The sequence below is a fragment of the Metopolophium dirhodum genome, chromosome 8 (assembly GCF_019925205.1).
Source record: "Metopolophium dirhodum isolate CAU chromosome 8, ASM1992520v1, whole genome shotgun sequence".
Taxonomy (NCBI): Eukaryota; Metazoa; Arthropoda; class Insecta; order Hemiptera; family Aphididae; genus Metopolophium; species Metopolophium dirhodum.
The window spans coordinates 32,774,003-33,021,464 of NC_083567.1; the positions used below are offsets into that span (position 1 = coordinate 32,774,003).

Here is a 247,462-nt window from a genome sequence, read left to right on the forward strand (position 1 = left end):
ATCATAAGTGGATGTTTATGCTTTTCTGAACTATGATCATACAACTAAAATAAATTTTGTTAATGATAATTAACTTTATAGTTACATTTTCTGAAAATTTTTTTAAAAACTCAATACCTACTAAATAACATAATCTAAAAACATTAGTGACTCTGTTCTGTATAAAATCTGAAACTTGATTTTATATAATTTAAGATTCATTAATATAATTTATAAATTTTAATTTGGTTTTATGACTTCTTAAAAATATAAGTTGCATACCAGATATCAGCTAAGACTCGAAATTTTTGGGTTTATACTATTTAACTAGGTAATATTTTCTATTAAAAAAACAATTTAATATATTTATATAAAATATAATGTAAAATGTTAAATTCCCAATTCGTATATAATATTAACTATATCTATGTATCTATTAATTGTTGGACTCCGCTACATTTATTTGGTATTTCGGGTGCTCAGGTGTAATTTAGGTAGGTATGTAAAATACGATTGAAAACGGCATTTTTGGTAACACGATTGAGAACGCTTGATATTTTATTTTTTTTTCAACATTGCCAAATTCAATCGAATGATAATTTGTTGACATTGAATTATCAATATATTATGTTAATTGTTAATAAAATTCTAACTGAAACGTCAGGAGCAGAAACAATATTGAAAATAGCTACGATAGTTAGAGTCAAGGTACTAAGAATAATATGTCTATGCCCTATGGCAATAGCCAATAGGTTAAGTGGATTTGGGTTCTTAGATGATCTAAAAATGTTAGTAATTGCTAATGATCTGTCAATATAAATAATTTGAAAAAAATGATTGAAATATAACGAATACTACCTACATCTAATACTACATAATATAGTTTATATTTTTGTAAAACCATGTTTTAAAAACTATTTAATTGACGACTTTTTTCAAAAATATATATTTTATGCATACGTGCATGAATCTTTCGAAAGCCAAATAAATGATATGGCAACGTTGCACGTAAATTCGTTCTCAGTCGTATTCTTTTTTGGCTTTTTTTTTGGGCCAGCGGTAAGTTCTTTGTTATTTTTTAGTGTTCTCAATCGTTCGGCCAAAAAGGTATAACGTTCTCAATCGTTCGATAGCCATTTAGGTATATAAAAGGTGGTGCAAATATATTTACATATTTACTCAAGTGTTCACATTATTTGAAAACACAACAGACAACAGTATTATTACTTATTCGCTAACACGATCAACTTTTTTCTTTTTTTTACCCTCTACAACATTGGTTTTTCATGGGGGTACGGTTGGAACGCGTGTTTGTGGGCAAGGATTTATCGCAAACCTAACTCGGGTGCTCACTAGTCACCTTAGATCATATTATATTAGCATATTATGATTATGATCTAAGCGGGTCAATCATCCGGGAGCCTACGACGCGATCATAGTAATTGCAATATCAAGACTCCTGAAATACATTTAAAAGTTACTTAATATACACTAAAGCAATTTGTTAGGTATCCATTTAATTTTAACTCCGTTAATAAATTAATATAAGTAATATTTATACTTATATCATAATATGCAGTGGCGGCTCGTGGTTTGGACGACGGGACGATCGCACCCCCTACTAAAATTAATTAAATGAAGACAATTAAATGTATAATATTCTTAGTTTTACATTTTTAAAAAATATTGCAAATTTTCAAATAGTGAAATAGTTATAAAATTACCTACTAATTACTACCTACTTTACATTTGTACATATTACATTAATATTGTCGTATGCGAACTGGTTAATTCTCTCGGATACCAGGAGCATATTATTGTGGGTACGCCGTGCGCATGTGCACATACGAGCAGCGTCGTCCGAACAATATTCGTATTACGCCCCTTGTATATGTTAATTATGTTAAATTATTATATTATTGTTGTGTGCTGTACTAAATAAGGAATTTTTATTCCGTAAATTAATTGATAAATAAATAAATAAATAAGCGGCTCGCTGCAATCGTGTGCGTGCGGGTGCGTTTCAGCTGCCGTTCTTATACACGGATATTGGACGACCGGAAGTGTCGTACAAGCAATATTCGAAATTCGTATATTATAATAACTTATAATCGATGCGCGAAATCGTGTGCGTGCGGGTCATTGATAATATAAGAATGGATAGGACATGCCTATATTGGGTTCCATATAGGGCCGTCCGCTATTTTGGGGAAGAGAGAACGTAAAGAGAGAAAGACGATATGGGGCTTTTTAAGGTTATGTGCAAAACTATTTTATTAAATAATAATGATAACATGATAGTCAGTTATATTTAGATATTAATTGTCAGTTTGTATTTTGATTGTTGAGCCACTTATGCCTGGAAAATTACTCTAAACTTTGTTAAATATTTATTATTATTTATCAATATTTGCCCCATACTTAGATCATATACAATGGATGGAGCTACTTTAATCATTTGCTGTGTCCAACATAACCCTCCACTTATTAGTTATTTTATGGTGATTGTTGGCGAAACGCATGCGTAATAACTCGTTGTACCTTGAAATCAAATGAGTGGTGGGGATGAAATGTAAAGCGGCATAGGCGCAACGCATGCGCAATAACTCGTTGTACCTTTAAATTAAATGTGTAGTGGGGGGTTATGTTGGACACAGCTCGGTATACGAGAAATACACACATAGCTCCATCCATTGTATATGATCTAAGGCCCCATATAACCTTAAAAATAGTATCACTAAAGTTTCATGTGATAAGTAAAGTTCTTATGTCCTATACTCCTATCCATTCTTATATCATCTATGGTGCGGGTACGTTTATTGTTGCTGCGATGTTACATAATATACGGGTTCGGACGACCGACAGCGTCGTCCATACAGTCAAATATTTATATACTACCATATTGGGTAATTTATTTTTAAATTAACAGCGTTGTCGGTTGCTAATCGCTATTATTATTATTATTATTATTATAATTTCCATTTTCTACTGCGACCTGCGACTGTATAAAAAGTAAGATGCATGACAAAATAGATCTACTTTGTCACGGTAAGATGTATATTTAAATAATTTGTTATAACTATGGCTACCGCTATTATATGTAAAGTCGCACCCCAACCACCAGTACCAACGAGCCGCCACTGATAATATAACAATAACAAGTACAATACGGATAGGCTAAGGCAGATACGTATTTAAAATAATGTTCACGCTACAGCGCTAACTGTATTTTTCACGTGATGATGACGAGGGGGCTCGTCCTGATGTATTATGTTTATTTTTGACGGTGAAAATGATCATAAATGGTAAATAATATAATTAATAGAAAAACAGAAAAAAAATCCAACAAAGAAAAACAAACACATTTTATTGTTAAGGATCATAATATCAACAGCTCTCGGGACAGTGATTTGTGTCAGTCGTTGTATAATATTTACACGGTTGGTGCCTAATAACAGATTAGCAAAAAATAATATTGTAACAATGTAAAAATACTTGTGGCAAAAAACTATAGACGCAAGTATGTACCTACTACCTACATATAAAATATTAGCTACCTAAATGTAATACTTAACTGGTATCACTGTATCAGATATATACTATATACACAATAGTTTCCAATATAACCCGAGTTGATATTTTTTTTGAACATGTTCGGTGCAATTGAATAGATATTTAAAACTTCAACATTCTATGTTTCAAAATTGTTGCCAATGACTATATAGTATAACAGTAAGTTTTTATCTGCATATTTATTTGTTATTACGTATGATATTAAAATACAGACTATCAATTGTATAGTCTGTATTTTAATTTTGATGTACCCATAGTACATTGTATATTGTTGAGTGTATGGTGAATATGTAACATACCTACACTGACTATAATAATATTATGTATTATTTTACTATTTTATTATTTAGAAAGATAATATTGTATCATTCAATTTATACGAGCAAAAATATCTATACATGTCCTTAAAAAATATGAAACATAAATGGATCATAATTCGCTCTTTTGTGTGTTTATATGTACTATCAGGGCATTCTGCAGGTTTATTAATATATGGAAACGAAAAAGCCAATGATATCAAGGCAGCAGTATTTTCAATAACAACCTTTACATGCTATTGGAAAAAAACTTAACATGTATTAAATGACATACATAATATAACAAAATTAAAATACCGATTTAATATCTGAACTGCAGCTAATTAAATCACACGAACCAAATATTATCTTCTCGTGTATTTTATAGAAACTTATATTTACAAATTAATATAATATGTACCATACTTTTTTTAAATAATTATAAACATGCGAATAGTTTATTATGTTTTACGACCTTATAGTATTTCTCAGTAACCATTTTCAGTCGTCAGCCAATTGTGACGAAAAACTTAATAACAAATACAATAAATATTTGATCGAATCCAAAGCTCTTACTTATGTATAACCCACATGTTCTTTTTTACTTTACTTAGACCAATTAAAACTAATAATAATAATACGGCATGGGCAAACGTCGCTGTGGTACCAATTATGACCGATGGATGATCCAACGTCCAACCTTTCAATGCAATGTCGTTCATCGTTTTCCCGGCTAACCGCATGGGAAGTAACTCAGATACCGATCTCAATAACTTTGTCTGTCCATCAATTGGCCATACCCCACCTATAAACAGTATAAAAAATGTTATTTACATTTTTCTTGTTTCACAATGACAACTAGATTTGCTTATTTACCCGATAATAACATCTGAGATAGAGCCCAGCCGTTCATAATATGAACACCAAAAAATTTAGTTGGTGTTAATCCGGCAGCAAGTAGACCTATAAGCAAAACAAATACTTAATTATTTTTTTTTATAGACTGTGAAACATGGAAACTATAAAAATAACAATGTATAGATTATAGGTAAGTAGAATTTAAAAACTAGGTGTGTACATGTAATATGAGTATAATATTATATTATAATGTATAATAAACTAATATTATGTAAATTATATCTGAAAAATAATATGCATTATGTTAATTTTAGTCGTTTGTCTATTTGAATTCAGCGTAAAGTAATCGAGTAAAATTTTTCCAAAAAAAACCAAGCGTGCTACTAGCACGGACAAATATCGAATCATAATATAGATATGTTTTTGAAACTATTTAACCATTTTTAAGGGGTCAAATTTAGGAAAAATTCTCCATCCATCGTGAGTGTTGTGTGACTGTGCGTGTAATGAATGATCATTAGTGTGCATGAGTCCCGAAACACTTTATGTAATTAAAGATAAACTACGGCTAAGAATCTTCGAAATCCGTAACGAACGTACGTGAAGTCAAACGTTACAATATTTTGCGATAAAAAATTGTCAAATCCCATGTGGCCACGAAAGTCCTAAAAAGTGGAAGAAAAATTCACCTTAAATCGATTTCTTACAAAACAAAGATAAGAAGCGAATACAATTGTACTTGATCAAATAACATAAGAATTTGAGTCAATGCTATAAAAAAATAATACGTTTAAAAAAAATTGTATGTAGTTATAAATAGTTAAACGTTGATTAATATTCGAAAGGGAAATGTCAAATGCTAAAATGTTTTAGTAATAATTGTGATTGAAATTCAGTCTTGCTGTAACTGTAAATGTAGTACTAACGCGTGTAAATATGTATGTCTCATTGACGTGGATAATAATGAATAACTTTTAATTATACAATATATCGACATAATAAAATAATACATTTTTGTTTTATTTAATAGTTAATACACACCAAAGAGAAATCCTATCCATGACATAATTATCACCAGTATGACATACATGAATATACCACTGGATAGGATAATAGGGTTCGGATATAATACGTATGCAATAATAATAGAAATAAATGAATGGCCCACAATTAAAATATTTGAAATACAAAACATTGAAATAAGCAATTCCAATATTGTAACACCTGAAACAAAAAATAATTAAAAATTTTAATAATTTCCGATGCTAAAATATTATCAAATTAAATTACCTGCAAACATAGATCGACCGAGGATTCCGTCCATTTTTTCTGATAGCATTATGCTTACTGAATAAATACTACTAAAATAAAACGATCCCCTAAAAATAATAATTGGGATATACAAATATTTTTTTTTTTTTTTTTTGTAAACTATAAATAAATATAAATATTATAACAAGTAGGCGTATAATTTCAATGTACAATTAATCTAAAAACAGCAATTTGTGTATACGCTATTACATCAGTACATGAAAAATGCACATCATCCAATTTGAAAATATAGATATTGTTAAATTAAATTAAGTAATTCTATGTTGAATAGTTACCAAAATAATTAAAAACACTTAACTGTTCAGCCCGGTCATTCTAGCCTATAGGTACCAATTTAAATGTGATGAAACAATAATTGGGGAAAGCGGGGTATTACCGTATGTGGGGCAAAACCATATAATCAGGATTTGATCAATAATTTATATCATGAAGGAAAACTGAACACAGAATGGATTCGAAGCGTTTTGTTTGTTTATTTATTGAATATGATAATGCGCATGTTTTGATATCACATATTGGAAAACAAATTATTTTATGTTGTTATTGTTGCAAATATTTAACAAATAAAAATTGTATTTAAAAAAATTGGACAGATATGTTTTTATTATTATTCAATAACTTATTAAGTGTAATTTGCATTTCTAGTTTGGATACATTAATATTTATCTACTTGAAGTTTTTATAAAGCTCGATTTATTTTAATAGTCGTGTTGGGGCAACATCGTATAATTATTATACCACAGGAATACATACGGACATATGGTTTTACCCTAGGTATGGAGTCACTACATAGTACATACCTACCCATACCTAGGGTAAAACCGTATTTTTTCAAAAAAAGTAAAACACAATTTAAACACGTTTAAAAAAAAAAAACGTAAAAAAGCTTCAAATAAAAGTTATAGACCTTAAGTTTTTCAATGTATACGAATTAAAAAAATTGAATTTTGTCAAAAATTATATGATATAAGCCAAAGCCTGTATACCCCAGAGTACATACGGTATTACCCTAGGTTTTTGGTAAACTCGTATTTTTCCAAAAAAAAGTAAAATACAAATCACACATATTTTTTTTAAAAAAACGTAAGGAAATTTCAAATAAAAGTTATAGACCGTAAGTTTTTCTATGTATATCAGTTTAAAAAGTTGCATTTTGTTAAAAATTACATGATTTATAAACCACGGGAACTTAACCGTACGGTACTGCCCCGCCTTCCCTACATTAATACCTATATTGTCTACCACTAACATACATTTTTAATTTTAATGCTTTTTATACATTTCTAATTTCTACATTTTTTTAATCACTCGACACAGTCCATTTAAATGTTGATAAATCATTAGTTTCGATATCATTAATACACATGGTAAAAATAATTATGAGTAATCAAGAAACATTTAAACAATGTCATGCCATCAAATAATATTCATACAGAAACAAATCATGACTTTTAACGTTTACTAAGAGTGGTGAGAAATATGTGTAAATATTATAAATGTACATTTTAATAAAACTGACTCTTGGTATGAACAATTATTATTAAGTTAATTAAAGATAATAGTAATAGTCACATTGCTAGGAAAATCGCCGCTGTACTGTTACCGTGATATTTCACATCCTTTCCATATAATATATTGATCTCCTAAAAAAAATATACATGGGTATATTATGTAGGTGTACATTTTAACAAATTAGTGTAAAAACGCAATAATAATAAAACTATAATTTCCAAATAATTATGTTTTAACCGATATCCACACAAAATATTAATATAATTAGGTACATCATTATTTTAAATTGTTGATGAAATATAATAATAGATTATGATGACGATGATAATGATCAATTTATACCTATATTTATAATTTTAGATTTTGAGAAACTATAATGGTCTTACTGTGATGAACTTTTTAAACAAAATTATTTTTAAGTATTAAATTCAAATACATATTTTGTTTTAAATTAAATTTTGGATAGAATAAGTAGGTACTCCAAAAGTTTCATACTACTACACATCATTATTTTTAAAAATAATAATATTTGGTATTAGTTAAGTTATTCAACGAAATGTTGGTGTCTTCGCCGTCCAACTCACAAATCTATACAAATGCTTCCAAACCAACTCGGGTGTTGCTATCATAAAGATGACCATGACATATCCTCATCTTACAAACTAGCTAATACAGCGGAATACATTGCACTCCTCGAGAGAGTCCACGTAACCATTATATTCCCTGGTCCTACTATTGACATTTGTACAGATTCGCTAAGCGCTGTTAACTATCTTAAGTATAACTTGCACTCGACCGCCCTAACAGTTGAAATAAGTAACATAATTTCAAAAGTTAACGCCTAACAAGAACATACGGTTTATGTGGACAATGGACACCAGGCCATTGTGGAATTCATGGCAACGAGAAAGCTGAACAAAATAACAGTAAATAACCATAGGATGGAAATGCGCACCTACTACTCACTTAATTGACATCCATAGGAATGTTAGCACCTATCGTACAAACTCAGAAAAATCAAAAATACTACCAAATACTGGCCTAAAACTCATTCATCCATCGAAAAGATGAAATAATTATAAACAGACTAGGTACGTATAATACCAGTCACTCAAAGATATCCCATGGTCATCTTACGCGTAGAGAAGAACCAACTCTGTGCCAGACCTGTGGAGAACAGTTAACCACCTTCTTGTGTGCCTACTGTCTACATCATATGGGAACTATAAAAATCCCAGGAATGCCTGACAACCTCTTTGAAGCCCTCAGCCCAATCGAAGTCAACATCAACAAATCGATCTAATTTATCAAACTTATTGATAGGTATGTACAACTTAATATTATGTAATACACAATAGATTCCATTACATTTTAATCGGCTGGATAATATGTAACTATGTGGCTATTGTGGCCACGTATCTTACAAATTGATTATGTAATTGTATGATGAGTATATATTTTAAAATTCTAAGCTAATGGTCAATCTTACCATGGGCAAAGTAGCTATTTTTGGATTATTGGAGCAACTATATAAAGTTGTCTGTACTAGATAACGGATTGCATTTGTTACATCTAACAATATTTGATTTTTAAACAACATATCTAAAATTACAAATAGGTAATATAAAATATAACCAATAATAAAATAAATTGTAAAAAAAAATTAAAAATATAAAATTGTAATTACATACTATGTTTGGCAAAATGCATATACGCCAGCGATTGCATACCATAGTCCTCGTGACGGTCAATAAACATGATCAAATCTTGGGTATAACTCTTTGGAAAATGTATAAATGCTAAAAATTTGCTATTGTCCACGAGCATTTCACCAGTATAACGATCTTTGACTTCAACCTAAATAAATAATTGGTAAGTATGCAATTGACACTTTAAATTACCTGCCCAATTATTTGAAACACAGTTATGATCATTATTTAATCGTCTAAAAATGAACCCATTTATTCCACTGGAACATTATTGGCTCATTATAAAACTCACTGAAAATATTTAGCTCATAAACGATTTATGATAAACCCCTTGTTTTCTACTTACTAATGTATAGTCAAGTGATGCAAGATAGTTTATAGCAACGCAACTCATTGTTTGACTTGTATTATTATCAAAAATGCATTTACTGGAGTTGAAATATTTGCAATCACTTATATTAATTTCATCATTTTGTATTGCTATTTCCATTCGTTTAAAACTTCCTCCAATACTATTACAAAAGTTGGTGGTTTGTATGATGGGAAGAAGAAACACGGTAAACAATAACCTATAAAATATATTTAATATACAAATGTATCATAGCATTTATATTCAAATACAATTATACTTCTACTATAGTTACCAGTAATCACGATATAATGCATGAAAATTTTTTTTAAGCAAAGCTTTAATTCTTACAAAATCAACTTTTTTACCAGGTTCCATTAATTTTGTTGACTGCATCTTATCCGTTTTTTGAACTTCTGTAGTAAGTTTCTAATAATACAAACATTTTGATTTAAATTAAATTTTAAAAGCAAAATATGGTAAAAATGCGTATCATATTTTGAAAAATAGTAACGCTGATATTTATTGGGTTATTTTTTTTATTATTTCTTATTATTATTACCTAGCCTAAAGCTCCGGTAACTTGGTCCATTATAATTTGTAGGGAAGGGTTACGGTTTCGGTTATGGATTTTGGGGGGGGAGGGGTACGGTTGGTTTTTAACAATACGTGTGTATGTGTAGAGCGTGGATTTGTTGCTAAAAACCCAGGTGGTCACCCATCCGGGAGCTAGCGACGTCGGACGATGCGTCACCACAGTACACATTGGCGACTGTGGCCAACCACCGCGCCACACAAGGCCCCTTATTGGGTTAACTTATTTTTAAGTATTGTTAGGTTAGTAAGTGTTTACAATATATGCATATTACTTATTATACTATTCCATTTAAGTAATTTAGGTTTGTATGTGTTATTTGTGGAAACCAAAAAGTATAAAAACCATAAGTTTACATAATATATTTATATATATATGTATATGTATGATCTCCCATAGGCCAAAGGTAATAATTTATTGTGGATATTGGTGAACAATACTGAACATTCAACATCCTTCATGAACAAAATATGTAACCCTGTATCAAAATATTGATATTTTTTTTTATATCTTAGCCATACAGATAATACACTTAATGTAATAAATATTATTGTATTAATAATAAATCATTCTTAAAATGTTATTCCAGCTAAGCTGAGATTAATCACAGCAAATATACTCCGATCGCACGTAAATAAACAAATTTTGTCGTTTCATTTGGTTAAATATTAGAGTTAAGTATTAGAAGTTTCAAGCACTTTTTAACAAGATACACTCGCAAGTCGCAACGTGGTTCATTGAGAGCAATTCACGCAGATATTAATTTACATAATTAATTAAATACCTATTTAATTAGTATTATATTATAATACACTGATAATATAAACGAATAATGATAAATCAAGATATGATAGTTGTAGAATTTTTTGTGAATTATAACCGACAACGACAACAATTTTTATGTGATGGAGATAGGAGTTGAAGTCCTTATAATATAAGAACTATATTATACCGTGTGCGCACAAAAACAGGGTGCACTGTATAATTAAATTACCCATATTACTCAGTACCCTAAAGATCGGCACCTAAATATACCTAGCTATATATATATATCGATTTAGCCAATGATTCCGAAAGCTTTGAAATTTTTGTTTTACGTATTAACTAGAATAATGTGGTTTTCTGTCTCTTTGACGAAACATTTTCGAATGTCTTAATAAAATGATACTTATTTTTTGTTTTAAATTATGTAAATATTTTCATGCTAGGTGTGCTCAAGTGCAGATAAAGTATAATGTGTTTTTACTCTAACTACACTAATATCATTAAAATATCTGCTTACTTATTTTACGTCAAAAGTTCCCATTTGTTACCTCATAGTCCGATCAAAATTTCAAAAACATATTTGAATTTGTCAACAACTTTACTTCTCACCAACTTTGTTCTTCTTTAAAATTTCTCTCCACTTTTTTCTTAATGCCATCATTGAAAATTACAAAATAATAAATATATCTTGGCCAAATGTTAAGGTATTAAAGAAAAAAAAATTGAAAATGGCGATGTAAAGTAAAGTTGTTGACAAATTCAAATCAGTTATTAGAAACCAGGGGTGGACTAGAAATAAAAATTGGCCCAATTTTGGACTGGTTGTATAATATTTATAAGTTTTTCGAGCAGTCCAAATTTTTGCCAGGCCCAAGCGGGTAACGTCCACCGTGACCCTTGCTAACCCACCCCTTTTAAAAACCTTTTCCGATAATCAACCATAGATAATTAATGTATTTTAAACAATAGTACATAATATAATCTATTCGAAAAAATAACGAGAAAAATTATATTGCGTGTGACTTCATTATTGTATACATCATACATGTTCTTACGGAAATTATACGTTTGACAGGCGTGCACGCACAAAACCTCATCACAGCTCGTACGTGGGTACGCACAGTTCATATTAGTTCGATATCCTTAAAAACGGACCATTTGTAGCCCCCTTAGCACAATGCCTATTCATAAAAATAGCAATTTCATCAAGTGCATAAAGTTGTTACATTATAAGAAATGAGTTGATATTTACATAAAAATATACCTACTATTGGTGCTTCATTTGCATCTTGTTTAGAACATAGGGTTAAAAAAGCTGATTCCAATGAATCTGCTCCATATTTTGAAATAATGTCCTTAGGAGCTCCTTCTTCTACCAGTACTCCATTTCTCATTAAACCAATCTACAACAATAGTTAAAACATTAAATAAAAGACATATTATTAAGTTTTATTTAAAAAATAATTTTATACATTTCTATACGTAATATTTTGTGGAAGGGATAATTGATCAAATTATGATAAATAAGTTGCGAAACACCGTTATACTACCTACTTCTAAATTGTTTGCGAACGTGTATTTCGTAATTTTAAACAGTAAGTTCTGATCATACTATACGTCATAATACTTAGACTGTTAAATATTAAATGTCCAACACGTTCATTATTTGTCAGTTTTGTTTGATGATAACATAATATTCTGGATTCTTAAGTTATTATTTATTAATCATTTCCTTTTATTTTAAATTTATGTATGGTAATATTAATTTTATTTAATATTTGATTGTTATCTATTTACAATAGACTAACAGTCCTATTTTGTCTGATTAAGTATAGTAGCTAGGTATACGATATTTTCTAGGTATTTGATCTTTTTTGCAGAGATAATGGGAGATAATACTACCTAGTTAAGTGTGGTTTCATAATTAAATAGGTACCATAGAATTAAATATTATTGTCTTTGCCATACAGTACAAATACAAATTGCAACTTTAGTAGTTGATTGAATGTTTATAATTTCTAAGAACCTATCAACCATAGTTATATTTGTTCTTAAACTACTATACTGCTTCTTTATTATGTTGTATAACTATCATGGGTAATGTTAGAAAATTTCATAAAATTTAAAAAAATGAAATATTTCAAATGTGTGAAACATTTCAGTATTTTAATAAATGTTGTTTTATTTTTAAATAAGTTTTATAATTTCATATAATTGTCATAAATTACCTTCATAATTGTATGGTACCTATATGTATACCTAACCTTTGGTATTATTCATTTAAAATGGTATTCAACATTTTGAAATATTTTAATGTTTAAATGATACAAGTAGATATACAATATTATAAATGTATATTGTATAGGTCTACTAAATTCTTACATTAAAATTTAGAACACTGAATATTGTGTTAAAAAAATAAATAAATTGTGTTATTATTCGTGTTAAAAAAAATTTCATTGTTTCACATTTTTGTGAAATATTTCATCACATAGTGAAATATTTCAAAATCAAATATTTCATACTTCGAACACTAATAATGGGTGTAACTATGTATTGCATAAATTCATAAATTAATAAAAAGACGCCACGCCCGCATGTGTTCTCATAATTTTACAATCGTAGCAATTTTTCGTTCGGCGGAAACAACTGTTGTGTTGTTAGCTCACATTTTAGAGGTGATATTGGAGTGAATAAATCTATAGACAAAGACCTAATAAGTTGAACATTATGTTATGTGTTTGGACATTGGTTATCTTAATTTCAAGTATTTCGGGAATAATTCTAATATAATAGTAACATATTATTATAACAATACAAAAATAATGATAACTCGCTCAAAAATTAATATATTGTGAAAAACCAACGTACAAAAAAAACGCGTGAGTAATATTCTTACTTTTAGATTTACGAAATTACGCTTTTTGAATGCTTGACTGTATTCACTTATATTAAATAAAACAACACATAGATAATTAGTTCTGCTGAACTCAAATTTGCTATGTTATAAGATTGTTAGCCGAAGACAACGCAAAACGAATATGCACCGGTGCTTCCTCTTAGACGAATTAAATTACCTAATTAAATATTTTATGTTATTTAAAGTTGTAGAATGATTTGTTAAAGTAGTAAGCATTGCATGTAAAATGATTAAGTTAAATCCAACTATCTTAAAATGTTCATATTAGATTCCCGTGCCCACAGGAAATATAAAGCTACTTCAACTAAATTAACCGTTTATGATATTTTGGTTTTCAAGCAAGAATATATAGATGTATACTGTATTTAGTTTGATTTGATATGCCATACTTTATGTTTTAAATTAAATACATAACTATATAAGACTTACACGATTAGCTAGATTTGCTTCTTCGATATAATGAGTAGTTATTATGATTGTTTTATGTTGTTCTACGACCATCTTTAAAAGCCCATTCCAAATTCTAAAACATATTTAAAATTTTTTATATTGAATTTAACTTATTTTTTATTCTATGAGTTACTCTTGTCTTAGTAAAGGATCAATTCCAACCGTAGGTTCATCCAATATAATAAGCTTAGGATTATGCAATAAGCAAATACCAAGAGATACTCTTCTCCCTTGGCCACCACTAAAAGGAAAAAAATAAAATAAATAATAGAACAACAATTATTAAAAAATCCATAATTCGTTTAACTATAGTATTTATCATCTTACCAGAATTATTATAGAGCAAGATAGAAAAATATAACATTTTTATAAAAATCAAAATAACCTTTTAAAAAAATTCAAATTTTGTATTCAATTTTAAAATGTAATTTATGGATGTGTTAACTGTAAACATCTATACGTGAATCTCCCAGAAAATGTACAGCTGTAGAAATGTTGTGCGAATGAATGATAACGCGCTATCTTAGCAAAAGCAAGTTGCTAACAACTAATCTGAGATTGTATGCGTTTATATCATAATTTTGGGTTTTAGGAGCTACCACTCCATGGCTAACTCAATTTTTCTATCACAAATCATTAAAAAAAATACAGAAAACGCCACCGTTTATAAGAATTTTCATAGAAATTAAAACAAAAAATAAATTAATATTGATCCAAATTCTAAATAGTTACTTCTTAGAATGTATTTAATATAATATATTATTTAAAAAATATTATTATTTTCTAAATTCTATCCGGACAAATTTTTGAACAAATTATAATAAGTAATATATATTAAAAGCTTACTAAATGTAGAGTAATGTGTAGGTACCTTATATCTTTTATCAAACTATTCAAATTTGGTAACTGTAAGAATGCAATAAGCTCGTCTTTTTTTATCTCGATGTCTTTCTTCTTCATGTTGTAAAGTGTTCCATAGTATTCAAAGGTTTCTCTTATGGTCAGTGTGCCTTCCAAACATAAACTCTTCAAAATAACTAAGTGTTAAGATCAATGAAAATCAATGCTTCAGATTCTATATTTACTTGAGGCATATATCCCACATCTTTTAAACGTATTGCTTTCAAGGCAATACATCCTGAATCCAATTCCATTGATCCCATTATACATTGAAGAAGCGTCGATTTACCACATCCACTCGGCCCCAAAAGGCCATATCTGTTAAAAACAAAAATTGATAATTGTTATTCCATTTAAAGAGAGGAAAGAATAAAGAACCGGGCTGCCGTACAGCAAGTGTCGAGGGGGTCTCGTCATTGAGTAAGCCGTTGTAATGCATTTGTTATAATATTAGTATTCAATCATAAATCATAAATCATTGCATACGAAAAACGATTCTTAGCGAAAACGGCCAGTCTGCCTATATTACTAAGTATATTTTACAATGCATTTATATTGTTATAACAGTTAGTTATTTTATTTGATATTACTCGTACGGTGGGTTGAATTAATTTTTGCCGAAAACATTGCATTTATATTGTATTATTAATATTAAATTATAACAATCTATATTAATAAAAGGCAATTTAATTTTTGTGTGTGAATGTGTGTTGCGTCAAACATTTGGTTATAGTTATAAGGAATCTTGTATTACATTTTCAAGCTTTTTGATCAAGCAAGACTTTTTTATCGACATTTATAGAAAAAAAACACTAAAACAAATCAAAATTCAAAAATTTCTATAAATAGCTGAACAGTTGTCAAAATATTTTTAAAATTTTACCACTTACATAAAATCGTAGTATAAACATTTGTACTATACCAAAACAAGAAAATCAATTTTATCAAAAACTAATTGTGCGTAAGAATACCACTTTATTATTATTTTTTTTTTCATGGTTATTTCATAAATGTCTATGCATTATTGATGTTGTCCTCTCAAAAGTACCAACAAGCTTCACTTTACTCCGATAAAAGATATTGAAGTTTAAAATTAAGGCATTTAAAACAAACAAATATAAAATAATCTAATATAAAACATGTACACAAACAAACACAATACACTCACATACATAATTTATTGTAAGATCAATGCATTCATCGCTCAGGTATCTGAGTCTATAAGAAGTAAGTTTATATTATGATTACTGACTTACATCAACAAACCAACAAGGAGTGAATACATATTACCATTTTAAAAACGTATTAATGTAATTAACATTCAACGAATTAGAAATTAATTTACCACTTAGGTTCATCGTTAATGACTGACATTTGTAAAATAACCAAGGCGCCTGAAATATATTTCAAAATTTCAATTTAACATTAACGATTAAAGCATTAAAAGCCATTATAGTTGTAAGGTATATTACCGTTGTTATTACAAAAATATTACAAACTATTTAATGTAAACAATTCAATATCTCAAGGTTACCTCATGTACCCATAATTAATATTATAAAATTTCAAATGTAATAATGTCCAAGGCCAACTGTGCCTTCTGGCCAACTGTGCCCCAAAGAAAATGGGTACGCTGAGACCCTCCCCCCGCTATTATCGTCAATGAACATCATTTGTATTATATATTTATAAAAAGCGTATACTTCATTCATATTATACTATTAGTGCTACTTGGCATTGTGTAGATAGTGCGGTAGACATTATACTAATAGATGGAAGATACAAATCCGAAATGCGGTGGGGATAATACTTTTATTTTTGTTCCTCTCCTGTTCATATTAATTCTTCAGCGAACGCCCACATAACTATATTTGATACAGAGATCCTTTTCATGTATTCTTAAAATCACGGACTTTACCTTGCTTTTAAAATAAAAAAACATTGAATCAAATTTACCTAAATTATTTTAGAGAAACATCATTCTTCGTTCATCATTCAGTGTTAATCTTTTTACATAACATTATTGGTACAGGTTTTTATCAGCCACACTTACTAAATTATTCCACACAAATGTACAGTAAATAATTTAAAAAAACATTAAATGAATTAGACAAATCAAAATTATTAATAAGAGTGAGAGAATATGTATCAGTAAAAGTGTAACTAATCAAGAAAGATTATCGAGATTGTTTAAATTCCTTCAGCAATAGGTACACCACGGTAATGTAATATTGATTACCTGACTAGTCTTAATATTGTCAATTAAGACTATCTTAGTATCACTGAGGTCTTCATTTATTTAAGAAATCATGATTTGAAGCTATAAGGCGTAACATTTTACCAAATAATATAAAAAAATTAAATTTTTATTTGTACTTTTATTAAAATCAAAATACATTTCCACTTAAACATATTAATAAAAAATGCTAGAAAAAAGTTACCTTTCTAGTAAAATTACTAAACTAAAACATTTTTAGAGACAATGACGGTTTATGACCATTGATGAGTATGTATTTATTAGTTTATAGTTATATTGTCAATACCTATACTTATAAATTGTGATGGTCATTCACTCATACGGTTGATATTTGTATCTAGGTTTTATGCTTAAAGTGGCAAAAATATATAATTACAATAACAACTCCATCATTTTCAAATCGATTTTTCTAAACTTAAACTAAAAATAGTAAACATATAAAGCGTATCTCTTCTCAACAACGCATTCGGTTAATTTAAATGAAATATTACTTGTTTTGTTATGTTGCATGATGCATTCATTAGAACCGAATAATAATTACTATAGCTGTTTATCCGCGTTTACACTTCGTTAAAATACCATTTCAGTATACCGATCAAGCTAAGAGGCTTTAAATAAATCACTCGTCTAAAGAGTTGGTAAGGCGTGAATACTCTGATTTTACTAACATTTATCGATTAGGTGTTATATTTTGTGCACTAATATGGACTCATAAGTACAAACATAATATAGTAATGGCCGCATCATTTTACTTTGCTATACATTTATGAAAAAACACTAATTTTAATTTAAATAATTTATATTCATTCAAATATAAATGTAAAGCTTAATTTCCTGAAATAGTTTTTTTATTTTGTTACAAGTCTATACAACCGTATAATATATAATATATTGTTTACAAAATACAAAGTACATAATATTATATACTATATTATATTTATCTGGGATATGCTAAGTCATTATACAGACTGCATGAATTTAGAGATAACGTTAGACACGTCCTAATATACAAAAAACCATTACAATAATTACATAACCGAACATCTTAGATCTTCGTTCCTTAAGAAAGTTTATAAGATTAAGCTATTTTGGACAATTATATTAAGGTAGTACGGAAATATAAATAATGTGATAGAAATACAGAATATGTACATTTTGTCATATTTAAATTAATAATCTTAAAAATTCAAAACCTTACAGAGTATCAAAATAAATATAAAATAATGTAATTGTGTGATTTATTAATATGTCTTATTAAAAATGTATATCGTATTTAAAACTGATTTTAGCTACTTATTTAGGTCAACATTTCCGTTTTTTTTTTTTTTTGTAAAACTTAAATTTAAATCTAGGTACATGAAACGCAACAAGTTATAATATTAAGTATATACTGCTATCGTATATTATGAGAAGAAATAGTTTTGATTAAATGTATCTGTACACAAGATTTTTTTAAACGTGGAATTGTTTATTATTTTATCATTTGTTAATTTCTATTTTACTCAATATTGACTAGGGATTTTTTAAATTATAAAACAATTGGGTGAATTTATCCAATATTTGAATTTTTAGTTTCATACATTATTATAATGAATTTTAAAAACAAAGTGTAGGTATACCTACAAACAAGAAGACCAAATCTCAATTCAATCTACGATCTATGGTCTATGATCTATGATCTATGGTCGACCATCCTATAGATTATCTAATTTTCTAAAACTGATGTACTATAGCATAATATTATAATATATATTATGCTATGCTGAATAAACTATATGTAAATATCCATTGTAAAATCCAATAATCTCCGAAACCGAAATTATTGAATTTATTTCCTATATACCTACACATTTCTTATTTACCTTATTATTTAAAATGTAATACCTACCAAATCAGTCTTAAATTTCAATATAACTAGGTACCTATATTAATTGTCTATTTAATATTATATTTTTTTAAACAACTGCTATACCATTAATAATCAAAAATAATAGTACCCGAACGTGGGTACACCTCTAATAAAAATTTTAATGAATCAATAATTATTAATCAAATATAATAACTCACATAGAACCTGACGTCACATTCATGTTCAATCCATTAAATACTTTAGTTCCTCCATAACTCTTAAATGCATTTATCACTTTTACGTCGTATTGGAATTCTTCGTCAATCATATTCTGTTTTTGTATTATTGATACGATATTTTATCACCAAAAAGTGTAACTCTACAATTAATGATAATTGACTAAATTACGTACGTCATATATATATAATATATAATTACTAAAAAGTAAAAAGAGTTCAAAATTATATCGCAAAATCTCGGATATTGGTATCTTACACCGGTCGCAGACTGTATATAAGTAGACGATATTAAAAGCACGAGCGGTTCATACAACCATATACATTGTCGATAATATATAGAGAACGTAAAAAAAAAGTGGAATATTTACATCTGGAAGATTCAGTATCTCGGTGTCCTTGAACAATGGTAGTTACATTAGATTTTTATTCTCCTGTTGTCAGTTGCATTCAAGATCAAAAAAAATACGTAAATAAAAATAAAAATAACTAAATAAACGTCCTGATACAATTTGGAAAATTTGAAAATTCTAAAAATGGTTGTACAATAACAATGAAGAACACAAAACAATCAAATTAAATAACAATATTGTTTTATTATTGAACAGCATAGTTTGATACATTTATATAAGTAAAATAAATAAATTATTACATTTTAAATTTTAAACCTCCGTATGTATAATTGTTTATCAGAGTAATCAATATGATTATACCTCTGTTCATGGAATTATTTTATAATTCTTTCTTCTATTATCATTTATCAATATTTTTACAACATGTATACGTAACAATCATTTCTTAAGAGTTTTAGTCTCAACATTTGGATGTCTTACCCTAAACACTATTGAACCCAAAGTAAATTTTTCACGATAACGAGCATTTACGGAACACAGAGTCAGGATATACAATGCACAGTTATGTTGGTACACCACTCCAGCGTAGAATTCACGTAGAATTGAAATACTCATTACTTCAATATTCTATATTAAATTGTTGTGCATAAAAATGCATTATTCTCAAAAATACATTTTAGGAAACAATATTAAATCTCAGATTTAAATTTACGTAAAATCTTTAGTCTATTCATAATCAAAAAAATGGTGGTACATATAATGGTTACCGATCAGCTGTACTTAATATGTGTCCTATTTGTCACCATAATAATATGGATACGTTAAATTTGAATTCAATGATATATCATTGAATACGAAAAACGATTCTAAGGGAAGACGGTCTGTCAGCCTATATTACTATTTGATATATTCATATTTACTTGATATATTTATATTAAAGTAATTTATTTTGATAATATAGTAAAAGAATAGGTTGAATTAATATTTGTCGAAAACATTGCGTTTGAAAATGTAATAATATAAAATGTAATAAAAAATGTGTATAAAATGTAGGTGATGTACGTAAAATATTTCAAGTACCTACCTCGAATAATGATTTTAAATTACAACAAAATAACTAAAATCGTTAAATTAATTAATTTCATCCAGATTTGAACTTCAAATTTCTATAAAAGAAATTAATAATATGATTTGCACGTTTTAATGATTTTAAAGAATTTTACATTTTTTATTTTGATGTTTTTCGATTTAGTTTTCGGTTTTGGTATCGATTTCGATTTTAAACAGCATTCAAAATCGGTATCCAATATCAGTTTCAAGGCTAGAGGAGAACACCATATTTTTAAATATATGCGATATTGTATAGAATATAGTGTAGTGTTTATTATATTCAGACAATTTTCAAAATTTATACAATTATTAATAATTATTAGTATAATTTTTAAATTATCACAAACATTAACTTCGGCTATAATCCTTAAAGGTACTTAAAGTCCAATAACTCAGAAACTACTTATTCGAATCTATCACGATTTATACACATCAACATTTTCAAAAAATTCATCTATTTAAAAATGTACAATAATAGTTTCAAAATAATAAGTTTTTACTACAACAAGCCAACAATGTGACAATTAGACCACCGTTGGGACAACTAGACGACCACAATATTTTACATTTATTGGTGACATTAAGACCTTTTCAGGTGACAGTAAGACCTCGGGACAATAAGACCACAGGTGACATTAAGACCAACGAGGTGACAATTAAACCACATGTAAATTGATTGATGCCAGTGATACCCGGGTTGCCACTCGCTCGCTTCGCTGCACTCGGACAAAAAAATCGAAAATATACCTCGACTTGCTATACAACACACACCACCTCAAATTTGTCGTAAGGTAACCGCCATTTAACCACTCTTATCGAACTTATTGTCCCTATCCCTTTATTACCACAGAGAACTCCTTAAATGTCATAAAAATCTAGAACCATAAAACCATATATGGTCCTAAAAATGCATAATTAAAGGACAAAATAGGATGAGCGTGATTGGTGACGCACTCTGTTTACAATATTAAATTGTTTTTTTTAACAAATTATGGTGTTTTTAAAGTTGGTTTTATGTTTGGTATATTAAGATGTTTAAATATAAACATTTTTTAAACGTTTTTTGCAAATTTTTTTTTCAAATTCGGTTAGTAATACCAATGACTCGCTTGATACTATAATGGTCTATTTTTGATTTTACATATTATTACATATGCCAAGTACAAACATGAATTATGCATGTTTACTGGTACCTATTAATAGAGGTAGTATTACAAATATGTACTGTAAGATAAAGTAATTTTGAATGCTACTATGTTCGTGTTTTGAAACCTTCAAAACCTATATATACTTACGAACTACGATATGGTGGATGGTACTTAACTAGATGCCGTGTTATACTGTGATAAGATGCCGACGATTTAAATTCCAAAATATAGGTAATTTTTTTCTTTGGAAAAATAAATTTTAAGATCTGGTGGAAATGTTATGTTTTTATTTGAGTTACAGTAGGTACCAAAAATAATTTAACATAAGAAGTATCTTTGGTTTTCTCACTCAAACTGTTTTTAAATGTGTTCAATAATTAAATAATTAAAATGATTTTATAGGTACTAGATGCGACAAATTGTGTCCGGTAGGCAATCGATTTATTATTTCTTTCAGCTGTAACTACAATAGATCCTTGTAAATGGATACAAAAAAACAGTGTGTTGCATTATTATACCTATATTATTATGGTGGGTATGATCCTACTGTAATGTATTAGAAAAAATAAATACCTCAAAAAAATAAAACGTTTCAAGTATAATCACAATAACATCCGAACCACAAGTTGCGGCTAGTAATTGACCGACGTAATATTATGGGACTCGAGCAATGTATACTTAGGTAATTTAACAATATATTTCAACGTGATTGTGAAAAATAAAACAGCTTATTGAAATCGTATAAATTGAATACAATTTAATAAACAAATATATTTATTAAAAAATCAATAGTTAATTTAAAAATTACTTAATGATTTTAATATACTGTGAATTAGAGAATTTAGTACCAATGCACCATTATATTTGTAAAATTCCTACAAATCAGCCGTGTACTTTGTTGGGAGCGTCTTAATATTTGAATACAAGTATTTATATTACCTGTTCAAATTATTCACAATATAAAATCAATAATGAGCCAAGTTTGATTTGCTATAATTAATTTAATACATTATAATAAAAACGATAATAAAAGTAACCTTGTAAGTTTTAATATTCAAAATTATAAATTAAAAAAATTTTAGAATTATCGATTTGTAAAAACAATGAATTCTATAAGGCTCTAATACTGTATAATATTGTAAATATACAATCATAAATGCATATCACATAAGTACGCAGTATTATGATAAATCGATGAATAACTGCAGTTGTAAAAAAATTGTTATTCATATACCTGCAATTTGAAAGAATTTGTTATTGCAGCCATAATGATGAAATTTGGCAATTTTCCATACTATAAGATAAAACGTGAAATATACATCTTCTTTGTTAGTCTTCTTCTAAGTTCCTTAACAACGGTAGTAATATGTCAATTTCAAAAATCTATTTAATATAAATATAATCTTAATATATTTTTAAATATACGCATGTATACGCATGTACGGAACAAATGTTATTAAAAATAAAACATTTACATTTTATTAGAGAAGATAAATTAAAAACGTATAAAAATCGTCGTAAGACAAAACTTAATTGATTATAGAAATATCAATAATATTTTTAATATAAACAAAATAATTTAAGACATTCATATTAGATATTTGGGCTCCAGTGAAAATTACATAGGATTAAAAATTATTTTGTTTTGTCTTGTCTTAATCATTAATACGTTAACATAACCAGACACTGATTGTATAGTTTGTGATTCATCAAAATATAAAGTTAAGATTTTGAAGTTAACATATTTATAAAATAGTAAACTATTTATTGAAGATTTTTTGAGATTTTAATTTAAAAGTTAAATATAACTAAAATGTTCCCTTTACTAAAATGAAAAAAATTGTTTTTACGTATAAAATATTATGCCAAGTAATATTATAATATTAATTTAATTTGGTTTCGAAAGATAAACTATGTTTACTGTTTACTTACGTGTAAGTAAGTATTAAAAAAAAAACAACGACATTGCAGAAAAACTGTCATGAAACCTGATGTATTTTATTTATTTACTCAGACTTATAATTAAAACATTTTATAACCTTATCAATCGACTTTAATTAAATAATCATAGCAAAAAATATTTTTAATAAAAAAAAAATCTATAATATATGAGTATATGATTCTTATAGATGCATCTAATCAAGACTGTGGTTGTTCACACTCGATCCAAATCATATGCAAGAGTAACCTATATTATACCTATACGGCTATACCTTCAAATACCTGCTAATAATGTTTTATCCAAATTAATTTTAACGTACATTTTATTATCCATGAAGATTCATCAATGGATGGTTTCTTCATTCCGAATTCCCGACTAGGTACGTCTTAAAATTAATTCATCACCTGCGCAATTATTTATAAAAAAAATTTTTATTACATATTGTGCGATATATTTTGAAAAATAAACAAAACAAACACCTTTTAAGAATTCTAATAACAGCCCACCACCTATTTCATTCCTTACAACAGTATAGTTCTAATTGAATTTTTTGTTAAATGGTCATTATATTAGCATTATAATTCAGCAAGTTTTTTTTTTTTTTTTTTGAAATATTAATTTATAGATTATATTTGATAAGTCACGGTAATATTGGCATAATGATTTCATAATTATTCATTTACCAATTTGTTTTATAGTTGAAAGTTGGGTGTTTTTTTTTTTTTCACGGACTGACTACATTGTAATGAACTACCTATAAATTTGTTCGAAGATAAAAATGTTTCTAAATATGCTGTTTTCAGGTTAGGTTGAACACTAAACGAATCACGATTGAAAATGTATCGTATTATGTATTATGTTACGCTCGTGTAGGTATCACATAACTAACTTTTCATTTTTTAAATTAATTGCGTTTTATTGATGACTTATAACATAAATCTGATTGAGGTGTAAATAAGCACTTGTATATCATCGTTATATATACATTGGAAACTATAGTATACTATGGAGGTCAATATTATAGGTACATTTAAAACATAAGATAGGTATCCTATATCGTAACATTTAGTTATGATCTGCAATAGTGGTCAAGGCCATAGATAATTATTTATCATAGTCAGTTTACGTATATATTTAGATTATGATATAAAAACTACACTATTATTATAGTCCATAAACTAGTAGGTATGTAAGTATATAACTGCTGTAAGAGCGTAGCAGCAACACAATTATACTACAAAACCATATTCACTTACTTCTATAGGTAACACATTTTTATGCTGGCCTCAAAGTGCTCAAATCGTACAAACGTAATTTGTTTACCGGAATAAACTTGAGAATTTTGTACCTTGATAACTGTGATAAAAAATAATGTCCTAGAAATAGATTCAAAACGGCTATAATATTGTGATGATAACTTGAGAGTACGATTCTCGAAGAAAATAAATCTACCGATATTATACCTAATTGATCACCTATCTATAAATATACAATTACATAGATCAAAGCTTAAACATTTTTGGAAAACGACATTTCTAAATAATTGTTGAGAGAACGTCTCGCCCGCATGTGTTGTGTACCATCTTACAATATTGTACAACATAGCAAAAACTGTTTTGCACGGGACAATTTTACTCCCTCTGTATTTGTAGAAAAATTACCGGAACTCCACCACGCATAGGGGAGAATTTTATCTGTGTCGTGGTGTTTTTATTACTTAGATACCATAAATACATTTAAAGTTATAAGTCAGAGAACATGAGGTTTTTTTGTTTTATTTTTATTAAATTAAGTTATCAAAAATTATTGGTTAGTTCTATCGAAAAAATCCTAAAAACTACGAGACAGATAAAGTTCTTCTCTATGCGTTGTGGAATTATGGTATTTCTACTGTAAATACAGAAGAAGTATAATTTTTCCCACGAAACAGTTTCTGGTATGTTGTACATGTTTGTTAAGATGAAGACAAAATGGCATGCGAGTGTGACGTCCTTTTAACTGTACAAATTAATATTTAACATTTACATTATTAATTATTTCCAGGGTTAAAACTTTGAATTAAATACATCAATTACTTCTATTCACAGTGTCATGGTGAATAATATATAACTCATAAGCAAAAACCAATTAATTAATTCAAGCAAATATTTTATTTTTATACTAATATGAGAAATACTTACATTTTGCTGCATACCATGTGAACAATTTAAATAAAAACTGTACAAATAACTTATTTGATCACCCTAATTAATCGAATAAGAACTGGACATAATAATATAGGTTAAGAGTGTATTTACTATTTATGCTACACAAGTGGAAAATGAAGAAAGACCAGTAATGTCACTGTGGAAGTCATATACAAACCAAACACCTACATAAAGAACGATTTTCCTAGTCGGGGAAGTTTCAATTGGGCACAAAGGTGTTACAATGTAGTTTTGGAAAAAAGCTATCGAATAGTTAAGAAACGTAGACGTATAACATTATATCTACATTTAGATAAATATTGTGACTTAAATATTTAAAATTATACTTTTGTTAACTCTTGTTAATTGATCTACTTGTTTATCCTATGTATTATCGTGTTTAAAAAACTTTTATTATTACTGTGTTACATCTTTACGTGCCATGCGCAATAAATAAATAAATCAATAAATAGTTACTCGTAAATGTGAAAATGGTAATTTTTAGTTGGAACAAAAAGTAGATCATCCGGTTTCATTTTATATGATAGTAGGTACTAATAGAGTATTAGTCAATAGTTATAAATCAGAATTCAAGATAAGATGCAAGTTGACAAGATTTAATATATTTTATAATCATGGTCAAAAGTTATTTTATCATTTTAAAAAAAATCATAAAACTTGTTGTACGCCAATCATTTTGCAGTGGTTTAAAGGTCATTGTGTTTGGACCACAGCAAATTGTTTTAAAACGTATAAGTGTAATATGGTGTTTTTTAGACTTTAAAGTGGTTCCGGTCGGTCAAAAAAAAAAAATCGTTTTTTGACCCTCCGCTGTGACAAGATTGTGAGACTTGAGATGGTTCTATTTTAATGCTGTAAAAATAATAACATTTCTTAACATTTCTTCTCGAGAGAACGGTCGGAGCTTTATTTTTAAAGTTTAAACTTTTTACAAAATTATAATATTCACGCATTTCAGTTTTTACAACATTTTTTTTTCAACCATATATGTATTGAAGAAATTAATATTTCTAAAAAATTTTCCAACCGTTCTTTGGGGGACGTGTTCATAATCGTTAGGATTGTTACAAAATCAAAATCGCACCAACCCAAGTCTCGCAATTTTGTCAGCCGAGGTATGTTTTCGTTCGAAAAGTAACCGTATTTCCTAATTTAATTTACTGAAATGTGCCTGCGAGTGCAAGAACGCCGGTTCTTATAATGTGGATACTGGTCGCGACACGTTGACATACACTGCGGTGTGTGCTCACACATGTTCATTTACACTCGCACACATTGACAGGTTGCACTTGCCACGTAATTTGCCTAACTCTTACTCCTTAGAAAATAACCGACTGGAACCCCCTTAATTGAATGTATACGGCACGGGCATTCATGAGACTTTACAATTATACATAGGTAACTTATTATTAAAACAAAAAAGGACCCACCTCGTCAGAGGTGTATTGCCCTGGCACCCCAAGGTCAAAATTTCGACTTGAAAACCGATTGGTATATTATGTAATCTATTATGTAACAATTTTTAACCACAAGGAAAAAATTATATAGTAGCACGCTACTATTTTTTAGGGGACAAAATAAAAAATAGTTTTGCACGTTTAATGTGAAGGCGGAACTAGTAATCAATGGCTATTATTTTAATAATATATAGAATGGTAGCTTTTGGAGCAGTGCACTTATATAAGAGCAAAATATTACCAGAGGAATATCCTTGGGAGACTAGCTAATGACTCTAAAAATACAATTGGATAAATAGTTTCATCTTCACAAAAATGGCTCAAAAACCATTTTAGATTTGTAAATAATTCAATGGGAAAATTGAAAGAAAATAATTCATCGTGTGGTTTACAAGTTGTGAGTTCTACAACATTACATTACAATGGTGCAATTAAGTACTACCTACCTATATTATTGTTATTATTAACATCGGATTATGTTATATTTAATCAACAGGGTATTATCATTTTACACTCCCTAATGTTATTGCATCCTACACCGGCGGCTCCAAAGAAATGGTTTTCCATTCACAGTCAGAGTTTTCAGAAAATGTTGATATTATAATATGATTTTTTCTTGTAATTCTGTCTTCAATAGTAGACAATTGTTTAGAAATGCAGCTTGGGAAGGGTGGCCCCTAGGCCCTAGGTCCCTAGGGCTGCTCCTGGTTTCCTACTTATTATTTTCAACTCTATTATTAAAAAAAATAACCGATTGGTTAGTAAAGCAGTGGTGTAATTTCAGTTTTCAATAGAGGGGGACGATAGTTATGTGTTTATGAGTTTATGACCAAACCCAAATAAGTAGCTTAAAAAACTCGTTTTCCCTGCAGCGTATATAGGAGAAGCTTAACTAGGATTGCTCGTAAGTTAGATATTATACTGGGTATAAGGCATAACCACATAAGTATAAAACATTTTAGACTTTTGTAGTAACCTTCATACAAATTATAATTTTAATACATTTGGTTACGTCTTGAGTAATTCGTTCACTGAAAACATTTTTTTAGTTTCCCTGAAATTTTTGGGAGGGCTGCAGCACCCTAAACCTATACAAATATTATTTTTTAATTGATTTTAAAATACTAAAGTGTTTTTATATTTTAGTTACAAATATAAATTTACATTTTAAACGATATGTTTTAAAAACTGGTGTAATTGTATTAAAAGTGATGAAAATTACATACGAATGATACAATAAAAACATACAATCTGTGTATCTTAATATCTTTTGCTGGTTAAGTTGTAGTAAGTATACTATTTAAATTAATATACCTTACTATTATTTTATTCCTGTATATTATGTAGTGTAAGTTCTGATACTTACATAAGTTTATTAAATATAAATCGTTTCTAATCGACACTATCTTAATCAGTTGACACTTAAATTAAAACTATAAAGTCATTAAAACCCTTGTATGGATATTTTTTTATTGTTATTTGACTATCTAAAGTAATTTTTTCGTTTTGTTGTATGTCTAGTAATAAAATAAAATCTGTACCTTCTATACTAATAAATTCCCCAATAAAATATTAAAATAAAAATTATCACATTATTATTAGGCATAGTATTTATAAATCCTATTGCATAAATCAAACATGATCATCATGTGGTCCAATATAATAAGTCATAACTGAACACCGTATACCTGGTACGTCGTTATAAAAATGCATTTTAACAAACGGTTATGCTGGGATACCGTTTAACTAGGTAGTATAATCAAAACCCTAAATAGTAAATACCCAAAAAACCCTAATAAAGTATATTCTTTACCATAAATTAATATAATTAGTCAATTATCTATATATAATACAAATTATGTATATTATAAATAATAAAATGCTAAAATGTAAATTTATTTATAAATAGTAAATCAGTATCAAAAGGTAGTTCTAATTGGGAAAATAATAAGTGTTGATACTTTTTGAATGGTTTAAAAACCTTAGTTTTGAAACTACGGTTTTAAAATACAACTTAAAATACCCCAAAAAGTAAATCGTACAGAAAAATCTATAATGTTATCAAAGCATACAAATTATAAAAAGGAAGCGAGCATGCTTGCGCAGGTGCATCATACTTGCCGACGATTTTGTTTGTTTTATTTAATATAAATAACTAGATACCTAGTATTTTTTTTATTTTAACTATAGGAACATAGTACAGACATACCTACACCAATTTAGTTATTTATATTTTATGTTGTCAAACATAATCATTTTTCATTTATGTATTCAATATTTGAATGGTAAATATCTTATAGCCGATATTATTTTGGGCAAAGATGCAATCATAATTATTCTTAATTAAATGATAATAATATACTAAAATTCCAAGATCTTATTCATTTTTATCAAATATGTATAACCTTTGGTACTGTTAAAATCATAAGAACTATTCGTAATAAATAAATGAATTTATTTCGAACCCAGGTTATGAACATTAAGGGTTAATATCGTAGAATAATAAAAAAATATAGATTAACTGTTATAAAAATAGTTTAGTTGATTTGAAACATAATATACAAACAAAACTTATTTTCTTGCAAACAATAAATTTAGGACGCGTGTTAAATATTCTTATTTTAATATCCGTATATATTTTTTTTATTTTATATTTGAAATAATTTACAATCCATGCAACGTTAAGTACAATAAGCAAATTTGATATGTATTGGTAAGTGACAGGAGAATTTAACATTTGTGGGCAGGCACTCAGCAGCACCACCCGACCGGGCACATATTAAGTATCAAGGGGTTTTTTTATTTTATTTTTTTTATTTTAGTGGGTCTCTAGACCACTGTCTTTTGAGTCTTCTACATCCATTACCAGGAAGTGAGGTGGAAGAAAGTTGATTTATTAATGTGTTACTGTGAGAGGTTAAGTTGGTGTGAAATTTAAAGTAATATAATTTTGCTAGTTGATTGAGTGTAGGAATTTTTAGGTCTTTGTGAAGCACCAAGGAGAGGATTTTATCACTCGTAGGCAGATGAATTGAAAAGCCTGAAGCATTTTGGTATTGAATGGCTTTTCAGTGCTCCATAACTATAGATACCGTATGTCCAAACTGGTCGAATTATTGATTTGTATATAACAAGTTTATTGGGTAGGGAAAGTTTGGATTTTAAGAGTGGTCTAAGTATATGAAGTCTAGAGTTAACAGTTTAATCTAGATTTTCTAGTGAGAAAGTTACTTGAACAGATTTATATTCGTTTATTTTGATTTTCCATCTGTTTGCCCACATGCTAATCATATTTAAATGGTTTTGGATCATTTCACGTGGCTTTCGACGGTTATTAGCGTTTAATATCCATAGTATTGTTATATTTTCGTATACGTAAATAATGTGTTCGCCACATTCCACGATTTCTTGTACACACTGTCACACACACACACACTAATGATCACTTAATACACACACATTTACAAGACTCGTATGTAATAGTAGTTTGAAAATTGCCTATTTCGAACTCCTTAAAAACTGTGACAATTTATATTAAATATTCCTATTTTAATAAACATATTAATATTTTTATCTTTTCGTATACGTAAATAATGTGCTTTTCTCTCACTACCAAATAATTTTTTCTTTGTAATAAAAAAACTAAAAATGTAATACAAGGTTCCTCATAAGTTGTTATTAGGTTATTAGTGAATCAAAAACCAATTTTCCGCACTTAAATTCACAGTAATTTTTTTTTATCTTTTGAAATTTATATTCTATTACGATATTGAATATTCATCCGTAAAATAACTATTCCCGCCTCAAACGGTTTTTGATATTATTTGTTTTATTTTAAAAACGATTAACCATAAATAAATGATAATTCCATCAAATATTTATAGGTACTATCATTGTATGGTTTAATTTTTTTGATTTTTTTACCTATATAATAATATAGTCATATAGACATTTGACATTTGACATTTTTGATTTATTTTTTTCTAATAATGTCTATAAAAATATATAGAAAATTTAATACAAGGTACCTTTAAATTATAACTTATAAGTAGTTAAGACTGAAACCAAAAGCTATTTAAATTTATATATGCACAATTTTTTTGTATGCACATTCTTCATAAACATGTTAAAATTTAAACAAAAATACATAGGTAGGTAAGTATTTAAACAAAACATTTTTTTGACATTGGATATTCAGCCATAAATTAACGATTTTCTCATTTTATTATTATTAAAAAACAAAATTGACTTGAAACTAAACTAGAAATTTTCACCAAAAGTTTTTAATATCGTTTTCTATATACTTGATAAAATTTTCAAAATTGCTCTTTTTGAACTATCTATAGGTACGTAGCCCATAATCATGTATAGCCCTAAGACATTTTCGATTTTTTTCAATCATTGTCAATAACTAGTTTTATGCTCAATCAAAAAACTTGAAAAAATAAATTCAAACTGCTGTATATCAAACAGGTGACTTCCTTCTGTGTAACTACTTACTGCATCTACAATAATTAAACTCAGTCGAAGTGCATGGTACCAAGCCAACAGACATATACAGAACATTGATTGTGTTCTTAAACTATTGCCTGTCATCCTTTTTGACATTCGACATTCAACTGACTCCATAATATTTGTGCATATTTGCACGTCTGTACCACAAATATTTGGTACACAATTTATACATATAGTATTTATATGAATATATGATCACGATTAAATAGAGAAAATGCACAGCCGTAATTAGCAAATAGCGAATTGTGACATTATATGCCCTTGGATGGACACATGTCTTTGGTTATTGGGAATGTACGGTAACGATTTTATTTATTTATATACTACTAAGTAAATATCAGCTAAAATGATAGTGCTTTGAACAGCTATAGCCCTATATTTGATGTTGTTATTTACAATTTGAACATACAGTTAATTTATAGAGATACAGTTAAACTGATGAACAATATTACCAAATTTCAATACTCAGATTATTGACTTAACAATAACCCACCCATCTTCCACCCACCGTTGATACATGAGTTCGGTGCCACCGATTATGTATTTGAATTTACAGTTTAAAAACCAAGTGTAAGATAACTTCATATTATATAATTTCAATCATTAAAATAAAAATAAAAATAACTATTGGCTCAGGGAATTCTTTATTTATCATTAGATTAATATAGAAACCCATAAACTTCGTACTAAAACCGATTTTGTTAAATACCAATATACCGTAAATGACTCCCATTTGTTTCGTAATTCTTCTTCATATTTAATGAAACAAATATAACGAGGAAATCAAAAAACAATCTTTTTAAGTATTAACTAAGTAATCAGTAATATTTTTCATCAATGATTGTATACAACCTTCAAAGTACCTACACTCGTTTTATCAATTAGAAAAAAATAAAATAACAGACAAATACAAACATGGTAACAATTAACAATAAAAGTAAAATTTAAATAATATCTTACTTAGGACACTTACTATTTAGGTCCTAAAATTGTAGGATCCAATCTTAAATAAAATTAGAATAAAAAATAAAACTTTTAAAATTTTGTATATTAATGTAAAGTAATATTTTTCAATATATTTCTAAAATAATTTCAATAGAAATAATCGGTGAAGATTTAAGATTTAAGTATGATCGACAAATGAGTTTCAATAAAAATAATCAAATATTTTTGGACAAAAAAATAAAATTATTTGTTGACACCATATTAACATTATATACAGTGATTATAACTTTTCAAATGTATAATAACAAAATGGTAAATATTTTATCGTGTGGTTAGATATTTTCTGCATGTATTTGAAATTTGAATCATTACGAATCATTACGATAAATATACCTATGCCTATATAGTTAAATGTGTCTGTGTCTATAAACTATAAAGCGTTTGAAAATTAAATGAAGTATATAATATTATCTTCCAAACCATAATAACAATATGCAATAACACTCTATTTTTCTTTATAAAATTAAACAATATATGTTAGATACAATTGAGTGATCAGATCGGTAGGTATCTAAATAATATTATATTATACAATATAAATATAGGTATAATAAAACGAACACAGTTTATGTACGAACCCAATTCAATTATACACAATATTTTAATTTTAAAAAAATTGTTTATTTTTAAATTTTATACATTTATAATATTATATACAGTCATGTTTTGTTTTTCAAATAAATATTGAATCAAATTACATCATAATTTATAATATACATTTTACTTACATTCAAATGCCTAATTGACTACATTTAAATATTGTACACCTAACTTAAGCAAATTAGCCCTCCTAGTCATTCAAAAACTTCAATATACACAAATCTAATATATGAGTTGAAAGTTCATCAATTTGTATTTATACTACAATGATTAATTTAAAATAATCCACATGGAAAATAGTTTTCATTACCGCAACTTCAAACAAATAATCATATACACCAATGTTTATGAAATCAGACAAAATATAATATTATAGTATACCTAAGTATATAGTGCATAAAAACATATTGCATTAAATTTGTCAAATAATTGAAATTACAATAATAAGATATACAATTCATAATTTGTAAATGTTGTACGTCGTATGTTTGATAAAATAAATAATGTGTGCACCTGGTCATTATTATATTCGTAATAATATAATGACTCGTGAGTATTGCTTATACAATTGTCTAGAAAATATAATTCGAGAAAAATTTAAATTTCTAGTTTTTATGAATGTTTTTATTATCTAATAATTCTATTAAATGTATTACTTACTAATTTTATCAAACTATAATTCAGATAGTTATATGTTAATATAACGTATACATCGTATTAAAAACTTAACTTTGTGATTAAAAAGCTAATAACTATGTTACCATATTACTATCAAATATTGTTTTCTACTAAGTATTAGGTATTTGTGTATAATGCCATGACTATCTATTTCTGTATAACCCACAAGTCTTTTTTTATTTTTCCTAATACAATTAATACAAGTATTAATAATATGGTATACAAAACCGTCATCGAAGTTCCTGTTATGATTGATGGATGATCCAATGTCCACCCTTTTATTGCTATATCGTTCATTATGTTTCCTACTAGCCTTATAGGAAGTAGCTTGGATACTTGTCTTAATAATTGGGGCTGTCCTTCCAAAGGCCATATTGCACCTAAGTGTAACATTACATAAAATACTCGTTTTTATCGCTATACAAATTATAAACGTAATATAACTGTAACTTATAGATATAGGTACACACTAAGCAGTAAGCGTAATTAATTTGTCAACAGCTTTCTTAGGTAGGTACTTAGGTTTTTAAAATAGAAAAATTATATATTCCATCAATGTGATGTATTTGGTTTTACACGAGTAGTATTTTTACCTGATAATATGAACTGAGTCATAGATGACCCGGTTATAATGTACACACCGCCTAGTTTTGTAGTTGATATTACAGCAGTAAGTAAACCTAAAACCAAAATATTATAATTATTATATAATTTGTGTTATACAGTTAACTACTATAATACGGATTAAATTGTATTATGAAGACGCAATAATTAACTTCACTAATTTACGAAAGTATAAAGTATAACCATTATTAAATACTAACCAAATAAGAAGCCTATCCATCCCAATAGTAGTAATAACAACACATAGACAAACATCCCATTGGTAATTTGTATTGGATTCAAAAATAAAAAATATGAAATAAAACAGGAGGAACTCGTTTGTAACAAAAGTAACACTGTTGTGATACACAACATAGAAATTATCAATTCCAATATTTTGACACCTGAAACAAATATAGCACTATTGTTTATATTTAAAAATACATAATTTTTGGTGTAAAATAATTGTTGTTCAGATACCTGCAAACATCGATCGGCTAAGGAGTCCATCCATTTTTTCCGACATCATTACGCTTACCACAAATACACTCGGGAAATAAAACGCTACCCTAAAATAAACAAATTAAATTATTCAAACAAGTTATTCATTGATCCACATTGCATAATATACAATTATTTTCATTACAAAGTATAGAATAAATGGTAAATTACACTACTATAAGTCTATAATTAATAATAAGCAAATTACATTTTTATTCATATCTATGAACTAATTAATATACTCATAATATAAAACTACGAGCCTGTAATGTTTTATTTACTAATGAACGAAAATATTGTACAACAATGTATTATAAAATTAATTAAGCATAATAATATATATTTTAACGATAATAATGGTTTCCCTATATTCTATAGCATAGGCCATAGGCAATATATTATATATAATTGATTGAATCGTATCTGCATTTTCAAAACATATCTCAATAATTATTAAAATACTTATAAACTTTATATTTTGTAATTTAAAATAATGTATATTGATATGTAAGCATAAAATAAAATAATTACATGGCTATAAAAAGAGCAACGATACCATTGGCAAATGATTTTATTTCTTTTCCAAATAAATTATTGAACTCCTACAACAACAAAAATAAATTCACAAAATTAAACAACGTAATTGGTGAAAACTTAACAATAAAATTTTCCTCATAAAATATATAAGAAACATGGATTGGCAAAAAAACTGTACTATAGGCAGGTACGTGTTGGATATTATAATTGAAAAAATTAAACAATAGGTAAAAATAATAACTATATTATATTTATGTACGACGTACGTAGGTATATATGTTTATGCCAATTAAAATTAAAACTCTTAGTTGAATTAATAGTATGTATATAACTTTTAACTCAAAAATAAATTAACACAACACGAAAAACATGTAAGTAGGTATTAATCTGTTTAATAAAAATGAAAAGCTGTTCATTGGTAAGTGCATCAATCAATCGATAACGGATGGACCGATTTGTCTCCTTTTTTTTTATTTATGTCCGTACTATTCCAAATGAGATTTTTACGGGAAAAAAAATGGGAAAAGTTCCCAGAAATTGAAAAATTTGGGAAATACTTAAGGGCCTTTTACTATGCGATTTGTTTAAATAAACGGTTGTCATTGGTTGCATATTATAATATATAGTAATAGTAGCAAATTTGTAGATATTTAGTATTATTTTTTCTATATAAATGGTTGCCGCAGGTAAGTAGGTAACATATAATATAACAATTGATCTTGAATTGCGTTGGTTTATCCGAAGTTGGTAGACTCAAAAACTACTTGACCGTTTTCAATAAAAAGTTATATCAATAGACTCCTTGAGATTTAGAGTGTGTTTATAGTTTATTTTTTCAATCCCTATACCTAAGTAGCTAAAAGGGCGCTCATACCATGCTTTTTTTTGTTTATTTATAGAGTTACAATCATTTGTTTACATATTATATTACTATTATAATTAGTAGATATAGGTATACAATTTTTACAAAATATATATAAGATAAAAAACAAATCTATGGCATGGGCAACGCCGGGCGGGACAGCTAGTTATTAATATAGTAACAAAGATAATAATATACCTAATACCTAATCAATATTTAACACTTATGAGTTAAGGATATTACCTCTAAATTCTCTATAGTAAATAACAATAATTATTATTAACGTGTAGGTAATGACTAATGAGTAATGACCATATTATACTTTCTGAAGTATGATAAGAACAGATCATTCACATAAATATATATTTTAATTTTTAACTAATTTAAATATACATATTTTGTTATATCATACCAAGGGTACACCGATTGATACTGGATTGTTAGAGCAACTATTTAATGCTTCCATAATTAGATAATTTATTGATTGTAACACATCCATCGTAATTTGATTTCTAAATAAAATATCTGAAATTATAAATTATTTATGCATTAATGAAACGACAAAATTATATTTATAATCTTACCTGCTGATAACCAATTTAACTATACTTACTTTCATTCGTTAAATGAACAAAAATTCTAGATTCTAAATCAAAATATTGACGGTCATTAATATATTTTGTTAAACCACTAGTATAGTTTTTAGGAAAATATAGAAATGCAATATACTTTTTATGATTTATACCAGCTTCAGCAACTTCCCGATCTTGTACTTCGACCTGTAATTTTAATTAATAAGTTAGAAATAAAATTGAGTTAAGACCCATTTAAGAATGCTCGTAACCTCCTCAATTTTTATCGATTAAAATTAAACACATAAACACAATTTTTTATATTTTACTCACTAATTCATAATCATGTGATGAGAGGTAGTTCATGATAACACAGCTCATTGTTTGATTGCTATTTTTGTCAAAAATACATCCATTAACTTTTGAATATTGACAATCTAAAATATTAATCTCGTCATTTTTATAAGCTATTTTCATACCTTTGAACGGTACTCCAATCGCAAAACAAAAATTGAATGTTTGCAAAATGGGAAGTAAGATCACAGTAAATAACAACCTATATTGTACAGCACTAGTTAGTAACATCTAGTAAACCACAACATTAGAATAATATCAAAGTTATACTTACAAATAATCTCGAGAGCATACCCGGTAATTTTTTTTCAACAATGCTTTAATTCTATACAAATTTACGTTTCCCGATTCCATTATTTTTTTTTGTTGAATTTTTTCTTTTACTTGAACAGTGTTGTCGACTTTCTAAATAGATAAAAGTATGAAAATAACCGGTACGACTAGAAGGCAGCCTTATAATTAATTTTAGTTTGAAACCAATTATAAATCATTGCACGAAACACACGATCATAATATAGCAACGCATATAATATAATATTATTATATTATTGTCATACAATAGCTAAGTTTTGGAATATGTATTATTTGTTTGAGCTTTATTGTAATTTGAGACATATTATAACCATATTGCGTCGGTCAAACCTCCTACGAACTCTGAAGGAATTTTGTTTCCTTTGATGAACTCCCCCACGTATAGGTTAGGTACTTATGGAATGTAACTTTCCTGTCGGTTCTTACACAATGTAATATCAACAGTGAAAAAATGTAATTTTATTTGATCTTTGATTTTACCTAAGTGTAAAAACACATTATGTACAACTACCTTTTATACAGACATCACTAGATAGAAAGTTTGACCTTCGTCTCAATAACATACGGTCATCAGATGGTAGTGAACTAGTGTAGCATATATTTTGTGTAGCGACTGTATAATATTATTATAATATTATGCGACATCGTTCCCATACCAATATATAAGTGATTTTATTATCCTTGTTGACATTGTTTACATAGTAATAATTAATTTATGTATCTGTGTGTATAAAACGAGATATACAAACTGACTAACCAACGTATAGCCAAAACTGTGATAGATAGAGGCTTGACATTTTCATGGTACCGCTGTAGTACCGCAATGTAGAGGTCATTAAGAAAGAATTTTTAAAATTTCGAATTTTAAAGATGAGCTCAACACGCACATTTGTACACACGAAATGTTTTTGTTTATAAATATAGTTGTCATTGGTTACAGAAAATAAAATAGTTATTATGATTCGATATATTTTTTTTTATTATTATTTCAAGGAACTTAACACAAATATAAGTGGTGGGGATTTATTTGGAAAAACATTGTTTTTATCACGGTAAATTCCTGTTTTAAAGTAAGCACGCATATACATTTATACAGGGTGTATCTTATATGTCATTGTACGCGGGGTTTTTTTTAACAATTATGGATCAATGACATAGAATTTCGTTAAAACGAAAAAAGACGTGTTTCTTTATTTTTAACAGGCAATTTTTTTATAACAATTTCAAAATTAACACGCAGGTGTGCCAATAGCAAAATCAACTTTATTTTTTCAAATGATAACTACTATATTTTTTAATGGATTCTGGTTGAGATTTTTTTTCTGAAAATTTTGATAGTCAAATCATACATTTTGGTTCGCTAGTTTATTAACTATGGTCCTCTAAAGTTTAGTAAAATATGTATTAATACTTTTAATTGAAATTATTGACATAGGTTTAATTTACAAGAGCTAAATAATTTTTTTTTATAACTACTTTTTTATACACTTAATCGGTAATCTAATGACATTCTCAAAAAGAAAAAACAAACAAAATTGTTGGCAAACATATTTCATTATTTTTATTTAACATACAATCATCGAAATCAGTATTATTATTTTAATTTGTCATTATAAGTAACCGTAATTAATTACTTCACAGTTACTTTTCTTACGATTTCATAAATTTGAATTCTTTTTTAGATGACTAAGGTAATACCTAATGGTATTTAATTGTAATCGTTATAATAATATTTTAAATCTATTATTAACTCAGATTAAAAGTATGCATAAGTTAGGTACAAACCTATATTGAGATTAACCATTTATCTAAATATCTTGCAAATAGTTTATTTTAAATCACAATTATTGAATAATTCTTAAATTATTTCAACTGCTAAATTTATACTTTGCGTGTGATACCTACCAATATAGGAAACTTATGGTTCAAATTTCAAGTTATAAAAGTTAGTTATAAGAAAAACATTATTTAGCTCTTGTAAATTAAACCTATGTCAATAATTTCAATTAAAAGTATTAATACATATTTTACTAAACTTTAGAAGACCATAGTTAATAAACTAGCGAGCCAAAATTGATTATTTGACGATCAAAATGTTCAGAAAAAAAAGCTTTATCAGAATATATTCAAAAATATAGTAGTTACCATTTAAAAAAATAAAGTTGATTTTGATATTGGTACCCCTGCGTATTAATTTTGAAATTGTTATAAAAAAATTGCCTGTTAAAAATAAAGAAACACGTCTCTTTTCGTTCTTACGAAATTCTATGTCATTGATCCACAGTTGTTAAAAACCCCTGCGTACAATGACATATGATACACTTTGTATAGATACATTCTACTAACATGACAAAAAATATCGATTACCGCACAACTTTAGAAAATCGACTCTTGAATTATTTACAATTTTAATTTTATTTATTCATCTTACGCATCACAAATGCAAAGTATTCAAATTTCACATTATAATTTTTAAACGTACACGATTAAATATGATATTGCACGAAACACGCACAGATACACTTGGCTGTTTGTATATTTAACTTATTTTCCTAGAAAGATGCACTGATTTTTACGAGGTTTTCGCAGGTATGATACCACATAACGGAAAAACGGAATACGATAGATAAATAGATAAATTGTAATCCAACAGAGTCAGATAATACATCCGGTTGCTATTAATTAGTTAGATAAATAGAGAAGAATTAATAAACCGAAGGTTTCCAAAACAAATATTTAAACTTTATAGTAAGTATAAGAAATTATTAATTATTAGAAAATAGAGGTGTTTAGATAAAGCTAGATACTTACCATTTTTCTTTTACAAGTACCTACATTGTATTAATGGAGTGGGGTATTCGTTTATCACAACATCGCGTTTTTTTTTTTATTCGTACCTAGGTACAATAAGTGGATATTAACGAAATTGTCAATCGTTGGTTATAAGATTTAAAATGTTACGTAGGTAGGCATGTGACGACATTATTATATTACCTACCCTCACAAAATACAACATTAAGTCACGCGCACATGAGTGTATCTATCGTCTTGTAACTACGCAATACGCATACATAAATAATATATATTTATATTTAAATATGTCAAGGTATAGTACTTTGTTAATTGTTCTTTGATTACAGCAAAGCGTTAAAAAAGCTGATTCCAATGTATCTGTACCATATTTGACAAGGATATCTTGAGGTGGTCCTTCTTCAATTATTAAACCATTCCTCATTAAGCCGACCTATGAACATAATATTTTATCAAAATTCGATACAAAAACCCTGTAATATGCCGTTGTATAATAATGTATATTATTAAATAACAAAAAGGTTTGAATTATACAAAATCAAAAATACATTTATAAAATTATATAAATGTATTTATTTTGTGCCATATGAGTTATGTTAATTATCATAAATATTTGATACACATTATTATGATACATTCAAATATAATTAACTAATCTCGTCTAATCATGGAGAAATACATAATTTAAAATTCGTTTGTTTTACATAAATAAAGGTTTGTGCAACACATACATCGTATAGTTTATATATATATATATTACATACCTATCACTATATAAGTATATTGACTTACGCAATCAGATTTATTTGCTTCTTCGATATAATGAGTAGTTATTATGATTGTTTTTTTTTGTTCTTTGGCCATTTTTGTAAACTCAGCCCAAATTCTAAATTATTTTTTATATAGTTAAAAATAATATTTAACTTAATTGTAATAATTCATGTTACCCTTCTCTCAGTAAAGGGTCAATTCCAACTGTAGGTTCATCCAAAATCATAACTTTGGGGTCATGTAATAAGCTAATACCAAAAGATACTCTTCTACTCTGGCCACCACTAATGTAAATAAAAATAAATAATGGTTATTAGTTTATTGCAAATATTTATTTAGTAGATTAAATTAATATTGATATGTTGATATTATTAATGAAAATTCTTCCTACATAACCTAAACATCAATATTTAATAGCATTAGTAACTTAATGTAATTAAAATTATAATTTGATTTATTCAAATCCAAGACTTTCTGGAAAAGTGGTCTTATATCAATCAAGGACGACTACCATTCCTTGATCTATGTACAATGAATTTGGTATATAGGTTGTACAGTTATAGACTATAGTCATTCGATTTATAAGTCATAGAAAGTTATTTTATTTTTGACTTTTTAATATAATTTTACAATTATAATCTTCGAGGTATTTGACATCGATTGAATTGTTAATCAGTTAAGAGGACATCACACCCGCGTGTGTTGCTTCCGTCTTACACACGTAGAACTCGCTCAATTTTGGTTCTAGAGTAAAAATACCTATTATAAAATTGAATTGTGACAAGGTAATTTTATTCTAACACCAAAATTGAGCGAGTTTTACTCAAACTGCTTAAATGCATTTTGTCTATGTCGTACGTGTAAGACATAGAGACAACACATGCGGGTGACGTCCTCTTAAGTACTAATTATATAATTTTGTATTTTAAATAACATAATATGAAATACCTACCTATAAATATGGTTTACACAACACATTTATTTAGAAAAGTAAATATTTAAAAAAAATTGCATAATATCTCTAACATATTATTTGATACAAACACAAATAAATGTGAAAATCTTAATGTAAAATAATGACTGTATGGACTATGAATTAATATTTCAGTATTGATTTACAGTCTACAGAATGATTTTTCAGATATAATATTAGGTACCTATATAGTCTGCAGTTTTTATTTTTATTTTTAATCGAAGATATTTTACCTTATTTCATTAATGTAACTATTTAAATCTGGTAACTGTAGGAATTCATTAAGCTCGTCTAATTTGTTTTTAATATTTATCTTGCTCATTCTATACAGTGATCCATAGTATTCAAAGGTTTCCTTTATGGTTAACGTGACTTCCAGACATAAATCCTTCAAAAAGTAAAAGTGTCAATAAATCAGTTATATATTAAAATTAGTTTAAATATTTACCTGAGGCATATATCCAACGTCGTTTACACTTTTTGCTTGTAAATCAATACAACCAGAATCCAATGGCAATGCTCCCAAAATACATTGAAGAAGTGTCGATTTACCACAGCCACTTGGTCCTAAAAGACCATAGCTGTAAAAAAAATAAAACATTTCAATGTAATAAGATAGCATAGTTGTATGGTTGATGATGCCACATTAGAAGCAGTGATAGGCAAATCACATTATTGTCTGTTGAGAATTGTATTTAATAAAAGTCCTTTGCAATTAGTGCAAAAATACTACGCAACTATATAGTATAAGCTATAGCTTATAGTATTAGCTTATTCATTATTTGACTGTTAATATGAATAATATATAACAATGTTATTTTTTAGATTTCTATATTAATTGTATTTGTAGTATTGGGTATTAAAACATACCATTTATGCAAGGTCACTCATATCATATTATTCATCATTATATTTCGTGAATGGCAAAAATATTTAATATTATTAATTATTTTTTATGAATAACTTTAAATATTGAAAATCGTTGCGCAACAAGCAATATAGTAAACATTAATATCTTGATTCAGAGTTACTATGTGAAATTATCCGATAGTTCAGAAAAAGTATTTGGAGAAAGTTGTAAAAAAAATAACATCATTGTAAATTCAATAAAGGTACGTTATTCATTTCGCCCAGTACCTTTATAACTACCTAATAATTTATAATACATTACTAGTATACGCTGAAGTGTTAGGAATGCGATACGTGTGAGCCATAGTACGTGAATTATCTTCACATTTTTAATTATGGATTTTATTGGTATATAGTTAAGTAAATTTGTTATTTTTATATAATTTTTTAGTGTTATGACATCAAGGATACGAGATTTGTTTATATTTGTTGTTAAACTTATTATATTTTGTCGAGTTGATATTAAAAACGAATTTATTGTTATTAGCCCTTGAATTGTCGTCAATTTTAACAGACATTTAAATATATTTTTTATTCAAAAATAACTATTAACATATTTTATTATAGAAAAATAATAGTAAATATAAATAATTTAGATTCACGAGAGAATACAATAATATCTACCCGTAACCTGATCAATAATATTTTGACTAATAAATGAATAGTAATTAGATATAAGAATTTTAAATATACATCTATACAACTAAATTGTTTAAGATACAAGCTTATATTTGTAATCAACATTTATTTTAGTAAAATTAAATTTAAAAAAAAAAATGTATTTTTCGTTACTTGGGTATATTATCTACTTTCTACACAATTCCATTGATAGTTGATAGTAAAGATCACCCTAACAAGTAAACAAGCACAAATGGAACCTGGGCTACCAATGATACCTTAAAGGCTTAATTTAAAAACACTCACAATACATATTTACACAATTTTGACAATATAGTGTTCTCAAAAACATATACTACCTATAGATATATAAATATATAGCTAATATATTTACTCGTGTACATAAGAAATACGCCAGCTAGCCTAATAAGTTTGAGCCAAAGATATCATTTAAACTACGTAAACACTAAATTTAAGCCTACTAATGTGTAAATAAAATCCTATAATATACATTTCATATCTTTATAACAATGAGCATGAAAATTTTAGTAATGATACTATGATACTAGATATCGTTTTAAATATTATTATTTATTTTATATTATTTTTAAATTTTTAAAAAAAGTATATTTTCAATTGTTATAAAAATGAAATTACTTACATAGAACCGGATTTCACAGTCATGTTCAAACCGTTAAATACATTATTTTGTCCATACTTCTTAAAAGCATTTGTCACTGTTATGTCGTATTTAATTTTTCCTTCCTTCATATTTTGTTCCATTTTATTTATGCTATTGCCTATTGAATATCAATAAAAGTATTGGTTTTTGGCTAGATAATATTCGTTAACATTTTCACTGGACAACAAATCTAAAATTAAATAGGCAATGAATTACAATTTGAGAAACCTATACTGACTAGTATAACTACGAACTGTTAAAAAATTAAACGATATTTGAAATACGAACAGTCCAAATATTAACGAACTGCTAAGTAAAAGTAAACACATTTCTAAGAATACGTAGCACATATTAAAAAAAATAGAAAGAGTATAATTGTTAAATCGTGATTCGAGTGACGGTGCCTGGAGTAGGTTTCTTGGTGTCCTTGATCATTGTGATGGCCGATGGGTGGGGGTTGGGTTAATACCTAATAAAATTCTTTTTTAATTTTTCCAAATGTTTTTACTTATTTTTTTTTTATAATGGTATTAGAAACTCTGAATTGAAATTACCGCCTAGGATATGATGATCCGCGCAGGAAAAAAACAAGGAAATCCAATTTTTAAACGATTATATCTATATTTTTTATTGTTTTAATGTTGTATAATAAAAAAATTATAAATATTACCAAAAAACAATTAACGTGCACACATATTTTAGGATAACCACTGAGGTCTCAGATAATTCTTTCGGCCAGAGTAGGTAAACTCGAAAAATGGTCAGTAATAATTATACTGCGTATACATTTCACCACTGGATATTTAAAAAAAACATGCATAGTGATACATATTATATTAGTTTACAAGTCAGGGGACAAAACGCTGAAAAATGATGGGAATAGATAAATTTCACAAGAAAAAATTAAAAATTGCAATCAAAAAGTTCGTTTCGACTAAGTTTGATAATTCATATACATTTTTACCAATTACCCAATAACTAAATGTTAATAATACATAATATTTAATCATAAACAACACAAACAGCAAAGCCAATATTTATAACAAAACCAATATTAATACAATTATGTCTTCAGTCTTTAAAGTCTAAAAAATATAAAGAAAATAATTGTTCAATAATATCCTAAGACGTAATTTTCGTATGAATGTATTAAATATGTAGTCCGCAATTTAGATGTTTACAAAATATACTTGGGCCAAAATGTAAGTACAAAATTAAGTATAAACCCAGACTGCAATTTATATAATAAATTAAAAATGGGACACAATTTACACCAACCCCTTTCGGCGACATTTATTATTTTATTTTAAATACCTATTTTCTATATCTAATATTTGTTTTTTCGGTCTTATTTCGACCACAGATCCAGTAATTACAGTTATTAATACTATCAAAAATCATAGTTAGAATAATAATTATCTTTATTACTATCTATAAAATATAATCAGTGATAGTAATATTATAGTACCTACTTAAGATTTAATATTCATCTGTATGACTACTATGACTCTATTTTATGACTGTATCTATAAAATCCTTAATGATATAGCTGATGAACACTATAATTTTAATAATTCTTTCTTGCCTTCTCACATCATCGTTTCTTCATCTATTACTATTATTAATAACATATTTACGTTTATTAATTATTATAAATGACTGAAATCAAAATATAATTCAAATAATATATAATTAATATAATTAAAACCTAATAATTGTATAATAAAAGGATAAGGATAAATTATAAACTCAAATAATATAAAAATAAAAATAAACAATGCAAAAGCAATTTATTATTCTGATTACTAGCAATGAGATTATCACATAGTAGGTAATATTGTGTTTGTTAAAAATAAATCTTATATATAGCCTTTTAATTTTTAAACACGCCATCTACAAATTATGCTACTAATACAATGCTATTGAGTAACTTTAATATGTCCTTCAATATATCTACCGGTATCGTGGATTTGTATATTTATTTTGACGGTCTCATTACAACTATGTTCGTTTGAATACAATTCTTTTTAACATAGTTATTAATCAATTATGAATAACAATAATCATAATTAAAAAAAAAAAAAAACTAAAGTAATGTATTATTATTTTGTACAGTATGGAGGGTTACATAGCATTATACCTAAGCCATAAAGCCACAAGTTAAATTATAGACTACTGTTTGGTATAACCACGTCTTTACATGTAATTCGTTTAAATTACATTGAATTATTTTCTTCTCAATAATTTGTAACATCAACGATATAGTTGAGAAATCGTTCACTATAAAATAATTTAAATATTAAAATGTGAATAAACTGAATTAAAAAACTCGATTTAAGTGCGACAATCACATTTTCAGGTTGTGATATTTTTAGGCAAAACACGTAGGCGGTGAGCTCGTAGAGTTGTTCACAAAATATCAATAGTATTTGTTATATCCGCGTTTGATACCTAATACGTGCAATTAATTGAAATGTACGCAGCTTATTCAAAGCGAATTACCTACACATAAACAATTCGAAAACTTTTAAGTTGACGCATGGTATGGACGGATGTAACGAGTTTAAGATGGTGTTCAGTCGACGCTAATAGGTTTATTCAAAATGAGTTTAGAAAATACGCTATACGCATCACATCTGTATAATATAGTAATATACTACAATGTATATAATTAATTCATAAATTTAGTTATAATTTATTTACACAAGTTGAATAAAATCAATACACAACATTATTTTTTTATTAACCAGGCATCTTTTTTGATGTGGGTTAAGTACAATAACATAATTACGTGTAATAAAACATAACCAATGATGATTGCTATTCCGGTTAAGACAGTCGGGTGTCCGAGTGTCCATCCTCTTAAAACAATGTTATTCAATATTCGACTAATGTAACACAATGGCAGATGTTCAGATACGATTTTCATGAATGGCATTTGAGCTTCAATTGGCCACATTATACCTAAAGGAATGAACAAACAACTTAAACATTTGACAAAAAAAACTAACAAGTACCTAGTACATTCATAAGGGTTTGAAACATATCACAAGACAAACGTACCAGATAAATAAATCTGCATCATGTTCCAACCAATAACCATGTTCATGGCTTCGGAACTTGATTTGGATATCCCAACGATTAACAAACCTACAATAAAATAGCACAAAACTAATTTCTCAGTAATTTAACGGCCGAGTGTTTTAAATTTAATTTCTTTTGAATTTTGATTAGACAAAATAAGAATTGAAATTAAAAATTGTATTCTTGTCTGATACGTGAAATATTTCCAACCTTGTCTCTAGTATAATATATGAAAACATTTAAATTAAGGTGATTCGATACCGTGATTTTCTGTTTTTGTCCAACACACACGCGACATAGGATTTTAGACTAGTTCTTTGCCAATCATACAAATTGATATAATAAGACGATAAGAATTCTAAAAACAGATTGAAATTTGTCGTCAAGTCTACTTGGAATCGATTTCCCGACATTTTTGATTTTTTAATTTTAACTTCTCCAAAAATTAAAATACGACAATGTTTAAATACTATTTTTTTAATATGATATTTATAGGAATTTGGGGAATAATATCAAACATGTGGAAGAGTCGATTTCAAGTAGACTTGACGACAAATTCAGATCTGTTTTCAGAATTCGTATCGCTTCAATAGATCAATTGGAATGTTTGGCAAAAAAACACGTCTAAAATACTATGTCACGCATGTGTTAGACAAAAACAGAAAATCACGGTATCGAATCGCCTTAAATACATGACCAAAAACATTTTAAGAGTAAAATTACAATCCTAAAACAGTAACTAGGTAGGTACATAGTTTAACTGTTAGTTGAAACTGAAACAGACATTAGTGAAAATTATACTTAAAATACTATCCGAAATGAAGAATAAAATAATCAGAAATACTATAGTAAGTATAAAATAAAAAAAATACATACCGTAGAGTAGACCTAACCATCCGGTTAAAAATATTATGAATACGAATGCAAATAGTCCGTTAGTAATTTCGATAGGGTTTAGGAAAACAAAGTACGTGACAAACATAACAGAAATAGTTTGAATTATGTGTATTACAGTTTGAATACACATTATTGAAATTACAACTTCTAGTATTGTAATCCCTATAAGCAAACAATTCATCGACATTTATTATAACAATGTACCTATTATTAAAATAATATTGTCCCGTTGTTTACCAGCTGTCATAGACCGATCAAGAAATCCTTCCATTTTCTCTGTCAACATAAATCCTGTAGATATTACGCTTGAGAAATAAAATCCTATCCTGGAAATATAATATATACAGGTTTAACAATTTAATCAATAATGAATGTTAAGTTGAAAATGCATTCATTTTTCTTCTGTTCAGTTTTGTATACGATACATTTATAATCTAGAAAAAAATTTAGAATATGCGTTTTAAAAATGTCAAACATATTTGCATGCCTTATGGCGCATAATATGCATTATATAAAAATATATATACTATATAGATAATACTGTAGTTCAAATAAAAATATTAACACCTACATAGGTATATATGTAATATATAAATATGTATTACTTTTATTTACCTATTGAAAAAAGTTACTAAATTTCAAAATTCGCAAACTTTGTTGCTTGTGGATCATTTAAAAATAGTGAAATAGGTTTAAATTAGAAATTAGAAAACTGAATATTGTAAAATGGTTCTTATTTGTTTAGCTCGTTTTAATAAACAAATTATGAGGGATTGCAAAGACCTTTTGTTTAAAAACAGTACAAACGGTGAAATTTTGCTGAGAATAAAGTTATATTATGTAGGTAGCTTCTTAAGAATACGTAACAAGTATAGTTATTATAATATGCTGCCACCACTAATTCGATACATATCTTAAACACACGTAAGTCTAATAAAGTTGCATCATATATTCATGTGTCTTGCATTATCACTAAGACTTTTAAAACTTGTCTAACCAGTTTCAATGATTCAAAAATGAGGTTAAAAGATGAATAATTTGGAGTCGTACATATCACGTGTATGTAAAGTGACCTACAGACTACAGCAGTACACACCAGCTACACATAGATCACCAACAATCGGTGATTTCATGAACTAAATCTTGAATAGAGGTACATTTCATTAAGATATTTAGAAACGAATAATAATTATTATTAATAAGACTTAAAGTAACTATCGAACTATGAATAAGGAGGTAAATATTAAGAGTATTGATCTACTAATTATGGTGATGTGATATAACACTTTTAGAGAATATATAAATTATACATTGCTAAGCAAATGTAGGTAAGCGTTAATAATAACACGTTATAATAATTCATGGTTAATTTTTTCAGTAAATCAAACATTAGTGGTGTATGGAAATACACCACCTACATGAAAATAATGACAATAATTAGCATATTTCAATTATATACCATTGATAAATAAAACACAAATTTAGTCTAATATGAGTGTTTTTAATTAATTAGTCACTACTATTTTAGTATTATTATTTATTGCATTTAAATTATACTTACATTGAAACAAACATAGTAGCTATACTATGAATAAATGTTTCAACTTTGTTTCCCACTAAATATGTAGTTCTCTAAAATAAAATATAAAAATTACATCGTTGATTTTTCAATAGTAATCAATATTTTATCAATTTAAATGTGTATTTGATATAGTTTTAAATGTTATTACTATATGAATTACACGAGAAAGCTACCATAAATTTCAATGAGTCTTGACATAATTTTCAAAAGGTAAACTTTCAAAAGGTTTATTCCTGGTATAGGTAGTCCCAAGGCTAAAATATCCCATTAATCCTTTTTTTACAATATAATAATTTAAGAATTTCAAATCGTAATGTTGTATACTTATATAATATGCATACCTAGGTGGCTAGGTGCTATTAACTCAATGGGTAACAACATTTTTTGATTTTTTTAAAATATAAAATCATAGTGATATTTTGTTTTTATAACTTGGATAAGAATAAATTGTATATTTGATAAGATTCTCAGTATGTTAAACTTGTATAACTCTGTTATTTTAAAAAATATAATGATATACTTACAAAAGGTTGCTTAACAAACTTTTCGTTGCACGCACGTGTACTATTTATAATAACATTTTCAAAGACATTAAATAGATTTCGAATGACTTGACTTTTTACCAAAACATCTAAAAAATTAAATATTATTTTTTTTTTTTTTATTATTATTGGTTAAGCATCTACTACATAGGTTATTAGCTTACAGGTGTTAATTTCTACATTAAATATTATATGTTATAAATATTATTAAATAGTGTTTAACTACCTATTAGAAATTAAACATTTGTAGAAACTCCTTTTCAAATTATAAAATCCTAAAAAATATGTTTTGAATACGGATTACGTAATTTATAATGTTAAAATTTATGACAGAGTTATTGTCGAACACAACTGGTTCATTAACCATTTAAAAGTGAAATCGTAAAAAATATTAAATTACCTACGATGATGTATACGGTAAAAATAAACTTTATTCGCATTTTCTATAATATTATTATCAGTGTGCAATAGGTACTAACTTCCAATATCGATATTTGCATAGGCTGCCGTATTTGATGAAAATTCATTGTTAGAAAACCATTGACCAAGAACATATTGTTGAAGTCCTGTACTAAAATTTTGGGGAAATTGAATGAATGCTACTGATTCAGCTTTTTTCACCAAAATGTCTCCTTCTTCCTGATTTTTAACTGAGATCTGAATAATAAGATTATACATAATGTATAATATATATATGTATTAAAACATTATACTACAATAATAATATTATATTAATTAGTAAATTCACCAAATTGTATTCTAGAGTTCGTAAACCATTCAAAACAGCACAGCTAAGAGTGAAATTATTAATATCTTCATAAATACATTGATTAATTACGATGTTCTGACAGTCGGTGATTTCTTTATTTTGAATAGCTATGTTAACGTTTTTAATATTACCACCAATAGCTAAATTAAAAATAATAGCTGCCAACATTGGAAATAAGATCATGAAAAATATAAACCTGTTATGAAAAATATTGTTTTTATTTTAAATTGTTATTATGACTTGAGTATTATTACTTACGTAAAATCCCTCAAACAAATGGCTAAATTTTTCTTTATAAATGCCCCAATTCTAATTAATGATATTCCGTTGTCAGAGTGCAAAATGTTTGATGATACATTGGTATTTTTGAAAATATTAGCCCTCTGAGTTGTCTATATGAAAAAAATAATGTTATAAACAATTATATATAAAGTTTTATAAAATTATTAAAATTATTTTACTTCATCAAATTGTTGACTAGAACATAACGATAAAAAGGCTTCTTCTAATGAATTGGCATTTTGTTTAACCAATAAGTCTTGAGGGGAAGATTCTGATATTAAAACACCATTTCTCATCAAACCTATCTATAAAATAATAATTTTAAATGGGAAAGAAACATATTACGATTAATGAGTAATATTTATTTGTAACCATCATTTTAGAGTAAAAGAGTTCCACTACGATGAATGTACCTATTCATTTTAAAATTACATTGTGTGTTTTTATATTTAATTTTAATTGTTGTGTTTTTCATCATATTTCGGATTAAAAACAGCTCGATCATCATAATTGAAGATATATTTTAGTAGAAAATTGGTTCTAGTTTGTACTTAGCGAATAAAAATAAAAAACTCTCAACACTTTTAAAAATACTAAAAAACTAAAAAAAAATTACGGAAAAATGGAAATTTTACACAAAACCAGTTTTTGACTAAATCAATTTTTTTTTATTTGTTCATTGTCGCAATTAAAAAATTAACGTATTTAAAGTTAAAATATTTACGAAATCCATCAAAATCACGAACATTTGCTAATTATTTCGTAGTACCTATATTAGATTCATAAGTTTTTAAATTTTATCACTCAAAGTTTAAACATTTGATACAAGATTTCTTATAAGATTATTCACCGGAAAATAAGGAAAAAAAGTTTAGTGTAAGGTCACGATAATTTTTTATGAGCGTTTGATTTGAACAAAAAAATCTTAACTATAATATATAATCACAATTATTTTATATACCTACCTACATTTAAAGTTCTAATTTTGGTGAAATTGTATATTCAAACAAGGATATTAACAATTTTAGTTATTTTGTTGTTTATTTCAAACTTGTACGTACCTATATATTATTATATCTTAATATACACAATGCCATTTTATAAATATCTTTAATATACAGATTAAATATATAATGAAATATACGTATGCTAATAGACTGTCTCCGCTCTGAATCGTTTTTCGAATGCAATGACTATAATAATTAAATAAATTTAACATAATATATTATAACCTACCTACTCAATGATGAGCTATATTCGAGTACTACTTAATACTGTTCTGCAATACGGTTCCTAGTTTCCTGTTTTTTTTTTTTTTTTTTTCATAATCGTTTGAAGTTTAAATCTTACAAAATTCGTCGAAATCACAAAAAAAATATATAAGATCGCATAATCAGCATTATATACCTAGACATTTTGTAAATTGTTTTAAGGTATGACCTTTTAGGTGTTTTGAACAAATTTTGATGACATTAAATATTCGTATGTACAAAGGAAAAAATTTGGTTAAAATAACATTTTAAATACCTATAGTTATCCTGTGCCATAATGTTGGTGTGATAAAGTAATAACCAACATCAGTTATTATTTATTTTATAATAACGATTCAACATCTAACGTATTTTTATTTTTTTATTATTCATAAAATATTAATCATATAGAAACATAAAAAATTAATTTACACATTACCTAGGTACTTAAATTATCTTTTTCTGTACACGATGAAATTTGAAAATAATTTGTTTTTACATTTCAAGCTATTTATAGGCATTTTATATATTTTTTAGTGTTTTTTCTTTACGCTTTGATAGAACAAAATGTACCTATGCTCGGTCAAAAAGTACTTGATATTTTTAAATATTCGGCTAAATAAAATATAACCGCATGAAAGTTAGCAATTTAGTCAAAAAAATGTAAATACTTTACGATAAAAACTATAATAGTCTCAAAATATTATTTTTATCATACTTAAACTAAAACAAAACAACTTTCATTAAATAATTAATTTTAATTTTAATAATATTTGTTTTTTCTTACAGTTTGTGCTAGGTGTGCTTCTTCGACATAATGCGTTGTAATTATAATAGTTTTGACTTGCTCCTTCACCATTTCCAATAGTTTCTGCCAAATTCTAATAATATAAATCATTGTTAGACTACCAATTAATTATATCATCCTTTATTAAGTATTACAAGTTGCAGCTTACTCGTATCTTAGTACTGGGTCAATCCCTACAGTAGGTTCGTCTAATATTATGATTTTTGGATCATGAAGTAACGTGACGGCCAATGAAACTCTTCTACACTCACCTCCACTAAGAAAACCCATAAATAATTCTTGTAAAATGTATGCAAAATATTACCAAATAATATCGGGAAACACAATTCAGTTATAATTTGAATATAAATGTCCAACCTTAGATCTTTTAGCAGTGTGTTATCCTGTGGCAATCTTAGCCAAGTAATAAGTTCTTTACTTTTACTAGAAATATCACTATCATTCATTTTATATAATGAACCATAATATGTAAATGTTTCACCTATGGTAAGCATCGAATCTAAACACAAGTCCTGCAAGAATACGATTTATTTATGATTACTCTAACCTTAATCAAGAAAAAATTATTAAATTTCTTACTTGAGGCATATATCCAATATCTGAAAAACTACTAGGATTTATTTTAACGATCCCAGAATCCAACGAAAATTTTCCAAGAATAACGTTTATTAATGTGGTTTTTCCACAGCCACTCGGTCCTAAAAGACCATATCTAAGAAACGAACGTTTTTCAGATATTTTATAATTGCATTGAATAATACAATAAAGAGCGATCCAATTATCGTACTACGCAAATTTCTCAATAACTTTTGGTCATTTCGAAAATAATAATAATTGAATACGCAAAAGTACCTACCTACTTACATTTTTGGAAAAAATACTAAAAACTATTTATGACAAAACTAAAGGTATACCGTTGGTGATGCTAAATATATTAGGTATCATTGGCCATTGTGTACACTACTGTTGTATTAATTAAAATGTTGATTATTTTTCTAATGATTATAATAAAGAACGTTAATACTTACATGGATCCTACAGGTACACTCATATTTAAGCCATTTAGAACACAAGTGTCCGTAGAAAAATGTTTAAAGGCGTTTGAAATACATATGGCTAACTCAGGTTCTACCTGGATTTGTTTAGTTCCTTCAGCCATCTTCAATAGTATTGTATTACGCTCAACTATTCTCTCCTAACACAATAACCATTCAAACATTCAATCATATTTGCTAATAAATTGCATAATATTAAAATATGATTTATGAGTAATAATTATTATTAAATGTTTAATTAATTTGAATAGGTATTAGACGTGTGACAAGTTTCCTATTACAATGCATGATAATAAATGAATGATGCTTAACGTTAACCTTGATAGTTATCACGATTCACAAATACTATTCAAACTATATTTTCAAAGGTAAATGGTTACAAGTTATAATTTTATTACGAAAAGAATACATTTAATTTTTAAATAAGTACTTTTTTTTATTGTATAAAATTACCCGAACTTGACTCGTTATTTTACTTTTATGCCGACCAATTGTATGTTTAGGTACTATTTTTATATATTTATAAGTCTATCACATCAAATATATTAAGTATGTCAAATGGTACAATTACTTCCGTAAATAATTTTCATTTAAAAAAATTCGTTTTACCGGCATATGTCATTCAATATTACCAATTGATTTTTTTCTAACATATTTTCAGGAAATTAATTGTTAAGGTTAATGAAAACTTATCGCTATAATAATTATTAGGTATGCTAGGAGTCTTTAACGGTAGACGATAAAATGGTTTTTGTTTTTGAGATCTTATAGTGTTATATATTATGGAGTAATGGGGTGGACCATATCAAATGACAGGCATGTCGTAATTTTCAAATACACATAGTTTTATAGTCAAATTGTTAATTCTCTGTTATAACTTAGGTACATATTTATATATAATACAATATATATAATACAACATATAATTTTTCGCAAACAGCAAATACTACATTTAAATAATTTGCTATTGAAGGACTTTGTTTGTTGTATAACCAACTATGTACCAATTATTTTAACAACAATTCCTGAGAGCATTGAGCATCGTCATTAATGATCAAATAAATAAATATTGTATGTATAATATGTAGTACGTGTGTGTATATATTAGATGTGTGGTCCAAAAACGAAAGCGCAGCTTATCGGCTAAAAATTAGTCTTGAATTAACGTCTATATCTGGGCGTTTTGTAGAACAATCCGACAAACAATAATTTTCGAAACATATTAATATCATAAGCAACTCATACGCGAGTGCATATTATTACGCCGTGTCCAAAGTGAATGCGTCCGATGAGTCGGAAAACAAAACGGCTTGAAATTTCGTCGCATCGGCCGCGATTGGAACGGCGCACGGTCAGAATAGAAATCGCAAAGCACTCGCCGGATTTACTTTGGACGCGGCGTTAGAGTTTCCAGGCATTATTATGATTTACGATATTATAAGTACCTAGGAATATTGACATTATAGTACGATACGCAAATAAGACGTGTGTACTATTCAACTGGTCTATATAAATGCAATACTATAAAAATCATCTCAGGCGGGTCTAGAGAAAATGGTGAGATTATTGAAATATTTTAGAAAGGTTACCACAACACTGTGAAGATCCTCTCTAAAATAAACATAATAGTAAGGAATCGGTAATCATAGGGTAATTACAGTCATTCAAAATTACACCACTTTAGGGCTCTATTATTTATTTGGGAAACGTCACATGTCATTGTTATATAATATTATGTATAATCGAACTATTGTAATTGATTAGGTTGGCGATTACTATTATGATCTTCATTATTTAAGAAAATCTCATTCCGATTTATATGACTTTTAACTCTCGTTGTTATATTGCCTATTGTGCGTACAAGGACATGCAACAGTATATGGCTATAACTCACTTGACCACACGTTACGTCAATCCAACTGAAATGATTAATTGTTTGCACATCATATGTCACGAATAGTTAAATTGTTAGCTTTTATAATGAACACTATACACGACAATACTGTTAAGATCCCACTACTAACAAGGCCGTGTAAATGTATTAATACGGTACTTATCTGAGTTGCTTTCTCACGCAAATAATATGTATACCTTTATACCTATTTATTTTGTCATGATTACATAATAGTTACAATAATTTTAATTTAAAACCTTTTAGGTTAGTAAGTTTTAACCTTTCTCAGATAGTAGATTTAAATAATACTATAAATTGACACCCGTACAGCTGGCATACATAATTTTCAGTATAAATACATATTATATTATTATATATTATAAACGTTGTTATTTTAGGCACTACAAGTTAATTGATGTTGTTTCAGCATGTTTTATGGACACTCTATCTAAATATTGTTCATAGTGTATAGATAAATTAAATTAATTCAATTCTTCCATGTAGGTAATAAATTAGTTTTAATTGTAATTTTAAATATAATTAGACTTAAACCAAACTAATAAATCAAGTAAATATATATATTATTATTATCTATATTATATTAAATGTAATATGTATATTAGGAATGAAATATTTCTTCAAAACTAATTGAATACATTTTTTAAAAACACAAGAAATTCTTATACGAATTATTGGTTATATTAAGAACTAATGTAACAATAGTTATAAATTATAATTTAGTTTAATTTAATTTAAACTTTGAAGTTTTTATTTTGATTTTAGCCATGCATCTTTTTTAAATGAACTAAAGAAACACACTGGTACTGCAAAGACTATTAACCATACAATTGTCAATATTAATCCACGTAGAACTAAAGGATGATTTAAAGGCCATTCTTTAAGTGTCAAATTTCCAATTATTTCTGATGCAATGGATATAGGTAGAAAACGATTGAAGGCTTTTAAAACAGGATGTGCACTTTCCATTGGCCAAATAAGTCCTAGAAATTATAATTTAAAATATTAAATCATTTTTCTACCCAATTAAATTAAAGTAATATCTTAAACGGACTCAAATTACAAGTAACTTACCGCATAAACATGAAAATAAAACATTCGTTCCCATATTAATATGGGTTGCCATTGTGTAGTTTTTTGATACAGCAGCTACTAATATTCCTAAACATATATACATTACATGTATTATTTACCAGTATAAAAACACTTTAAACTTATACGCTGTACTAATAGTTTACATACGTTACCAAATACTTATGTTTTTAGTTGACAAAAAAAATATACGTAAGTACATACACTTGCTAAAAAATTATTTTACGTAAATAAACGTGTTAATTTTATGTACCTACTTGGCTAAATATATATTATATACAGGTCATTCCAAATTACCCATGTATGAAAATAATAGTGGAGATTATATTGATTCTAACGTTTGATCTCCACAATTTATTGTTGTCACACAAAATTTGAAAGACCTTGTCTATTTAAATGTACAATAATACATAAAAAAAAATTATATGTTAATTATAGATTTCAATCATAGTCAGGAAAGCTCATAAACAGTGATTAAGGATGGGCAGGGTCACTAATCTGACCTTCCAAAAATATATTACAGAATTATATTATAAATGCAATGATTTATTAGGTATAAAAAGGTATAGGTATAGGTATAAAAAAATTTATCCCAGTGGTCCCCACTTAACTTCATTATTACAATTTTTAATTATTATTTTTCATCGATTTATAGATATAATATTTTTAAATTAAGTAACTTTATCAATAATATAATATACAAATATGAGTGCTTCTTCAAATTTACCTGCAAACATTCCTTGGTATCCAATAATCATTATAGTCATTGCAAATGTCCAAAAGTTATCAGGTGAAATTGGGTTATCAAACACGAAATACATAATAAATATTTCAATCGATGATTGTATAATGTGGACAATTGTTTGGAGAAATATTATAGACACAACGAATTCTAAGAATTTTACCCCTTTAAAATTCAAATACATAACATTTTAAAAAATATAGCTAATTCGTTAATTTTTCTTATAACAATTTTACCTGCAACCATTATTCGACTCATTATTCCTTCATCCTTCTCCGACAGCAATAATCCAGTTGATAAAATCATTGGGAAATAAAAAGCTAATCTAAATATAAATATTATGTTATACATAAAATAGTAAATATAGGTAAAGTAAGATAATAACGTAACCAATAGAATAAACAGAAACTTCAGGAAGTTAAAGGCACAACATTAATTTGACACTGTCTTAATTGTGAAAAATACTATAGCATGTCATTATGTGTTCTATTATAGACTTAAAACAAATAACACTACATAGACAATTGTCAAATTGGTAGGTAAAGATTCATTGATAAAGTTTAAGTATTAAACCGTAAGAATAACGTATTAAACGAAAATAATTTTTAATTAATAAAACTACTAAATATTATGTTACACTATCATACAGACGACTGTTGATGAATTCAAGAGGAATGTCAAAAATCTGAATAGTTTACAGATAATATTAAGTGAACGAGAAATATAGTTTTACACATTTATGAACATTTAAAAATAATAAAAAAAAATTTGAAATATCCAAAATTCTGAGTTGATGCGAGTTACAAGAGTCAAGAGACCAAGATAGTCTCAACCAAATTTATATTATGTAAAGAGTATATCTAGTCAATCAAACTTGATTCATTATACTTACAAAACTATAAATCCTGGAGAAGCTGAATGAATAAATTCAGTGACTTTAACGTTTCCTATACTTTGAATCTGTAAACCAAATAGCGAAAATAATATTATACTTAAAATATTTTTAGAATTAAAATGTTATGTTTTTACTGAAATTGGGTAAGAGTATGATTTTTCACTTATATTACAGTACTTAGTTGCTTCTTTTAATGTTTTCACAAACGTTGAAGTGATGTCATCCTTTATTTTTAATTTCATGATATAATCTAAAATAGTTAGTATAATATATCCATTATTTTGTGTAATCAATTATATTGATGGTTTTTATTTATTTTGCATATTAATAAAATACTTGATGTATCTAACGTGATCTTCACCGAGCTATAGTCTATATCATAACTGTTAACAAATATATTTAGACGATTTTTCAATGTCAATGTATAGTTTGAAGTAAAATAAATTAAACCCCATATAAACCTGGCATTTAATGCAGCATTACCAGAATTTAGACTTGGGTAATCGATCTGAAAAATACGATGTTTTTCTTCTTTAACTAATAAGGTACTTTTAATTTTTAACTTCATTTACCAAATAACTATTGGTTTCTCGTAGATGGTCGATAAACATACAACTCAATTTTGTATTATTTGGGTCGTTTAAGAAACATTTTTGTTGATATAAATCAGTGCTACAATTTTTTATTTCATCATTAACCACTCCCAACTTTGCATTCTGAATGTTATGTCCAACGCATAAATTATACACAATAGTTTGGACCAGGGGTAAAACAAATGTAAAGAATAAAAATCTGAAAATAACCATATTGAAAACATATAATTAATAACAATAATTTATATAGAGATATTACGTATGGTCTTTGTACAAAAGTGCTGCATTTTTATATGTTAGAGCTCGGAATCTTCTCCAAGAAAAGCTGTTTTTTAATTGATTCTTAGTAAATGGTAGAATCTCTGAATATTCCTGTTTAGATTTATTGGAAAACTGGAAAATAATTTTAATGATTTTATCAATTATCATAAACTGTTTGTTATATATTTTGAAATATTTAGGTATTATTAAATAAATGATTTTTATTAAGGTTTTTAAGCTATATTTATTAAGTAAACTTATTATAATAGTTAACAGTAATAGTTTTATTAATTACAATTGTGGCAAACAATTTTATAAAATTATTGATTTGTATAAAATTATTTTTTTTAAATAAATTATTAGTTACTTAATAAAGAGACGCTTGAAAGTTTTGTCTAATTATCCTTGAATATTAAAATTAAAACATCTGACCATATTAATTATATTATATGTATCCATCGTGTAATATATCGTGTATTTTAACTGTATCATTTCACTGAAAATGTAATTTAATATTTGAGATGTACGATATTGTTTATAATAGTTTAAACTATACTATCTTTAACAGTTTAGTATTATGTTAAAAATGTTTTGCCGCAGTTTACCTACATATCGACTTTTAGAAAAGGGTAATTTTACTGCAGTTTACATACAGCCAATAAAATATATATTTAACTGTGTGCAATGTGCATGCATAAGTCACTTAAATGATTTATCCTGCCCTCTATCTCTGACAACGACGCTTAATGTTACTAATATATAAACATTGTCATAAGAACGTAACTGTTAAAATTAAACTATTATATAGGTATTTTTAATCAATTTTAAAACTATTATGATTTGATGAATATTATTTATTGCAGGTACAAATAGTTAGCTCAAGCTTCGTACTATAAACTACTTACTTTCTCACTTTCTTGCACACAACAAAGTGATAAAAATGCTTCTTCTAATGTTAACGAGTTTTGTTTTAATATTAAAGAATTAGGTGAATCTTCGCCTACTAAGACACCATTTCGCATAAATCCCACCTATTAAAATTGTAATACAATATATTTACATAAATTAATTTTAATTTACAAATATAAGGGACATAGAAGCTAAGGGGAGATTTTAAGAATGAACTTCCTACTCCAATAAGGAAATAAGGTAATAATAAATATACCGTTATTATTTTGTCAACAATACAAAAATAATGTGTACGTTTTAAAGATAGAAAAAGATAATAATATAATATCAGTAGGGTAGTAGGTAATACAAAACACTACATCTAATGAAGTAAGAATAATTAATATCCAAGTTTTCGATTAAAGGGATGTTACAGTAACATTTGTTGTCTCCGTCTTACATGTGCGTAATAGGTTTTTTATTATATTTTAATTTTAAAGCGAGTTATGAGTATTTTAAAATTATAAATTCTTTGTACTTCTTAAAATACTCATAACTTGCTTTAAAATTAAAATATAATAAAAAACTTATGACATTGCGTGGATAATAATCTTAACTTTAAATTTTATAAGAGGTCAATTCACTTTAATTTTTAACTAACGAAACTAAACGTGATCTGCAGATCGTAAAATTTGTTATGTTACGCAATTCTAAGACGAGACAACAAATGTCACTGTAACGCACCTATTAAGTCTGTAGTATTCAATTATCTTATTTGTTAAATATTCTGATTATTTTATTAATTCATTTTCTCTAAATTAAAAATATAATATATAATACTATGTAGTATGCACTTACTATTTAATACCTAACCAAGTAATAACCAAGTCAACCCTATAATATTTTCAAAGAAATACTAATGGTGTTATAATGACAACTGAAGGGATGGACGAGAAAAATAATAATAGATACAAAATTATTTTACTTTAATGAAATGTTCAATGCTGAACAATTAGCTAATAATATATAATGTTATATAATACCACGTTTGCTTTAATGGCCTCCTCGACATAATGCGTAGTTATGACGATAGTTTTTCCTTCCAGAGAGAGCTCAACCAGATAATTCCAAATGCTGATAACATAGTTATTCAAAAACAAAAACTACTGTAATGATGAATAAATTACACATAAAAATAAATAATTACCTTTGCCTCATAACTGGATCCATACCGACAGTGGGCTCATCAAGTATCATAATTTTGGGATCATGAAATAATGCTACGCCAAACGATAATCGTCTTTTTTCTCCTCCACTAAAATTACAGTAAATCATTATTCGTACATCAACAATGGCATTCGGGTGGTTTCCTGTAAGTCACAAATCACAATGAAGCAAAACGTATTTTCGTTTCTTGCTTTATTATTCCACATTCGGCTTACAGTATATTGTATATATAGCTCATACGTGTATACTTCTAAGCATACTGTTAAGTTGAAATACTACATTATCTTCCAGAATATTTTTAATCGTTTGAAAGTTTGTTGTAAAGTATTAAGGACACAACACGTTTCGATAAATACATACAAAAATTGAAGGATTTTCTTAGATTATAATATCCACGCGGTGGATACTTAATATAAATAAAAATAGTAAATAACCACATTTTTGTACAGTAGGTGTCGAGTGTATACCTACTTGAAGAATTCACTGTTATGTATGCAGTAAATTTGAATTCAATGATCAAGCAATGCATTCGAAAAACGATTATGAGAAAAAATTATCAGTCAGTCTATATTATTAACTGTATTTTATAATATATGTACATTGATGTTATTACAGTAATTTATTTTACCAATAGTAGCTAGTTACTGTAGGTTGAGTAATTTTTGCCAAAAACATTCGATTTATTATTTTATTAATATTTGATTATTATAATAGTATATATAATTAAATATATAGGATGATTCACCGAGCATGCTCAGCTCACTATACTTTTTTTTCAATAATAAAGTTAGTTCAAAATTTGAGTTTTTACATTTTTCAATATACCTAAAGTCCACATGTTTTCAAATTTTCCATATTATTTAAGAAGTTGACTCAGTTATTCAAATCAAAACCCACCCCTCTCCTAATTTTTACTTTAAATTATTTAGTGGATCAGTTTATACGTCATGTTATATCTGACGTTTTTGGACGTTTTTGGTGCTGCTCAAACGCCATACAAAATAATAATAATAATCAGAATTGTCTGAAATTGTTGACGTATCAACAACGAGTAATTGTTGAGTTATTTAACTTTGTATTAAAGGATAATGGGTTTGGATGATATAGGGCCTATGGTGATTTGACAATTTAAGTTATAAATATTAATTTATCAATATTTATAATTTGTAAAAATGTTCAAAGTATAGCAAATACTAGATCCAATATTACGCCTATTTTATATTATTGTTAAACCATGTTTAAGGACTATTATGCTAAGTATGAACATTTCAAATAACTGAGAAACTACTCGTTTTTTACTCAAATTTTAAGTTATGTAAGTACATAAAATTAAAAAAAAATTATTCATTAAATTATTTACAGTAAAAAAGGAGGGTTCTCATTTTGATAAACAGAAGATTGTTTATATAATTGTTTGGATTATTTGGTTCCAGTTTTAATTACTTATGAGTTTAAAGAACCTTGTATCATGTTTTCAAGACTTTGCTACATATTTTGAACATTTAATACACTACAAAATAATTTACGAATTTGAATGATGTTGACAAATTTAGTGAAAATTTGAACTCGAAATGTTTATGAAAAAATATCAAGTATATGTATCTTTAATGGTTTTAAATAACTATAATAAAACTTATGAGAAACCTTGTACTAATATTTCAAACTTTTTGACCAATGGAAAAATTGTTTATCGATATTTATAATAAAATAACCTAAAAAAATCAAAAACGTCAAATTTTTTTAAATAACTCAAAAAGCTAACTGTTAATTTTTAATTTGTATGTCCCAAAGTTACCAACTAGATTCACTTCTGATCTGAAGAGATATCGAAGATGAAAATCAAAACATTTTTCTACTATAAATAGTGTAAACATACCTACCACCGAAAAGAAGAAAAACACACACATAGTTGTAAAATCAATATATTATTCATCACACCGCTCAGAATCTAAAACTAATCCAACAAGTTACAACAATTATTTACTAATATGCACGGTTTTTATACTTCAGATATATCAAAAAATGTATTTAATATAAAATTATTATGAATCCGTTGAATAAATGTAAAAACAAACATTTAAATGGCTGTATAATTTGACAAAACTGTGCTGAACATCGTTGTAGTAGGTACTCAAATGTGTATCTAATGTAAATTGTAAAGTGTGTGATGTAAAATTGTAGAATTCAAGACACCATTACCTACTATCATCGTGGATTCAAAGAAATCCTACTATAATGCCTAATTATTATTGTGAAAGATATATTTTGTTCAAATATTAGTGTACGATTGTAACAATATTAACCTTAAGTTTTTAACTTGCATGCTTAACGATGGTAATCTTAGTAGACGGACTAACTCGTTAATCCTCTTTTTTACATTTTCTTCGTTTATTCCGTATAACTTTCCATAAAATATGAAAGTTTGACGTGCAGTTAAATTATTATGCAACGTAATGTTCTATAAAATGTACAAATATATAATAATTAAACTATGCAAATTTTTAATATGAAAACAATCCTATATTAATAATCATAATAATATACTTGTGGCATGTAACTTATTTCCGAGTGACGTTGCGTTTTTAAATATATTTTACCAGAATCCAATGAACTAAGACCAAGTATGCAGTTCAACAAAGTCGTTTTGCCACAACCACTCGGCCCAAGAAGTCCGTATCTAAAAATGTACATATAATATGTCTATTAAATATTAATAGCATATTTTTTATTAATGCGATAAAAAGTTATTTTTGTTGAACCGGCGGAGCAGAAAAAAAAGTAGACTAAAATATAATAATACCCATGTAAAATCCCAAAAACCCCAAAAATGTACAGATATACCGTTGTTATGCTCTCATCTCGTTTTACTCACCACAAAGTAATATACTATGTATTATTGTTTAAAAAAAAAAAAAAACAATGATAAATCGTTGCATCACGACAAACAATTCTGAGTGGATTTCAATTGTCAGTTTGTAACCACACTTGTTATGACTAGTTTAGTATTAATTTTGCAAATGTTTAATAGTTTTTCTATACTCCTACAAAAATAAACTAAAAAAAGACCTCTTCTGAGTTCTAAGTACCCAGTAGCGTCGAGTCACAATCGATAGATAGGGCATTATTGGAACTATTTTACTGCCCAAAAAATGTCCATAAACAGAAATCATCATTTTTAATCAATAGAGACTTGATAATTTATAAGGGTAAAAGTAAGGACCAAAATTTCCCAAAATAAAAGTTCTTCAAAAAAAACCTGGAAAACCCTGAAAACCGTGGATTTCTTAAGAAAAATTAGAAAAACTCGTAAAATAAATGGTTCTTTGGAAAAATATTATTTTCCCTAAAAAACCGAAAAATGAATGGAAACATTGGAAACTATTCAATGATAATTGATAATACTATTGTATTAATAATACCCTTGAGACTTGAATACTGTTCGGTATTCAATACTGAACACCCTTTTCTTTTTTGGGGGGTATTTGTATGTACATGTGATCAAAAATAACAATTCCATAATGTATTATTTTTAATTAATTAATTACGTGCTAAAAATTAAATCTGTTTTCATTTAAAAAAAGATTACTTTATCTATTTTTTAAACTGTAATTTTTCCTATACTTTTTTAATTTTCCAAAAAATCTATTTTTTATTAATATTTCGAAAATTTTAAGTTTTTTTGGAAATGTATTATTTTAATATTCTCAAATTGTTCCATATTTACAGGGGCTTTAAGAATTATTCCAAGATTTTTATCCCTGGGTAAAATAGTAATCCTATTGAAATTTCTCAATAATATATCAATGTACCTATGTGAACTATAATCAATAAGTCTAATGCGTGTGTAAGTTTTCCAAAATGATTTAAACTTGCAAAAATGATATTAAAATGATTGCCAAAAAGTGTTGTCACACCGATCAATAAAATCTAAAATTATAGAAAGCAATTTATACATTTTTTAAATACGTACATGGTTCCCGTGGATACAGACATATTCAAACCTTTCATACTTATGATGTCTGAATAGCGTTTATAAGCATCTTGCACTATTATTGATTTATCTCCAACCATAATATTTCCCAAGCTATTTAAAACTTCAACGGACATTTTTAAAAACTACCTATTACAAATTAAATTTTAGCTAATTGTATAATATGATCCATAAAAAAAAGTGTATATGAATGCAAGTGATGTTTAACTGAAATACCTACCATAAACTGCATAAAATAGTAGATTTATATTTTTTTCAAGGACCAAACTATTTGAATAGGTACATATTATAATTATATATTTTAGAGATGCTAATCACAGAATAGAAATAATAAAAGTTTCTATTATATTGTAATATAATATACATTGGTTATTATACATAATTTAATACAAATCCCTAACAAATTAAAATTTTCAAAATAATTACATATAAAATATTGATATGACCAAGGTTAAATTAATTTATGCAAAAAATAGGTATATTTTATTATGTTTAATCAATTCCAAAAATTGTGTAAAAATCTAATGTTTGTTATTTAAAATAAATTTATCAAATGTAAAGTCATACTATCATACCTAGCTATATAGGTATAGTAATTAGTAGGTACCCAACTAATTTAATATAAAATCCAAGGAGACACGTGCACAGTACTACAGTAAACATATAAACAAAACTAACCTAATTAATCACGTTTATATGATATTACCTCTTGTTATGATTCACTATAGTCTATAATTATAATTATACACATAATATAAAAAAAATTAATATAATACATTATTATAATATAACGGTCAGAGGTCAGACGACTATAAGTCTCTATAAATTTCAATGGTATACATTCATAATTATTCAAATTGGGTACTCAAACATTTTTTTAATGTAATAGACATCATTAGATATGGCTGATTTGGTAGGTAATTATAATTCTATTATTATATACAACTTAACTTTGAGCACGACTCGTACAATTGTTGGTAGATATTTAATATAAATACTTATTTTCCATTTGAAATAAATACCTAAATAACAATAAAAAGTATAGTATATAAGTTTATACTACGTATAAGTTATTTTTTTCAATATAAATAAAACCTAACACATATAATATTATGTATTTAAAGTTAATAAATAATTGTTTTCTATTTTTTACTTACATGGCTACCTTTCAAAATAATTATATAATTAATAGGTATTAGATAACTACTAATAAGTATAATTCTAATTTTAATGTAACTATAAGCCATTATAGTTTTTATAACTTTTTATCACAAAAAAGCGGTCTTACTGCCAATAAATAATTCAATGATATATCATTATATCAAAATTAATTCAATCAGGTATAAATAAGAAAAGTTTTTAATTTACTTTTTTCAGTTGAGCCACAATTGTGTTTTTTCAAATAAAAGAGATAAAAGTGCGTAATCGGGCTGTACCGCAAATAACCGTTTGATTTAATTTTTACCAAGTCTTATTTACTAATTCGATATTTATAATTGGTTGTCATGCAATATTTTACTTCGTTTGTATTTGTTTAGTAATTTTTTATTATGCATTATAAATCGATTTTGTAGTACCTACTTAATATTAAATCAGTTAAATATTAATCTAGGTAGGTACTTATAAAAAAAAAATCATGAACTGCAATCATCCAATGCGAATGTATTTTGTCGTTATAATGGAGTTTTTGGAACGATTTTCTTTTTCAAGCCTCCGATGTAAGTAGAAGGTACACTGCCCACAACATTAACAATAACAATTACGGACACGATTTAGTGTCTGCCGTCTGGACGACATTGTTTTAGCCTCTCGTCTTTCTTCAGCGCACTGCAATGTTCTATTCATTTTTTTAGTTCAAAAGTTTAATAATTCAATACTATTGTATACGATGCGGAACTTAGTTTAATGTAGTGTTAACGGGCAATTTTTTAATTCTTTATAAACAAATTGTATCAAAATAAATCCAAAAAATAACATTATCATTGTCATGAAGTAAAACATTGTCACTAGAATTAAAACATAAATATCCACAAGATCATTCACTAAACATGACCACCTCTTTTTTTCTTTTCATAATAAATTTATAAAATTATAAAAACCATATTTTCAAATACTTAGATATTTTATACCATTTAAGGCGTATCTTGTACTCTTGTGGCTTACCAACTTATTTTTTAGAATGCCTATTTTTTAATTTTTCCTGTAAATTGTTAATCAGATGACTTTTTTAAACATTTTTATTTACCTACCCATCTAAATAAAATTCCAAACAAGTATTTTTAGAGTTATTTAACTTTGTGAACCTACAGACGACAATAGATCTAAGGTTAATGGACTGGAAAAATACAAATTTTGATTTGTCCACAACATTTAAAAAAAAAATCATCAGTTTAACAATTTATGGTAAAAAATGTTGGTTTTAATTTGAAAATAAAAAGAATTTTGTACCGACACCGGATACTTCTTATATGGTACACAAATCTAAAAATTATTATTTTTTATTCGATGCTACGGTGATAAACAAAGCGTTAGAAATTAAAATCCCATTTTTAATAATTTGTCGGTAGTTTTTCCCGTGGCATTAAATAACTATTGAGAAAATCGAAAAATGATCTCTCTAAAGTAACATCTTGATCCAATTTGCTAAAAGATAAGGTACTATTGATAAAAATCGAAAATAATCAACTGATCTACATAATATATCATGAATGCTAAAATAAACAATTGGTACATAATATTTTAAGCTTTCTGTGAATATAATTGTTTTTATTATTAAATGTGGAGTGGTCGAGCGGACTAAGGCGTCGGTTGCGACGCACACCGGCGCTGGTTCAAACCTCGGTTCACGGGCGGCATTTTTCTTCGGGCAAGTCATGGTGTCCGGAGAGAAGTGTCGTCATCCCCCCCCCCCCAGGCATGGCATATACTCACGGGTGCGCACTAAAAAAATCTGCCAAACAACATATTATATACCATAAACGTACACTATAATATTAATTATTAAATATCATAAAAAATCGACCTTACAAAAAAATTTTAAAAAAGTACTTACAATTAACTTCTCTGGGTTGTTGCATCTTTGGATAATAATTTATATGGTACAATTTTCAGACTTTCAATAAATATGTAAAAAAAAAATTTATTATACTACTAAATGCTTGATTTTTAAACGATCTATGAATATTATTGTCTACTCCTTCCAACTAAAAAATTAGAAAAATAACACATTCCATGCTCTGTTCAAAATCTAATATGTACGATTTATTACAGCTGTACTATCATTTTATATGCGAGATGTTTTGATGTACGACGAAAGACAAGCAGTTGACATTTATCATGTATTTATGATGCTTTGTTATGTGTCAGCAATAATAGGAGGGATAGTGGGAAACAGTGATTACGGTAAGTATAAGTAAGTAAATTGAAATAATATAACCTATAATACAAAGCTATTTGTATTTTTTCAAGAGGGCGTCATACCCACATCTGTTGTCTGCCAGACTGACATCTACTCATCTGAGTACAAGGACTAAATAAATAATTTATTAAATCTCAAAAATAAATAAATTATGAAGACGCAATACCATTTGTAAGAACGTACAACATAGAAAAATTGCGTAACCAATTTTCATGTACCTATAGTTAGTTTTAATATTAACCTACTTATTGAATTAACCATTTTTATAAACCAAGGCAAAAACATTGTCTGTGTTTTTACGTCAATTATTAAATGAGATATAAGTATGTAAAAAAATGGCTATTTAAACATGCACATAGTTTGTTTGAAAATGAAAATATCGTAATAAACCGATCAAACCGATAAATATTATTAGGTTTAAATTTCTTAATTGATCAACTCAGGGCCTAAAATACATCTGATTTCAGGGGACACACACTTATTAATTTAACTGCTACTTTTGGGCTTTGACAGTTTTCTATAGCAAAAAAAAAACCTGTCAGGGTTGTACACACAAAATCCCCCCTTATCACTTTTATAAATCATTTACCCTGTAAGTGAGTTAGTGAGGTAGCTTTTATAATTACTTTAAATCACTAAAAGCAGTAAAAGCTTATGTGTGTAGTAAATTGAAAAATATTTTAATATTTTGGTATGTTATCATCATTAATTAGAATATATTTTATGTAACAAAGTAGTTTATACGTTATAAGAATATTTAAGGTTTTTAAAAAAACAAATTTGATTATGTTTAGAAAATAATATTGGGTTTGTTAAATAAACTGTTATAATATAATATTATAATTTATATTTATATTATTATGTATGTAGATCCTTTTAGTTATATTTATTAAATAAGATAAAATAACTATCTAATTCTTTAATATCCGATTTATGATTATAATAATTAGCTTAATAGGTTTAATATCTTTAATATATTCACATGTTTTAGACTTAAAATAAACAATCATAAATATTTATAATATGCTATAGAACATAATATACCTAATTATATAATATTATAACAATATTCTATAAATTACGAAGCTCTTACTAGTTAACTTTTCAGTATGTATTACAGTAAGCAATATTGTATTTCAATAGACACAGCATAGAATAATTTAAATATTGTATGTACCTACATGTTTAGTTATTTTATACTAAGGCAGGTACCTAATTACTTTGAATTGACCCATTCTCAATTATTCTTTTTTTTTATAACAAACTTCTCCATAGTATAGAAATAAAATAAGAAGGTACCTAATTAACTTAAGTTAACAGAATAGGTAACTCGTAAATTAAAATATTAAATGATTAATGTTTGTTATTTCTACAAAACTAAAAACACGTTATAAAACTTGGGACACACATTTGTCATTGAGGGGACACACTTTGATTTTCAGGGGACACGGTATTTTAGCCCCTGGATCAAGTCAATCTAATATTATACCTAACTACACAAAATTGGTTCTGCTGAACTCAAATTGTCTATCTTACAAATGGTGTTGCGTCCTCATAGTTGTTTATTTTTAAGGTTCAATAAAATATGTATTTAGTCCTTATACTCAGATGTCTTCATCATAATATATCAACTATGCAACAGATAGTTACAATGTGATTTGTAACAAAACTACGCTGTGGTATTAGAAGAAATTAAAATTTGTTAGCTAACGATATCGAAATTTACCTAATTTTATAAACAAAACCTAAACAATTAATCACAATTAAAGTATTAAACTGTAAAAATGAGCAATAAACATTACATATGATTATTTAGTTGAATTTACTCCAACAAATGGGTATTTCCAATCAACATTTTTTTTTACTTAAGAAACTTTACCAACTCTTTGCTATTACATATGTGAAAAATGTATACAATAATACCATTATTATGAATTATAATAGTATAAATATATAATACTGTTTATAATAATTATCATATATTTTTAAATTTTAGAACCATCTTAACATTTTCAATCGTGTATTGGATTGGAATATTAATCTTATTTTGGTCGACTGTTCAAATCCAAAATACAGTATTAATTAAGTAAATATTAAAATTATTAAAAAAAAACAATATAAATATGCTTACAACACAAAAAAATCCTGGTCTCCTGTGAGCGGTGACCATTATTAGCGATTAAGTACCTAGTAAGAAGTGGTTGAATAAAATATATAAAATAAACATTTGTCGAATGCGTACACGTATTTAGAATTTTAACCTGATGGGTTTATGACATGTCAATATGTCATAGTTATTAATTGTCGTATATTATATTTTTGACATAGTTACCTATTTTTTTATTCAAATTTCTCCAAAACAATATAATATGAAGTACACAAAATAAAATAAATACTGTTTTAGTGTTATATCTAAATTTAAGTGACTTGACACTTTTTAAATTGACTCTAATAATTACAGTACTTTTATACCATAAAAAACCTTAAAACCGACAAATTCGGTTCAACGCGTTTTATAAGCTATATACTATAGATAATAATATTATGCATATTGTAAAGTCCCGTTTACCGTTTAATTATTGAATTAAAAACTTTCTATTTTCGGTTAACCGACCAACATTGTATTATTACGAACGCATTTTAATCATCTAGCTTCATGGCACTATACGGTCTGGTTTTTGTTTCAATTGGTGTGGGTGGTATAAAATGCTGTATTGCGGCATTTGGCGTGGATCAGCTCATCGGAAATGATCAGAATGTTACCTCAACACAAGTACACGTATTCTTCAGCACGTTCTACTTTTCCATACACTTAGGCGTGTTTTTCGGAATGATTACTTCGCCAATCATCAATAAAATTCTGTTGTACAGTGGCCACAATGTCAACGAATATGTTATCAGATTTGGAATGGTGGTTATCACAATGGCAATCTCAATAAGTATAAACATAGAATCTTGTAATTTAAATAATAAAACATTATTATTGATTGAGTTTAAAAGAGTAAAATGTTAGTAGAGCAATATATTATCTATATGTATAATTTGAAATTAATACAAATATAACGAAACGTCAAAACGTGTATAACCCTTTAAGTGAGGATAGTGGGTATATCAACTATCGTTACCTACCGCATTATCCTGAATCTCTTGTAGTTTAACTATTAAAAACAGATATTTTACACTATGATGGAAAGTACATAACAGTCACATACAAAGACAGATGTCTTAAAATTTAAATACTTCAACAAGTTTTTGTAATTTTATTCAATGAACAATAATAAATCAGTAAAATTAGTTACCTTGGAGGCTTTTACGTCTTTTTAAACGTGCGCGGAACACCATCTTTTATTGTGTAATTTCTGAATGACTGATCTAAAAAATATTTATTTTGTATCCAATAATCCACAGCCAAAGATGACTTTCAAAATCTAGAAAAAAAACTGTTGAATTATTGGTAGGCACCTATAGAATTATAGACAATTTATAATACATAATACAATTAAAGGTCATCACAACACTAAAATCGAGTTTACTTGGATTTAAAGTATGTCTTTATCTAAGAAATATGTTGTGGGTCTCACACTTTAACACTAATTATTCAATGAGGTACAGACGTTTGAAGATATGCGTGTGACGTTATAGAGCCGAAGTCGGAATGTTTTACGTGTAAAAGTGTCTAGATTAACACAACGATTTCAATCGTTAAAGATAATATTTTTTGTATGTAACATCAAATGTTTTTTTGTCTTTATTGGTTTGATTATAATTTTGATAAACTTTCAAGTTTTTTTAAAGTAGATAAAACTATTATGGTAAATTCGTGAAATTTGTCTAATACGGCAATACAACGCGAGTAGCGAACTCAATAATTTTACTTAGTCATCATGTATAATATTACAACTCTAGATTAAGTCTGTTATTTATATAAATGATCGCAAAGACGTTATAAAACTTTTGATAGATAACTACCAAAAACTCATTTAAAAAAAATTGATATACGTTGTATTGTCGTGTCATCGACGGATATGTGTACAATAACAAGATATATTAAATTTTAAATCACACCATCGTCTTAAGTACATACACATACTTAGGGTTTTAAAAAAAAAATCTGAAATACCATCGTAAGTTATTAAGATCATTGTGTAAATCAAACTACTTTTACACGTAAAACATGGGCGGCTGCTCACTCGTCGGCTCTATGACGTCACTCGGCTATTAATCAACTCAGATTTTTACCAAAAAGTTTTTCATAATTTGGACTTATAATACACCAATAAACTTAAAATTAAAAAAAAAAAAGGTGGGTAAGTGGATGTCACTCTGCTGTACAGTAGGTTACAAGTGGTTCACTGTAATGGATGGTATCAAATTTGAATTCAATGATATAATTCATTATATAAGAAAAACGATTCTGAGCGAGAACGGTCAGTCAGCCTATGATATTACCAAGTATATTTGATGATATTATTGTGAATAAAGTAATTTATATATAACCTATTTACGTGGAGCCTTGTTTTAAATTTTCAATCCTTAGCTATAAAAGTTGCACATTTTATAAATTTTTAACTACAAAATAATAATTAAATTTTTTCAAAATTTGAACTTTAAATGCTTAAAAAAAAAATTGTGACTATGAATTTTTAATTTTTTTTAATTTGCCTTTGAAACAATAACCTAGAAGCCTTCTATTAAATTTTCAAGATTTTTTAACCAACAAATAAAATTGTATTGATATTTATAGAAAAAAAAACTAAAAAAAATAGAAACTGAAAATGTCCGTAAAAAGCTCAAAATATTTGGAAAATGTTATGGTGTAGAGAAAATGCTAATATAAACATTCAGTCAAAATTGCATGTACCTACGATCATTTGTTCTAGAGTTGCACCAAAAACCAAAATCAATTTTCTCAAAATTCCCGTTTTTCCTTAATTTTTCTTTTGTTTTTCACGTCACTTTTGAAAACTACTTAGAAATTTTTACTTTTGACCCCCCAAAGTACCAACTAGATTCACTTTCTTATCATAAAAGTTGTTGAAGAAAATCCAAGCATTTTTACTGTCCTGAAAGGTGATGACAGGCACAAAAATAAAAAAAAACACACATCATTGTAAAATCAATACATTCATCGCTTCGCTCAAAATCTAAAATAGTGTTGTGATGTCCTTTAATGTAGATTATTACTATCCATTAATAGAATTTGTTGGTTCCTTAAATAAATATGTCATTTTTATGACTAAAACAGTAAAACACTACAATATAATTATTGTACCTTAAGTGTAAAATATTAACATTTTTTTTTAGGCGTATTTGTTTGTGGAACCCCAAGCTACTTATTCAGAAAATCGTTACCTAATATTCTACCAAAAATGATAAAATGTATTTTGGTAAGTATACATTTTCAAATATTGTTCAAACATTTTAATGAAAAAATACCAATTTCTAATATTCATATGCAAAACTACAGTATAATATATATATTGCGTGTCATTGTTGAACTGTTCACAGTTCTCTCTGTGGAAACAATTAACATCACCCTGTAAGGAGACAAAAAATGAACATTGGTTAGGAATGGCAAAAAATTCTTTTCCAAACGATATCATAAATGACACGAAGAAAACGTTACACATGCTCTGTCTTTACATACCTTTGTCAATATTTTGGAGTTTATTCGATCAACAAGTTAATATTATAAACAAATCGTGTAAGTCGTATCCATATTAAATTGTATAAGCTATGTATTGATTTAGCACACAACTTGGATTTTTCAAGCATCGCGGACAAGCGACCATTTGTTTGGTCTACCATTTTCAGTGTACATGCTACAAGTGATAAATCCCTTGCTCGTGCTATTCACTATTCCATTTATGGACCGCATTGTTTACCCTTATTTGAAGAGTCATAAACTGTTTAAGTATCCTCTAAAACGAATGTTGCTTGGTGGTAGTATAGCTGGTATAGCGTTTATTTTTGCAGGATGCCTCGAAATGTGTTTAGAGGTGTGTGAATTACGTACATAGGTGATAGTATAATATTATTCTGGAAAACTATATTGGCAAATCGTATTTTTATTTAACCAATAATATATAATTCAAATTTTACTGTGTTATAGGAAAATATTCAAGATGGAATTAATATACATAATACAAATGCATACTATGACGCATACACAAAATCGTGTTTGGCGAACGTATGGACATCGAATTTAGGCTTTCAACAATTTAACGAAACCGGATATTTTATATTAGATAATATTAGAACACGAGAATGTATAAATGAAAAGTCTATAAGAATTCGAATACCAAAAAGAAAAAGGCAAAAATGTATAAAAAACAAAAATATATTTAAAGTACGCCCAATGTGAAATTAAAGTATAGTCAATATTGCATATTATTATTATTAAATAGGGTAGCGCGTAAGACATTATTGAAAACGATGTGAGTAGTGAGTGACTATAGTGATGTGCCTCTATAATATATTATATATATAGATTTACAAGTCGATATTTTTAGTAATTAACACTCATTATCACACATAAAACTGTGAGGTTGTTTTGAGTACCTGCGTATAACAACTTATAAATAACTTAAAGTCAATTCCATACACATTTGAGCGTTAAATTTCATTCAGGGCCCAAGGAGTGTTGATTTGACTACGCTGTGTAGTTAACACTAACCATTTGTTTTAACGTTTATCTTCAGGTACAACGACCTATCGGCTATCTAGAATAATCTAAGTAACTATTAATTTTAGTTAAATTAACTTCATAAAATTATAGTTACAACTTCATATAACTATATGTTAACGGAACTATTTTAAGGAGTTAAAACTACTGATTTGGTTGTCAAAATGTGTAAAAAAAATGCAAAACAAAATATCTAGAATGTTTTGAATTTTTTTAAAAATATCAATTATCAGTTTTAAAGTTTTTATTTTTTTGAATTGCAGCATACTTTTTATTTATTAATTTCTATGAGCAGAGCAATATAACAACATTTAGGGAGGTACTTACTCTGGTACTCTACTTCGCTTATCTATAAACTTAAAATTCGTACCTAGAACTAATACTAATTAAATGAATATTTATAAATGAAAATTATCAGAAAAAATATTCTGCTCGGGAATAAGTAATTAAAAAAAATGTTTTTTTTCAAAAATGTTAACCTTTAAATGAATCTCTTTTTATAATAGAATATGTATATTCTTTAAAATTAAATTGCTTATATTATATTGTGTTCGTGTGTGTATAATATTTTTAGAAATCAATTATATTAGTAATGGAAAATAGTTTATTTAAAGAGAATAACACTTTATTAAACCCACCTTCAGTAGTGCTTGTGCCGGAAAATGTATACATGACTTCAAAAAAAAATCATTCGTATTTAATACAGTAAAGTTGTGAATAACTATTAAAAAAAACTTATATATTTCATTTGGATAATCTGTTTTTTATCAGTTTAATTGTTCCATTAAATGAAGACAGCAGAATATGGCTACACATCAAAAAACTAACACTTGAGTCCATGTCTAATAATAAGATAACGATTTTCGAAGAAGCACGATATCCCGTCTCTCAATTTCAAAATAATACAGTTTTAAAAATTCCTGCTGGTTTGTAAGTACATGTGGCTTTACCAAGTAATTTTATTATGCAAGATTATGTTTTAAAATATGAACACTCACATATTATACATGGCGTACGACATAAAACCATGGGGTTATTTGTGATGGTAACTTGAAACACCACAGTTTTAAATAATAGCACAAAAACAGATTAGAATGGATAGGTAGAAGTTTTTGTTAATTTAATACAATTATTTATTTCCTAAGCTAAATACATAATAAACTCCTAAATATTTTACGAAATGTTTAAAATAAAATATTTAGTCATAGGTACAACAGACATCGTGGAATTCTGATAATACATTTTTCCTTTGTAAGTTGCAATGCTGCAACTTTATTTATTTTGTTAGTTGCTACCGAGTGGCAAGTACAAATTCTTAATAACTTATGTAGGTCGTAGCCCGTAGGCATTCACATTATAACCCATATTATACCTAGGCAGTTCTTTAAAATAATATATAATAATTATTAATACGTTGTATTTATTAGTTACTACAGATAATTTTCAAAATTATAAAAACATATTATAAATGCTATTTTAAGGTATACGCTGACGATACATTATATGGATAAAAAACAGCAGCCGATATCAAGGAATGTCTTGAATCTTGAAACCAATCGTATTTACACATATAGAAATGAACGTGATTATAAAATTAATTCTGTGTGTATTATAACCTATAAGTCCTATTATAACTATGATTATCTATACCTATTTTAATAATGTAATACCCTATACAATATTTTTAGAAATTACAATCAAATGCAGTTGTACAGACCCGCGTTTTAAGTAAAGAGTGGTTATTACCTCAATTCATTTGCATGGCATTCGGCGAGACATTGTTTACCATGACTGGATTATCATTTTCTTTCTCAGAAGTAAATAAAAATAAACGAAAAAAAAGTAAAATCAATTTCAATTCAATATGTAACTCAGCTATCCTTAAGACGTTAACCATCGTGATATATCCTATACACATGATTAACGATTGTTAAATTCATAAACGTAAATCAACAGTCTTAAATAAAGACAAATTAAACGTGGTACACCCATTTAAGGAGGCAAGGAACTTGTTGTTTCTATTTTTTTTCATTTTTTTCATCGACTGTTATGGTAATTACTAATTAATAATAATATTATGTCTATAATATAAACTTACGAACAACAAATTAAAACCATCTATTTGAAATATATAGAATGGGCGTCATAAGTTTACATTTATCGTTTGTATTTAAATTCATAAAATTCTTGATCCTTTAAAAATATTGATCTTGTTTCGTATTGATTAATGGCAAGGGCATCACGGGGTGGATGGGAAAATGTCCACAAAACGCGCTGTTTTTTTGCATATTATCCATTGCTCTTTTTTCAGTAACTACACGAATAATTGTACTCACCGAACTTTTTCCACAGACTCCCGAATCGATGAAAACCGTGTCAATATCTATGTGGTATTTTTGCGTGGCTCTCGGGAATTTGATTGTAATTTTCATCAACAAGTTTGTAGCGTTTGAAAAGAAAGTAGGTAATCAATTTTTATTTCCTTTAATTTATACCCATAAGACCAAAGTAATACGTCTAGTGTGTTTTGAAACCAGTCCAACATGTTCTTCATGTTCGCTTTCATTGCGCTTTTAACGATAATCGCCACCTGCAAATGGAGTAACAAGTATGAAAAATTATATCACGAAAATAAAACGGACACGGAAAATGAGAGCGATAGTGATAACGTCAATTTAGGTGATGTCCTGTCCAACGCAATACAACGAAAAACAAACAACTTATTATTAATTACTTTTTTTTGTGGTTTTAGTAATGTTATTAAAAAAGGAGAGTTATCAACTATCGTTTTGAAAACGAAGAGATTATATTAATTATCAGCAAACAATATATTGAACCTAAAATGTTATAAAATCAAATTCCTCGAAAACGGCGATAACAATGAAAAGATCTTAAATGCATTTAAATATTTTTATTTAACTATTATCTATTGAAAAATGTGTGAATTGTTTGTTTATATAATGTTATATAATATTTAAAATATTGTACATTTTTAATATACCGTAAAAGCTTACATCAGATTGTTGTTTATTTCTTAAAAAAGATGATGGGCTTATGGGCCCCACTGAACGGGTTCGTGGGGGGGGAGGCATGAGTTCACAATTTTCAACAATATGTATCATATTAATACAAATATTTAAAATATACGTCTTAATTATAATATACATTATCATATTAATATGGTATACATTTTTAATGTTTTACAATAAACAACAATCATTGTTAACTTTAATATTAAATAAAACATACAATGTCGGTCGTCGGTGACAATACTTAGATCATATACAATGGATGGAGCTATGTGTGTGTTTCTCGTATACCGAGCTGTGTCCAACATAACCTCCCACCACCCATTTAATTTCAAGGTACAACGAGTTATTACGCATGCGTTTCCCCAACAATCACTATAAAATAACTAATAAGTGGGGGGTTATGTTGGACACAGCAAATGATTAGAGTAGCTCCGTCCATTGTATATGATCTAAGATATTATATAAGAGTAGTAGATAATACAATATAATAAGATAAGATTATGATAAAATACGGTAATGAAGCAGCTAGATTAAAAGAATAAAATATTTAAAATGTTGTAATTTTTTTTATTCTGAAGCCAATTAGTTATTTTCTTTTTTAAACTATAGAAGGATTTGTTTTGATGTCTAATGGCAGCATATTATTTATTTTTGGTCCAATATATAAGTAAGTAGATTGTGTTAGTTTTCTGTGCATTAAAGGTACCAACAGTAATATCAGATAATTGTCTTGTGTTATAATTTTATAAACCATGGGTTATATTTAATTATATAAATTACTGGTGCTATATAGAACCGTTTTTTTATTGACAGTAGTACAGTACATTTAATTCTTTGTACATATATTCTGTGTGATACAAATGTTTTTATTAAAAATAATTTTCAATGAGTATTCTGTTTTGCATTATTTTTAATGGAATTGGTGTTGTGTCGTAGACACCACCCTAAATAATAATACTATAGTTAATTATAGATTCTACTAATGCTTGGTCTTACAATTTTAATTTTTTTAGTTTTATTCTTGATTTCTTGTCAGGTGACACTGCTGGGAGCCTTCCTACTCTACAATTAATGTTCCTATGCCAAATTTTATTTTATGTCACCACACTTATTTATTATACCTAGTCGTATAGTTTGTAAATATATATTTTTTAAATAAAAAAACAACAAAAAACGAAAAAAAAGTTTTATTGTTATCTGTTCTATGTGGTCATACCGTGTAAGGTTGTGGCACATTTCAATACCTAAATATTTACAAGATTTTACTATTTTTAATGAAGTTTGACATGTTTATGATTTTAGATAAGATATTTCTATACTTTAGATAGTGATTTTTTAGTTTATTGTTTGGTGGGCTGTTGTTCTACACACCTGACTGGTTAGTAGAGGGTACACTTACCTATTGAATTATTAGTTGCGTTGACAATATTTTTAAAATAGTAGTAAAATTATTACAGTTATTAAAACAATCGGTTGACTAAAAGATAAATAGCGCGCGAGAGAGAAAATAATTGAGACTTGAGTGACCAAATGTCGGTTTGTTTTCCGTAATAGAAATTCACGACTCATACGAGGTACCTGGCACCTACTACCTACGTGTACAATTGTAGTGTTACCATGATAGGTCATAGGTAAAATAAATAAGTTTAGTTAGAATATCGTTTACCTTCTAAAACAGTGGCGGAATTAGCGTCAGGAAATTGAGCAGTCACAAAGGACGTGATATTTTTATCGATAAAATAAAATTTGGTACCTACATATTGTAATGGACTTACAACCAATATTAATGATTAAAATAATACGGATAAATAATATTTTTTTTTTGTTGCGCTCCAGCTGTTATGCCTATGGTGATATAAAGAAATAAGTTTCGTTTTTTAACAACATGAATTTAGTGACATTATAATTGCGACTATAAGTTTAATGGCCTAACAATTAACTGTTAATTACGTACACATTAAATTAAAAATTGGAAAATATACTCTAAAAATTAAAAACCAAAATTATAATTGTGACAAAACAGTTATAGATAAGTAGTTAAAATGTGCTTAAAGAGTCAACATATAGCACAAAAAATAATATTACAATTACAACGACTGCAATAAGTACTAATATAGGTAGGTATGACTAACAATTTTGATAGGGAGCTTTTTAAAAACTTTATAATATACCCACACAGCATTTGTCAATCAAAACAATTGTATAAATATTTAATTTGAATTGGATTTAAGATATTTAAATTTAAAAGTTAATTAATTATTGATAAAATATTTTATTTTTTACGCTGTAACCAAAACATTGTATAGTTATGAATAAATATTGGCTCAACAATATTTAATTTTTAATGATGATTAAAAATTGAATAAATCTTAAAACTCATAATTTATTCAATCTTTATTATTAATATTCTATCTATATTTTCTATTCATTGAATAAAATATATTTTATTTCCAATAGTAATTGGAAATTAAATGTATCTTATAATGTAACATTAAATAACTTAACTATATTAATATTTATTTTTTGTTAATACTCATAATTTATTCAATATTTATAATTATTATTCTATTTTTATATTTTATTCATCGAATAAAATATATATTATTTTCAATGCAAATCGCAAATTGAATGCAACTTGAAATGTAACATGAAATACATTTCCTAAAAAAATATGTATTTATAATCTTTAAAAAGTATATTATAATTTTATTTTTATCTTCATTATAATAATAATAAATAATAATATATAATAGCGATTACAACTATACATTATATAGAACCGAGCGAACATGATATTTTATGATTTTGTAATTTTGTGTATATAATAATTTTATATTGACATGTATGTGAATGCTCAATAATGCATATAATATTCTATGGTATAATATAATATTAGGTACCTAATTGCAATTAAAAAGCATATATAGTTGCTGTAATAGTTTGGTGGATATATATTTTGAACTTAAATATACACGCGTTATAATTAATAGGTACTTATAATAGACTTATACCCTTTTACACACCCACCGACAATATATGTATATTATATATTAACAAATAGAATGCGAAACTCATAGAATGTGCAGACGTAGCGGATATGTATAGCGAATATAGAATTATTCATCAATCACTATTAATATAATGCACTTAGAACTAATAGTGCCTAATAAGACGTTATTTTAATTAACTTATTCAATAAGACATAATGCACTGCATAGACGATAGACCTATAATAAACTAATGGACATCGCATAGATGTTTTGGCCGTTACTGTGTGCCGAAACATTATTTATATAACCCAAAACATGCTTTTTCTCTCTTATATGTTCAATGCTCATATGTTATGTTGTTTGGATTAACCATGGGCCATGGCAGGACGTTAGCTTACAGGTCTATGATGCATTGTATAATCTGCTGATACGACTCAATAGTACTAATAATTATTATGTCGAAAAATATCCTTAATATGGCTCAAGAACGTGGTCTATAGTCTGTCACTACAATAGTACAATAATTTACAAAATTGCTACGACCTAAAAGGATTGAAAATCGTAAACAATTAAAACTGTCATCATTTAGTACCAGCTTATGATAATAGCTACATACCCAGTGCGTATTATATTATTATTGTTACCGAGTAAAATCGCCGATAAAATGAATATTTTTATAACCGTTATCTGTGTGTAAAACCAATATTATTCTATATGTTTAGACATGGAAATTGTTGATAAAGAGTGAAGTGCGGGGTACGCGTTGCACACCATATCGCGTAGTTGCGTATTTTCTTTTTAGTTATTATTTATTATTCCATGTCTTGCACTATTTTCAACTAATTTGTCTACAACTGTCGTCTGGTACGGATTATTGTATTAATACGACGAAAACCGTTTACGCCGTTGTTACGCTTCAGATTTGGTAAGTGACATAATATAAATTATACATAATATTATTATATATGAATATAGTGGTACCGATAGGCACTAACACTAAACCATTTTATGAATCTTCTGTTTTTTTTTTGTAATTAAGCTTCCGTGTTATTGCCAATTTCACTGTTGATATACTAGCTGTTACGACTGTCGACTGTACGTATTATTAACTTCTTGTCTTTGTCACTATACTGTCATTAATCTAAGTATGTCAAACAATAAAAATATTAGTAGGTCTACTAAACGTAGACGATTTTTGGAGGATCTGGAAATGGTAGATTATCTGTATGACAATGATAAAAATGTAGAATGTGAACTACAACCAAGTACATCATATGAAGTAGATTATAATTTAGCCAATGAAAATACTAATTTATCCGTATCAAATGCCAATAAACTATTTACCGACATTAAATTACCAGGTAGTCCAATCTCATGTGATGGGTTTTCAATTAATTCTTTAAATGAAGCAGATAATGAATTTGAAAATGATTTATTTTCTTCAGATTCTGATTTTGACGAGGATTTTGATACCAATGATCAACTTAAAATTAGTTGTTCGTTTGATATGTATGAGGACGAAGATTGTATTTTAAAATCATTAGCAAAATGGGCAGTAGCTCATAACATCACTCTCAATTCTTTGTCTTCATTACTGAAAGTATTAAAATGTCATAAATGTTTTAAAGATATCCCAGTTGATGCTAGAACTGTATTAAAAACAGATAAACCTAATCAATGTAATGATATTCAAATTGTGTCACCTGGTTTATATTACCATTTTGGGGTTTCTAATGGCTTAAATTCTCTTGGTGATATGCTGGTGCATTTTGATGATGTAATTAAAATTGTAATAGGAATTGACGGATTACCCCTTACAAAAAGTTCCTCAAGTACATTTTGGCCAATTTTAGGATATGCTCGATACCCAGCTATTAATCCTTATAGTCAACATAATATATTTATTATAGGGTTGTACTGGGGAAAAGAAAAACCTCAATCTTGTAATGATTATTTAAAATATTTGGTGTCTGAACTTAAAGATTTGTATACAAATGGCATGCAAACAAAGTTTGGTAAAAAAATTGTGATAGTTGATACTTTTTGTTGTGACTGCCCCGCTAAGAGTTTCATTTTATCTGTAAAAGGACACGCTGGTTATTCATCCTGTATAAGATGTAGAATAGAAGGAGAACGTATAAACAATACAACATGTTTTTTGGAAACCAACTTTTCTAAAAGAACTCATTCGGATTTCTTAAATCGTGTGGATGATGATCACCATATCACTTCTACTGTTTCTATACTTACTGAAATACCAGGTATAAATATAGTTGAAGATTTCAGTCTTGACTATATGCATTTGGTATGTTTGGGGGTTATGAAAAAGATGCTATTACTCTGGTTAGGTGTATCAAAAAATGCTCCTGTCAATGTCCGTATTCCAAGTCGAAGTGTTAACAATATTTCAAAGCATTTATTGTTATTGAATACCTTAGTACCGAGTGATTTTTCAAGAAAATGTAGAGGGTTAAATGAAATTTGCCGGTTTAAAGCAACTGAGTTTAGATTATTTTTATTATATACAGGACCTGTGGTCTTAAAAGATATTTTAAATAATGAATGTTATTTTCATTTTTTGTGTTTGCACATCAGTTTTAGGGTTCTCTTATGTCCTGGTAGTTCTGACAAGTTAGTGAATTTCAGTGAAAAACTTATTAAATACTTTGTTGAAAATTTTAGTAAAATATATGGTCCTCAGTTTATTTCTCATAATGTGCATGGATTATTGCACATTGTTGACGATTATAAAAAATTTAAGTCGCTTGAAGAGTGTTCATGTTTTCCTTTTGAGAATTACATGAAAGTTTTAAAAAAAATGGTCCGAAAGCATGAAAAACCACTTGAACAAGTTATTAAACGTTACCATGAATCTTTATTCTTTAACCAACCAATTGTTTTGAATTCTCAAAAAAAAATAATTTATAAAAAACCTTACAGTTATGGACCTTCAGTATTTGAGCACTTAACCGTTCCACATTTCCAGATAGTTTTTAAAAATAATATTAAAATAAATATTAAGTCTTCATCTGACAGCTATATTGGGTTCACAGATGAAACAGGTCTTAAAATTTTTAAGGTTTTTAATATATGTCGTGATTCTATGACAGAAAAAAATGTTTTTGTAGTTAAGCATTTTGAAACTATTGGCATTTTTTTTGATAAACCCATCAGTAGTCTTAAATTAGGTATTGCTGTGGTGAACAATTTATCAGAATTTTATTCCACCATAGACATTGAGAATACTGAATTCGTAAAATATATGATATTGACTAGTAATAGTAATGTAAATGTTGCATACCCTATTTTACATTCATTTAATGTTTGAATTACTGACAGTTTATTGATATATATGTTAATACATTTTTTTGTACCTGTTTATTATTTAATATTTATTTTTTATTGTTTATATGTTTTATTATTATATTAATTTATGTTAGTCATTTATTGTAATTGTATTTAATAGTGTATATGTTTTGGTATAGTGTAAAATAAAGATGACTCAATATTTGGTTGTTGAATTTTATGAAGACAATTCAATAGAAGCTGTTCCAGCTAACTGGTTTAAAAAAAAAGAAGGCACGTGCGCATGGCCTAATACCAAAAATGCCAATGCATTAAAAAAATGTGTTGAACTAAAAAGCATTCCTAATGATGTTGAATACAGTTATCATTTGGCCAAAGTCTTGAAAATATCTGGTAAAATAGGTTATTTGTGTAACATATAATTTAGTTAATATACATTTATGTATGCTACATTGTGTTGTGCTGTATCATATTATAATATAAGTCCTTTTTAAGTTATATATATATTGTAGCTGATTATTGTTAGTATATACACTATTGACTATATGCATTATTACATGTTAACATATATCATAATATTTCAGATTCATTATATAAAGCTCGGAAAATGGTAAAAAAAGGATTAACTAACATGTACATTTCATCTACTGATGATGATGTTTTATTGAAATCCAAACGAAGAACTGATAAAACGGCAGTATCAAATGTTTCAACCTTGTGTCCTATATTTTCAGGTACCTATATATATCATAAAAATATAAACATATGTTATATGATCAAATCTATATACTTAGACTATTATTTTTTAACTTAGAGTCTGATGATGGTAACTGTAGTGATGAGAACATCAAAGGTGGCAAAAAAGGTACAATAAGAACATTACTAAACGGATGGTCACCATCTCCAAAAAAAGTGAAATGTATGTTATATAATATATGTATATATATATCATATTTTTATTAGCCAGTAAAATTATATCTAATAACTTTCATTGTTAATATGTTTAATTACTTAAATATGGTTTATTTATATTTAATTTATGAAGTGCTGAAAAATCTACAAGCTAATAGTACTCTTACAAAATCTGCAGATGGTCGTTATGCTTCAAAGTCATCAATTGTGAAACAATTATCTTTTACTGATAATAATACATCTATTCATGATACCTCCAAGAACAAAAATTATATGGGTAAATGTTTTAAAATAATTTCATATATAATTTGTATAGTAGTATGATGGGCAGGCAAATCAAATATTGTTTTATCTATTGATAATATATATATTGTTGTCATTGTTTTTTTTTTACATTAAGTGGTTGTAGCTTCTATAATTTTTCTATGGTAAGAATTTTAGCCTGTAGTTATAGCAAAAATATATAATTTTATATATTTATTTTTTATATAGTTGATCAGACAAATCTTGAACATGATTATCTTGATAAAAACTTAAATAATAAAGGTATTGAAACTATCAATAATGAGATAAAATCAACTGATCTTGAAATTGGTAATTTCTTCATGCAATTTTATTTTAACTACCTATATATATAAACAATGAAAAAAGTTAATATTTCTAATACGATATAATAGCTGATAATGGAAGCTCAGAAGTTATGCAGAGACACCTAGCCGAGACACCTCAATATGCCAGCAATCAATTACAATCAACCAGAACTCCAGAAATTTCTAATTCTGTATCAGTTTCAAAGGGTTAGTGTAATAAATAAAATAATATTAATTGTAAAACATCCATTTCATTATTACTTAATACTTTAACTGCACATAATAATATATAATAGTTAACCATTTATTTTAGTTAATGCATATTATTGTTTCAAATATAGGATATAGTTATATTGAAATGAAACTTTCATATAGGTAACTATAGTTTTATTTCTTATACAATCACCAAAGCTCCCATTACTTGATTTTTGCTATGAATTATGATAATATATACCATATAAATTTGGTTAAAGTAAATTAAAACTTACATTTATTATTACTCTACATTTTGAATATCTATAGGGTTCTGTACAACAATTTACAAAACTATACTAAAATAAGCATTTTAAACTGGATTTTTATTTTATTGTATTTAATATATTAAATTATTTATATTATTAATATAATTATTGTGCACAATTAAAGTTATGGTAATCTTATATATTTTATGCAATATGTTAATTATAATTATTAAATTAATTAATATTTATGGGATACTATAACAAATATATAATTATATATATAACCTGCTATATAATATACACCTGCTACATTTTAGTATTTTTCAATATTAATTCATTTTTTATCACTAATAATAAATATATTTGTATATTCAAAATAATACCTAACAATATATTAAAAATATTAAAAAATGTAAATCGATAATATTTTTTTTATTTTGATCAGGAACTACAGAATTTGAAAAAGAAGTGCTTCATAGGCTTTCATTTTTAAAATTTGAATTAAAGCGAGTAGTAAATAACCAAAGAGATATGGCCCAAAGACTGGAGATAATAGAAACTAGACTTGAAAATATTCCATCATATGACATTTCCAATATTAACAACAATGAATCATCTTCTTTAATTGATAAAGATTTCAATATACCTCTTGACAATATAATTGATCTTGAAATCTTTGAAGAAAAAATTTCTGGCAGTAAGGAATTCCGTACTCAGTTGGTAAGAAATTATATAATATGCTGTTGGGTAACCGGTATTTTAATCTATTTAGTACTAATGTACTATGTATAAAGAAAATGTTCCTTTTATTTGTATGTATACTAATTTTTTAGGTAAATGAACTTTCATACATCGGCGGTAAACATGTCAAGGCAATGGTCAAACGGGTGATGGGAAAATTATTTAAAGACGAATTATTAAAAGATTTCTCATACACCGGTAAAAAAGGCAAAAAAAAATTTTGCAGTCTGGGTTGTACTTCTGTGATTTTCGGTATGATATAATTGTATTACTATTATATAATATAGTTATTAATATTATTTTAATCAGAAATAATGAGATTTTGCAGCTTTATAGAGCTAAAATACCCAAACATCCTAAATATATTTGGTACCCATAATTATTCATTTTAAATATTTTTTAGATGCTGTTAAGAAGCAAAATAAATTTAAACATTCATCTCAAAATGAAATGGAGGATATCATCAAATATGTTCTCGCTCAAGCCCCGTTTAATTTAAAAAGAATTTCTGATAAGAATAATTTCTCTTCTTAAATTGCTTTTTTTAATAGTTGAAGAATTTAATTTTTTTTTTTTTGTTTTGATATATATCTACTTAATATATTATATATTATAAGGTAATAAAATTCTCACAAGCTGTGATAAAATTTAAAAATATTTTATTTTATATAATTTAAATTAATATAACATATATATTATTTAGGTAGTAACATATTCTCACAAGATGTGATTAAATTTAAAAATATTTTGTTTTATACCTATAATATTATAAATAATATATAATAATATATATTATATACAATATGTATGTGTTATTTATGTAATAAGATTCTCATAAGCTATGATTAAATTTAAAACTATTTTGTTTGTATAATTTAAATTAATATACAAATATATATATTTTATTTATGTAGTATTACACATTCTCACAAGCTGTGATAAATTTAAAAATATTTTAAATTTGCTTTTTTAATAGTTGAAATTTTTTTTTGTTTTGATATGTAATGTATAATGTAATCAAATTCGCACAAGCTTGCTATGATTAAAGTTAATAATATTTTGTTTTATATAATTCAAATTAATATATATATTATTTATAATGATTCATATGACTTAAAAAAAGGTAAATGATTTATTATAATATATTATGTTTATTTATATCATAATACCTATTTATATTATTATGTACTATACATAATAACAATATACCTAGTTATACTAATATTTGTATGAAAATAAATAGTTTCACATACATAAAATGTGTTAAATGACTTCATTTTATTTTACCTAATATTTTGCCTATTATATATTTGACCATGTAGATAATTTATATGATATAGTTAAAATTTTAGATTTTAATAATAAAAGTATAGTAGCTTCAAGAAAATTATTTTTTTATTTTTATTAATTTGGAATAATATAGTTATTGTTGATTATAAATAAATCTCTATTAATTGTTTAATTTTTAATTTTTAATGAACATTAGTCGATAATAACAATTAAATATTTGTTTAGAAATATTTATCGCAAAACTCCAAATGGTTCAAACGTAGTTTATTAAATATTGATAAAATATTTAAAAATTTTTAATCAATAAAAATTAAATATTTATTATTCATCAAGATTTTTTATCAAATATTTATTGTACACAAAATAAATATATGTATGTTGTGTGGGTAGTTTCCATCACTGGATAGATTCTTCTCTCAAGCCTACAAACCCATCAACTCCCACAGCGCTTGTACTCATTGTAAAAATAATAAATTTACAGAGTGTATAGTAAATTAATGTAACAAAAAAATATATATATAATATAGTAGGTAGGTATCTAGTATAAGTATACCTATTAGGTACCTATACCTATCAATTTCCTACTTTTAAGGGTGCATTCGATTTAATTCCCTCGCCTAAAATTTACATCTATATTAGTTCCCAATATTTTTGCAGCACACGCGAGAATTGGTCCCCAATGGAATTTTTCAAAAAAATTGCGAAATTCAAAGTTGGTGAAAAAAAAATTATACGCAACGTTTAAAGTTCGATTATGATTCAGGTTGTCTAATAATCATTCCTCTCATTTTTGAGTACCCAAGTATATAGTGGCTTCGGGCTTAGTGCGCAACTGTAAGAGGTAATACAAAAAATATTAAAAGAACATCCAGACCCCCCTCCCCCCCCCAATTGATATCCAATACAACAATGGTTAAATGTTGTATATTTACGTTATAGGTAGGTATACAAGAAAATAATTTAAATATTTTTGTATCATAATATTATGGTTTATGCATGGTTGCCACAGTTAATATCAACTAATATGATGGTTGCGCATTCATTATAGATAATAAAGATAAACATGGGGAAAATGTTAGTCAAGGTCCAGTTTGCAAAAAAAAACCTTAGCACGCTACTCGCTATTTTTCCTTTACAAGGAAAATCTATGAATCATAAATATGAATTTTGTTGATATAACCATAACATTTTATTATAACAATGAAAACCTTATAAAAAATCGGTCAGAAACAAAAAAATCTTGTAGCCAGCCCAAAATCATATTTATGGTAGGTATAAAAATTATTCAAAAAAAGATGTAATATAGGTATATAATATTATATAGGTAATAATTATAATTTAGGTACGTATAACATAATAATTTTTGTAAAAAATATAATCCAAATTACCCTAATTAATACAACATGACACTTAATATATTGTGATAATTTAAAAAATAATTGTTTGAAAAATAATGTTAGTTTCATATAAATAACTTTGATCAGAGTTCGATGTTAAGTTTCTTTAGTTATATTTTGTAACGATTTCCCAATATGTATATTTACCCTCAGTAGAGTAGGTTACAGTAGATACAACAGAACAGTCTGTTGAGTTATATATATATTTTTTTTTAATAAAATTATGCTTGAGATTCAGTTTTCCCTACATTTGTGATAATTTGAAATTTATTTCCTTACCCAATTTTGATATAATCTTGTCGGTATATTGCATCGTTCATTTATTTACACTACACATCGTCTTCAATTATATGTGCTCGTTACAGTGTTACACATTACCAAAAATTGTTTCCAGCTTGGCAGCTTGTCTTTAATATTTTTTATTTTCGTCTATTTTTCAGTTATTAACACAAATCTATTATCAATGGCATGGATCTATTTTATCATGATTAATAATTTAACTAATTTAATATTGATATAATTTTATCATATTAACATATTTTATTTGTATAAGATTGGGGGGGGGGGGGGGGGGGATATAATAATTTTATACACGGTTCCACTGAATTTGTTTTTCTGCGATTATTATTATTATTATTATTTATTAACCATTCGTGAATTAGGTATCGTAATTATTTTAATGCATCTGTAACCTTGACAACAATTTGTTTTTATGTAAGTATTACACATTTAAAAGCATATAACATAATAATAGAATATTATCGTACCTAGGTATTGAGTTCAAAATACAAAATGGAAGTTGACTCAGAAGAGGTAAAAAGGCACTTGGGCATCTTGGGGTACACGCAAATAGAACCCAGTCTGCTAAATGAGTTCGTAAAAGGTAAATATTGACAGATAATTTCAAGTTCAGAATATTTTCTAAATAAATCATTAATTATTGTTTGTTGAAAATGTTTCTGTTCTTTGGAAAATTTGTAATTACATTCCACGTCTTAAATGCACATAAACGTATACACATAGGTACGTAAATGTACTTGTACTTATTTGACATGAATAATATTATATACTAGATAGTCTTAAATCTTAATAGTTCTCAACTTAGGTATAAGTACAATGTGCATACTACATAGGTACATGGACATAACTAGGATTTAATAGTTACTACAGGGCAGTGGCGGTCAAATGATTATGTCATGGGGGGGGGGGGGGGGGCTGATTTTTTAGCATTATTTTATCATTAAAAATATAATTTATGGGTATGTCTAATATCAATTCATAAAATTATATTATAGTATTAACAATATTTTTATAATATTGGTAAATCTATTTTTTTGTTTTTTTTTTTTTTGTACTTCGTTGGATGTTATATTTAGACGGTTTTTAAGAGAAAGGGCACAAGTCAAAAATTGACACTTTTCAGGAGACACAAGAAACATTATAGCTTTGTACATTTTTAATGTTTTTAAATTTTGTATTCATAATCATGTTTAATATATATAGGTGTATACATATATGTGTGTTTTGTTATTTTACTATTAAATATATTATGTTCAAAAATGACTTTCTCTTAATAACCGTTCAAATTTATAACCCCACGATGAACAGCCATAGTAAACATATTACCGCTAAGTCCACAACTTGATTTTCTGTAACGATATTAGTGATCTTACTTATTTTTTCATCCGCCGAGCGTTTAGAAGTAGAGCAACTTGCATCAAAATAGCTGTAGTGCGGCCAGCGAAACTCGCGCGCCTGGTGGCAAATTTACGACAGTAAAATACTTGTAATGTAAGGGTTCACAACTTTTTTCATAAAATATCTGCAACACAGCAAGCTGCACCGGCTATTCATTTAATAATTAATAATACTTTTAGAACCCCCGGCTTACATGGAAACGGCCGGCTGGCGCGCGACGGTCACCCGCCTATAGTTTCGCTGGCCGTACTATAGTAATTTTCGTTTTACTAGACATAGTAATTGTGAAAAGGTAAAATGGATAAATTAGTCAACATTACAAAAGACACCGACCGTATAATAGTAATACACTTTAGTACACTACACGGACGCGCAGTAGGCAACACGGGTACGAAAGAGTAAAGACGAATCACTGTGAAAACTAAATATTATGAGTTATGAATACTTATGACAAATAATAAGCAATCGATGTTTCAAGTTTCCAACCAACTAATGACCGGGGGGGCTCCGTAATATTGTAAAATATACCTACCTACCGATCGCACTATCGCCCATATGGGCCAATGTTCTGGGAAAGTATGTGTAGAGCTGGTTGTCTGATCATCGAGTGGGATAATTCCCATATAATATTTTGTGTAAACAACTAAATATTAATAACAATAATAATAATATCCTAGTTACTGGATATGAGCCTAGATAATAATATTGTAGTCATGTCATATAAACACGTATAAACATATTCTGACATTCTGTCAAAATTTACAATAGTCGATAATTACTGAATCTGTTTTAGGTCATAGTCGACCTGGTACATTATGTTTTGATTCTCCTCGTATACCTACATAAACTTGTACGTGGTACTACATGCACACTATTCCACAGGATTAATATATTATTACATAGGTAATTATTTTACACATTAAACCCATGACAGATTTTTTTATGCAAAGATTTTGATTTCAACAAGGGTGGGCTAAAAAGTAAAAAACCGTAAAGGGTGGGGGGCTAGTTACGTCGATGGGCCTAGGTACATAGTTAGGCGGTATTGCATATAATAGAAAAACGACATTTTTTTGGTCTCCCATCTCCACGAACATTTTACGTCGTATTATGAAACATTTTCTCCGAGGTCATAAATCATAATATTATACAACAAATTAAATTAATATGAAATATAAATGTATGATACCTATGACGTGTTATAATAATATAAAATGTTAATACTGATTGAGTTTTACCAAAAAAACGATAAAAGTAATTTCAAAAATTTATAACAATAATAAACCATGCATGACACTTATTAGTTATTCTCTATCGTTCACCTCTACTGCAGGTGACCAACCTATTTCCGCGTTCATTATGTCGTTATATATTTCAATATTAAAATACCCCTACCTACCAATCGAAAAACGACCGACGACATTCGTGCTGTAGTTAAGTTGGATTGTTTTCAGTGGATATTTTAAGAAATTATCACTGGGCGACATAAAAAAAAAATTCACGCTGACTATCAAAATCAACATATTATGAGCTTATAAAAAAATTTTCAGTATTAAATATTATAGAAAACATTACCTATATCTAACAATTCCATCAAAACTCACAACACATAAATAATTACAAATAATTGATGAGTAAGGTAAATTAATTCTTATTAATTACAAAAAATGGAATCAATATTGTCAATGACATACAATATACATAATATAGAAGTATAATAAACTACACTATAAAAATAGATATAAGAATTAAAATTATATTATTTTTTTAAACATTTTCAAAGAACTTTTGTTACTTTTAACCAACTTAAATAACGATAATTACATTTTTTCCATGTTATTTACTATTTAGTAACTTATGTCTTACGAGTTACTTTATTTTATTGTCACGTAAAGTTAATTTTATTCCTAAACCACAGATCAAAACATATTACATTTTGTAAAAATGAATTTAAAAAAAAAAGTTTTAATAATCCAAAATATTAAATATTATATTAATTACCTAATAAATAATAATTTATAATAATAGTTATTATATTGAATATTCACGGAAATTAACAGAACATTAAATAAATAATAATATTACACCAATACTATTTTTACTAGTATTTATAACCAATGGTGTGATTTATTAAGTTATACGTATCATATTATCAAAGTATATATATTTCATTTAGTATTTTTGTATTTTGTAATATTATATTGTAATTATTGAAAATAGGTACTGTATTTAATTTAAGTCCAAGTATAAAATATTAGATTTTAAATTACCTATTTTATATTTACCGAAAGTCGTCCTGTCGTCGTAATATCGTATGACGTAATACCACTATTACCTCGAATACTTGAACGTTTAAACTGTTTAAAGGTTCAAAGTGAAATAATTATTTAGCTAGTATCTAGTAGGAACAAGGACTAAAATAAAATCAAAAACAATCAATTTGTAGATATTTGCCGGGACTACTGACGACCAAATAAAACAAGTTGCATTGTCGAGTGCCGCGTGGAATGAATCACTTTTTTGGATTGTATTATTCTATTGATAAGTACTGCCTACGGGCTACGGCGAACGGTGGATTTTCTATTCTCAATAACTATTTGTCAAACGAAATGATATACGTCATAAATAAAAAACAAAATTAAACATAATAAATAATCAATAAATACAATTTTATAATTATTTCAAACATCGAAATTCTTACAAAAAATGGTTGTTGCCCAGTATATTAGTTAAAATATCCACTGATTGTTTTAGAAAATAAAATGTCCTAGATTCTGCATACAATAAATATAATAATTAATAATGTAACTTTTGGAATTTCAGGAGTAGGTACAAGTAAAATAAAGTAGGTACCTACCTAGGTAGGTATATTGGTTTATATTTTACGTGATGTAACTGACAATATATGCACACGATGATATTTTAGATTTGAAAAAGCTTATTGAATACGACCGAAAACACAACAACATCAGTGCACTATCTATGTCGCTTTACAAAGACTGGGATAAAAGTTACTCCGAGAGGATGAAAAATAGTACCCCAATTAAAAACCCCATCCATCATAATCATACTGCGAACGGAGACGAACACGAAGATGAAGTCAACCTAATAAGTAAAAAAAAACATAAAAAACATTTGTAAAATTTAGCTTAGAACGTGATTCGTTTACTTAAATAGTCATCGTTTTTGTACCTATGGTTTTGATAAATAATAATATTTCTTTATTTCCAGCTATCAGCTGTTTGTTGTAGCCACGTAGGTACCTAATAATATACTCGAATACACAGTGGTATAAGGCATAAGCCCGGTAAGGCTTAAATAGGCACTTGATGTTTGAAAGGTATCCCGCCCCCCAGAATGCAATAATATAACTATTAATTCATAACTTTCATAACTTATACGTAGGGTTTGGGACTTCTCGCATGTGCATGTTTTTTGTAGTGGTCGTATTATTCTAGGCAAGTTATAAATTTATTTTATGAAATGTCAAAATTAAATACAATGTTTGAATTTTAATATTTTCTTATATTTTAGGAAAAGTGCATGTTTCACATTTTTATAGTTTAACGTAGGTACGTAAAATTGTCGAGAAATATCATATTTGTATACCATTCAAGAATATTTCTTAAAATAAATTATGGTTGGTAGGTACCTACCTATACGTAAGATTTTATGAGTTTCTTTGTGACAAAGCCTTGATAAAACTAATTTACATCTAGATTCTAGATTATTCGAAGAAATAAAAATAGGTAGTAAAAATAGATACCTACCTACATGTTCGTTTACCACGTTATTCGTTACTTAACTCAGTAAATGTTCCGGTATTTTTAAAAACCACGATTTAATATATAGTATATCTTTAATCGTGTTAAAAACACGTTGTTTTATCTCACAATAGTTTCAAAATGCAGCAGCTGTTAATGAGCCGGACGTTGTTACAAGTTTGGTTATCGGTTATCACTGTTTTTCACCAATTACTTCAAATGGGAGGCAATGATAACAATTTTATAGCCACTAATCAGCATTCAGAAATCAGTAATTGTAATTATTAGTTATCACTATTCTAGTAGTGTCTGGATGTCCCTTCTTATTGACTATTATTGGCCTCTATTGCCGGTCATAATATTTTATTTATTTTCACTTTTCAGTCACTACTTAGTAGTTAGTTCTCACTACTCCACTAGTCACACGTTCACATGGGTACTACATCATTTTTGGCTAATTACATGACGTGTTCACGTTCTAATATTATTATATTTTCAGTTTTTCGCATAATTTTAAAGAAGCGGTGAATACTATTGATAATAGACAGACAAAAAAATATATTATTATTTTATATTAATTATTATTCGATCTAGACAATATTGTTATTTGTTTGATCAGAATCTTCTAAGCTTTCAAACGATGTTTGTTTAGATAATGAAATATATGCTCATTGCTCAGCCGCGACACCGTGTAGAAATAGATCCTATACCAGTTTTTTTTTAATGGTGTCGTTTACGCTATATTATATACATATAACTTACTAAAAAATTGAACTATCATAAAAACACAGATACAAACACAAATAATGTACATACCATCAAGATTCATAATAGGTCGATTCACTCTAATTTTTAAACTAACGGAGCTAAACGCGTTTTCCTGAGCGTTATGTTGCGCCCTTGTAAGACGAAGACAACAAATGGACGTGTAGCGTCCTTAAGTTTAAGGGATTATAGTGGCTCTTGGTATATTATTTTATAACTTTTTCAATCAAGTGTAAAAAGAATGTATCGAACCTATTCGTCCTTTCACAATACATTTTAGTGTTTGTATCTTAGCATGTCTAAAATAGTAGATTTAACTATTTTTTTTTTTTGTTTTTAGCAAAACATAAAAGCCAAAACTGTGTCCCACGGACATCTTCAAAAATGATGGACATGCATAATAAAACTTCTACGAATAAGAGCTCTAAATATGAATCAGAATTTATGGTAAACTTTTAAAATATATATTTTACAATTAAGTAATTACTTTTTAATAGTAAATAAAATTGAATTCAGGAAGTATTATTTGAATACTCGTAAAAATATAATAACAATATATATGATAAACATTTGAATTCAAGTGAAGCAATAAATTATTGGTTTTAAAAATATTATAATTTACAGGTTATTTAAATTAGGTACTATATGCAAGTGAATCACTCTCATCACAGTAAAACCAATACATTATTTACTTCACTGAACCTAGAAGTAGTGTTTTTTTTTTTTACAAAAAGAAGGCTATAATTATTAATAATAATAATAATAATAATAATAATAATAGAGACCTTTCATTAGAAATAAAACTATATAATTTTATGTCACATTTTACCTGTACTTTAAACAAAAGGTAGACTACATAAATTGTTATATTTGATTGCTAACAATTTAATTATAGCAATCAAAATGCTATTTTTGCGGAAGTATACCAATGGAAAATCAACCAAGATTGAAGGTGAAACACAGTTCGAAACCACTGCACGCTTTACACCTCAGTGTAACATTTGGTATTGAACTTTAATTACAAAATGAGGTAGTAAAATAGTCATTAATTATTAATAAGCCAGATACAAGACTTGCAGTAGTATATAACACTAAAAACATGGAAATTATGCAAAATCAACACTTATGTTTTATACCAAATTTTGTATGATATATCAATTTATAAAATACAAATCAGAATAGATAACACTTTCAATAGCGTTAAATGTAATCTCTATAACTAATAACTAATATAATATTATACTCTATTTAGAATAAGAAAGGTCGGTGGGCTATCAACTTGTGCACAAGGGCGTGGTTTCGTTCCGAATAATGAACCCAGTAGTTGACTTGGTGGGAGAAACATCTGACCACCGTCAGTCAAAAACCGGTTGCCACCCGGTACCTTTCTTATTCTGAATATAGTATAGTAATATGACACGCTAATTAGTGACGCAAAACTTTTTAACTGTTAGAATAGAAAAAATAATTAGATGTTTAGCAATAGCATTTTGATGAATACAGTATACAATATAATGTATTAGATTTAATTAATACACAATTTGTCAAAAAGATGTCAGTATAACTTTATTAAATGCGAATAAATCTAGAACCTAATCGGGAACAAATTACAGTGAACTTAACAGAATAATAGATAACAAAAAAAAAATCTAATACTAATCTGCTAGATTAAGTTCTCCAACTCACTTTCATATAAAAATAGTAAAGAAAAAATTTGTACAATTATTTTTACAATTGGGGTTTTTTTTTTAAATATAAAACTTGTTTAATTATTTAATTGTATAACTTTAACATACTACAAATTGTTTCCCAACCATACTTTGTAATAATTTAAACAAAAAAAAAAAATTGATTCACATGTTTTACTGAACTATTTACAATTACAAATATCAAACCATTAGATTTTTTACGATTTTATTTTCCTGTTTAATTAACTTTGAACATAATATATATATATATTTGTATAATATATACTTACATATATATAAATATTATTTATGTTTAAATATAAAATACATATTAATATATATATATATATTATATATACATATATATTTTATTATTGTTTAGGTGTGTACAAAAAAACTTACTAAGTAGTAGTTTTTCTAAATAAATAGAATTGGTGGGCTTAAAAATCCACGGCCGCAGCAGCTATAGATACCAGAGTAAGTCATAACTTAAACATATATTCTTAGCCAGTCAATTTTTCAGTTTTTAATATAAAACTTTCTTAACTTACAAAAACATTTTAGATTTTGTTTTTGAAATATACATAATATTATTCAGTTATAGCAAAAAAGACCGTTGATAAGGAATAAACGCCTAAGCATGCTATTAAAAAAAAAATGTATATTCTGCTTTGATTGGATGGATTAAGAATAAAATAATAACCCTATGTATCAAAACCAATGGATGTATATGTGATGCGATATTCATGTTATTTTAGTCCTGCATATCATCAGTGATTTCATGTGGGTTTAATATACCAGGCACAGTCTTCTGTACTTCGCGTTTTTCTTCTTGAGCCGCCCTCAATGCTTGTTCTCTTTCTTCAAGGTATAAGTCAGATATATCTTCACCGGTAAATTCCTAATGAAACATATTAAAGAATTTTGTCAATTTTAATGATTATTTGAACAAATACATCTGGGTCGACTCAATAATATACCTAGAGTATACTTTACTCTAAATCTTCTACCAACCCTTTAACTTAAGATAACTATATTATGATTATCAATAAAAATTAATAATTTAACTTTTAAAATAGTATCTCAAATTAACTAACAAAAGAACCTCAAAATGTATTTTTATAATTCATTTAAGACTATAATAATTGACAAAATTATCTTTTAAATATCATATTTCAAAAATAATCACGAGATGAAGTGTGAACACAATAGATATCGGTATAAATCACTTATTAAGTAAATACAAAATGTTGATAAAACTTGATTATTAAAAACCTTAAAATGAGGATTAATTATTATACTTATTATATCAACTATAAAAGGTAACAGATAGTAAAATTTATTTAAGAATTAAAATTTTAGTGTTATGTTTAGAGGACATTACCAATAGATTTGGTTGTCTCCAGTCTTACAATCCTGTGACATACCAAACTTGAATTCACTAGTTTTTATTGTGTGTAGTGAATTTTGATATTAGTGTGGATTGACCTATTATCAAATTTTTAGGTAAGAACATTATCAGTGCTTAAACAAATGCTTTTAATTCAATATTTTAATTTTCAAGGGAGATAATATGAGCTTTTTTAATATGTGATATTTCAAATACCCATATTATGGTTGTATAAAAGTTAAAATATCAAAATTAACAGCGCACAATTAAGTTTGTGAAAAAAATTTGCTATGCCATACGTTTGTAAATCAGAGACAACAAACACATGAGTAGTATACTCTTAAAGATTAATAAACAAGCAAATTAAGAGTGATAATTGTCATTTAAGTTTTGACAATTTCAAAATTATCAACAAAAAAAAAATTGCGATCCACTTGAACTCAAGATATATTATCTATTATGTTTTAGGTTTTATAGAAAACTAATAAATATTGTTAGTAATCACTTACTCTGATCTGAACAAGGAAATCACGAAGATGATCTTTAAAAGCGGTTAGGTCATGATTCAAATTAAACATCCCTTGTACAGTAAGGGCAATTTGTGCATCAGCCAAATGAGGAAAAGCTGTCTTTAGCAGTGATGCTACAAAATCACGAACATAGGCCACATTTTTATCTGTGACTTCACCATCAGGAGGTGCACCTGGTGCACTTAACAAAACTTCAATCCTATCGCTCTCTACTAATTTGAACATGTATGATAAGATTTGTGCATGCATTAATAAACCTATAAAATAAAACAAATTTAGAAATTTAACTCTTAACAAAGTTACTATGAATAAATCTTACTTGCGGTATGAGATGTATCAGTGGCAACAGAAAAAACATGTTGTAAGATATCAGTAAAGTATGATACATAGAAACTCTGGGCTGCTTGTTTATGCTGTTGAACATTCTGCAATAATTTGTACAATATCTGCAAAAACAACAAAGTTAACTTTTTATTTAATTATATACATTGTACTCTTTTCCTTTATGTTTACATATCAAAGATAATATATTTATCAATTTCTAGTAATATTGAAATCTTATGATATATTTTATAATTTACTCATAAACCCAATCAGAATTCTGTGTTGTAGAGCCAACTATTTGTTTAAATAAATATTTAGACAATTTCTTGTTACGTGGCTCTAAATATCAAGTTCTTTTAAATAAAAAAAAATTATTGAAATCTGACTATTCACAAGGCAAGTTTATGAACTAAATATAGTCAAAAACAACTTTAAAATATATGGGTTGATTAGTAATAACGTAGTATTTAATGAGTTTGTGTCTTACACTAATATTTAAATAAATTGTGAAATTATTAATTTTAACAATTTTTATGTAATATCTTCCCAAACTCCTACTCTTGAGTAAAATAATTCCCAATCCTGTAGTCTCTTAAAAAGTAAATACTAAACATCACTAATTAAAACTTTTTTAAATGAATATATTATATAAGTCAATTTCTTTTGGTAGCATACCAATAATCCAGTATCAGCAACATTACGCATGGTATGTTTAAACGCCCAAAATATTGAATCCAAAACCAATTTAAACTGAGGAGCTGGTATGGACAGGAATGAAACAAAACAATGATTATTTATTGCCTGAAAAAAAGTTAAACAATCAATATGAAAAGAAAGTTTATTTTATTTAAGTTTATTATTTACTTGTAAAAGGAGGTAGAAATTTGTTCTGTGTTCAGGGAATTGCTCAAAATCCTTATTTATCATTGTAAGCGTGGCCTCAAACACAGCATCTAAAATTTTAGATACTGCTGGGGTAATGTCAGATTGTAGTTTGTCAATTATTGTTGCCATAGCACTAAGAACTTCTGGTTCTCGGGCGGATGGATGCATAGTCTTGCTGTAATCAGCCAATACTGTTTCCAAAAGCGGAGGAATAAAATTTTCTAAAACCTAAAAATAAAATATTGTTAAGTGACTAGCATAATCGACAGTTTACAAGATATCTTTTACAAGTAGTTAACATACCATTGCATTATCACTAGATCTAGAAATCCAATCTGATATCAAGCGTAATGTTTCTTTTTTAATAACTCTCATATTTTTAATCAATGGTTGTTTTGTAACACTATCTCCATTAGTCGCTATGGCATCAGTAATATTTGCACTCATTACATTATAAATATTCAACATATCCAAGTATATTCTTCCCAACTATAATATACATATATTATAGTAAAGAAATAAAAACATTCTCATCAAAAATTAAATGCACTTACTTGGACAACATATTGATGTCCTAGAGATTTACATGCTCTAGCATTAGTTTTTAAAATATTACCCAATTGTTTGACAAACTCTGGTTCTTTTAATATTTCAACATCCTAAAACATATAACACCAAATAAATATAAGTTATTCATAAATTAAAAATAGAATTATTACTTTTGAAGCTTGACTGATACAATCATCCCAAATTAAGTTTGGCAACAGCATATATTTATCAATTAGTTGTTCTTGGATCTTAGAATTCACTTGAGCACTAATCATAATACCAACAGCTTCATAGAAGGTATGCACCTTGATATCAAATTAAAAATTCATGAGATTAAGTCTGGTTAACAACAATTTATAATATATAATTACTTGTTGTGGCTGCAAGTCACTGATAATTGTTGCCATTGAATTAAGAATTTCTTCAATAAATGGCATAGCTTCTCCAACTTGAACTTGAACAAAGTACCTTCTACATTTCATTGCAATTTTGATAAAAGTATCACATGCCATATCTTGTACACCATCATGAGTTTCTACAAAATAAAAATAATAAGTATAAGGCTCAATTCATAGAGAAGATGACTAAATAACATATTAAATATAATTAAAATATACCGTTAACTAACACAAGACAGAATATGTAAAGGTTAACATTAAAATATAGCAGGATTGTCTGTATTTTTATCCGGAATGTCGCATTAATCAACCAATTTTGGTCGACTGTCGTAAATACACAATATCAATATATTTTTCTTTACTATATTAATATTTTTGAAATAAATATTAAATACACTAGTAATCTACAACACAATAGGTACTGATTCAATGTTATTTAATTTATATAAATCAACCTCCTTAACTCCTACAGAATTTTATTAATAAATGTGGCCATTATAAGAATAAAGAAAAGAAAATTTAATAATTAACTAAACATATTATTCTCAAACTACTTAATTAATTATTGCAATAAATTCATTATCTACTAGCATTGCCAAAATAGTCAATGCAAAATAGTTTAAATTCTAAGTTCTCAGAAAGACTAATCATAATCATTTTTTATATTCAACAAATGCAATTAATCATCATTGAACACTTCCAATATAAGAAAAACTTAAGAAGTATTATTAATCAAAAATTCACATGTCATGGAAATTTGGGTTTAGTAAAATGCAAGCTAAGCCGTTGTTTGAACAATAAAATGATGTTGCTGAGGTCAGCACTTGGCGCGTGGTTATCCACACCCATTTCCAATATTCTGCCACCAGAAAGTTACTTTTATATGAGACAAAGTATAGGCTATTTTTGAAACCATTAAGATAAAATAAGTCATAACACAGTTTTTTAATGGAAATAATATTATACATAAGTATAGTATAACTTTTATAGTTATTAATAAACTACACAGTGGTAATATTAAATTTGTATTCCTTCATGTTGTTGCAGTTGGTGTCATTTAATCATTTAAATACAGATATGCTTGCAAAAATGTATTGAGAGGTATCCCCCCTCCATCATAAATATAAAGTAATTACACCACTGATACACATCACAAAGTTATATACAAATATAAAACATTTTCCAGTCAAAATAATATTGATAAAATTATAACAATAAACAATTATTTCTCATTGAAATTCAAAAAATTAATTGAGTTGCAGTAGGTTATTAATAAAATTGAGGGTACATGCATTAAAAAATCCTTATTGTTAGGTATATTAAATGTAAAAATACTATTAATTATTAATGTTGTCTATACAATTTAAGGGGGAATATCTGATTAAGTTATTGACGAATTTCGTCAGAGTGTGATACTAGTGTCAGAATATCAAAATATCCCTACTCTAACTATCTTTGACGTGTAGTTATGATGGCACGCCGGCAACTTGCAGCTAAACAAAATTGAAAACACCAAATCTTAGTTCCTTCACAAATCACTCAATAGTTAAAATATTTTTGATCTGAAAAATGATACTGATTCAAAATAGTAATACCAGTATACTGTTGTTGAGTTTTTTTTTCGTATTTTAAAGTGATAAAAAAAATATTTAAGAAAGACTAATTTTTGACTAAGGGGTAATGAACCCTTTTAACTTAAAAGAAAATGATATGTCAAAAATCAGCCAACGACAGTATACCAAACATGTATAGATTATGTATTCAAAGTTACAGATTCCTATCTATTAAACATAGACCAGTGGAAAGAAACTATAGTACAAAACAGTTTTTTTTTAGTTTTACCTTAAACCAAGTTTTAAATAATAGGTATTCTTAATTTAATGATTTAATCAACAAAATAATTAATAGATATTTTTCCCCTTAAAGATTATTATTGGTTCCTTAGATTTTTATCTTCACAAATTATGCCCAGGTTATCAATTATAATCATCTGCAGCAAAATATATAAACAATTGAAAACATAAAATGTATACAATAATTTAAGTATAATTACTTATTTTCTCAGAAAGACTAATCAATATCATATTGTATATTCACACTAAGTTATTTTTCATCATTGAACTATAAAATCAAAATTTAGTAACACTCAAATATTTTGATATAAAATTAAAGGTAAACGCATCATTGGTTCCTTAGATTTATATCTTCAGATATTTTTTCCAGGTTATCATTCATAATCATATGCATTCAACTACCAAGTATGGTAAGCAAACAAAAATTCAAATACATACATAAAGCACAAAGCAATAATTTTTAGTGCAATTACTCATATTCTCAGAAAGACTAATCTACATCATATTGTATAATCACATTAAGCTGCTTTTCCTCATTGAATTTTAAAAACTAAATTTAGTAATGCTGTAGTAGAGCATATATTTTGTCCATAATATTACGGGTAAATGCATCATTGGTTCCTTAGATTTATATCTTCAAAAATTGTGTTCAGGTTATCACTCATAATCATATGCATTCATGTGTGTAAACGACAAGAAATTAAAATGCACACAGCATAAAACAATAATTTAAGTGTAATTACATAATATATTCTCAGAAAGACTTATCAACATCATATTTTACAATCACAATAAGCTATTTTTCCTAGTTGAACTTAAAAAACCAAATTTAATAACGTTTGATGTACATTTAATTATAAAATTAAGGGTAAATGCATCATTGGTTCCTTAGATTTATATCTTCACATATTATTTTCAGGTTATCATCCATAATCATATGCATTTAAATATGTAAACGAGGCAAGAAATTAAAATGCACACAGCCTAAAACAAAAGTTTAAGTGTAATTACTTATATTCTCAGAAAGACTAATCAACATCATATTTTATAATCACATTAAGCTATTTTTCCTCATTGAACTTTAAAAACCAAATTTAGTAATGCTCTATTACAATATTTTATCCATAAAATTATGGTTCCTTAGATTTATATCTTCACAAATTGTGTTCAGGTTATCACTCATAATCATATGCATTCATGTGTGTAAACGACAAGAAATTAAAATGCACACAGCATAAAACAATAATTTAAGTATAATTACTTATTTTCTCAGAAAGACTAATCAATATCATATTGTAGATCACACTAAATTATTTTTCATCATTGAAATGTAAAAACTAAATTTAATAACACTCAATTACAATATTTTGATATAAAATTAAAGGTAAATGCATCATTGGTTCCTTAGATTTATATCTTCAGATATTTTTTTCAGGTTATCATTCATAATCATATGCATTATTAAAGTGTGTAAACGTGACAAGAAATTAAAATGCACACAGCATAAAACAAAAGTTTAAGTGTAATTACTTATATTCTCAGAAAGACTAATCAATATCATATTTTATAATCACATTAAGCTATTTTTCCTCATTGAACTTTAAAAACCAAATTTAGTAATGCTCTATTACAATATTTTATCCATAAAATTATGGTTAAATGTATCATTGGTTCCTTATATTTAAATCTTCACAAATTGTGTTCAGGTTATCACTCATAATCATAAGCATTCATGTGTGTAAACGACAAAAAATTAAAATGCACACAGCATAAAACAATAATTTAAGTATAATTACTTATTTTCTCAGAAAGACTAATCAATATCATATTGTAGATCACACTAAGTTATTTTTCATCATTGAAATGTAAAAACTAAATTTAGTAACACTCAATTACAATATTTTGTTATAAAATTAAGGGTAAATGCATCATTGGTTCCTTAGATTTTTATCTTCACATATTTTTCTCAGTTTATCATTTATAATCATCTGCATTCAACTACCAAGTGACAAACAACCATAAATTCAAATGCATAAATACAGCCAGACACAATAATTTTTAGTATAATTAGTGATTACTAATATTCTCAGAAACAAAACATAAACATTATATTATAGTCATAACAACCTATTATCTCCTCATGAAATTACAAAAACTTAGTTTATATATATATAATAGAACAGTCCAAAGATTAAAGTTAGGTACAAATTAACAATGAATAAATAAATATGTATTATGAGTATATTGTTACATGTAATCCTGCGATTACACTACATCAATTACCCAATATAATAAGTTGGACTAATGCCTCATTGATTTAAGTTAGTGTTCAAAAATAAATTTTAATGTATAATTATTTCAGAAAAAATAAATTTTAATTTCATACTTTTAAATCAAAATTAGCATGGCATTTTATCATCACAAATTCAAATATTTTATCACTTAATAGTATTTATAACAATTTATTCTATTATTAATACTAACTCACAAATAACAACAAAATATACCAACCAAAGGGACATGCATATAAAAAAGTTGGGCAAGCAGGTATCGCTCTGCTTGATTTTAGTTGGTGTTCAAAAATAAATTTCAATGTATAATTATTTCAGAAAAAATAAATTTTAATTTCATACTTATAAATCAAAATTAGCATGGCATTTATCATCACAAATTCAACTGTTTCAACACTTAATAGTATTTAAAACAATGTATTTTATTATTAATACTAACTTACAAATAACAACACAATATACCAACTAACTAAAAGGGCATGAATGTAAAATAAAGTTGGGCAAGTGGATGTCACTCTGCTGTACAGTAGATAACAATTGAATCACTGTAATGGATGGTGTTAAATTTGAACTCAATGATATAAAATCATTGTATAAGAAAAACGATTCTGAGCGAAAACAGTCAGTCAGCCTATGGTATTACTAATATATTTGATGATATTATTGTGAATAAAGTACCATATATAACCCATTTACGTGGAGTATTGTTTTAAATTTTCAATCCTTAGCTTTAAAAGTTAAAAATTGTATAAATTTTCAACTACAAAATAATTACATTTAATATTTGATACATTTTGCGAAAATTAAACTTATAGAAAAACATAGCTCCTATGTATTTTAAATATTTTTCAACTACTATTGTAACAATATACATCAGGGAGCTTTGTATCAACTTTTCACGCTTTTTAACACAACAAATAACATTTGTATGATATTTATAAACAAAAAAACTAAAAAAATTGACATTTTTATTAAATGGAAAATGTCTGTAAATAGCTGAAAACAAGTCAGAATGTTATGGTGCATTGAAAATAGAAATATTAACATTCAGTTAAATTTTCATGTATCCACAGTTATTCGTTTTTGAATTACAACAAAATAAGAAAATTGTTACATGAGAAATAGAGTAAAAAGTCCATGTTGTAAAAATATGAATTTCAAACGATCATAAAAATTCAATTTGACTTTCTTGGAGACATTTTTTTTTTATAAAAATAGACAAACTTATGAGTAATTTTGTATTAAATTTTCAATTTGATTTAAAAATAAAGTTTCTTATGAAATGTATATAAAAGCTTATAAAAAAAATTGTGACTGCATTTTTAATATTTTTTAACTGTCATTGTAACAATTGATACGGAACCTTGTATTAAATTTTCAAGCTTTTTTACTAGATAAATAAAATTGTATTGTCATTTATAGAAAAAAAACTAAAAAACTTAAATATTGATCATGTCTGTAAACAGCTTGTAACAAATCAATAATTTTTGAAAATGTATTCCATGGATAAAAAATTATAATATAAACAACCAGTGAAAATTTCATGTATCTACGGTCATTTGTTTTAAAGTTACACCAAAAATCAAAAACGATTTTGTCGAAACCGAATTTGCATAAAAATTCCCGCTTTTCTTTCATTTTTTTTTTGTTTTACCCGGCGCTTTTAAAAACTACTGAGAACTTAAAATTTTGACCTCCCAAAAGAATCAAGTAGATTCACTTTTCCTCTTAAGTTGAAAATCGAAACTGTATTGCGATTACTTATCATGTGTACAAACACTAAAAATTAAAAAATTAAAATAAAAAAACACATCATTGTAAACTCAATACATTCATCGCTTTTAATCCGCTCGGAATCTAAAATATATAATACTCTTTTATTGGTATTATAATATATAATGTTTATTTAACTTTAATTACTGATCTAATAAATAAGGACACTGTATTTTTCTATTAATATGTCTAATATTAGATTGATACTCATTCATATAAAGTTTGATTATTCCAAAATTATAAAAAAGATAAAATTTGGTAAAAATAAACCCCGTATTTATTACAATTTATTGGATGTTTAAAATAATTATACCTAATCTCAGACAAATATAATTTTAATTTCATTCTTATAGATCAAAATTAGCATGGCATTGTCGTCATCACTGATTAATATCTTTTATATTAACTTAAAAACTCTAAGGTTATCAGACTTATTAGTAAAAACAACCATTAGAAAGGAAAATTAATAAAAATAAAACAAAATTGTCTATTATGATCAACCACTGTAGCAATATTATACATAAATAATTGTCTAATAGTTATTAACAAGCTAATAAATAGAGTAGAAATCTTCAATATTTTCATAAATATCTAAATATGGTTAACAGAGGGACAACCGTGTGTACTGTGTATAGGAACTCCAAATTATCAAAATGATATGAATAATTAAAGATAAATCATTATTAATATTTGATCAAATAATTTTGGTTATTAATTATTATGTATTATAATCTCAGAAATACCTTTTTTTAATTTCATAATTGTAAATCAAAATTAGCATGGCATTTGTCATCACTGATATATCATTAACTCTTAACAATTACAATAGACATTTTGTATGAAATATCCCCATAAAATGCATTATTTACGATAATTTGTAGTAAAAATAATTTACACCTCAAATATTTCAATTAATTAATTAAATAATTTTAAATTTTTACTGTATGGTATAATATCACTTAAATATTTAAAAAGTATTAAATTATTTGCCTACCATGCATGAATTCGAATAATTTGTTGACAACAGTTTTCAAAAATTTCCAATGAGCTCGTAAAAATCTTGGGTACTGTCCAACCACATACATAATATTAGAAGCGATAATTGCCTTATTATCTTTGCCTTTTTTTTGTTCACATAATCCTAATAAGTCTTTAATAGCTGTGACTAAAAATCTTTTTTCATCTTCTTCATGCATTGCTCCAGAAATACTACCAATCGCCCAACATAGCTAAATAAAGTAATAAAACAAATGTAATAAAGGAATATGTATGTATAATATATTTAAATATTTACAGTATTTAAATTTTTCCAAGACCACTCATTTCCATTGACTTGATTATGCAACTTTTCTGTCATAATTCGTTCAGTGTCTACACAGTCCAAATGAGTTAAATAAACAAGTGTTTCTCTCATACTTTTGTACAAACTAATAGCATCTGTATCTTTCATAAACTCTCTAACTACTTCTCCGTTTTCATTTTCAACTACTAAAACTTCTTCTGGTTTAGCCATACGACTGATCATTATATACCGCATCTATAAACCAATAAAACAAACACATAAGTTTATTATATACCTAACTCACTCATTAACTTTTTACCTAAAACAAATTATTAAATAATTAAGGATAGCTTGAATAAAATAGTTATAACTAACTTGAGATATAACTGGTGCATAAAATTGACGTCTAGGGGATATAGTGTTACCATCCGGCCTGCTAGTTGGAGAAAGTGAGAAAAGGCCAACTATTTGCAGTTGTCCGAATGGATTTTCTCTGTACAAACTAGCAGCCAAACTATTCCAATATTCTAAACAAATCTTGAATATTTCGATTTCTTCAACTTCCGAAATCATAACCAAATAATGAAGTGCCTAAAATTCATATATATATATGCGATTAATTAAAATGATTGTATTAATTAAATAAGTTCATAAATTACTTTTAATAAATCTTCATTAGAACCATTTTTTTCTACTAAAAGAGCATGCTCTTTGAGAAATGTACACAAAAATAATGCCAAATTCTGTATAAAATTTTGTTCTTGGTCTTGACCTGAAGCATATGCTTCTTTAATATTTGTATGAATTGGTAACATCTAAAAAAAACAATTTTAAAAATAATACACAATATAAATATATAAATATAAACAATTGTGTACCTGTACAAGTTGTGCCATAGTTTTGGAGAAAAGACCTGCAAACGCAGCATCATAATTCGGTACAGTTACCGCAGCAACTTCAGTCAAACATTGCAATGTGATATTACGAAACATAGGCACATTGAAGAACTAAATAATTTTATGAGACATATTAGCTAAAAATATAAATTATAGTAAATATTTTATAGTATTTTATAAAAAATTACTTTAAAAATCAATGTATCAATCAAATCAGTTTCAAATATATAACCAAGTGGTATCCAATTAAGAAATCTAAGAAGTGTATCTAATGTTGCATTTACTAAAGCCACGTTTTGAGAAGAGCCCTAAAAAAAAATATATACGAAGTTCAATATAAAATTTTAAAAATAATATAATTTCACTCACTAGAACAAATTGACAAAGTTCAAAAATCTGTGCAAATTCAGAGCACATAGTATCTTTTAGGTGTTTAGCTTTCATTTGAGTCATATTTCCAGCAGAAAAATCAAACACTTCTTCGCTAAGCAATTTTAATATAACCATATTATTTTGGCATAAACTTTCATTAGTCCGGCTAGCTCCTACAATTTCCCCAACAAATGATTCCCAGTTTTTTGGCCACTCGCGTTTCAATACCTGAAATATTTAGTTGTAATTAAATATTAACACAACATAAGTAAAAAAATTAACCAACCTGTACGAGAATAATGTTTAGTTTGTTTAAATAAGTTTTTTCTCTTTCCATTGTCGCAGGATCTGAAGATGTTTTTATGATAAGTGCAACAATATACTTCTTAATGCCTTCACATTGATTTCTAGGTAATACTTTCCATCTGGTCTTAATTAATTGTTCCAATATTTGTAAAGCAAAATATTTTGTTTGCTGATTGTTTGAAAATTCGAGTATAGTATCTACTCTTGTCCATGCATCAGGATGCTCTTTCAATGTAGTTAATACTTCTTGGGCAGCTCGTTGCTAAAATAATTATAATTTATTATAATTAACTAATAAGCTATAAAGGTGTCATATTGAGAATTTGGAACTTTTAAAAATATCTAGTGTGTAAACCAACAATGTTATATTTAAAATATTTTATATTATTATCTGTTAGTAGTTTAAAACATAAAGGAACTTACTTGATCACCAGTACCAGTATACATACAACCCACAATGTTTTCTAACAGTGTAATATCAAGTTTTTGGGAAAAATCCAAAAGCTTGGACACTTGTTCTGTCATCGTAGCCATATTTTTTTTTCTTTTTAAAGACTTAAGTATTCAGCTAGAAAAAAATACAAAATTTAGTTAGTAGTGATAATTATTTATATTATGTGCCCTTATAATTTTTATTTACAAATTAAATATCTATTGTGCATTTTTTTTTTAAATATAATGATATAAATAATTCATTCAATAAACTAACAGCCAACAATCTACTTTTAAAAAACTTCTAGTTAAACCTATAAAACCATCAATCCCTAACACATTTTTATAAATCTATTGATGGGAGCAAATAAAAACAATTGAGTGGTGTCTTATGAAGAAATGCAAAAATAAACCACTAATGTTACCAATTAATTAAATTGAAGCTTCAGTCTTAATTATACTACATAATTGAATAATTAAAATATATATAAAATAGTTGAATGTGAAATATGAATATATTGTTCAAATGTTTTGAAAAGTACATTTTTATTTATTGGAATACATTTTATTTGTAAACATAATAATAGTAACAGTACATTTTTGTAGTAAACACATTTTATGCAGTAGATCATATTATTTATATTTATTAAACTTAATGTATTTCTAATAATTATTGCCACAGCTATGTAGATAAGGAATAGATGATTGTTGTTTTATTGATTCCAGATTTGATCACAATAATAATAGATTATCAGATTCTGAAAGTAGTGATTTTTTCAGTATGTCTGGCACATTTCAAAAACAAATATAAATAATTGATCAAAAACTTTTAAAGTTTTAACAAAATTCAATTTAATCACAAAATAATCAGTACAAAAATAAATATTGTTTATAATTTATACAATTTAGATTTTTAATTTTATTTTTCTGGTATATATTTCCCTATCATAGAAATTTGTAGCATTAAGATTCAAAAAATATAAATTACCTATCCTAAATATAATAACTTTAAATTTTGTTAATAATTAATATTTATACTTAACTTAAAGTAGGTTATTAAGAAACATTATAAATTAAACTTAAAATTGTATTGAAAAAAGTATCATTTAGTAGTAAACCGTAGTTCACTATAGACATAAATTTATGATTCTATCCTAAATAAACTCAAAAGGGCCAAATTAAAACTATACACTAGTTACCTACTGAGCTATTAAAATATAACTTAAAACGTGCATAATTTATTAATTAAATAAACTTACTCATAAACAGACAGACGACAAGTATACGCAACAGTAACCCTGGATTAAGACCTAGTCACTGTTCCATTCACTCAGAAGACATTCACACACACAAACAAAACAAATTTTGTGTTACAAACCTGAAACAAAAAAACATTTAAATTTATAGCAATTGTGAAAATTAGATAAACCACTTAAATTTTAAGTTAAAATACTGAAGTAATGTAATGGATAGTTTATACATTACAAACCACAGTAATAGTAATAATACCTACCTGTAAAAAATAAATAATTACACATTTAAAAAGTACCCAAGTTAAATCCTATTTAACGAATTACCTACTCTAGGTTCAAATAAAATTACAGTGTCCCACAAATTAGAACTCAGATATATGTACAGATGATAAATTTATACTAAAATTTGTACTACTCATGTCAAAACTATATCGATGGTTAATTTAAATATAAAATTTGTTAAGTAAATTACACTTAAATATGTATCTATATTGGATATTTGGATACTTGATACATCATATAATATCTTAGGATATCATACACCCAAATTTAGTACCTAGATAAAATAAATAAACAATAAATTAACTAACAGTTTATTTGATCATATTTAAAACATATTCAAATAGTTCATAAATATTGAATTATTAAATAATAGGTCTAGATCTGACTACGCAAATACCAGTTGAACATTTTAAGTACAATTTCAACCAATTACAATACATAAGTATAGTAATAAAATTATAAATAAATCAAATCTAAGTATTATTTTTTGTTCAAATGTTGTACATTGTTATAAAAAAACATTTGCTTTTACATTTAGAAACATGAATAACAAAACACTGAAGAATTTAGTACAACAAAAAAAGAAAATACTTTAAGATAAAGTATATTAAATCAAAATCTCCAAAAAACTTGGTTAAAATAATTTTTTTTTAACCATTCAAAGGTTAAATTATAAACTATTTTAAACATTAGTATAACTTAATATTTATTTAATGATTTATGATATACATATAGATATATAATAGAAAAATTAATTAATGTTTTGGCATACCGATGTACTTATATAATGAAAAATGTAATAATTATGTCTAAATATAATATCCTTCTAAAATGTGTACCTACTCAAGAGGCAAAACCAAAATCATCATAAATCACAACGGCAATATGTCTAACATCACTATAATATTGATTTAGCATCAGAAGTAGCATTTACAAAATCATGTTTTTTAAGGATTTTGTCTGATACAGGTCAAAATGGATGAACTACTAAATATTATGTTTGACCTGTGAGATTTTCTATAGAAACAATTTCAATCAGAGATTAGTTACCTAATACCTAACATATTTTCAAATGAGTAAACAAGGCTAATGACTACAAATATCAGAAAAACATGAACTTACCTAAATCAGGCAGGTATCACTATGTACATCATACGAAAATACAAATATAAGCATAAATAGAAACCTATTTATGTAAATAATAGAAATCTATAGTAAGTCAAATGAAACTTTTCGAATGACGAAACAACAAATATAATAGTTAATAAGCATAATAAGCGGATAAAAGAAAAGAATCGAACATAGTCACTAAATAATTCCTATGGAATTTAATGTATAATAACTTAGGAACTAAGTACACTAAACTAAACAGATCTAATTCAAAATCCGGTTAGTATTTTGCCGATTGTGCGGAACTTTTCAAACTCGCGAATTATGATATAATTGTACATAATAAATATATTATAAAACAGTTGGTATAAATCACAAAAAAACAGTATTTAATAAGATACGCCGGACTACATACACAGAACACAGATTATTCGTGAAAATATGTGATCATGACACACCAACATGCTTACGATTAATAACGGAACCTGGCAGTTGGGCACATTATCGATGGGTGCAAAGTCAATGCACTGCGAAGCAGAAAACGTGGAGAACCGCGAGGTTTTCCGAAACACGGATTTATATTGTTTACGTTCAAAAGGGGAAAACACTTTCAGTTACTTTTATCAGCTTCCCGCGTCCAACAATAACCAAACCACACATTACGTGAAAAACAAACAATAGACGGACCAGTTCGAAGCAGCGCATTGGATTTCGGCAGTACGTTCGACGCTCGACCCAACATTGAATACACAAATTTACATTTAAATCTACGACCATACGACTAAATAGTAAAAAATAATGCACTTACTACATGTATTGGCTCCTTACTGAAAAAACTAAAGAAAAATAAAGTACGCAGATGATTTATGTATGATTACGGTTAAGGAATATTTTTATTAAGATGGCGTCGCCGAAACGAAAACACATATGTTCACTGGAAAAAGGTATACACCGCTACCACGGTCGAACAGGATCGCGATCACCGTGGAAATATGGTATTGAGTTTCAGTGATAACGATTGTTTTGTTATTGCGTGAATATTTTTTATTACGCAGATAATAAGAATATTATGTTATTGTTACACAATGTACATATTATTGGTATGTTACTCGGTACACTATTAAATTATAATATTACTATGTTCATCGTTCATGATTGTACACATTAATATTATCTGAGGAATATCATGATAATAATAAATAATAATCGTTAAATGGTAATTCAGTAATTGCTAATAAAAAAGACGTATGAAAAATAGAACAATAAACAGTGCCTAGTCTAGTGATGGGCAAATTCTCGGCAATATATTAAGTTTTTAAATATTGATCATAGGTTTCAGTTTTGAATTAAACTTATGGTTGTAAATTTGTAAATAATCCAAATGACAGCTCATTATCAGTTTAGATATTCATTCCTTAAAAAAAAGTTATTAATAGTAATTACAATTCAATTTTTTAATTAAAATCTGTACAATGATCACAAAATAAACGACCCAAATTTCATTTATGTATGTTGAAAAAATAAAAATAAACATACTGTAATTGAAATACTGAACATAACATAAAAATAATAAATTTTTTTTTTTTAAAGAAATTTCCCGAGAGGTTGGGGAATATTCCCTATTCCCGGGAACATTCATTGGGGAATATTCCTAATAGCGCATCACTAGTCTAGTCACTACTCACTACGTCACTACACAATATAATATTGATATATTATAAAATGTTTCTCATAATCATTTTTATAGGTGAAGTTAAAATTTTAACAAAATACTTCTAAATCACGGAAATTCGCAAGTTAGTTCACAATATTATTGATTAAATATGTATAACGATTTCGATTTGAATAGCTAAAGCTTGAACATTTAATAAGCATATAGGCGTAACTAGGGGGGCTTGGGTGGGCTTCAGCCCACTCAGAATTTCTTAAGCCCCTATACATTTTATTAATAATTTACTTCTGAAGCGCACCTAACTTTAAGGTCTAGTTATGCCTATGTTAATAAGAGGTTCCTCTTCCTCATACATTAAAAAAAAAAATTAAGCATACAAATCTGGACCCTATGGCTATGATGTGTTCTGATTTCTGAACTACTAATTAGTAATTACTTATTGTGGGTCACAAATTATTATATTCACATTCACATAGGTAGTAGGTAATCGGTCAAAAAGTCCATTATAAAAAAAAATTAGACAAAATGTCCGGATTTATTTTTTGACTGTCGGACAAAAAATTCCAAAAATATGAAATTGTTATTAAATTTTCATTTACAATTTTATAATTGTTTATATAATTACCTATTGTACATTTGTGATTTATATACCTATGCTTTATATAGTTAGATTATCATTATATCAATATCAATACAATTATATAGGAGAACCTGGGTAAGACGCACAGCTAAAGATAGAATCTATCTATAAGATATATCCATCCATTAGATTCTATCTTAAACCCGGGTAAGACAAAAAATGAGACAGTCTCATTTTGTCCACATTTGTATTTTGTAATACAGTTACTTTTTTGGTATTTTTATTATACCTACTTACCTATAGGCTACAGCTTACAAAATATACTATAATTACATAATATATCACATATTAATGTGTACACGATATACATATTAATTATTATACCTATATAATATAATTATAAATTATAATTTAATAACCATTTTGTATTTTCAGTATTTTTGTTAGACAGTAAAAATGTGCTCGGACGTTTTGTCCGATAATCAAAAAATGAATCCAGACATTTTGTCCAACTTTTTTCTAAACTGACATTTTTTCCATGGAATTTTTATACCCGGACTTTTGGTCCAGAATTCTACATAGGGATAAAACATAGGTACTAAACTACATAGTAAAAAAAGTAAAGAACAATAATTAATTTGATAATTTGAATTTAAAATAAATTTGTTCTAGTAACTAGTAACTAGAATCTATTTAACTATGAATATATTATACTAGCTGGACACGGCAATGCGTTACTATAACTAGGTTTTTGTAATTATGTGAGCAGTATATTATCAGGTAGACAATCTACCTGCGGTAAATAACGGCCCCTACGTGGTGTGCTATTATAATCAACTATAATCAATTATTAAAAAATCGGAAAATCCTAACCTAACCTAATTGTGCTAAAATCCGATTAATAAAAAAAACCAAACATTCGTGTATAGATAAAAAAAATTAAATAAGAAAAAATAAAAAATAAACAATGTGAAAACAATGCAATTAATAATAATTATTATTATTAACACCCATAGCAACCATTTAAAAACAAAAATTTCCAAAAAAAAAACAATGCAAAAAATGTATCCACCTAAACACCGGTTCGAACTCAATGCCCCCCATTAAATCCCTTGTCTGAGGACCTCCCCGAGTTGGACCTCTTATTTACCTATTTTCGTAACAAAATGTAGCCCATCTTCGCCGAAATCTATTCTATATTTGTACCAAATTTTAGCGCAATCGGATGAACGGTTTAGGAATGCATAAAGGACATAAGTTAAACAATGTTTGTCTTTTATATTTAATATATATATGTATAGATTATATCTAGCTACTAATAATTTACTGTTTTGACACAGGTCCTCGTACCTAAACCTTATGCCAACATATTATTACATACTTAAGATTTTATTCACATACGTACAACAACGTAGCCACTTGTTAATAATCTAGCAACTATAATTATAGGGTAAATGATTTTTACAATGGTATTTGGTAATATACCAAAAGTCCAAGAACAATACCTATACAAACTTTGTTTTTCTTTGATAATTTTTCAACAATATTAATAACTTGCTTCAAAATTAAAATATTTATCAAAAAAAGTCACAGGAAAGGGGGATGTTTCCTAAATAATATTCTTACCTTCTATTTTCTTATTTGATAATAGCCTAACAATAGCTAACAATTAATGATAGTATATAGTATATTCGAAAGATAACTTTCGTCAACGTCGAAAAATCATTTGTAATGTATAAAAATATTTTGTTAGCCAATAGGACTATCACCTATGGGTTTGATAGAAAATAATTTATCTAACTAAATATTTAATAATATAGTTAATTGATTTTGAATTTACCTAAATGTAAAATAAAATTATGAAATTTTACAATGTACGTGTAACATTTTGAATACTTTTTAACTACTTATTTGTTTTATTACAAAATATGTGCTCTAATACTACAAATGTTCGTGAAACATAAGCAAAGTAATACAACTTTTAATGTTATGTATAACTGAGTACTGGTTGAAGGTTTTGATTCTGTTGCTGTTTCATATGTAGAAATACTATCAGTGAGTACAATTGTGGCACCTGGACTTAGAGCCAACCACTTTGCAGTTGATACCGAGTTTCTGAAAATAGTTTCAATAAAAATATCTTAATATTATTACATTTATTTATTATATTATATTATATATATGAGACTTCCCGAGTGCGTACCAAAATTACCCTTATTTAATGTCCTAAGAAAAAAAATATCATATTTTCGATGTATAGTCTGAAATCTGAAACAATAATGTTTCTAGGATTTTTTTAAGGGGAGGGGGTATACAATTTTTAATAGATATTCAGTATACACATATTATATTCATATTATTATATACATTGTGTATTGTGTACAAAATTTGGTCTCCAGGGGGAGAGGGGATATGACCCTCATATCCCCACCGTAGATACACCACTGGGCACTAGTCTGAATGCGTCCCAGTTCATTTAAATTACTCTGGGTGGACCACAAGAAAATGAACTGACCCCAAAAATATTTGGTTATTGTTATTTATTTTATTATTTTGGCCTAGCCATCTAGTCACACATTTTAATTTTGGGTGAGTGTACTCATTTTTATAATATACTAGCTGACCCCGTGCACTTTGTTGCACGTTAAATGTACCAACCCTACAGACTCAAACTTTGTTCAATTCGTTATTTAATATTCGATGTATGGTGTTCAAAACTTATCTTAACTTTTCCGTTGCCCAGAAAAAAATTCAGATTATTCAACTTCTTTTGAGTGTAACACACTGTGGACGCTATGTCTTTTCAAGTGTAAAATATATTTTTTTTTCTGGATAGATGGCGCCACTATTGTATTTTTAATATCCAGATTTCTTACTTTTCCGGTGGATTTTTCTAAAGTTTTCTTTCATGTGAACCTTATATTGTCCTAAACTCCTGACAATTACAAACACAGCATAAAACAATTAGCGAAATCGGTCCAACCGTTTACGCGTGATGCCATGACCAAGGGAAATAGGATCCATTTAAATATATATATTTTATTCAGTTCTACAGTTTTTGAACATTTTGAAAATTAAAAACTCATGTAACTACATACCTATCGATTATGGCAATACTTAACGCATCAGTTCACTATTATATGCACTGTCTTAATTACCGAAGTTATCGTGCTCACACCTTGTTCAGTTATCATCGAAAATAAATCGTGGTTAGTGGTTACCCACTATTGCCAAGTCGTTGTTGTAAAATGTATGTAAGAATGTAACAATACATATTTTTTTCTATAATAGTCGATCGACTCAATCGTCAGTCGTTTCTTAATTTTTTTGGCTGTGGACCGAGGACACACTCCAGCAATTCAATATAATTTATTGATAAGACTACGGATGTACTTGGGGTATGAAAAAAGTAAAACTTAAAAATGGGAAGTATTCGGGACATACCCTTATAAATTCTACCAATATATCAGAATCTAATAATTAGATAGTTATAATTCATTTTTGAATTCATCAATCAAGTATCAACTAGATTTTAAAGTCTTAAATTTAAATATGTTGTATAGGTACTTTATACTGTACCTTCTTTTATAGGTAAAATGTATATTTTTAAACATTTTATACATAAGGTGAGTAATTTAATAAAGTAATATTTTGCAATATAATATAATAAGTCTAGTAAAAGCAAAAAAATATTAAATATTTTGCAATATCTGACTTTTATAATATATATGATAGAAGATTCCCAATTAGTTTTTGCAAAATAATTAGTAGGTACTAACCCAGGGTTGAAATTCGAGTTTTCTGATCCAACAACAACAGCTAAATAATCATTCAAATTTGATATTTGGTCTGATAAACGTACATTTTGTGTATAATTTGTATCCATGTTGATAATTAACGTGTAATTCTCATGTCCCGGTAAAAATCTATAATAACGTATGTTTTTAATATTTTTCAAACAACATAACTTTGGATAAATCTATATTTATATACAGATATAAAAAAATTTGCGTTCCGACGACTATCATTATTGAAAAGCTCAGCTCTTTGGTATTTTATCATGTAAAAATCGCATATACGCCTGTGCGTTACCGGTACTTATGTGATGGTGGAAATTTTGTACCACCTAAAATGTTTACATTCCTGCTTTAAAACCTAAATGGCACCCCCGCAAAAATAACACTAATGAATTATACTTGTTCGAAATTCCTGCTCCGAATCTAACATTTTAAATTAATGTTGTTATTTTAAAAAATAAAACTGTAGAACGAGATAAAAAAAATAGTGTCAACTGTCAAGTATAGATTTTTTTTTATCAAAAATTTTGTTTTACCATGATGTTGAATTATTTGACATAAAAAAATTTCAATTTTTTCGGCATGATGGTAGTGTTGACTGTAGCAGGGACCAACTAAAAATCGACTCTAACATTATAAATTAATTTGATTTATACAATATAAGTTGTATATATACCTGACACAAAAAAGTACATTTTCACGTCGGTTCAGCATTTACCTGTTCAAAACAAACACTGTATCGTTAAAAATATCCATCGCCAACCCTCCTCTTTTAAACGTTTCGGTCTGCCGTAATTTCGATATTGATTTGAAAAAGTTTAAATAACTTTTGGGATCGTAACTTTCTGTCCGCACGTTTCTCGTGACATAATCTGGGTGTACCTCAACCCACGGTTCATTCGTGCTATTAGTGAACCCTGTAAATTATATAACGTACTATTTAATTTTCAACGCAAACATATTCGGCACATATATCGTACTGTACGGGACGGGAGCATAAAACATTAAACAATATTAGTATATTACGCACGCCCGCAAACTTCACGCAATCACGCACCTACAATAACACCGACCAGTTTGTGTGTGTGTTTTTCGTGCACCCGCGTGTGTGGTGTGTGCGTATAAAATACAAATTTAAAAAATAATGTTCACAAAAGTAATGATTTTAAAATACGAGTATAATAAGGAACTAGAAAGCTACCTAGTTAAAAAAAAAAAAAATCACCACACAAATAAATTATGTCGCATCCACTTAGTGTAATTGTATTTTTCATGGATATCCATTTCATGAACTACGATCATAATATCGTGTAACTCAGCGTAAGTCAAATTTAAGTTCACGAAATTGACATATATTTTATCCATTTAATTTCATGAAATTGAAACTCTTATTTTACATTTTGTGTAATATTTTCCTTTTGGTGAAATCGAAATATTAACATTGACACGATTACACGAATCTAGTATGTTTAAATTGTAGCCATGCCAGCTTCTGTTATGTGTAACGATCGTTGATAATAATATTTTTAATAATAAGTATTAACATATACCTATAAATGTAATAATAAATAATATAAATATAAATGATTATAATACGAGTAATAATAAATATATTTAATAGATTAAAAATTTAACTTAATTTAAACCGGTACGAAACCAGTACCAACCGGTGTCTTACGAAACAAATCAGTGTTTAATATAAAACATGTTGTATGAATGGCTACAATTTAAAAATATTAGATTCGTGTAATCGTATCAATGTTATTATTTCGATTTCTCGAAAAGTCACCTATTGATGTAATTAATTAAAAATATACTAAGTGTAAAATAAGAGTTTCCATTTCATGAAAAATACGATTACACTAAGTGGATGCGACATATACATACATAAATATAAAAATGTATGCCGAATAGCCCTTATGACCCAACTCGGTAGGTATAAATACCTAGATGAAACTAAGGGGTGCTTGGGGGTGCTTTAGCACCCCTTAGCCACCTATAAAACACCAAAAATAATGTGATAAAAAAGCGATTTCCTTATTTTATGTGACAATTTGAATTCATCAAAACCAATTTTCTGTTGTTAGCTATTTAATATTACGATGAATTTATTGACATATAGGTATGTACTTATACACTTTAAAAATTAAATAATTTATTATCAGTGTTTGTACGTACATTTTTTACGATGTTAAATTTTTTTTAAACAATCTATGAATTTCTCGTAAAATATTGCTATTTTAAAATGCAAGTACCTAGATCATAATACTCGCTTAAAAATTAAAATATCGTAAACATCTGAGTTCTGACATACAAACTCTGATGATGTTCTATCATTATAAATGTTATGTTGTTATCTAATATTAAAGCTAAGTAACACAAAATTGGTTCTTCTGAACTTTCCATGTTGTACCTACAATTTGTAGTTTGTACAAACCGTAAACCTACAAAGAAATTAACTGATAACGAGAGTGAGCTCCGGAAGCCAACACTTTGAGAAAAATATAGCATACACGCCAGGTTCCATTTTCCACCAGCCATCATATTATGTGGTATAATTGACTATAATCTCTATCCCACAATGTTAAACTCTTACAGCGTGGAGGACGCGTAGTCCATAATATATTAAGTATTCGTCGTGTACTTGTGTGGTACAGATTACAGGCAGAGACAAACTCGCGGGTGACATCCTCGTATTACAATAATATACGACAATATTACATAGATAATTAGGTATAGACGACGCATTGGCATATTAAATAAGTACTTACCCGCGTTGTCCGTGTCGTCCCACTGCATAGGTCCTCTTGCATAATTAATTTTATCTGATATGTCTTCCATGCCAATTTCTCCTCCATATAAAACCATGGATACACCGGGTAGAAATAAGGATAAACCGTTCATGCCATCAATTAATTCTGTACCGTACGAAGTAGGAAATCTTTTTTTGTCATGGTTTTGGAGCTGAATTATATAATTATTTATGATTAAAGTATAGAAAACTTTAAATTACCTGTACAAGGTTAGGTGATTCATTTAGCTAAACCTCATCATTTTATCAAAAGGTCTATTTTTAGTATTTTGAATTTTTTTTATTATATACATAACTTTCAGTCATTTAAAAAAATATTTTTGAAAAAAAATTGAATTACAATCTAAAAACAGTTAACATTTTTAATATCTATAAATTTTATTAAATAGCTCAACAATATCCAAAATATTTAAAAATTTCCAATATCTACAGTAGTTAGTATTTATAATTTTAGTTACATCAAAATAACAAAATAGAATGTCGAATACCCCTGTACCCCGAACAAGGTTTACCAACTACTATATGTACCTACATCTAAATTCTAATTACTAAAACTTATTAACTTCCCACACATCGATTTTTGTACTTGAACATTTTCAAAAAATATTCTGCTTAAGAATATTAAATTTAAAATCGGTATATCGTATATACTCGATATATCATTAAAAAAAGTAAAAATTTAAAAATAATAACAATAAAATTAGTATAAAATATAATTTATTTAAAAAATATTGTTTTCTAAAGATTCCAAATTATGTAAAATCAATATTTCCAAAATCGTTGATACTTTTTAAGAAAATTGGTTTTCACATCTAATAGAATCGAATTGTATAGGTACCTATATGTATCTAAAAGCTACTATTTTAAGTACCTATTATATTTTATGCAATTTTGTTTAAAAAAAAAGAGTCAAATGTAGCGTACAATAATTACATATAATGATTTACCTACAGATTTATCAGCATGTTCAGTGTAAACTGTGTAATACCAATGATAATTATCAAAACATATATCCGTTTTATTAATAAATTAATTTACCCTTTAAAAACTAAAATCTACCATAAACAAATACATAATGATGATATAAAAATATATTTTTAAGCCACCTCAAAATAGTATCCTTAAAAAAATTCTATAATACATGTCTATGCTAAATTCTAATATACGCCTGTAAAATTAGAATTTAAAATGTTTATGTAATATTATATTTAATGTAAATAATAATATTTTAATTAGTATATCTATAAGTATATACCACCGAATTAAATGTTGCTCCAACTGGCATTTTAGTTATCCAATTTTCTATTTCTCTCTCATAATCTTTCGGAGTATAGTGGTAGTCTCCTAATAAATTAAAGTTTGTTGGTATTTCAGCTCCACTAGTGTAATATTTAAATAAAACACTGTTACTACTATATGATTCAGTCATTATTATCCTGAAAGAAGAATATAATTAAAATTGGAATTATAATAACAAATAATAGAACAATATTAAAATTATATTATTAAAAGGACGCTATTGCTACAATTGTATTCACCCGCATGCGTAGTCTCCGACTAACCAACGCTTAACACGGGAATTTGTACTCTAGTATGTTTATAGTATTTATAATATTATCAATTGAATCTCGTAGGTTTTTTTTTTAAATTTAAATTTAAAAACAAATTACAAGCATTTTAAAATGTACAAACAATTTACAATTTTAAAATGCTCATAAATTAAAATATTAATAAAAACTAACTTTGATTTACTCGATGATACTGTTACTTTTAAATTTGATAATAGTTCCGTTCACGCTAAGAATTGACATAACTAAGTTAAATTGATTAAGAATTCTGGTCGTACAATATGCCATGTTATGCGTTTAGTCGGAGACAACGCATATTATGGGTGTAACGTATTTTATGTAAGATATGTAATTTGTAGCTAATTTATAAATATAAGTAGTTCGGAAATTTTAAAAACTATTGAAAATATTTTTTATGAGTTTGCTTAATAGATAGTACTATTAAGCCTCCTTTAACTATTTTGGATTTGTTTAATTTTGGTTGAGGCTATTTCCAAGTACACGCGTCCGGTAATATACCCTTCACGGCATCACATATGCAGACATTACGACTCCACAGTGAAAGTGGCGTGGTTAATGACGTTTTGATAGGCCAATATTGCCCCAGCCCAAAAAAATATATTTATAAATAAGTTATTTATATACAGGTTGATCCTTTGTCAACTGTATACTGTAAAATAATACATATACTATCTAGATAATTAGATAATGTTCTTAGCCTCTATCATTTGATTTAAATAAAACATGAATTCACATAACGTCATAAACACATACAAACATAAAAAAAAAATTAAATAGAAATAGCTTGTTATATAGTCTGTTTCGTAATACTAGATAATAATATAATATTCGATTGTAGCGTGATCCGTGGTCGATTCTCGGTAGAGTTCTCAAATAATATATTTATAAAATCGAACAAACTTGAAAAATGTTGCCACTAGCCGCCAGTCATGTCCATCAATGATCAACACATTTCAGTATTTCACCGATGTGAAGTTACTTGAGCTGACCACGGCTATGGCTGGCTATTCGGGCTACAGATAACACAACATTTTTCAAGTTTTCACGATTTTATATGAACAATGAACATTATGTTTAAGAACCCTACCGAAAATTAATTTCCATGAGCTGTGCTGCCATTGAGTATCTACGTATAGTGTTACAGCGAAACCGTATATAGTGAAAAAACTAGATACTTTTATGTAAACTCTAAAATTATATCTAACAAATAATTAATTTCTGAAACCTTGTAGAGCCGTTTTGTTTAAAGTCATCGAGCAATAGACGCCATTCTTTGATCAAATCATAGATTTCTTCTTGGTCTGTTGTATATATATGATTCAAATTATTGTAGTTAACCGCCATATTACTATCTATTATGGGTTCATCTTTCATGTTTTCGCTTTCGTATACATGTTTCAAAGCATCTATTCTAACACCATCGATTCCCAAATCCAACCAATAATTCAAAATATATTTCATTTCTTCGTGAACTTTTTCATTACGAAAATTTAAATCTGGTAAATTTGGAACGAATTGAGTGAAATAAAACTGTTTGCGAGTGTTATGCCAAATCCAAGCACTGGCATCATCACAAATCCTTTGCTAAAATGATAATTGAACACAAATTAAATTAATAGGTAATACGTCAGTCATATGCCAGTATAACACATTAATACACATTTACTTATATGATATAATATGTCATATATATATACCAGTAATGGCGGGTATCCCCGGTTTTTTATTCACATAATATTAAATTTTGGCGAAATTGGTTATTAAACAAAAAATAACGATGACAGTTATTTTGTCGTAATTCAGAAAATATTAACCGTATGAGTAGATAGTGACTTTATAATTTGTTTTTTTTTATAAACATAAACGTGCAATTAATGTAATTTATACTTTCAACATTTGACATTTATAATAGGGTGGAGGTGTTGCTTGTGGTGGAACAGAATATACAAATTAGCACCACAAAGTGAATATTCTGAATAAATACGTCTCGAACGTAATACATAAATGTACAGGTAGGTAATAATTATAATACCTATACTAATTACAAGGTATACAATTTGATGAGACACTAAAATATTTTACACAAATTAAATTAGCATTACCCAGTTATTTGGCACAATAGGAATTATACTGCTATTTTTTATCACTTCCTCTTGATTTTTTGCGTCTTTCCAAATATAATAGTCGGCGTAATCAGTTTCATTATTGACAGACTTTTCAAACCAAATGTGTTTATTGCTGGTATGATTAGGAACCAAGTCCATAATAACTTTTAAATCTATAACATTAATTATTTTTATTTTTAAATGCTATTATAAGTTATAATGGTTAGATTTTGATTTAATATACATAATATAATTATATAAGTAATATGTAATTTATACGCATACTTTTTGAATGTGCAGCATTTAAAAGATCTTTGAAATCATCTATTGTACCAAAAATATGTTGTACATCTACATAATTACTTATGTCGTAACCACCAGATTCTAAAGGTGATTCAAAAAATGGCGTTATCCAAATCGCGGTTACTCCTATATCTACGAGGTAATCCAATTCTTCAGTTATGCCTGATAGTGAAGAACAATAGTATAGTTTTTAATAAATTGCAAATGAATAACTATGACTGCAAATAGACAGTAGGAATGTACCTTTAAAGTCGCCTGATCCATCACCATCTGAATCTTTGAATGACAACGGGAATATTTCGTAAATTATAGAATTTTGCCACCAATCTAAAACTCCAATTGGTGGATAAACAACTTTACAATATGTTAACTGTATGCAAGTTATTACCAAACAAGTCCAATACATTGTCGTAAGCTTTGGCCAACTAAAAACAACATAGTAAAAGTAAAACTCAAATATCTTTATAATCATTTCATCATTAGAACTGGGTGCCTGCCTACTACTACTCTCGTCTCAATATAGTATTGAAGGTACAAAATCATTGTTTGGATTATTTGTTGTACTTATCTTTATCTAAGTTATTTATAGCTGTACTATTGTACTAACTTAAATATTATATTATATAGGATAACTTTAAAGGTTAAAAGTGTAGTAGGTGTATAATATTTAAGTTTAAACAATAATTTATGCTTATCGTCTAAAATATAAGAATAAATAAATAAGCAAATAGGTAATAATAATTAATCGGTTAGACTGGTACTGGGGTACCTACTCCACAAAATGTTGTCTACTACTTCGCTAATCAAAACCTTAAATACTTATAAGTTATTATACCTAATTAACAGTTAATATACCCGAACAATACAAAATACAATTTATATTAGTATATTACAATGTACTTATTATATTATTATAATAATTATATAATATTATTATTAATTATTTATTAACATAAGACAAGAACGCACCTAAATTGCATACCTAAAGCGCCGTTTATATTATAATGTCTAGTGTTATGTTATGTTTTTTTTTTTTTATTATACTCTTTGGATTAACATATCAATATAGCATGCATGGTTAAAATCACAGCTTCGCCAAACCAAAGAAACATTGTTGAGTGAAATTTAAACGGAAGTTCCCAGAATGTATAACATAAATACATTTACAGTTAAATATTACAATATCTGTACACTAATCAGAACCATCGCGAAACGCGTTGATGAGTATAATATTTCGATATTATAGCGGGATCCCGCGGCTGGTGCTGCTGTTGCAAAAAAAAAAGCGAAAATAAATATTTAAAAAAACCGGGTGAGAGTGCCTTCATATTCTGTTTTCGAAACATGCGGCGATCTGTTTGACAACGATACACGCAGTTCGGGGGGGACATGATATACGTCGCGTACAGCCGACGATACTGTTTACATATTATAATTTTATTTATATTCATAGATATTATTAAATATATATATATATATGTGTGTGGGTACATCATGGGCACCCCGCAGTGTCGATCCGGTTAATTGGTTTGACCGTGTGTGCGTGCGCGTATTGTGTTTACGCACACACACACACACACACACACACACACACACGACGGTAATGATAATATACTTGCAGAGCACGCGTGTGTGTCAGGCAAACAATACAAGTGTACAATATTGTATTATTATCGTTACCGTATAAGTACGCGACTACAATCGAACGAGTACCTGTATAATACGTAGTGCGTACAGTGGCCGGTGCCTAAAGTCGTGTCAGTGCGGCACGGGATTCGACGACAGCGTTAAAAAAAAAAAAAATGTATAAAAGCTTACGATTTTTTATCAAATTGTGTTGTTCTAATGTGGTCGCCTTAAGTGTGTAGCGCGGAATTCTATAGGTTTTCGGGCGCTGTGTACACGCAAAAACCTGCGGTGTTGGGTGAGTTACTTTCAAAGAGCAATAGAGTCACGTTCGCCGTTCGAATAAAACCGTAATGAAACATTACTCTACTTGACAATCAGGAAACGTTATACTTACACGTTGCGAAAAAATAAATAACAAAAATAATAAACAGTTAATAAATATATCAACTATTGATTTTTAACTGTTAAAATTTAAAAAATACCTATTACTAGTTATAATACGTTTAAAAACTTATTTAACACCAGTCCACGCGACAATGATCCATGATATGGGCAATATAGAAGTACAGGACACGTTCTGCGTATTTCAAGAAAATTTGATTAAATGTTCTTGCAGTTTACTCTACATAAGTAGTACAAAATTTATACACGCATTTATATTGTATAATGTATACACGATGCCTGTATTGAAGTTCATATTATCGACATTATGTAACGCGTTACTTACGTTACTATACCCAAAACTGCGTAAAACTTTCCATGCGTATATAGGTAGTTACTGTACCAGTGTATCAGTTAGGGGCGTGCTCAACAGGGGGGAGGTTCAAAACTTCAAACCCTCCAATGGACACTAGACAAATATTTATGTACTAACATATAATTATAATTAATTGTATTCCTTAATTTTAGATCAGGCAATTTGCTATTTGTTTACCCCCTCTCCCCCATTGAAAATTCCTGAGCACGCCTTTAGTACCAGTTAAACAGCGGTATAATGGAACACCATCAATAATTTGTAAATAATATTATAGGTACCTATATAATATTTATACAAATATTTTCTCCAGTGGAGGCATATATACGGGCTATAATTAATTACGCAAGTGCATAAGCCCGATATACACGTGAATCAGTCCTCCCGATTAGCTTTCGGTTAAACGATTTATTTCTCAAGACAAAAATAATATGTTCGTTCAAATGTTAATATAATATGGAATAAGAAAGTAAGGGCATAAGGACAGGGATTTCAAACGTCAGCTATACACGTTTTCATCGAATTTTAAATCGACAATTGTCGTAATTTTTTTGTTCCAACGATCGCTGTGGCCGGAAAATTGCTTTACCGAAATAATCTTAACGAAATTCTAGCTAAGGGGTTGATAGAATAATAAAGTCGAGGCCAAAATGCGCTAGAGCCCCTGAGGTTATTATTATTTGAGATAGAGATAGGTACTTATGAATAAAATAAAATTGATAATATAAAATCAATATAATATTATATTAAATGTTCAATATGTATATTATTTAGCTAATGCTAAATGTGTAAAATTTTTTTTTTATTTTTGTAAATAGTATCACGAGTAGAGTTTTATTGGGGAAATCAGTCTGTCGGCAAAATATAAAAATAGGCCTTCCGAAATCAGCAAATGTAAAAGGTTTATTTTTAATTTACTATTTCTCAAACCAGTGGAAGTGGAAAATTAATTTGTGTTTGATCGTATGTAATATGTTTTGCAACGTTTCAAATAATCCCGAAATTTTAAAATGTTCATCTTATTTAATGGCTATTATTATACATATAATGGATATATAATCATTTATTTTATGTCATAAACTGTGCTGCAGTATTTCTTCCTTGTGTATGGGCAGAATCTTCTACTGACTATTTTTGAATAACAATTGTGAAGTATTTCACTCTAAATATGATTCAATGTTTTATGCAAACCATCCTAACAGGTATATGTATACATATTTGACAACATACCTATTCCTATTTTTATTTCTATTGATTAATTTTAATTTTCAATAATAAAATATGTATCATGTATGATTGTATATTTTATACATGATTATAACCTGTTTTAGTTTTGAATGTTTGGAAATGTGTTATAATTTGAAAATGTAGATACCTATAGTGTATCAGTTATTTATATTTGACAAATTATTCATATTTGTACTATTTAAATTTGTATGTATCGTATGACCTGGTTTTTTTCCGTCGGGACACGTTGACTGCGGAAACGTAGGTACTACAGGTGACCAAATACTTAGGCAAAATTAGTTTCAGAAATATATAATTAAAACTTAAAAGTAAAATACGATCGCGTATTATTAATTAATATTTTTAACACTTTGGTCGGGAATGTGTATTATGCTTAACGCTGCAGTTGTGTTGTTTGAAAATCATACGAGACATTGGCACCCCTCCAAACGACGGAAGGACCGGAAACGAGTCTTAATAATAGTTTAATCCGAGTACGCGCATAGTATGACCCTGTATACATTCATATAGGCGATGATTTATGTTTAAATAATACATATATATATATACCTACACGCGTCAACGATACGGTCTTCCGGACGTAGAAAGTGCAATTTTTCGTACGGTCCCGCGCAATAATAATAATAATACGATGATGATAATATTAATATGAAACGAAACGAAAAACACCAGTTACGCATAATATAAGGCCCTTCCCATTATGTTACAGATGGGCGGATACGTAACAATACTTATAACAGTATAGGATACACTATTTTTTTTTTTTTTTTTTATTGGTATTAAAGGCTTCAACAGCTAGGTCATTAGCCTGTGGTTGTGGTTACATTATCGTTAATTAGTGAATATACAAATAAATAACTAAATTAGGATACACTATTGTATACACTGGAGAACATACGTATAATATTGGTTTAAAGGTCTATTTAATATAATATACTATGCATTGCATTCCCTAGATCGGGACGCGTCCGATTACAATATATTTATTACGCGTACGACTCGTCCGCGCCTCCCTTATCGATTTTCCCGAAAGGGGCCGCCTAACGGGCACAACGGCGCTCGGGTTGCGCTGGGTTCAGTTCCGGCGTCTCGTCCGCCAGCGACGGTCCGCGACGGGAATAATACAACGACGGGTCGCCGTCGAGTGAAGTGTTTCGCCCGCGAAAAAAATTATTATAAACCATTATAATATTATTCTCTACGGACGTTCATTATTGGCATATAGGCACTCCGCAAGACGGCCGCAACGATAAGAGATGCATTTTTTTTTTACCTAGGTATATTGTACCTACACACAATACAACGACATTAATCGTTAATAACTATATTATAATATTATACACACTCGCGTATAAATGTTATATGTATAGGTACTTTCCGACGTGCCGGACTCGACTGGCGCCCTTGCCTCGAATTCTGACAGTAGCTCAATAAACCGTATGTATATAATACAATGTTATATATTCGTATTGTATTACTATATCGTGACCGAGTGTCCGAGTATTTTGTAAAATTACCTCAATACCATCGTCCCTCGTGGGCAAAATGCTCTGCAGACTCCAGCTACCGCTAGTTAAACTGTATATTTTCTAGGACATCCAGACGTCAGAAATCGTCAAAAATGTACCCTTTTTTTTATACGTATAATGTATACATCATACCTATTATAGACTATATAGGTTCGTTTGGAATACAAACCAATAGCCGATAGGGATCGGCAGGTTTTAAAATATTATCCACTGATGAGTGATGATTAGCAGCCGATCAGCCCTGATGGCGACAATTCATGAGATCTTATATGATAAATTACATTCATTATTTTTATTTTTGTTGCCGGTGATAGTAGTTTAGTACGAATAATCAGTAATAATAGAGTGTATACCATTGCTATAGGTGCACATCGATAAAAATTAACAAATCATGTAACTGATGCAAAAAAAAAAATAATGGTATGTCTTACCTTTATACAAATACAGTGATTATTATGATCCATCTATTGGTGATGAACAATTTATATTTATGCGTAGATAGATTTTTATAATTATAACCATTAAAGTCCGTCAATAACAAAATAAAGCGTATAAAATGTTTTTATCGTAATTGTTAACAATCTAGTACCCATTAATTATCTTAATTGAACTGTATAGTGTACGTTTAAAATCAATACCCATTGATTATTGATATTATAAATAATTCATGGTAAGTACCTATAAGTTGAAGGTCTTATAAGTATATTACCTATACATTTTACGAAAATCCACATTTTGAAAAAAAAAATAGTAAAAAGGAAAGAAAATTTTATTAAAACACTTTTTATACAGTTTCGTTGAAATAAAAATGATTATATTAAAATTTTCTATTGAAAACTCATTTAAATCTTAAATTAATAATTAAAATTTAAATAACTCAAATTTAGATACGATTTAAAAATAATAACGTTAGTTAACACGGTGTTTAAAAACAAATATACGTTCCAACAAAATAATGAAGAATTATTACATAATATATAAAGTGTTTTATACAAATAAAATCAATACCTACATTGGCTACATTTTTAAAAACTATCTATGTATATCCTATATAGGAATCTCGTATATAATAATATACATAAAGTAATAATATATTATTATTATATAAGACTATACAGTGTTTTAATTTAGGTACCTATATATATTAAACTTACTATTGTAAGCCAAAATTAACATAAATAATTTGCGTGTTTAAAAACAAAAGTTCTACAGTCTACACGTTTAAATAGTTTATTATAAAGTATAAACATAAAATGTTCCTACTCAAAATTCAAAAAATATTAGAAACTTATTTTAAATTTAATTTAATCAATTCAAATGCACTTAAATTATAATATAGGTTAGTGGTTACATATCTAACTATATGATTTAAAAAATATGAGCTATATTTATAATTGTATTTAAGGTATACCTATATTATTTATGAAACAAAAGTGGTCGTATAATACTAATATAATTTAGAAAATTAGGTTCCAGAAACACGAGATATAAAAAAAATTATTGATGGGGACAATTGAGCAAACACGAGATGAGACACATGCTAGAAATATACGGAATTCAGTTTTACTGGACTGTGTTATAGCCTATATATAGGCTGCAGGTATACGAGACAATTTAAAACGTTTATATGTTTTGTTTCTTTTGAAACCCTTTGATTGTATATTATATGCGGGGTGGAAATCCAAAACGTACTATTGCGAAAATTGACAAAATCGAGTTAAATATCGATTCTTATGGAAAAAACATCGATACATAAGATGGTGTCGTCATAATAGACCAAAACGTACGATTTCCTGGTCAAATCTGCGATTCAAAATGACTGGTTATTAATCCAAAACGAACCTTTTCCATACATAAAGATGATATTTAGAAAATCAAAACGTACTTTTTCCGATTTTACGCCGAAACATACTATTGCCCATGTTAAAAGAACCAATCATTAACAACAATACCAAAACGTACTTTTTCATTTTATACACCAAAACATACTTTTAACTGTGTTGTTACTAACTAACATTTGAATCGTTTTAAATATAAATAATATATTATTAAATAATTCAAAATGGTTAATTGTCTGTTTATAAATGGTTTGTTTTTATTGGAAATGTTAAAATACAGAAAATCGCTTATCCTAAATAAATAATCAATATTTTGGCAATAGTACCTTTTGGATTTCCGCCCCTCATATATATATTATATATAAAATATAGGTATAAGATACCATTTTTATTTTTGGATTATATATATATCTTTGTTCATGATCCAATATTTATTTATTAGCTTATTGGATGAAAATTAAAATACGAAAATAAATTAACAATTAATGTCAAATCACTTGTTTTTTATATTCCCAATTCTACCTAACATAAATGTAAATATAAATAATATAATATGTAAAAAAAATCATAAAAACAATTTGCTATTTCCGCTTTCCTGTGTACATAATAAATTAAATATAATAACATTTAAAATTTTTAAAACTATTGTCCCACTCATGTTCAGGCTTTTCTAATGTGAAACGCCTACTCATTATTATTTATTCACCGCCTAATATTATACCACTAATTTACTTTTTGTACACACAGAATAGATTGTAAATTTGCATTAAATAAACAAATTTTTTATTTAAAAAAAAATCAAAGCGGGTAAGTGGGTGTTAATCTGCTGTACAGTAGGTTACAAGTGGGCCATGGTAATGGATGGTGTTAAATTTAAACTCAATAGACAATGATAGAATAACATTGTATCTATACGAAAAGCGATCCTGAACAGAGATGGTTTGTCAGCCTAGGATATTTTATATTATATTTATATATTAAAACTAAAACTAAAACCGATCTTACATGGAACCTACAGTTTTAAGTTTTTAACCCTTAGCTATAAAAATTGGAAAATTTTATAAATGTTGTCAAAATTAACTTAAAATTCTAATAAAAAAATCTTGCTAATGTATTTTAAATATTTTTAAATTGATATTGTAACAATGTGTAAGGAGCCTTGTATTGACCCAACAAATACAATTTTCACTTCAAACGTTCATAAAAAAATATTGTGGATTACACTCAATTTTTCTTTTGATTTCCACTAACAACAAATTAAGAGGAACCTTGTATTATATTTTAAAATTTTTTGATCGTACGAAAATTATTTATCAACATTAATTTAAAAAAAACTAATAATAATAGACGATTTCATATGCCTATATAAAATATAAACAGCTTAACGTGAGTCAAAATATTTTGAAAATTCTATGGTGTATATAAAATGCTAATATAAACATTTAGTGAAAATATCACGTATCTACGGTATTTTTTTTAGAGCTACACCAAAACCAAAGTCGATTTTGTCGAACATCATTATGTGTAAAATTTCCCGTTTTTCTTACTATACTAGGAATTTTAAATTTTTACCTCCTGAATGCACCAACTTTCCCATCGAAAAAGATACTGGAGCTGAAAATCGATGGATAATTTCAACTACTTATCCTACTTATTGTGTACATACGGAAACAAAAAAAATAAAAATAAAATAAACACATCATTGTAAAATCAATACATTCATCGCTCCGCTCAGAATCTAAAAACTATTAAATGATTTACCACTAATAAATAGAAATCTATAGTGCTTTATAGTTTATAGAGTAATTTACTAATCGCTACGTATATAATATAGGGTGATTCCACGAGCATGCTAAATCCATTCAACTTAAATTAGTTATTTAAGTTCTGATTTACGAATTATTTTAAATATCGTCATAACGTGTTTAAAGACTTACTATTATTTGCTTATTAGCAATCGGGTTACTATTTTAACAAGGTTTTATATGGATTTTACCTATACACAAACACATACATTATGTTCAATTATAATAAATTATATGAAATATGAATAGCGGTCGTAGAGGCGTTTTGCAGGTACGAGGAGTCTGCGAATAATATACAATATTGAATATACATATATATTGGAGCCACCCTCGGCCACAGTAATTCTCATGTGACGGGTTCCTTCGGATCGGAAGTGATGAGACTCAAATATATACATACACAAGATTCGCGTAATCGCCGGAATGTCGTCGTACAGCAAAACGCTTTACTTATTCGCAAACAGCGTCGGAGTAACGGTTTAATCGAGAACCGTTGAGATTCAGGCGGTGGCGTGGTGGATGTGAATAAAATGGTTGGCGTCCACCGTTTTTATTTAATACTGATCAATGGAAAATATATCGCAGGTAGCCGCTCGTGATTTACACAAACCATAATATGGACGGCGACCGCCACGACCGCGGTCCACATTATAATATTATCTGTGTGCAGTATATTATTCGAGAGCGTGTAACCACTGCAACCACAATATTTTCCATCGTTGGTCAGTCAGTCTAAGGAAAAAGCGGTCACCGTCAGCCTTTAATCTCCACGTCCACGCGGCGTCGGTTTCTTTTAGATTAAACCGTTTTGACGTCAAACGAGTGCATAATATTGTATGTTAGCAAAAAAACAGCATCGTTTCCGGTATGATGAAACTTTTCATCGTGGTTTACGGGAAAATTTGCATTTAATAATAATATGCAAATAATAGTTATAAATGTAATTTTTCAAAATGTGGGTGAAACGACACGATTCATATTTTCAAATAGTATTGTTAATTACTGACATTTTTCTGACGACCATCCCGCAGGTTATCCGTAGACTTTAACGTTAAACAACGTTTCAACAGATTGCAATTATTACAGTTCTCGACAACAATAATATTATATTATGTAGCACACTGGGACGAGAAATAAACTATCGCTGATCACTTAAGACGTATTTCACTTTAAACATTTATCTCAGAACAGTCAAAACTACTTGATTATAAACGATGATTGAGTGCAAGTGTCAAACAGAAAACAAATATATATAATTAACCGTATAGAAGAAGAAAGACCCACGCATAAAAACTCTTGAAGATATTTTGGTACTATCTATATGACAGATATGTGCATATGATGGCTATTTACTATTGGCTATATGACTATATAATATATTATATGCCCTAAATGTTAATTGTAAAAAATATGTAATTGATGAGTATAATATAGGTACTAGTAGATATTATGCTCATGCAATATATTATGCTAATCGGCCATCATGGGAAATATTATGCTTTATATGGGTACAAATACTATACCAAATAAGTGTTTATGAAAAAATGTCAACGGCAATAATGTATTACTGCTGAATGACTCAATGTACAATCTAAAAATGTTTGATGAAGAAATTGCATTTTGAAAATAATTAAAACAGTTAGATATAAGTAGAGTTTTATAAGGAATGACAAATTGAACCTAGATTTAAAATATTACCTATAGGTACTGTAATTTTAAAAAAAATACCTACTTACTACTTGATTTAGTCTACTTGAATACCTAAACATAATATATTATTATATAGGTATTTAAATGTTTATGTAATAACTAAAAAATAAAATACCTTTTTTCTTTAATCATATTCTTATCACACCCCCACCCCACGAATTAAATAAATACAAATAAACACATAATAATATTAGGTATACTTTAATATAACTTTAATTTGTTTAAATATGGAATGTATGTATTTTATACTGGGCATTTTTGTTTCATACACTGTCTATGGTCTCATCGAATCGTCGGGATATTTTTACATAGATTCATATTTAATAACAATCACCGATGATAAAACACATTGAGTACTCTATGCGATAAACACAGTGTTCTATAGGCCTATGGCGAAATATAGATATTTTTCAACTTTGTTCGATTGTCATGTCAATGTACATAAACTTTTTTTATGGTTTATAGGCACAAAGTAAATATCAATATAGTGTGTCCTGTGCAACGATAGTACCTATATACACCTACACGTGTAAAAAAACATTGTAGTTTTCCGGTGCGCTGCAAGTACGCGTGGGGCGATGTGCATCGTACCATGTGCAGTGTAATGATAATAATATGTATGTATAATGATAATATTATTATGTATTGTACACAAAAATGTTGCGTGTTGTAGATTTTACGTGGACATGAAAAATGTCGTACGGCGGGACGTACGTTGTTTCCGGAGAGGATATCCGGAGGCGGTCAGCGGGCATTTGTCACCATCGTTGTGGTCGTCGCCGCCGCGGACTATAGAATATATAGTCGTATTAGGCGCAAGCCTTTGAACTCGTATCTGCGCAGCCAACCACGCTGAACCCGGACGATGGGCAACCTGCAGAGTTCGACGCCGTCGTCACGTGGCGGCACGAAAAGCCGGAACAAAAGGCCACCGACCACCGGCACCCGCGATTGGCTGTTGGGGGGCGCGACGAGGGTGCTACGGAAACCAGTTGCACCGGCGCCGGCGGCGGCAGAGGCGGAGGCGGCGGCGGCAACGGCGGATCACGTGACCGTGACCAGTCGTGACCTCCGCCGGCAGCGGACTCCCCCGGCCCGCGACGACGATACCGATCATCATGCAGATGAGCAGCAACAACAACACCGGCAGGAGCACCACTGCAGCAACCGCCGCCGCCGCCGCCACCGCGACGACCGTGACGACGAGTCCGCCCGCAGTTCCTCGGAAGAGGAGGACTCCTCAGTATTCGCCGACACGCTGACCAGCCCGCAGAGCGTGTACTCGGACGCCAGAGACGAACCGGACGACATCATGGTGGTGAACGGCGGCGAAACGTTCGGCGGCAGTACCGGGCGCACGGCCGCCGCCGCCGCCCACCAGGCTTTCACGATCGTCAAGCACCGAAAAGTCGAACTGAGCCCGGCCAAATTACAATCGGCAATCGCCAATGGTAAGTCCTCGCTACTTACGATTTCCTATATGACATAAAATTATCATATTTTATGCCAATCCCACCCAACCCTGCAACTACTGCTAACACCCACTATATAGGTACTCTTGTCATTGGTCCCTCTATCGGCCACTAGGTATATAGTCACATAATATTATATGGGCGCAGGCCTAAGCAGCGATAAAGGTTTGCACCAGTTTTATAGAATAGAATTTTTTTTAACTTATTGTTCATTTTATGATTTACTTACCAACTTGACTAGTTTAATTTACTATTGAAATAATTTGGCTTTTTACAGTTGATTTAAAAATAATCCATCAAGATATAACTAAAGATATTTTTGATTTTAATAGTTTTATACATTAATTACTCATATGGATTTAACGGGATTTAAGTATAAAATAATCTAATACTAAAATGTCTGTTACGTTTTTTAATAAAATAATATTATATTATACCAGATACATATACAGATATTTTTATGTTATCCATGTACCTACTAATTAAAAAAGTATATTAACTGAATTAAATTTACTATTAATTTTCTAACTTAACAATCTTGTGTTCACTTGACCTAACCTGAAGTTAATTATTCTCATTAACTTGCTCATATTTGCTTTTATATTATAAAGTATTATAATAGTTAGTTAGTCTTAATAGTATAGACGTATAGTTGCATAAAATGTGGTAATAACTACCTATTACAGGCAGTGATAGACAATTTTTTCGATTTTTTATTGAATTAAACATCTTAAACCAGTATATTATATTAATAATATCAGTATATATATAATTTTATTAAACCTAACGCATTTTGTTTGAAAAAAATGTATTTAAATTCCCATAATGATAAATAATTATACTAAAATGTCTGTAAATAAATAATTTCTAAAACAAGCGAGTGCTTTGATTCATTTTGTACACCTATAATTAATTTAATCATAAATGATTTGAATTATTTAAATTAGAATAAAACAATAATTTTTTTCAAAGATTTGTATTAAAATTTCTTACTGATTGGTAATTTTTATAAATTTTAAAATACTGTAGATATAGCATTTTGGAATATTTTCAATGGCCCAAAAAGTGTTTTTAAAATGGGTAGGTACAAGCCAAAAAAAATTAATTAATTTTACAATTACGAATAGACATAATAATACGTCTAACTTTATTCACTTACATCGATCATTGTTATTGAATAATTATACATTAATAACTAGGTAATAACTATTACATTTGAAAATAGTCAATATATATAAAACAATTGGGTTAACTGATTAAATTTCTCCGTCACATGCCTTTTATAAATTAAGTATCGCTAATAATTACCCTGTATAACGCACAAGTACAATCTCTGTTAAGTTTTCATTGATACTTGTAAACTCATTTTAATTTAGAAAAAAAAAATCACCATTTAGTTTAAAACCACTTGTCCTCTGAAAGTATGAAACCACTTAACACCACGCTCTAATCAGAATCTAATTTGTTTAATTCTCAAGAATTGTATTCCTATTTAATATTTAACCACTAAAAAAAATAATTAAACCATTAGGTTCAAGATGTAATATTATAATTATTTTTATAAACTTCTAACTAAACAACAAAATAAAAAATCATACAGTGAGAAATTTAAAACGTTTGTACATTCATTGCATTATCAGTTTAAATATTTAAACTATAAAAAAATATTGTATTAGGTTATAATGAATATAATCATGTGAAAGATGAAAGTATTCAAAGGATTTTATAATATTCTTATGAACAATAATAAAATTACCTAAAATAGAAATTTCAGTTTGTATAGGTATCTAAAACAAAAATTTAAATTGACAAACCTTGCGTAATCAGTGAATTTAAATATTAGTCATTATTTCGACGATACAATATGCAAGTGAAATGACAAAGTTACCTAAAAATCATAACTCGTAATCGTAAAGAATAATTCAATAATATAATATGAAAATTAAATAGTATGTAGATTTAAAAGTCAAAACTAACTGTCAATATAGTAAGTATGCCTACCTATTTAGCCAATACAACAAAACCATATTATTCTAATTGTAAATTCAAATTCAAAATCCAAACAAAATGAATAGACTCCTGGATGGAATTTTCATTTAAACCGTTTTTTTCAGTTATTTTGGTATTTTGTCCAACAGCAGTAGACATTTGACAATAATTTACACCTGCACAAAACATGCATGCCTAATAATTGCCTATCGATCAAGATAGATTATTAGAATATCATATAATATTACCTAGGTATTCGTAATAATGAATTTATGGAGTCACACGTCTTTGGAATACGTCCAAAAATACGACTCCTGGGATGTTTAAATTGTTCGTTGACTCTTGTTTTATTCCCATATACGTCTTTCGAGAAGACCACACAAGGGCACAATATTATAAAACATGGTATCCATATTACAGTGCTATATTTTACTATATAATAACCGTGCTACGAAATATAAATAAGTATCACTTTTGTTAAAAACGACTGAAGTCTGGTCGTATACAATTTACGGTCTACACAGAGTCAACAACAGTATTTATACAGTAATAACTATAGCTAATAACATGTATTTGCGCGTAGGAGGGTAAAACAATCTCGAGAAATTCTCCACATTAAAAAACAATTATGCTAGTCTGCAATACTGTTGTGCTTATTATTTTTATGATCAAAGTGTGGGCACTAATGATTTTACTTCTCACAAAAAAGATTAATATTTTTGAATTAAGAACTTTTATGAGAAATGCTATTATTTAAATATCCAAAAATATTGTCTTGGTATACATATATATTTAACATCCTCGCGATAGAGTTCAATGGTTCATGTTTATAATAATTGCACAATTTTAATTTAAAACGATAAATGTTTTTTTTAAAACAATCAATTTGTTTTCATTTGTAATTCAGATAAAATGTCCAAAAATGTAATTTAACGACAATATATTAATGTGTATCAATTCACAATAATGCGACAATTTAACGAATACCTACCTAGTTTACAATGTTTGAAACAGTAACAGAAATACTAACGAGTATTTGTTTGGATAAAATTATTTTATGTACCTAAAGGGGGACTACAGGGATACGTAAACGTCCACGTTTAATTCATATAAATGTTATTTACTTATATTTATCATTTTTATTTCATTTACTTTAATTTTGGGTAGCCACATACATGTAAATTAGAAAACAAATCCTGAATATATTTTAAATAGGTAATTAATAAATTATAACAACATCAAATATTTGCCGCTTCTAACTTTAATTTTAGGCCATATTGAAAGATGACATAATATTGATAAAACAAAATTATTATATTGGACTATCAACCAATTAATCTTAATTGCTTACATTATTTAATATTAGCCGTAGATTCTTTATATCTTGAAATTCTAATCTTGAGAAACAAAAATAAAATTGAGTTTATTTTTGCAAACATTTATGTATTTATTTAATTACTATATAATATATTAACGTAGTAGTAAGCTAAACTATGTTAAGCACTTAAGCGTATAGTGGGCGTTTGAGGGGAATATTCTTCTCACTTTCGACAATTTCGAGTTATTAATACGTACAATATATCATGAATTATTTTTTTTACTATTCACTTATTCATACATGCTGCTGAATAGGTACAAACTATCAATTGTACAGTTTCCTTTATTATTAACATTTAACTTTGAATAGGATATCAAATGAACTATTATTTGAGTTATACCTATACGTTCATAATGCATAATATATGTAAACGAATAAGTAGTTTGTTTAGTTTTCTATTATTTTCGGAAATATTGTTACATTTTCGTTTTTAAACTACCAGAATTTGAATTTTTTTTTAAATTACCTTTTAAACTATTATTGGCATAAATGATTTCTGATAAATTTCTTTATTTTATGCCTAAATACAATCAATAATAAGTGATTATGGTTTTCTTATCGGCTTGAAATCTTTAGTTACTTCGCTACGCCGGTATCTTTACAGCCGTGTTTTGCAGGAAAAACAGTTATAATATATTATTAAATTGCTCTGAAGTGGGAGAAATGATACAATTTTTTTTTTAACTAACAAGAATACAGTTTATAAATGTACATATTATGTACTTACAGTGTGGGAGAAATTGAGAGACAACAAGTTTGCATATCAACTGTCTAGACGCATGCATGTCGCCTGAAGACATGCAAAGCAGTAGTATGAATAATCAACTTGCAGTAGGATGCAAATAGGGAAGTTATTTAGGCCCCTAGTCTAAGTAATACATTATAATATATTGATTCTTATTATTCTTATAATCTTATTAATGCAAATACCTAACAAAATTGTTTTTTACCGATAAAATAAAAATAAAAATGCATGTAGTGCCGTAGTGATATAATATAATACCTAATATTATGTAATGTTTTTTATATCTTTTGAATAAATAATAATATACCTTATAAGTAAGTTGTAGGTATGTAGGTACTAGGTACTTCAGCAATATTTCATAAAACAATGACACACTGAAACTTCACAGACATCACTTATAAGCAGCTGACTATGTTTAAATAATATATAGAAATATATACTACTTACTCTATTTTGGCTACCGGCACAAAAACACTGGATTATTAATTAATGAATATTTTGATGAATTCGGAAGTAAGAAATTATTACACACCAACCTTCGCGGTATATATGACGTATTGTACTAAAATACACTATCGTATATGCAAGATTTTGCATACTATTACTATCCATCAATTATTTCCGTAGAATAACAATTAGTTCGAAAAAATGTCCACTATATCAAATATCATGCAGGCAATTTATAAAATCATCTGATAGCAACTAACGCAAATCCGCTATAATTTATTAGTAGGTTCCAATGTTCCAAATGATAAGTGCAGTCCAAATTATTAATCAACCCTTAGAAAGTTTTAAATCCCCTCATAAGGGCTACGTGGAAAATAACAAGTGCAGTGTTTTTTTTTACGTAATTTTAATGTTCTACAATCTAGATAATTGTTTATATTATGGTATCACATAGAATCACACATAAGACATAAATAATACAGATCCCTTATAAAAATAATATGTTAGGTACCAATGACTGGTAGATTATAGGTATACATTTTTTGAAAATACTTTATTGTAACATATCAATTGTTCCTATCCAAAGAATGAAAATATATTACAAAATAGTAACTGTCAACAATTATTACCATGTACTTTAAAAAGAAATAACTATAGTCTAAAAAGTATAAATTCAAAAATGTAAATATAAAAACAATAGTAGTTATAGGTCAGTCCGTAAATGTGATACTTAAATTACGTCAATAAACAAATTAACTAAAAATATATAATAGCGTGCGGGTTTAGTTATTTTTACGTAATTCTCAATAACAGACGACTTTCAACTGTGCAGGACTTATATTTTTTTCTATTGGAACGTTTCGATGTAGTATAGGTACCAAATAAACAGATCATAATAGGTGACACACATAAAAAAGTGTGCATGAGTTATGTAATTGACGTTGTAAATTCATAATAGTATATCATTCTCATTTCTCACATATTAGTTCAAAGAAATGTACCGTTTATTTTGGGTTCTTCGTGTAATAACTACTTTGGGATTGGTTAAAGAAGTTTCTAGTTGAGACTTGAGAGTGGTATTATGACGTACAAAAATATATAATATTATGCTATGAGAAATCTCATTACTGTTTTTGATACTATGATCATCACGTACGATCTAAAATAAGACAAAATATATTTGCGCCGTAAAATTAACAAGCTAAATTCATGACTCATGATGAAAACCTCTGAAAAATTATAAACATACATTTATATACTTTTCAGAAAATTAAATAGACTTAATTTAGAAGGAAAATTCATACATATTATAGAGAAAAAAAATTATCTAAACAATACCACATTATGGTATTTATTTTCTAGTACTAACAAATATATTACCACCTATTATAGATATATAACTTATAACTATATTAACTACATAATGTATTATAATTTAATATAATATTTTAAATAATTTCCTATCTAATCTATATAGGTACTTGATATAAAATATATTATTTACTCTTACCATGCAGATATAGTTATTACTGATTAGTAATTGCCTAGTTATTCTAATTCTTCTCATAATTTTCATAATAAGAAAAATAATTTGTAATATTGTAACTAATATTATTTACTATCCCAAAATTGCTGTAAAATTTGATTCAACACGAGGAAATACGAAAAATAAATTATCCTTGTCGAAATTACAAACGGTATTCTTTATAATGCGTGAGAAAGCCAGTATAGGTAATAATTATAAGTTAAAACATTAAAAAGGTTAAATGTAAACACGTAGTCGTGTAAGTTAAGGTACCTACCTACCTATCTGTTATAATTGTATTCTTCAATATTATATAATACTAGGTGAGTACTTATTTAAACTATACAAAAAAAATTTGTAAATTATAAAAATATATTGTATAATTATTGAAACTCGATGATTTCGTGTATTTAGTTAAAATAATGAACTGAGCTTTAAGCAAATAACAGAGTAATGAGTATTATTAACGTGATCGATAAATTTGAAGAAAAAAAAAAAGGTGGGTAAGTGGATGTCGCTCTGCTGTACAGTAGGTTACAAGTGGGTCACTGTAATGGATGGTGTTAAATTTGAATTCAATGATATAATATCATTGTATAAGAAAAACGATTCTGAGCGAAAACGGTCAGTCAGCCTATGAATGATATTACCAAGTATATTTGATGATATTATTGTGAATAAAGTAATTTATATATTATAACCTATTTACGTGGAGCCTTAGATCCTTGTTTTCAATTTTCAATCCTTAGCTATAAAAGTTGAACATTTTATAAATTTTTAACTACAAAATAATTATTAAATTATAAATTTGATACACATCGTCAAAATTTAACTTTAAATGCTTATAAAAAAAAATTGTGACTATGGATTTTTAATTTTTTTCAACTGCTATTAGAACGATACATCAGGAGCCTTATATTAAATTTTCACGCTTTTTTACCCAACAAATAAAATTTTATTGATATTTATAGAAAAAAAAACTAAAAAAATTGAAAACTGACAATGTCCGTAAACACCTCAAAAAGAGTCAAAATATTTTCAACATTTTATCGTGTATAGAAAATGCTAAAACAAACATTCAGTGAAATTTTGAAGTATCTACAGTCATACGTTTTTTAATTACAACAAAATAAGAAAATCGTTACACAAGAAATCGAGTGAGTTTAATGTTGTAAAAATATGAATTTCAAACGCTCATAAAAATTTAATTTGACTTTCTAGTAAACATTTTTTTTTTGATAATGGTAGACAAACTTATGGATAATCTTGTATTACATTAGTAAGTTACATTGTATAGTAGAAGCCTTGTATTAAATTTTCAAGCTGTTTTACCCAACAAATAACATTTTATTGATATTTGTATAAAAAAAATAAAAAAACTGAAAATGTCCGTAAACCGCTCAAAATAAGTCAAAATATTATATTATGGTGTATAGAAAATACTAGAATAAACATTCAGTCAAAATTTCATGTACCTACGGTCGTTTGTTTAAGAGTTACACCAAAAATCAAAATCGATTTTCTTAAAAACCGATTTTGCGTAAAAATTCCCGTTTTTCCTAAATTTTTCTTTTTTTTTTCATGTTGCTTTTGAAAACTACTGGGAAATGTTAAGTCATATTTTTGTTTATTTTAATTTATGTATTAATTATTGATAAATAATTCTTTATAAGTTATAGATACATAATAAAATAAAATCAATACAATAATTCAATACAAATAATACATTATTTAATTTTGCATTTGTAATAAATTGTTTATCTATAATCTATTTAGCCACAAGCCACATAGGTATTTCATAGTTTTTTTTTATAAATTAAAATACACTGCGATATAGGCCATTGGGATATAAGTACCTACTATTTCCACCGAGAACTTAATTCTATAGTTGTATTATACTCTGAAGTTAGATGATTATCTTCTTAAACTTTTAGAAGTTGAAATTACCTAGTTATTTATGTAATTATAATAACAGGTTTTTCTGATTTTTTATTTTATAGGAACTGTTGTAGAAAAAAAATATCATTTTTTTAAAGAAATATTTTATTTATTTTTAGACTACCTGTGCAGTTTATACCTGTAAATAAATAAAAATTTATTAACTTACAAAAGATTTAACTGATTTACTGCATATTTTAGAATACAATGAAACTCGTAGGACACGTGACATATAAGAGATTACTGTGAAATAAAAAGTAACTCGCTGTGTTTTCTTGGCTTTTTAAAGCGTCAAGTCTTTTCAGTCTTTCAAAAATTTCCAATAGAACCAAGTTCGTCGTTTGGACACCGAAAACATAGGTACTTTAAAATTAAAATAATGGTTAAAATACGATGTAGATATACCTTAATGTATCCATGAATGAGAAATTATGACATTAAAAATTATGAATGACGGTTTATGAAACATGGTACATTATTCTTGTTTATTCAGCTGTCTCGGGCCAGACAAGAGTATTGCCGAGATACATATTATACTACACGCACTTAATAAGTACAGTGTACACGTATGTGGTTACGTATTATTGAACAAAACTACGCTCAAGAATAATTTAAACCTCTCATTTCAATTAGAAAATATAAACTCGTCCTTTTTTTTACTACGCACTTACCTATGTAGGTAGGTAGGCCGATACTGCACGGCACACATAATATGATAATATGTAAACACAACGGTATAACACAGGGACACACACGCAACACATAAACGTCAACGGGCGCAACAAGTGTGATCGAGCCACTGAGCCCGAACTTTGCGTCTCCAGCTATATATATTGTGCATTTCGATGCATAACATAATAATGATATTATCTTTCCACCACGCAGCACAATAATATTTATTATCAATTATAATAATAATTATAATTATTGTTCAGACAGCTGCAGGTACTGCTCGCGGACGCCCGGCGCGCGCACTGTACAGCTGCACAACAAAGCCTCGTGCGATAAGATACGCACCACGCGTTATCGGAGACCGCTCGAGGAACGTATCAATATTATTTTAGTTTTTATTTTTCCCCTCGGCGCGCAGGCGATCTACATTATTATATTTATATTCATATATTATTATTTCCTACTCATCGTTATCACTGTACACACACGTCAGTGTTGTACGTCACACACACACACACACATGCGCGTTCGCCCAATGCCCGTAATAATTTATAACATTATATATACCTACACAATATTATACTTTGATAAAATATTATCGTGTACCACACGAGCCGCGCGACGCCGTCGGTCAATGCGCGTCGAACAGAGTCGTGATAACGCCGCTCACACGCGGACGAGCGCATGTTGTCGCCGGAATCCGAAAGCACACGGTCGTTGATCGACCGATCGATAATGACTGTTGTCATAGTAGTTAAATTGCCCGAGTTATAATTTTCTCATTGTTATTTTGCGCTACAACACCGACACGTGCACGTACACGTAACGTAACAATCCGGCAGATCATAATATTATTATTATTATTATTATTATTATTATTATTTGCGTACGGCACAAACGATAAACAATCGGAGACGGTCGGACCGAATAGTGTTATTTGTGGTGGGTTTTTGTATTTTCACGTGTTGACGACGTTCAAAATTTCAAAAATCGTTCCGTCTAGTGCGCGTTCGTTATAACTCGCGTTGTTATCGATTGTTGTCACCTGCAGTCCGCGATTGCTCGCGACGGCACCCCTCCCCATCCGGGTCTGATATAACGGTAAAGTACCTAATTTTTTTTTTTATTTCATACTACCATTGACTAGTGACTACACGTTTTCGCGTTATACGCTTATACGTAGAATGAGCTATGAGCACTTATTACCTAGATACCTTTTTTTTTTTTTTTTTTATTAATAAAATACACAATAAGGCACAATAAGAGTATGGGCTATGATAAATAAAATATGAATAACGTGAGGAGGGAGGCCCACCAGTGTGGATACCCTCTAACTTGGGGTGAAAGGATGTCATGGAGTGGACGAAATGGGAAGTGAAATTTTGTTAATTAGGGAAGTAAGAGCCGATAAAAGAGGGTTTTACCTAGATACCTACGTTTTATATTTTATTTATTGCTGTTCTATTCGGTTCCACACGGTTCTACACTAGGCCTAAGGAGTGTTCGGATGTTTCTCGAAAACACTTAACGTAACCTAACCTTGAACACATTTCATATAAAGCATTACCTTAATCTAAAATGAATGGCGTGTGCATAACACTGACACTAATCGCATGATTCAACACTGACACGTCCATGAGCCCACACTGGGGGAGGACCGTTTGTGATCTTTTTCAAAACTCGGATTTTTGTATAAATATTTAAATAAATAAATGCAGATAGAACTTTAACAAAAATTGTCACTCGCCTATATATTAATTAACAATTAATATATAGGCGAGTATACTATGTACACTATGCAGTTCTAAACACTAGATTTATTTAAATAGATAAATTAAAATTAAAAATTAATTTCTAATTTTTTGTAAAGTAATGCTATAATGTTTTTTTAATACATTTTTTAAGAGCCCTACACAGTTATTATGAAAGACGAAAGTCATACTAAAAATTTAAAAAAACCGTACAGAGGATACTAATGTTGTAACTTTTGAAAGTGATGGATGATGATAAATCAACGTGTGTTCCAAAAACTATTCTGAATTGAGTTATTTTAAAAACACTATAAGTCCATAAAGCATTTCTTTATTATTTTTCGATGAATATGTCGCTATGTCGGTAGTTTTTTCTTTATTCTTGATACAACTACAGAGAAATTTGAAAAATAAAATAAAAGTATGTAGTTAACTACGATCTACCATTGAAATGTTGATTTTAGATTTATAAAGATGTTCCGTGAAACTTTAACGTCTCCTTCTACACAGTGTAAAAAAGTATAATATTATATTGTATTTTATTATTCCTTTTTTTAAATAATAACGTAAAAACAATGACGTACGCCATTTATTATTATTATGACTAACGACTTATCTACTATGTACTAACTATAACTTCCGTCTTCCTGTAATATTGAACTTGTATTAAAAAGTTACGTTTAACCAAATATAGGTTTAAGATAATTCATATTTATTTACTGTAATGGCATAACTATATATTTAAATTCTAAACAGCATGTGGTGGAATAGACGATGCCAATGATCAAGCAATAAAGACGTAATGCTAAATAAAAAATAAATTGTGTAACAGGGAGACTTAACATGCGATTTTATTCTTCTTTGTAAGTAGGTAGGTAGTATAAGTACCTACGTTTAATCATTCTTTTTGATTATTAAAAAAATATTATACTGCATTTAAGTAAAGCACATATATTGACATATTATTTAACATGTTGTTACATAGGTATTATTATATAATATTATACCTACAATTACGTTAATTACAAAAGAAAAAATTATATAGCTATACTAACCAAAGCATATTTTTCTTCATATTATGTACCTACAAAATGGATCGTTAACGTTTTCGGATTTTTGCGGTTTACTATCGATCGTGTGTTGGAGAAACCGCAACGAAATTATTACATTATAGACCGCTATGGTTAGATCAATCTTTTTTTTTAAAAAAATAGGTACACACTACACATGCGCACCGGCACACACATAGTTATTAAGTTTATTAGGTAGGTAGGTAGGTAGGTACTATATGGAGGAACAAATTCAACATTGATTTTTCTCATGATGTACCTATACGAATTTCGACTGAAACGGCCTGTCGATCAAACACAATGAATAAAATAAATACCACCTAACATCTTTAAACCGCTGAAATCAACTGTGTGGAACGGATTCGAGGCTTTTATGGGTATTGGCGTTTAGGCCATGAAACAAACACCAAAAACGATGTACAAACGAGTTTCGTAGTTAATCTTATTACACGGCGGTTTAAAAACGATTTAATTCTCACAATATTACTGACATATGCATATATTTATATATATATATATATGTATGTATGTTATATAATATCGAACAAAAACTAGGAATTTAAAACATTTTATGTTAAATTAGCATGTAAAAAAAAAATAGGTATATTATTTCCGTACACTAGGGATAATTTTAAACTCCGCAATAACCGCTTTTAAATAAAAAAAAATATGAATATTTTATTAAACATGAATGTTTCATGTACGGTCAACGGTCAAGAAAATAACATCGATGTCATTCGCACAATGCTATAGTATTTCAAGTTGTATAAACTGTTACGCAACCTTACGGCTTATAAAGTTATGTGTGCTGCACTTATACCGAACACCATAAACGCGATTATCAACACTCCGATTTATTACGAACTAAAAGATTTAAACAAATATACTTCTTAATAAAGATTGTGGTGACTGTAGTAAAACTATTAAAACTTTTCATCTCTAAGCGAATATTTTTTACACGGCTACTACACTGCACTATTTTAAATAATATTGTTTATGTTTATTAAATTGTATAGATTTATATTTAGAGTGGTCTTTAGCGTTGTGACAGGCATGTAAGAAGCCATAATATTATAGAAACACAATACAGCTGGTTGTTCTATATAGACATCCTATCTACACGTATCAAATTGTAATTAGGTATCTATGCTAATTTATTCACTGCTGAATTAACTTTATCGTAAATAAAAATTATAATATTGTACCTATACCCAATTAGTAAATAATATTATAATACAATATTAATTATATTTGATTGAATAGGCAGTATTAGCACACTGTTGAAGTACTGGGTAATTTTAGGGGTAATTTTATTGTACCTTTCCGTGAAGTTTAGTTCTATCTATCCTACTTTTAATCATTGGTTACTAACAGTATTAATTATGAGAATGAGAGACAAGAGCATTATACAGCGTATACAGCTTTACCTTTATACTGTATTATATTTTTAGTAAATTTAATTATTTTTCTATATAGTATACTAAAAAATTTCATTTTTGCACATTTTCCTACATTCGTCTATCAATTGATTTTGTTATAATTAAGTTAGATAATAATATAATGTTCCAACTACTAGACATACTACCTACAGGTTCTATAGAATAGAATATGACATCATATAAAAAGAAAAAACACAAGCATACATAATATGGTAATATACGCTATTAAAAATAATTACGGTTTTTTTTTTCATGAAATCTGAATTCTTCATAGATACGCTTGCCAGGAGACTAATACTTTACCCGTATAAGGTCATGGTCCATTGAACGATGCTAATGAAGCAATCAACCGGTGCACAGCGTCGAAAACAAGTGTTCCACGATATTACTACTAGAACAAAAGAGCGACTGTGAATTGATTCGATTTTTGGTTGTTTTTTGATACACTTCATGATTTACTGAAATTATAGTGCATCACAATATATTTTCTGTTGGCAGCGTTTGATTGTTTTCAGTATTACCTACTACTATTTTGAAGTTAATATTAATTTGTATCTATAGGCTATAATTATATTAGTAGGTTTACCTACTCGGTAAATTATTTATTATCGGATATATAATTATAATTTATAATATAAAATTAATATATTTAATTGTATATTAGTAGGTATCAATCATTACAGGCATAAACAATAATTTATCATAAAAGCGTATTACACACGTGTTATTGTTTTTTATAAATAAATAAAACAATGGAGAATATAGTCTTAGATGAAAAAGTTAACCTAAGATTAAATTATTGAAGTGAACTGGGACACAGTAATTGTATTATTCTATAAGACTATTTTATGGTATATGGCTGTCGATTAGGTATTGTGAATTGTGATTATTAAAATAATTATTACATGTATAGGTAAAATATGTGGTAACATGGTTTACATTTAATTTATCCAACATTTTATAGGTACGAAAATGACGTGAAATAATGTGTAGGTTCTTGAAACAAGTATAGTCAGGTAATATTATGTAAAACATCTTATTTTTTTCTGAAGAACCATTACGGCCATTACTTAGGTATGATTGTAATATAAACAAGAGTTTAATCAGATTTAAATCTGATCAAATAGTTTTCCTATTTAGCTAAAATGCCAAAATGTATCAATTTTATTTAAAATCAGTTCCTAACCAGTAACCTTTCAATTAAAAATTGAATTTAATCAATTATTTTCATATGTATATAAATGAACACACATCACACACAGTTGAAAAATAGAAATGCATGATATGAATACACAAGTAAAAACGTTGCGTATTTAAAAGTGTTGACTATTGTCTTACAAAATACGGTTCATTGATTAAATTTAAAATTCTTTGTTTGTATTAAAATACACATAATGATCGTTTATAGTTTATACTATTTAAGTATGGAGCTAATTTAATTTAATTAAAATAAAAAAGATTTATTAATATGTAAATCTTTATTTTTATTTATCATTTATATTATACATGAATCTTAATTATTTTTTTAAAATTAATTATAAGTCAAGGTGAAAGACAAGAATAGGTTACGTAGGTTATAACTTAATAAGGTGAAGCTAATCTAACAAATAATGTTTATTTATAGTTTTATTTTAAAAAGAAAATATGCAATTTTATTATTGTCATTTTGATATTATGTTATAATTTATAATTTTCAATTGAATTCTACACAAGTGACGTCATTATCAATAAAATAAATGAAGCAATATGCCAATCTCGCTATTTTAATTAATATTATTATAATATAGAAACAAATAAAATGTAGCTATGTATACATAATATAATTAATAAAATACCTTACGAATCCGTCTAAATATTTTCATAAAATAGTAAAGAAAGTATATTAGATGGCGATCTGAGCCCTAAGTTTTTATGTTTATTCGATTATATTCCAAACTCTCACGCTCAACCGGTGCAACGCATATTGGGATAATCATACTATACGTGCAAGGACGAGACATTTGTACCTACCTACCGTATTTTAATTTTTTCCAACCCACCCCGATATAGTTCTCACTGGAGTTGAACACATTAAATACGAAATAAACATATAAGAGAACAGGAACTACGCCACCGAACACGGACACTTGTATAGAGCACATAAATGCACGCGGTTTTAACAATGGATGGACCGTATAGTGAACTCTAGGTAGGGCACGCCGGCTATTATGATCATAACACCTGTTCCAGTCGTTTCCAGTGTATTAATTAGATGGTGTATCAAAATAATATTTAAACTGCGCTAAATAAGTTTTAAGTACCGCGTAGGATCGTGGGAAAATAATTTCAAAACCAAGACGACGTAATCACCTTTTATACGTGTATACGAATGAAAGAAAAATATTAATCTGTATACATTTTAATAATAACCTTTCCCAACGCATTAAATTATGATTATGGACATCAAAATAATATAAAAATTGTTTGTTTTAATCTGTTTATTCAATGTTGATTTTTGAGTATACCAATTATAGAGTAATAATACCTACACATTCTTTTCAATTGAACATGATATTAGTCTTAATTAATACTTTAAATATATATGGTATATGGTATGGTTAATTTTTAATGTAATTTGTAGAATTCCTAAAGGTAAAGTATATACAGTGTATAATATTATAGGTACTAAAGACATTAAGTCATGACTTGTATTACCTAATAGGTTTTTCAAAAAGGAGCATGTGTCTCATGTCAATAAAATGATAGAATGTAAAATTACGAATTAAATGTCTAGACATATAAATCCTATATACAAAATATTTATAAACAATATGCACGCATCGTCAAATCTTCCAATTGAATATGAACGGTATATTATTATAAGCTGTTTGCAATTTAAGATCCGATCATCACTTCAATACTTTTTCTTATCTAATACTAAACAGTTGCGCCTATAGTTTTCACTTAGGTCTTTCCGCTTGCTATTAATTGTTTAATTATAGGTATATAATAATAGGATTTGCATTAAATAACCATCATTTTACTTTAACACGAAGTGTCTACTATAATAAAAACAAATTCAAGGTGCAACTCTTCAATTTAATTAGAATAGCAATACTTTTTATATGTAAACCATGCAGTTATCAGAAATGAGGCCAAGTTGCTAAAACAGTCTGCGAATGAGGTAATTCATAGTCATACATTAATACGTTTATATTTTCTATGTATAATATAAATTAAAGCACATCATTATTATTATTCATAAGACAGTTATACGAATCACATGATCTTTAGAAAGACAACTATCTTCGTTGACACTGTTTTCTCAAAATATCCATGTCCAAGTAGAACACTTGGGGTTGATGAGGTGTGGGAGTTCTAGCCCTCTCTTCAGCCCCCCCCCTCATTGTATTTTGTTTTTCACTGTATAATTACGTGAAAATGTTTTATGAAACATAAATGTACCGATATTTTAATACAACTAGGGTGAGTTGTATACATCCCTGCCCAATCGAAATTTCTATGTAGGTATATGCCACTGATGTATAGTATACGAATACAATGCAGCGATAACCTATATTTACCGTAATAATGCCGCGTGCAACTATATTACGGTTCACATCGTGTGACACGAACTATATAATATTATAGAATATATACCTATATTACCTATACCAGGGATGGCAAATAAGTGGCACAGGAGAAATTTTAAATGACACCAGATTTTATTTTTATTTTATGTGTCTTTATAATATAATATGTATATGCCTTGCAAGCAACAGCGCATATAAACCAGACATAAAAATTCATTCAAGTAATACGAAGTAAAATGTTTCGAACAATCGATAAAAGTTGATTTTTTGAATAATTTTTTTCTTCATTATTATGATTAATTTTTCATTTATATTTTGTAAAAATTCTCTGTGTTAACAAATATAATTAGTGGCACAGCTGACATGTATTTTTGAATTTTGTCATAAATTGTTGACACGTTAAACAAATCCGATTTGCCATCCCTGACCTATACTGTGTTCCAACTCCACGGCCATATTATATTATATCCAAATAGGTACCTATATTCCATACACGATATCTGTACCAAATTGATGTACGATTGACTCGTGTTCTTAGGTCAGGCGGTGGACCCGGCGGTCAGACGCAGTAACACCTCTCAACTGAGTGACGGTCCCAAGGACGGGAGCGTTCTCAGGAGGGTCGCCAAGGTCACGCTGGACCAGGCCACCAAAGACCAAAAGCCAGTGAGACCGAAACACGTACCGGAAAAGTTGGACTTCAGGAACCGTGAAAAGTTCGAAGGTAAGCGATTATATTCGTCTGATGCAGCAACGCGCGGGTATATTATAATAGAGGTACCCATTGCAAGCGATAGCACCCGCACGTTCCTCCGCTGCGAGTCGAATTGCATTTTACACGAAACCGGTTTTCGATTATTTTTTGGCTACGACCGGAGAGACCGAAAGGTAGAAAAAAAGATACCGGCTAGCCTTGGAAAAAAACCGACTAATAGGAAAAGAAAAAAAGATCAACAGTGATCATACCGCCTCGTGTACTAATATTGAATGACTGTGGGAAAACAATAACCTCTGCAACTCGGTATGATTGTCGGAGATTTCATTATTATACTATTTTTCGGTAAAATATCAGTATTGGCACTATATTGGGTACTTTTTTCTCCGTCGATAATGAAATATCCGTTCGCGTTATTGTCTGCTGTGAATCAGTGTCTAATTTTCTATATACCCCGTCCGTCTACTGTCTAAGTGGGCGTATATAGGTACATAATATAATATACAGGGTGCTTTTTTTTTAACAGTTAACACTCATTATCGTGTATATATAGTATGAATATTTTTGGTTATATTTGTTTATACAGTATCAATAGTCGTTACAAACTAATATTTTTAGGTTTTTTAGCATCACATTACACTTATAATAACATAATATAACTTTTTAATTATTTAAAATTTTGATGACCAACATTTTGAGGGGTATCTACTCTTGTGCCATTCACTCCGCTCGTATAAACTTTCAATACTTATAAGTTATAACTAATCAACAACTCGTTCAGAATTCTACGTAGCTTTTCGAAAAAATGAGTTTCACTTTTAAAAGAATCGCATTGTACAAATTATGCGTACATTATGCGTGTAAGCAAATATCAATATAATGTTTATGAATATAGCCTGATTACTGTTGATTTATGTGTAAAAATGCATAGGTAGCTGTTAACACCGTGCCTCGTGATTCCACGTATTATATATATTGACAATTTTTTTCTGGAGAAATGTAGAATATGTATTATTTTGTAATGATATTATGTGTCTATAAACATGTAGGAATATAATATAATACCTATATACCATTTGTCCATGTCCTTTTGCAGACATTTGACGATTTTTCATTTATATACGAGAACGGTTATCTGGTATTTGTTATACCATTACTATATTTTTTATGACGGAGGCCTGAGGAAGACGTCTCTATACGATGCTTAAATTATCGTTTATTTATATAAGCAGGGGCGTCGCTTCTGCAGTTAAATATACAACATTAACCATGATTCGTCCGACGTTATTATTTTACATTTACAGTTTGTCATTTATCAGTACGGTAGCAGTAGGTACGTTGTAATATTGTATGTTCATATTATAACATTTATCAACTGATGTGGTCTGTGGTTTGAGTGACAAAACAATAAACATATGAATAAGATATATTATATACTTATATTTTAAGAGGAGTAAACCATGTCAGGTTAATATGTCACGCAGTAGTTTATTTATAAATGCAATTTTGTGCTAATTTTTTTAATTTGAAGTACTTGCCTAGTTAAAAAAAAAATTAAAACGTATATCAACATTTAAGTATGCAACAACCAATACAATATTAACAGCAGCCAACTATGATTTTACGTAACATTCGTTATGTGCATTGGATGTTATAGTATATTTTTGCGATGTACCTGTCTGTTCTATATCTATAAAAACTAATATACTTCTACACAATATTTACGTAACGCTATACAATTTCCGATTTCGTAATACGCATCAGTATAGAAATAATATATATTATTATATTTGATTGCCATAAACAGACAATAACCATTAAGCATTAAGCAATGCCTGTACAATGTTTATTGTAATTTATAACCATCTTCTTAAAAATAATAATATCTTATAATATTAGTTACGATTGTAGTTATGCCTCGTACACGATTCCAAGTCACGTGGACATCAAACAAAAATTGAACGACTAAGCAAAAAAAAATGTATAGGTAATCTATATATTATATAGATATTATTATTACTAACCTACAACATAACAAAACTGTACGTTCCAAATAATCCATTTTACTCTGTTACCTATTTTTAAAAATAGAGTGAATTTACCGATTGTATAATTTAAATCTTGGAGGCTTTTATTGATATTTTATTCACGAAGCAAGTTATGTGTATTTAAAAACTGTAAATTGCTTATAAATTTTAAAATTATCATAACTTGCTTCAAAATTAAAATATTAATTAAAGCCTCCGAGATGCCTTATATAATAATCTTACATTAAAATTGTGCAATATGTCAATTCACTTTTATTTTAAAAATCACTGAGTAAAATGAATGATTGTAATCGTATAATTTGTTATTATGCTGTACGCGCTTGTAAGACTACAAATCATCCTGTGGTGGCGTCTTCTTAAGATATTACCTGTAAAAAAATATCGTATATTTTTTTTCTTCTATCGGCGATCAAATGAAATAAAATAATGATATTATATTGTAGGCCTACAATGAATATCGGGTATAAATAAATCGGGTAAATTAATAATCTAATAATACTTGTACAGTTCTGCATAAATTATAAAACATATCTATACTTATATCATACAGTATACTTCTGTTACGTATTATGTATAATAATATTATGGTGTATACGAAATTTCGAAATCGGATATATGTTGGCGCCAGGCACGTATTATATGTATCCCCAAGCTCGTATGACAGTATGCCGACTACAATATTTAATTTATATAAGTTTGTTAAATAATTTAAAAATATAGTAGTCACTATCAGTTAAACTCATCAAAAACGAAAGTAAACATTAAGTACCATAAATTTCGTCGAGTTGTTCTCTTTTTCTCTTGTACTGGTAACACTGAAAATTGAAAAATGAATCTTCAAAAAAAAAAAAATGCAACCCCCTCCCTTATGTAAGGGTTCAGTAACGGGCTGAAGATATATTATACGTAGTCATATATACTTATTCTCTTTGCTATAGTATCGACGTATTGTACGTAGAAAAAAGATTAATAATATATAATGAATTGTATCTTTGTAATTTTATTTTAATACTAGGTTAATAAAAATACTTAGTTATATATTATATATAGTTTTCTATACTATTTTATCAATGATAGTAATGGTTCATTTCGAGTTCATTTCGAGCTCGTAATCTTGCAATTAATGCTATTTTAATTTAGTTCCTGTATACCTATATCAGAAAGCAAGTATGTACGTATATATACCTATATCACGTACTGTCATAATATTATGGTATGGACAAACATTTTTTGAATATTTTCAGTTTTCAGTTGATATAGAAATATAAAAATATCATGTATAAAAAACAAATCTTAAATACGCTGATGCATAATAATAATATTATGTCTACAATCGGTTAATCGGCTTACAACGACTGTCGAATGTCTACCATATGAATACAATTAATACATATAGATGATTTTATTAGAAATATAATTTATTGTTTCCGAATATTTAAATTGGGATTTGATACTGAGTCAATAATATAGTCATTGGCGAAATATCTTTGTGTTAGTATTTGTATTATTAAACGATATAGATATAACATAATAGATTATATTTTAAAATGTAAGTAGGTATATGACAAAATTAATATACCTATTATGTATACAAATTTTCCCAAAAAATCTGAGGGGACTTCGGTACCCCCTAAGCTCCCCTACCCGCATAGTTACGCATACGGGCACGATGTAGTACATCATCGGTAACCCTATATACAGCCATCGCTCGTGAAAATTCTCCCACGGGCTCGTTCAGGTCGGGGCTGTGGCTCAGGCGGGTGCGTACCGCATAATAATATAATACAATATAGGGAAGGACGTGATTCCTGCGACGAGATTCCTACGACGACCATCGGCCCGCGACAGCTGTTGCTGCTGCACCACTCTGCCGATCGTCCGCCGAGTGTTTTTATGGACGGGCGCGCGGCAGCTAGCAGCCGAGGAGATAGTTTTTCGATATCGGATCGCGGTCACCCGTCAGTCCGTCAAACCGATTTTTATCTTTTGTAGATTACCGACGCAGACGCGCGCGTGATACGTCCGTCATCGCGACTTATTTCTATACTATTATTATTATTAGTATACTGCGCCGCGATCACGATCGAATTTTCCTATCTATCTATTTCTCTCTCCGACTGTGTACCGCGCCGCAAAATCGTGTGCTCCTTTTGCCGGTTGCTTGTTCGTGATGTCGGACAGCACGCGCGCCTCCCCAAAAACGGACGACCGTCGTGACTCTGCGCCGTGGAGGTGACGCGCGTGCGCGAAAACCGGCAGGTGGTGGTTTTGTGTTTAGGTCGTATTATAATACGTACGTATATTATAGTATATATAATATACTACGACTGCAGTATGTCGAATAATAATATCATGTAATATAATATATACACAGTATAACTGCACACCGACACGCGTGTCCCTATATTGTACATGAGTAGAAAGGAAGAGAGAAAAAGAGAGAGATTTACAGATAGCTCGTTGGCCCAAAAGATATAATATGAAATATTATAATAATAATATGATCAAATACATACCGCCTTGTACAGCCGTTTTCAGCCGGTGGTCGACCTTCTTGGCCGTCGTCGTCATCTGCATCGTCGTCGTCGACGCCACTGTCGCCGCCGCAATGTCCCACACCACATGGTAATATTATCGGTACTAATCAGTGTGCGTTTGGACGTTCGATCGGTCGCAATAATCTCGCACGTCTTGTCGCTAAGACACGGCGTGTTTTGCCGTTCGCGTGAACGTGGTCACAGACTACAGTGGTTACCCATCCGTCGTCCGTAAATAAATATATTATTATTGTTAAACGCTGTGATCGAATATCTTTATTACGACTCTCTTTCGTGTAAAAATAAGGCGGCTGCTGCACGGCGAAATTCGACGCGTATGATCATCATCTATACAACGTATGTGTAGTGACAATTTTATATTATATAATATGGAGGATACCTCTAAGGCTTGGTCATTGCAGCAACAACTAACAAAATACATTATTTCTAACACGCGTTCAGCTAGTATAATCCATATATAGGTAGATGACAAACATACATAATGTTATAGTTAAAACATACTTAATTAAAAAAAAAAATTAAAAATCAGAATATATTTTATTGTAATATTTACACATATACGGACGATTTAATGGATGAATTTAGGTTTGTTATAACTTATTATTTTGGCGGGTTATGGAAGGACGCAAAATATATCGATGTGATCACTCGTTTTTTTTTCTAGTAGATATTTTTAAACATGTTGCAAGCATATGTTTTGAATCCCAAATGCATTCAAATATTATTTCTATAACCTTCACGTTTTGACTTCACGCTAAAAATTATATTATCCCTACCCGATGACTTTCATTTTTTTATTTTTTTTTTATAGCCAACGTTATGAAAAATACCTTGTCACATTATAATTTATAATGAATACAAATAGATATGTTTATATTTTATCGTAAAATATGATTTAGTGTGGATAATCGATTCTAAAGCACCTACGTACTATATGAGCAATGAGTTAAAATTATTAGAGGCACAATATATTGTATAATATGTAGTAGCTGATTAAATAAGATAATAAGATAATGTCTACAAATTATAAATATTTAACTGTAATTATTGTAAATATAACTGTAATAAGCCTGACGTCCAGATTTTTTCGGTGCATATTTCTTGCGTCCGAATAAAAAAGGTTTGGAAAATGTCATAAGTAATTGCGTCCCATCGCGCCCTTTTAACCCTAGTTGCGTCTAGTTACTATTGATATAAATGATATAATAGTTAATTGGCCTATAATAATATTATATTTTGAAAATGTCAAATATTATTGCTTAAATTTAACAAAACAAAATAATATAAATTTTTTTTTTTTTTATTGAACTTAAGCCCGGCGACTATGGCCATTAGTTGTTGTAGGGGTTATGAACTGTGGTAGGGGTAAGGTTGGTATGGTAGGTAGTAAACACGTGTATGTGTGGCAAGGTTTTTAACTACTATGAACCCGGGTGGTCACCCATCCGGGAGCTAGTAGCTGTGGCCGTTACTTACTCCCAGTCGCATTCCGCGACTAGTAGCAGCCAACGCGTCACACCAAGCCACAATATTAATTTGTATTTCCTATTACTTGCTATAATTTTGCAAATATAAATCATTAAAACAATAATAAAATCGTCATAAAAATATGTTTAGAAAAATTCATATTTCAATTTTTAGTACATGCATAGTTAATAGTTACTTAATAAACAAAAAACTTGAAATGTATATATTTTATTAGGTAACTTAAACTTAGACATAGTAATAATTGCAATAAACATAAATCATAATAAATAAAATTACGTTTTCATAAAAACATATTATACAGGTTGAAAATCAAGATATAATATCTTAATACAAGCTAAGGCTGTAAAAATATTATTTTCATTTTCAAATGTTCTATTAGTTTTTCAGAAATACTTGTATTTATAGATATTATATTTCTACAGTCTGCAGTAACATACGAATATACGATTGTCTACTTTGAAATTTGAATACACAATCGATGTCGATAAATTGTATTATACATTTATAGGCCGTGCCAATTTTATTGATTTACCTTGTGCTTATTCTATATTCTATAATATAGGTACCTATAATATTAGCTACCTGTACACCTACCTAATTTGACCATGTATTTTAGATTCGATTTATTCCCCCTAATTAACTATTTTTTCTAAATATAAATGTGTACTTATATAAGTGTATAATAGTCTCACGTTCCATTGTCCAACATGTTAATAAATATGAATATTATCTTTATTTCATCTGAAAGGTGTTGATAATAATTATAAAGCTGTAGAATTTGCGGGGGACAAATCATAACCTTCCGCAAAAACTCGTTTTACTATACGCAGTTGACATAAAGACATACTTTAATCGTAAATCGACCGGTTGGTTTCTGTCTAGTATTATAAGTTATAAGAGAATAAAAATCATGATAAGAATAATTAATTAACAAATTAATGTATCGTAATATTTTTCTTAAAGTATAAATGTATTGTTAATCGTTTACATATTAAAAAAGACTTGTTCATTTTCAGATTACGTTAGTTTATTGATAAGAATTATATGTATTTGTTATAACTTTATAATTGTAGGCTATTATTAATTTATTTACAAAACATAATTCATTATTACTTAATACTTAGGTACTAAATTTTATATTACAATTTTCAACATAACAATTTAAGTTCAATTTCTAAAGAAAAATGTATAGCTATAAAAATTATTTTTTTAATATTAACCACTAATTAATATTATAATAAATGTTTATATTAAAATTAATTTATTAATATGAATAATATGTATACAGCTATAATAGCATACACTTTTTATATTTTCATGACATTTACAGTAACAACATACTCTATAATTATAATTAATTAAATAATTAAAAACAGTTAAAGAGTTGGGAAGGTATGATTTCCGTGGGGGCGGGTCCATCAAAATATTATATTAGTATAATATAATAATTATTACTAGTAGGTAGTCACTTTTATATTTTCATACCATTATAATTTCAATAATAATATAACGTGATATCCATTAGTTTTCATTTTTCCGAGTTCAGTCAACACATCTCATAATAATTTTATTATAGCAATAATAGATCGACCTTACCTTTCAGTTTTCTCAATGGAGAGGGATACAAAATATATCTTCAAAAGTGAATTGTGAAACTAAAGTACTAAACCCTCACACGCACTTAAAATATTTGTATGCATGATAATAAAATATAATATAATAATAAAAAGTTCTTTATTTAATAAATGTATTAATAATATATATGCAATACTATTTAGTTAATATAAACAAATTAATGCCTGGTGGATGGGGGATGTGTTAGTTGTATGGTGTGACATTTTTAAATTGTAAAAATGTAATGATTTGATTATTAAATTTCAATAACTAATTAAATGGCACACATTTCTTATAAAAAATATATTCTTTATTTCGTTGGCTTTTTTTTTAGATTCAGTCATAGTTGTTATAATAGGTAGGTACTAGGTAAATTTGACTACCTAGGTATGTTATAAACCTTTTTGAATCAAAATGAATTATTTTATCAATAACTACCTACTGTATAAATTAAGTTCTAAAATATGCATTATACCACTATTTTTTGGTTATTTTTGAAAAGTTTTTTTTTTGAGCTTCATGTTTTTGTTATTATTAAATGTAATAAAATATCTATAAAGAAAAGTAAATGATAATGTTATTAAAGCGGAATATTTGTACATTTGTACTGACTATATACTGTACGAACAAACAAAATATTTATAATACCATACGAATCCGTATACTCGCTTTAACCGTTTGTGAGTTCTGTCAGACGGTTCGGCTGGATAGTATTTTGTATTGATTACCGTTTTATTATTTTGAATTTTGGTGTACCTATAATTGACGGTCGGACGAACTTGACAGGTGTGAAAAGTGCACGAGCGAGTGCATCAAGGTACTCGTTATACAGCTATTATTTGTTCTTTATTCTATAGTGGTTGTATTTTTTTTTACGCGTGTACATGACGATTGACGGGACATTGATTTAAAAAAATAGGTACCAGCTACGGTATTTTTTTTCTTTGAAAAGACAACAATACCTGCATATTGTATTCTTAAAATAAAAAAATAAATTTTATATTTAATGCTTTTATCATATTATTATATTTGCAAAATCTTTTTAATATTCGGTGTACGTACATAATATAGGAACATAATTGTTTTTTAATGTTATCTTTACTAGTGCATCATAGGATTGTAGGAATTGCTTATTATATATAGTTGAATATATTATATGATGTTGTATTTATATAAACATATAATATGCTTACCTATGCACCTATAACACAAATGCTTGAAACATTTGAATTATCAAAATGTTCTTTTCATTTAGTAATTTCTCCATTAATATTCGATACATTTGTAAAGACTTTTAGACACAGAATATTCTGTGGTTTAGAATTTAGATTACAATTAATACAGTTTGTATAGTGTGGTACTTATACATTATTACTCAGCAATAACAAAATTATTAAATCTACAGCGCTCTCTCATTGTCATCAACCTATAATATAGGTACACATTTTAAAATAAATGAAACTGATAATTCGAATATGTGATAACTACAGGCTAACTTTTACTATATATTGACGGCCTACATAATACATATTGTTAAAATAAAAAAAAACTTAATCAGAAATAAAACAAAACCGAAAATTAATTGTTAACAAACTCAGACCACTAGGTAGGTACATTGTTATTCGGCCAGGCAAATAATTTACTTGAGATTGCGTGAGAAATTATTGTAATTTATTATTAAGCCTTATAAATACGTATATGTTCTCTGTATATAATGTATGTATACATTATATAGGTACAGCCAAAACAAAATAAAAACAATTTTATTTCCACAACACCATTCAGTGCACCTATCAATAATACTATATATTATATTGACGGATTTAATTACAATGTAGTGTGTGTGTGTTGTAATGTTCTAAACCCTACCCTACAGTCATATAATATATAGGTACATTATATATCGTGTATGGTGTATACAAGGCGTAGTTTGTTGACCGCATTTACAATAGCCATGCATAATAACATTAACTAAAGAACTTATCATAAGTTGCAATCATCACGGATCATCGGTTTTGTCGATCACGAATAGTTTTAACCAGATAACACAATACATAGGTATTAAATTCCAAATACAATTTTCTATAAACAACAAATATAATTTAAAAAAAATTTAAAACAGCTGACTACCAGCCGTATAATATTTTCTTGAATGACCTAATACCTTTTTAAATTAAATAAATGTATACAAAAGATTGTATAAAACGCATAGTTATTGAGTGAAATTGTTTTCATTAATTTATATCGTGATTCTGTGATGTCGAAAGTCAACCAGGAATTTTGGTATCTATTACTCCAAATAGAACTTTCCATTTTACATAATATACCTAGTAAATAGTAATATTATACTTATATACCATGCATTATAAATAAGTGCAAGGGTATTACTGTAATAGAACACGGTTGAAGACTCGACGAATTATATAGCATTATATAGTTTAACATCATTGATTTAAAAAAAGTTAGATAGATATATGTATAATAGACCCTAACAAAAATCTAATAAAATCATTACCTACCTACAATATATTTTTTTAATGATTATATTTCAGATCAATAAAAGTAAAGATAAAAATGAAGATATTTTATTCACAGACATTAAGTGAACCATTAACATTTTACGTCAGTATGATTTTATTTTCAAAGTATTTAATATCTATCCAACTAGGTATGTTATTTTACAACTTCCCTACTAAAATTCCTTAAAGGTTTTTTTACACTTATTCATTCAAATGTGAAGGTAGTTAGTGGATCTTGGCATAGCTCATTGTGTTCCGCATATTATGTTGAATCCAGTCAAACCCAGAATAAATAATATAAATAAAAAAGCTTATATTATAGTTTATAATTTAAGATCGTATTTTTATATTATTTTTTATAAGGTAATAAAAACTATAGTATAAGTAATTTAAGTTTACAGATTATTTAAAAGTAAAAGATAGTATACAGTTTGATTTTTATAAGAAGGTCGTACGTATTATGTTTGTGTACAATGATTTCAAGTTTATTATTGAAGGGGGTTAGTTAACCCAAAAATCAACCGCTCAGTACAGATATATTTAGAAAAAAATACTGTAAATAAAAGAAATTTGACAAATGACACCTAAAATAAAAATACCGACTTTAAGTAAATATTGTTTATTGGATGAATACATCATCTTATCCTTATCGACCTATAAATTACCTATCTATATTTATTAGAATGGATGTATTTTTATATCTGTTAATTTAATGATTTATTTTGATTTTTTAAAATGATATACACTCTGTATAAGTTGATATAATAAGAATATAAGCTAAGAGTAGAAAAACATGAATATAGAATTTTGATGAAAGAAGGCACTAAGTAGTGATGCACTTTCAACTTGAGGATCTTAAATACGCATGTTTATTTAATTAAGTAAGAGATCTCGACACCAATTATACTTTAGTCGTCTTGGAGGTTTACCGGGTATAGTAGGCACTAAGGCAGTAGTAGAGACTAAGTTTTTAATAGATGATTTCTTTGAGAAGTTATCCTGTCGTACATTTTTTTATTAAAATACTTGACTACATAATTTAATGTTTTTAGATTTAGATCTGTGTGGAGTATGTAATTTGATACATAGGGTGGAACATTTGTTAGTTTCCTTAGTTTTCAATATTTTGTAAGGTTTGGATTTTATTTAAATTTACTTTTTTGCGTTTCCCCGGAGTTGAATTCCATAAAGCTAGATAGGTTTAAGTATAGGAAGTTGTTTATAAGTAGTTTGACATTTAGAGAGGAGTATTTATTATCACATAAAAAAATATTCAGCATTTGAAGTCGATTATTTAAAGTCTTTTAGTTTTGATGTGATGGGCCCAGCCGCCCAGGTTAGTCTTTGATCTAAAGAGACCTAGGTAATCGATTAGGTACTGAGAAGTAGTGGATTGGGAATGTATGAAGTAATGTTGGAGCAAGGGAGAAGTCTGAGATTAAAGGTTGTATATATCTATTTATTTTGATAAACTTTGAATCGCCCTTTTATAAACCAACTTTCCATTAAGTGTATCTGATTTTTTAAATTTGATGAAGCAATGGGAGGGTTAGTGTTGATAGAAATTAACACCTTATCCGCATAATAAACTATAGTTGATATAGGATGCTCTGCCCCCTTGAAGAACACCAGTGTTAATAGCAGCCATGTCAGAAAGGGCAAATCCTGTTTGAATTTAAAAATGTCGGTTTGTGAGTATGTAAGTAGTGTGCTAAATGAAGGAAGCTTTTAAGTTTATTTGATGATAAAGCTATAATATCGAATAGTTTTCTGAATTTTTCGTAGCCAATAACTTCCTAATACTCTGAAAGATCAAATTTTGCTGAAAAAACGCAATATTGATATATATTATCTCATTGCATTAATATTCTAAACTTCAATACTATCTAAAAGGTAAATTTTACGATGGTTAAATCAAAACTCAACTACAACTGACTGAAACAGTCAACTGAAACTCCCAATTCTAAATTAAATAAAGTAAGATATCACATAGACATTATGAACATCCCCAGGACACTCGAAGTAACAATAACCAACTTAAATATCGGTCTTACACAACTAACACAGTTTTATAATAAATAAAAATAACCCACAGTGTGCCTATTTCATAGTTTAATGCGGAATTTGCCTAAAAATAAAGCGTAAATGTTATTCTTACTGCATTTCATGAAAACCTTAAAATAAAAGGCTATTTCTGGGCTCTCTATAATTATCACTGTTTCAGAAAAATCCAAATGTAAATTCAGCAAGGCTGATATGCCCATGTTTCGCGATCTTATAATATCCAATAATGTTTTGAATTCCTATACAATTATGGAAATGTTTAGAAAGAACATTAATAATTTTCACATGTTTATCGAAACTGATCCAAATATATATACAACTCAACTCTATCTTTTATTGTTTTAACCATTCGAAGTAAAATTAATAAATATTATTATACAAATTTTATAAATATCATTAAAATAAAATGTAATTATTTTACTGTGAAAGAAAAAAATATCTATTTGCATCTATTAAGACGACTATTGTAGTTTTAAGTTTTTGTTACATCTTACGTGTTTCATTAACCATTAACTTTTTTTAATGCCTGAAAGCATTGACCAATTTCTCGCAAAAGTGGATATTTTAATCAGTTTTTTCGCTAAGATAGGTGTACTAAATAATATAATTATATAAATTATAATATAATAGTCAAAATTATAAATATTATAATATTTCAATTCTCATTATAGTGTTTATTATTGTATTTGTATAATGAACTCCCTACAGCAATTCGAATATTCTCCTTCCACCGCAAATAAAATAATCCCACTGATAAAATTTCCGCGTGTAGGTATAATAATAATCGGAAAAACGATACCCTCCAGCTACAGGTAGTAGCGGATGTCAGTTATTTAGCATAAATATAATATATAAAATTATAAAATATAAATTTACGCATATATAGACTCGATATTAGTATACGTTTACGACTTTACGCGTATACGTATATTAAATTCTTAATCACATTTTGCACAGCAATTATTTTTGACCGAATACTTTCCATTTTAATATATTGGCTCGTGCAGAAAAAATATATACGTAGGTACTTTATCATGTATATTTTATTTTTACGTTAAAAATGTGACCAACAGACGTCTGCGCCGGGCGTCCTTGAATTTATTAAAATTATGATTGTATAATTACAACTAGATATGTTTTTTCTCGACAATTTACTTGACTACTTCAAAACGAATAGGTATTTAAATAAACGTTTAAATGCGATACACAGGCGAGGATGACGGGTCCAGTTATTTGCTTTCCGTGCTTACCCGCGGTATGCGCGTCATATAATATAATGTATAGTTAGGAAGTTATACCTACTTTGCATTGCCATTATTATGCCTTATACCATCATACTGAAAAACGTGCCAAAAACGCGTTCAACCGCCGCTATCGTACCGTTGCAATAATATTATAATCACTCGCGGCGCGTTATTATAAGATATAAGTACTTGCAAATGTTATACCTACCTACCATCTACATATTAAAGCGCGACGCACGCCATAAAAATATAATAATACTCAGAAATACGTTTCTCTCGTATTCTCTCACGCTAGGCGGCGTGGGCATTACTATATTATTTGTAATAATATAATAGTGTAATACATTCGAATACGGTTTAACCATAATATGTATTCTCTTTATTTTTAAGTACTTATACTTCATACTTGTAAGCTGTCCATGTGTCGAAACGAATTTTCTCTCAAGTAAAATCGTCGTTGTCAATAATGACGAATATCCGTTTTTTGTTTGTACGCAGGCCAAGTGCTGGTCAACTGGCTTGTTTCGTCGTTCAGCACGGAGGAACGCCGAAGGGATGCCCGGCTGCTGTTGCCTCAAATCTGCACGGATCTGGTGACTGCAGGTGTCATCAAACAGATAAGAGACAAAGATGCTACGATAGCCGGCGACCTGTTTAGAGTGAGTGCAACGTTATATAGAATAGAATAGTATATAATATGCATATTTTGTGTACATCAATTATTACGACGTTTAGTAGATATCTATATAATATATACCTCAATATGCCTGTACCACTTATACAATATACACGTACACGATATAGCTGCGACGAGAGGACCGATGCAGTATACTGTAATTGTTGATTGTGATTGGTTGTCTGTGAGTTGCGGTTTGGAAAATGATGTTTTGATTACCCGACAGGATAATACAGAGGAGTACAGAATATAGGGGTTGTGCGGACAATTTAAAAAGTTTTAAATTGTTTTTATGGCAGTCATAGTTATTTTGCATTTATGTCACATGACATTGTACAATTTATGTTTGAACATATATTATATTTCTGACTATTATCATAGATTCTATAATATATTATATATACTATTTAATGTACCTTATTATTAAACCAATGTTATATTATAATATACAAAGTGATTCACCAAGCATGCTCTATACCCACACTGTTTAGTTGAATAATTAATTAATTTAAATTCTGATTTTTCCATGCTTTATGGACTTATTTAAAAATACTCGAGGTATTGTATACCATTTAAGGAGTGTCCTGCTGTTGCGATATCGCCTTATTTATTTCAAATGAGAATCACTCTTTTTTTCTGTAAATTGTTAAGTAGATGATTTTTTTGAAAATGTTGATGTAGGTAACCGATTCGAAAATTGTACGAGTAGTTTTTGAGTGATTTAACTTTTTATACAAAAGATAGTAGGTTTGGAAGATATGGAGGCTACATATATGATGATTTAAAAATGATAGTTACCTATTACTTATTAATCTATCAACATTTCATACTTGGAAAAATTGTCTGAGTATAATAGGTATCTATTTGATTAAATATTACTTATATTTTATAGTTTTGTAAACCCATTTTTAAGGTCTATTACCTATACTATACATTTTAATAACTTAGTACCTACTCGTTCTAATTTCGATTTAGATACATGATCATACATGAACATCATAGTTTAAAGTAAAGAAATGTATTGTTTTTTTTTTTAAAAAAAAGGAGTTGCCGCAAAATGGTTTTACGCGAATGGTTTACATGAATATTTGAAAATATAGTCCTTAAATATATTTAAAAGTTCCAAAAATTAGAATTTGAATAAATTCATTATTAAAGGAAAATTAGGGAGAGCATGCTTGATGAATCGCCATCTATATTAAAATAATATAATGAGTTGTTGGATTTCTTTTTCATTTGGTTGATACAAAATTCCTAAATACGTTACTGAAATAATATGGTTACTGCAAGAGTCACATATATGATATATATTATAATGATAATAGTTTATAGACTGCATCGCGACACACCTGTATAGCTTTATTATTTATACGAGTGCTTACGACACCTTTGTATTACAAATGGGCGGAGAAAAAAAACTGCCCGCCCAACAAAAATTTTGCATATTTGGCGTAAAGCTGCATAAAAAAACCACCGGTTGTTGATAATTATATATTTATATCTCACGCCGAAAGACGTTTAATATTCTAAGAAATGTGTAGACGTTAGATTAGGTAGCTTATGGTTAGGTATAAGACGATTTTAGATTATAAAAACCATTATTACTAATTGCAACCTATCACCTGATATTATTTTGAACATTGAGTAATACGTTATATAATAGAAACATTTCTATGTTTTTATTTTTAAATCAAATATTATATTATAATACATTTAAATAGAAATGTAAAACATTTATTTTTTATTGATTAATATTGCGTTGCGTGTGTTTGTTTTGAAGCTAAAAATGTATAGAAAAGTAATATCTTGATTAATAATTTGTTAAATTTATCTATTGTGTTTCATTGTTTACCTGTGTGTTGTTTTGTTAACTAGCAATTTCGAATTTTTTGAATTTTTACAAATCTAGGCTTATGAGGTAGTACGTACCTACAGAACATCTACAGAACTTAATAGGTACCAACTGTTCTAACGCTATATATTAAGGTATTTTTTAATTACCTCATCCCCTTTTAATCTATTAACAATGTGTTATACTATCATGGGCCATGACGCCATGGACAATGTACACAGTATGGGTCGATGCAAAAATAATTATTTACGTTAAAACCGATATCTCTTAATATATTTTAATTATGCTAAAAACATCTATAACCTAAATGCATAAATTATTTAGAAAATTTTAATAATATGATTTTATGTGGGAGTTATACTTTATTTATTAAGGGAACAATTAACTAGTTGAATGCATTGTATAACATGTATGCACTATGAATGAAATTCCAATGAAAATACAGATACGTTAGAAACGTAGGTATGTAATTATGACTATGCTCGTATTTTAAAGAAAATGTTAATAATGATTTGTCTTCGGGTCTTCCATTTTATTTTATTATATATTTTATCAAGGACCTTTGGGTAGTGTTCATGCTCTATTTATGACAATCACTTGATTATTTTAAACGATAACTATGTATAGACGAGACTATTGATCAACTTTCGTCTTAGGTATTCTCGGTCCTCTTACTTTGGCAATAAAATCAATAACAACTAAATTATTACCGGTTTAGAATACCTACACAGGTCTCGTAATATTATAGCCTTCAAAAATTATCATTTATACACAATACTCTATAAAAATACTTTACGAAATACATAGTTCATCTTTAAAACAGTATTTATGCAATTTTAACTGTTTCTGAATTCTAATATATATATACCTAATATACTGGTCAGTGGTCACTATATAAAGTTACCGCTTACCTCACACAATTGCTGTTCATTTAAAATAATAATTATTGTTTGATATTTTTAATGAATCGTTGCATTTCATGTTATTAATTTCAATGACAAAAATTAAATAATCCTTATATTTTCGAAATTTGATAACTTTTAAAAAGCAAAAATATGACCTAATCGATAGGTATATTGTGGGAAGTCTGAGGGCGTTTTCTATAAAATAGTATTAGGTTTTTCAAATGACATCCCACAAGACTATATTATATTTCTGTATCACTAGAATATGATCTACCTTTTTATATTTCAAACAATGGTACGATTTTAATTGTAATATAATATTGTGACTATTATATAATCCCACCTACAAGTGATCTTTCTACATTTTATACGCAACAAACTCATGCGAAACTAATATTAAAGCTAATTAAATATGCATTTGTGTTTTATTCTTAGTTGGACCACATGTACTACTGGGCTCGTTCTGAACTGATTAACTCCCCATCGTCGTCTCCGGGACGTATTGGACAACCGACATGGTTAACTGACAAAAGTTTAGGTATTATTAATTTATGTTGTACATATATGCAAATGTATTGTATCTATAAAATATTTATTTATTTTGTATAATGATTTGTTAAAGGTGGTATTGAAAACGGTAAAGATGGACCAACGTCTCAAGCGTATTCGAATTCAGAAGAACTACAAGAAATACAAAACAAAACGGTTTCAAAACAGGTATTAATATATCATATACCTTCATAGGTACACATCCGTATTTATTGTACTTACTTTTTTTAATGTTCCGTTTTCGAAACATATCCTCAGTAACTATTTACTATATATAATGTAATTTATAAACGATAACTTTCGCCATTATTAAAGTAAAATTATTTGTATAAATATTTTAGTCACCGTTTAAAAACGGCATAGGAGCAACACACAAGGAAAACATGCCAGATTTGGAAAATATATCTGATTATCCTCAAACTAAAAGTCCTAAACCAACTAGTTTGCCAATAAGACGCAAGAAGTCATTATCTTCGTTAACTGATAAATTTTCGACTCTATCAATAGACCAGTCAAATATTCCTGTTAAACAAATAAATGGAAATACACCTGATGAAACGTTCATAAAAAAAGTGAATGGTATCCAATCACCGACCAAAAGGACATCAATTTCATCAACGCCTAAACTAAATTCCAAAGATACTCCATCTTCACTACCTAGTTCTAATAGTGGCGATTCCACAGTGTTTTATACTCCAGTCGGCGTGAACGATCCAACGTACAACGGTTTGTCCCCAATAACAACACCAAAAAGTTCCTCTCTTAATAAGATCGTTTTTGGTGGCTTAACACCACTTTTTGATCCAAGTGATAATAGTACGATTGATAGTAGTACGATTATTCAAAGTGCTGATTCCCTATTAAGTTCACCCGAAGTCGCCATAGAAGCTATTAAATGTGATTTTTCGGAGAATTCATTGATTTTTAAAAAAGAAACTGAGGCAATACCGGAGAAACAAATACCGCCAGATTCCACTTTATCATCACCCATCGTTAACGACTGTCAACTTGCTTCAATAACAGATTCTTCATCTCTTTCAGAAAGTACTGTTCTCCCTGTAACATTCCATCCTATTCCAGAAATCAGTATTTCGCTTCCTATTCCTTCTCCGCCACAACTCACTGGAAGTATAATTCCTCCTCCACCACCACCACCACCACCTCCTCCTCCTCCTCTTCCTCAAACAGAATTTACTGGAAATATAATCCCACCTCCACCTCCTCTACCACAACTTTCTGCAATTATTATACCACCACCACCTCCATTACCACAATCCCCTAGAAGTACTTTTCCACCGCCGCCGCCACCACCACCTCTTCATCAAATTTCTGCAAATTATACATCTCCTCAGCATCCACCTATACTATATAACACGCCAAATAGTATTCCACCACCACCACCACCACAATTATTAAACAAATCAGTTTCTGGATTCAATGGTCCTCCGCCACCACCGCCACCGATGACTGGTCCAACGCCATTTCCTGCGCCACCTATTGGTGGTTGGAACGCTCAACGTGATCGTGAGTATTTCACTGAATATAATTCATTGATAAAATAACTATAAGTTAAATTTTCATATTAAAATAGTATTACGTAAAAAGCCAATAACTCCACCGGTACCTATGAGGCCTTTATATTGGACAAGAGTTATTTTGAAAGATCCTATTATAGAAACATACACACCAACTACTCCGGATTCACCAGATTGGTAAATATGAAAATATAGACAGTATAAAATGTTCAAAAAACTGAATGTGAATTTGTATAATGTCTAGTTTAAAACCACTGTGGAGTGATTTAGAAGAAGCCCCAATACCGAATATAAACGAATTTTCGCAGCTTTTCTCACGACAAGCAGTAGAACCAAAATTAGCAAAAAAAAAGGTTCAACTAAAAAAAAAGATAGAGGTGAGTTGTATATTGAGTGGGTGGTTCATAAATATATAAAAAAAAAATATTATTCTCTCTTAACATTTCCACAATTGTATAGGAATTTAAACAGTTGTTGGACACTAAGAGATCGCGAAACGTAGGCATATTAGCCCAAAGTTTACATTTGGATTTTTCTGAAATCGAAAATGGTAAATAATAATTATATAATAAATTAATAACATATACATTGATTTAAACATTACTCATATTTGTTTTTCAGCTCTTTATAATTTCGATACGTCTGTAGTAAGCGTTGAAGTTCTTCAACAAATTTATGAAGTGGTAAGTATCAAGTATGTAATCACTAATCAGTAATGAATACGTACCATTATTGGCATTTTTCGAGTTTAATATATTTTGAGTACCTGTTTTGTTGTTAAACAGTCAGCGACAGAAGAAGAATTGGGATTGATTAAAGGTCATGTGGCATCTCGTCCAGATCAGCCACTCGACAAACCAGAACAGTTCCTGTTAGAGCTTAGTGAAATACCACATTTTGGTGAGCGCGTTGCGTGTTTAATATTCCAATCTGATTTCAATGACGCCTTAAACAACATAGCAAGCAAATTGAATAACATGAAAGTAACCTCTGGGGTAAATTTTATACAAGATAAAACTATTTTACATACCTGTTATAGATTATTAGGGCTCATATGTTCATGCCCTAAAAAATTCCTAAATAAGCATGCACTTGTGCACTAAAAACTGGCAAAATATGCATTTTATTATGCCTTAAAAAGTTCAGAAATATGCATTTATATGCTCTAAAAATCTGAAACTATGTACTAAAATGACATGAATTAATAAAAGAAGAAATCATATGCAATTTTTGAAATTGCAAGAAATATCCATTCGTATTTTTAAGTTTTACTTATTTTTAATCATTTTACGTTACGATGATTCCCATACATTTTATAGAATGAACAATTAATATAAATTAGGTACTGCATTTTTCATCAAATTTTGGTTTTCATAGTATTTTAGTAAAAAAAATTATTGTTAGGTAATATAATAATATATCATTATAGGAATTTAAAATTTATGAATAAAAAGAAAAACGCATAAATATGCCACAAATGGACAAAAATACCTCTAAATGTGCAAATAAAACTTCCCATACTTAACCATGATACCTTGAAATGGTTTTCTATATCATCTAGCATTAAATACAACTCAGCGAGATTGATGTGCAAATGCATGAACTTATGAGCCCTGTAGATGATATACAAAATATTTTGATATATTCTTGTCATTTGTATTATTACATAGTTCCTAATGACTTCCGAGAATTTAAAAAAAGTTTTGGCCATCATATTAGCATTGGGGAATTACATGAATGGAGGTAATCGACAACGTGGTCAAGCAGACGGATTCGGTTTGGAAATCTTACCTAAACTTCGAGATGTTAAAAGCAAAGGTGAAGAAAATATATTTACGTTTTGTTGTATGGTACATTTTGAGTGTACCTCATCATTGAGTAGTTGCAGTGGTGTATTGGTAAATATATTTATGGGTATACGCACGACGCACCAATAAAATATGTATGTAACCTAAACGATCAAATTATATCATCGTATATATTATATAACGTTATTGCAGTTCAATTAGTACATAGTTTTTAACTTTATTTTATTAATTTTTGTATACCTAATGTAACAATAAAAAATAAAACAAAATCAACTCGAATGTCAAAAAAATTAAAATAATAATAACATTATTATTTTAGGTACAATCTATAGAATTTTCCACAAAGATTTTTTGAATTCAATATTGGGTTTACTAAATTGAACTTAGTCTTAAAATACATTAAAGTATTAAACACAACGCATATTGTTATATAACTTATATTCAATACCTATTTCAATTGATAAATAATTCATTAATACATACATTTATTAATACGAATAACGTTTTTTTCCTATATGAACTATTAAATAAATTTTAAATCTTATTTGGTTTTCTGGTTATTTTGGAAGCGTATACCCGTAAAATAAGATTTTACATTGGGTATACGCCGAAAATCGAAAATCTTCTGATGTATACCCGGCGTATACCCGCGTACCCGTACCAATACACCACTGTATTTAACTGTAATAGATTCGTTAAATTTGAATATTTGAATGTGCACATAATCAACAAAATATTATTTAGATAAATTTATGATTTTTATTTTAAACGATTCAACTTATAGTATTGAACTATTGATTATTTTATAGATAACTCAATGACTCTGTTACATTTTATTGTACGAACATACATTAATGAATGTAAAGAACCAATGAAAGAAACATTACCTGTGCCAGAACCCAGTGATGTAGATCGAGCAGCACACGTAACTTTTGATGACTTACAACAAGGTCTTAAAGAATTAAAAATTAAACTGGCTGGTGAGAATTATAATATATTTATTCATTTAGTTGTTCATTTAATGTTAATTTTCTTTTTGTAGGTTGCAAGAAAAAAGCTGACAAAGTAATATTATCATCAGCTTATGATAGCTTGGAACCATTCAAAACAAAAATGGAATCATTTATTTCTATGGGTAAATTCTAACTTATTATATTAGAATTTTTATTGTATAGCTTGGAATATTTTTCGAACATAAATTAATAATTATATTTAATTAATAGTAATATTAAATTAAATAATGATGTAAATTCAAGAAAGATTCATGTAATATACATATTTAAATAGGTATCCAGAAAAATCCAAGTTATACAATAAACCAAATTTTAAATTACAAAGGTATTAATATAAATTGTTTATTTTTAACAGCGCTCAGACAACTAGAAAATGAACATGAGAATTTGGAAGAAAGTAAAAAACTGTAAGGATTTCAGTTTTACAAATTCCTTTATTATTGTATCATAATATTACAATGCATTGCTTAAAATCTACGGTTCAACATAATAAAACAGTTTTGTTTTTTCTAGGTTTATTAAGCTAATGCGATTTTATCAGTTTCAACCAAAAATCAGTAAAAGTCTCCTAGATGTGGCACCAAAAGATTTTTTCCCATTGTGGTTACCATTCTGTACAGACTTCAAAGATTTTTGGAATATGGAACAACAACGAATCGTAAAAGAAAAGTAATAGTAATCATTTTTAGTCAACCATTTTTTACTTAATGCAAATTTTTGTATAATATATTTCATTATGTACACAATTACAGGCTCTTAGAAAGTAAAAGAAGAACGAAAGAAAGACAACAACTAGTTAGGACAAACAAAAAATCACTAGAAGGACTGGTAATAAACATTGTTTAGTTTGTATTACTTTCCTAAATTGATAACAACTCTAAGAAATATAATATATTTTTACTAATATATTTGTTCTTATTTTTTTAGAAAAATCAAATTCAATCAAAATTTAAATGATTTTCTAAATGTCAATTTCAAAAACGAAAAACAATTTTTTAATCAAATTCAAGACTGAATGAACATATGTTGTTAATTATCTACTACTCTTCATAGTTCAATGCATGTTAAGATGAAAATATTGTGAAAATATGTACGCACGATCGCTTGAAAGCATGCGCTATGTTTTTTTTTCCACATGTCTAAAAATGTTAATTATAAGTCTATTGTTATAAGTTGAGAGTATAAATTTTATTCATACTAACCACTAAAAGATTATATTCACATATATATTTTAATTTTAATCTTTAAAAACATTATTTTTTTAACTGTTGGATTTATTGTAAAGACTGACTAGAAATGTTAAGTAAAATCTATATACTAGACATTAGTTGGATATATAAAATATATTAATTATTATATTATGTTTTTGTACATTTCATTATACTCTATGTCACTATTATAATATCATGTATAATTGTATAAATATATATTATAACCAGTGGCCAGGACTTTACGACTGGGTGGGCCAGCTGGGGCAACTGATATGTAAGGAGGGCTAACGGAAAAAGTGGTAATTATTACTAATGATGCGAAACAATTTTAAACCCCAATAGGTAATCTCTTGTCCTGTAGGACCAATACAGCACCTACCTAAGATTAAAAGTGAGATATTTGCACTTTACTCATTGCTAAAATTTGTATTCAGGGAATAAATCCTCAATTCATATAATATTTTTGTCATGGTACGTACTGAATAATACATTACTTCATTCATACCAAAGATTTAAAAAATGGACATCACTTTAGACCCCACTCAGTAAAATTAAATTCTGACTACAACCATCAACCCTCTATTTCATTGAAGATATAACTTTTCGTGTTTCCATTATGCATGAACATTTTCTGCTTGTAAATATACCAAGATAATGACGAATATTTGATATTATATAGGTTTTGATATACATTTTTATAACATTTAAGGGATTTTTACTTTTTAGAGGCCATTGTGCAATTGGGGCCCGTACTCGATTATAACCATAGAATATTCTATGTTATAACTAACATGATTTGAATAAAACATCTATGTAATATTACTTATTTTTCTAAAAACCCTGTCTTATCAAACCAGAAAAATAGGCAGAGGTTGCCACAAATGCACAGTCTTTTGTGATCATAAATCATAAAGCATTTTACAATAGAAATATTGTGTAAATAGACTTTATTAATTTATTCAATACTATTATTTTTAATGAAAAGCTAAAACAGTACCTACTTACTCCAGGGGCGGATCTAAAGATTGTTTAAGCGGGTGGCCAGTAGGAATATTTTTGAGTGATATATAAAGTACAACGAAAATTTTATTTTTATATTAAATAATAATTAACTTATATGAGTTCATATCAGAATCCAAGTTCAGTTTAAGTACTCTGAACAAACATTGTTTAACAATAATCTCAGTTACAGTTTATAAATCTGACTTTTCTGAGTAGGTACACAAAAACAAATTATTTAAATAATTAAATCCATAAGTACAAACCTTTAAATTTGGCATAAATGCAGTTCAGCTCCCAAGCGCTTTTTCGATTTTTTTCTTCAAAATACGTGTTTTGCATTCGTATTTCTTAATTTGATGGTACTTTCAAATAAAAACCCTCAAACTTAATTTGTAAGTTATGGCTAAAGATTTTTTTTTAATTAGTTAATTTGACGATATAGACAATGCAGTGAGGACCACACCGGTCACTTCCTAGTTCCGATTTTTGATTAAGAGGATGTCAGCACTCGGCGCGCTATTTGTTTTCTCTCTCTAGCCCACGCACAACATAGACAAAACGCTTTTTATGTTTTTAAGTAATCTTTGGGTAACCAATAGAGAATAATATTTTTGAGGGAATGACATATCAATTTGTCTAAATATTGTCTCAAAACAATTTAAACATAGTTTAAATTTACAAAATGTTTTTGTTTATTTTGAAAGTTGAATACAAAGTCAAATAACAATAAAAGATAAAATCGATGTCATTCCCTCAAAAAAATTATTCTCTATCTTTTTTTGTAATGGGTGATTTTACTCTAAGATTACATAAAAACATAAAAAAAATGATTCTGCGTTAATGCGTTTTGTATATGTTGCACATGGGCCAGAGAGAAAACAAATAGTGCGCTGACATCCTCTTAAGAGGATGCTACCCAGTACCCATGCATTTCTTGTCTTCGTCTTACACACGTACGACATGGCAAATTTTCGTTCACTTGATTTTTAGATAATAACATTATCTGTGCCAAGAGTTGGCTTAATTGGCTTTATTCGATATTTTAATTTTCAAGCGAGATGAGTATTTTTAATTTTTGATATTTCACATATCCATCTTGCTTGAAAATGAAAATGTCGAAAAATCGGCAACGCTTAAGCACAGATTATGTTCTTACCTAAAAGTTTTATAATAGGTCAATTCACTCTAGTATCAAAATTAACAGCACACTATTGAAACCAGTGAAAACAATTTGGTATGTGGTGTGAGTTTAAGACGGAGACAACAAATGTATGGGTAGCGTCCTCACATTTAAGTCTTTATTTTACGGGAACGGACACCAGGAGCGCTAAGGTCGTTTCTTTAAATAATTCTGTGTAGCGGTAAGGTACGCATCATAACTTTGGAACGAATGTAGTTTACTTCTCAAGCTATTTTTTTGGAATATTTTATTTTGGAAATGTTAGTATTATTATGGTCAATGTGTTGGCGAAATCAGAATTTCTACACCGTATTAACTACATTGTGAAATTCACCAATTAAAACAATTTTTCCAAAAAAAATCCCAAGGAGGTAAATCCCACGACGCCTCGCTCCCCCTTATTAATCCACCCATGACTTACTTATCTATTTGATATAGATGTGCAATTTTAGTAATACTTTGAAGTTCAAAATTCAGACTGAAATTACAAGACGTGTGCAACACTCAAATAACATTAAACAATGATCGTATTTAATTTTATAACAAATTATAGCTGGTATAGGCAAAATGCTATAAAAGTGAAGTTATAGTTTTTGAAAAGCTCCCACCACCAAAATGTACTGTGTGATAATAAACATTAAACAATAAAATGAATCAGTTCCTGATGAACAGGATAAAAATTTAAGAATAAAGCTTTCAAGGTACTCAAATACCATCATCTTCAAATGTCAAATATCTCGGAATTACCATTGATAAAAGATTAACCTGGGGGCCACACCTTAAACAAAAAAGAAAAACACTCAACAGCCGCCTTCACCTACTTCGTCCGATCTTAAAGTCAAAACTACCAGTGCACACCAAACTTAAAATGTATAAATCTCTCTTACGTCCAATATGGACATATGCAATCCAAATTTGGGGCTGTGCTAAGCCGTCCCAAATTCGCGTGATACAAGCATTCCAGTCCATTACCCTTCGTATGATAACGTCTGCTCCTTGGTTTGTTTCCAACTCTTCACTACACTCTGACCTAAAAATTGATTCAGTTGACCAATTAGCCACCAAACATTACAGATCCTTCTACTTCAAACTACCTTCCCATGCTAACCCATTAATATCACAAATCTCATCTACCCAACCCGTAAACCCCATCCATAGGCTCAAAAGAAAATATTTCAGAGATTTGTTAATCTAAAATAAACTCACGTTGGGTTCCGGCACTGGTTGGCCTCCCTCTTCAAATTATTCAAGTTAAATATTATACATAAATTATCTAATTTACCTATTGTGATGTAAACACAGATTGTAAATATCATTATTTTAATAAAAAAAAAAAAAAAAGAATAAAGCTATTACAGTTTCCATATTCCGTGTCTACAATTTTCTTGTGAAACACCAAATTAAATAATATTTTTTAGGTAAATTTATTTCACTAGCCTAACCTACCATATATATATAATATGTAATATCATAAAATGGTCCAATGATTTATCATTTAGTGTTTAATTTACATGTATTTAGATTTATTAAATAATAAATCTTTTTCACATCCATGTATACCTGAATACATATTATGTATAGAAGCAAAATGTAAAAAATAATATGATATATTATCATAAAATAACCATCACATATTAACTAAAAATAAATAAATAATAATTTTACAAATTCTCATTAGGAGTAGAATTATTAAAAAATGTAATACTGTTAAGTATTAAGACATATTTGTCTTTAAGATGAATTTCATGACTTAAAAATATCTGTTTTGAACAAAATATAAATGTATTTAAATACATATTATCTTTTTTTTTAATTTTAAGAGTAATTATATCATACTTACTTTACTAATATTATTACGCTTAACAAAATTCAAGAAGTTGCAGTATTATCTATAATAATTGGGTTCAGTATTCACTATTCATATTTTTAAATGATTAACTTCATAGTTCATAATTTTTATTTGAGTCGAGGCAATTGTGTAATCTATAGCATATTTTTGGTATTAATATAAATCAACACTAAGTTTACAATACATTTAAAACATCATATAAAAGTTGAAAAATATTTTAAACAGTATTAAAATAACCCTAATAATATAATTTAAGACATGTAAGTCACATATTTCATATATTGTAATTTAATTATCATCATTACCTAACTGTATATTATATTATTGGAAAGACACTTCAAAAATATAATATAATTTTATAAAAAAAAAGCAATTAAAGTAGTGTAAGATGAACAAACATGACCATTATTTCTAAATTTAACGAATGGCAATTAATCCAGACTCTATCAATTTTTGGATTTTACTAGCAATATCTGGATTTTTCAAATGACTAAAAAATAAAAAAATAAAATATTAATTTAAGTACAAAATACGTACGTATTATTTACTATTAATTCACTTACTCGCTTAAAGCTTTAGGGTCATTTTGCATTTGTTCAAGTATAAGGCGCATTGCAGGGTCTCTAATAATATCTTGAACTTCGGGATCAGACATCGCACGCTTGCGCATTTCTTCAGGATCTGAATTTGCAGCTATAGAACATGACCGGTAACCTTCCAAGGCTTCCTACAATAATATTTGTAAATAATATTATAAACATGAATTGATCAAATCAAATCCATTAACTTACAGTGTTAGATGAATCTATTTCCAACGCTTTTTGATATGCTGTTAATGCTTTAGAAGATTGTTGCATACCTTGTAAAATTTTACCTTTTCTTATCCATCCTTTTACTATAATAAAGTATAAAAATAAAATGCAATCATAATTATAAAATTTAATATTTTTATTATTTATAATAAAATATGCTTACAGAATTTTGGATCCAATTCCACACATTTTTCACAGTCTTTTAACCCAAGATCAAAAGCAGCTAATTTTGTATAGCAAGCAGCTCGATTACTATAATATTTAGGTTCATCGGGGTTACGCATAATTGCTTCACTATAAAATTTAACCGCGTCAGCAAATTGACCTTAAAAAAAAATGAATTATGTCTACCGTTTTTTTTTACCACAGATCATAATATGAAAATAAAACTATTGAAGTATTATATATTATATTCAATGTTACATTGTTACCTGTACAAATATTTTACACTATTATTTAAGTAATAAGGGAGTTAGAAGGGTACCCTTTTTAAAGAATATTCTATAAGCAATTATTATAATTATAATAGCTAATGAATAATGGCCCTGGGCTTAAGTTCAATAAAAAAAAAAAATTAGAATAATCAGATTTTTATATTCTATTTTTATATTTGAGATCAATGGTTTTATACTAGGTTGATTTTTGAATAATTTTCATCTCCTTAAAAATAAAAAACGACCCAATAATCAATATTTGAGAAATAAAAACAAGATTTTTACTTATCATTAATTGAAATATGAAAAATGTATTGCCACAATGTACCTAAAAAGACTAATAAACTCAAATATTTTTACAGAGATAAAATCAAACTATTCTAATTAAGCATAATGTTGTCAGGCTTCTAACTCATAAAATTAACATGCTGCTTCTAACTACTGTCATATAAAGATTTCAGGTGACTATGTTTTAAGAAAAATGTAATTTTTTGGTATTTTGATGAAATCTTGTCAGTGTATGAACAGTAAATAAATATTAGCTTTCCAAGTCCAAATTGAAAATTGTATCGCTCATATTATGATATGTATTAACAGTTTATTTATAATTAAGCCACTTCTGTACAAACAGCACATGGTCATTATTTTCAAACCACTCAAAACTATATAAAAATATAATACTATAAAGACTGAAGGTTGTAGAATTGTGATTAGACAGATTTTAGTCTTGAATACATATTCTGATCAATTAACAAGATTAATTCTGGGATAGATTAGTCTAGTTAATTAATCATTTATAAGTGAGTTAAAGGCTTATCACAGTATCTTCACAACATCTTTCAAAAACGTCAAATGGTGGACCATAAAAAACCCGTACCAAGAAATAATCATGATAATTATTTGTTTGAACCAAGATGTAGTACCAGCCAATTCCTATGTAGTATATTTTAATAAAATACCATTTTTTTTATTAATTAATATTACAGTTAAAAAAAACAAATATATTAAAAATTGTTCAAACTAAAACAGTTACTTTGTTGATAAATCAAAATCCATTTTTAAAATTAAAATGTGTCTAAACAAAGTCCGGTTTTTCAGGCAAAAAGGTATAAATATTATATTTTTGTGTAATGATTGCAGTACCCCTTAACGTATCATACAACTATGAAATAATTACCTTTATTGAAAAATTCATTTCCTTTTTCTTTAGCTTCTTCAGCTTTTACTGGGTCCACATATGCTTTGCGATCTTGTTCTTTTATTTTTTTCTCTAGTTCAGAAATAATGGTCCTTACTTCTGGAGTTCTGTGTTCTGACATTGATTTTTGAAAATATGTTTTTGCACTTTTGTAGTCCTAAATATAAAAGTAATATAAAGTATTGAAAAATATAGATGAAAGATTAAGAAATTCTAACCTCAAGTTTTTTATAAGCATTTCCAATTCTAGAAAAAGCTTTGGCAATTAATTTGAAATCTGCTCTATTTTCTCGTCCTACTTCAACTGCTTTTTCACATTGATCAATGCATTTCTTATATTCTTTTTGTTCAAAGTAAACAGCTATACAAATTTAAAAGATAAACATTAATACAAAGTCAGTAATTATGGATATTTTAATTTACAATGTAAACAACTGTTGATTTACATTTCAGATTGAAACCTAGCTAATCGCACCATGGTCGAAATAATCACACATATACTATATATTAATTTTTTTATAAATCATGAATGTCTATATGCATATTGCATAGTCAATGTGTGTGTCACATAAATTGACTACGCATACGGACATTATTTACAGATTTAGGTAGTTTATCTTCAATATATTATATTTTAAAAATGTTATTAAAGTTAACTACATAATATGGTTACAAATGTATTTATTTAACTGTTTAAAGAAAAAAAATATTATAAATTGTGGTCATATTGACCAATAGCTTATCATGTTTGTATATTACTGACAAACTAATAACATAGGTACAGTAACTGAGTAACATGTTCACAAAATTGTGACCAACACACAAGCAATGTAGAATATTGATTGAGTTTCAAAAAAACAAATCCTTAATTGTTATTGCCCCGCCACTAAGCAGCAAAAATTCTAAAAAAAATTATGTTTCTCTATAACAATTATCTTAAATTTAGATAAATATAGTATGTGATCTATTTATGCACAAAGGATAAATGTTTTTTATAATATTTGAAATTTTATTTTATTATAATTATGTTAGTAAGTATGTTGTTGGCTTGTCGCTATCATGTATGAACCTATCTTAGATGTATGAAATAATGTCTTTCATACTTCAAAACTATAACAGTTGAAAAATCACAGTGCTACAATGTACTGTAGTATAAACTACCACTTTAGAGTTTAGATTACATAAATATATTAAGGTGTAAAATTAAAAATGTGCTGAGATTTTAAAAATATATTTTTATTAATTGGAGCATCTTACCAGCAACATTGTTGTAAAATGTCATGTTTGTAGGTTCTAATTCAATAGCTTTATTGTAATGTACAAGAGCGGCTTCAAAGTTTTTCTGTTTGTATTCTTCATTACCCAAGTCTTTTTCTTTTTTAGCCTAAACAAAAAAGCATATACAACTAAAAAAAAATAAAAAGTGCCAGATGATAGTTGCACACTTGTGTCAAAATTAAAAAATACAATATAAGTGTATACTATAAATAGTTAAAAATATTATAGGTATATATGGAGTATTAATGCTTTATAAATTATAACTAATTTTATGATGTAAATGATCTAATACACTATCACTATTTTCTAATTGTTATAATAATAGGTACCAAAAATAAATATAGATTATATCATAATATCCTAATTAAACAATTTTCCAGGATTAACTTTTTAATAGCCCTGCTTTTCTTGTTTTACAGTAATTTTATAACTAATACTTTATCTTAAGTACAGTATTTATATAGAGTATTTTTGTTTGTTTATATTACAATATTTGTTATTATTTTTTTTTTTTGTTACGTATTTCGAATTAAATTACTAGAAAATGATGTTTATTGTTACTCCCTGCACCACCACAAGCTTAGCTTAAAGGTGTAGGTAATTTTTTTATTATTTCTAAATACTTTGTATAATTTGTGTTTTTCAAATAATAAAAAAAATCTTTCAATTCAAAAAAAATTCAAAAAAAAATACTACAAATTACTAATTTTTACCTATTTGTGTGATGATAGAATCCATACTCTACAAAAGTTTTAACCTTTGAAGATAAATGCTTAAATTATATCATTATTACCTCTTTTTGTTCTTCGGTTAAAGTTTCATCTTCGGATTTTTCCGGAGGTGGAGGTGTTGGTTCCCTTTTTTGTTTTGGAGGAGGTGGTGGTGATGGTTCAGTATCCATTTTATCATCTTCTCCCATTAAATTAATACCCATCATTACACTTAATGCAGCTGATATTCTAGGATCTTGCATATTCATGCTATAATTGGAAAATTGTAAATTAAAAAATAATACTGATCAGTGATCATGTTATATACAATGCTTCAATAATTAACCATAGATAATTTAGTTCTAAACCATAAATACAACCAATAATAATTACTCAATTAGTAAAAATACTTTTTCAGATAAATAACAAATCAATAATATGTTAACCAATTTAAGAATTAATTTTGTTGTAATTATTAAACAAATTATTTAGTAGCTTATAGTATTATCAAAGTATTAACAAAGTATTCAGTATCTTTTCATAAGATTAAAAGTTGAATAAGCTTTATACTATGTACACTACTACAATATAATATACATTGTATTGTTTTATTTACTGGTGTTTAGTGTTAGGAAGAAGATGAAAACCATGATGAATATCATAAATTTTAACAGAAGTCGGAAATTCTTGGAACAAAACACATAATGGAACTATATAAACATATATAATAATACTTTCACCTGTTGTAGGTAATACTACTATGTATAATATTATGGGATTGTTATTGATTAGTGATTACCTACCTATGTATAATCAATAGTAATGTGTTAGCAACACACTTACAGTTGTTTTGTTTTTCCAGTGAATTATTTAAATAAAATAGGAACACAAAATTAAAATCTATTTTTTTGTTTCTATGTAGACCTACCTACCAATTATTAGTGATTGTTTAATACTGTATACGCTGTTATGTATATACAATATACTATATACCAAAAATTTTTATGAGTGAATCTTATTATAACTACCCTTCAAAATGCCAACACTACATTCTACTTAGAATAAGAACAGACGTCGGACAAAACACGTCATTGTTTGCGCATCTATCCCCATACATATTTGATATTGACTATTACCGATTAATTAACAAATCGGCCACCAGACGTTTTGGCAGCTTCAAGCCCAGTTGCAATGCGGTATGTTCTTATTCTGACTAGAGTATAATACCATTGATGGATTAAGATGATATTAAATTAGGTTATACATTTAACAATTAAGCTTAATGTTTAGCTCCATAACAGATAGTCTATAAAAGAATTTAGTTTTAAAAAAAGGTTAGGTATTTGATTATAAGCAAAATACTAGCTGTGCACTCCACAAAAAGTTGAAATTACTGTTGCTCTTAGAATATTAATAATACATAGTTTAATGGGAATGAGTGATTAGGATGTTTAAATCCCAAAACTATTATTATCAATATTAGGGTATCATATAGTTAATTACATCAACTCACATTAACTTTTGGGGGTCTTTCTGGCATTCCATTAGTAGACTCATGAACTGCTGGTCATTAATCAAATCCTTAGTTCTAGGATCCTGTGCGAGTTTCAAAAAACTTTCTGTTGGAAACATATTATTGCCTCCAAAAGAAGGTTGAGATTGTTTCACTTCTCTCAAGCCATCAAGCAACTGCTGATTAGTAGGGTCAAACTTTAAACCATCTCCATATGCTTTGGCAGCATCATCTTTACGGCCCAAAAATGACAAGGCTGTTCCTTTTCTTGAATATCCCTAACATAATTTTAAAAAAAATAATTGTTAAAATTAACCATTATAAATAATAATATTTAGTTTGACATACTTTGGGCCAATCAGGTTTTAAGGACACGGTCTTTTCAGCATCTTCCAACGCATTTTGGTATTTGCCTTGCTTTGCAAACGCGGCAGATCTATTACTAAAAAGTACATGGTTGTTGGGATCTAGCTCAATAGCTTGCGTGTAATGCTCAATAGCTTGTTCATAATTTCCAATTGCCAAGGCAGCATTACCTTTATCTTTCAAATCCAGCGCCTTAAACGATAAAAATGGTTTAACCACATGTATGAGCCAAAATGGATATTTATTTTTTTTAATAATGTAGTTATACCCATTATAAATATATAATTATTGTCAATTTGTTTGTAAATAAAGTAATATTTTAAACACAATTTTTAATTTGTGGGTAAGTTTAATTTAATTAACAACGATTATGCTTACCATAATTTAAAAGATAGTTGTTTCAGTTGATTCGATTTAAAAACGTAATTAACTATGAATTTTGAATATGAAACTTTATAGAAACTATAATTATTAAATAGCTTGGTAAATACTATCTTAATATAACGCAGTTCTGAATCACAGCACACGAGGAAACGTTGCAACTTTAAATGATTTGAAAAACCAAAATGATTCGGACTCGAATTCTAAACAATCGAAGTGGAAGAATATTCTAGAAGTGTCGAGAATCGAGATTCAAGAAAAACAATCACCGGGCAGTGGTACCAACGTTTTGACAGTTCAACAGTGAATTTACAGTGAATATTTGACGAGCGGATCACTGCGATAGTTATTGGTTTGCGCATGCGCATGCAGGGTGTGGAACTATCAACTATGTGCACAGTGTTCAGCTCCTAATATCTGTAATGGTCCACTGCGTAAAATAATAATAATAATAATAACCAACGAAACCAGTGGCGTATTTACGGGAGGGTCCAGGGGGTCCGGACCCCCCCCCCCTCCACCGTTGACTCGTGTCTCGTACATGTTAAATGTTGTGTTTTTACATGATTAAGAAAAACAAATTTTATCATAAGATACGAAGGATTTTGTAAAAAAATTTCGAAGCTCCAGTTATCAACATTTTCAATTGATATCGTGATTTTTTTTTATTATGAGTTTAGTACCGAAAAGGGTTTAAAAAAACCGAGTTAATTTTTTAATTCTAATATTTTGTAGTTTTGAACATTGCCGAATCTACCAGAGAGATCTTTTTCAACCTTAAAAACTTCAAACCTTGAGCAAATTCTGGGCGGAGCGATAAAGCTAGTGGTTTTACAATGGTGTTTATTATTTTTTTTTTTTATCTTGTAGGTATCAAAAACTTCTACCAGAAGGAGTGCTTTGATTTCAATACAAGTACCTTATCTTTAAGCAAATTGGATCAAGGTACTTTAGGGAGGTCATTTTTTAATTTTCTCAATAATTATTTAATGGTACGGGAAAAACCACCTAAAAATGGGATTTTAATTTCTAACGCTTTGTTTATCACTATTCACAAATCAACTTACAGGCTATAATAAATAATAACAATATAAAATATCCAGACTGGCAAACCGTCTCCGCTCAGAATCGTTTTTCTTATACAATGATATTATATCATTGAATTCAAGTTTAATACAATCCATTATAGATTGACCCACTTGTAACCTACTGTACAACAGAGCAACATCCACTTACCCGCTTTTTAAAATTTGTTTTGTACATATATTATTATTATTTAATAATTAAAAACTCAAAAATGTTATAACGTCTTATAAATATGGTATATTTATTTAATAAAGAGTAATTGAGTGGTATGGAGGCTTTGCCCACCGCGGCTCTGTTTTCTAAAATTTATCTGGACCCTCCTCATGACAAATTCCTAAATACGCCACTGAACAGAACATACTATTATTATTATTATTATTATTCTTTGACTAAATGGAGTAACACAACAACTGCTACATACTACTACTGCCATGACATAATACTACGATATTTTATTATTAGGCACTACACGGCAAATACGTCACATTCTGTGATCGTACATTCGTGCTACAATAATAATTGTGCTACATTTATGCAACCAGTGGCGTATCCCCCTCACTCCCATTGTCTGTGTTGACCATAGAATTTTATCAAGATTAATAAAAAAGGTGGGCAAGTGGGTGTCGCTCTGTTGTACAGTAGGTTACGAGTGGGTCTCTGTAATGGATGGTGTTAAATTTGAATTCAATGATAAAATATCATTGTATAAGAAAAAAGATTCTGAGCGAAGAAGGTCAGACAGCGTATGATATTACTAAGTATATTTGATGATATTATTGTGAAAAAAGTAATTTATATATAACCTATTTAATTTACGTGGAACCTTGTTTTAAATTTCAATCCTTAGGTATAAAGGTTGAACATATTTTATACATTTTCAACTAGAAAATAATTTTAAATTTTGTCAAAAGTCAAATTTTAAATGCTCATAAAAAATTGTGCTTATGTATTTTTAATATTTTTCAATAGCTAATGTAACAGTATATCAGGAGCCTTGTATTCAATTTTTACGCATTTTTACCCAACAAATAAAATTTTATTAACAATTGTAAAAAAAAAAACTAAAAAAGTTGAAATTTGAAATTGTCCAAAAACAGCTCAAAACAAGTCATAATATTTTCAAAATTTTATCGTGTATAGAAAATGCTAATTTAAACATTCAGTCAAATTGTCATGTATCTATAGTTATTTTTTTTAATTACAACTAAAATCGCTACATGATATAAAATAGGGTGACTAGATTTTGAAATTACGAAACCAGGACATCTGCATATTGAATACAGAATAACCTTTTAGGTACTGAGCGGAACGATGAATGTTTTGATTTTACAATGATGTGTGTTTTTATTATTTTTGTGTCTGTCATCACCGTTTAGGGCAGAGTTGCAGAAATTCTTCTTCGATTTTCTTCAACAGTATCTTGTTTGATGGGAAAGTGAATCTATAGTTGGTACATCCGGGAGGTCAACATTTAAAATTCTCAATAGTTTTCGGAAGCGACAAGCGCCGGGATAAGCAAAATAAAAATTACTGGCCAAAATCCATTTTCAACAAAATGTTGTAAAAATTTAAACTTTGAACCATCAAAAAAATTTAATTTGACTTTCCGGTAGACATGTTTTTAAGTCAAAAAATAATAAAAATGTCTTATAGCTATAAAATAGCTCAAAAAGAGTCAAAATTATTTGAAAATATTACCGTACATAGAAAATGGCAATTTTAACATTTGGTGAAAATTTCAAGTACCCAAATACCCAATCAAAACCTAATATTGTAAAAAAATTTTTAAGGCAAACATTTGTCTTTTATGAAATCAAATTAATTTTTTATGAGCGTTTGAAGTTCATATTTTTAAAACATTGGATATTCAATCGATTTATCATGCAGCGATTTGCTTATTTTGTTGTTATTCAATAACGAATAACTGTAAATACCTACATAAAAATTTAACTGAATGTTTATATTTTCAATTTCTATCCATATTTTGAGCTGTTTACAGAAAAATTCAAATTTTAATTTTGTTAGTTTATATAACAAGTACAATTTAGATTCTGAGTGAAACGATGAATGTATTAATTTTACAATGATGTGTTTTTTTATATTTTTTTATTTTTGTGTCTGTCATTACCATTAAGGACAGTAAAAATGCTTAGATTTTCTTCAACAACAGTATATTTTTTCTGATAGGAAAGTGAATCTAGTTGGTAATTTTGGGGTACAAAGTAAAAATTTCCCAGTAGTTTTCAAAAGCGCCGTGAAAAACAAAAGAAAAATTAAGGAAAAACGGGAATTTTTACGCAAAATCTGTTTTCGAAAAAATCGATTTTGGTTTTTGGTGTAACTCTAAAACAAATGAACGTATATACATGACATTTTCACTGGTTGTTTATATTTGCATTTTCTATACACGATAAAATATTTTAATTTGTTTTGATCTGTTTAGGAACATTTTCAGTTTCCAATTTTATTAGTATTTTTTTCTATGGATGTCAATAAAACTTTATTTGTAGGGTAAAAAAGCTTGAAAATTTAATACAAGGCTCCTATACTATATTTTTACAATGATATTTTAAAAATATTAAAAATCCTTAGTCACAGTTTTTATTTATAAGCATTTAAAGTTTAAATCTTGACAAAATACGGAAATATTGCGAAAATTATCAAATTATTTTGAGTTGAGAAGTCAACATTTTTTTTGATATTCACTCGATTTATTATATGTAACGATTTTCTTATTTTGTTGTAATTAAAAAACGAATGACTGTAGATACTTGAAAATTTCACTGAATGTTTATATTAGCATTTTCTATACACCATAAAATTTATAAAATAATTTGACTCTTTTTGAGCTGTTTACGGACATTGTCAGTTTTCAATTTTTTTAGTTTTTTTTCTATTAATATTAATAAAATTTTATTTGTTGGGTAAAAAAGCGTGAAAATTTAATGCAAGGCTCCTGATAAATTATTACAATAGCAGTTGAAAAACATTAAAAATACATAGGCACAATTTTTTTTTATAAACATTTAAAGTTCAAATTTTGACAAAATTTAATAATTATTTTGTATAGTTAAAAATTTATAAAATGTTCAACTTTTATAGCTAAGGATTGAAAATGTATAACAAGGCTCCACGTAAATAGGTTATATATAAATTACTTTACTCACAATAATATCATCAAATATACTTGGTATAATATAAAATGTCATCAAGTATAGGAATGATAGAAAAAACATATGGTGAAAGTTTAAATATTTTAAGATGTACAGACAATTTACAATTTTAAAATACTCATCACTCGCTTTAAAATTAAAATATAATAAAAAAACGTTGACTATTGACGCGCAGTCTGATTGGTGTTGGGCGGCAAAGTTTGTATGAGCGTCTCTTCCCGAAAATTGTCGGTCTCTGTACCCCGCCAAAGGAAAATTGGTGCCGCGCGACTTATCCAAGAGCGCGTCGGTTTTAATTTGCGCGGTTTACATACACTTTCCACGCCACCACACTCCTCGGCACTCGGCTAGACGTTGATAAGCAGGTATCACCAGGGCCGCATTTAGGGGGGGAGGCGCTGGGTACAACTGCCCCGGGCGCCGGTATTTTGGGGCCGCCAAAATGTTGTGGTCAGAAATTTGTTTACTTGTGAATTATTAAAATTTTATAATTTTAATTATTTTAATAACAGTATTTTATAATATAATTTAGTATAATAGTATTAAATAATATATAGTATATGCTGTTTGAAATTTATTATTCAAACAACCAACCAATGTATTTATAGCAATATAGTTATCACTTATCAGCGATCAATAATTATTAATATACCTAATAACAGTTCCCAAATTTGTTGAGATTATGTTAATAGACATCAGTTACTTTATAATAATACGCCCCGTATTTTGCTATCGTGTGCGGCCTGCTATTTTACAACACAATAATGAATTATTACTTATTAGTTATTAGTAATAACTAATAATAAATGGAGAAATCACCTCTATGGACGAATTGCCAGAAGACTTAACCGGAAATGATCTTATTTACTTCAAGTATGCCCCCATAACATCAGCTGATGTGGAAAGAAGTTTTTCACGATACAAAAATATTCTTTCGGATAATCGTCGGAGATTGGATGTCGAAAATATTTAAAAAACTGGTGGTTCAATGCAACAAATTTACAGGTTTGAAAAATTATTAACAAATATATTAGTATATTACAAAACTTATAATTTATAAAATTGCATTTTTATTTTTTTAGATTAAATCACCTGACTATCAATATATAATCAATATTCAATACACTTACTTATATTAATTATTTTATCACTCAGTTAAAAATTATTTATATTTTAATAGAAACAAATTTAATGGAATATTATTTATATTAATTTATTTTAAACATGTTTTTATTTATGGAAAAAATTGCATATTATAATATATTTTTTGCATATTTTTAAATTTTTTATGCATATATCATAATTTTTCCTTGCATATTTGCATGCATATTTTGTCTATTTCAGCTCCTATAACTTCTCATCCCTAGTTATTACTTATTGTCTTATTAGGTACCTACTAGATAGTTATTAGTCAACAAACTTGAGCGTTTCGAGCCACAGTATTTGTGAATGATGCCAATGTGATTACTGATTACGTATTATTTCTCTTAGTTGTCACCACGGACTAAGATATCTTAGTCCGTGGTTGTCACTATTCACCGCTGTTGAATGTTGATTATTTATTTATTATTATATTTGTTTTAAACTTTTATATTATTTTAATTATGGCCGGAAAAACCTATGACCTATGTATTAATCAGAGTTAACCTAACCTACTCAAAATGTGCAAAAATAGATAGTTTAAAATATGTAATACTTTAAACCAAGTAATTCTAGAATTTGCAACACTACAGAGTAGAAGAAAAATTTTAATATTATATTTTATAGTTACATTATTTTTATAAAATACTATATATAAAAAAATATAAAATAGTAATTTGCATAGTTTTATATAATTAATATAATTAATATAATATTAATATAATTAATTGTATTTATTCATGAAGTATCTACTTAAATATGTTTAAAAAAATAACAACTTATATGACGAATTATAAGTAAGGTTTAAGTGACATAAATTCAAATGTATTTTTTCGGAGAGAGGATCAAGCAGTTTCTAAACAATATCTTTTTAAAAAAAGCACACATTGTAAAACAAATATTGCACATATATTTGGTTAAACAGTGCAAATATTGGAGAAGGGGGAACAAATCTAGTTTAAATTCCACGCAAATTTTTAATTTTTTTTTTCGCAAACATATTATGTATTTTAACAATCCCTTAATTTGCTAAACACCACCTCAAGTAGGTCATAGGGTAAACAATTTTCATTTTGTGGTACTATTCCTACAAATCAAAAAAGTGTAAAAATAAAAAACTCTGGACGCGATCAACTAAAAACCCGGGACAGCTAGAATATTTGTAATGGTGTATTACCACTATATAGGCTACGACAATCAATTTCAATTTGAATGCAATATTGAGTTATTCAACTCATAAAGTATTAATATTCACAATGTACACTAATTTTAAAGTGTTTACTTATAAGTTATAACTTAAGAACTAATAATTTCGCAATTTTTTATTTCACCATCAAAATTAACTCATTAAAACATCCCTTTTCAAAAAATATGCTTAAATATTTTGTAACCGATATAAATATAAATATTAACATTTTGTATAGTAGTTAAATAACATTTTCTAAACCTGTTATGGAAATAAATTTTATTATATTTCTTGTTTTAATATTTCTTTATTGTCTTTAATGTATAAAATCATTAATTACCTATTAGCTATTATAATATAATATAGACTATAGCCTATGATTTTTTTTTTCAATCATACATTTTGTAATGCCTATTATAGAATTAATATTTATTAATTTACATTTATTCACTTATGATTTCAAAACATTGTAATGATATTTCTATGCAAATTTTAAAAATAATTTTTTGTGTTATAATATAATTTTAATGCGGCCCATTGGGAAAATTCTCTATTTTTGTATTGGCCTATCTGCTCCTTCAAGTACCTACAACCTAGTACCTATCACATACAACTCTTTATAGTAAATAATTATATAATATGTGTTTTTCAGATGACTGGTATATAGTATAATATAATATATACCTAAGCAATCTGTCACATAACATTACCTTTTTATTCAAAAACAAAAAATATAATTTAATTATAATAGGAACAGACAAAATTCTCCCCGAACATACTCATCTCAATCATTCTCAGTGAGTAGATTCAATAAACCTATTCATTCACAGTCAATATAAATACAAACTAAACGTACATTCTCATGGGTGAAATATGAAAATAATACATTGTGAAAACCCTGTACACCTATACGGCTTAACAGTAATTAAAAAAATTATAGAACATTAGCTTTGTTGTATACTACGATAAGTAAATTTAGAAATCAACTCAACATACATTTAATATGTGGCATAGCTGACAGCTGCAGTATACAAGAAATGACAGTGGATTTAGATAATTATATTAATATTTATCTATGGTAATTTATTTTTTAGTTAGACCTAAAAAACTAAATTGTTTATGTCAAAAATTGGTTTTGAGTAAAAATTCTAGTTTTTTCTTAACTTGACTCTTGTTTTTCCCATCGGTTTCAAAAACTACTTTTCTATTTTCTATTTCGACTACAAATGACACAAAAAATAAAAAACCTCATTGGATTTCATTAATTGCTCAGAATCTAAAATTAAGACATTTTAAAACGCATAGTATGTTGTAAGAAAATGTATTCTTTCTAAATATTGTATACTATGATTGGGTATCAGCTACATATTTGGGCACAATTTTAGTTGAATAATAATATTATACTATATAGGTATTATATTTAACATATAAATACATTTATTAAAAAATCACCAGTCACTTACAAAAATATTCCATTCACATAACATTCATTGGACATTTCCAACAATTAAAAAAGTTAACATGCATATCAAATACATTCCAATAATATTATTACACAAAAAAGAGGGGAAATCAATAATAATTTAATAAGTACAAGATAAAAATTCAACTATTAATGAACCAATTTAAATAAATCTTACTTTTAAAAATAATAATGAAATTATAATCAGGTGGTTTTAGGCTGAATGCTAATATAGGAAAAAATAAAACAACAATGGTATGTAAATTCTTCAACACTTGATTGAATTGTTATTAGGTAACTGAAGGGCATTCACCGATTTCATAAGATCGTCAGACTGAAATCAACATTTTAAAATTAGCTTTACACAAGCAAACAACAAAATATATAAAATATAACATACAATTTCATCATCTTCTTTATCTTCATCATAATCATCTTCTTCATCTTCAACTTCAAATGCTAATTTTCCAGCATAACTTTCAATGTTTGGATCGACTTTGTCTATTAAACATTCAATTAGATTAGCTCTATTTAGAGCTACAGCAAAGTGTAATGCTGTGTATCCGCTTTTATGATCCTAAAAATTAATAATTAAATTGTTAGTCTAAATTTTATTTTCAGTACTGTTTGATTATATGTTATGAATTATATTGCCATCAAATATACAATGATAATAACCTTTTCATATTCAATGTAAAATAATTACTATACTACACAAATTAAAATGATTATGTTGTGGGCCACTAAATGGAATGATTAATTGTTGACTGTATTAAGTCAACATATCAGTTATCACAGATATTTTGCATGTATATTCTGTGCAACATATCTACCATGTACCTGTATCCTGTAGTCATTACTTATTATATTAATTATAAACTTGTGAGTATTTTTTTAACAGAAACCAAAATACATAAATTATATTTGTGCCAATTAACATACATCTTCAAAATTAATATTTATATTTAACATACCTAAAACATTTTCTTTTTAAATCTAAGACTTTTAAATGTAATATAAGAATCCTTATAAGTTTGTCTAAAAAAAATGTCTATAAGGAAGTCAAGTTAAATTATTATGAGTGTTTGAAGTTCAAATTTTTACATAAGATATTCACTGGATTTCTCAAGTACCGATTTTCTTATTTTGTTGAAATTCAAAAATGAATAACTGTAGATACCTACTTGAAATTCAAACCATAATATGTTTATTTTATCAATTCCAATACTTGATAAATTCTTGACATTTTCAATTTTCAATTTTTTTTAGTTTCATTTTTCTATAAATGTCAATAAAATTTTTTTTGTTGTTCCAAAAATCGTGAAAATTGAATACAAGGCTTCTGATATATTGTTACAATAGTAGTTGAAAAATATTAAAAATACAGGCACAATTTTTTTTTTTATAACAATTTTAAGTTCTCTTTTTGGGAACATTTATCGAATTTAAAATTTAAAAATGATTTATGTTAAAATGTATATTTTTTTAAACAATACAAGTTATAAATACATTTATTATTATTAAAATGTTTATGGTGCAAACGCTATGAACTACCAATTAGTGCATTTGAAACCTAAATAATTTGTAATATATATATTTTAATACTATATTATGACAAGAAACATTAGGAAAAAATGTTTTTTAACTTACCCTGATATTCACATTTTTTGAAGTATTAACAATAAATCTAATTAGTTTTGGATGGTTAGCAATTGTTGCAATATGAATACATGCCAAACCTGGAAAAAAAATGTCATTAAATTTAAAATGATTTAAAAAGATTCACAAATATGCTAATATATTAGGTGAATAAACATAACATATATTATACAGAAATCAGTGTTTCATCATAAATCATAAGACTGGAAAATTTAATTTAATTTTTTTAGTATTGTAAATAAAGGTTACCATTAGTCATAAATAATTTATTTACCAATAAATTTGATTGGCTTATTTTAATTTAATAAACATATTATGTCAAACATTACTAGTAGTGTGCCCAGACATTTTAAATAGAAAGGAGTTATTTTGAAAAAAGTTTCCCTGTAAGGTACTGCTGATACCTTGTAATCGAGTGGGGGGAGGGGGATAATCCCATTGAGGGAGAGGATATCCCTCATCATCACATACCTTGTCACATGCCTCTACAAATTACAATACTAATTAAACTAACAACTAAATATGAAATTCAATTCTAAAATCAATCAAATTTCTAACTAAAAATTGCTGTTAATATTTTTTAATTAGGTGTTGTATAGAGCTGTCTTACAGTATGTGGTCACCAGCCAGTAATGCTACAAATATATTATGTGGCCCACCCTTGAAATAACTAAATTTTTTCCAAGATTTAAAAAAAAAACCTACGTTTTAAATTTTGACCTAACAAAAGTACCAACTAGATCCAATTTTCTAGCAGAAACCTTCCTCAAAGTTGATAATTAGAGCATTTTTTCTACTAAAACACAGATTGTCAAATCGCTATCTAAAAAAATGTATATTTTAATTAACACAAATTTGAATATTAGTAGCTATAAAACAATTCATTCAATCATTGTATACCTAATATCTTTATATTGTAATAACTAAATTTAATAAAACAATTCACAAATTTCATTATTTTTAATTTATGTACTTATCATACTTAAATTCATTCCATACATTCACATGACATCATTATACAAATCTGATCACTGTGAATCACGGTCAAATCTATAAACATTCAACAGGGTGGGGGCAATCAAGGACAATGTATTATATTATTATCTTTTAAATTAATGCTTACTGTCTATAAAGTATATTTAACTCCTTAATTGTAAAACTCAGTGGTGTTTTGGTAAAAAAACTGGAGGGTATACGCGGAAGAATTTATGACAATGACTATCGTGTATTTATTGGGATCAAAACATATCAGATTTTATCACTTAAAACGACGCTCGCTTCGCTCGCGAATATTCAAGTTTTTTTTAGATCTCATGTTCACGAGTATAAGCTTTTATATCAAAAAAAAATGTATATTCATTTTATACTATATGTCCATATTGTTTCTTGATTTATCTAAGTATTTAAAGTTTCTATGGAAAATTCAATAATTGCCCGATTTTAAAGGCAAAAAATATTAATATAATTGTAAAATAAAAGCATAATCATGTAATAGTCAAATAGGTAACTGCAAAAAATATAAAATATAAAACTTTAACAGAACCTATACATAATAATAAGGAATAAAAAATATCATTTTTTTTTTCAAACTAGTTTTATTTGAAAGTGTATTAGGCTTATATATAAAAAAAAATTGTATTAGTGAGTGGAAAAAGTTTAACAAAATTTAATAGTATTTTAATAAAAAATAATAAAAATAACTTTCTTTTTTTAAATAAGTAACAATTAACAAATAAAATATGATGCTTATATAGTAGGTACTTAACATTAAATCAAAACTTGAACACTAATTAATTTACAAAATTTGCCATAGACTCTTTTAGACAACTTTGTCCTCACCTTTGTCTGTGTTATTTTTTGCTATTTTGGTCCTAGTGTCTTCTGCACACCTATGATTGAATAGCCAACTTTTCACATAATCTTCAGGATTTCAATCACTTAGAGGAGGTCCATTTATGTTTATGAACATTAAATTAGAAATATTATTTATGGTTAACCGTGAACGAAGATCCGTACAAATGTTATTCATAACACTGAATCCTCTTTCACATTCTGTGGTTGAACACGGAAATGTTTTAAGAAAGATGTAGAATGCAGACATCACGTTTTTAGGATCAATAGTTTGGTCGTAAATAATTTTTCTCTTACCACTAATAGCTTCATCTTGGTCCAGTGAAAATCTTTTACATAAGTATTTAATAATATCATCTTCTCCATATCGAATATCTGGGTCCTCAGGCCAAGTTGATTTTTCCAATAGCACTCGCCACACTATCTAGTATATTCTTGTATAGAAACATCAACGGCCGCTTGTAGATATATTATTATAATTTGATACCTAATGAATATAGCTAGATGATAATCGATAGCTATAAATAATAATCAATTATCAATTTTATTATTAACCTACCAATAACAAATTTTCTAAAAATAAACTATGCCTATGGATTTTTTTCTGTTTATGAAGTAGGTATACGAGCGTATACGTGCGTATTGGCGTTACTTTTATAGGGTATATGCTAAATCACCAAGTTGGTTCACGGGTATACGTCGTATACCCGCGTATACCCTCCAAAACACCACTGGTAAAACTCATTAGTTATTTATTTAACTACTTAAATTTAATAAATGTTATGTATTAATATAATATTGATAAAAACATAAAAGGTCAAGTGATATTAAGGAATTAGATAAGACTAGAATAAGATTTGTTTCTTTGTTAATACATGTTAAAAGTTACATCCAAACATCTAAAATCATACATTTATCACTTTGATATTTTAATTATTATTTATATCTATAAAGCATTAACTTACATTTGTGAAAAATAAAAATAAAAACATATATTATATAATATAATTTTATTTAGTATTCACTATTCAAACCTAAATTATACGCTATCATTAAACACCATCAGAAGTATAGTATATTGAACATATGCCAGTAGGTAACTTAAATATAAAATAAACTATATATCAGACCACAATAACTTTAAAATAAAATTATACACACATATTATTTAATTCATAAAATGTCAATATAAAATATAAATGCATGATTTTATTTTCAATAGGTAATTTATAGTATTAAAACATAATTGCCATCACAAAATATTTTTGATACTAATTATAATAGAGGGTAAACCACTAGTAGCCATTTTAGATTTTCAGAGATTATTAGAATTTCCAAAGATTAGTAGATACCTATTTCTAAAGATCCCCAGAGATTCTTTAAGATTTGTATACTAAATACCACAAGTACCTAATTTATCAGTTTTGTATTATTGAAAGTTCCAAAATTACCAACAATATAGGTCCAAATACAAATAATAAATATAAAAGTACGATTTTAAATAGATAATAATTTTGTTTTTAATACTAATTATCATTTTGATACATTTATCAAATTCAAAATAATTATTTATATATTAATATAAATTAGATACATACCATCATAATTAATAGTATCAAATATTTTCGGCAGTAATACGTAATTAGCAAATATTTTCAGGCAATCTAGTTTTCCATCATAACATGCCAAATGAACAGCTGTATTGCCTTTATAATCTAATATTTCTGCATTGGCATTAGCCTTCATTAGGTGTTTCACAATTTCACATTGATTTGTCATAACAGCCAAATGAAGAGCACTCTAAAAACCAAATTCAAGTTATAAATCAATGGGAGTCCATCAAATAATATTTGAGTTATAATAGGTATCGTACAATGTAAATATAAAAATAAAATAGGTTCTTTCCTGTTATACGAGACTACAGCTATTATCAAGACTACCACCACGTTATCACGACTACTGCGATTGTTTTGTGAAACATCACAATCCTGTTATCTAAAACTACCAAAATATACACTTTCCTATTACTATAAACTACCTTATTTTTATTAATCATATTTAATTCTTTTATATTTTTTTTTAATATGTAAGTGTGCGGAGATGGCCATATTCAAATTAATTAAATATATATACAAAAAAATTAAATAAAGAAAAGATTTTAATACCCAGTAATCATTTGTAATATATTTTACAAAGTAAACGCCATACTCTGCGTACGGCCACCGAAAACAATAAAATAATAATAATACAAAGAATAATATTATTTTTGTTGTTGCCGAACACCAACATGAACAAAAATGGTAAATACATAAATAAAATAATAAATAATAATGGGAATGGCCACATTTGAATAATATTAAAAACAATTATATCGTTCAATTATTGTGGTAGTCGCGATCACGGAGGAAGTCTTGGGTAGTAGTCTCGTATAACAGGAAAGTATCATAAAATATTTACTCAAAAATAATAACAACACAGATTTAATTAATCAAAATATATTATTTTCTAGTCATAAGCAAATTAATTAGTAACTATAGGAACTTCTAACATAAACAATTCGTACTGGGTTAAAACTAAAGTTACAAAATATAGGGGTGTGTAGACTAATTAGCTGGTCATGGTTTAAAATATTAAATTTAAAATTCACTAATAAAATCAAAAGTAAATGATTTTGTTGTAGTTTTATACTAAGAGGGTAAAATAAAATAATTTTGTATAATAGGTACCTTCAACTGATAAGAGTATAGACTGACCTTCAATTTTAATAGTTTATCCATAAAACAATATTGTAGTTTACTACTATTTTCAATTTATTTATTGCTTATGGCTGGTATACAGATCATGACGTGTAGTAATAACATAATATTATACCAAGTAACAAATTTGGCCAGTAAAATTGTTGTGACTAGTTAACAGTTGTGATATATAAATATTTATTACATAAGTCAAACGTAACAAACTAATGAAATTAAGTATTTTTAATGACATAAAACATAGCTTTTTGAGTAGACAAATTTATGTTTGTGGCTGAACTGTGGACAACTATCTTAAAGCTAGTTTAAAATGTAACAGTATATAGTTAATTGAAATTTTCAGTGGAAGGCGCCTAGATAGGGTTTTATGATTTTTAAATTTAAAGAATCTTGTGAGTAAAAAATATACAGGTAGCTAATATATTTTAATTATTTACAATTGTCCATACATTTTAATTAAATATTTGATAGTATAAACACTTACTTGGCCATCATCATTTCGTATATCTAACATTTTGGAATCTGGACAAATATCGATTAATCGTTTTGATACTTGGATGTATCCATGGATAATAGCAAGATGAAGTAGCCTAAAATATAATTAAACAAATGTTGAGTTGCATGTATGAATATTTATATAAATAGACAATAGTACTTAAAAAGTAACAAATCATTAATTAAGCATATGTCTGGTAGGTAGGTACACTATGATGGTATTAACGGTCATTATCAAGTCCTGGAAGCATTAACAGATTTTTAGGTGACTTATGACTGATACACATAATTAGTAATAGTAGAAATCCTAAAAATATGGTAGGACAAAGTATACCTAATAAAAAAAAGTAATATCTTATTTAGGACTTTTTTAAAGTGGATTTCACCAAAATACTTGCCTACCCGGCCACCCATATAATATAATATATCTTAAAGGTGACATCATAATTTTTTTAAACACAATATAAAATGTTGTGCCACTGCAATAATGCAATATACCTACTAAATTAATCTTAGTAGTAATATTTAATAATGTTAATTCTCTACCTATATTATACCTGTAGAAATTTTTTTAAATGCTTGCATACTTGGTAACCTCATTGGTAACTAAATAATTAATAATATTTTAAATTGCATACGTTTTGAGGCCCTTATATGTGGATTATCTTACCATACACATCCAAATATTTAATTGTTGAGATACACAAGTAAGGTAGATTTAAAAAATAAGTTGGAAATATTAATGGGTAACTAACTAAGTACCTATTACAAGACTCTGGGATTTGAATTACCTACCTACTGTCGATACTTGACAGTAATATATAATCAATAGTATAACCGAGGATATTATTATTATTGGCTGAGAGATTATGAATGTATTTAGGCTCAAATTTGATAATATCAAAATGGTTTTAGGTTAAGATTAGGCAGCTATATAAATATAAAATATTTAGGTACATACGTGTCACCATCGTCATTCTGTTGAAAATAAAATTGCCATACTTTTTTGTCAATATAAACTTTACTCGGGTTGTCCATGTCACTGTCTATGGTTGTTTTTGGTGTTTCCTTCTGCTGTATATCGTTGAGCTCTTCGTGCTTGATGTCGTCTTCAATATGCTCCTCTTTGGATAACATATTATCACCAGACAAATTGCCACCGGACAAGAATCCAGAATCCATATTTATGTCGCCGTTGTCTTCGGCAACCTTCTCACTTTTAATGGACTGCAGTTGTTTATCCCGCTGGCCTGAAAGTTCCATTTTTAGTTTGTCTGCGTTGATCTTAGACCACATACTTTATGTCAATAAAAAGTGCGTTTGTGATAGAAAAAAATCTATTCACGACGACGACGACGTATATTATTATACTGAGGAAACTAGGTAGAGTATAGTTTAATAGTTATTGAATATTTTATCACGGTAGGGAAGTGAGTAATAGTTGTACTTTGGAGTTTGGAGTACTACTGATTAAACGAGAAGAGCGTCTGTAATCATCGGTTCGAAAATATAACACGATCAAAAACACACGGCGATAAAAACTAATTTATAAAAAAAACCAATTAAAAAATAAAACTAATTAAAAAATAAAAATAAAATCAAAACGGATTTTTCAACAATACAAAACACAAATAAACACAAATGGACTAGAACGATGATAAAAATTATTGTTTGTAAACGATCGGAATACTATAATACGAACATGCCGCACGCACGAAAAACCTTTAGGTCGAAAAAACTATCGATGGATATTAACGATTTAAGACGGTATGAATTCGTCGACTCGATTGCGCTACGATGCTATGAAAAAAAATACATGCCAGTATGCCAAACTTATTCACTCTCACTACGAGCGACGACGGACACGAGCGGTGCACAACTGCTACTGCAGTCGTTACGAGTCTATAGCAGTAAGACTACCAAAGTACTGAGCTAAAAAACAGTGCCTAGCGTGCCAAATACTGCCGAGCCCGTGGCGCCCACCGTCGCGCGAAATCGAGACTGTCTGCCCGGAGTCCGGGGAAGGCGGCGAACAGAAAACGACGACGGAATACCTATAATTGCTATTATGATATTATTATGGTAATGGTGAATTGGTAAATAATAATAATATTATTATGTATCTATGTGGGTACTGGGTACGATATTATTACTATCACTGCTCGAAAACACGGGAATCGACATTCGACAACGACACTGTTAATGCGGTCGCGTGATACCAACCACAGAACATGAATATAGTGGTATATTATCTAAGGTACCAACACTGTATACCAAGTATCAACTATCTGCAACCTGCAGCTGCAGGCTGCTACGACACGCGACGCCTGTACAGAATGATAGAACACAGAACTGACTTTTGGAATAACTTTTGTTCCAATCAATATTTAATTTTTTTTTTTTATACGATTATAAAATTTATAGTCACTTGCGCTACACGGTGGCGTGCTGACCGTGATTTTGAAGAGCAGTTGCCCGATCATTTTAAAGTGGTAAGTGGGTGGGTGAGTACTGGATTTAGTGTGAAATTAAAGTACAACATTAGTTTTATCTGAATATGATATTTAATAAGAATAATAACTTCAATAATAAGACGTGTTGTATTATGGTAATCATGGGGTGATAGGTCATTCAAAAAATTAATTGCCTGATAAAATATTTCACTTCGCCACGCCACTGCCGCTACACATATTATACGAAGAATTATTTTTATTTTTTTTGACACTGTAAATAAACATTTTTAAATTTGATTTAAATTCTCTTGGATATATTCAAAATAGCCAATTTGTGTATCTGATTATAAGAACAATGTTGAAAGTAAAAACATTTATCGAAGTCGAAGAATATTTTTTGATCAAATGCATTTGGAACATAATAACTTTTTTCAAAATATTTTTTTTGGGAATTTTTTTGAGAATAGTATATTTCTTAAATTATTTACTAATCACATAATTTTAACAATTTTTGTGATATTATGTTTAAGTAGCACTTCTGTAACACCTTGTAAAGTATATTATATGACCTCAGTCTGTCGGCATTCGGCCGTCAGAATATAAAAATATGATGGAGGGGCGCACTGGCGACTGGCCGCTTGTGGGTCCGTGAGTAACAGAAATCATAGATATTAAAGAATGGATAGGTCATATTCATAGATGTAATAACAATATAGAGGAAAGCGTGCCGGAATCGGGAAGAGAGAAAGACTATTTTTATCGTTACCTCTCATTCTAGCAGAGGTCTTATCATAATATATACTTATACATACATGTATTTTACACGAGTTTTCGCGGAGGTACCGAGAGAAAACGGTCTACCAAAGCGTTAATTGATATAAAGCAACGTTCTATGATAATAGTGGTCTGTCGCCAAAACGAATAACCGCAAGTAAGATACGGATTATTCACAATTATTGAATTAACATTATTATCAGAGGTACCAAGTAAAATGTTTAAAATCACCGTTTGCTCATATTAGCAAACAGTAAACAATTTTAACCTAAAATAACCACGAAAACGTCCTTTTAGTAAACGGTTTCCTCTCGGTACCTTCGCGAAAACCCGCTTATTTATTTGTGATAAGACCTCTATAATTACATGTTCATTCCCGTATGATAATCATAAATGGCCTATCCATTATATAATTTCTATAACAGAAATACGAAAGTGAAGGGAGCTGGCGCGCACTTCAGAGTTTCGTATTCAATACTCACAGAAGTTACTATAGCATAATATACCACGCCACTACCTACGGTTGTAACTTGTTGACTGTTTACAGTTTACAGCAGAGAACAAATTTACAACAACTGTAATAATATACATCGGCAGTGTTGCACAATGCAAAGGTGGGGTGTGGCGCCGTCCGTACACTCAACCGCGGAAACGCTCCGAGTGTACGTATCGCGGCCGGTGTTGCTAGCTCCCGGATGGGTGACCACTCGGGATTTTTAGCAATAAACCCTTGCCACACATCCAACCACAACCGCAATGCATACAAAAACAGCTAATGGGCAATGTCCAATAGACATTGTCCATAGCATGGCTAAATAAATAGGTATGATCGCGTTGAGACGCATTTTCGTTATGGGCTGCGCACGTACAATTATTGCATGTTTTAGCATGGAAAGGAATATCTCAGCTGGCAGTGATTTTTGGATTTATTTAGCCAAGAAATTAATAATTTGTATGGTTTTGTTAGCAAATAAATCGAAGTGATAAAATTCACTGCCAGTGGCGGCCATGACACCTGCGTATCACAAAGTTGCGATCATACCTATATATTTAGCCATGGACCATAGTAGCCGTGCTTAACTCAACAAAAACAAAAAATATATACAACGCGTTAAGAAGTTTGATGCAGTGGGACCACATTAAAAGTATAAAGTTTAAAGTTTAAGTTAAATAAATAAATAACCGTTCTCTTTTTCTCTATACACAAAATGTAAGATCGTAAACGATCCTAGGCGACCTGCAGTGTAAATAATAACATAATAAAATAATTGTTTTAAAATAATATAAATCCTATCATTACAATAATCCTTATCCCTTTGGATTACATTTAAGAATTCGACTGTTTGTAATACCAATGGCGTATTTACGAGGGGGTCCAAGGGGTCCGGACCCCCCCTCCACCATTGACTATCGTGTCTCGTACATGTTAAATGTTGTATTTTTACATGATTAAAACAAACAAATTTTATCATAAGATACGAAGGTTATCCATAGAATCACCATAGAAACGAATAAAAAAATAATAATATTTCAATATTAATTCAACTTACAGGCTATAATAAAATATAATAACAATATAAAATATCCAGACTGACAAACCGTCTCCGCTCAGAATCGTTTTTCTTATACAATGATATTATATCATTGAATTTAAGCTTAATACAATCCATTATACATTTACCCACTTGTAACCTACTGGCTACTGTACAGCAGAGCAACATCCACTTACCCGTTTTTTTAAATTTGTTTTGTACATATTATTATTTAATAATTAAAAACTCAAACATTTTAAATCGTCTTATAAATATGGTATATTTATTAAATAAAGAGTAATTGGGTTTGCCCCCGCGGCTCTGTTTTCTGAAAATTATCTGGACCCTCCCCATAAGAAATTCTTAAATACGCCACTGTAATACATATTGAATATATCAGCAAGATGGCGCAAACCACAAAAGTCCTTAGGGCTGCAGTATAAAAATGACAGACCAGATCGAAAATTTGGTTATTAATATTGTTACTAGCTGAATTACCTCATCGCTGCCGGCCTACAGTTAAAAATAAGATTGTTGAATAATTATATGCATAAATAAATATAAAAAATGTATAAATCGTTAAAATAATATGCCATTACTGTTTAGGAAAAACTTAAAATTTTATAGATATAGGTACGCAAGACATTTTCATACGAATAAACTGCAAATATTTGACCCAAAACAAAAAACTGAGAAACAAATGAAAATTTCAATGAATTTGTGTATTATTATTATTATTATTATAGAATTTCTTTATAAAGGAACTATATTCATTGTATCTTTTTTGTTGTTTGATATTATTTTTATTTTTAATTTTACAAAATATCTAACTCTGAGACATGGCAACATAAAGTTGACCATTACTAAATACAGGTCGGGTAGGCCGGGTAGGGCTAGCGGTATTTCAAATGTTGATACCGGTATCCGGTATTTGTTTACTACCGGTATCTATGATATTACCGGTTGTATAGTATTTTTAGTAACTATAAAAAATACAGTACCTAGGTAATTACCGAAAATATCGTACGATCGTACCTCGATAATTATCAAATACCATATTAAATAATTAATTAGCATTGAGTTGTTGATTTGTAGGTAAATTATTGTAATTGATTTATCAAGTATGAAGTATTATTGTTTTACTGTTGAATACCAAACTAAATGTTTGTGTATTATATTATCACCACCGTAAAAATGATTACAAGTTGCGGTGTGGGGGCGGAGCCCCCGCGGGTCTATGTTGATTTTATAAATTTAGCCCCCCCCCCCCCCCCTAAATCATTTCGTATAATAAATCTTGAACCATTCAATATTCATTAGATTGGACTCTACATTTAAATTTCTCAAGAGTATTACGATAGTATACCTTATTGCTTTAATAACAAACTGTGCGGAGGTAATGGTAAACCATCTAAAAATTCTTTATGAAACAGAAAATGGTCTATATCGTTTGACACTGTGCTAACTTAAAAACGTTTTTAGTTGCCCTGGCAACATGTTAATAATTGCATTATTTATTTCATCGCCATGTTCATTTTAAGGTGCAATAATAGCAAATTGTGAAAAATAGACACATTTTCTAAATTATCTCCAAATACATATTTTATTATATCACTTGATAATGACGATGGATTAATTTAAATTGAATGAATAGTCCGTGTCAGGATTTATTAGCAGTGGTGTATTGGTACGGGTACGCGGGTATACGCCGTATACCCATCAGAAGATTTTCGATTTTCGGCGTATACCCAAAGTAAAATCTTATTTTACGGGTATACGCTTCCAAAATAACCAGAAAACCAAATAAGATTTAAAATTTATTTAATAGTTCATATAGGAAAAAAACGTTATTCGTATTAATAAATGTATGTATTAATGAATTATTTATCAATTGAAATAGGTATTGAATATAAGTTATATAACAATATGCGTTGTGTTTAATACTTTAATGTATTTTAAGACTAAGTTCAATTTAGTAAACCCAATATTGAATTCAAAAAATCTTTGTGGAAAATTCTATAGATTGTACCTAAAATAATAATGTTATTATTATTTTAATTTTTTTGACATTCGAGTTGATTTTGTTTTATTTTCTATTGTTACATTAGGTATACAAAAATTAATAAAATAAAGTTAAAAACTATGTACTAATTGAAAATGCAATAACGTTATATAATATATACGATGATATAATTTGATCGTTTAGGTTACATACATATTTTATTGGTGCGTCGTGCGTATACCCATAAATATATTTACCAATACACCACTGTTTATTAGTGGGTGTACCCCACATGAAATGACGAAATCGGAAATAGTGTTTTTATTAGGAAATGCCGACGACGACGATAACGCAGCAGTAGAAATAGGACTGTGTGCGTGTACAATGTAAACGTATACGCTCATGACAAAATATATTGTGTTTTATTTAATATTATAATATTTTGTCATGTAAACACTAAACGCCAGGCGGTAATTACGCTTCCGTTATATGCTACCGATAAAAACCGATACCAGATGGTATTATAAATTTATAATCAATGCTATTATGTTGATTGATTTGGTTGTTTTTTTTTTTTGTTATCTGTTCAAATATTGGTTTTAAAAAAAAACCGATACCACCGATTACGGCCGATATCGAGTATCATTGGCCCATCCCTAATAATATATAAAGAATAAAGATAATGATATTAATGTGGTGGGGCGGGGGAGTTGGGGTCAAATATTTTTTGTTGATGGGCTCAAAAAATCATATTAGAGTGGAATACCCGAATACTGAATCATGATTCATCAATAATGTAATATAATAATACGTATGCATGGGCATAGGGCTCGCCGAACCCGGTCACTCAGATCCGTTAAATTTACAATTTGCATGTAACATATTTCAAGTAGGTACATACAATATACTATATACAATACACTCTATATCAGGCATGTCAAACATGCGGCCCTCACCTCATTTTTTGATGACCCATAGATCACGGAATAAATAGATAGCAATATTTTTGAACTATTACATAATTGAAAAAAAAATTATACAATTTTGAAATGACGGAATTAATTCCATTATTTTTAAAGGAATAGAAACCAAAATATTGTAATTCGTTTGTTCTTCTTACAGAGACAAATTTCGTTTATCAAGTTTTTTATCTAATTGAGAAATATTTGAAATGATATTATGTGTACATTTGTTCTTTAAATTAAAATATTTACGATCTGTAATAAAATAATTTTGTAAAGTTTAAACTAAAGTTATAATTTAAACTAAGGTAAGGAACCAGATACTTTTTTTATAGGAACGAGGAAATGAACGAGTTATTTTCGGTTACTTTAGAAACTAAAAGCATACATTTGTAAGAATATTCAGAAGACTAATAGTAAAATACTATTATAGTATATTATACTAGCAAGTAGCAACTGATTATTAATCACTAACTACACTTTTCAGGTACTTACGATTATTATAATAATGTCATTATTCATAAATCTCGTAATTATATTATATTATTTTATTACATTTCTTTTATTCAAAACACAATAGACCGTACCAATATTCCGTTTACCTATTAAAATGCCTAAAATTGTAAAAAACTTATAAAGTTTATTATAAATACTACTATTGGGATAATATTGATATTACATCTACGTAAGCTATACTACTCAAGTGCTGAAGTGCCACATTACTTTTTTGTTTTTATAGTAATAAATATTAATTATGTATACCTAAATAATAATATATTTTAAGTACTACCATTACGTTTGCTTGTGTCAGTGGCGTATTTACGGGGGGGGGGGGGGGGGGGATATTAGGTATACTATACAATTTGTGTTAATTCTTATTTTGCCTTGAACTAACCTCAACAAGTTAGGGGATTTTAAAAATGTATATTATGTACGTATTTATGGGTGTACCTATTATTATATATTTCATCTCCATCCTTGTAAAATTCCTAAATACGCCACTGGCTTATGTAGATTATGTTAGGTGTTAAGTTAGGTAATAGGACAATAGGTGATATGTACCTGATTAAAGTATTAGATGCGTACTCAGTGTATCAGTACTTATACAGTTATACACTTATACCATTTAAATAGTGTGAAAACCCAATGATTACACGTTGTTGTATATATTACCATTACCCACGTACTAACACTATTTATTTTAAAATATGTATTTTTGTTTTGTGTTTAAAACATTATCTATGTAAATGTAAAATGGCATTGTGTCATAATATACATGCATGAACGTCTAAACTATAAAAATGCCTTTTTATTTTGTGAAAAATCAACAGCAGTAATGCATAATAAACTATTTAGAAAGTGTCGTAAAAACAAGTTTATTTTTTCATGGTAGTATTTGTTATATAAAAATACTACAGTTAAAATATAAAAATCTAACCGGAAGACCAACTGGCTCATTATCAAAAATGAAAAATCTTCACTCATTGTTATTTCTAAAAATGTGAAAACACATTTATTATATAAAGCATTATTATAGATATAGCCATTACAGAGCATATTTTTCTAATAATAATGAGTCTTTATTTGGAAAAGTATTGATTATAATAAGGGAATTAAATTAAATTTTATCATAATATAATATAATATATTATAATCATGCCCATGCCCATTGTCAGTACTAGCATCCCAAACAAAAATAAAAAATTACGAACTCTCCAAAATAAATTCCCAATAAAACCTTGTTTGGTATAAACAGCTTCACAACGACATGGATCGCACTCAACCTATATATAAACATGGGTCATGGATAACAAATCATTATTTTTTATTATTTTGGAAATAATACAATCTGTAAAATATTTACAATAAGAATTATTGATAAGTGATAAAATAATACAGTATATTATACATTTATGAAAGAGAAAAATCCCACGAGGAGAAGCCGATGGACTGCAGATGGAGGCATTCCAAGAATAACAAAAATCAATTCATAAACTTTCACGATATAGATTATAGATTATAGACTAGATAATACCAAAGGCACATTTTCAAAATCGTCGAAAAACCTCCAAACCTATAGATTAAAACCACGCCTGCAACCTCAAGATACCTTCCTAGAAGACCACGAAGATTGAAGACCAACCAAACAACTTATGTGTATTGGCTGTGGTTTGTGGACGTAAAAATCGTTCGGACTCGATGGCAAAAATACCGCAGTGCGTTTAGACCTCGTGCAAAACAGTTTTTGGTATGTGTTCGGGGTAGACAACTACTGGTACGCGGGTGTAGTGTCCTATTAACTATTAAGACACGCACATGACATATGACACAATATTATTATTTTAATATTAATATATTATAACATTGATTATAAATACTAATCAAAACCGCGAATTTATTACATTTACGTGATTTTTTGTTTAATAGTTAGTAAGAATTAACTTTAAGTTCTATCAAAATTTGGTTTGCATATTTAACTGATATTTAACTGCGTAGTTACTTTAATTATTCAAATTTAACTAACTAAGCATATTTGTATAGTTAATACCAGGCACCATTCCGTACTAGCAATATAGAAAAGCATAAATCGTTATTTCCTTATAAAAGTTGTTTTACACTGAGCAGAGCAATAAATGTATTGATTTTACAATTATGTGTTTTTAATTTAATTTTTAATTTTTGTGTCTATCATCATCTTTTGGGGCAGTAAAAATGCTTTGATTTTCTACTTCAGCATTTTTTCTATTAGGAAATTGAATATCTAATTGGTACTTTGGAGAATCAAAAGTAAACAATTCTTAATATTTTTCAGAAGTTTTGGAAAACACAAAAACAAAAAATAAGGAAAAACGGTGATTTTTACGCAAAACCAGTTTTCGATAAGATCGATTTAGTTTTCTTGATAAAAATATAAACTGTAGATACATTAAATGTCACCAATTTTTCATATGACAACTTTCCATACATAATGAAATTTTCAAAATATTTTGACTGAGCTTCTTATTGCTATGACAAAATGTCAAGTTTTTCAAAGTTTTTTTTTCAGTTATTGTCGATAAATTATTAAAAAAAATTTAAAAATTGAATATTAGATTACTCATAAGTTAGTGTATAATTAAAAATAAAATTTATTTAATAGTATTATAGCAATGATATCATAAAAATATATACTATATTAGTAAATAGTAGTATACGCTGACAGACAGGTTTTCGCTCAAAATCGTTTTTCGTAGGTCTACAATGATTTTACATAACATATTTTACTTAAATGAAGGTTACCTATAAAATGTTTTACTTTATAGTTATAATTATAGCCTATAGGTACCTATATTCAAGCCCGGATTAAGAGGCCCAGGTGCCAAAGTTTTAAGTGAGCCCCATGTACAAAAAAGAATAATAATATTAATGTATAGATTATGTACCTATTTAATAAATATATATATATATATATACATGTACATAGCGATAAATAATGATTAAATGTATCAATTTATTTATAAATTATAATTTAAAAGCTTTTTTCCTCGCTTATGTTTGACAAAATCCTTTAATAATTATTTCATCATTTATTGTTTGAAGAATATCGTTTTCAGATGCCAGTATCATAAGCGTAGTTAAATTTTCTTGGTTTAAGGTTGATCCGTAATCTGTAATTATTCTTAACTCTATTGATTTTTGAACAAGCTCTTTCGGCTGAACAGTTTGAACTTGGGTATAGTTAAAAACATTTTAAGTGCAATATATAAATATGGAAAAGACATCAACTAATTAATTGTCAGTAAATCATTTCCAAAGATCAAGTATACTTGTATACTAAAATGTTAGCCTTTAATTGATTGTATGCAAGTCTGCATAAAAAATAATACTCTTGAAACTGTTTTATTTCATCTTTTGTGGAAATAATAAATATCTTCATATATATTATATGTCAATACAAACTATAAAGTTCTTAATACTTTGTTCGATATCCTTTTCTTTATAAGTTGTGTTAACAATTGGAACACACAAACACAACTTTAATTGTAACAAATGAAAAATTGTAATCTTCAATTTGTGTGTCTAGTTCAGAGCAAAATTTATCGATAATTATGTTGTGAGTTTTCAATTCAAAACTTATTTACCATTTCACCACCATAATGTGTAAGCAATATTCGGGTAGATAATGTACACATTAGTCATTACATTTATATTTCTAGTAGTATATTCTAATACATATTATTATGAGTTATAATAAGAGGTTTATTTAACCTAATTTACTATAGTGGGCCCCCTGGACTCACTTCCAAGCCGAGCTTGCCTATATTAAAACTTTTAAATTGTTTTTATTTTTAGAGCATATTTTGAAATTTTTTTAGTGCACAGCCCTGACTAATATAAAACATAAATACCTAAAAACAGTTTGCGAACAACCATCGTTGACAACATCTTGTCTGTCGACACCTCGTCGACGAAAACGCGTGCATCTGCGGCGATCAGTGCGAATCCGTGGTCGGGTAAACGCATCCTTTAACGATCAACGGGACCGACCGATTTCCGTCGTTGTAAATTAATAACAATATTAACAATTGTTATAGTATCCGGAATCCGTGTAGCTGTTGTGGGTCACCAGTGTTGGTCAGGTACTCAGGTGCATAATATAATGAGTGTAACAGTATACGCGATCATGTCAAAAGCATACGCACTGGCACGACGGTCGTAAACGACGTAAACTATCGCAACGATCGGTAGACAACAATATTACTATATAGTCAGTCGTCGTGTGCGGTTGAAAGATAACAATAAAAAATAAACTATTGTTAATTGTAATGTCTTGTGTTATATTGATTAGCGGAAGCTATAAAGTGGTGTAGGAACTGCATAGTTGGTTTCGACGATCGCGTCCCGGATTGAATCTTTTTTAAATATGAAACAGGTATGCCGTCGTCGCGACTCGCGGGCTCACAATAGCCAATTGGTATTATAGTATTATCCTATAATACTATAATCGTGTACCGTCGTACGAAAAGTCGAAACGGTAAAACTTTTGGCGGGGCGCCCTTGAAACAAAATCGCTCATAAAACCGTGCATGAGACGTATAAAATATGTTACCGTTTCCGTCGTCGTATTGTTGACTGTTGTTATGATATTATTGTTTTACGTAATAATAACAACAGTATGCAAAACGTCAATGATAATTATTAATGGCAATAATAGTACGATTGATGTCCGTCCGGGCGACGTGTACAACGTTTGTGTCGGTGCCGCACTCGGGCAGCCACTGCCGGGATGTATGCCGTTTGAAGTTTGAAGATAATCGCCGGCGGGCGGCGACAGTACAATATTTTACAAGTACTTCGTACTGTCGTGCCCAACATTCACCTATTTCACGATCGAAACGCGTCGCAGCCGAGGAATTTAATGAACGGGGAAAACCGAAGCGACATAGCGTGTGCCTGATTGCCTGGGCGGTGGTTGCGGCGGTGGCCGTCGTCTAGCAAATCGTAATCGTTGTTATAGGTGTATCGTATATCATTATTATTATTATTATTATTATATCGCCGCCGCCGATGATGATGGCGGTAGGTCGTTTAAAAAACCAGCGGCGACGGCGGCCGTTTCCCGTCGGGTATTTCCCCGAGCTGAGGTCACACACCCGCCGCCGCCGCCGCCGCAGCGGGCAGCGGCTACATAATAATACGTACACGCGCGGAACGCTGCGTGCAGAGAGCGAATATACGACGACGCACATCACGGTCGTTCGGTTTTCAATTCTCTCGCCATTTATTTTTTTTTCTTTCCCCCGGAAATATTATTATTATAATATTAAATAATTTTTCCCGTAAAACTGTAAGCCCGTAAATGCGCGAATACTGCATTATTCCGAGAATACAACTGCAGCCGTATGCACATTATATTATTATCACATTGTTATACTTCGGCTTATTGCGGCATGCGTAAAAAACCACAGGCGTTTCACATTTCGCCCGAACACGTGCGTTAGCGTGACTAAATAAATTTTAATTTGTCGTGTGTGTTAGCACTTCCGTTATGCGTACGGCACCAACGCGATTGTGGGAAACTGAATTCTTTGATTGCACCACGATGTAGATAATAAAATATTGATATTGATATTATTATCTATATCGTGGATTGTACCTACGCCGTACACGCGCGATATCGTACCTATCGTTCGATTCCGCGCGAGCGAATGTCAGAAATACCCACTAAACACGCGTAGGTATCTTAATCGTAGTGTATCACCCAAAATCCCCGGAGGTAGTTGTATTCAAGCCGGTTTGTCCGGAAAAATAAATTGTTGGCTCATGTATCCGCACCGTGTTCAAAATATGTTCGATAATACCATTAAAGTCCATAATAATACGTCCTCCGTCTGATGTTAACATTTTAATATGATATAATACAGTATACAATATACGTCATATACTCGTATTATATTTATATAATTTATGTCACCACTCACCAGTTAAAAATAGTAAATCATTATGGCCCATAGGACACCGTCTGCGTGATATTATATATTATTATTGTTATGTAGAATATTTAGGTATATCAAATTCATGCATGTAAGCTATAATATTCGCAAAATTGTTTTACCCTAACGCTGATTTGCTTTTCTCTCTATTACCACCGCAGTAGCTTACATATAGAGATGTGGTCGCCGCGTATGGTTGTATGGATGGTTTATTTTATACCTCGTTATAATATTAATTTATCATGTATTCATGTATATGTATTGTATCCATATATTAATTTTCCTTGAAAGTTGAAGGTAATTCTACAACGTTTACGTAATTGTGTTTTTATTAATGAATAATGCATAAAAAGTTAAACATGCATGGGCTATGCATTTATATACAGACTTAAAGTAAATTCATATTAGATTTTGGTTGTAATTTAAAGTGTGACAGTATGTTTATTGAACATTTGAAAAATGTATCATGCATGTCGTATACTCGTTTATGAATATAGGATACCTATGTTTAATTATGGTTTATATTATAAATTATAATAAGTATACAAACACACAATGTCACGATATGTAAAGCCTTATAGGTAATATGAGGTAAGAACGTAACAATAGTAAAATAGATTTCTTACAATACATTTAATATTACGATCGACTTTACGTTAAACTTTTTTTAATTTTTGCAAGATCAACGTATGAGGAACTTTATATTACTTTCCAAGCCTAAGGTATTAGTGTATTACAATCTAAGATTTTAGGTATTTTGATACTGAAAACGAATTTGAACATCTAATAATATATATATTATAATATTATAATATTATAATATTATGTTTTTTTGTTTGAAAATATAGTTATAGCTTATAATATCTTAATATTTTTTAAGTCAAACTTTTGTGAGTGAATGTCCAAATTTGTTTAAAATTTGTTGTATGAAGTATGTAAATAAGAGTACCTATAGACAATAAGGAATCCAAACTTGTTTTCAAAATCCATATCACGTAATTAGATAGATCAGTACGTTGCCGAATGAAAATAGGTCTTTTTACTTTTTAGTATGAAAACCAGTCCATTTCGAATCTTTTCAATTGTTATTTAAAAATAATGTTTTTCAACCGGGCGGCAATAATTGATCCAATAATTTAACACAATTATAATTCAATATTTCTAAATTTGACACTGACACAATGAAAATATGTACCTTTTATAAAATAAATCATAACATTTAAAGAAATAATCATAAATTATAAATAGATTCTATTGAGTTAAAAAGGATATATTATTTAAATCTTTATATCTTTATAATAATATTATATAATATATAGCGATAACATAGGTTAGGTTAAATTACAATTCATACAATTTACGACGTCTATACCTGATGTTTCGCTGTAGGCGTTTACTATTTATTCGTATGAGTGTATTGTGTACAGTGTACTAGTATAATATAACGAAACTGTTGTTTTTTATGATACAGGAGTGAATATAGTGATAAATAAGTGCACAACAGTCAACAATCAATGTTTACATTATCCGCGTCATTAAATAAGTATTTTTAAACTTATATTTATAATTTGTAATAATTCCTTCTTACTAGTTATTACTTACTAATATAAAGGATGGGTATTAACGAGTTAAAAAGTTAAGGTTAAGTTACTTTTTTTTTAGACTTAAAAAGTGTCGGTCAGGTATACGTATACTCCGCGCCACGAGAGAAGTAACCCATTTCCCGACAAAGTCGCTGCCGTCGGTCTGCATCCGCGTAGCGGATTACTTATCTCGTTGCACGGAGTATAGTCGGGTGCATATTATAATGACTGATGAGTGTAAAAGTATAGGTACGCGATCATGTCAAAAGCATGCGCACTGGTACAACGATCGGCAGACAACAATATTACTCGTCGTGTATGGTGGAAAGATAACAATAATAAATAAACTATTGTAATGTTTTGTGTTATTTATTAGCGGAAGCTGGAAACTGGTGTACTGTATATTACCTAGTTAGTTTCGACGATCGCGTCCCGGATAGAATTTTTTTGAAATATGAAATAGGTATACCGTCGTCGCGACTCGCGGGCTCACAATAGCCAATAGGTATTATAATATTATTATTACTATAATAATGTACCATAAATTATATAATAATCCACGACAATGTCCTCTTTTTTTTAAGTAACGCAGCTCCGTGTATGGTTAAAGCAGGCAAAGCGATCTAAACATTTTATTCGAAAATGATACATGTCACGTGCTTAGCGCATGCCTTGCACGGAGTTGCCGAAGAAGCGAGGAAACATTTCCCAGATGTTGACGAACTGATAAATAACGTCGAAAAGGTATTTTTGAAAGCACCATCGCGAATTCAATTATTCAAAACAATGGCACCAGATATTCCACTACCCCCTCAACCTGTATTAACACGCTGGGCCACTTGGTTACAAGCTGCCATACACTATTGTGACCATTTCGAACTTATTAAAGATATTATATTGCTGCATTAGACGGAGAAGATGCAGTTGCAATTTCCAAAGCTCAAATTTTGTTTTTTAAAATAAATTTGAAACGTTACTTAATAGGTATATATTAAGGAAAATTTTAGTACTTTGGCAACATCTATTATTCAATTAGAAACTTCTGGATTATATTTGATTGAACCCATTAACATTGTTAATAAAATTAAAGATGAAATTCAAAAAGCACCTAATGAATTGGAAAAATCGTTTAATAAAAGCTTACCACGATTTTGAAAATGAAGGATTTAAAATCAAATTTAAATTTAAATAAATTTTAAAGACATTTTTTAAGGTCATTTTTCGTGATTTTTAAGGAAATTAAAATCCCAGCCCTACTTATAATACTGTGCATGAGACGTATAAAATATATTATCTTTTCCGTCGTCGTATTGTTGATTGTTGTTATAATATTATAGTGTTACGTAATAATAATAATAATTAATGATAATATCAATACGCAATACGTATATTTAGGAGGTCTAATTGGCCAATTAGATTTTAGACGGCGTAACTGTGGCTATCCAAAAACCACAGCTTTGCACCCGAATTAACCGGAACCCCAAACACTTCTAAAAACCCTTAAAAAATCAAACACCCGAAAGGCTGAAACCCATATAAACCGAATTATTCTGTCTTCAAAACACCCGAATTAACCTAAACCCAAATAAAACATTCTGGTTAACTCGAATAATTTTTGTTTACAATCTGCATGAGATATATAATTTTGTATTTCTTGTGGTGAGTTCGATTCTGTAGTTATAGTTGTTTAATAATAATAATAAATTAACAGGAACAATTTTACAATCAATCATAGCTAAATGCATGCCTTAAATATATAAGATTATTGCAATAGTACCCCCACTGCATCATTTTATCACGTTAAGAAATTAAAATGGCAGCATAAGGGGACGACCTATACTGGCTATAACGATGATACGTAAACTAAGATATGGACTTTACCCTTATGCTACCATTCTGATCAAACCAAATCACCTAAGTAATTAATTAAATATTATAAGTAATTAATTAAATAACAAGGTTATTGCACATTTCGATAGTTCATATTATCTTAGTATATTATAATATCATATTATAGCCAGTATAGGTCGTCCCCTTGCGCTGCTATTTTAATTCCTTGACGTGTTAAAATAATATAGTGGGGGTACTATTGCAATAATCATGTATATTTAAGCTATGGTCCCAACAAAAATTAACAACGTATTGACAGTCGTGACCAAAATATCAAATGCTAATAAGTAATAACTAATAAATAATAATACCCATAGGCATAACTAGGGTCGAAATTCTGGGAGGGGTATATATCCCACCAAACAAAACTATTATTTTAAAATAGCCCATAGGTGGTTTATAACTAAATCAATAAGGAATATTTTTTTAGTTACGCCATAATACCTAGGTTAGGCTATATAGCTATACAGTATTATTTGCAAACCAACTTTCCAAGCGGTATTATTATAATTTACTAACGAATATCGTAATTCGTGGATATATATACCAGTTTTCCAGAAATCGTAAAATCATAATTTATATTTTATTTTATTTCTCTACGGCTTGACGCCCCATGGCCTACCTATTTTAAACATTTTAGTTAGCTTATATCCATCGACTTGGAAAGTGGTAATAAATAAGTACCTCGTACCTAATTAATTTCCCATTTTCTTAATTTTCGTAGTTTCTTAGGAAAATGTAACTACTGTACATTAATAAACCCAATTTGATCTAAAACAAATGTTGTGTATGGGTGTTTGGAGTTAATATTTCGCTATAAATAATATAAAGAGACCTAATAAACCCTTAATCCAAAATAACAAAAAACAAAAAAACAAAATAAAAAAAAATAATAATTATGAAACAGAATTATTAAAAGACGAAAGTGTCATTAATGGGTGGCTTCTTCAATCAAAATTTCAATTTTTTCCTGTCCATTAGCTCATTCTCTTATTGTGCCACGTGTACAGATTGTGTATACTATTAATAAAGAAAAAAAGGTGGATAAGTGGATGTCGCTCTGCTGTATAGTAGGTTACAAGTGGGTCACTGTAATGGATGGTGTTAAATTTGAATTTAATGATATAATATCATTGTATAAGAAAGACGATTCTGAGCGAAAACGGCCAGTCAGCCTATGATATTACCAAGTATATTTGATGATATTATTGTGAATAAAGTAATTTATATAACCTATTTACGTGGAGCCTTGTTTTAAATTTTCAATCCTTAGCCATAAAAGTTAAACATTTTATACATTTATAACCACAAAATAATTAATAAATTATAAATTTGATAAATGTTGTCAAAATTTGAACTTTAAATGCTTATAAAAAAAATTGTGCCTATGTATTTTTAATATTTTTCAATTAAGAACGGCATATCAGGAGCCTTATATTAAATTTTCACGCTTTTTTACCCACCAAATAAAATTTTATTGATATTTATAGAAAAAAAAACTAAAAAAATTGAAAACTGACAATGTCCGTAAACAGCTCAAAAAGAGTCAAAATATTTTATAAATTTTATGGTGTATAGAAAATGCTAATATAAACATTCAGTGAAATTTTCAAGTATCTACAGTCTTTTAATTACAATAAAATAAAAAAATTGTTACATGAGAAATCGAGTGAATATATCAAATGTTGTAAAAATATAAATTTCAGACGCTCATAAAAATTTAATTTAAGTTTCTTGTAGACATTTTTTTTTTGATAAAGGTAGACAAACTTATGAGGAATCATATATTACATTTTCAAATCTTAGATTTAAAAAGAAACATTTTTATGAATTCTCAACTCAAAATAATTTGCTAATTTTCGTGATTTTTCCGTATTTTGTTAACATTTGAACTTTAAATGCTTATAAATAAAAACTGTGACTAAGGATTTTTAATTTTTTTCATCTGCCTTTGAAACAATAACATAGGAGCCTTCTATTAAATTTTCAAGCTTTTATACTCAACAGATAAAATGTTATTGATATTTATAGAAAAAAAAAACTGAACAAATTTAAAACTGACAATGTCCGTAAGCAGCTCAAAAAGAGTCAAAATATTTTCAAAATTGTATGGTGTATAGAAAATCCTAATATAAACATTCAGTCAAAATTTCATGTACGGTCTTTTGTTTTAGAGTTACGCCAAAAACCAAAATCGATTTTCTCAAAAACAGATTTTGTGTGAAAATTCCCGTTTTTCCTTAATTTTTCTTTTGTTTTTCATGTCGCTTTTGAAAACTACTGGGAAATTTTTACTTTTGACCCCCCAAAGTACCAAATAGATTCACTTTTCTATCAGAAAAGTTACTGTTGAAGAAAATCCAAGCACTTTTACTGTCCTAAAAGGTGATGACAGACACAAAAATAAAAATAAAAACACACATCATTGTAAAATCAATACATTCATCGCTTCGCTCAGAATCTTAAATCTATATTTGATTTTTTTTTTATCACATAACACACGTAACCTCAACGCATAATAACATAATTGTTCTCCACTGTCAAGCACAGTCATGTAAAAACCCTTTAGACCAACATACATTATATTATATTGACGCATAAATAAGCAATTATTATATAGGCATGTAACCTTCCTGCGAGTACGAACAATGAATATAAACAAACGCGTTGTACGCCTTTAATGCATTGAAACTGTCACATACGAAACGTTCGAGACAGAGACAGAGCGAGAGAAGAGAGAGTCGGTATATAAAATTAATATTATTATGTATAATGTGGTGTTGGGTATTCCCAATAAATCCCGGAGAAAGCGAAAGAAAGGTGAAATTCGTGTTCCGCGCAATGCCGACTAACTACGAAACCGTATAAATATATAATATTTGTATAATATTATGTTATAATGGTAATAATGTTACGAATGTAACTATAAATATTTAATATCTAGTGCTAATACAGTAATACATTTTTTTATTAATCTGTTTAATATTTTCAACAGTACTCACTCAATTATTGGATACGATCATACAGCACACAGTGTTTGATGCCTATGAAATGGTTAACAGCACTATAGACACTCCCAGTAGTTGCAGTTGGTTTTATTTTCCGCTAGGTAGGAACTTATCTCTCACAAAATAGCTTATATAAATTATATGACACAGAGTGATATGGGTTATACCTTGTACGATAACGGGTGATGGCATTTTCAGATATAGACAAAGAAAAACCATTTTTCGTTGATCGATTTGAAATATAATCGGATAATAGTTTTAATCTTGAATAATAATTTAAAAAAATAAATATTCTAATACATGAAATCGAAAATAATTCATTACATTTTATTTATAAATGTTCGAAATTACCTCCATTATTTGTAACACAGAGTTGCAGTTTTTAGTCACAAGCATTCTTAACATTTTCTAATGTCTCAGGTAAGATATTTTGTACATTTTCTTCAATTCTAAGGTGGAACCCAGACAATGAACACGACGGATACACAAGATTTTTTCAAATAACCTCATAAAAAAAATCCAATGGTTTTAAGTCAGATCTTGCTGGCCAAAGTACTGGACCTCTTGCGAGTCTAGCATGTGAATCGTATTCTGTTAATAAATTCTTGTATACATAGTCAATTTATGTGTTACAGACCTAGGACAATTGCATGTTAAACTATATGTCTTAAAAGTGACACAAAAACTGACTATGCATACGGCGACATAGGTATAACATAACTATTATTCTTAGAAATTAAAAATAATAATTAGCTCCGCAACTTGGTCGACTTTCATTAAATTTCATATTTTTTTTTTGAACTGTTTTAAAAAATATGATCAACAAAACGGCCATCTTAGAAATTTAAAAAATTGAATTGCTTAAAAAAATTATTTTGGTAGGTAATTTTTGAATCTCTGAAAAAAAATCGGATTTTAATTCTATTCAATCAGAATTTCCATACTTACTACATAAAAAAACTGCATTTGAATATATTGATTTTCCAAGGAAATATACTAAGGGTGATACGGGACTTTTGGAAAATACAGTATAATATATATAAATAATCTATATGAGTACAGTGGTTTTGTAACAAACAAAAAAATGGCAATATTATAGATTCTGTGTACACGATAAAATTTGATTTGTTTTGAACTGTTTACGTACATTTTCGGTTTCCATTTTTTTTAGTTTTTTTGCTATGGATGTCAATAAAACTTTATTTGTTGGGTAAAAAAGCTTGAACATTTAATATAAGGCTCCTGCTATAATATTGTTACAATAATATTTAAAAAATATTAAAAATCCAGTCACAGTTTTTTTTTATAAGCATTTAAAGTTCAAATCTTGACAACATTTATCAAATTTAAAATTTAAAATTTAATAATTATTTTGTTTTTAAAAATTTATAAAATGTTCAACTTTTATAGCTAAGGAATGAAAATTTAAAACAAAGATCCACGTAATTACGTTACGTATAGATTACTTTATTCACGATAATATCATCAAAATATATACTATTAGTAATATCATACGCTGTCTGACAGTCTTCGCTCACAATAGTTTTTCTTGTACAATGATATTATATCATTGAATTCAAATCTAACACCATCCATTACCAGGGGCGCCATTTCAATGAAAAAACTGGGGGTGCTGAAGCCCCTCTATTTTTTTTTTGTCATATTATCATCTGTAGACTTAAGCACTTATGTAGACGATAAATACAAACAAATAGCAATTCGAAAACATTGGTCACTTGTATAAAAAGAATTATTTACTATCATTATCAATGATAAAATTATAACAGTGGCAATAGTGGATTGGGGTTTGTAGATAGAAACTGAGTATTCTGAGTAATATATTTTGTCACACTGCAAATGTGTCCAGCGATGCGTTTCGCCGAATTGCTGTACGAACGGGTGTTATCAACACCGCTACGGTATTTACAAATAATCTAAATTAAAAATGTTCACTATGATTTTATGTTTTTATTACAAGCCTTACGTATTACCCGTCTACACTCTACATACACAAACGTTTCATCAGAATATCACTTGATTAGTTTTTTAAATAATAATATTATTTATAATTTATAAATATAAATAAAAAATAACATAATAAAAACTGTTTTTTTTTTACACATAATGACTATTAAAATGTCAATTAACATGAAAAAATTTGGGGGTGCTAAGCACACCCAAGCCCCCCCCCCCCCCAAATTGCGCCTATGTCCATAACAATGACCCTCTCGTAACCTACTATATAGCAGAGCGACACCCACTTGCCCACCTTTTTTCTATTTTAAATCAATTTTTAAATAAACTAAGAACATATTTATTTATTCATTGTAAATTGTACTTGCTACGTATATTTATTGTAAATTTTGAACTTTTTAAAAACATTTAGTGTGTCGAAAAATAATTAAATTAAATAAAAATATTGTTTTTAATAACAATTAACTATAATAGTTCATTGTACCGTGTCTACGTTGTGTTTACGTTGGTGTAAATAATAATAATTTATAAGGTACCTATCAATGTACTATCATTTGTCAGTTTACTAGTAGCAACTAGCAAGTACTAGTAGTTTACTGCACACGTCATTTAGGAACAAAATAACTATGCAAATTACAATCATATTAATCGTGTTTTAATTTATATAATAATTAATAAAATGCAGTAATAGGTATAATAAATTATCAAATAAGTTACTATGTTTTGGAGTTTGTGAATATAGGTACTTGTACTTACATGATTTAAATTTAGTTATGTGGATAGGTAAAATAGTTTATAAACATGAATCTATAATATCTGTAGTGTGTAAACTGGTAACAAGAGGTTATTGTCACTCAAACCTTAAAAGTTTATAAAATGCTTAAATGGATGAGTTGAGGTAAAATAAATGTCCTCGTAGTTACATGATTCATCTGTCATGAGTCAAAAACAGCGGAAATCGCGATTTAGAAATTGTAAGTATACCTACGTCCTACATCATAGAATATAGTATAGTAGGTAGGTAGGTTTAATACATATAATATTTCAATGGTTAATTATTGTCCAAATAAATATTTGTATGCTTGACGATGACACTAGTCATTGCAATCACTCATATACTAAGGCTGACATTTAAAAGTTACAAATCAAAATCTATGTAGCCACATAGGTATTACTGAGAATTATTTCTAGATACAGAATTACCGGATTACATATTATGTTCCTGAGAACCACAATAAAACCCAACCGTATGCTATATGCTATATGTATTTATATGCTATTAAAATTAAACGCTGACGAAAACTATATTTCCTTGACCAACAATCGTTGTGTTCATAATTATAATATAATATTATATTATGTTGTAAATTGTAATTATATACATTTACTTCTTTATAGTATTCATATGTAATTACTAATTAGCAATTATGTTAGTGATTTGGATCTTGGCAATAAATAATTGGTACAAAATGTACACAATACTAACGATAATTTTTTGTATGTTAGCAAAAGACTTACAATTCATAAAAAAAGAAATCCGATTAAAATGTATAAGCGTATCTTCTTATACAATACTAATACAGTAGTAGCTACGCATTGCATACTATCTATATCATTGTTTTATGTAACACACAACACACCTTAGAAAAGAATAATGATGACTGGGTGTACTGACGAGTAAATGTATCGAATCAAAAATGCAAGTTTGTATCATTATAATAGTACCTACGTGTAGTGTGTATAGTGTACTACATATACCTATGCGTGTATACAATATACAGCAGACAGCTCATGTAACAGAACATACTATAACTATATTTTAATATATGTATACTGTATAGGTGTTATAAGTCTATAGTTTATTTCGAAATTTGTAATTTGGAAAGTCTTTTAGTCATTTTAGAAATGAGGGTGTGTGTACCTGCTTGTTTGATATATTATAGTTGTAATCTTGTGATTTAAATGATTGTTATACTTATACGTATTAGGGCCGTTCTTACAATGTCCGGTTAAAGTTAACTGACACTTAACCGGCCGAATTCTGCCGGTAAAAAAATCTGTTATCAGTCGGTTAGCGTTAACCGACACTTTACCGGACATTGTAAGAACGGCCCTTAATTTATTAACTGCTGCGAACACAACACAATTACCTCACGTTTATAATATGTACTTTATACCTAAGTATATTATTTATTTTTGAAACAAAGTAATCGTTCAGTACATACAAGTTGAATATTGAGTAATAGTTCCGTGTATTGAGTTTTTTTCAGCAAATTGTTTTCTTCCGTGTCGACTACGATCATATCATTATAAATTCTAATTATTTCAGTTGTGCACGCTCCATATTATACAGAAGACAGAACGCAATGTGAAAAAAAAATCGGTTCAACGGTTGATAAGAAATAACGACGTGACATTTGATTAAGCTTATTTACATTTTAAATAGTAGTATATTATACCTATATAATGTAATATTATTATTATATCTATTATGATTAATTTGAGATCATCATAATATGTCAATATTTCACGTAGGTAAATATTATCCTTATATATTATATAAAAAGAACAGGCCTTTTTTTATGTACCAATTTTGTGACGACACTATTTAACTTTTTTTCAAAGAGTTGTTCCAAATACCTGCCTGAATGTCACCACGTCGCCCGATTTTCAAAATGTTGGTTTAAAAGGGTTGAAATTGGCAAAAATAAATTTGTACGTGTAATTTGTATACCTATCTATATTCATATAACAATAACAATTATAGCAGTCGACCGATAACGGGAAATACGATATGGCACGGCGGCCCAAGGTTTCCCTCACCTGGACTCTGACCTTTTTTTTGTGTGTGTATTTTATCGGCGTTTAGATAACGTACGTGTCCCCAGCCCCCCACTTTAAAATTTTCCAATTTTTTTTTGACAAATAATTAGCATGCAATTAGCATGTATTTGCATGCTAAATTTTGTAATTTGCATGCGTTTTAATTAGGTTTGGTATCAAAAAATAGGTGGGGGGCTGTAGACACGTGTCTTCGACTCCCCCACACATCGCAAAAACTTATTTTCAAATTTTTTTCTATGCCATTATTGATTTGATTTAAAAATTGAAATAACTTTTTACGGGAATGGGTTTTTTTTTTGAGATCATCAAATAACTGGGAAATTATTACTACAAATCATACGTGAAGAGAGGGGCATCAAATAATTGGGAAATATTTGATGATCTCAAAAAAAAACCCATTCAAGTAAAAAGCACGACAAAAGTCAACTGTACATTTTTATTTTATACAATTTAATATGTTGATTTTTTTTTATAAGTTTGTTTTTCTTTACAAGTGAGAAAAAGGTCATTTATTTGTAATAAAATTAATTTTAAAAAGTTCAAACCAAAGTGTAAAAAGTTATTTCAATTTTTATATAATCTTAATAACATTAAAAATATATATACAATTTTAATAATTTAATCTAATTGAAAAATAGTAACTACAAGGATGGTATAATTAAAAATTATTTATTTTAACAATTATTTGGATTTATAATCTAAATTATAAAATATTTAAATATATATTCCAAGTGTTTCGTGTGGGGGTGAGGGGGCTGGGACACGTGCAAATTAGAAAAATAAGCCCTGTTTTGAAACTGTTTTGAATTTCCCAAAGTGGGGGGGGGGGACACGTGCGAATTAGAAAAATGAGTATTGCGAACCAACGGATTACGATAGAGTTGCGGGACCAAGCATGCAAATACATGCTAATTACATGCTAAATAATGGCATAGAAAAAAATTTGAAAATAAGTTTTTGCGATGTGTGGGGGGGTCGGAGACACGTGTCTACAGCCCCCCACCTATTTTTTGATACCACACCTAATTAAAACGCATGCAAATTACAAAATTTAGCATGCATATACATGCTTATTGCATGCTAATTATTTGTCAAAAAAAAATTGGAAAATTTTAAAGTGGGGGGGCTGGGGACACGTACGTATGAATTGTTCCGAGGCTATATTATATTTCATGAATTGTATAGAAAACGCTGACTAAAAATAATAATACATTTCTAATCGAAATGCAATAAGCGATCCACCAGACGCCGAACGCGCGCCGATTGTCGGTTCATCTTTGTGATCAGTGAACTGTGAGCGTTTGTGTTGTGTTTCCCTAAATTATTTAACTACAATTTAAGAGTATTTTTTTTTTACATTATGAGTAAAAACCACTGTACTGCCTTAGCAGTAATAATAATTAATAATAATTCTTATTTAAACAACGATGTTATTAATGCATTTTTAGACATCGTAAAATTACAAACATAATTTATTCCACAAAACGTCAAAACGTATTATTTTATCAAACACCACTTGTGTATTCAGCCGTTTGGAACGTGGATGATTTTCAAATTTTTGATAATGGTTCTATTGGATATGATGCTATTGGGCATTGGCTATGTGTGTATTATCGTAATGAAACTAAGTGCGTAGAAGTGTACGATATTCTATACCATACGCTTAATGATAATTTATTTGAGATTTTGGATATTTTATATCCTCCAAAAATCCAATGTTGTGTTTAAATCTGTTATAGAACAGCCAGATGGGTATTCATGTGGAGTTTTTGCAATTGCATTTGCTACATCACTAATATTTGGACGTAATCCATCGGATGAATGTTATATTATCGTTTACAACAATATGATATGTAAAACCTGGACGTTACGTAACCATTTTAATAACATATTAGTCAGTACATCATTACCTTTCCCTACACACCATATACATGTAGCCCAGAGTACTGATATTTTACTTTTAAAAAACAAAAAAATAAAAATAATAAAAACAGAGAATGCGATAGGGCGTAAAAAGCGTAAAAGTATAATTAATAAAAATATCAGAACTGTTATGCAAGGTAAAAAAAATAATATTGAATGGAACAATAAAGAAAAGTCTGCTTTTAATTATTCGCCAATAGTAGATTACAAAAATAGTAGACACGTAAAAATTAGACTCATGAATAAATTGTGTAATTTTTGTGATGCTTTAAAATGGTATATATAATTATAGAATCATTTTTTAATAACAATACGTGTATAGAATCATTAGAATCATTAGTATCATTTGTAAATATTATTATTATTATTTTTGTTGTCTTTATAATTGAGGGGTGACATTCCAAAACGTACTATTACCATAAAGTTGATTTTCCAGGAAGAGCAGTTTTGTTTTTGTTAAATATTATCTCCTATTGTGATACCGTGTAAATAAGTACGTTTTGGATGATTTATACATTTATTACATGGAATAGATGATTAAAGTTTAATTCTGATAGCGCCAATCGACTTCTTTTTTTCTATAAGAATCGATGCGTATCTCGATTTTGTATATTTTGGCAATAGTACGTTTTGGAATGTCACCCCTCAATTCAGAAACTACTACTTTTTTAGCACTTTATAGCATTAAGTAAAATACATTTTTTTTCTTCTTTAAAACACAACAATTTGTGTAGATTTAAGAATTTTATTTTGATAAAACAAAAACTACACACGGACGAAGCCGGGTAATTCAGCTAGTGATTTATATTTTTATAACGAACCCGAAACGGCCGTCATTTGTACGCGTAATAATAAGGTATATTATATTATTATAATAACGGCTAATATATTATATTAACTTGACATGTACAAAATATTATGTTTAGTTTAAAAAAATATTATTTAAATATTTTTTACTACGCGTTTTTTCTTTGCGCGTCCATACTGATAATTGTGGTAGGGTGATGACGTACTTTTTCGCAAAATGTCAAGGTCACTGTAGTAGTACTATAATTTATAGTACTAGCTATTATATTATACTATTTTTCCGCGTTTTATATTATGAACGTCATTGATTGTCACTGACGACGTACCGACTGTGATGTATGATATTATATAATATATAGGTTTAGTGATTAGTGATGTCTTACTATAGACGTATATATTTTTTTACGTTGGAGAGGGATATTATGACTGGGCCTTTATATATAGAACTGCACCTGTGTACCTATACAGCACTTACTTTGGACACCTGGTCGTCTACTACTTTTCCGTTACAGCTTCCACAGTTCCACCTGTATGACGTATACGTTGCATACAATACAATTATTTATGTATTACGTTTGTTTACGTGTACGCACCTACATTTGAACGGTGCACATATTAATTAACAGTCGTAACAATCGTATAGACTATAGAGTAATATTTTTGGTAACTTTCATTAGCAGCTTGTCACGTCTATTTCATTTAATACTTATTGATGCCCCCCTCTAAGCTGACGCGTTTTGTTTTGTTTATTCGTCACGTCAATAATTGATATTCTATTATTCAATAATTATTCGCCATTTCCTTATATTATAATTTATAGAACACATCCCCGACTAACAAGTAAATAAATAAGCGGACGCTAGTATAGTATGCCGCAATACATAATACGTGACGTGTGGACAAATAAGTACAACAGCTCGCGAATAAGTTGTGTAACTTGGCAGACGGGAAGTGATAATAACAATGTATTGATGACTTTTATTGTCAAATTAGAGAAGACTGTCTCCAAGCATTTATATTTCCCTGTAATATATGGCTGTAAACCTGTAAACTTTTTGATAAATAAATACTACCAATAAATACTTGTATGCAAAAAATTACGGAAAAAAAATTGTTACTGCACCTATTTATTTGGTTATCATAGGTCCTAAATTAGCGTTAACATAGCGACAGTGTTGTTATATGGTTAAATTTGAGTTACTATTTTATATATTTGAAATTACTATAAAATAAGTTGGTGCCACTATAACTTTTTAACTAATTCATTTTAATACTCTCAACTAAACACATTGTTTGATATAACTAAATAAAACGTTACGCTAACTGATAAAATGACCTCCCCGGAATTATGTTTAGCTCAACCCTCGTAAATGTAATTAGTTACATTTTTAGAATATATGCTGTGTACCCGAAACATTAAAGGCTATAGCGCTCCCATATAAATTCATCACGCTACGCTTATGTACCTATACATTATAGTACTATACTATTATACCAGTGACCAGTGCTCGAAATGGACCGGAACGCACCGGAACGCGGAACGGCGTTCCGGTTCGTAATATAAACTTTGTGTCCGTTCCGGTCAGGGCCGTAGCTAAGAATTTTCTTTGGGGAGGGTTCAGTTCCATAGGTAGAAATTGTATAGAGGATATAACTATAGGAAATTACATTGAGTAAAACATCAAAATAGTGAGAATAAAACATTATATTTTCATTATAACACTAAGTCTATTTTTCTCGGCTTCTTTGCCATTTCATTTAATACTTCAAAAGGTACATACTTTAAAAAATTAATTATTTGTACAATATTATGATAAATGAAATTAATATTATACATATTATATACATATACATATTTGAGTAATAATCATTATAATGTTTACCATTGAGGATTGATGACGCCAAATCTTTTTCAGTCAAACTGCTGATTTCATAAAACTTTAAGAAGTCTTCATTGATTTCAATGTTTGAACCAGTACCACTTAAATAGCGCACACATATTGTCAGCTGTTCTGACACCGACACATCTGTGGTTTCATCAGCCATGACCGAAAAACATTTAGATTCATTAACTTTGTCAACTAATTTTTTAATTAAAATATCTCCACAAATAGTGATAATCTCATTTTGAATTTGAGGGCTCAAATATTTGCTTCTTGTACCCGATTCAAGATGGAACTTTAAAAACTCACAATATTTTGCTTTATATTTTAAAATGGCCCGAAAATTACCTTCATTGTGAGTTGAATCTAAATCAAAACAGAAAATTTTAATTATTGTTTTATTTTATTTTGATAAAATCATAAACTTACTTTTAAAATTTATTGGACCAAAATCAAAACTGCCTCTTAAAGGAATTTCTTGATAACCACATAGTAAAATGCATTCAATGATTGGTATTAATTTGCCTCTATTTTGTTTTATTAATTTTACTCTAAACAATTATGTTAAGATACAATTATAAAAACATATTATTTAAAAGTAAATAATATATTGTGTACAAATAATACTTTTAAGCAAAATTATAGTTATACTAAAATTATTCCAACTATCTAACCTGTCATTATCTAAAGCAGTTATAATTGATGGTGTTTTGTTTGAATAAATACTCAAAAAACCTTCTGCTTTTGTAACTGACAGATTATGGTAATCAAAGCTTGCATGTTCATTAAATTTCTGTAATATTTCCAAATTACATATTTTGAAAATCAAATAGGTAACTTAAAGTATTATTGTAAACTAACTTCTTTTGCATTTTTCCAATTTGTAAAAGCTTTATTTGTTAAAGACCCTAATTTTTGTTGGCCAACACCACCAGTCGTTGCAAATACCAAGCAAAACTTGCAAAATGCCCCATTTTTCAGCTCAGAATAAACCAACCAGTTATAACTATTAAACCATTGATGTTGAAACTTAAGTTTCCTTTTTTTATTTTGGTCTAATATTGGAAATGCATATGTAGAAGGAGGAATCCACGGTTTTACAAGAATCTATTAAAGATTATTACAAGATACTAATTTATTAAATTAAGAAAATAGTTAATACTTAATAATGCATTATGTAATATACTAATATAATAATAAATAACAAAATATTACTATCATTAATAACTTTTATAACTTACTAGGGGCTTTTGCTCATCAGTCAAACTACCATTGGCATTTACAAACAACCCAATATCATTATTCCGAGGATCAATAACCTTTAAAAAAAACCTTAAATATTAGGCAACATGCATTGGCAAGCTAAGAAAGTAAACTAATAAGCTAGGCTTATTAAAATAATAGTAATATAATTACTTTTTTTTTTTTTAACAAAATTCTTTATTACGCTATCTGTTACAATTAGAACAATAAGCTTAAGTGATAATAACAAAAAAACAGACAGAAGAGACTGGGGGAAGAGACCTCCCATCGGAGGTACTTCAACATGAATATTAATTTAAATTTAAGGTATTAGTCCTAGCATAATATTAATAATAGTGATAGTGCAGTGAATACATAATAGTTAAGTAACAAAGATCATATAAGTTGTAGTGATACATTTTTTTTTTTTTTTAAATTATAAAAGTAGGTCACGACACCATTGCCTTTTTAATCTTTTGTGGGGATTTCCTGGAATAGTTGCAGATGATAGTTGGACAATAAGGGGATTGGAATGATGTGTTAACTTGTTATTGAATCGTTTATAGTGGAGCTTGGCTAGTTCAGTGACGGTGGGTAAATTGAAGTCAGAATGAAGGGTATCATTTGAAACATAGAATGGAGCTATGGAGATGACGCGAAGGACTTTGGATTGAAACCTTTGTATACGGTTTGTATTTGATACTTTGGCTGAGCCCCATAGTTGCAAACCGTAGGACCAGATGGGCCTGAGTAGTAGTTTATACAGCAGTAATTTAGTAGGTAGTTTGATATTTTTAAAAGTTAAGAATGGCTGAAGAAGACGAAAACGATCGTTCAGCGTTCGAGTTTTATTTTTAATGTGAGCTGACCAGGTAAGTCGACGGTCGATGTTGACTCCAAGGTAGCGTACACATTGGGCAGTGGGGAGGGGTTGGTTGTTAAGGAGGAGGGTCGGGCACACTCCTTGCCGAAGCGTAAAAGTACAATGGATCGATTTAAATTCATTCATTTTAACTCCCCATTCCTTGTACCAGGCTTGGAGAAGGTGAAGGTGGTCCTGAATATAGCTAGAGGCTAGATGAGGATCAGAACTAGAGGCTAAGATAGCTTTATCGTCGGCAAAGTCACCGACAAGCGTATGGAGGGAAGAAGGTTGATCAGATATATATATGTTAAATAGGAGGGGAGCTAAGACTGCGCCTTGAGGTACGCCTGCATTGATTAAAGTAGGAGCAGAAAAGGTGCAACCTACTCGCACTGAGAAGTGACGGTCTTCTAAATAGGATTTAAGGATTAAATAGTAGTGACTAGGGAGAAGAATCTTAAGTTTATATAAAAGACTAGCATGCCACACGCGGTCGAAGGCCTGGGAGACATCTAGAAACGCACCAGTGCAATAGAGTTTTTCTTCCAAGGCATAGGATATTTTGTCTACCAATCTGTGCACTTGATGAACGGTGGAGTGGTTATTGCGGAAGCCAAATTGAGAGTTAGGTAAAATGTTTGCAGTGTCGACAATGGGTAGAATATGTTTTAATAGCAGTTTTTCGAATAATTTTGAAAGTATTGGGAGGAGACTGATTGGTCTATAAGAAGTCGGGGAGTCCGGGGGCTTTTTGGGTTTTAATATGAGAATTATAGTTGAGTATTTCCAGAGAATAGGGAAATAAGATAATCTGAGCATTGCATTGTAGATTTGTGTTAGGAATAAGATAGATTTTTTAGGTAAATTTTTGATTACTTCCGCAGTTATTAGATCAAATCCGGGGGATTTTTTTCCTGGGAGCTTTTTAATATTAAACATAACAAATAACATTTAAATATTCACAAATAACACGAACCATTTATTCTAAAAGCATATTTTTTTCAAACAAGCATAACACTTCAAACAAATTGCTTACGAATTGCTTATTAAATATTTGCAACAAAAGAATTATACAATTCGTATGTGGTAGTGTTTTGGTAAGGGGTATTGGCGTATATACTATATAGGTACGTACAGATACCGATAGGTACCTACGTAGTTTTTTGAAAATTTTTAAAACTAGATATTCAGTTTTATCGATCAGCTGTCTACGATATTGTTCCGTATCGGTAAATCATATACGCATGGACAAATTTAAGTTAAATACTTATATCTATTAAAGTTTTTGGCAGAAATTAGCACTCTAAATTCGGAATGGGGGGTGCAGGCATGTCCCCGGCACCCCCCTGTATGAAATGCGAATAACTTCGGAACGTATAAAGCACTAACGACGGGATAAAAAGCACTAACGTGCAATAACGAAGCACAAACGAATAAAATTTCTTTGGACCCGAAATTCGAAATGGGGGGTGCAGGCATGTCCCCGGCACCCCCCTGTACGAAATGCGAATAACTTCGGAACGGATAAAGCACTAACGACGGGATAAAAAGCACTAACGTGCACTAACGAATCACAAACGATTGCCCCGGGTTTGGACCCGAAATTCGAAATGGGGGTGCAGGCATGTCCCCGGCACCCCCCTGTACGAAATGCGAATAACTTCGGAACGAATAAAGCACTAACGACGGGATAAAAAGCACTAACGTGCACTAACGAAGCACAAACAATCGCCCCGGGTTCAGACTCAAAATTCGCAATGGGGGGTGCCAAGGACATGGACCTCAGTAAGTTGCTGTCTTGTCGCTGTTTCTTATTTGTCGCCAAATACACAATTATGAATTATGCACTTTTGTCTTTGCTTTCTGTTTTGTCTCCTTGGTGTAAATCCGGCATTAACTTTTAGATATAATAAACATTTTATTTTTACTTTTCATTGAAATGAAATATTTCATGAAATTTTAAAGCCTAATTATATTATATCTTGTGTGTAGATTCGGATACTGGTTATGTGATTTATCTGGAGTATGCCACTGTTTTAATCACCTTGTTATTGTAGACCAGTGGTCGGCAACCCTTGACCCGCATGCGGCCCGTGTAGCGATTTCATGAGGTGATTTTACATTGTTGACGATTATTTACGTCTGTGGTAATTATTTTTATCATCGCTTTAGATACTGCCATGAAATGGTCTCAATTGTGTAAGTAATTACTTTATATAATGATTGATATTGTTTATTATTATTGATAAAAATGATTAATAATCTCATTATTTGGGTTTTCCCCTTTAATGTCGGTTGCAATGTACCATGATCGTTACTTTTTATCAATTTGTTTTTGACGGGTTTTTCCTATGACTTAGATAATAATTAATTAGCATAGTTTATTCGTAGTTAGGTTATCATTTGTATTTCCATATATGGACATCATTAGAGTTGATGGCTATGAATTATGTAATTATATTAATTCAAGTTATCATATTATGTAGAAGTAAATTATTTTATGTATTTATTAATATATTTTAATTGCGTTTTAATTTTCTACACTCGTGTATGATCATTATCGGTTTCACATATTGTATGTATTTATTAATGCAGAAATTAAAAATATAATATTTTACAATCAATTAAAAATAAATTAAAAATATAGTAAAAATATTTCGGTTTTCTTCAACTGCGTATTTTAAATAAAACTAATTCCGACTACCCATTCTACAAAGCGTGATAGTTTTTCCTGTAAGACAAGTTTTTTTTACTAAAAACGCACCGGCTCCGCACCTAACCTACAAGACGTCAGTTTCACAATTTTAGTACTATGTACATATTCTTGAAGAATAAATAAAAATAAAATTAATGTGTTGGAATTATAAACAAAACACCCTATATAATCTAGTGTATAAGTAATATATTCATACTGTAGTTCAGCAGACGCTGACTACATTTTTATAATACTACAGCATATAATATGTCTTGTGTAGTGTAGCCGGGTATACACAGTTCGTTGATGATTTATATTACGTACGAATTATTATATTATATAGGTACATCCGATCTTATTATTATTTACCTTTAACTTCTGTATATCTGTGTACTTCAACAGGTTATGGGCCCAGTCGTAAGGTCTTTATAATAAAGTCGTGAATAGTTAGTAAAATAATAATTAATTAACGAATTTCGTGTTTTTGTGTACAGACAGTGTACAGCAATAAATAATTCGCGAAGTGCAGTGTAGCGTGCGTGCGTTTCTTAGTGTGCAGATAATGTATATTTACGTTTTTTTTTTTTTTAAATATGGAAAACGAACAATATAAAATCAACAAACTCAAAGATGCATCAAATTGGGACATGTGGACATTTCAAATTAAGGTAATCTTGAATGAAGCTGAAATATTTGATGTAGTAACAGGAAAATCAAGGAAACCAATTTTAGCAAAATGAAACTGAAGTTGAAGAGAGAAAAAGCCATAGCGTTGATTTTTCAATATGGAAAAGGGCAGATAATAAGGCTCAAAAATGTATCATCACATCGTTAGATGAACAATCTCTACAATACATTATGAACTGTGACACAGCAAATGATATGTGGAACAAATTACTTAGTGTGTACGAACAGATGTGTCGGATACAAGCATAAAAAGGTGGGTAAGTGGATGTCGCTCTGCTGTACAGTAGGTTACAAATGGGTCACTGTTATGGATGGTGTTAAATTTAAATTAAATGATATAATTTCATTCTATAAGAAAAAACGATTCTGAGCGAAAACGGTCAGTCAGCCTATGATATTATCAAGTATATTTGATGATATTATTGTGAATAAAGTAATTTATATATAACCTATTTACGTGGAGCCTTGTTTTAAATTTTCAATCCTTAGCTATAAAAGTTGAACATTTTATACATTTTTAACTACAAAGAAATTATTAAATTTTAAATTTGATAATTTTTTTCAAAATTTGACTTCAAATGCTTATAAAAAAAAGTTGTGACTATGGATTTTTAATTTTTTTCGTTTGTCTTTGAAACAATAACCTAGGAGTTTTCTATTAAATTTCCAAGTTTTTTTAACCAACAAATAAAATTTTATTGATATTTATAGCAAAAAAAAATTAAAAAAATTAAAACTGAAAATGTTCGTAAACAGCTCAAAAAAATATTTGAAAAATGGTATGGTGTATAGAAAATGCTAATATAAATATTCAATAAAAATTTCATGTATCTACGATCATTTGTTTTAGAGTTGCACCAAAAACCAAAATCGATTTTCTCAAAAATAGATTTTACGTAAAAATTCCCGTTTTTCCTTAATTTTAGATTCTGAGTGAAACGATGAATGTATTGATTTTACAATGATGTGTGTTTTTTTTTTTATTTTTTTTTTATTTTTTTTTTTATTTTTTTTTTTATTTTTTTTTATTTTTTTTTTATTTTTTTATTTTTGTGTCTGTGTACACGATAAGTAGTCGAAATAATGCTTCGATTTTCGACTTCAGTATCTTGTTCGATGGGAAAGTGAATATCGTTGGTGCATTGGGGAGGTCAAAATTTTAATTTCCCAGTAGTTTTTAAAAGCGATGTGAAAAACAAAAGAAAAATTAAGGAAAAACGGGAATTTTTACGCAAAATCGATTTTTAACAAAATCGATTTTGGTTATTGGTGTAACTCTAAAACAAATGACCGTAGATGCATGAAATTTTCACTGGTTGTTTATATTTGCATTTTCTATACACAATACAATTTTGAAAATAATTTGACTTTTTTTGAACTGTTTACGGACATTGTCAGTTTTCAGTTTTTTTAAATTATTTTTCTATAAATATCAATAAAATTTTATTTGTTGGGTAAAAAAGCTTGAAAATTTAATAGAAGGCTCCTAGGTTATTGTTTCAAAGGCAGATGAAAAAAATTAAAAATCCTTAGTCACAGTTTTTTTTTATACACGTTTAAAGTTCAAATCTTGAAAAAATACGGAAAAATCACGAAAATTTGCAAATTATTTTGAGTTAGAAATTCATAAAAAATTTTCTTTTTAAATCTAAGATTTTAAAATCTAATACAAGATTCCTCATAAGTTTGTCTAACTTTATCAAAAAAAAAATTTCTACAAGAAAGTCAAATTAAATTTTTATGAGCGTTTTAAATTCATATTTTTACAACATTAGATATTCACTCGATTTCTCATGTACCGATTTCCTTATTTTCTTGTAATTCAAAAACGAATAACTGTAGATACATGAAAATTTCACTGAATGTTTATATTAGCATTTCCTATACACCATACAATTTTGAAAATATTTTGACACTTTTTGAGCTGTTTACGGGCATTTTCAGTTTTCAATTTTTTTAGTTTTTTTTTCTATAAATATCAATAAAGTTTTATCTGTTGGGCCAAAAAGTGTAAAAATTTAATACAAGACTCCTGATATATTTTTACAATAGCAGTTGAAAAATATTGAAAATACATAGGCACAGTTTTTTTTTATAAGCATTTAAAGATCAAATTTGGACAGAATTTATCAAAATCTCGAAAATTATCAACCATTGTAATTAATAAATTATAAAATGTTCAGTTTTTATAGCTAAGGATTGAAAATTTAAAACAAGATTCCATGTAAATAGAAAATTCGGTTACCAAAAAATCTAAAAATTACACAAGCACAGTTTATTTGTATAGTCATTTTAAGTTCAAATTTGGACGAAATTACATAAAAACCTAGAATAACTATTTTAGTTATTTTGTTGTGATTGTATAATATTATTCGTGGGCACTTGAAACTTCTAATTTGTAATATTTTCATCGATATATTATGATGATAGTATCACGGTTTGTTGTTGATGTATAACGCGTTATATGTACCTAATGGATATTGTGATATGATTAATTTGGAATTTATTATAGGTCAATTTTTTTTTTAATACCATAGATAAGTGTATAATATGTCTTATACCTAGACTGACATATCGTCTCCACTCAGAATCGTTTTTCTTATACAATGATATATCATTGAATTCAAATTTAATACCATCCATTATACAGTGACCCACTTGTAACCTACAGTACAGCAGAGCGACATCCACTTGCCCACCTTTTTTTCTTTTGTTTTTCACGTCGCTTTTGAAAACTACTGCGCAATTTTTACTTTTGACCTCCCAAAGTACCAACTAGATTCACTTTCCTATCAGAAAAGTTACTGTTGAAGAAAATCAAAGCATCTTTACTGTCCTAAAAGGTGATGACAGGCACAAAAATAAAAAAATAAAAAAACACACACATCTTTGTAAAATTAATACATTCATCGCTTCGCTTAGAATCTAAAAGTCAAGTATATAAATTATAAACTATAGTAAATAATAAGTAGTATATTGTGTGGCAAGGGCGGGAAGTGAGCTATTTCAGTCACGGGCGACGTGACAAAAACAAAGGAAATTCAGCTTAGCTTTTAGATTTTGTGCGCATTAACTGATATGACGCGTACTAAATAATTTATACTTTAGTACTGTGATAACTCTATGCAAATCAAATCATTATTAGTCAAATTTAATTTGGAATTTCACGAAGTAATAATTGTATACATTATACTTAGGTTTATACTTAAATAGTTATTACATTAATAAAGTATAGACATATTATTATAGAATATAGGTTAAAAACCTGTAGACACCTTAATTTTTCAGTAAATGTAGTATTGTCATAGTTGCGGCAGTGCGATCTGTTTTTTGTACAGAAAATGAAAGGCTAGGCAGCTCCAATATTACTTTACTGTAATATGGTATAATATATATTATTATATATCAATAATAAGATTAATCGTGTTCTTAATGTTACATTTTTATTAATTGTATTATTATAAACGTTGCAGCATTTGAGTTTCATCTTCAAACCTCATAAAATGTTTAATATTCTAAGGTCCCAATTTTAGGGGAAACGCTGAAATTCCACCTTGTGCGGTACCTCAAGCGTTTAAAAATTAAAATGCTTTAAACTGTCTAGTGTTAAATGACCAGTTCACATGGACGCGTATTGTGCGACACTTCACAATTTACATTGTTTAAGTTCATAGACATGCGCCTTAATGAAAGTGTATAGATTCATATTTGAGGCACGGACGCCTACACGTCCAATAACTAATGAGAAACGAGAGAAATGAAATTGATGCACGAGAAGAAGTTTCCCGGGTATTTACAATGTACTTACTTCCATTGTGAGATTACAAAATCATATTACAAGATCATAAAAGACGAACAATTACAAAATAATAAGTAAAAAAATACATAACTGAAAGGCTGAAACAAACAATATAGTGTTAATGTATATATAATATATATATATGTGTAAATGTAATATTATATTTAAAATCATATTTGTGCTTTAAATTACATTTATCATACAACAACACTATATTGTTTGTTTCAGCCTTTCAGTTATGTATTTTTTTTAAATACGTGTTTTGAAAAATAAAATCATAAAAAGTTGATTGAAAATGCTAGGTAATTAATAATAATAATAATGCCTTAATCTGATTATTTAGGTATTCAATTTTAAAATCATTTCCAAGTAATTTTATTCCATTCGCGTATCGGTCTAAAATATTTGATAAACCATTTTCGACATCATATTGTATTGAGTTATAATTGATAAAATGCAATTTATATTAATCACTAAAAATCATTACAAATAATTACAATTTATTTTTTTAGGAATAGTGTTATTACTTATTATATTCAAAATTACTTTGTGTTATTCAAATTTAATCTATTACTTAAACTAAATTATAATTTTAAAAAAACATTCATTGAAATATCTAAGTAGGTATTGACTTATTATTTTGTAATTGTTTGTCTTTTATGATCTATTTGTTTTATATATATATATATATAATATATTACGATTAACCCCGGTCCACGATGATTGCGATTAATTATTGATGTCAGGCGTTATATTTTACTTCAATATAAACATTATACATATATGTATTAAATTATAAATACATAGGTAGTACGTATTTATTGTACATAGATAGAAAAAATGTATAAATAAAAATTAAATATCGCTGTCTATGCAAATAAAATTACATACATATTTTAATTGAATCCCGCTGGTAATTATAACGTCGTCCCTTGACGCGTGAAGTACTGAATTATTTAGGTACTATATTTAGTCCCTGTTATTTATTTTGTGCTGCATCCCTATACTAAATTAATATAATCTGCAGTAGTATTTTCTGTATTCACTATAATATATGGTATAGGACAATGGAATGAATGGATAACTAGAGGACAGAGGTTTAGTTGATGATTGTTGTTAAATCTTTAAAAACGTAAAAAAAACATGTATGAAATATATATCATAATATTATATTAATATATAATCTGAAACTAATCAGTATAGATACAAAATAATAAAATGTTAACCACTCAATAAATTGTCTATTGATTAGAATTCTGGCGCAGATGGTACATTGATGCATGCAGCTAGATAGCCGGTTTTATTAGAAAAATGTATTTTTAAATTTCCTAATAATTTTTGAAAAAAAAAAAAAAAATACAAAAAAATAATAATATGCCTGTATTTTAGTTTAGTCCTGTACTCCAATGGCTGTTCTACATTTTAATGACATTAGATATTCACACAAATATAATCGTAGAAATTTAAAACATTCCATTAATTAACTGCTTAAATTGTCATTTTCCTAACATTGAATTTTAATTTAACATAAATAATTGTAGGTAATAGCCAATAGGTGTAGGATTATATCTTATATTCTTATCTATTACAATTTACAACGATAGCTAGTGAACTACTCGAAATTCCCGTTTTAGATTCTGAGCGAAGCGATGAATGTATTGATTTTACAAAGGTGTGTGTTTTTTTTTTTATTTTTTTTACTTTTTTTCAAAAGTATTTTTGTAAGCTGTTTACGGG

The 247,462-nt window shown here is 28.1% G+C and overlaps 12 protein-coding genes across 26 annotated transcripts; 4 read left to right on the plus strand and 8 right to left on the minus strand.

Moving 5' to 3' along the window:
- Positions 1–4,208: 4,208 nt before the first annotated feature.
- LOC132951438 (ABC transporter G family member 23-like) lies at positions 4,209–19,908 on the minus strand. Of its 3 annotated transcripts, XM_061023247.1 has the most exons (15): positions 19,563–19,905; positions 15,424–15,556; positions 15,210–15,364; positions 14,472–14,579; positions 14,318–14,411; positions 12,237–12,371; positions 9,904–10,037; positions 9,606–9,828; positions 9,242–9,407; positions 9,040–9,152; positions 7,611–7,681; positions 5,997–6,085; positions 5,748–5,930; positions 4,725–4,811; positions 4,209–4,653 (listed from the first exon to the last, which is right to left on the minus strand). In XM_061023247.1, the coding sequence occupies exons 1-15, from the start codon at positions 19,670–19,672 to the stop codon at positions 4,421–4,423; spliced, it is 2,034 nt and encodes a 677-aa protein (XP_060879230.1). In that variant the 5' UTR covers positions 19,673–19,905; the 3' UTR covers positions 4,209–4,420. The 3 variants fall into 3 exon arrangements, 2 of the variants coding, with proteins under 2 accessions (XP_060879230.1, XP_060879231.1); XM_061023248.1 differs by lacking the exon at positions 19,563–19,905 and having other exon boundaries at positions 15,210–15,348; positions 15,424–15,557; XR_009665325.1 differs by lacking the exons at positions 5,748–5,930; positions 5,997–6,085 and having other exon boundaries at positions 4,515–4,653; positions 19,563–19,908.
- A 14,012-nt stretch (positions 19,909–33,920) lies between these two features.
- LOC132950788 (ABC transporter G family member 23-like) lies at positions 33,921–45,468 on the minus strand. Of its 2 annotated transcripts, XM_061022349.1 has the most exons (16): positions 45,355–45,468; positions 45,080–45,290; positions 43,340–43,472; positions 43,125–43,279; positions 42,095–42,202; positions 41,940–42,033; positions 41,452–41,580; positions 38,299–38,429; positions 38,004–38,226; positions 37,712–37,877; positions 37,511–37,623; positions 36,231–36,301; positions 35,679–35,767; positions 35,420–35,602; positions 35,189–35,275; positions 33,921–34,975 (listed from the first exon to the last, which is right to left on the minus strand). In XM_061022349.1, exons 2-16 carry the CDS (start codon positions 45,199–45,201, stop codon positions 34,743–34,745), a joined length of 2,037 nt encoding a protein of 678 aa, XP_060878332.1. In that variant the 5' UTR covers positions 45,202–45,290; positions 45,355–45,468; the 3' UTR covers positions 33,921–34,742. The 2 variants fall into 2 exon arrangements, with proteins under 2 accessions (XP_060878332.1, XP_060878331.1); XM_061022348.1 differs by having other exon boundaries at positions 45,080–45,436.
- Positions 45,469–46,916: 1,448 nt separating this feature from the next.
- LOC132950787 (ABC transporter G family member 23-like) lies at positions 46,917–55,525 on the minus strand. 2 transcript variants are annotated; one of them, XM_061022346.1, is made up of 15 exons: positions 55,343–55,525; positions 54,894–55,026; positions 54,672–54,826; positions 54,463–54,570; positions 54,294–54,387; positions 52,436–52,561; positions 52,233–52,366; positions 51,954–52,170; positions 51,685–51,862; positions 51,188–51,294; positions 50,643–50,713; positions 49,319–49,407; positions 49,061–49,243; positions 48,164–48,250; positions 46,917–48,064 (listed from the first exon to the last, which is right to left on the minus strand). In XM_061022346.1, the coding sequence occupies exons 1-15, from the start codon at positions 55,471–55,473 to the stop codon at positions 47,832–47,834; spliced, it is 2,046 nt and encodes a 681-aa protein (XP_060878329.1). In that variant the 5' UTR covers positions 55,474–55,525; the 3' UTR covers positions 46,917–47,831. The 2 variants fall into 2 exon arrangements, with proteins under 2 accessions (XP_060878329.1, XP_060878330.1); XM_061022347.1 differs by lacking the exon at positions 54,894–55,026 and having other exon boundaries at positions 55,343–55,440.
- A 2,367-nt stretch (positions 55,526–57,892) lies between these two features.
- Positions 57,893–79,546, minus strand: LOC132950602 (ABC transporter G family member 23-like). 3 transcript variants are annotated; one of them, XM_061022125.1, is made up of 16 exons: positions 79,410–79,546; positions 73,688–73,816; positions 65,524–65,656; positions 65,283–65,437; positions 62,960–63,067; positions 62,796–62,886; positions 61,770–61,895; positions 60,863–60,996; positions 60,583–60,802; positions 60,347–60,518; positions 60,145–60,260; positions 60,008–60,075; positions 59,352–59,440; positions 59,101–59,280; positions 58,356–58,442; positions 57,893–58,264 (listed from the first exon to the last, which is right to left on the minus strand). In XM_061022125.1, the coding sequence occupies exons 3-16, from the start codon at positions 65,530–65,532 to the stop codon at positions 58,032–58,034; spliced, it is 1,788 nt and encodes a 595-aa protein (XP_060878108.1). In that variant the 5' UTR covers positions 65,533–65,656; positions 73,688–73,816; positions 79,410–79,546; the 3' UTR covers positions 57,893–58,031. The 3 variants fall into 3 exon arrangements, with proteins under 3 accessions (XP_060878108.1, XP_060878107.1, XP_060878109.1); XM_061022124.1 differs by lacking the exons at positions 73,688–73,816; positions 79,410–79,546 and adding an exon at positions 66,950–67,086; XM_061022126.1 differs by lacking the exons at positions 65,524–65,656; positions 73,688–73,816; positions 79,410–79,546 and having other exon boundaries at positions 62,960–63,122; positions 65,283–65,385.
- LOC132950603 (solute carrier family 15 member 1-like) lies at positions 73,146–80,068 on the plus strand. Its single transcript, XM_061022127.1, has 12 exons — positions 73,146–73,327; positions 75,693–75,775; positions 75,897–76,070; positions 76,139–76,387; positions 76,501–76,737; positions 77,648–77,778; positions 77,845–78,003; positions 78,555–78,675; positions 78,762–78,890; positions 79,426–79,533; positions 79,611–79,752; positions 79,826–80,068. The coding sequence occupies exons 1-12, from the start codon at positions 73,219–73,221 to the stop codon at positions 79,864–79,866; spliced, it is 1,683 nt and encodes a 560-aa protein (XP_060878110.1). The 5' UTR covers positions 73,146–73,218; the 3' UTR covers positions 79,867–80,068.
- Positions 80,069–83,090: 3,022 nt separating this feature from the next.
- Positions 83,091–89,960, plus strand: LOC132950558 (uncharacterized). Of its 3 annotated transcripts, none has more exons than XM_061022071.1 (10): positions 83,091–84,020; positions 86,581–86,794; positions 86,986–87,135; positions 87,216–87,320; positions 87,447–87,590; positions 87,806–87,907; positions 87,991–88,110; positions 88,810–89,084; positions 89,198–89,357; positions 89,509–89,959. In XM_061022071.1, exons 2-10 carry the CDS (start codon positions 86,593–86,595, stop codon positions 89,637–89,639), a joined length of 1,389 nt encoding a protein of 462 aa, XP_060878054.1. In that variant the 5' UTR covers positions 83,091–84,020; positions 86,581–86,592; the 3' UTR covers positions 89,640–89,959. The 3 variants fall into 3 exon arrangements, with proteins under 3 accessions (XP_060878054.1, XP_060878055.1, XP_060878056.1); XM_061022072.1 differs by lacking the exon at positions 83,091–84,020 and adding an exon at positions 84,183–84,190 and having other exon boundaries at positions 89,509–89,960; XM_061022073.1 differs by lacking the exon at positions 83,091–84,020 and having other exon boundaries at positions 86,448–86,794; positions 87,492–87,590; positions 89,509–89,960.
- Positions 89,961–92,387: 2,427 nt separating this feature from the next.
- LOC132950076 (uncharacterized) lies at positions 92,388–99,055 on the plus strand. The gene is made up of 5 exons (XM_061021293.1): positions 92,388–92,506; positions 92,564–92,675; positions 96,417–96,602; positions 98,360–98,466; positions 98,915–99,055. Exons 2-5 carry the CDS (start codon positions 92,585–92,587, stop codon positions 99,035–99,037), a joined length of 507 nt encoding a protein of 168 aa, XP_060877276.1. The 5' UTR covers positions 92,388–92,506; positions 92,564–92,584; the 3' UTR covers positions 99,038–99,055.
- On the minus strand, positions 99,051–116,583 carry LOC132950072 (exportin-1). Of its 6 annotated transcripts, none has more exons than XM_061021285.1 (20): positions 116,442–116,583; positions 114,248–114,366; positions 112,980–113,124; positions 112,537–112,818; positions 112,248–112,478; positions 112,067–112,186; positions 111,861–111,989; positions 111,642–111,797; positions 111,358–111,573; positions 110,995–111,237; positions 110,695–110,929; positions 103,757–103,920; positions 103,556–103,690; positions 103,391–103,495; positions 103,140–103,325; positions 102,816–103,064; positions 102,627–102,752; positions 101,947–102,073; positions 101,607–101,884; positions 99,051–100,608 (listed from the first exon to the last, which is right to left on the minus strand). In XM_061021285.1, the coding sequence occupies exons 3-20, from the start codon at positions 113,088–113,090 to the stop codon at positions 100,462–100,464; spliced, it is 3,240 nt and encodes a 1,079-aa protein (XP_060877268.1). In that variant the 5' UTR covers positions 113,091–113,124; positions 114,248–114,366; positions 116,442–116,583; the 3' UTR covers positions 99,051–100,461. The 6 variants fall into 6 exon arrangements, with proteins under 6 accessions (XP_060877268.1, XP_060877270.1, XP_060877271.1 ...); XM_061021287.1 differs by lacking the exon at positions 116,442–116,583 and adding an exon at positions 116,321–116,436; XM_061021288.1 differs by lacking the exon at positions 116,442–116,583 and adding an exon at positions 116,104–116,222.
- A 346-nt stretch (positions 116,584–116,929) lies between these two features.
- Positions 116,930–149,373, minus strand: LOC132950073 (maltase 2-like). The gene is made up of 10 exons (XM_061021291.1): positions 149,170–149,373; positions 128,735–128,916; positions 128,474–128,653; positions 128,186–128,361; positions 127,309–127,667; positions 125,750–125,930; positions 124,454–124,646; positions 122,401–122,599; positions 121,665–121,811; positions 116,930–120,000 (listed from the first exon to the last, which is right to left on the minus strand). Exons 1-10 carry the CDS (start codon positions 149,205–149,207, stop codon positions 119,805–119,807), a joined length of 1,851 nt encoding a protein of 616 aa, XP_060877274.1. The 5' UTR covers positions 149,208–149,373; the 3' UTR covers positions 116,930–119,804.
- Positions 139,686–180,951, plus strand: LOC132950071 (protein cappuccino-like). Of its 2 annotated transcripts, none has more exons than XM_061021284.1 (18): positions 139,686–140,455; positions 157,541–157,726; positions 171,751–171,911; positions 175,121–175,223; positions 175,308–175,402; positions 175,576–176,758; positions 176,826–176,946; positions 177,014–177,146; positions 177,229–177,319; positions 177,391–177,452; positions 177,555–177,764; positions 178,440–178,587; positions 179,387–179,557; positions 179,620–179,712; positions 179,946–179,997; positions 180,104–180,259; positions 180,343–180,435; positions 180,518–180,951. In XM_061021284.1, coding segments are annotated over exons 1-18 (3,645 nt in total). In that variant the 5' UTR covers positions 139,686–139,869; the 3' UTR covers positions 180,519–180,951. The 2 variants fall into 2 exon arrangements, with proteins under 2 accessions (XP_060877267.1, XP_060877266.1); XM_061021283.1 differs by having other exon boundaries at positions 139,690–140,455; positions 180,343–180,418.
- A 3,623-nt stretch (positions 180,952–184,574) lies between these two features.
- Positions 184,575–191,768, minus strand: LOC132950075 (stress-induced-phosphoprotein 1). Its single transcript, XM_061021292.1, has 11 exons — positions 191,522–191,768; positions 191,126–191,335; positions 190,778–191,055; positions 189,348–189,534; positions 188,534–188,660; positions 187,495–187,637; positions 187,256–187,433; positions 185,808–185,969; positions 185,624–185,727; positions 185,396–185,559; positions 184,575–185,322 (listed from the first exon to the last, which is right to left on the minus strand). The coding sequence occupies exons 1-11, from the start codon at positions 191,522–191,524 to the stop codon at positions 185,250–185,252; spliced, it is 1,629 nt and encodes a 542-aa protein (XP_060877275.1). The 5' UTR covers positions 191,525–191,768; the 3' UTR covers positions 184,575–185,249.
- Positions 191,769–199,523: 7,755 nt separating this feature from the next.
- On the minus strand, positions 199,524–219,330 carry LOC132950334 (NF-kappa-B inhibitor cactus-like). The gene is made up of 7 exons (XM_061021742.1): positions 218,441–219,330; positions 207,291–207,579; positions 206,319–206,424; positions 204,680–204,881; positions 201,222–201,310; positions 199,972–200,148; positions 199,524–199,905 (listed from the first exon to the last, which is right to left on the minus strand). The coding sequence occupies exons 1-7, from the start codon at positions 218,553–218,555 to the stop codon at positions 199,840–199,842; spliced, it is 1,044 nt and encodes a 347-aa protein (XP_060877725.1). The 5' UTR covers positions 218,556–219,330; the 3' UTR covers positions 199,524–199,839.
- Between the last annotated feature and the right edge of the window lie 28,132 nt (positions 219,331–247,462).

Bases quoted from the DNA above. Each gene is read 5' to 3' on its own strand.
- LOC132951438 (XM_061023247.1), bottom strand. From the start codon at position 19,672: ATGATTGACGAAGAATTCCAATACGACGTAAAAGTGATAAATGCATTT. The intron at 14,412-14,471 runs GTAACTCATAGA...AATATGTTTTAG, and splicing joins GATCCTTTACTAAGACAAGA to AATTTGGAATGGGCTTTTAA. The intron at 4,654-4,724 runs GTAAATAAGCAA...TACTGTTTATAG, and splicing joins ATCTCAGATGTTATTATCGG to GTGGGGTATGGCCAATTGAT.
- LOC132950788 (XM_061022349.1), bottom strand. From the start codon at position 45,201: ATGGAACAAAATATGAAGGAAGGAAAAATTAAATACGACATAACAGTG. The intron at 42,203-43,124 runs GTAAAATATCTT...TATTTACATTAG, and splicing joins AGTTACATTAATGAAATAAG to TGGTGGCCAGAGTAGAAGAG. The intron at 38,430-41,451 runs GTACTATACCTT...TTATCTATTTAG, and splicing joins ATCAAAGAACAATTAACAAA to AAAGTCGACAACACTGTTCA.
- LOC132950787 (XM_061022346.1), bottom strand. From the start codon at position 55,473: ATGGCTGAAGGAACTAAACAAATCCAGGTAGAACCTGAGTTAGCCATA. The intron at 51,863-51,953 runs GTGAATTTACTA...CTTATTATTCAG, and splicing joins GAACTCTAGAATACAATTTG to ATCTCAGTTAAAAATCAGGA. The intron at 51,295-51,684 runs GTTAGTACCTAT...TTAATTTTTTAG, and splicing joins TGCAAATATCGATATTGGAA to ATGTTTTGGTAAAAAGTCAA.
- LOC132950602 (XM_061022124.1), bottom strand. From the start codon at position 67,086: ATGTCCGTTGAAGTTTTAAATAGCTTGGGAAATATTATGGTTGGAGAT. The intron at 62,887-62,959 runs GTAATTATTTAT...CTATGTTATCAG, and splicing joins GATCCAGTTATGAGGCAAAG to CATTTGGAATTATCTGGTTG. The intron at 59,441-60,007 runs GTAAGTATAATG...ATTTATATTTAG, and splicing joins TCTCCAGGATTTATAGTTTT to ATTAGCTTTTTATTTCCCAA.
- LOC132950603 (XM_061022127.1), top strand. From the start codon at position 73,219: ATGATTACTTCGCCAATCATCAATAAAATTCTGTTGTACAGTGGCCAC. The intron at 78,891-79,425 runs GTAAATAAAAAT...CTTTTTCCACAG, and splicing joins TATCATTTTCTTTCTCAGAA to ACTCCCGAATCGATGAAAAC. The intron at 79,534-79,610 runs GTAGGTAATCAA...TTTTGAAACCAG, and splicing joins TTGTAGCGTTTGAAAAGAAA to TCCAACATGTTCTTCATGTT.
- LOC132950558 (XM_061022071.1), top strand. From the start codon at position 86,593: ATGACTCAATATTTGGTTGTTGAATTTTATGAAGACAATTCAATAGAA. The intron at 86,795-86,985 runs GTAAAATAGGTT...ATAATATTTCAG, and splicing joins CAAAGTCTTGAAAATATCTG to ATTCATTATATAAAGCTCGG. The intron at 87,908-87,990 runs GTAATTTCTTCA...ACGATATAATAG, and splicing joins ATCAACTGATCTTGAAATTG to CTGATAATGGAAGCTCAGAA.
- LOC132950076 (XM_061021293.1), top strand. From the start codon at position 92,585: ATGGAAGTTGACTCAGAAGAGGTAAAAAGGCACTTGGGCATCTTGGGG. The intron at 92,676-96,416 runs GTAAATATTGAC...ATGATATTTTAG, and splicing joins GCTAAATGAGTTCGTAAAAG to ATTTGAAAAAGCTTATTGAA. The intron at 98,467-98,914 runs GTAAACTTTTAA...ATTTAATTATAG, and splicing joins AATATGAATCAGAATTTATG to CAATCAAAATGCTATTTTTG.
- LOC132950072 (XM_061021285.1), bottom strand. From the start codon at position 113,090: ATGGCTACGATGACAGAACAAGTGTCCAAGCTTTTGGATTTTTCCCAA. The intron at 110,930-110,994 runs GTAAATATTTAA...TACTTTATTTAG, and splicing joins CTTGGAAAAATTTAAATACT to CTATGTTGGGCGATTGGTAG. The intron at 101,885-101,946 runs GTAAGATTTATT...TTTATTTTATAG, and splicing joins TGATACATCTCATACCGCAA to GTTTATTAATGCATGCACAA.
- LOC132950071 (XM_061021283.1), top strand. From the start codon at position 139,870: ATGGGCAACCTGCAGAGTTCGACGCCGTCGTCACGTGGCGGCACGAAA. The intron at 177,147-177,228 runs GTGAGTTGTATA...ACAATTGTATAG, and splicing joins AACTAAAAAAAAAGATAGAG to GAATTTAAACAGTTGTTGGA. The intron at 177,765-178,439 runs GTAAATTTTATA...ATTATTACATAG, and splicing joins ACATGAAAGTAACCTCTGGG to TTCCTAATGACTTCCGAGAA.
- LOC132950073 (XM_061021291.1), bottom strand. From the start codon at position 149,207: ATGTGTGCCGTGCAGTATCGGCCTACCTACCTACATAG. The intron at 128,362-128,473 runs GTATGCGTATAA...TTAATGTTATAG, and splicing joins AAATGCTGCACATTCAAAAA to ATTTAAAAGTTATTATGGAC. The intron at 125,931-127,308 runs GTTTCAGAAATT...TTCTTCTTTCAG, and splicing joins AAACAAAACGGCTCTACAAG to GATAATAATGACTGAATCAT.
- LOC132950075 (XM_061021292.1), bottom strand. The intron at 189,535-190,777 runs GTGAGTTGATGT...TTCCAATTATAG, and splicing joins AAAGACCCCCAAAAGTTAAT to CATGAATATGCAAGATCCTA. The intron at 185,323-185,395 runs GTAAGTGAATTA...TTTATTTTTTAG, and splicing joins GACCCTAAAGCTTTAAGCGA to TCATTTGAAAAATCCAGATA.
- LOC132950334 (XM_061021742.1), bottom strand. From the start codon at position 218,555: ATGCGTTTACCCGACCACGGATTCGCACTGATCGCCGCAGATGCACGC. The intron at 201,311-204,679 runs GTATGTATCTAA...TTTTTTTTCCAG, and splicing joins TGATACTATTAATTATGATG to GTTTGGCATGTATTCATATT. The intron at 200,149-201,221 runs GTAAGTTAAAAA...ATTAATTTTTAG, and splicing joins CAAAAAATGTGAATATCAGG to GATCATAAAAGCGGATACAC.